Source organism: Balaenoptera acutorostrata, chromosome 14 (genome assembly GCF_949987535.1).
Source record: "Balaenoptera acutorostrata chromosome 14, mBalAcu1.1, whole genome shotgun sequence".
Taxonomy (NCBI): domain Eukaryota; kingdom Metazoa; phylum Chordata; class Mammalia; order Artiodactyla; family Balaenopteridae; genus Balaenoptera; species Balaenoptera acutorostrata.
Window position 1 is genome coordinate 70,905,182 of NC_080077.1, and position 222,384 is coordinate 71,127,565.

Here is a 222,384-nt window from a genome sequence, read left to right on the forward strand (position 1 = left end):
ATGTCCCTCCCCTGAAGCAATGAATCACAGGGGTTACCTACTTAAAGGGAAAGGGGAGGAAAGGAAGGGTGGAAATATTGGGAGAAAAAAGTTCCATTAATATTAAAAAATATTATCCTATCACATATTTTCCATCTTAAGACTCCTTTATACAACTCTTGATGACCCCAAAGAACTTGTTTCTATGGGCTACACATATTGATGTTTAATGTACTCAAAATTAAGATGGATAAATGTGTAAAATATTTATTTACTTAAAAATAACAATAAACCCATCACATGTCAACATAAATCACATTTTTAAAAATAACCGTATTTTCTAAAACAAGCCAACAAATGAAAAAGATTCCATGAGAAGAATGGCATTATTTACTTTTTCGTCAACCTTTTTAATTTCTGGCTTAACTGAAGGCAGCTGGATTCTCATATCTGCTTCTGCATTCAGTGTGTCGTGATAGCACATGTCATGTAGCCTCTGGAAAACTTCCCTATACACTTGTGAGCAAACAAGAGTGAAAGAGATGAACAACATCATAGGATTACGATGACAGTACCCAGAGGAGGACCTTTTTGGAGGACTACCAGAAAGGCGCACACGCAGTGAGAACTGCTGATTTAGACACGAAGTACAATCAGAGGGGCTCTGAGTGACAGTCTTCGAGGAAACCAGCATGATTGCCATGTAAAGGAGGCAGTTTTGGAGGCAGACACTTCTAGGTTTGAATGCCAACTCCTCACCTTCCTACAGAGTAGCCTTTGGAAGGTTTCTGAACTTTTTCAAACCTCAGGTCTCCTACCTATGAATGGAGAACAATCATACCTACCTTACCAGGTTGTTGAAAGATAACAAAGTATTTTCCAAACTTCATTCATCATATTTTTTTCCAAGTCCATGTAAGAACTATATTATTATCCTCTTTGTATTTTTCCATAGCTCCTGTTTGAAACTTAAATACATTTTGAAAGGAAATTTTATGTCCTTATCATAAACAGGGAACTACTTGCCCTAAATTGAAGGTGCAGTGAAAATAAAAAGTGATCTTGTTGACAGAGAAATTGTTCAGCTCCGGCCTGCTCTCCTTTTGGAACAAAAGGAAATAAGCCAATGTAAGAAAGTCATTTAAGACCTGCACCAAAGAGACTCGACCAGATGTGGGCAGAAGCAGTCAGAGGCTTGAAGAAAGAATGGCTTTCTCATTATGTGATGCAGTTTGATTTCTGCCTTGCCCATACACCACTAAGTCATCTCCCCTACTACCTAAACCATTTCCTACAGCACCCCACCCTCAGGAGACACTGTGATCATGCATGGAAAGCACTTAGCTCAATGCCTGGCACCTGGGAAGTACTCTCCATTGCAGCTTTTGTTATCTTTTCTAATTCTCCCTTTTCCTTTCCCTCATGAGTTAAATGATTCACGTAAGCTCATAGTTATTTGGTGGAGGGCTATGACTACGACACCTGTGTTACATCTCTTCTGTGGATTAGAGCTCAGACTCTGGAACTAGGCCCTGCTTTAGAGCTGTGTGACCTTGAGCAAGGGACTCAACATCTCTGTGCCTCAGTATTCTCAACAGTAATACAATGATACAATAGTACCTAATTCATAACATAAGAGCAGATGAGTTAATACTTGTAAAGCACATGGGACATGCCTGGCAGGTAGCCAACACTATATACATACGGGTTAATAGCGTTCTTTCTTTTTCATGAGTTGGGTTTGACAGTAATCATTAACATGCAGGTTACTATAGAGAAGTTTTTCTCAAACTCTCTGAAATGAAGGACCAGATTTTCCCCTGCAATCCAGGTGGACCAATACGTTTGGATATAGAACAAAAAAAGAATTATTAGAAAAAGGAAATAAAAAAGAAAAGATATAAAATACAAGCCCATATATTTTATAAGATTCAATAGACATATTTCAATAATCAGAGAACAATGCATAGGAAAAAGTAAACTGCAGAAATGTGTCCGCTGTTCATTGAAAGCCTGAATACAGGCAATTAATAGCTTTGCTTCGGTACTTTCTTGTCATTCCACATTTGTGATGAAACAAAAACTTAGGAGGGAAACAGCAATTCTCCACGTTAAATGCTGATATGCGTACTTGAAACAAACATTTTGTATATTATTATTTAAAGTTTTTCATGTGATAGGTGAGCTTGCTTTTTGCTTGTTAATTTATCTAATCTAGGCTAAATAGATGAAAGCACTACAAAGAGGGGATGGTGTATATCTAAACAGTTTCTATGTTTGTTTTAATAACATTCATAGTAAAGAAACCAGTCTCACAGAGGTAGGTAGATGAGAAAGGAAAAAGAGAATTTAAAGCCATTTCTGCAAGCTCTGGATATTCATCTTCTACTTTTATCTAAAATGAAGCACATGATGTTGTATATTCAACATTCATTTTCAATCCTTCATCAGTAGTCAGTTCCAAAACTGATCTCTTAAAGTTATAGTTAAATTTAAATTATCTTTGCTAAACAAGTGAACAAGATGAATTCTGGATTTTATACACTTTGGGGTTACAGTTGACAAATTAACCTTAAAATATCATGGATGTATTGGGATGGCTAGTAAGAAGTTGTGTCACATGTGACTCAGACATTCCAGTTCAATGCCTGAACTATACCCTGTATCTTAGTTTGTTCAGGCTGCTATAACAAAATACCATAAGCTGGGAGGCTTAACAACAACAAACATTTATTTCTTACAGTTCTGGAGGCTGGGAAGTCCAAGATCAAGGCACCAGTAGAGGGTTTGCTTCTATTTCATAGACACTGCCTTCTCTCTGGATCCTCACATGGCGGGAGAGGCAAGGGAGCTCTCTACGTCTCTTTTATAACAGCACTAATCCCGTTCATGAGGGCTCCACCCTCATGACCTAACCACATCCCAAAGGCCTCACCTCCAAATACCGTCACACTGGGAATTAGGTTTTAACATTTGAATTTTGTGTGTGTGGTGAGGGGGGACAAACATCCAATCTATAGCACCCTGTTCAACGAGACTGGTCCTCTGGTGATGCCCTTGCATGTTGTGACAATGTCGAATTGCTCTAGAAGTTTCTAAGCCATCATTGTCGATTTCTATACTTATCTTGTTGTGGCTGGGAACAAACCCACAGACCACACTTTGAGTAGCAGTGATAGGAAACACAGCGCTAGAATGATGAGTTACCTAATTTTAGAAGAAATATTGTTGGATGATAGATGATGCTTCAGTTTTTTATCAAGACCATTTCCACTCCTGAAGAAAGTAGCTGTCTCCTGCTCATACACTTGCATCTCAGGTGCTAAAAAATGCTTGAGGGGAACGCTCAGGCCATGAAAGTAATGTTATCAAATTTACAGAGGAAAGAAAACTGGAACAGAATTAGTCCTTTCCTCTCAAACTGCAAGCCACAGCCTTCGTTCACAGTCACAGACTTGGGTAATAATTGTCTACACACACCTATGAGCTCCATGAGTGCTGGGATCACATAGTTTTCACCTGTAACTGGAGCAGCTGGCACTGAGATGGGCGTATGGAAATCACTCAATAAACGTTTAAGTGAGTAGATTCTAAGAAGCTTAGCGGTCTTACATCTCTGCTGGAGTGCTGTAGAGGGGTGGTTACTGAGGACAGAAGGAACAGTTTAGCAGCATGGGAGATGTATGCACCTTTTGCTTTTCTTCTTACTACTTTCCTGGGTTATAATCTCTTGAAAAGCAACCACAGCCTTCAAGTGTGTTATCTCCATTGAAAGCCATTCTGAACTCCATTCTTTCACAGAGCAGAAAGACACTTAGATCTAGGAATTTTCATTGATCCAGGTGAGCATTTTTAGATTGCCTGGACCCCCTTCTTTTATTCTGCTTTCTCTCTATCACAGGGGCCATGTCTTATTTATCTTAGTTTCACTGTGGCTTCATGGAGGGTCCGGCACACACCTGAGGACCATGGCATAGTGTTTTATAGCACACCTGCCAGGGAGAAGCTAAGTGAACTAGAGCAGAGCTTCTCAAATTTAATGTGCCCATGAATCACCTGGGGGAGCTTGTTAAAATGCAGATTTTCATGCAGTAGTAGCTCCAGGTGTGTGCCCAGGTGACGCCAAAACTTCTCATCCTTGGGCCACATTTTAAGCAGCAAGCAACTAAGAGGAATGAAAGGAACCTGAACTTCTATTTAGCTGCTTCTTAGCAAATGAAGTAGAAGATGTGGTTAATATTATTTAGGAATGATTTTTAGGGATCTGTAGCTAGCTGTTTTGGAGACACGATGAAAGATCTTCTTAGGAAAGGAAAATAAGTCATGTAGGCCACACGTGATTCCATAATACTCCCTGGGGTCTCACAATTGCCTTAGAACAGAAACATGATACCACAACAATCAATCATCTCAAAGCTTGGTACTCAAGGATCAGATTCCATGGGGAAACAAAACACAGTGAAGCAGTCATAGGATACATTCTTCTGTGTCTTCTGGAACATATGCTCACACTGTTTTTAAAAAGAACACTTTTTTTTGATTGACCACTTGCTACTTATTTCCATTAATGATGCTTTGTAAAATTTAAATTAATCCATCTCTTTCTCTCCAGGTTTCTTCACTGCCCAAGTCAACAGTGTGGAGTACAAGAACACACCTTTGGGATCTCACACACACTTGGGTGATAGTCCCAACTCTGACCCATTTAAGACAGTGTGACCTTAGGCATGAGCCACAGGTTCAAGAGTAAAATGGGATTAACACTACTGCCTTGAATTTTTATTTAGGATGAACTGAGAAAGCACCTGGGCCAAGGGATCATGGGATCCCTGTAAATAATACTTTTATTCCTCCAAATATTGCCAACCTAGGCTCTAACTCACGTTTCTAAGTGAGATTAAAGTGAGGTACACCCTGTAACTCAACAACACCAATTTGGAAACTAGATCTTGTCTACTTCCTTCCTAGTGGCAGGGGATGGAGGAGAGGGGAGAGGTTGTCTCAGAAACTAGACCCCAGCAGCTGTGATTGGCCTCTGTGCAGACTAGTGGACAAGAAAATATTCTATATTCTTTCACTACTTCCAGCTTTGGGAAATTTTGTAGTTTGACTTAGCACGATGAAAACAGCCATCACTCACTAAGGGTTTACTATGTGCTAGGCACCGTTTTGGGATGTATGGGCTTTTAATTTTCAGATGATCACTGAGATGACATTATTTCCATAAAATTATATTTTATTTTTCAAATAATTATGATAAAGGGGATTCTTGTAAAAGTATCTTCAGACAATCATATAAAGTAGGAAGTAAGCTTCTTCAAGGGTGGGAACCATGTCTTGTTCATCTGGTTCCCACAGACCCACTCCGTGTTCCACTGCTCAGGGGCAAATCCTGTTAAGAGTGCAGACTATCTCCTTTCACATGGGGATGATTTCTTGGACTAATCAGACCACAAAGAATAACTAACTGTGGGACACAACTTTCAGATGAAATCTAGCAGTTTCTTGGGCATCCAGTGAAGCCCTTGATGTAGGCCAGGAGGGCTGCAAGTGACAAATCATTGGTCCCAGATTGATGCTTGTTATCAGTGTGTGGGGTTGGAAAAGCTGCTCCTGGGAGGAAGAGTGGGGCCTGTTTCTTCATTTCCTTTACACCACACACCTGACTGCCCCGTATATCAATGGGCTTGCCGAGGAAGCCCAAAATATCAGGGAAGTGTAGGCATCATCTCATTCTCTTGAAAAGCCACATCAGGGAAGGTTCACGGTGGCATCACGGAAGCCCAGGAAAACAGGCACAAGAGGGCACGGGAGCCCAATACGGACAGTGACACCACCTCTGAGTCAGGCTTGGACTCAAGCAAGACAACAGAACTGACACCTGCAGGAGAAGGTGTGAAGGAACTCTAAAACTATACAATCAGGTGGGGCTAGGGACAACCTTCAGGGCTCTCCAATGGGGAGATGGTGTGTTAAGCTTTTCACTCCTCATCCAATGTTAAGTCTTTATTTTATGCCTGGCACTATGCAAAGAATAGAACATGCATGGTTCAAAGTATATCACATTAATTAACTTTCCAGACAACTGAAAGTTTTGATTTTCTTAATCTTAAATACTATTGATGAAAAATTTTCTAATATCGTATTAGTTACACAGTTTTTGAGCTGTATACTAAGCACAGTTTGCTTATGACTTTGGAGTCCCTGTCTTATTTAGGGTTGCCAGATAAAAATACTGGATACCCAGTAAAACTTGAATTTCAGATAAACACAGGCAATGTTTGAGACATACTTGTACTAACAAATTATTCCTTGTTTATAAAATTCAAATTGAACTGGGATCTTATATTTTTATTTGTTAATCTGGCAACCCTACCCTTATTATATGGTGATGTAATAATACAGTAATGCCTCAGGTGTCATTGGGCTGATTGTCCTGACACTTCAGTGGTTCAAGGCTGTTGTGCTTTTTGAATTCTGTAGTTATTTTTTACAGTCTCTTTCTTTGCTCTCCAATGATTGTATTGGTTGTTGTAGTCAGTGTATATATAGCATCTTCAATTCCCTTTTCCCTCTTCTTGATTCTTCTAATTGGTTTGGGCTGAGAAATAAGATCCCTAAACATGGTTGGCTTCTCTGTAAAGAGTAAACAGTCTCTGTAAGGATACAGGTCCTTGAGGGCACATACTTGAGAAAAGTATGCAAATTTTTTTGAAAAGGCCTTCATAAAAAATTATTTTGACTGTCCAGAGACTATCCTGTGGTTTCTCTCTAAGTCCCTCAGGATAAGTGAATCATGCTTATTTCCTAGAGTGCATTGTTCTTTAAAGAGTACTATACAAGTCGAAATCAGCCTCTGATGGAGAGGAGGTTAAAGCTAAATATAAGAGAATTTGCAGTTGCCTGCACAACAGGATTTTGGATGCTGTTTCTGAAAATTCTTTAGAAAGAGTCAGATAGACACTGATTTGGCTTGAGTAGTTCACTGGTAACCATACCTCGAGGCTGGGGACTAGACTAGGTGACCTCTAGAAATCATGCACAGATAAATGGTTTTGATGACTCTATGGTCTATCCAATCAACTCAAAATAATGACCACAAGTAAAATAATGAAACCAAAGTTCAAAAGGGCCAATGAAAAATAGTATCTAGTATTCCAGATACAGTGCTTATCAGAGACTCCAGCAAGCCTGCAACATGTTATGTGGAAGGAATTACAATGTCTATTCTTCCCTACTGTGCTCATTTACACAATGATTAAACTTTTTTTTTTTGCCCTCAGCAATGCTTGCTCTGAATATAGATTTGAAGTGACTCCTGAATTAGAATGGCTATTCTTAATGCTGAACCTACCGATTACTCAAACTCAACATGCAAAGTCAGCAAACACCTCTCCCCACCTTGCATATTTGCATTTACCTTTATTTGACATCAGAAAAATTGTTTGAAAATGATTTATGGTACAAAGACGATCTTCAGGCTCAAGATGATGAGATTTTTGTGTCATCCAGTGATGTATACTTTTAATGGCTTTAGTGAAAGAATGACTCATCAGAATCAGATCCTGGGGAATATTTTGGGAGGTGTTAGAAAAGTCTAATACCAAGCAAAGACCAGCATCTTGGTAAAGCAGTTTGATTTTCTTCAGAGATTGTACAAATCAGAAAATACTTGCTGGATTGTCACAAAACTATTCTAAATATTTCAAGCCTTTAAAACTTGTTATAGGCCTTTTAGTCCCAACAAGAGCAATTCTGGCCTGTGTGGGTCACTGGAGCCTTTAGCTGTACTATATATTTAGATTCACGTGGCCTGATTCAACTTATTAATGTGTTAAATATAGTTCTCCTTGCCTCTAGAAGTGAATAAGAATTCACTTCTAAACTTGTGAAGACTTAAGGTGATGTTAAGATTTATGGCCTTTCAAGTATTATTTTTATTTTTAATTTTAGTCTAAGAAATTTTTTTAGGGTTTTTTTTTTCCCTCAACAGTTTTCTTCTACCCTAAAAGGGTTGCTGTTATATTTTAGTAGGTATCTATCTCAAGGGACAAGTATATTGTGGACTACTGGGAGAATAGGGTGATTGAAAAATGTTTGAGAAACATTCAATGGGTATTCGTTGAAGTGTGCAAGGTACTAGACTATTGGCAAGGAGCTAATACAGTGGTGGCAGAGGCAGAGTCATGAGCAGAGAATTACAGTATTACAATGTGGGAAGGGTAATGATGAAGATATGCAGATAGGTGTCTCTTTTTCTGTGAATTTATAAAACGAATTCAGCCTTGACATGTTCCAGGAAGGTTGAGTCTTAAAGTAGTCAGGCAACAAGTATGGAAGAGAACCTGGGTGAAGACACAGAGGTGAATTGGAGAGTGTTCCTCTTGTTCCTGTAAGCTTCTTAGCAGGCTCCTGAGCCACTGGTAGAAAGGAAGGCTGCCCCAGCCCTGTCACTGTTTAATCATAACAGAGAGCCTTTTGCAGATATGCAGTGCAGCGATGACTGCAAGGGCAGTTACTATGACTAGAATGTCAAGTTTACCAGATATCTCCTGCCACCTTTACACATAACTCTTTCCTCATTTTCCAGGCAACTGGGTGTAACTCAAATAACCACCACCCCTTTATTAATTTCCTAATATCAGAGTATCACAAACTGGGTGGCTTAAACAATAGAATTTTATTGTCTCACTGTCTGGAGACTAGAACACTGAGATCAAGATATCAGCAGGGTTAGTTCCTTCTGAGGACTGTGAGGAAGGGTCTGTGCCGTGCCTCTCTCCTAGCTTCTGATGGCTTGCTGGCAATCTTTGGCTTTCTTTGGTTTGTAGATGCATCACCTACGTTTCTGCCTTCATGTGCACATGGTGTTCTACCCATCTGTGTCCAAATTTCCCCTTTTTGTAAGGATACCAGTCATATTGGATTAGGGGCCCACCCTATTCCAGTATGACCTCATCTTAACTAATTACATCTGAAGTGATCCTATTTCCAAATATGGTCACATTCTGAGATACCTGAGATTAGCACTTCAACATATAAATTTTGAGGAGACACAATTCGACTCATAACATTCCTTTTCCAAAGTAAGCTCTATAATTTAAGGTTAAATCTTAATTTCAGAAAATATTTACCAGGAATATAAATGCTTTGTTGCTTGTTTTCCATTGGTCAACCTAGCTTTTCCTACTCATTTACATAAAATATGTATGGTCTGTTATTTTCACCATATCATAGATTTCATGGAGTGTTCAGAATTTAGTAAAAATTTACCTATTAGGTGTCATAGTTCAGCTGCTGTTTCATTAAATGCTGATCTTTTTCCAAAGATACTTTCTGAACAGTATAATATGTTAAAATTAGCACAACTTAGTTGTTGACACAGGCAGTGTGATCAGCACTGCTGATCTTTGAAGAGTTGAACAGTTCTATAAAACAAGAATATATTAAACTACTGTCCAAAAATGGTGTGAAGAATAATAGACAAAATGGTACAAAATAGTACATCTTTTAGTTACTGAATAAATGACAGGAATAAATAAGCATTGAAAGCCAATATTTGATACTCATGATCATTTGATAATATGGCATTCACATAGATAACTAGTTTTGTATTGGACTGGTGATAGCTTCCATAGGCAAAGGACCAATGACAGTTTTTCACATAAATCACTTTATTAATCCTGTATTTGATCTTTATTTTAGGTACCTGATTAGAAGTATAACTTTTAGAAAAAAACTTTTTTTCTCTGCTTACAAAATGGGTCCAATATCTACTCTCCAGACATTTCATCGTGTCTTTGGATTTAATTTTTACCGTTCACAAGATATACACCAATACTCAACAGAGATAGTGCAATTTCTGATATCACCAACTTTTTATCCAAAGCAAAACTATCTGGTTCTGTACGTCGTTCAAATCCTATTCATTTACAGGGTAAACCTTGCTTTGCAGAGTTTAGTAGGTGGATGCAAGCAGCTTCCTGGGAAGGGCAAAGCACGGAGTTCAATCAAGGTTCCTGTAACCTGATACTATTACTGTTGTTCTCTCTTGCAGTCCTAAATAGGTTCCAAAATCTTATCATTTCCTAGCCCGTCGTTGCGACAGGTTTTGTTTTTGGCACTCTTATTACCGAAATTAGTCAGTCTTGAACTGCTAGGTTGGCTTAGTTTTCTATTTCCCGGTTGTTAAATCACTGTGGGAGCGGTACCAGGACAACTATGTCCTGAATTTTAAAGATTTTTTTTTGAGCCTGCTTTCCCCACTGGTTGGCTCTCTTTTCTCCCACTCTCTCTGAGCCTTTTCTTTTTTCTCTTTCGCTCTCTTCCTTTTACACAAGCTGTGTAGGGGGATTTAAATTCCAATCCGGAACTCGGAATCGCGCGCCTTGAATGACGGGAGTCGTAGTTTCCGTGACACCTCCCTAACCGCTTTTCACGCCGATTCCTCCCGACAGTGAAAAACTACAACTCCCAAGAATGCACCACGAGGGTGGCCAGCCGCCCAGGCGCACGCGCCCTGAGGCCGCAGGATTTGAATCGGCGGCGTTGTTATTGACGCCATATTGGGGCCGGCGGCGGGTGGAAGAGTCGTACAGTGGAGGGGGAAGCGGCTGGACGTGTTCGGTGGCGCTCCTGCCGCCGCCGCCGCCACCGCCATCTCTCAATCCCGCCGCATCGACCGACGCTCTCTAGCTTCTGACGCTGCTCGGGCGTCTTAGGAGCCGCGTTGCAGCCTCACACCTCACGGGGCTGGTTTCGACTTCTGAGGGAGCCGGTCTTCGCGCAGGAGCGCCTCAGGCGCGGCGCAAAGCCCGAACGGACGGCTGGGGCGGCCGGAGCCTCTCCCGGGGGAGCCGCGCCTGAGGAGGCGGAAGAGCCCCCCCCACCCCCGACGCGGCTGGCGTGAGCCGCCGCCACCGCCCCTCCCGCCCTCGCCCCGGCCGGCCCGGGCCACTGCCCCTGCCGCGGAGGCAGCAGCGGCGGCGGCGGCTCTGCTTCCCTTGCCGGCGCTTCGCCACCCGCCTTTCCGCTCTTGAGCCGGTCGGTTAGGCTCTTTTCGGGGCCCCGCTCTGCCCCCCTTCCCTCGTCCTCCCCTCCCCGACCCCACACGAGCCCGGCGCCCCGGCCATGGCGTGCGGAGCCACTCTGAAACGGACTCTGGATTTCGACCCGCTGCTGAGCCCGGCGTCCCCGAAGCGGAGGCGATGTGCGCCATTGTCGGCGCCCACCTCGGCCGCCGCCTCCCCGTTGTCGGCCGCCGCGGCCACCGCCGCCTCCTTCTCGGCCGCCGCCGCCTCGCCGCAGAAGTATCTCCGAATGGAGCCATCTCCCTTCGGCGACGTCTCCTCCCGCCTCACCACAGGTGGGACTCGGCCCCGTGGCCGCCGTGGGGGGAGGGGGCCCGGGCCGCGTCCGAGGGACTGGACTGCCGGACCGGCCCCCGGGCTTAGCGGAGCCCTCGGGCGACCACGACCACAGTCCTATTCACGAGCTCCTCCAGCCTCGGAGACACAATGGGAACGGCTTGGGGGGGGGGGAGTCGGGAGCGGGGGTGGGTAGGGGCCGTGCCTCGCCGGGTATTGTGGGGAAGAGGAAGGTCCTTTTCTTTGCGCCGAGGGACCAGAATTGAGCGTTTCCGTAGTCTGGAGAGCCCAAGCGGAAATGATCAGAGAGGGTGCTACACGGAAATCTAGGCAAGCGAAGGGTCACGCGTTCACCCGACTCTCGGTGGCTGTCTCCCCGGCATCGATTGGTTGCACCTATCAAGTCTGGGACTGGGTGGTTGGAGGCGAGGCGGCAGCCCCTCCTCCCTTTCAGACATGGATGATTTTAGTACGGAGGGGGTGGGGAGGGATGTCACTGGGGCGAGATCTAGGCCTGTCATTAATCACCCACAAGAACGCCACTTGGGCTGAGTCAAGACCTGTTTCCCTAGCAGGGTCAACAACAAAGAAACTGCTCTTCCCGAGTGCCGTAATCTGATCGCACTATACGTCTAGACCTTGAGAAACTCGAACTTTTAATGAAAAGCAAATTGTATTGAAAATCGGGGCTGAGTAGTTGCTTTTAGTTGGAAGTGCTTTATTTCTGCCCGACAAAGTCTGTTGGGCGAAAAAGCCCAGGCCTTGGGAATAATAAATCAACCCAAGATTCCAAGGGACTTCAGACTATTTTTGCTTTTCATCTTGAGACATTTCCTGAAAGTGACTGTGGGGAACTACCTTTTGGCTGCTTTGTACTGCATGTGTGTGTCCATTTTTTTCTGTACTTTGAAAGTCCTTGTGTGCTCCTGGCACAGTCTTAAGATAGGTTTTTGTGGACTGGTAGTGTAAATGTTTCCTTTGTGTGTGTAGCCAGCAGAGGTTTCGTGTGTGTGAGCCTTTGGTAATAACATGATCTGTAGACAAAGCCTTTTCATAATTTGATTTACATGTTTCTTTATCGTTAGCTTAAAAAAAAAATCTGTGGGCAGTATTTACCTGCATTTGGTAACTTCCATCTGGAATTGACTTAGTTTTGGGTTTTTTTCAGGTCAGATTTTTAAAATATCCTTCCCCAAATATATGGGGAGAACCTCAAATGCCTAGGCTACCATTTTTTGCTATTGAAACAGTGTCAAGAATGAGCTCCTGGTGGTTAACATTATTTTTAGAGTTTGTCTTTTTAGTGAAATGCTGTCATTGAAAGTTGAAATGATACTGTGGAGTCTGTACTTCATAAGGCCACTTAAAAATAGCTCTAGCTAACCAGCAGTAAATTTCATGGGGGGGTGTGTGAATTAATACATTGTTAGGTTTGGGAGTTAAAGTATATCTAAATGCTAAAATAGTCTTGAGCATATAAGGTAGGTCAGCTAGGGGCTATATTTGTTCTCACTTTAAAGGGAATTAATTCAGAAAGAATTGTGATCCTTTGCAAATTTGTCACTTCATTGATGTATTTGAAGTATTGGCTAATGCAGTTGGCTGCACATTATCTTACATTTCAGTTAAGTGGACTGTAATAGTAAAATGACTGGAATTATTGGAATCGTTTAAGCCTACTGATTCAAATTCACATTTTCCAAAATATTGCTGTTTTGTTTTTCAAGGTGTTTTTGACATCTACTTGAAGTTTGATCATATCCTAACTCTAAAACCACACCCTGATATTTATTGAGTCTGTGAAAAGGTTTTTTTAGCTATTTCAGCTAGAGAAAAGCAGTTAAAATTGCATAACTTTTGAATTGCTAGAATTTACCTTTTTAACTATGATTTTGAATGACACTTTACATGTAATTTAATTTAGCCTTGTGTTTACATGGCCAGTTTTGGGCATGCTCCTGTAATGGTTCTGGTAATCATGGTGTCATAATGGGAGCTGCAGTGTCGTGCAGGTATCAAAGAGCTTCCCAGTTTTCATGTCATCTAACTTGGAAATAATTTCCCCAAATACCTAATTTTTAGATTCCTATTTTAAAAGTGGTGATTCCTAAACTTTACAAGAGTGAATACCCATGTGTCCTTAGCAGAAATAAGTAGCTGGGATTGGGAACGGAAAGCAACTTACCAAATTGAGATTGACTGGGGCTCTATGGAAGCTCTTTGTTTTCACGTCTGTGAGTTCAAATATAATTTAAACAATATACAACTAGACTACTGAAGTGAATTATTTTTCAGAGCATGTGCACAATTTATCATGATTTTATCATTGTTCTCTGGATATGTATATAGTGTTTTCTGATATGTAGTTGAAGTCATGTTGAGGCTTTACTAGTAGTTTCAGGAACTAGGACATCTGTTTTAAACCCTAGCTTTGTTTTTTGTTTTTGTTTTTGTTTTAGTCATCCCAGGAAGGTTATTCCAAAGTTTGACTTGATGACTGTTATTTAAATCAATATTTTTCAAACTAGTGCAACTTAATACCAGGAAAAATGAAAGAGCTGGCAAATAAATTTTATTGGAACACAGCCATGCTCATTCTTTTTTTTTTTTTTTTAAAGTATTGTCCATGTCCCTTGCAGGCTACAATAGCGGGGTCGAGTAATTGTGACAGAGACTGTATTTTCCCAAAGCTCAGATATTTACTGTCTGGTCCTTTTCAGAAAAAGTTTGCCCAACCCTGGTTGAGGGTGTCAGCAGTGAGGTCTGTAATAACCCCTGAATGTGGAAAAGGAAAAGTGAATGATAACTGAAGGTGTGTGGGAGGGGAACCATTGGCTGTGGTTGGGAAAATGAATGCCTCTCCTAGCTTCATTAGTACTCATCCTGGCAAGTTAGTTGAAAACAGATTCAGAGTGTTCTATCCTTGTCGATTGGTTTTTGAAACATCTCAGAATATTATCATTTAGCCAAAAGATTATCGTGACATTCCCAAGAACAAAATTATTTTAATAAAACCAAAATATTATACTTGTCAGTCAAATCCAAGACATTGTTATTCATAATTGTGTAGTGAATGAATTAGTGGTTGAGTGAAGTGATCCCTCTATGGACTCAACCTATTTGTGAGTTTGCTAGGCACCTTTATATACATTGTTTGACTTGTTACCATTGCTCTAGTCTGCCTTAGGAATTGAGTTGGATGAAGAGTTAAATTCCTTTGTAAAAACTCATTGTATTTGCTGGAAACTTGCCATCAAGAATGGAAATTGCAGCTTGTGAATGGGGAAGGGTTTACAGGAACTTAGATTGTTTTGTGGACATTGATACATGCCTGCAAATGGAGACACCAGCTGGCTTAAATGAAGTATAAATGGTTCTACACAAACAAATGAGATGTCTGTTGGAGGAGGCAACATTTCATTTCAGATGTCATTTATATTGAGCCAGAAGTGGTTTTAATATTTTGTGGTTATTTAGACAGCTGTTAAGTTGCTTCTAGTTTCTCAGTGGATTTGGCAAATAAACTGTTTTTAATGGTCTTTGTACTTTAAACCTGATATTTTATTTAGGACTGCGTATGTAGCTGTATTTATTTAATAGTTGTATGAATTATGCATTTAATAATCATGTACATTTATAGCCATTAAAAGCAGCATGCAGTTGTATTCATTATTGAGCTATTTCGTTTTGAAAGTAGGAAAATGAAAGCCTATCTTGAGCACAGAAACACATTGGGTAAACATGGCTAGATCAGAGGACAGGGTTGTTAGCTCTCTTTAGGTGAAAATGCTCCTAGCCACCATGGTTGCCACAGAGACGTACACTAAGATGTAAAGGAGAATAATAAATTTCTTCAGTTTTCTTGAAGGGCTTTATAGGAAAGAGAATATATTGGGTATTATTCAGATAGGTCTTTCCTATGTGTTTAGATAGACCCAGGAAGACAGTGATAGAAATGCTTTTGTTTTGAAAGGTTGAGAATAAGAGATTCATTGGAATTGCCCAGTTTTGTGTTATTTTTCCTCTTTGAAAAGAAACCTTTGATTCATCTTCCATTTAAAGAAGAATGCAGTAATGATAGCATAGGTTAAGTTTGGACCTCTTGGATAGTTGGTTCATGAAACAAGATAATGAATGGTACTGGGGTTGGGTCTTTTCAAGTACTCATAAGTGAATTAACCAGCAACTTAATGGTCCTTGCAGTCTTTGCATTAACACTGTGCTAGTACTGTTGACTCACAGAATGTTCTCTATGCATATGTGAAACCACAGTGAATTTCTTGCCTTTGAGAAGACTACCTACAAGGGTGGAATACTTGTTCAAGCCTATATGAACCATCTGCAGATGGTAAAGAGGTTTTCACAAATGAAATCTAGTTTAAGAGATTCGTCTTCAATTTTACTGCTGAGCATAAGGATTCTAGAACTCAGCTTACCAATGTTTTACAACTTTCTAAACACCTGAGAAATGTGATGCATCAGTGGCAGTCTTGTAGCAAAGACCGTTAGTTAAAAGGAATGTCCCCTGGATTTTGAGGGGATAGATGGGACTTGTAGAGTTTGAAAATAACCCCAGAGGTATTCTTATCTGCCATCCTTTCCCTCTTAGTTAATGTCTTACCACAAATAAAGTTTTAAAATATTAATTGAATGTATTTGTTGAATTAATCAAGCCTTGGCATCTCCCAAGGTTCTTAGAGACTCGGAAGTTTAAGGAAAAAAATACAATTTCATTTCTACTCCTCTTTGTGTACCACTTTTTCTTTTTAGATTGTTTTGTGACAATAAAGCCACAATATGTGACAACATGTATATTTTTTTAATTGTGACTCAAACAAATGAGTAGTAACAAGAAATACAGCATTTATTTAGTTTAAGACTTTGAACAATACTTTTTTGAGGTGCTTGAAGTCTACTTCTCAGTATTCCCTCATCTTTCTGGACAGTGATAAACATGGTTATGTGCGTTTCAGTATTTGAAATAGCCCATTTACAAGGATTTTACCATTTTCAGAGATTTGCTGGTTCGAAGAATTACATTTTTAAAGATTTTATGTGATTTTTAGGAGAAAATATTTTGTAATATGAAGTTCTGAGCTTTCATTTCTAAAGGGATTGAATGATTTAAGTTAAAACAATTTTTTTTGCATGATGAGAAGATACTGCAGTTATAATTGAGCAGGGAGAGAATGCTTGCAGGTAAGTTAAAAATCTACTGTATGTCAAGTTGTCAGCTTTGATATTTATTTTCAGCCTTTTGATCAAAATTTTGCATTATGCCAGATTGTGTAATCTTTCTTGTGATGATAGGTTTTTTTGGGTAGTGGTAGTGGTTTTTATCTTTCCAACGCTAGAAAAACAGCTCAAAATATGCTTGTAGTTTGTCTTGGAGTATAACTTTATTCCTCCCTTTACAAATCGTAAGTCATTAATTTTTATCTGTCACAAATGTCATAGGCAGATCATCCTGAAGTATAAATGCTTTGCAACATTCTGATTTTATTAAAATGTAATCTTTTATTACTGTGATTTTTTTCAGTAATACAACCTTTGAGTTTGACTTAGTTTTTAATTTCTACATCTATTCATGTATCTGGATTTTCTCAGCATTATTAAAAAATCTAAATACTTCCTCTAGAAGTCACTTGTTCAAGCTTTTATGAACCTCATAAGTTTGAGTTCCAGATTCTATGCTGGTTAGGCAAAGAAAAGACAAAGTCTGTCCAGGGACTGACAGAGCTGCCACTGTTGATAACTTTTTAAAGCCAGCTAAACTTGAATAAAAATACCATAAACTTTATGCTTTATCAAAATACCTATTTTAATTCTTTGTGGACAGTTGTCCACATTAGCATTATTTTCACCTTTGGCAGCCTAAGCATTGAAATTGGTTTACTTAATTAAGTCACACTTTTACTATTGAAGTTTATGTATTGGCTGTTTCTGAAAGTGTTCTAGTCTGTGGTGTGCATTCTGACTTTGGTTTATTAGCATTTATCTTCATTTCCATTAATGTTAATTCTTAGAAAACTCCGTCTAAAGATCAAACTAAAGGGAGGAAGTTTGGAGGGAGGGACCTGGAAGAGTTGATTTTCTTTCTTTTGTTTCTTTAAAAAAAAAAATAGTATCATTGAACTGATGTAGCAATTGAAGAATAGAATGTGGAGTAGAATTTGAAAGATTGAAGAAAGCCAACTTTTCAAACATTACTTTCCTTGAACTTCGCCTTTCGTTACAGAAGATTGCCTTGTTCCTAGTGCTGATACATAATTCTCTGGAAGAAAAACTTGTCTAAGCAGTATAATTGGTTAAAAGTGTAGGAGGTTTTAGGTGGTTGTGACAGAACAGGGGAACCTGATCCATGGCCCAAGGTGAAATAGTACATTATCAGAAGCTGGTCTTGTAATCAGTCCTGTATGTGTGGTAATGCCGATCTGCCAATTTAGAGTAATTCCTAACTTTGGAAACACCAATAAAACATTCTGGTTAGTTATAGATGCCTGTCCTCAGCAGGGGCTGTTTAGAGACACTTGAAGCATCCTTTTTATAAGTACCCGGATATAACATGAAAATTTCTTATAATTGTTTTGTTACAGCCAGTGATTGCAATTGCAGGGCTCTAGGTAAATGAGAATTATGCTCCATTTTGGTCACTACCTTCTTAACAGTCATAGAGTTTGACGTTTCAGTGTATGAAGTATTAATAATACATGGCAGTGGATCCCTCTATTCTAACTGACATCCTGCTTTTTAAGAATTCGCTCTCCTCATCGTGATACATTTTAATTTCAGGTACTTAGCGGAATATTGGCTAGGTGTACTAATACTGGAGAGGGTAGTAGATGTTAAGAGGTTAGGTCCTGAGATCAGGCTTGGGTTTACCTTCTTTCAGCTGTATGACCTTTCAGAAGACATTGAAGCAAAGCCTCATTTTCCTCATCTGTAAAATTACGCACATGATTATAGTAGTATCTGCCTCCTAGGCATGTTGTGAGAATTAAGAGCATTTCTTGTCCCTGAGTGCTGGAGATAGTTACAGTAGGGCAACTTCAAACAGGACTTTTTACATTGTCCATCAGTCCTGCCATTTTTCAGTGAATAACCATGCCTTTTACTTCACAGAAAAAATAGAGGCCATCAAATGGTAGCTTCTTCATTTTTCCCAGTACCAACACTACCAATGTTTGTGCCTATGTTTTTTTTGTATCATTGAGGAAGATTAAATGAGATAGTGAGGGAAGGATCCCACTTCTCTCCAAAGGAACCTTATCCTCTGATTTTTATCTCTCAAGCAGATCTTTGCTTTTGGCTTTAAATATGGTCAGGCTTCTCATTATAAAGTAAATGAAGCATCCTCATTTTCCTCCAGCAGTCATCCAGACTTCTCCACTTCAAAACCAAATTCAAAGAGCTTTCAGGTAGTCTACTTGCTGCCATTTCTTTGGCTCTCAACTTACTCCTAGTATGTTTGTATCTCAGACAGCTCTTGTCAAGCCACTGATGACGTGCACGGCACACAATCAGTCCTCATCTTGTTTGGCCTTTCTTATTACAGCATTCGCACTGCTGACACTCCCTTCTTTCTGAAATACCTTTTGTATTTTAACCTTCTGCGATAGCACTGTTTTCTTCCACTTCTCCAGCTGCTTCTCAAGCTGCTTTTTGTCTTCATCTGGCCATAAACTTAGGAGTTCTTTAGTTCTAGGTTCAGCTCCATTCCTGTCTAGCTTAATAGCTCCCTGAGTGATCACATGCATGCTCCTGACTTCCTACAGGTGACTTTCTAATTTATATCTTTAGTTCAGGCCGTTCCTCTCAGGTCCAGCCATGGGAAGTTTAGACTTTCTATTGTCATACCTTCCCAGAAGGCTTTCTTTGCCCAGAAGTCAGAATTTTCTCGAGATCTGTTGACTTTTAAGTATTCACAACTAAGTTACAAAATACATGGGATAAACAAAAGATGTCTGTAGGTTTCCAATCAGTGTCTTCTGGCGTGAGAGACAGTCTTACTTGCTCTTTTTAAAGCAGACAGAATGGAAAAGCAAATGCATTTGTCTACTTTCAATCACATAATGAATATAAAATTCATATAAATGAATCAATATATGTATGTTACTGTCATGTAATGAATCTCTTTTTTTTAATTATTTTTATTTTATAGCTACTTTATTTTATTTATTTCTTTATTTTTGGCTGTGTTGGGTCTTCGGTTCGTGCGAGGGCTTTCTCTGGTTACGGCAAGTGGGGGCCACTCTTCATCGCGGTGCGGGGACCGCTCTTCATCGCGGTGCGCGGGCCTCTCACTATCGCGGCCCCTCCCGTTGCGGGGCACAGGCTCCAGACGCGCAGGCTCAGTAGTTGTGGCTCACGGGCCCAGCTGCTCCGCGGCATGTGGGATCTTCCCAGACCAGGGCTCGAACCCGTGTCCCCCGCATTAGCAGGCAGACTCTCAACCACTGCGCCACCAGGGAAGCCCTGAATCTCTTTAAGTAGGTCCAAGTTTAAATTGATTTACAGAATATTTTCCTGCTTGGGGGGGTGGTATGTCTGTCTCCGAACGACAAAAGCCATCCAGGTGAGAGTGGCAGAATGAATTAGATCATCCTTAATATTTTGGTACTTGTAATAATCTCTGCTGTTACTGCTTTCCTTCTCTTCCCCTCCATTTCGTGGCATGTCCAATAATACATAAACCAAGCACTTTTTTTTTAATTGCCACAGTAGAGGAGTTACTGTTTTAAGCAGGGGATAGAAATTTAAATGCCCATAGTTCAGGCAAGTAATAAAAATGAGTGAATGAGGTGAGGACTTGTGAATTCCAATCTTGCTCCTGGCCTGCAGTATCACCTGAAAACTCAATAGAAATGCCTAACTCAGTCTCCGTCCCTCATATTCTTCATTTTAACAAAATCCCCAGGTGGTTTGCGTGTGCAAAGCTTTAGAAGCACTTGAGAACTTAAGCCCAAAAGGTAGCAGCCGCTCTTCAGCTGAATTTTGCCACATAGTCCAATACCTCCTCACCATTCCCCCAACAGCAGTAGCCAAAAATCTGACTTTTAATGTAAAATCACCCAACTTTTAAATGTTGGCCACATTGTTTTAAAAAGAAAGTATTCAGGCCAGACATGTCTTTGGGTTCCATTTAGCTCCTAAATCATCAGTTTGCAGCCACTGGTTTCCAGGTGTGCTGTATCTCGATATTTATGTGCATATGTGTGTTTTGGGTGTCCTAATGTGTGTTAGGGTTTGTTCTTTAGCTTGATTGTGCTGCCCTACAGTCCTCCTCAAGGAGTCTGCTCTCTGTCCTTCCAAACCTTACCTTGTTTTGATGGCCCATGGTTAATTGGAATAGAAGCTGAAACTTGCCTTGGCACTGAATGTTTTCTGTAGCTTGCATATTTGGGTTTTGGATTTTGGATGGTTCAGTTTCCCCCTTCTCTTCACCATTTACTTCTTTTTTTTTGTTATTACTTGGTGTTTTCCTAGCTTGTAAGCTATTTGAGAAGACATTTGCAGATAGTAAAGAAGTAAACAACAAAAGCAGCATGGTTAACATATATCCCTTTAGAATCTAGTGTAATATAAAGTAGAGGTATGAAACTTCTTGGATATCAGGGAGGAGCTACCTGCTGATTGAGCGTTGTTGGACTCCTTGCATTAGTGACTCCCACTGCGCAGTTATTTTGTAATTTATACTTCAACCTGAAGGATTTTAATAAATTGAGCCATTTATTTCAAGTAAGTAATCATTGGCTACTGTAGTTCCAGTGAAATAATAGAATTTGACCTGTAGTAATTATAGTTATTTCTCCTCTTGTAGGAGATAAATGAATGCCTCTTATACAGTAAAATATTATGTAATGTAAATTTAGAATCTCAGCCAGTTGCTTTTAAAGTACTGTAGCCAATATCCTAGTGTTTATATAATTGTGTGTAGCTATATTATGCTTACTAGGATTCATGGTAATCCAAATAGAAGTTAAAACTGTAGATACAACTTAACAATCTTGTGTTAAAAATTTGGTTCCAGGTTCCTTTGACATAGCAATAATTTTGAAGTAAATTTAAAATGGCATCAGCTCATTCTTTTTAGTTAGATAGCTCTTGGCTGGATAAGAACATTGTCCTTAAGTTTCCCTCAAGGAGTCCATAAGAACTGTGTTAGTTTCTGATCAGATGATCTGGGAGAATAGCTGAATTACAAAGATGGGTCTCCATAGCAACTCTGAATTCTGTGTGTTTTAATTTATAAAGTAGACATGGCAATGTCTGTGTAGTTCTGAGCTCTAGATTTGGTCTGTTATTTTATTTGGAACAGTTTCCGTTTTAGGTCTTAATGGCTACTGCAGGTTTTCTGTACTTAATTGTGTACAGATTTTTCATTTTATTTGTGTTCCTCCCTAGCACTGACAGGCTTTCAAGATATATTTCATTTTTAATCCCATTGTTTGAGTTAAATCTGTTTGGATGAACTTTTACCTTGTTTTTTTTTTTTTTTTTTAAATACGAAGCAACTTTCACAGAAGCGATCATTTATTTTTTTATATTTATTTTTTATTTCTGGCTGTGTTGGGTCTTCGTTTCTGTGCGAGGGCTTTCTCTAGTTGCGGCAAGTGGGGACCACTCTTCATCGCGGTGCGCGGGCCTCTCACCATCGCGGCCTCTCTTGTTGCGGAGCACAGGCTCCAGAAGCGCAGGCTCAGTAATTGTGGCTCACGGGCCCAGTTGCTCCGCGGCATGTGGGATCTTCCCAGACCAGGGCTTGAACCCGTGTCCCCTGCATTAGCAGGCTTTTACCTTGTTTGTTTTCAAAGGTACTCCATAGAGAAATTAGCATATTAGGTGATAATAAAGGGGTTTTACACAACTGAACTTACAACTGTTAACGAAGCCTTACTGTTTGATCTAGTAATTATGTCAGTAGGAAAACAGGAAGTCCATCCATACAAGTCTGGAGCAAAAAGTTTAGTTTCACATATCACCAAGTTTTAGACATCTTATGGTTATGGACTCTAGAGAGATACTTGACAAACCCTCACCCCCACCCCCCATTTTGTGGTTGTCCTTTAAACACATTTCTGGTTGCTTTTAATTCCATTTTCCCTTTGCTCTCAGTCCCATCTTGATGCTGTTTCTCTTACCGTTATCAACTCAGTTATTTTTTTTATCCCGTCAGCTTTCTCCTGCTTATATTGTTGACCTTGTTCTTTGTGACCAGGGTTTTTCAAGTAATCATTGGCAACAAAGATGAGTAAACAGGCTTTATTGCCTCAGGCCAGGCTTTTCTTTTCTTTTCACATTTACCTAGGTTTTTTTGTTTATATGTATTTTTTAATATTCCAAAGGAATAAGTGCTGGCTCACTGACAGTCTGCCTATTACGGAGGAGAATTTTATTAGCATTCTCAATGGTATTTACTGATTTGAGAATGCAAATGTCATTAGTCATAAATTTGCTAATTCTGACCTGCACTTAACCTAGTACAGTGCAAGAAACTCTTACAAGTATTTTACAGTTAACCTTTGAACAGTGTGGGCTTGAACTGACAGGTCAATAGTAAATACTATAGTACTTCACCATCCAAAGGTGGTTAAATCCAAGGATGTGGAACCCCGCCGACGTGGAGGAACCGTACTCTTGGATACAGGGGCCAACTACAAGTTAATGTGGATTTTCAACTGCGGAAGAGTCTGCACCCCAAATCCCCATGTTGTTCAGGGATTGACCGTATAGTACAAGGGTGATGTAGTTTTAAGGATTTTGAAAAGGGATATACCACAACCATTTGTAGTGTAGATTGTCGTGAAAATAACTCCATATTTTGCTCCAAGTGATTTGCTGCAAATTTAATCTTTGCTTCATAAGCCAAATATGAAGTCTGCATGATTAAAACCGATAATGTTAGTGAAGCTTTATTTGACTTTCTTTAATTGACTGGTAAATTTTTTTGGCAACACCATGTCAGAAGTTACGTGTACTTGGAATAAAATGTCACATTCTAGTTTGATAAGAGATGGCTAGATTTAAGTAGTTTAAGACTAAGTAGACATAGGTACTTTATTGATGTCTGGAAGACCTTTATCCACCTGGCATGGAAGCAACTAAAGTTGGCCAAATATGTAGGTTGAGCTTAAAATGTGAATTGTGGAATATTGAATTTGGGGAGATTTCTTGGTTATTAGCTTCAAAACTGCATATACCTCTGAACCAAGATAACGTGAACTTGAAGCTTGTAGTTAGCTTTTTGCTACTTTGAACATTGAGGGTTTTGGTCAAGTTAAATTGGACCATTCACTTCATAACGTTGTTGATCACATGTTACCAGTATTAGGGCATCTGAGGGCACAGTGAGGCTTAGATGACATAGTTGTATCATAATAGATATAAAAAGCAGTGCAGTAGCATTCGAAATTCTTCAGCTCTAACTGACAGTAATCCAGTGTTGGCAAAGATGTGGAGAAGCTGGAACTCATACATTGCTGGTGGGAATGCAAAATGTACAGTTACTCTGGAAAATGGTTTGGCAGTTTCTTACAAAGTAGAGCTATGCACTTACCATATAATCAGGCCATCCAGTTCCACTCCTAGGTATTTACTCAAGAGAAATGAAAATTTGTCCACCTATAGACTTGTACTTGAATATTCATAATAGCCCCCAATTGGAAACAATCCAAATGTCCACTAAAAGGAGAACAGTTAAGTTGTGATGTATACACAATGGAATACTAATTAATAAAAAGGAATTACGGTTTGATGCAACATCATGTATGAATCTCAAAAGCATTTTGCTAGGCAAAAATCTACACTCTTTTAGAAAAGACAAAACTATAATAACAGCGGATAAGTAGCAGTGGTGTTGGTAAAGGTGGTGAATAGGAATATGAGAGAACTTTTGGGGGGTGATAAAGTTCATTATTGTGGTTGTGGTGGTTCCAGGACTATGTATGCACTTGTCAGAACTCATCAAACTACCTTTAAATTGGTGAATTCATTTGTAAGTTATGCCTTACAGTTCCTGTGCTTGTAATGATGTCTCTTATTAAGTATTAGATGGTATGGCGATTTTATAAAGCTACGTTATGTTAATCCTAGGCTAGATCTTGTTTGAGACTTTCAGATGAACAAATTGAGTCTGTTACAACTATTCTTTTAGTACATCTTAGTTGTACTTTGATTTTGTGAAGCAAAAGGAAGAATAATCTGGTGATCAAAGAATAAGTCACACAAAAGAGGTTAAGATTAAGTTACTTTGTGCTAATATATTTGAACTCTTTGGTTGTGAATAAACTTTAGGATGCTTTGAATGGCACTTTTGATGAGGATGATGGTAGCTTTGAACATAAAATGATAAAATGAGTGAAGCTTGCTATGAGATCGAAACATCATTACTTTAGAAACCTTTTAGACTATCGCTACTGAAAGAGTTGTTATTTAAGAAAAATGAGGATATGTGTGCCTGACCTGGTTGGTATAGAATGTTGCACTAGTTTTATTGGTCACCTGTGAATCTTAGGAAGCCTGTTTCTATCAAGGTGCTTAACTGTTCAATAGACAGCCATTTTATTTCACACTGGTAACTTTGTTTTTAAATTATAAACAATTTCACATAAATGGAAAAGGAGTGAACATGACCATGTTTAATATAAACAAATGTTAACATTCTGAAAAATATTAAATACATTCACACAACCATCCTGAGGTTAGTTATTCCAGTGTGTGAGTTCGCATTCATGTGTATGTAAACAGATTTGTTTACACACATTTACATAAATGGAATCTTCACTGGATATATCTTTTGCAGCTTGTTTTTATTTTTTAATTGATTTCTAATTATCAATACAATAATGAAACTGGCAGAATCTAAATTCTTACGGGACTGATTGATGTCCCCTCAGTCTTATCTCTCAAAAGCCCTAAAAGTCCTTACTGGGAAATAAAGTGAAAAGAGAGATGAGAAGTATATACCTAAAAAAATAAAAAAAAAAAAAACTCTAGTATTAAATTTTTTTTTTTTTTAAAGGATTTTCTTATTTATTTATTTATTTATTTATTTTTGGCTGTGTTGGGTCTTCGGTTCGTGCGAGGGCTTTCTCCAGTTGCGGCAAGCGGGGGCCACTCTTCATCGCGGTGCGGGGACCGCTCTTCATCGCGGTGCGCGGGCCTTTCTCTATCGCGGCCCCTCCCGTTGCGGGGCACAGGCTCCAGACGCGCAGGCTCAGCAATTGTGGCTCACGGACCCAGCTGCTCCGCGGCATGTGGGATCTTCCCAGACCAGGGCTCGAACCCGTGTCCCCTGCATTAGCAGGCAGATTCTCAACCACTGCGCCACCAGGGAAGCCCTAAATTTTTTAAAAAGGATTGTTTTCATCTTACATAAATTTTTAGCCGACAATTGAGTTTCAGTTCATTTTGAAATTGCATCATTGAATTGTTAAAATTATACTCCATTATATTTATGAAACATTTTATTGCCTGTTATTTCTGTTTTGGATTGGGATTAATAAACTTCTTGGGATGTAGTTTTCATGTGGATAACCTATTAATTTAGGAACTATGGTGGTGGTGAGAAAGTGTTTGGAGGGGAGTGGAAACCTCAGGGAGGGATTTTCTGGAGAGGCTAAATGATAACTATTTTGAATTAGAAATCTTCTAAAATGTATCATACTGGCCTAAAGGATATGTTCCTTATACTTTTTTATTCCTGGTTTGGTTGAAGATAATGGCACCTGTGGTGTAGTGGTTCTTAATTGAGTATCTGTTACATACCAATCACTTTACATGGGTTTTTACCCCAAAGATTAAGAACAGTACTTTGCTGCTAATGCTGTAATATTCATCAGTTCTGTTGAGCTTAATATTAATGGCTATGGCCATTTAATGTATGATGATTTTTTAGTTCACATCTACTCTGTCATTTTGCTGACCTGCTACTGTCACTTCTCACTGGTGTGTGACTGTATTTACATAGTCCTTCCTGCTTCTAATTATTTATGGTCTTAGAAAACCTGTTAGTTTAATAGTTATGTGTGTGGTGAATAAATGACCTTTGAGTTTGGTACTCTTCAGAATCTGAGTTAAATACGTGTTTCAGTTCACAGACTCCCTTATCTTTACGTTGAATGAAAACCTTATTTTTTACTAGTCAGTGCTGAGAAAGAATGGTATTGTAGAATAGCTGGATTCCAGGTGGTGTGTATGTGCTATTTCTGAATGAGTGTCCCCATTATGCTGAAACTAATTCCTCCCAGAACATAAGTTTTCTAGATATTATTTGAAGAGAATATTTTTGGTAGAACCCAACCTATTTTTTTTTTAACTTGAAAGTTTATATCTTGCCAAATTTTGACTTTTTTCTTTTAGAACAAATTCTGTACAACATAAAACAAGAGTATAAGCGCATGCAGAAGAGAAGACATTTAGAAACTAGTTTCCAACAGACAGATCCATGTTGTACTTCTGATGCACAGCCACAGGCATTTCTCCTCAGCGGACCAGCTTCACCAGGTAATAACAGACTTACTAAGTAACATTTCCTTTCACTTATTATGGGAAAAAGTAATACAAGTTGCCTTCGGTCATCAAGCTCCTATTTCTCCCCTTGATTAAAAAAAAAACATTTATACGAATTATTCATGATCTCTTAAAAATATGGTACAAAAGTAAGTAATAGCCACCTGGATTCTCATGACTCAAAGGCAACCACCTGTATATAGTATCTCCTAAGTGGACTTCCCCATAAATGCTATGATTTGTAGCCTCCATTTAAAAAAAAAAAAAAAAGATATAGCCACATGTTTCTCTATTAGGTATAGATGTACCTTGCCATGGCTGAATACGATGCCATTTTATGGATTTCCCATAATTATTTAATAATGATAGATAGACTCAGAATTTCTATTACAGTATTTACAAAAATGTCCCTGAACATATACCCTCACATACTTTTGTTTTAGGATAGTCCCTAAAGGTTGATAATTTTGATCCTATATCGGTTTTTTCCCTGCCTCTTGTTGGAGAGAATAGTTTGCAAATACACTTTTTAAAATTTAAGATGTAAAACTCAGGGCTGTTTGAAGTGAAGGGAAAGTAAAACTTCTTACTAAAGAAGAGCCATCAAAAATGGTTCTTACTTTAGTAAAGTTCTCAGCAAAAATAGTTTTTTGTGTGACAGTAGTTGCCTGCTTGCCTTGCCTTCCCTTCCCTCCCAGCAGGGATAGGAAAACCAGGCAGAATAAGAAAACAAACATTCACAGGCTATAAAACAGTCAAATAAAATTAGATAAGGAAACATGAAATTGTTCAGAACTAAATTCTGCAGTATTCCTGCCAATTCGGTGGGCCAGGTATAAGTGGGTGAAACTTGGTAAGGGGAGGTGAGGGTAAGAAAAGACTCTACCCTCAGCGGGAACCAAGCCCATCATAATTCATCACTTACTTCTTACAAGATCAGTGAACTGGCAGTCTCAACTAACAAAGCTGCGAACTTGAAAGTAAATAAAGATAGAGCCTTACTTTTTAGTAGCTGTGGACTGAAGCTGGTATAGTTTATTCTTATATACCAGAATACAAGGATTGTGGTATTCTGTTACAGCTTGTTGGTAGACACAGCACAAGAAAACATTTTTTTGTTTTTGGACATACTGGCCCCAGCCATGCAAGTTATAAGGAGCAAGTGAAAAGAGGAATTGGGGCAGATAAACAGGACAAACAATTGATAGCAAATGTGTGTTATTTGTATGTGTCTAGAATACTTGCAGCAGTGTTACCGTGGATGACTATCATAATCCTGAGTTCGCAAAGATTAATTTCAGATGTTCTTTTCAAGAAAAGAGGAATGTTTTTGGAAAATCAAAGTGCCTTAAGTAATACTTTTAAGAGGAATGCATTCTGAAGAAATCTACTATCTAAGTGGCTGCTACATTAATAATATTTAAGGATGCTGAACCGTGAAATTTAATGTTGAATATTAGGGATATATTCTCAGTATTTCTTTTTATAAAAAGTCTCTTCTAGCTAATATCATTAATTTAAAAACAAAAAATTAAGTTTTGTATCTTGTCACATTGTCTCCACTCATCTTCACACTTTTTTCCCCCTTATATTTGATGGCATACATCTTGCTGTGTTCTTCCAAAGCCATAAGCTGATAGGATTAAACCTGTTTTAAGACTAAGGAGATGCTGTGCTAAAAACTGATAGAAAAATGCTTTTATTGATATATGGGCATTGAAAACATCCAAGTGAAACCTCCTCAGTTAGATGATGCTTTCTGTGACGGCTCTAAATCTGGTGCGGTTTTTGTTGTTGTTCATGTTGTACATAGGGACTCCATCAGCAACCTCCTCACCATTAAAAAAAGAACAGCCCTTATTCACTCTACGGCAGGTTGGGATGATCTGTGAACGTTTATTGAAAGAGCGTGAAGAGAAAGTTCGAGAAGAGTATGAAGAAATATTGAACACAAAACTTGCAGGTATGAGATGAGTTTTAGAGTCTCCCAGAAACTCATCCTAAGAAATGCATTCTTTCCCACATACACTTCACATCAGTTAAATTATCCTTTCTATACACGGGTACAGGGTATTTTCTAAGAACCAGAGAATTTCAATTCAAGAAAGGAAATGAACTTACCTATAGCTCACGGTCCTCCTTAGTGACCTTAAGAAGTAGTATGTTAGCCATGGAGATCAGCAGCAGTATTAGGGAACTAGATTTTTCTTTTGGTATACCCTGTGCTTTGGCTGTTTACTTAGCTCAATTTGGTTGTGGGTTTTTTGACTTTGTATCTTTCATGATAATTTTGCCATCAGTTCTGGACACTTGAAGTAATCTAACTGGCACTGTGTACCTAATTTTAGAGTATCAAGCTGCTGTGGTCTTCTTTAAATTATCCCAAAAACTATTTTTTTCCCATAAAATTTGGTAATTTAAGTGTAGTAAATATATTATGTATGGTAACTTAATCAGAATTTCCCCCCGGATTTTTAAGCCACAGATTTTTACTGGATATTGATATTGTAAACTTCTTGATTAAGGAGTTAAATCAGTCAAGGTGCTAATATAGGTAAGAGAATTTGCTTAGTTATGTAACATCTTTTTCTATGGCACCTGATTAGGTTACAGGTGGATGTATCATATATTTTGGATGTATGGATGTATCATATATTTTGCTACGCTTTTGTTGTCCTGTTTCCCCTCATTGCAGTAAGTTGCCATTCACAGACCACTTATAATAACTTTCAGAGGAGAAAGGTATCTTTTTATTTCAAGCCCTTTAAATTTAATAGGTTAAGAAATAAGCCCCACCCAGCCTATACATGAGGTTGTGTGATTTGAACAAATGTAGGTTTCCTGACTAAGCTCCATGCTCTTTCCATTTGATAAAGCTATTACTGAGGTTTTGTGTCTGATTAAGTGCCAGCTTAGAATTGTCTCACTATATATATTGGACTTTTCAGTTTGTGTAGCTCTAATATACTAGAGAAGAGGGCATTTTTGCAAATCATGTAATTGATGTTTATCTTTATTTATAGAACAATATGATGCATTTGTGAAGTTCACGCATGATCAAATAATGCGACGATATGGAGAACAGCCTGCTAGTTGTAAGTATTTCATCTTTAAACCAAAAACAAGACAGTCTTTTACGGAGAAGACGTTTGTTATAATTATAGTTTATTATAATTATCTTCATACCCAAGAAGAGACTTTAACAGAAAATCATGGAGAAAAAGTTTGGAGAGAAATAGGCAGCAAAACTTTACTAAGGCTTACTTTTGGTTACTTAAATACCTAGGGGCAAATATATTAGGGATGAAGATTTGGCATGTGTTTAAATTTTGACCTGAACTTAGCACTAATTTTCCTTTTTTCTCCCTTTAGATGTTTCATGAATCATGTTTTCTGCATTTGTGGGCTGCCTTGTTCCTTGTTGAGTTGTTGCAAGAGGTCCCAGTTATGACATGCAGCAATGCCAACACCCCCTGTGAATACAGGTTGTTTCAAGCTTTCATCAGTGGCAACCACTCCTAGGCAGCAACCGGTTTTGGAAATTTCCTTGATGTCAGTACCACCCGGATGTGGACCTTTGCTACCTGTATTAATGCCAGTGGCCTCATTTGCTGTATCATTACAATTTGGCTTCTTATATTAATGTTTGGAAAGGATTAAAGCTGGTATTCTAAGAACATGCCCTTCACTGGTTGTGTAAATAAAACTGTAGAATGACAATTCAGATGAAGTTAGTGTGATTTTAATTGTGCACTACAACCAAGCTGTAACCAGTTATTAATAATGTAGAGTGTAATCCCAGGACATTATTAAGCAAATAGCCTTCAGTGCTTCCTGTGAAATAGTGAAGGAGGAGGGCATTTCTGTACTCCAGGACTTCTTGGGGTTTCAGAATGGGTTTATATGATTCCCCCCCACCCTTTTTTGGTAGTTTTTATTTATTCTATCAGTCTTTTTAACAAATGTTTATGGCTGCATTTTTTTCCCAGTGTATCATTGTTTTACTGCCCTTGTAGTACTGGAATTTAGTTGGAAGAATAAAACATTTACTTCTAATCTGCTTGTTTTTAATGTACAGATGGGTAGTATTTGAATAAAGCCAGTGTTTTAAATGTAAGCATTGTCCAGGGATCAGTGAAGTTAATAAGATTTCAAAATCAGTCTTGTCACATACCAAATAATCTAAGATTTGAGTGCTATTTTCACAAACTGAGTTCTGACTCCAAAGTGTTTCTCTTCTGACTGCATGATAGGTTAAATAATAGGTCAGCTTTAACAACTGTAGAATTTTTACTTTTTATTTATTTTTTAATTTATTTATGGCTGTGTTGGGTCTTCGTTTCTGTGCGAGGGCTTTCTCTAGTTGCGGCAAGTGGGGACCACTCTTCATCGCGGTGCGCGGGCCTCTCACCATCGCGGCCTGTCTTGTTGCGGAGCACAAGCTCCAGACGCACAGGCTCAGCAGCTGTGGGTCACGGGCCTAGTTTCTCCGTGGCATGTGGGATCTTCCCAGACCAGGGCTCGAACCCGTGTCCCCTGCACTGGCAGGCAGACTCTCAACCACTGCGCCACCAGGGAAGCCCAAGAATTTTTACCTTTTTTAAAGGACATTATATGAAAGCATGATTCAGCACATCTAATTCCCTTTCCATACATGCTTTCCTATAATGAAGTGAGCAAAAATACTTAAGTGAATTCTTTTGTTAAATTCTATTAACATGTTTCTACTAATTAAGTCATAAATATACTGGGACATAAATATTTATAATTGACCTAATTAGTGGAATACACAAAAAGAATTTTTCCCCTTTTTAACTTTAGTGATTATATTTCACCAATTCTTTCTTTAAAACAAGGCCAAAAAGTGGTATAGGGCTTTCACAAGATCCCCAGGTAATTCACATGCCCATTAAGTGCCTGAGAAACATTGGTATAGTGCAGGGTGACCTTAAGTAGGGTGGATAACTCTACTTGGTTTTAATGGACTCATTCTCAACCTCAGCATTGCTGACAATTTGGGCCAGATTGGTTCTTTGTTGTGGGGAGACTTATCTTGTGTGTTGTAGGAGGTTCAGCAGCATTTCTGGCCTCAACCACTAGATGCCAATAGCACCCTCCCCCAGTTGTGACAACCAAAAAAATGTGCCTCCAGATACTGACAGATGTCCGGGGTGGGGGAAGAAAACAGTCCCCAGCCGAGAACCGCTGGTATAGTGGGACAGCATGTTAGAATGCAAGCAGTAAGTTAAGACGTGGAGGAGGGGGGCAGAGCAACCGTAAACATGCTTTATCCCTTCTCACCCCAAAATGACGAACATTCTTTTATATAATAAGCGTGTGTGAATTTTTATGTAGATTTAAATTTATAAAAGAGCTGGTTTTTATATTTAGAGGGCAAGATATGCTAAAAGGAAACCAGTGCTGGCAATCTGAATGGAGCCGCAAGTCACATGTTTTCATTCTAGATGCAGCTTCGATCAAGAACAAAATTTCCTCCACAGCCAAGTTTCTGCTGTCCACCTTAGCAGAATGTCCTAGCTCATAGGCTGCTTACTGATTTTCAGTAGTGTGTGAGGTAATTTCAGAAAATAAAAAATGCGGGCAACTTCTTGGACTTAGTTAATCCGAGATTTAGATGGACCCAGTAGGTGGTGATTAGTGCAAATCACCAGCCGCACTTTGAGTTCCCAAAGAGCCCTGAAACTGCTTCTAGTAAGTAAGTATCTACAGAACTTAGTGTGCTAGCAGTCATCTTATTTCTTTTACAGTAAAAGGCAGTGCTGGTGTGCTGCTGTACTCAGGTTACTGTAATGTGTTCAGTAAGTCACTATTAACAAGGCACATCACCAGGTATAGTTCCTTGTATTAGGAAAAACAGGCACAGGCAATCTGAAAAAAAAAAGATTCTAGGTTTAAAAACATCAAAGCTATCTTTGGCCTATGGCAAGACCTTATATCCCTACAGAAAATGGTTTCCAAATGAGACACTGATTGCATGAGCAGTATTAACGGGGGTGCTTTCCCAGGTTCTACCCACAGAGACTGCTTTAGAAGACTAAAGAAGTGGGGAGGGAAGACTTGGAATCTGTTTAAATATGCTCCCCCGCTGATCCAAGCAGCTAGGGTTGGAAATGACTATACAATATTTGCCTTGTTAGGGTTCTCTTTACTCCCTTACTTCACAATTATACAGTAATCGGTGTTAATAAGTGAATATCCTGCTCAAGCACCTAATGAGCTTGTCCTTGTCTACTCATTGGTAGGGCTCCAGCAATTCTCTGCTCCTGCCTCTGCCCTAGGTGAGGAGCATTAGCTCATTCAAAGACAGGGCCAGCAGTCCTCTCCTGCCTCCATTTCCTTTCTCTGTACTAGATCATTCCCATAAGCATAATAAACATGCTATTAAGTCTTTTGATCTTATAATCCCTCTCTAGCTATTACCTATTTTTCTGTTCTATAACCTTTAAAGCAGAACTCAAGAATTTTCTAAATTTCCAATCTTCTCCCTCCCCCTCCTTTTGTCACCAAATTTTTTTATTAGGAAAAAAAATCAAAACATAAAAGCTGAAAGATTGGTCCAACGATCCACTTAAAGGGAACAATTATTTTGCCATATTTGCTTTATATGCTTTGTATTTTTATTTTATTTGCTTTATATTTTTAACTGCTTCAAAGAACGTATACATGATGCATCTAAGAACAAGGGGTTTCTCCTACATAACTTCAATAACATCATCCCACTTAAAGTAATGCTTCCCTAATTTAACATCTAGTCCATATTCAGATTTTCCCATTTGTCCTCAAAATGTCTTTTGCAGCTTTCTCACTAAAGCAGGATTCAATCAAGATTCTGACTTTCTGAACAACTAGGCCTGTTTTGTTGAATGTTTCTTTGTCATTAATTAATCAATGTCATTAATTTAAACTTTTCTATCCCTTTGCACTTACTGTAAACTGGAAGTTAGGTCTAAAGCATTTACTGGTTTCAGGTTAAACCTTTTGTATAAGAGGATGCTATGATCTCTGCAGTGTATCACACAAAGTATGGCGCTGTGTGATAAGTATGGACTAGTGATAAGTTTAGACACTTGTTAGGTCATCTGGTAGGTGATGGCTACCAGGCTTAGTCTTCACTATTCAACCACTCAGTCACCAATATATTCCACATTGCTAAATCTAATCAACATTTGACCTTAAAACACTTTGTTCAGTTGGCTTGCAAGGTACTAACCACACTTGCCTGATTCTCCTCCCATTACTGGCTGCTGGCCCAGTCTTCCTGTCTCTGAACTTTAAAACATAACCAGAGTTTGACCTTGGGCTCCTTGCCCCCTCTGCTCATACTCACTTTGGTGATCTCATCTAATCCTAAAGATGGTTATATTCACCTCCCTGTGTGACCTTTCCACCTGGATATCTAATGAGAGGTCTGAAGACGTCCGTCCAAAACCAAACTCCTTGTTTTTGCCTCTTAAACTTCTCCTCAGCTAATGGCATCTCCATTCAGAAGTTTCTCAGCCAAAAAACAGCCCTGAATTCCTCACATCCTTCATCCGACCTTGGATCCATCTAAAATCTCACCATCTACTATTACTCTCATTGACATTTGTGTCTTGCTTGGATGATTTCAGTGACCTCCAAGTTGGTCTTTGTTTTGCCTTATTTGCGTCTCCTCACCTATTCCAGTCTATTCTCATAGCAGTCAGTGATCCCTTAAAGGTCTAAGTCTTACTTAGATGGCTTCCCACCTATAGACGTTAAGGACTTTACAGTGGTCTACAGGGCCGTAACTTACCTGCCCTCCACCCCACCCCACTCAGTTTTGAGTTTCCCTCTTGCTCACTGCGTGTCCCACACTGGCCACCTTTGCTGTTCCTCCAGTGCAGCTTGCGTACTGCCCTTAGGACCTCTGTTATTGCTGTTCTCTGTGTACGATGCACTTCTTCCATAAAACTTCATGGCTAAATCTTTTTGTTCAAACATCATCTCAGGCCTGTTCTGACCACTGTTTAAAATTGCAGCATGACGTCCTGCTTCTTTTTGCTGTTTGTTTTGTTTTGTTTTTTCTGTAATATACTATATAATTAATCGTTGTACTCCCTTTGCTTAGAATGGCATGAGGGCAAAGATCTGTGCTCATTGAAGTATCACAAGTGCCCGCAACAGTGCCTGGCACATGGTATGCGCTCAATAAATACTTTGTGAAAAAATTTCAAACTACTTCAACAGTTTGAAATTTTCAAACATTTCAGATTAGTATTTCATTAAATGCAAGATTTAGCGCATCAGAATATCCCATTTGTAAGTTTTTACAGTATTAAGCAATGGACATAATTAAGCTGACACTTCATAGGCTGGCTTGAGGGTTTTGTGCTCCATTAATGGCTACCACAAATGAGCTTCATGTTTCAATTTTACAGCTTTTTGAATATTTACAAAACAGTTTCCATCCTGCTACTCCCTTACCTAATCTTTAAGTAGATAGTAAGAAAAATCAAAGTGGTTCAGTGCCTGACATGCATTTAGATAAGCTGAATTCAACTAAGTGCCTAGCAAAAGAAAAAGGAAGCAGGGCTCAGAGCCCTCAAGTGCCTCAGACTGACGTAAATCTGCTGGGTCTGTGTGAGGCCAGTTCCTCTGTACCTTACAGTGTAAGCATTTTGTCAAAAGGAATGGTTTCTAAACACAATTTTATCTGACGCTCATCTGCACCATTTGAAAGCTGAGGAAATTGCATTGTAGATACTGATGGTGTCTTCACGTTAATCAGACATGGAGTATTGCTGATTGCCTCACTAAGACAATAGGTGGAAAATCCTTAAAATCATTCACACATTCTTTCCCTAGATTTTACCAACCATAGTCAAAAATGAAACACATGATCGAGGGCACCTCTGATTGGAGGGGAATGGCTAGAGAATATTGAGAAAAAACAGTGACCTAGCTGCTGTTAAGATAAATCGTGGAAAACTTCACACGGTAGAAATCTATTCTCTGCTCTGATCATGAGCACTGGCAGAGGCTCTGCTCCATGCCCTCATTCAGGGACCCCTAGATGACAGAGGCTCTGCCTTTAACACATGGATTTCAAGGTGTCAAAAGCCTCTTATTGTCCAGTTTCTTCCTTATTGGTGGTGGTGTTTGTGTTTACATATCATAAATTCCTTACTTTCCAAGTTGACAGCCCTTTGTGCATATGTACATGTTTTTAAATTCTGCTGAATAAGAAATCCTGGCATCTTTTAGATGAAGACAATAAGACTTTTAATCTATCTGAACTAATGCTACTCTGGTAATTGTCTCAAAGCTTTGTAGGGCTAGACACTTTCTGCTCTGGCTTGCAATTATTTCTGGTACCTTGGAATTTACCTTTCTTTTTAACCCTGGCAACATTCTGATGATTTGTTTTGGAGTATATTTCATCTAGCACTTTTAGTTTTTGGAGCAGGGAAGTGGGGAAGGGAGCATTTATCCGTTAATGTCATCTCGGCCCACCCTGTTGCCAGAGGGCTAAGATGCCCTTTATACTCAAAATACCTCCTTTACACTCCAGAATTAATGAAGTTTAAGTTATATATTAAGTTTGTTTATATTAAATTTTAAAACAGTTATACATTAAATTTGTCCTCAAAGCACACACACACAAAAAGACCTGCAAGTACACAGTTCTAAGGTTTGCAACTAAAACAGTCTTCACTGAATTTGGACTTTTTTTCTCCTGGTCATATTTGCATGGTAATTTTGGTATGTTAGTGAGTATACTTAAAGACACATCCCAGAATTCTCTTGGAAACAGAATATTAAATAATGAACTTGAGGTCTCTTTGTTTCATTGTCTTGATGAGTTCTTGTCATGGAAGAGATTCAGATGTCATTTCATCTGAGTCTTAAAAGGTTGATGTGATTTGTAAAGGCCTTAGAGGCTCTAAGACTCCATGACGGGTCATCCTTAAGTAGAATATTTACTGCCTTTAAGCATAAAGCCAAACAACTTGGGACTTTTTTAAGTTGTAAGACTAAAGGAAATGGGGCAGCAGAGGCAGTTTTAAAACCTCTGTAGTCACTAGGAGAAACCTCTAGAATGTTCATCTTATTACATAATTTACTAAAGTGAGAAATGCCAGTGCAAGAAACTGGGGGAGCAGGAATAAGTACTATTAAATCAAATGCATATTAATAGATACTCCTAGACAAAGGAATTTATTACATTTATACATTATGTATGTTCAAGAACAATTTATTCATAATTTCTTAATGACTGAAAATTGCAGTGATACTCTGAGAGAGGTTCTACTTGCAATGTTAGCATGTTACTTGTTGGATTCTAAAGTACTCCAAAGGTGCTTTGATACATTCCTGATAGGGATTAACAGTCTACTTTTCTGTTTAAACATCACACAGGGATTACACATTATTCTTCTTCCCAAGCAATCTTCCTCTACCGGTGTGTAAATATGATGGGTCTCCTTTTTCTTAAGCTAAATGCTATCTTTCTGGCTTCACTCATTTGCTTTCTAGCAGCCTCCCCATGTTAGCCTTGCCACATGGTCAGTCTTCTGTTTGGTAGGCTTTATAAATCCTAAAAGTTCTAGCTCAGAAACAGCTCTAATAAACCGAGCACTGGAGGCTATAGCTAAGGAAATTCACCGTGTACTTCTGACAAAAAAGGGTTAAAATCTCAATGTTAAAACATTATTTAGTAAACTGAATACATACTACTAAATTAAACTAAAACCCTAACTGGAAAACATTAAATGTAATTAGACTCTACTGTCAATAAGACACGAATGGAAAAGTGTGTAACACTTGTCTGGTTCTCATTTTCACAGAGTATGAAAACTGCTTCCCTGCCAACTTCTTAAAGTATATTAATAACCTCAGAAAAATAGAGAATTCAATAATGACCATTTTTGGTGAATTTTGGAACATGACCTTTATATAAGTTTTTAGACCAAATAGTTTAGATTTGGGCCATTTTAAATTCGGAATAAGTATTTAGAAACAAGTTACTCTGGGATGGTATGGTTAAATCTCTAATGTAGATCTGGAGAAACTATAAACTATTCTGTATGCTTACTTGGACACTGTAGAATTGATTTTAAAGGATACTGGATAATTTCATTCCTTTCTTCTGAGGTTACAGAATTTGCATCCATTTTTTCAGCAGCTGTCACAACTGTTGCAAAGGCCTTTTGAGAGATAGGACAAAAGAAGATAAAAATCTCTGCCACTGCCAAACATCTTTTATTGCACTTGATGGCTCTGTATTTAAGCCAGGTCAAGCACTGCTGCTGCTGGTAGTTGACACATTTTTAAAAATTATACCAAATTTCAGAGTCTCAAAACTACATTGATGATCACTATAAATAAGTACACAAAAACAGAAATATAGATCAATGGTACAGGATAGAAAGCCCAGAGGTAAACCCACCCACATATGGTCACCTAATTTACGACAAAGGAGGCAAGAAGAACATACAAGAGGCTGAAGACAGCCTCTTCAATAAGTGGTGCTAGGAAAACTGGACAGCTACATGTAAAAGAATGAAATTAGAACACTCCCTAACACCATACACAAAAATAAACTCCAAATGGATTAAAGACCTAAATGTAAGACCAGACACTATAAAACTCTTAGAGGAAAATATAGGAAAAACACTCTTTGACATAAACCACAGCAAGGTCTTTTTTGACCCACCTCCTAGAGTAATGGAAATAAAAACAAAAATAAACAAATGGGACCTAATGAAACTTCAAAGCTTTTGCACATCAAAGGAAACCATAAACAAGACAAAAAGACAACCCTCAGAATGGGAGAAAATATTTGCAAATGAAACAACAGACAAAGGATTAATCTCCAAAATATACAAACAGCTCATGGAGCTCAATATCAAAAAAACAAACAATCCAATTAAAAAATGGGTGGAAGACCTAAATAGACATTTCACCAAAGAAGACATACAGATGGCCAAGAGGCACATGAAAAGATCCTCAACATCACTAATTATTAGAGAAATGCAAATCAAAACTACAATGAGATATCACCTCACACCAGTCAGAATGGCCATCATCAAAAAATCTACAAACAATAAATGCTGGAGAGGGTGTGAAGAAAAGGGAACACTCTTGCACTGTTAGTGGGAATGTAAATTGATACAGCCACAATGGAGAACAGTATGGAGGTTCCTTAAAAAACGAAAAATAGAACTATCATACGACCCAGCAATCCCACTACTGGGCATATACCCTGAGAAAACCATAAGTCAAAAAGAGTCACGTACCACAATGTTCATTGCAGCACTATTTACCATAGCCAGGACATGGAAGCAACCTAAGTGTCCATTGACAGATGAATGGATAAAGAAGATGTGGCACATATATACAATGGAATATTACTCAGCCATAAAAAGAAACGAAATTGAGTTATTTGTAGTGAGGTGGATGGACCTAGAGTCTGTCACACAGAGTGAAGTCAGAAAGAGGAAACAAACACCATATGCTAACACGTATATACGGAATCTAAAAAAAAACAATGGTTCTGAAGAACCTAGCGGCAGGACAGGAATAAAGACACAGATGTAGAGAATAGACTTGAGGACACAGGGAGGGGGAAGGGTAAGCTGGGACGAAGTGAGAGAGTGGCATGGACATATATACGCTACCAAATGTAAGATAGCTAGTGGGAAGCAGCCGCATAGCACAGGGAGATCAGCTCTGTGCTCTGTGACCACCTAGAGGGGTGGGATGGGGAGGGTGGGAGGGAGACGCAAGAGGGAGGGGATACGGGGATATATGTATGTATATGGCTGATTCACTTTGTTGTACAACAGAAACTAACACAGTATTGTGAAGCAATTACGCTCCAATAAAGATCTATTAAAAATAAATAAAGTATTGTGCTCTCTGCATAAGAAAAAAAAAATTAAAAGATAATGGAATGGTTTCTGAATAATCTTATATTTCAGAGAACTAAGAAATGTGCAGAGAAAAACAGGAAGCAAAACTATTCAAAGTTGAAAAGCAAAGGATGCCCTGTATCCTCTACTCCAACCTCCATCTCCCAGGAAAATGCCCATTTTTCTTGGAAGCAGCCAATTATGCATATTTTTAAATGGTGACATTTGTCAAATAGGGCCTTTAACAGAGTTAACTTTTGTGTAGTTATTCCAATATTTTCTTTTCTTTTATGCAATAAGGGAAATGCTAGTTAATAATGTACTTCTTTATTCTGTGGAATAACGGAACTGACCTAAACTGTTCAGCTTTTGCTAAACATACTAAAATGTACTTATTTTGACCTGGCATGGATGCAGAATTGGCTCGGTTGAAGGTGTGGGATCAGAGTGCAGGGGTTTGTGTGGGACTGTTGAGCAGTTAGCTGCTTTTCTGGAGAAACTTGCCGGGTGATTTATAATGCTTTCCAAACCAAAGACAGGGTATTTAAAAAATAAGAGATGAGTTTCAAAGTACCAAAAGTACAAAAACATTCCAGGAAAGTTGTCATGGATGGTTAGACACATAGACAGCTTGCTCTTTCCCCCTGACCTACCTCCGACCAGTCCACAAGGTTGATTAGCCTGCTGCACTCCAGGTGCAGTTTATATGCTATGCAGATGTCTGGGGCGACATTTGGAATACAACCTTCTTCACTTCTCAGTGCTTCATTCTAAAAATAACAGTAAACTAAGATAACTACCTTTCAGAAATGATGAGGAACAAAATCAGACATTAATTAACCTGCTAACCTGAACTTAGTAAGCCAATAAGTGGAGTCTTTGGTTTCCTTTATTTTGTGAGTTGCACCTACTCTCCAATAGTTAGCTGGTTGTTTAGGATGAGGTCTTGGTCAAAATCCCTCTACCTCCTAATGACTAGATGAATACAGCCAGGATCAGAAGACAAGCATAGTCTTCATTTTCATCATAAATTGTTAATTTTTTTCATTTTAATCATACATTATTCATTATTGAGACTTTAATGCATTTCTGGTTTCCATAAAAGTTTATGGAATTTTGTGGATTTTCAATAAAATGCCACTTCCAACATTTGTAATTACATGAATTCTAGCAATTACTATACTGTATTAATAAATACCAACACACCACTACCAGGGATATAAGTTATCTCTCAAAGAAGACTACTGTCAACACTGCAGATCCTAACCTCTACAAAACCATCAGTGTTTTTTCAACCTATGTGAAAATGATGGTTCTTATTAAGAAACAAAATCTCTCTCAAACATACACGTGGGAATTATATCCTTCCCAAAACTGCTGAAATCGCACCAGTTCTCTTCTGAGACTTAATACTAGCCAAAAAGATTATGTAAAGAGTTTTAATTTGTGGTTTATATAATAAAAATAATTGATATTTTGTACCTTAAATATGAAATTATTCAAGTACCCCACTACCACCATCATTGAAAAATCACTGATTTACATCTTCCTACTCAGTATTGTCTTGTAAGGCTTAGCATGTTTGTGTGCCATTTTGGACAGGAAACCAATACATCGGAGCTCTCTTCATAGGTTTTATGGAGTCACTTCTTAAGTATCCTCTGTTGCAAGATTTCTAGGTGTTTAACTGAGTTGATAACTTATTAACAAATTAACAATTTAATATTAACTTAGCAAATTATCAAGAAATTACTTTGTATATAACTGAACTATAGCTTACTGAGCTGTTTAAAATGATCACGTTACCTGGTCATAAGAAAGTTAGTTTTAAAAATTCTGAACTGTCTTGAACTCTCTGTTTAAAGAACAACTTGGAACTGGCAAATGTGTCTGGAGTTTAGCAGTTTTATCCCTGGCATATTGCTGGCTGTCCTCTATACTCAGCTCTGGAGATAATCTCAGAGCAGATCTTTCTTTGGTTTAAAATCCAAGATTAAATTCCTTTTTTTTTTTTTTTTTGCATCAGAAACAATCATTTGGATCTTTTAAGTAATTTCACTGGGCCATATGGTTTGACCTATTATCTGCTGTTATGTCTGTAAGAAACCTTTCCTTTATTTTCAAGAGTAGTAGCATTATTCTCAAGTCTTAGTGCCTATGATCTGGTTTTATCACATGAAGGAGAAGACAATTACGCATGATCAAAAGTTGGCAGTGTTAGTTCACTGGCTTAGAAAAAGCCCTCTAAAAATCTAAAGAATTTTTAAAAATATCTGAAAGAGGTGCAACCCTGAGCTGCCAGTTCCCTGCTCATTAGAACTGCAAATTTACAATATTTTTGTGATACATAAAGCCTGGAGTGTGAACTAAATTGTCAGAGAAAGGACTGCTTCTTACCTTGAGGTAATAATATGGGTTGTTGAGTGCGGTATGGAGGGCGATCCGCGGGGCAGCGTTCAGGTGCTGGCGAAGGGTGTGGGCAGCACTGAAGTACAGCACCTCATGCAGAGGCTGTGTCTCTGGAAGCAGGAGGTATTCTCTGAAACCACCAAAGTCAGGTATCAGCTTTTAGGTAAGCACAGGTCTATTTTCAATAAACCACTTTTGTTAGTCCTCTGTAGAGGGCTGAGCAACTTACTGAAAAAGCAAAATCAACAATAGCCAAAACCAACCAAATCCAGTGCAGCTGCACTCAGAATTCTACCTCTCCATGTAATATTGTTTAAAACTTTGACTCTCTGGTGTACAAGAAACTATATCTTAGTTCTGATTTAGATTTCTAGGAACAAATGTATATAAATTACATTTCTGCTCAAAATCTTTTTTTTTTTTAAACGTCTTTATTGGAGTATAATTGTTTTACAATGGTGTGTTAGTTTCTGCTTTAATACAAAGTGAATCAGCTATACGTATACATATGTCCCCATATCTCTTCCCTCTTGCGTCTCCCTCCCAACCTCCCTATCCCACCCCTCCAGGTGGTGACAAAGCACCGAGCCGATCTTCCTATGCTATGTGCCTGCTTCCCACTTTGCTCAAAATATTTACGGTAGAATTTCTTAAAGTATAAATGAATACTTTCTTAAATTACTTAGGAAACAGAGGTATCCATAGTCCTTATCATAGCAAACATTCAACTCCTGGCACTGTTAGACACAGGCCTCAGACCTGGAATTAAGAGTTCAGGAAATTCTTTTTTGATCACAGAAATATCTCTCATAGAAGTAATATAGGTAAAGTTTTTTATGTGTTAGACTTCCTCCTTACTTTATAGGCAGAAAAGGCTAAATTTTAGCTTCAGAATATTAAAAACAAGGAAATCATTTATCATTAAAATTTCAATTATTAAAAAAATACCACTGTAACTTGGGATTCTTCTGTCTTATTTATGAGCTAGATAATAAACCCATTTTAATGAAATCTGAACTTAAAAAATAAAGCATTAAAAATTTCATCTGAATATATAATGAGCCTATCAGCTGGTATGAGCCGTGACGGCCGTGGTTCCTGGGTGGCCTAGAGGGTAGCAAACTGGAAGGGAGAAGCTCTGGCACCCATAACCCAAAGACAGATTAATAAGTCACTAACTTGATTAAAGCAGTTAACTCACATGCCTTCATAAATATTTCTGGGGCTTAGTTAGTCCTGGGCCTAAAGTATTTTGGTCACATGACAGATTTGTATCAGCTCCCTTTCCCACCCGTGCAGGCAGAACCAAGCAGCTCCCTCAGCCCAGCCACTGGGGAAATTACGCTGCTTCCTGGTGTCCTGGCTTTCTTCCCTCCTGGAGAGGATACCAGGGCCGAGAAAAATCCCCCCACGCCTGCTCCACCCGTGTGGTCTGGCTCTGAGGAAGAGAGGACGCAGAGAGGGCATGAGCCGTGTCCCTCACTCCCCACCATCTCCGTCCTGCCCGCCTCAAGAGCTCCTGGCCCCCTGCTCATTTAGCTTCCAGATGCTGCTCCTTCTTCAGAGTCATTGGAATAAAGCCCGTGTGCAAAGAGCATTATGATTCTGACTTGGCCCTAAGAACCAGCATTCTATACCTCAAGTACTGCTAACATCTGACTCGAGATTAAGCTATTTAGCTGTAGTCTCAGGAATGGTTTCTGTGATGCCAGCTGCCTCCCTGGATGGCCGGCTACCCATTTGTAATTTCTGAGCATAAGCTTTTCCTATCCCAACCTCAGGCTGTTTTCTCCCCAATCATTATACATAATGGTCATTAAAAGATCACATTGGAGTCCTTGCTCTGTGATAAGGACTGGAAATCTAACAAGGCAACCAGATAAGAGTCAGTTTCAGAAAAAGTTTTGTCTCATATTTGTCCTCCTCTCCCTTTTTAACATCTTTATTTAATTTTCAGAGATTCAGATAATTCTCAAGGTAAAAGTCCTTGTTAGATATCCTCAAAGAACCTCCAGAGTCTAAATACTTACCTGTATTTTGTTTCCACTGGGCTATGTTAGTTGAAAAATACTGACAAAACATCATCATACATTAGAATTTTTATCCAACTCCAAATCTGGAGGCTGGCACGGACATCAGCAGTTGAGTCTGGCACCGGAGCTCTGCATGATGCTCAGTTTAGACTCAGAGCGGAGTCCACAAGCAGAAGAGCCGGTGGTCTGGGGGAGCTGGTAGGACCACTTAGTATCCACAAGGGCTACAAAGTTGAAGCTTGTATTTTGGTGAAAACAGTAACTTAGAAAGTGGCAACTTATTCTCATTTCTCAGTAGTTTCAGCAAGAGCTGCTCATGGTGTACGGGGAACTCTACTTCCTGGAGTCGGTTGCTTATAGTTATCTTTCAAGGACCTCTTTTCTCCAGAACTCCAAGCTCTGTTCAGACATCTGTGGTGTGGTCTTTGGGGACAGTGCGGGGAGAGAGAGCGGGCCTTCTGAAAGATGTCAGCAGACTGGGACTAACTATGTGACTTTCCAAAAGTCATAGCCTCTCTCTGGGCTTTAGCTGCCACATGACTCCTCAGGTCCCATTTAGCTGTAACATGCTACAGTCATAATCTCTTCCCTGCTGGGATACTCAATCTTGGTAAAGATAGTAAATCCTGGCATGGAAATTTTTGTGATTTCACAATACAACGCATTTCAATCATGCCCACCCAGCTTTATTTCAATAACTGCTCAGGAAGGTGAAAAGTCAGGCATATTAGGTCAAAGATCATAAAAGGGAAATGGTTGGTTGGTTTCAGAGCCTACAATTTGGGATTTGTGGGAATGCAGAAAGGAACATGACATTTGACCTATAAATTATGCCAAATTACACTGTAAAATCATTTTTAGCAACTACAATGGTCACAACTTAGGTAAAAGGGAAAAACCAGGAACTTGAGGCTAGAAACTACAAGAACAGGAAGGCCCAGTAGGGCAAGGTTAATTCTCTGAGTTTTCCAAGGTCATTTCTAGCCAGTAGGTCACTTTTATGTGACCCATTTCTCTCACTTTAACCTTCTTCTTATCATACTTGGTTGACTGTTTCGACCCCTGTCCTGACATCAGTAATTTCTCCCCCAGCGACCAGGAAAAATGACTCTGCCCCAAAACTGTCCTGGAAAATGGAACTCTTCATTTTCAAGAAGGACAGGCAATTTATCAGAAAACCACTCTTTGTCTTCAATAACTGAGCTGCTTTTTTTTTTTAGTACTTGATTCTAGTCAGTGCCTAGCCTGCTGCTGAGTTTCAACTGCCATTAAAAAACAGAATAAGCAATGACAAAGAACAGTTTTTTCCCTATTTAACTATTAAATCATTTTATTTTTCAGACCTCTCATTTTTTTCCTATATGGCATGTCCCACCTGCAGGTTAGGTATGTGATTTTAAAGAGCTACACAGAGCTGGCTTTTGGGAAATCCAAATATCAGAATGATCTGGGTTTCCCAAGAAAGCAATCACCTTAAAATACAGGTAGGACTGGTGGACTTCTAGACTGACTCTGAGTGCCCTGCTCACCATGCGTCTGTGCTGCCATGATCCTGAGTTGCACTGGTATCCCTCAGAATTAGAAACCCTTCACTCAGGATAAAATAGGGTATTACAGCTGGGCTGGGCTGTTTTCTGGGTTTGGCCCAGATCCAGCATACTCTGAGCAAAGACAGAGCAAGGATTAAGTGTAATGCAAACACTCTGCTACTAGGGGGAAAACACTCACTTTTCTGTTTCCTGTTCTGTTTCCATCCCCACCCCCGCCCAGGCCTAAAGAACTAGATCAAATTTAAACCTGTGTTCTTGAACTGGCAGTAAAAGAAAGAACCAAGCCATCTGCTGAGCCACCTTAATAAGGATGGGAAAGGAATAGAAGTTACAAGTCTGTGCTGGACGGAGGGCCTCGGGGAGCAAGAAGCCTAATCCAGAAGTGTCCCGGACTGGCTGCGGACAGCTGTCACACCAGTGCGATTTGGGCAAATAGCCTGATTTTTAGCTCTGGAGAGCAACAACGGACTCACCTCACCAGACTGTCGATGAAGCTCACAAGTTGTTCTCTGAGGACTTCAAACTTGGTCTGCCTCTTACTTGTTCTTCTTAACTCCTTCATTTCCAGTAATGACTATGGATGGAAGAACATACCTTTTCTGGTGATTCTGAGACAGAAAGCCCCTCAGAGGGCAGCTCTGTTGCTCAGGCAGAGGCAGCTGATGCCCTTTCCATACGACAGAATGTACAGAGAAAGAACCAGATCAAAAGGGGTTGTGTTTATCTTTTATTTTTCAGGACTGGGAAGAATCTCTCCTCCTAGATATTTTGCTTCAAAAAATACCAAGTGACTTTTCAGGGAAAGAGGAGAAGGGCAGTTTACGTCGTTACTAAGTTATAGGGCAGAGTGCTGCCGAGCCACAACTCATTAATTCATTTGAGAAAAGGACTTCCAAGAAGAAGAGAAAACGCTTGCTCTTTGCCATGCTAACAGAATAGATTCCACATGCTTTGTTTTGCTTAGATTGATATTTTATTCTACGTTTATCATAACTTGGTATCATGGTTTACAGAAGGTTCTTTACTTTGACAACCAAGATCCTTTGTGAGTTACAAAGTCTGCTGAAGTTAGAACTATCTGAAAAAGGCTATACTAGACACACTGTGGCTCAATTTCCGCTCTATACTCAATATGCATTCCTTTAAAAAATCAAGAAAAGTATCTAAAACTAAAGAGTCTCTTCTGAACCTCTCAATTTGATCAAACTGACAAACAAATACATCAGATAAATCATCAGATTCCTTTTTGCAACCAGGTTCCCATTTTCCCTTATTACTAGTTAATTCTCTTTCTCTCTGAGGCTATCGGAACAGTTTCCACCGACTTCTACACGGAGAATGAGGATAGCAGTGGGATAAACAGGATGTTCAATTTATAAGTGAGTTACAAAGTCTGCTTTGTTCCTAGTTGTGGTTTAAAAATGAAAACAAAAACATGCAGGCAGAGCTAATCTAGAGCACACGGGAGCATCAAGGGATGTGGCTGGAAGGATAAGGAAGTGATCTGACCTTCTGAAGATGATAGAGGTCTGTCTTCTGAAGTCCCTTTGACTGTGACTCAGAAGTATCTTCTTCTTCTTCTTTGGCTTCTGCTTTTAATACAAAACCAACATACAGCAGCTTGGGTAAATCCATTTAAGAGAACAAACATTTCTACTACTCCAAGGGAAATAAAATTTCATCTATTTTTTTTTTTTTAATGTGGCAGGGGATCAAGGTTCCATCACATAAATGGTTTCTTCCAGAAGCTGAAGGTCAATAAATATTACATAAGTTATGCTGCAGAGAGGTCTTCAAAGAAACCAGCTACTGAATTTTAAAAATGTGACCAACAGTGAGAACAAAACAAAATACACACAAATCCCCTCAAACCAACAGAAAAAAAAATCTCCAAATCTTTGTGCTGTTATAAATAGCTTTTAAAAAACGAACAAACTTAAATTATGGTCCTTTGATTATGCCATGATTGATGTAAACAATACAAACCTACACCCTGGTAAACTTGGCCTGGATCTTCCCATTCACTATATTTGACATGCTATTTAAGTCTGAAGTGGGTAGTGCATAAAAGTTTTGAAATAATTTACTGAAATACAAACTGCATCATGGTTCTTTAGCAAAGGAAACAGAAAACCGTATCTGGTAAAAGGTGTAGTTGTGTTTCCAGAGAACATGAGGTTCTAACAGCCTCTCCCTGGTGCAGGGCAGGTTTTAGCAACCTCACACTCACATGGCTTATTTGGCCAAACCTAAGACAGGAAGATGCAGCCGGAGAATCTGCCTTGTTCTCGAAGAATACATTTCTTTTTAGCTATTGATAAATCTTGGTTAAAGAAAGATATGATTTAAGGTTAAAATATCTAATAAATTCTCTGTCCCATTTCATTAACATGTAGCAGAGCCTTAAAAATAAATCTGATATGACACTCTGACCTACTTAACCCTCCAAATGTAATTTTAAACCTAAACTGTAATGTGTAATAACTGTCAAGGAACTAGAGATAGCATACAGTCAAACTGTATGCTTGTCCAATATGGGAGGGTGGGGTTAATTTCACTTTATTATTAATAATGTGCCACTTTTGAAAACAGAAAAGTACATTTATTCAAGACACTGGTTTTGCTTCAACTTACAAAATTCTTTATTCTTCAGACTGTTAATCATCTTAATTACCAACCTTCCCATTTCTAAAAGCTGCGTTCCTTTATTTAATATTAGCACATCACAGGATTTGTTCACTAGCTTATGTTACATGAAATCTAATTAAAATTATTATAATATCTGCAGTTTCATTTTACAAAAATCCCTGAGTCCGATTTTGTAAAAGATTGAAATTTACCTAATTTATCTTATATTCTTCTAAGTCTTTTACCCTGTTTATATCCTTAAGGGCGGCCCCTCACTGTCCCAGTGACCCTAATTAGGTGGCGACTGTGAATCGGTGAGAAAAAAACAATGAGCTGGTGATTAAGAAAGAGGTGGGCTCCAGGCTGGGTACTACCCTAGCTAGCTACGAGATCTCAGGCAAGCTCCTTCCTCTTCCTGGGCTTTAGTTTCTGTTGCAGCTGGACTCAATAATCTCTATGATACCAATTTCCAGCCCTTTAAAATGTTTATGATTTGAAAATGGTTCGGCTCACTTGTCCTACAAATGCACCACAGAGCAATATGCCTGCGTGTGATCTGGAGGGAGCCCCTGGTACCATGGGGTGGCACTTCCTCACGCTCATGCCCCTCCAGTCAAGCAGGCTGGCTCTTTCATCTTGCACTGGCTCAGCACCCATGGGGCCTAGTGCTGCAGCTATGGAGAGAGAGGGAGGGGTTCAGCAAAAGTAGTTTCCTAAATCCAAAGGATTTAAAGACAAAGGGACACTTGCCAAACACAGAAAAGATTGATACGGACATTCCAAGTGCAATGTTTTCACCATGCCATGGTTCCATCCGTGTGCTTATACACCAAGTTGCCTCTTTTCCCCAGACCCCATTAAAAATTTCCCTAAATAGGGGAAATTAAGAAGTGCACAGTCATTTTGCTTGTTTTACTGAAAGAATACTATACGTTGGTGCTAGAAACAGAGCAAGGGATGAGCCCATGAAAAGTTAAACATCAGTATCAATCCACGGAGCCCCCTCAGACCAGAGAAGTCCTGGAGCACGAGAGTGCTGAACAGGCTACCTGCGCACAAGCGGGCACCCAGCGTTCGGCAAACGTAACGAATCCTGTGCAGGTCATGCAAGGTAAAGGAAACTGTGCCCTCCAGCACTGAGGAATGCCAGGCTGCCGCAGTTCATTGAGGACTGAAAGATTCAAGCTTTGTAAACCTGATTAAAGCAAACCTCATGCATATTTTGGTAATCAGCATACCAATGAGCCTCACTGCTGTGAAAGCAGTTCACAGCTATTAATTTTCAGGCTTACAAATAATTTATGCAGTGTTTTTGAAATCTATAAAGAACTTGATGAAATGCTTAAGAAAAACATCTAAAAGGAGTCCTTAATTATGATGCCCTGCTACTCTCTCCAATCTTTTTGATTTCTTTTTGCTGCCCTTTTTGTTTTCTCCCCTAAGGTAAGTCCTCAAAACTGTCCATCTGGAGAAAGAAATTTTTTTCCTGCCCATTTGATAGTTTTCATTGTTTAAACCAAATCTGGAAGAGAACCATTTGGCTTAGTTGTGGTTGTCACGTTGTGCTATTCTGAGGCTTGGTATACTGAGTGATCACAAACTATGTTACCTCTTCATCTCTCAACACATCAGAACGTGGGGTTTTCCATGTTATTTTATAGTTAAATGACTGTCATAGCCAGTAGAATTGGCCAGCTATTATATTCTCACCATCGAGGCTCTGAAACTGGGCCAGGAACTCCTCTATTCTCTTTGCTGTGTTGCCAAGCTGCTTTTCAGAAGAGGACTTAAAAACCTTGAAACATTTCTGAAGCGTGGCCATCAGTTCATCCTTTGCCAACATCCTAGAACAGAATCAGTGACAGGAGATGTAATATAACTGGAAAATTCATATACTTAAAAAACACTGTCTACATTTTAAATGTTTCTGGTCAGAAGAAGATGGTGTAAAATGCTTCATTGGTAGCTACCAACTTTTTGGGGGGAGACTTTCCTCAATGTATGTGATATTCAGAAGTATTCAGAAGAGTTCTCATGATAAAGCTCAACTTGAAAAGTTTACAATCTGGGTTCATGGCCTGGCTCTGGCACTTACTATGTTTGTAATATAGAACACTTCACTAAACATCTTTGATCTTTGGCTTCCTTGCCTGTAAAATGGAAATAGGAACTCACCTATTTCACAAGGCAGATGGAAGCTTAAGAATTCAATAAGAAGATGCATTTGAATGAAGACTCTAGCACAGTGCTTACCACACAGCAGGCATTTAAGGTTAGTTTCCCTTTCCTTCAGATCTAAAGGTAAATAAGAGACAAGAAACGTCTGCTGAGGATATAACACTCATGCTAAATGAAACCTTGTTTGAAATGACCAAAAATGTATTATCAGTGATTTCTTTATTATTTTAGCTAGGCTTTATGTCTTCTATGGGCTTTGTTAACACCAATTAGTAAATCCACTGAACTTTAAAACTAGTAGGCAATTCTGCTTGTTCTATATAGCATAGGTAGAATGATTGTGTAATTCCTTCAAGGCCACAGAGGAAATCTTTGTTAGACATGGAGAATGAACACAGATATTCTAAATTTAAGATCCTGTTTTCAGGGTCATTACTTATAGGATCTCTCCCCTAAGATCATATTCAGTAACAGATGAAAGTACAATGATTAAAAGTTCTTACATTAATCATGAAAGAAAACAATCAGCCAAACCCAGAATATGGGTCATTCTGTAAGAAAACTATCTTATGTTTGACATTTTTCATAGTAAAAAATTTGGGGAAAATACTATTATTACTCAGGGAAAAAAAATGAAGCTAAGTAGACTATGATTACCTCAAAATTAAGCTGGTTACTTCAACTAAAATTTAAACCCAAACCAAAAAAAAAAAAAAACAAAAAAAAACCCAGAACAAAAACAAACGAAGAAAACACTCATACAACCAATAAATATAGAAACTGGCAGGGGTGGACAAAACGTAAACTCTTCCCTAGTTTTAAGAATATAAAATCTTCTCTTCCTCTTTCTACAACAATGAAATAATTATCCAAAGTGTAATCTTTATCTGTGAATGAAAGGCAGCTAACAAACAGGTCAAAGACAACCAAGCCAACACATTTAATTCTTGATTACATTTGAGATTATTTAAAATTTCTGGCTTTCTATTGCCCAGATGGAGTCAAACTATTAAGAGAAGAGAGTTAACTCAAAGTCACATAGGGTTGAACAATCTGTCATACCCGAACTTTAGCCCTACTCAGCCTAGATCAGCATTTCCAGGCTCCAAGGAATCCCGGGCACTGGCTTGCTGTAAGGGCAGAGGCTGAGGAAACGCCAGAGGAGGTCTAACCCGCAAGAGCAGCCCCCTGAGGACCAGCTCCCCAGGCCACAGGCAGCCACACCTCACATCTCTTTGCAGCTTACAGAATTGAATAGTGAGGAGGGCAAAGCCCAGCCTATTATTCATTTTCAGGATGCAATAGAAAATGGCATCATGTCATATAATTTTGAAATCTAACTTTACTAGTCATAATGTTTAATGTGGCATTTGATTGGAAGGGGTAGCTCTTTCATCTCAGGTATAAACTTCCAGGGATTCAGACAGTTATTACTCTTTTTATTCTTAGCCAAAGACTATGTTCTTATTGTTTCCAGAGTAACAAAAGACCATATACGTTCCCAAGTACTCTCAGGTTTAATATAAAGCAAGACTTGAAGTAAGGCTGATTAGGGCAAATAATGTGAACAACCCAATAAAGTCATTAATTAAAAATTTTCAATTAAATTATATATATTTACACAACGAACTAACACAGATGCCTGCTATCATCACTATTATTCAGCATCATTCTAGAATCTATTCTACAACAAGAAAAAAGAAGCAAGTGGTACAAACATCAGAAAGGGAGATGAAATTTATTATTTGCACAGGATACAACGGTAAGGTTAGGAAGTCTAAGAAAGCTACAGAAGTATTAAAGAGTGTAAAAGGGTGGGTACATATAAGGCAAATACATATGTGTGTGTACATGTACACACACGTCAATACCTTACATTTACATGTAATCAATATCTTAACATTAAACTATGGAAAAAAGAGCATGTTCAAAATGGCAACAAAAACTATAGAATATTATGACAAACGTGTAAGACATAGCAAAAAAATGAAAGCCCTGAATAGACATTTTAAGTTCTAACTCTCAATACTGTAAAGATATAAATTCACTCCAAATTATTCCAAAATTTAACACTTTTTGAAACAAAATTCCAGTCGGCATTTTTTAAAAGCCCCCAAAAAATCACTATGAAATTAATCTGGAAAAATAATTGTTCCTAAAACAGAGGAACAAAGCGTGTATACTTGAGTGTATGTAGTGAGTGGCACTATTAATATATCAAAAGGTATACGCTACAGTGATTAAAATCAGATTTTACTTTGTATAGGAATAGACAGGACGATAGAAGGAAATAAGAGTCTAGAAAGAGATCAAGGTACATATGAGAATTTGGTACATGACACAAAGGTACCACTTCAAATCAGTGGGAAAGAGACGTGGAGTACTGGAAATAACTAGTTTGAAAAAAACAGATCATTACCTCAATATATTTCAGAAAGAATAAAAATGTTGGGGAGGGGAAAGAACCAGTCCATCAATCAAGAACTACTAGAAGAAAGAAAGAAAATTATTTAAGTCTGATAACATCCAGCATCAGCAAGAGTACAGGGAAATAAATATTGATACATTGTTGGTGCAAGTGTACAATAGTGTTTATATTTTAGACTCAGAAAGTCTATGTATTTATTTTGTGGAAATAAATATACTAATGTGCAAACACAAACTCACCCTCGGTGATTACTGTTTGTAACAACAGAGAATTAGAAACAACCTAAACATATATCAAACAAGGGACTAATTAAATAAAGTGTTACACTTTCAAAACAAGGGATACTACATAGTGGGGATAAATAATGAAGTAATACAAGTGATGACAGCTAATATTTCTACACACAGGTATGTATACCAGGCGTCATTTGATCTCCACAACACTGTATGATGAGATACTATTATTATTCCCATGTTAAGAGATGAGAAAACAGAGGCACAGAAGACTCAAGTAACTTGCCCAGAGTCTGGTTGGCAAAGCTGGGATTTGAACCCAGTCTGGCTGGGCACCCGTGCTCTTACCAATGATCTTATAGTGCATCTCAAGACACAATGTCTATGGTAGAATATTAGGAGCAAAACAAATAACTACCATGACAAAAATCAATCAGACAAATCCAAAAAACAAAAAAAATGCAAATTGTGGAACACTGTATAGTATGATTTAATATATGTTTGTGCCTGAAAAAAAAAATCTGAAAGTACAAACTGCCAACAGTGGATGACTGGCTTTCAAAGTTATATAACACAAGGGGTAATGTCAGAAAAGTACTGTTATGTTTTCATTTAGATTACTGTTAGAGTGACTCCAGCAAGCACTTTGGACAAACCACACCTAACTGAACAAAATTAACTAAAAATGACTAAAAAATAAAAATTAATTTTATCCCCCCAAAGTTTGTTACATATAGCAGCCCAAATAGAAAATTAAGGATTGAGGGACTTTCCTGGTGGCACAGTGGTTAAGAATCCACCTGCCAATGGAGGGGACACGGGTTCGAGCCCTGGCCCGGGAAGATCCCACATGCCGCGGAGCCTGCGCTCTAGAGCCCGCGAGCTGCAACTGCTGAGCCCATGTGCCACAACTGGTGGAGCCTGCATGCCTAGAGCCCGTGCTCCACAAGAGAAGTCACCGCAATGAGAAGCCCGCGCACCACAAGGAAGAGTAGCCCCCACTCGCCTCAACTAGAGAAAGCCCATAAGCAGCAACGAAGACTGAACGCAGCCAAAAAGAAGAAAATTAGGATTGAGTCTAGCCACCAGACCAGCATTTTTCAAACTGAGTTTTCAAAATGGGTTTCAACCATTATTTAGTCAACCATTCATTCAGTCAGTCATTCAATAAACATCTACTGAATACTTACTAATACCAGGCATGGTTCTGGGCATTTAAGATACAACTCAGTGAATCAAAAAACCCTGTCCTCATGAAATTGACATTCTAGCTGGGCTGGGGGGTGGTGCAGAGATAACAAACACTATCTTATATTACTATATATATGTTAAAAATTGGTATTATGGAAAAATATTGAGCAGTTAGAGGGGAGGGTTTGAGGGCAGGTAGGTTTTAATTTTAAAAGTTATTAGGCCTCATTGAGAAGATGACATTTGATCAAACATGTGAAGGAGGTAAGAGAGCCATACAAGAATGTAGGAGAAGAGCTTTTCCTGAGAGAAAACAATGCATGCAAAGGCCCTACGGTGGGTGTATGTCTGGCCTATTCAAAAAAAACAAGGAGGCTGAGGTTACATAAGTGGAAGTCGAGACCGAGTGGTAGGCAATGAAATCAGAGAGAAGGAATGAAGGGCTAGATCATGTATGGTCATTGTATAGATGGTGGTTTTACCCTGAGTGAAAATGGGAGTTTTGAGCAAAGGAGTGACATTATCTGACATATTTTAAAAGGATTATTTTGACTGCTATTTTGAGAAAAACCTGTAAGGGAGCATACGTGGAAGCAAGGAAGCCAGTTAGGAGGTGATGGCAATAATCCAGATGAGAGGTGACGGTGCCTTGGACAATGGTGGTACCAGTGAGGGAAAGTGGCAAGAAGAGGTTTGGTTCTTGAAATATTTTGAAGGCAGAACCCAAGTTTTTGGCTTTGAACAATTGGAAGGATAGGGAGACTGCAGGAAGATTCTAGGTTTCAGGGGAAGATCAGGCATTCAATTTTGAACATGTTAACCATGAGCTGTATATCAGATAGCCAAGTGGACGTGTAAACAGGTAGATGGACATAAGAGTCTGGCACTCAGGAGAAAAGTGTGGGCTCTTGATTAAGCCCTGGGGCACTGTAATGTTAGGATGTCAGGGAGAAGAGAAATTACCAAAGAAGACTGAGGGGGAGGAGCGTGCACTGAGGTAAGAGGAAAACCAAGAGACTCTAGGCCCTAGAAGTCATTAAGGAAGCAGTGATGAACTGTGTTAGATGCTGATAATAGGTTAATGCAAATGAAGACCGAATTGATCATTAGAAACATTTAGCAACATGAGGGTCGAAGGTGACCTTGATCAAAGTATATTGCTAGAGTGGAAAAACCAAATCAGCTAAAGAGAGAATGAGAGGAGAGAAACTGGAGATAGTGTGACAATGCTTTCAAATTTTGGTGGATTCCATCTAGCATTTACTTTAAAAGAAGTAGAATAAAATTGAAAAGTAAATACAGTTGTCCCACGGTATCTATGCGGGATCGGTTCCAGGACCCCTGAAGATACAAATATCCGAGGATGCTCAAGTCCCTTATATTAAATGGCATAATATTTGCACATAACCTACGCATATCCTCCCAGATACTTTAAATCATCTCTAGATTACTTATAATATCTAATACAGTGTAAATGCTATGCACATAATTGCAAATACAATATAAATACTATGTAAATAGTTGCCAGTGCGTAGCAAATTCACACGCTTTTTTTTTCTGCTTTTTAGAACTTCTTAGAATTTTTTTTTTTTTAATATTTTCAATCTGTGGTTGGTTGAATCCATGGATGTGGAACCTGCAGATACAGAGAACAAACTGTATCAAAGTCTAAAAGTTTGAAAGCCAGCACACTGGACTACTTTAAAGAGAAAGGAAAAACAAACGCATCTAAGACACGTCTCATTAATGCTGAAAAAGCTATTTATCTTTAACCAACTTGATTAAGTGATTATATCACTTTTGCATAAATGGTTCAAAACAGACTGTGAGACTTCATGTGTTGAAAGCTTTATAGGTTGTTATTTTTAAAAAAAGTTTCCTTAACTAAGACAGAAAGAGAATCATTTAGCAACCATTTAAAAGCAATCATCCTGCAGGGCAATGAGTGTTCTGCTTCATCATGCAGAAAGGCAACAATTTCTGGTTAAGTACTGATTATATAAACATCTGATTGAGAACAGGCTAGAAGGAGAAACTGGCCAATCCAGGGCTAATGCAAAGATCTTCCGAATAATGAGTTCTCAAGTTCTAAACAGATACTACCAGTATAAAACAGCTTCAAAAAATATTCAAATATTCAAAGACTCAAACCTGCAAATATATCAATAAAGACTAGAAGAAAGCAAAACAAAAAGGTTTACAAAAAAAACATTCAGAGATTGTCTTCTTCCAAGACAATACAACAAAGTAATCACATATGATCCTAACAAGTGAAACAGAAACCAAAAATATGCATAATTCCTTTTAACCTTGATATTTCATATTAGACGCCACTTCCTCCAAGAAACTGCTCGACCTCCCAAACAGAGGTTAACTGTCCAGCCTATTAGTTCCTTAGTGCCCTAGACCTCACCCAGCACAGCACTTATTACTCTGTATTCTACCTGCCTGTCTACTTATCCACCTTAATCTCCCACTTGGCCAAAATTCAGTGTGGGTAAGGACCCACACTGTGTCATCTTTGTCATCAGTCAGTGACTCCACGTACCAAGTATTAAAAAAACATTTTTTTAATGGATGAACAAAGCAATGGCCATTCACTGAAAAATAATTTCATGACCTAATGTGAAGAATAATTTCTCTATTTTCAAATTGGCTCATGTAGGGGAGCACCTGGAAGTCACGGGGCCCTTTGTGGAACACCATGTTCTTTTCAGTATGTCAAAATGAATCAAGTTAACTCTACCATATGGTTAGAGACAACTTTAGCAACATAAAATATATACCTATTTTATTGATGTACTACAAAAGTACAACCCTGAGTTCAGAAGAAATAAAGTTGTCAAACTCAGTTTGATCAGCAATTTCTGATTTCTTTAAATTAATATTTCTTAGCTACCTGTTCATTTTACTAGCAGAAAAGTGGCAGTACACACTAAATTTTTAATAAAGAAAAACAAAATACAAATGCAGATCTTGTTTCTGTTTATTGAGATAAAAACCATTGTTCACTATTAGCAGTGGAATACCCTAGTCTAGTTTTGGAACTAATTTGAGATCAACCGCCTAAAGCCATCAGCTTCTTTTTCTTTGATGGCTTCATTTTTTTCCCTCAATTTTTTGTACTCCTTTTTTATTCCCCTTTATTGTCTACAACAGCGTTTCTCAAAGTGTGGTCCCTGGACCACATGTCCAAATGTGCTGAAGTGCTTCTTAAATGCAGATTCCTGCTGACCACCACACCCAAGTGCCCAGCAGTCAGATTCAGAATCTTTGGAGGGAGGGTAGAAATCTACATGTTTAATACCTCAACTGATTCTTATGTACACTAAAGTCTGAAAACCATTACTCCAAAAACAGGGCCACTCAGCATCTTCTGCTTTAAAATGAGCTTCAACAATTCAGCTGTTTGATTTTACCACCGGCACACAAAAAATTGTGGAGGGCCTGATATGATGCAAATTCAGGATTAGCAATCCCTGTTCTAAAAGAAATCATATTTTAGTGGTGCAGTCTCATATAGCTTCCGCATGGATAAATCTTGATCATCAAAAGTTAGATTATTGCTATTTAGGAAGCACCTCATATACTGTGGAGCTGCGTCATTTTTCATAACAAGATCTTTAAATATCATCAAAATTTGATCTGCAAAGTCAGGAAACAATGCATTATTTAGACTCTAAATCTCTAGCCTCTTTGAACTAAGCTAAAGTGATCAAATGTTAATATTATTACTTGAGTCATGTTTTTTTAACTCAATGAAAGCTGAGCTGACCTGCTAATATATTACTGTTTAACTCAAAAGCCTTATTCAGAAATCAGAATAATCTCTTTCAGCCTAAAGTAAATTCCCTCAGCTATCACTCAACTTCAATTTACAACTGTGTTTCTGGGGCAAGCTCATAAGGCCGCACGTGGGATAAGCAGACTAGACACCGTGGCTCCTTTCATGTACATGCCTGCACACTGTGCCAAGATGACTAGTGTCCAGAGGGGAGGGGGTGTGAGGCCACAGAAGCTTGCTCTGCTGCCCCATTTTAAAATTTTGGGTACGCTCTCATCATGGACTACTGGCCACAAACCCATATAAATTTCTTTTTATACTACCTCTCGAATAATTGGAATAGGGCTGAAAAACTGACTGAACTTTGAAGATTCGGATTTAAATTCCAGCTCTGCCAACTGCAGAAAAGTCACTCAACGGTTCTGGCTTTGGTTTCCTTATTGGGGAAAAACAATGGGATAACTCTAGATGAGGGATTTTCAGTTGACGGGGTGGGGGGCACAGTAAGTTCTCCTAAGAAGAGGGGCAGACTTTTCATTACCCCCAATCTAAGAACCATTGCTGTGGCGCTCCACTGGTACTGCTGGCAGAGGGCAGTGTGCTGCAGTCCAGCTGAGCTCTCATGGGCCTATAAATTGAGGACTTTATGATTTATGTCAACCCATAAAACCTTATTACTGAAGCATGTTTTTTCGAATTTTAAAAATTCTTTGTCTAGTGTTGGATTTTTAGGTGGCTGTCTAGAAATTTTCTCCAATAGAAAGGTAAATTTTTCCTCTTAATGTCTTTCATACCTGACCAGGAAAAGCCACTCACCCAGCTCAATGCTCGGTTAGCATAATTTTTACCACTTTCTGTTCCCAAATGGTGTTTTAACTTAAACATACCCTTATTTAAAGACACACAGTTGAGTGAAAATTAACCAACTCATATCCTGTAAAAGAATGTGGTCTTCATGCTCCAAGAGTTGACTGAGAGAGGAAAGGTTATGGAAGACATGCAGAACCATTGTACTCATGTCAGATTATGACATATTATAAATGCATGCTCTCATGCCATGGTGCAACTGAGCCCACACGCCACAACTACTGAGCCCACGTGCCTCAACTAGAGAGCCTGCATGAGGCAAACTATAAAGCCCACACGCTCTGGAACCCACACGCCACAACTACAGAGCCCAAGTACCCTGGAACCCACGCACCACAAGTAGAGAGAGAAAACCCGCACACCACAGCTAGAGAGAAGCCCGCATGCCGCAACAGAAAGAGCCCGCATGCCGCAATGAAGACCTGACGCAGCCAAAAAAAAAAAAAGTTAAAAAAAAAAAAGCATGCTCTCCACACATCAGTGTCTGCTGCCTACATTTTAAAATAACTGTGATATAGAATTCTATAGGTCTTTTTCCACTCATGAATACTTGACATTTTTCAACATTATTACAAGTTCCTTGTAAGTATTTCTTAATTGAGATATAATTGACATATAACACATTAGTTACTAGTATACAATTCAATATATGTATATTTTGTGAAATGATCACCACAATAAGTCTAGTTAACACCTGTCAACTCATGTAGTTACAATTTTTTTTTCTTTTGATGAGAACTTTTAAGATCTACTCTCTTAGCAACTCTCAAATACACGATACAATATTATTGACTATAGTCACCCTGCTGTACATTACATTCCCAGGGTTTCTTTATTTTACAACTGGAAGTCTGTACCTTTTGACCACCACCAATTTTGCACACACCCCCCCCCCACCTCTGGCAACCACCAATCTGTCCTCTGTATCTATGAGTTTGGTGTTATGGCAGGATTTCCTTCTTTTTATTTCTGAATAATACACACACACACACATCTTCCTTATCCATTCACCCACTGATGGACACTTAGGTTGATTCCATGTGTTGGCTATTGTAAACAATGTTGTAATAAACACAGGGGTACAGATATCCTTTTGAGTTAGTGCTTTTGTTTCCTTCTGATGAATACCCAGAAGTGGGATTGCCGGGTCATAAAGTAGCTCTATTTTTAATTTTTTGAGGAACCTCCACACTGTCTTCCATAGTGGCTGCACCAATTTACATTCCAACCAACTGGGTACAAGGGTTCCCTTTTCTCCACACCCTCATCAACACTTGTTTTTTTGTTTGTTTTAAATAAATTTATTTATTTATTTTTGCCTGCGTTGGGTCTTCGTTGTTGGGTCTTCGTTGCTGCGCACGGGCTTTCTCTAGTTGTGGCGAGCGAGGGCTTCTCTTCGTTGTGGTGCACGGGCTTTTCACTGCAGTAGCTTCTCGTTTCGGAGCTTGGGCTCTAGGCACGCGGGCTTCAGTAGTTGCAGCACGTGGGCTCAGTAGCTGTGGCTCGCACACCCTAGAGCGCAGGCTTAGTAGCTGTGGTGCACGGGCTTAGTTGCTCCGCGGCATGTGGTATCTTCCCGGACCAGGGCTTGGACCCGTGTCCCCTGCATTGGCAGGCAGATTCTTAACTACTGCGCCACCAGGGAAATCCAACACTTGTTATTTCTTGTCTTTTTGATGATAGCCATTCTAACAGGCAATATCTTATTGTGGTTTTGATTTGCATTTCCTTGATGATTAATGATGTTTAGCACCTTTTCATGTACCTGTTGGCCATCTGTATGTCCTCTTTGGAGAAATGTCTATTCATATCCTCTGCTCATTTTTTCATCAGATTTTTTTTCTATTGTGTTGCGTGAGTTCTCTATATAATTTAGATATTAACCCCTCATCAGATATATGATTTACAAATATTTTCTCCCATTCTGTAGGATGCCTTTTCATTTTGTTGATGGTTTCCTTAACTGTGCAGAAGCTTTTTAGTTTGATGTAGTCCCACTTGTTTACTTTTGCTTTTTTGCCTTTGCTTTTGGTGTCAAAGCCAAAAAACCACTGCCAAGACCAATGTCAAGGAGCTTACCACTTATGTTTTCTTCTAGTTTTATGATTTCAACTCTGTGTTCAAGTCTTTAATCCATTTTGAGTTGATTTTTATGTATGGTGGAATATAGTGGTCCAGTTTTCCCAACACCATTTATTGAAGACTGTCCTTTCCCCATTGTATATTCTTGGCTCCTGTGTCATAAATTAATTGCCCATGTAAACATGGGTTTACTTCTGGGTCTTCTATTCTGTTCCATTCATCTATGTGTCTGTTTTCATGCCAATATCATACTGTTTTGATTACTATAGCTCTGTAATGTAGTCTGAAATCAGGAAGCATGATGCCTCCACCTGTGTTCTTCCTCGAAACTGTTTTGGTTCTTCAGGGTCTTTTGTGGTTCCACACAAATGATAGGAATTAAGTACTTTTTAATGGTCAAAAAATATTTCAACAAGTAGATCTATGCTTATTTAAACATGTCAGTTTCCAGATAAAATGGATTCTTCAAGAGAAATATTGCTATTAAAGTACTTAACAAAAAGTTCAAATTAGAAATGTTACTAGACTACGTTTCTAACAGTACCTTAGTTTTTCTTTCCAAAGTAACATTCAGTGATCATTTTAACCTTATTTTCTCTTATGACTTCAATTATTTGACGACAGATGACAAGAATGTCTGGTTTCCTAAATTCAGATGTTTCCTACTTAGAATGCCTAAACTGATGAGTGTCCCTGACTTTTTCTCCACATCTAATCTGTACAAAGGGGAAAAGAAGAATTCCGGTTTGGAGGTTGCCAGATTCCTTTCTCTCTTGTAGTTCCCAGACTCTTGCCTGCCCTTGCTGTAGCAGCTATTGTATATTTGATCCTTAGTGTTTTTAATATTCCTATGTTTCTGACCTCAGCTTAGCAAAATGACTGAAACTTTGCTTTCTGTTGTTTCTGCTTTACTCAGATCCCCACATCCCTATTTTAGAGCTTAGCAAAGTACAGTGGAAAGTATGACAGCTTTGAAGTCAGACCTGGATTAGAATACTAGTTCCACCAACAACTATGAGATCTCAGGCAAATCACTTAAACCCTATCTATGCTTCAGGTTCCTCAGCTGTAAAGTGTGGCTAACAGTGTCTGCCACAAATGTGCACTGAGTATTAGACTCAGTACTACTCAGGAAAATGCACTGAAAGTGCCCAACACAGCGTGGCACACAGCAAGCCTTCATAAACCCTGGTTACTACTGTTCAACGGTGCATACCATTACTATTATTGCTCACATTTCCTTACCCTAATTTGGAACTGGCATTCTTGACCCCTGACTTGAACCCCAAGATTGCCAGTGCCAGGGAGATGCAGAAGGAGAAGAACAAGTCCCTCCCTGACAAAGAAATCTACAAATTTGGAAATACCCAACTGGAAAAGGAAGGCAATTACTAATCACGAAGGTTAAAGAGGAAACCCAGCAAGAATCAACTGGGTGTTTGAGATAAGTATGTTGACTTGAATAGAAAACAAAAGAAGTCTCAGAAACATTCCAGTTGAAGTATATAAATACATAGAAATCTGTTATTGGCATTTAAAAAAATGAAATAAAACATAGCTTTTCAGTGGCAATCTAGTTTCCATGAGGAGTTATTTTTCCAGATAGCATAAAATTAGTTTCCTATCTTAAGCTGCACTTGCTAGATTACTAACATTTGTATTATTAAGTCTCCGGACTTAAAGTGCTTTTAATGTGAATTTTCCTCCTACTGTGCCCATCTGTTCTTTTCTTGTGGGCCCAGGGGGAAGCCAAGACTTAATAAATATTCAGTTCTCAGACTTCTTTATGATATTTTCATATAAGCATTTATATCCACTGAAGAAAATTATAAGACTATGTTCAGAAACTTAACTCCACTTGATTTCCCTTTTCTCACTATCCAAGTGGTCATTATTTTTATGAAACACTAAGAAGTCACCATACATATAAGAAGTAAAGCCAAGGAAAACAAATAATTATTACTTTAAAAGGTAAATCTGTCAGGGATAATAACTGATCTTTGATATCTGATAACACCAAGATATCTTATTTATTCATACAATATTAAACAAATAATTTATGACTTAGCCAATATTAAATGAATGTGGATAGAGCCAGCTCAGGTGGGAGAAGGCATCAGGGCCACTGCCTACTGGTAGCTGCTCCTCATCAAGGTCAGCCGTGGCCTCCTTCACAGGATGCACTTCACCCAGTGATGCTGCTCCTCTGCCCAACCAGGTCAGGGCCATGTGAGCTTGCTTTCCATGACCACCTTCCCTACCATGACAGCAAGCTGGCTGGATGGAAATGATCCATACCTAAGTTCTCCCTGTGTCGTGTCAATATTTCACTAAATAAACACTCATTTTACTTAAAAAATCAAAAGTTCAAAAACAAGGTAAAACCAGCAAAGAAATGGACGGTTGCTACATTAAAAACACTATAAGCTACAAACATAAATTCAAGACATATACAAATATTAGCTACAACATGGCTACTTATGAAACTCCTTGGCAGGCAGAGTTCTGGAGGCAGGTGTTACTTATTGGCAGGCTTAGAGCAGACAAAAAAGGAAAAAAACAAACTACCTCAGCAGCTGCAAAGCCGATGCATACTCCTCTGAATCCAGTATGTTCTTTTCTAAACACGTGCAGTACAGCTCTCTGATCTGGAAGTGAATAGCACACTTGTGAGGAATCAAAAGTGATCTCCTAAGTTTGCACACTACATTTGGAAAAATCATAAATGGTCAAGTCAAAAAAAATAATGTTATTAAAAACAGCCACTTTCTGTAGATGACAACAGACTTGGCATATATCACATGGATCAGGCATTTACATAAAACACCATTCACATGAAAGCAAAATGAGACCATATTGGGATTGGCTGATATCACCGGTCACTTTGCAATAAGAAAATTATTAAAATGATGATGTGATTACTAAAAAGGTTTAATGGCAGAAAATGTCTTATAAACAAGTCATTCTTACATATTTATATTTGTTCTCTAAACCTTTGAGTTAAGGATGCAAAGATTTAGGAATACAGAATTCTTCCATTGCATTCACTTGACAGGTGGTTCACAGGTTTATACTATGACATGAAGGCCAGCAGAGCATAATTTTGCAAGGAGCAAATTCTTAAACTGCCTCCCTTTAGCTCTGGGTGTAATGCAAGGTTAACCATTAAATGGTCTCAAACAGATTCCTTTTTCCATTTCACTAAAGCAGAGGATCAGCTCTCTCAGTATAAGTGACAAAGAAATGTTAAAGAAAAAATGTTTAAATGCCTTAGCACATGTACATTGGAGAGAAAGCAACACCACTTGGATTCATGTGGCTGTTTCTAGTTGTGGCCATCAGACAAAAAATACTGTTTCAATAACGAGTAAAGTGTACAGCTGGAATGGATTTAGATTGCGTACTCACTGCAAGATTTGGATCCATTTCAAATTCTGATGCCTGAATGCTACCAAACTCAAAGCAAAAAACCACTAATATTCCTACTTCGTAGATTCCAAATGAGTAAGTTCTGGTTACCTGTCGACCCAGTGGGTACTTGGGAAGAGAAGAGGTGAACTGATGAAGACATCTCAAAACCAGGAAGTAATTTGTATGGTAAACATGCAGGTTTTCTAGTAATGACTGTGTTTCCTCCTAAAAAAAAAAAAAATCATAGAATACATTACAAATATGTAAGCCAGCAATTAAAAGAATAAAATACTAAAATCTAATTAATGGGTATATATATATATATAAAATTTCCAGAAAACTGATGAGAAAAGGTTCAGAATTACAAATTAACCTTAATTCTGAGAATTTTTAATGCACACAAAATCTAGGATAAAGACTGGATATTTTGTATTTAGTGTCAAGTCTGGCAATATTTCACACACACCAAAATTAATATTGTAATTTAATTTCCTCCTATCTACAGCACTGCCACAATAACTTGGCTCCCCAAAATACAAGTGTGCAAAAGGGCGCCCGCTGGATGCCTGCCCATGCTAGTCACCTGGTGTGTACCACAGCAAGGTATGCCCATCACCCTCTACCTCACTGGTATCAGAAGGGTTAGAAGATCACCAGAGCGCCCACTACCAATGTAATTAACGGTTGCTGAGGTTCCGCTTAAGATGTATGTATGCTTTTCTTAAAGTCCTGGTAAAGTTGTGTTTGAAAGGGAAGAAGGAGAGACTGTAGAAGAAATACTGCAGGTGTAAACCCCTGCTTTTTGCTGGGAATCTCCAATACTGGTTTAGTCACTTTACCAACCAAGGGGAAAAAAAAGTGAAAAAGAGGAATGTGAAGCCAACAAGCTTTATAATTTAGAATCCAACAAGTATGATATGGGAGACAGTGTCTTAAGAAACCTATGGGATGACTAAGCTCACAAATCAGTTTCAAAAGGTTTTTCTTGGGGGCGGGGGGTGGTTGGAAGTGATTATGTTCTCTAGAACCTTCTGAAATGGTTTAGAAATGATTTTAAAACACTACATCCTGTCAAGCATTTTTCAGTCCTCAAATACTTTTATCACTGCTTATTTCTGTAACATTTTCTTAAGAGGATTATGATCTGTGGCGTGGTCTTCAAATTTTTTTCTCCAATGAGAAGTCAAATAAAGGACTTTAACTACTGAGCTGTCTTTTTTTTCAGTAATATCTTGCAGATACCCATTATTTTCAGTGGTCATCCATGCAGAAAATAATACCTCAGATATCAATAAATTCAAGCAAATCCAACATATATAAACCAACAAATCTGATATATTTTCCTAAACTCTAACTCAGAAATCAATTCCTTGGTCAGCGATCTATGGACCATTACCTGAAAGCATAGGGCAAATGAAAGAAAACATTTTAGTATCAAAATGTTTTCCCACCAGTATCTGAGTTAGTTGGAATTACAAAAATCTAGGTCTCCTATCATAACAAAGGTTATTTTTTTTTTTTTTAAGGATATGGGACTGGTGCTTTAAAGCAGATGGTTCTGAGTTTACCTTTTTTTTTTTTTAAAGTATTTATTATTTTATTTATTTTATGGCTGTGTTGGGTCTTCGTTTCTGTGCGAGGGCTTTCTCTACTTGTGGCAAGTGGGGGCCACTCTTCATCGCGGTGCGCGGGCCTCTCACTATCGCGGCCTCTCTTGTTGCAGAGCACAGGCTCCAGACGCGCAGGCTCAGCAATTGTGGCTCACGGGCCCAGTTGCTCCGCGGCATGTGGGATCTTCCCAGACCAGGGCTCGAACCCGTGTCCCCTGCATTGGCAGGCAGATTCTCAACTACTGCGCCACCAGGGAAGCCCACAAAGGGTATTTTAACTACCACTGGCAAGGTATACTTTAATTCTATTTTCACTGTAAGCTATGACAGAGACTGCATAAAGCCACTAACTGTTTGCCTTGATGTGTGATTAAACAGCTTTTAAACAGGGGCAATATTCTGGAGAAAAAAGAATCTATTACTGAATAATAATAATACCTCTTGCTGCTTCATGCACTACCTATTACTTTTGCTTTGTGGAGTAACTGTAAATACATATAACTAGGTGATACAGTAGAAATGAATGCCATCTTCACTGAATTTACTTGTATGTGGAGAGAAAAGAAATACTTGACACGGTATGGGCAATGTTACACGCTCAAGGAACTATATGCCCTGGAATAAGTGTGAGAGGAGGGATACGAACATGTTTTCTCCCAGATGGTCTTGGTCTCTTCACACTTCCCACTGTGGATCACATCCCTGTGCTAAGTGGAATGCTAGCATTTAAAAAACATTTTGTTTGGTTTTGTTCCTATAACATGGCAGACTATTTCATGTGAGGAAATGGGGTTCTGGTTCCAACATTGGAAATAAAACCGGCTACATGGGACTTAATTGAGAGAAGATCTGTGATATCTTTCTAAGAGATTTTCAAGAGTAATTTTGACCATCCCAAATCTTTGCTTTATGTGCTGACTTTAGAACCTAATCTCCATATAAGAAAGATTCCACTGTTATTTATATCTGTGTGCTTATCAGCTGCAGCAGAAAACATCACAAATGACTAATTTAACTTTTTCACGTAACCTGTTCTCTAAGTTCTTTGTCTTACTGAGATACCTAACTGCAAATGCCTTTATCTATGCAGGGCAACAATCCTAATGCACTTTAGGAACACTTTTTCATAAACTTAAGTCTGGTTTTGATGTATGAGAAAATTTCCCACTTAATAAACACATTACAGCAGCATCACACTATGCTCATGCAAAAGCAAAGCCTGTTCAAACAGTACTCCTGTTTTCCATGCATTAAACTTTTCCTCGGGCATCCTTTCTGTACCCTAGTCATAGCTGCCACTGTTTTATTTCATAATTGTGTTTAGGATGGTCCGTTTCAACAGAGATACACTGCCTAGAAATATTTATTATTTCCCAAAGAGATATGTTTTCTTCTGTTCTTGAAACATGAAGACCTCTTGGTCTCTACTGATCTTTGAAACAGATATAGGACAGTGTGCTGTAAGAAAAACAGAGCAGGGCTTCCCTGGTGGCGCAGTGGTTGAGAATCCGCCTGCCAATGCAGGGGACACGGGTTCGAGCCCTGGTCTGGGAAGATCCCACATGCCGCGGAGCAACTAGGCCCGTGAGCCACAACGACTGAGCCTGCGCATCTGGAGCCTGTGCTCTGCAACAAGAGAGGCTGCGATAGTGAGAGGCCCGCGCACCGCAATGAAGAGTGGCCCCCGCTCGCCACAACTAGAGAAAGCCCTCGCACAGAAATGAAGACCCAACACAGCCATAAATTTTTAAAAAATAAAAATACATAAATTACAAAAAAAAAAAAAAAAGAAAGAAAAACAGAGCAGAAACAACCTCCTTGCTCGTCCCCAAACGCTCCAGACATGCTCCAACCTCAGGTCTTTTCCACTAACTGTTGCTCTGCTTGGAACTCTCTTCCTACAGATTCCTGCATGGCAAGCTCTACAACTTCCTCTTTATTAAAAAGTCACCTTCTTGGTGAGGCTCTTATTTAAAATTTCAATCCCACTCCCCATGCACACCGTCCATATTCCCTTTCTTTCACTGTTTTCACCTTAGCAATTATCACTAACATAGATAGATATTTTACCTACTCATCTTGGTAACAGATAAGCTCCACGAAGGCAGGGGGTTTTGACTGTTTTCTTCAGTCCTGTACTAGATTAATACCTGGCATACAGCAGTCACTCAAAAAATACTTGTTGAATGAGGAAGTGCATGAATGAATGGAGGCCAACACGCAGTCTCTCTCCTAAATAAAAGCAACCGCTTTTGTCTTGCTGGGTGTGGGCCAGACTTAATTTTTCAAAAGAAAACAAAAGTCTGAATTTATGATGTAAAATATCTCAATTTGTAGATGTTGCCTCAGATTAAAAACAAAAACCACTATGGACCTAAAAAATCACATTTATAGCAGGCTGTCAGTTGCCAGTCAATGTGTAATACACCCTTTTAAATCAGCCATCTCCAATCACATCAATTCTGTCATTCATTCAAAAATCATTCATGTATTGTTTACTTACATGACAAGGCCTCTATCATTACTGATCTAGTTACTTTTTTTTGGAGAAGCCAATGACTGTGTAAAACTTAAATATATATATATAGGTAAAGAAAACTTGAGTAGAATTACATTTGCCATGATGCTTAGTTTCTGCGTTTATTTCTCTTATTTCCACAGTATTTATCACTTTCATGTCTAGAATTGTAGGCATGGGGTGAAGAGTGATCTCAAGAAGATTATACGAAAGTATGTAAAAGTGACTAAATTTCTGCAATTTATTCCTTTCAGATCATTAAAAGCTGGTAAAACAAACATATTGAATTTTTGGATGAAAATGCATCAGCTGTCCAAGAACACAGCATTTTCTTATTTATCATCTTGACAGAACTAAGTGTTATTTTTCTCATTAGAGAGAAATTTTGGCTGACAGTGTTTCCCCGATCACATGGCAGCTACCTAGAGGACAGCAAACCACCGTTTTCTCCCAGCTCTTGAGTGGCGTGAGTGCCAGTCCTCTCATCTGTCTCAGGCTTTTGTCCTCCATACTCCTACCCCGGCATTTACATCAGAAGCACGTGATGAAGGGTTTGGATTTAAAGTGTCAGTTCCTCACACACTACCAGGCTAATAAGGCCTAGCTTGTTTGATCACGTTTGGTAGTTTGTTTGCAGTGGTTTTTTTTCTTTCTCTTTTCCTTTTATTATTCTTTCTAATAGATTTCCCCCTTCCTTCTGCCCTTTGGTTCTGCCAAAAGAAACAGAAAGAAGAGGCATGGGCAAAGGTGAAAGGCAGGTCTGCAACAAGCTCATGATAAGCATACTAAATGGTGACCAGAAGTCCTTGCCCTACCACTAACTTGCTCTGTGATTTCAGATATTTCACTTCCTTTCTCTTGGCTGCAGTTCCTCACTTGTAAAATCAGCATGCTGAATCAGATTATCTTCGTAATAGTAATATATTACAACTCTAAGACGTTCTCTTACTTCCCATTCTCAATGGAGTTAAAATCTAGTTGGGCACATAGGCACAGTGGCATGGAACATTAAAAGTCAGAATAATAAAACTTCAACTGTCACCTGCAAGAGACTGAATCTAAGTTTTCTACATACCATGAAGTTTAACCCTTTAAGGGCTGAGAACATGCCACATAGTTTTAAGTAAGATTTGAATAAAAATACATAAATTGATTTTCTTAGATGAAGTACTTGGAATTAGTCACTCATTAAATATACTGAGGATAATGTAATTTCTTGGCAAGATAGGACCAACATGAATAGCAAATTACTACTAGTAATATAGAATGTGGTTGGTGTAGAGAGCACAAGATTAAAATGGGCCTAATCTTAGATATGGTATTCGGACAATGCATAAAAACCACTAATTGGGAAAAGCTGTTAATATTCTCCCCCCCACCCAAAACATTTGCTCATGGAAAGGAAGAGAATTTTTCACTATTAAAAATCTTTCCAGGGACTTCCCTGGTGGCCCAGTGGTTAAGACTCCACGCTCCCAATGCAGGGGGCCCAGGTTCACCCCTGGTCGGGAACTAGATCCCACATGCCACAACTAAAAGATCCCGCATGCTGCAAATAAGACCTGGCACAGCCAAAAAAAAAAATCTTTCCAGTATTTCAAGAACTAGGGTTTTTTTAATTATAGGATAATGATAATAGTTACGCAAATGTGATACGATGCCAAAATCTTCTTCAAAGCTCTCCTTAATACCTGACTTGAAACAAAATTTCAGGCACAAGCCAAGAGTAAAAATTGTATCTCTGTAATTAAGGTGAATTTGAAAGTCCTGTTTAAGGCACTTTTGACAGCTCAATTTCTCATGAAATACAGTTTCATAAATTAAAGATTTAAGTTAAAAAAAAAGAAAGCTTGATTACTAAAGCAATACTATGGGGCAAAAACATGGTAAAAATATATCTAGTCACTATTCCTATTTCACTTAAAACCTACAGCTGTTTACCATAATATTTTACCAAATTTAATTTCAATTAAATTTACGCACTAAAATGAAATGTTAATGAGGAATCTAAATGATTTAAGCAGTCAGAAAAAAAATATTATTAATCTGTTTAATGAACAAGTAAATACAATCTTAGCATTCTAGAGCCAAAAGGAACTTTAAAGATTATTTGGTTAAACTTCTATTACAGGCTTTGAAAGCTACTGAGTTATCAGAAGTTTGAATTAATGGGAGCTTGAGCAAGCTTATTCTGCTTAAACTTAGAAGAACTTGATTGTTGATTATCAGAGTACACATTCTGGCCATTGTACCCAGCTGCACTGTACAACTGCTCAAGGACAGACTTCTCAGCAATAAGAAAATGCACAGAATCTTTACTATTTCATCAACTGTATGATGAAAGAGTAAAGATTCTAAGGTCCCACCTTAGTTTGAACTTCTTAGTGAATCTTCTACAAATGTACATGATTGGGTTAGCTAAATCTTTCAACTTACAAGTACATTAAAAAAATTCATTCCTTAAGTTTACGAAATACAAAGCTGGTACACAGTTTTAAAGCAGTATCTATGAAACTAAGGGTCCATAATTTTAAGGGAGTTGAAGTTTTTTTTGTCTTTTTTGGTTTTTTTTTTTACATCTTGATTCCAGTCAGAAGATAACTGAGATGAATCATTTGTTTAGGTTGGAATTTAGTAGCTTACTTCTACACTTAAGAAAACAGGGTAAGGGAAACAATAAATAATGTTTCCTTCTAGGGAGTCAGTCTAATTCAGTGGTTCTTAAAGAATGGTCTCCAGACCAGCAACATCAGCATTATCTGGGACCTTGCTAGAAGTGCAAATTCCTGGGGCCCAGCACAGGACTACAAAATCAGAAACTCTGGGGATGGAGCCCAGATATCTCTGTTTTAACAAGTCCTCCAAGTGATTCTGATGTATGCTAAGGTCTGAGAATCACTCATTTAGTTTATCAGAGTAGAAAGCAAACCAGACTTTTAGAGCAGAAACAATCTTGATATAAAGAGTATAGATTTCTCTCAATAACACTATGAGGTCTATGTCTTAGAAATCTGAACGTAGAAAATGGGCACAAAATGATCAATTCTAACAGTAGGTAAGTCTATATAACTATATAATCTATATGACTGTATAACAGAGTATTATATATAGTATGTATGTTATAGAATATATAAAACAGTATATTTATATTGATCTTAATTTTTATCAGTGAAAAATAAATAGTAACAATATGATTTACATTTATAAGTTTTATTGTTCTATTTGTTTTTAACTCACTCTCACGTGCTGAACAGACTTTGATTATCACTAATCCTATGAGAAAATCATACTAAGAAATTATCATCCAATTTCAGAGCTAAGGAAATTGAGGCTTAAATAGGGTAAGTGATTTCCTTAAGTACACATCGCTGATGAGCAGCTAGAGTTCAAACACAAGATTTCTGAGGTCAAGATCAGGATCTTCCCCTGTGTCATGCAGTACCATATTACTGATTATCATATGGAGTTTTAAAAAAAATTTTTTTTATTGTAGAAAAATACACATAAAATTATCATGTATTTTAAAACAAAACTATAAAAAGAGAAAAAGAAAAGCATTATAAGAATAAAATAGGGCTTCCCTGGTGGCGCAGTGGTTGAGAATCTGCCTGCCAATGCAGGGGACACGGGTTCGAGCCCTGGTCTGGGAAGATCCCACATGCCGCAGAGCAACTAGGTCCGTGAGCCACAACTACTGAGCCTGCGCGTCTGGAGCCTGTGCTCTGCAACAAGAGAGGCCGCGATAGTGAGAGGCCCGCGCACCACGATGAAGAGTGGCCCCCGCTTGCCGCAACTAGAGAAAGCCCTCGCACAGAAACGAAGACCCAACACAGCCAAAAATAAATAAATAAATAAAATTAAAAAAAAAAAAAAAAAGAATAAAATAGTCAGAGATACTTTTGCTCTAAACCAGAAAAATCAACAGACATACTGATTAATTTTTTTCAGAGATATCTCCTGTCTTTTGAATTTACCAGGTAGCCTGCAGACGACTTTTCAGGTTAAGGGTACAAATCTTTGTGCTCCTTCATATTTCTTACTATGTAAGTCTCAAGAAAATATGCCTCTAAATGATTAAATATGCGATCCCAAAATGAATACAGCAAGGATAATAACAAACAGGGCTGATAAGTGCAACAAATACAAGCACAGTATAAATTAATGCTTAGAAAATACACAAAAAGTTACTGAAAAGCAAAGCTAAATGTCAGGCTATTTCTGTAACAGACCAGCCTAGACATTCTCTCCCTTTGTTATCTCAATGGTTAAAGGTACTCTTTAAAAATCTACTCCTTAGGACTTCACTGGTGGCACAGTGGTTAAGAATCTGCCTGCCAATGCAGGGGACACGGGTTCGAGCCCTGTTCCAAGAAGATCCCACATGACACGGAGCAACTAAGCCCGTGCGCCACAACTACTGAGCCTGAGCTCTACAGCCCACGCGCCATAACTACTGAAGCCTGCGTGCCACAACTACTGAGGCCCGCGCGCCTAGAGCCCGTGCTCTGTGACAAGAGAAGCCACCGCAATGAGAAGCCCGTGCACCCAACGAAGAGTAGCCCCCGCTCACCGCAACTAGAGAAAGCCTGCGCAGCAATGAAGACCCAACACAGCCAAAAATAAATAAATAAAATAATTTTTTAAAAAAATCTATTCCTGGCTTCTGAAAATACTCTTGACAGAAAGTTCTAGCAGGAAATGCACTTGGCAACTAGCTGACTCAGCACAGAGCTAATCTACCTAATCTTGAAAAACTCAATAAACATTCACACATCCTTTCCCACTGGTTCTTAAGTTTCTTCTCTACTGAAATAACCTATATTAGGGTTTGAAGACTTCCTATACTGCTCTGAAAAGATTACAGAGATTATTAAAATGATTATTAAACCCAATCTAGAAGTGATTATATATTATGGCTCAGTGTGGCATCTGCCTCAGAAATAATGTTTAAAAAAACCTATTCTCCACTGTAATTATGTATGTCATAATTCGTTGCGTGCAGCAATGAAGACCCAACGCAGCCAAAAATAAATAAATTTATTAAAAAGAAAGAAAAGGAGGTAAATTAGTATTTACCTATATAGAACACATGCCCACTAGGAACTAATACTCTTTTATTCAAAATTTGAAAATAGTTTGCATCAGTAAAACCCACAGAGCACTAGGGCTTAACTTCAATCTCATCTTAATTTTATTACAATTTTCTAATAACTTTTTCCTTAAAAAGTTATAAAGAGTATAAAAATAAGTGTGACATTATGCATTCTAATTGTAAGGGACCTGTTAAATAAATGAAGGTAAATTCATTCAATAAAATATGATGCCACTCTTACAACTACATGTAAAAGAATAAAATTAGAACATTCTATAACACCACATACAAAAATAAACTCAAAATGGATTAAAGACCTAAATGTAAGACTGAAACTCATAAAACTCCTAGAAGAAAACGTAGGCAGAACACTGACAATTTGCAGCAATATTTGTTTGGATCTGTCTCCTAAGGCAAAGGAAACAAAAGCAAAAATAAACAAATGGGACCTAATTAAACTTAAAATCTTTTGCACAGCAAAGGAAACCATCAACAAAATAAAAAGACAACTTACTGAATGGGAGTAAATATTTGCAAATTATATTATTGATAAGGGATTAATATCCAGCATATATAAACAGCTCACATAACTCAACTTCAAAAAACAAACAACTTAAAAAATGGGCAGAACTGAATAGACATTTTTCCAAAGAGGAAATGCAGGTAGCCAACAGGTACATGCAAAGACGCTCAACATTGCTAATCATCCAGAAAATGAAAATCAAAACCACGATGAGATATCACCTCACACCTATCAGAATGTCTATCATCAAAGAGAACACAAATAACAAATGTTGGCAAGGATGTGGAGAAAAGCTAACCCTCTCGTACACTGTTGGTGGGAATGTAAATTGGTTCAGCCACTGTGGAAAGCAGTATGGAGGGTTCTCAAAAAACTAAAAATAGAACTACCATAAGACCTAGCAATTCCACTCATGGATATATATCGGAAAAACCCAAAAACACTAATTTGAAAAGATACATGCACCCAATGTTCATAGCAGCATTACTTACAATTGCCAATATATTGGCACCTAAGTGTCCATCAACAGATGACTGGATAAAGAAGATGTGGTGAATATATATACAGTGGGAATACTACTCAGCCATAAGAAAGAATGAAATTTTACCATTTGCAACAACATGGATCGACTTGGAGGGTATTATGCTGAGTGAAATATGTCTGACAAAGACAAATACTAGAGATGATATGATGTATGTATGATATCACTTACATGTAGAATCTAAAAAATAGAATCTTACACTTACATGTAGAATCTAAAAAATAAAACAAACTTGTGAATATAACAAAAAAGAAACAGACTCACAGATACGGTTACCAGTAGGGTAAGGGTAGGGGGTAGGGGCAGGACAGGGGTAGGGGATTAAGAGGTACAAACTACTATGTATAAAATAAATAAGCTACAAGGATATATTGTACAACACAGGGAATACGGCCAATATTTTATAATAACTATAAACGGAGTATAGCCTTTAAAAATTGTGAATCACTGTATGGTGTACACCTGAAACTTATACAATATTGTATATCAACTATACCACAACAAAAAAAGGTAATCTAAAAAAATAATAATACAATGCCACTCTTTAGTACTGATATAAAATGATTTCCAAGATTAAGTGCAAAACAAAACAAGGTACAGAATAGTATATATACTTACCTTCTGTAAGACAGAGGAGTAAATCCCCAAAATATATATAATTACTTGTATATGTGGAGAATACCTCTAGAATAATACATAAGAAACTAGTAACACTGGCTGAATCCAGGGAGGGTAAGTGGGTAGTTGGAGAATAAAGGTGGAACGGAGTCTTTTCACTGTATATTAACTTTGCCTTTTGAATCATGTATCATGTCCAAGTACTATTTATTTTAGAAAGAAAAAAAACAACTCCCTCTTTTGATATTCCCTATGTTGTATGGCTAACTCATCATTTTCTAAGCTCATTACTTCTTTCCTGGCACTATATTATCAATATGTAATGACATTTTTTTCAAATCAAATCAATACCCACTTAGCAGTGGGTCTCTAGGCTGCATGGCTTCTATGTGTTTTTATTTATGACAGCCTTTACAAGAACACTAAAATGAGACCGCCTACAGATTCCAAAACTGCTATATGGAAAGAAAGCTGAGATCTGCAAGTGTTTTCAAAACAGACCACAGGAGAAACCTCATGTTCCAGTTTTATTACTTGATTAAAAAAAAAAAGTCTTCCTTTTAGAACTGAAGTTTTGTGTCACCTTTAACAGTCACATTCCTATACAATTATCAAGATCCAATACTTCATTGTGCAAAGCATATTAGGATGTACAAATTTTTTTAAATAAAATTAACTCAATAAATTTTATGAGCGTGTTCTTTTCCATGAAGAAAAAAAAGAGAATAACACTGAAACAAATATATCCATATTCCTACCTTCAAAAATCTCTCATTGGTCAACAGTGCAACTTGCTTTTCTGAAGCTTGCTTTTCCACGTACCTAAAATTTTTACCATCCCATACACAAAAAGAGAAAATTAGAATTCTAAATATTTGAATAGTATATGGAAAAAAAGAACTACGTAGATTGGTGGCCACATTCTTTTATTTCTTCTCAAACATAAGTTCAAGATGACAGTCATGGTTTACGGTAATTTTTAACTCCTTAAATCAGGTGCATTTCACAGTCTAGGGGTCTAATAATAAACAAAAGCCATAATCTCCAGAAATAGGAAATGTTATTTATAAAAAGTAACTCTGGAGAACCTGCAAATTATGTCCCCTTGTAAAAATATTTTTCTTTATGCCAAGTGTTCAAATCCAACAAAGAAATGTCTCAATTAAAAACAAAAGTGTTTTATTTTGCTCTAAACAAAGAAGTTATTTTTCCCTCTACCCACTTCAAAAATAACTGGGTCTGAGATCCCTTATTTTGCCCCAAACTCTTTTATAAGATGTGTTAAATATGTACTTCTCTTTTTACCTCCTAAACGATGGAAGACGTCGGATGTTTTCACATTGATTATCTGATAAAAAATTTATTCTTCTCTTGGCTTCTGGGAGATTACAGCACAGAACACTGAGGGGCTGGGAATAGAAATGTTCTAATAGAGAAAGCTGAAAGAAATGTTAAAATTAAATATATTTGCTGTATTTTGACAGTAACTCTTTTGCCCTATGTTTGCTCAATTTTAAGGTTTTTTTTTTAAACAGCAAAAATATTTATGGCACTAATATATTTAATAATGTCACAATAGCAATGCAAATAATGCACAAATGGCTATATACTTTGAATATTTTAAGACTCCAATTTTGTCAACAAGGTCAGAAAATTGTCATGTCTGAAGTAGAAACTAAAAGAAACTAATATAAATAACTTAGCTATCTGCAGGAGCAACTCACTTACAATAACAGTAAATGTGGTGGGGATGTGACTGCGGTGTGACCTAATAGCCTAACAGATGCTCAAATACTCATAAGAAAATACCAATCTAGAATCAGTGTAAAAACTGGTCTGCTAAATAAATAAAAATGCTACAATAGCAGAAGTTTTGCCTACTCATAAAAAACAATATGAAAAAAGAGGGACGTCCAAAGAAAATGTATCTTTTTAAATTCAGTTTTATTTCATGGAGGAAAAGATGGTACAGTATCTGGTAGATACATGTATTCCAGTCTAGAATGCTGTGGTCTCTGCTGTACAAGGGTGATTGATTTTCCAGATCCTACCATAACTTATAAGATATATTTTACAAGACTATCCACATGTTAAAAGCTCTGAATCTAGGCAAGCTTCTCATGACCAGTTTGGTTTTTCCAGATACCTTGTACCAAAGAGACAGTTCCCTAGATAGTGGACAAAACACATCCTGGTCCCTGGAAAATAGCATTCCGCATCACAAATTAATAAATTAACATGTTAGCTTATATATCAGTCTTAAGGTATTTGAGCTTGATCCTTCCTGGGTAAACTGATAATGAATTTCTGAACCTGTAGAGCTGAAGACCAGATATCCAAGGCAAGAGGAAATCCTCCAAAATAGTCCAAAATATTCCATCCTCCAAAATAAGGCTTTAAGGCAAAGGGCCAGCCTAACTTAGAAACAAGTACAAAATAGTAAGCAACTGTTCATGCCAAGTGCTAAAGTATTTTTGCACATATCAACATGATCTTATTTCTTACTTATATATTTCCAATTATATTAATGTGATAATATTTATTCCAATGTTAACACTACCTTTTAAACATGAGAAAAGTAAAAACCAAACACGGTAACAGACTTGCTGGGGAGGAGGAATGGGACTAAGTCACATGAGTTACAGTAGAGCTATAGATAGGACAAGAACCCAGTAACACCTAACTATTTGGTCCAAGTGTGTTCCCAATATTTGGGTCAATTAACAAGTTGGTTAACACATCCACCTAATAAGGGAAGGACTGAAACATATACCGAATGATTATATGCCCTACTGCACCTTCTACAGAAGTAAAAACTTACACATATTTCCCACTGATGATTAGGAAAACTAGACAAATGGGGTCTAAAGACTCTGCCACTTATTAGCTGTGTGACCTTGGCCAAGCTACTTAACCTAAGCCTCTGTTTCTCCAAGTGCAACACTGAGAATAATACATATTAATGAAGCAATGTTAATACTTAGTAAAATGCCTAGCATAAAAAAATTATCAGGAACCTATAAAATCATCTAATCAGATCCCTTCACTTTACAGATGAGAAAACTGAGAAACAGAAAGATTAAGTAATCTGGTTAATATGCTTTTCTTCACTGACTTTCTCAATGGTATTTGAGCCTACAGTTTATATTTTCTTTTCCCTTAACTTCAGTGATCTCTCCCTTCAGTTGGTTTTCCTTATTGTTTTTAGTCTCCTTTTCTATTGCTCACTCATACAGTCAGCTTGCCTTAGGGCTCTACTCTTGGTCCTTTCCTCCCTCCTCTAGGTGACTTCATCCTCATTACACAGCTTCAACCACCACCTTGTAATGATAAATCCTAAATATTTCTAGTCCAGATCTTTCTCCTGGGTACCAAATCTTTATATCCCACATGCCCTAAATTTACCATACATAAAAAGAAACTCATCCTTTTCTGACAAACTGGCTCTTTATTTTAACATGTACACTTAATAAAGGGTACCAACCTCCAAACTATTTGCCAGCTAGAACCTGTGTGTCTGTAAGACGCTCCTCTCTTACATACCCTATCAACCACCGAGTACCAAGATTCTATCTCATCTTCAAATCTGTTTCCTTCTCCCTAGTCCCACTATCACTACCTGTTTCGCCCTTGTTGTATCTTATCTAGGTAACTGCAGTAGCCCTCTAACAGAGCTCTCTCCCTCTACTGTGGCCTTTCCAATTTTGACCCAGCTAGCTCCTGTTCCTTAGGATACACTTCTGTTCTCCTATGGAACCCCGGGCATGTTTCTTTAACAGCACTGACTACTCAGAACTGTAACTGCCATTCTACTCTTCTGCCTGCTTCACTAAATAAGCAATTTGAAGACAGAGATTTCTTTGTCCTCTGTATCTCCAGGGCTCAGCTTAGTACTTGACTTACAGTAGACCCGTGATAAACACTCATGAGCAAATAAAATGAGTAAAATGAAATGAATGAGAAATAAATTAGAAAGTTACATCTCAATTTCATTTAATTTCACATATTGCTAAGGTAAATAATATTTTCTTGCTTTAAAATACTCTTTTTAAAAAGTCTAAGTTGAAAAAAACGACACATATTAGCCATAAGAGCTAATACTCTTATGTAATAAAATACTATAGCTTTTAATGTAGAGGAAGAACACGTATGAGAAATAATTTATAATCTTCAATCTTCAAGGCACTACACAAACATGAGGTATTATCATATTGCACTTTTGTACTGAAGGTTACTAATACATAGGTTTTCATGAACCTGACAACCGGCATGTGTTCACGACTATACTCTGCTAAGGTATTTTAGGTTGTTGCCGAAAGAAGGAAATACTATCAACTTTGAAACAACTGGAGAATGGAGTCCTTTTTTAGATTAGGTGTTATGAAGCTAAGTTCATGAATTTTCTTCTTGAAATTTATGAAACTTTAGTGAAAATCTATTCACAATATATAGGAATAAATATAAATGAACACACACACATATGTGCAGGGCACAGCAAACTAGAGCCCATAGCCTATTTTTGTATGGCCCAGGAACTACAAATTATTTTTATACCTTTATAAAGGGTTATTTTAAAAAAATAACAAGACATTCAACAGAGACCACATGTAGCATGCAAAGCCAAAAATATTTAATATCTAGCCCTTTACAGAAGAAGTTTGCTGACCCCTTATATATAGCATTTCCTAGGTAGAAAGTCCATTAGCATTCATCAGATTCTCAAAAATAAAGGTCCCTTCCTCCTCACCCCCAAATGGTTAAGAATCACTGGAATGGAGAGGTCTTTTTCCATTTTTGATATTCTAATTAACGTATTCTGTACATTTTGCTGCAAGGTAACAAAGGAATCATAGAATCTAGAATAATATAACTTGAACTTACTTATTCAGATTTTGCAATTTAAAATGCCCAATTATCACACTAAAAAGTCAATCTGAAATAACATGCAAATTATTTAGAATCAGCTTGCGAATTTTCAAACCCATTAGTGTCTTCTTACCTGAAGTCCTTTTATAAAGTTTTGGATTGAGAAATCATGATACAAAAAGATGTTGGTCAGAACCTGCAACACTTTTTCACTTAGTTTAAACGGAAATTGAGCTGTAAGAAGTAGCTGAAAGAGAAAAGGGAGGCAGGACATATTCCTGGTTAGTCTTCCCTCTTCATAAACATCAAGCATAAATAATGAGGCAACGAATGATACCAAAGCACAGTACCTATGAAAGCTATACTAGTAGCTAAATTTTTTTAGGTCAGATATCAACCAAAATTTTAAATAAACTTATACAACAGTAACAACAACAAAAGAAGCTATTCATACTATATCTTCAGAATCACAGATGTCCATCATCCTTCATTCAATTCCTAATTTTAAAAAATTCTATTAAAAAATATCATCTATACAAACGCTTTTCTCCCAACAGAAGCCACTGAAGAAGCCGTAGGCTTTGGCAATTCTTGTTATTAGATTTCTTTTTCATCCATATTGATGCACATTAATGAAGAGTAACAACACATTATGTATTGTTGAATAAGAAACCCCAAATTAACAGGTGTCTATTTAAAAAATATTAAATAGCTGAATTTGCATTATTCAGCTAATTTTCAATGGCCTACACTGAAGATTTTACATCTGAAAACAAAAAGTCATACTAGGCTTTTCAAACAGAAACAGAGTGATAGAAGGCCAACGGAATTTGGAAACAACCTAGCAACTTTAAGTACTGTAGCTGGAAAAAATTTCCCTAAAGTCAGTGGCTACCACCTTTAAGGGAAAAAAATGCAGAAGTGGTTACTAAATAAGTGGAAGGTAGTCGTTAGTTTACCTTACACAGCAGCACAAAGGACATCTTCAAGGAGGTGAGTTTAGCAACAGTTCACGAAAGGTCAATACTAAAGAACAGTATTTCCACTTACGTAGAAACATAGAGGTAATAAGGTCTGGGAAGGCGTTGGTATTTACTTTTTGTCACGAGCAGCATGACAGGAAAGAGTCCATGAAAAACTTCAAATCATTTAATATAAAATGTAAGTGTGAAAACATTGTTATTGTTACTAGGAAGTCATTAAATTCTGTAAAAATTTATTTTAAAAACCTGTAAGTTTCTATTGAGTAATGACTGGTTGATAGATAAATAGGTAGGTAGATATAGAAAGATATGATCATTCTTTTCATAAAGCTTGTATTTTAAGTGAAGAGGCAATACTATACATGAGAAAATCATTAAATAAAAATAGTAAAATATGTGAAGGAATATATACAATATCATACTGAGAAATTTATCACTAACATTTATATTTATAAACTGTCCATGGCAGTTTTCTTTTCATCCTATTTCACTGGTAAAATTTTTTCTTTTTACCTTATCAAGTACTGTAGTCAGGTGCTCCTTGCAAGACAAAGACTGGAATAGTTCTATACACAATAGAGATGATACTGCATGAGGAAGCAACCGATGGATGACAATAGGAGACGTGGCGATTCCAAAAATGAGTATTAGTGGAAATTCATGTAGATGCTGACTAGTTTTCAAAGGAAGATGCAAAAATGGAATGTCTTTAGCAAATATATTTCAATACACCATAGTTTAAAATAAGACCACCTTTATTTTAAGGCCTACTTTATAAGACATTGCTAAGGAAGATCATACTAAATAATAAAAATTTTTAGATCACTCATTTTCCTGTTACAGTAACACAGAAATAGTTATTTCCCAGACATTCTAGCTCTGAAATCAATCTATTAATAGATCCTCTCATTTTAGCAATAAGAACATAGTGGTCCAGAGAGATCAAGTGCTTCCCTCTAAGGTTATACAAAATCAAGTGTTAGAAGAGGCGTTAGATGCTATTCATCCTCTCGCCCAAAGTTTGAGCCCTACCTACAGTCTTCCTCACAGTTAGACATCTAGACTATGCTTTAAGAGTTCAGTAACATGAAGTTCACTAATTTTCAAGGTAACTTATTCTATTTATGGACATTTCTAACAGACAGTATGTCACCCCACCATAAGAGCTAAGCTTTAGAAAACTTTTCTTACAAATAGGTAAGATATTTTTAATGGACATCATTAAAAAAATATTACATTCTTTCCCCACAGTCTTAAGTCAAACTTACTGAACATGATTTATTCTTAGCATTACCAATATGAACATAAATGACTTCTACAGAGTAAAACATCAATATCCCTGAGGGCTATTGTAGGTCAGAGCCCTCTGTATCGTAGCTGATAATTTTGCTTGTTCCCTCCTATTAGCTATTGCTTTTCAGTATTCTAGCTGTATGCAGTTCTACTTTCATAGTACTGAAGTATTTGAACTATCTTACTGTTTAAGTTCTTCTTTCTTACTTTTGATGGTAAAAGTAGTCACAAGTCTGAGTTCCAAAAAAGCACAGCTTTTCTGTCACTATTCTGTATTGTGCATTTTTTCAGCATGTTAATCAGTTCAGTGTTAGCATTAAGAAAAGTCTTAGGATCTGGAAATCTCAGTTTCAAATGGGGGAAAAAAAGACTATCAAAGTAGGAATTATTATTAGTAGATTATCACACAATACAGCTTTAGGCAAATGTAGCCGTAACTATTAAGCAAGTTAACATACAGAAGAAACCAAATTAATTTATATTGTAAAAAATGTACCATGGGAAAAGCATGTCACGGGGTTTTTTAATAGGGTTATTTAGGGCTTCCCTGGTGGCACACTGGTTGAGAATCCGCCTGCCAACGCAGGGGAAAACGGGTTCGATCCCTGGTCTGGGAAGATCCCACATGCCGCGGAGCAACTAAGTCCATGAGCCACAACTACCGAGTCTGTGCTCTAGAGCCCATGAGCCACAACTACTGAGCCCGCGTGCCGCAACTACTGAAGCCTGTGCGTCTAGAGCCCGTGCTCCGCAACAACAGAAGCCACCGCAATGAGAAGCCCGTGCACTGCAACGGAGACCCAACACAGCCAAAAATAAATAAAATTTATAAAAAGTAGGGTTATTTACTTCAATTCCAAGTCTCACAGGATTGCCTTGAAGACCAATAAGATCATAAAAGTAGTTTCTCATTAGAAATACCATATAGGACTTCCCTGGTGGCGCAGTGGTTAAGAATCCGCCTGCCAACGCAGAGGACACGGGTTCGATCCCTGGTCCAGGAAGATCCCACATGCCACGGAGCAACTGAACCCGTGAGCCACAACTACTGAGCCTGCGCTCTAGAGCCTGTGAGCCACAACTACTGAGCCCGCGTGCCACAACTACTGAAGCCCATGCACCTAGAGCCCGTGCTCCGCAACAAGAGAAGCCACCACAATGAGACGCCCGCGCACCACAATGAAGAGCAGCCCCTGCTCACCGCAACTAGAGAAAGCCCGTGCGCAGCAACAAAGACCCAACGCAGCCAAAAATAAATAAATAAATAAATAAATAAAAAGAAATACCATATAAAATAATGTTATTTAAAAAAACATTCTTGCTCAGTAGAGCCATATGTAACTCAGAGCTTCTAAGGGTGGACAGGTATCAGAAAATAAGACATGACAAAAATATCTCAACCTGGAGTAGTTTATCCATCTAGTGGGCAAGTAAGAAACAGACAACTTTGGTGAGAGAAACTACACTTTATACTGCCTTATCATTCTAATTAAAAACTGGTTAACTTCTGATTCTCATTTTTGGATCAAAAAGCAAATGAAAATCGTACAGGAGGTGTTCAAACATTCAATTTTATAAGGAATTTGAAATCATCCTGGTTTCAATCCACTAGTATTAAAATGAGGGTTAAACTGCTACTCATTTTCTCTGCAAAAGGTTGCTTTTTGATTAAAGTTGTATGTTTTCTTAATAAGAAGAATTTTGAGAAAAAAGCCAGAAGATATGCCATCTACCTGCTGATAATTATAAAGTCTTGGAGTACTTTTGTGGTGAAGCTTTCCATATCCTTTAAGATAAGCACAACAGGAGGAGACTGCCATTGGCTAGAAGGAGTCCTCTTTTTTCTTGGTATTTTTGGGTCGGTCTTCTTTTAAGCCATTGTGGAAAGAAGAAGTTAAAAGTAAACTTTACTACCCAAACAATGTTATAATGCCACAAGTTGATATATCTTCCATCATATTTCACAGTAACATTGTCTCTTTTATTTCTCCCACATAATAAAGAGAAATTCATTCCAACAGTTATTAGCAGAAATCTTTCTGTGTCTGACATGGGAATAATAACCAACAAGAAAAAAGTTCAGTAAAATCTATAACCCATATGAAATATTTATATTTTCTGCTATCTGAGAAAATGACAGGAAAAGCGTGGAGAGAAGAGAGTATTTTCTATAAAATTGATTTTCTGTTAGTACAATGTTATATTTTGCTTTGCTTTAGAGTGAGAACCAGTATTTTTAATTAAAAACTGTAATGAATAACACTACATGCTGCTCTACTATTATGAAATTTCAAGTTGAAAAGCATCTTAAATGTCATCTGGTCCAATCCCAATCTTTTAAAGATTTCTGACCTAAATTGCAGGCACTATTTGATTTCTAGAAAAATCTAAAACTGTGGATCAAATTAAGATATTATGGGAAGCATTAGACCCAGTTTAATCCCTATATAAAGCAAAATAAACTTCACTTATGATGACTTCAGCAAATACGTTCTGCAGAAAATGTCACCACAGTAACTTTTCCCATACTATCTGGCTACACAGCATCATAAACTAAGGCTGTGGTTTTATGGTGCAGTTATCCATGAATCATCTAGGTTATTTAGTTTCACCAGAGACTGTCATGGTAGAATGAGACTTCTATTTATGTATCTACTTGTTAAACATACTTTACTTACAGAGCATTTATTCCTCAAGAATTCTAAAATGGAACAAAGGAGATTTACATATATATTATGTGTGTGTGCGTGCGTGCGTGTGTGTGTGTGTGTGTGTATGACCATTCCTCATCAAACTAAGTCAACAGTGGGTACTGAAAGCATGGTTCTACTGCACAAAAGTAAATACTGAACCTAAGAGATAATATATTAAAGATAAAGACATTGTCACAGAGATAGAATCTGCAGCAGAACAAATTCCTGATGCTGTTTTGTCATTAGATGACATTCTCCCACAAATAAAATGGCCTTTTAAGAACCTAAACACCTCCCAGGAATTAGGCTACATACTGATAAAAGAAAATTTCTAAATTCTAGTAGCCTTAGGAAAAATAAGTAGCTTCTATTAAATTAACAGCTAGTGCTGCATAAACATATCCTTATTAGAACAAAACAGTACTATGTTTACTATAATTCCAGACCTCTTCAATCATATGCCAATTTCCTGGCAAAAAATTGTCAGTTTACATTTACCTGTGTGACATTCATATACCAAGTGGAAAGAGAATCCATTGAATAATGTATCTTTTTCTGGGTGACCTGAACACTTTCTTTCTCTTTGGATTGGACGTCTACATTGCAGTCCATCAACTGTGAGGCCAGCTTTTGCAAAAAATGTTTCATATCTGCAGAACATAAAACATAAGAAAGCATATCCCCTTAAAACACATCTAAAACACCTGAAACTTCTTGATCAATATATTACACTATTTGGGTAGAATGTGTTTTTTTCTACACTTAACCTAACGTAACATTTAACATATTAACTATTGAGGTTCATTAGTATCCTCTCCCTAATATTTTCATTTCATTAATTCAGACTAACACTAGGCCAAAGTTTATGTTTATTGTCTGTAATAAAAGTGTTACCTAAGCAAATGTGCAAACATGAAAACTATAAATTATATTAGGAATAATATGTATTTAAATTACACTGGACAGCAAAACGTTTTTAAGACCCCTAAGAAGAGATCAACAGTGCTATTTACATAAGTTATTTTACTGATTACAACTCTTCCTTATAGTCATTTTTAAAGATGCCCTAAGGGCTTTTACTTAATTCCAAACTGTTTATGAATATGAACATAAATATAAGCACTTAAAGCCCTTGTATCAGCCCAAATCTAAGCACATTTTACTCTATTACTGTCCACATCCTTTATGATTTAATGGCTCCAGATACCCAAGATTAACTCTGGCAATGGACTGTTTTTTACCACGGTGGCCTTTCAAAGTGGGATAATAAGATGATTTGAGGCTGTATATATGAGCCTATGTATGTAGTCTCTTCTCTGTTGGGCTAAATAAGAGCTCCTCAGTCCTCAATTCTCAACTCCCTGTCCCAAACCTTCCAACTTATTAAAATTTTACTGGGTTCAGGAACACATCTTGTGAGTGCCTGGACTATTACTGGAGGTGAAGCTGATTGGTAGGGGTGGGGTCAGAATAAACTAAAGCGGCAGAGAGTCCTACAATAGTCAAGATTACGCCGGAGGCACTAAACCTCGTCCTGCCAAAAATGTAGTGCCATGCTCCTCCCGCAAATAAAAAAGGATAAAGAAAGCTAGAGAAGGACGGAAGAGATATGTAACATCTCATCAAGGTTGTTATAGCATTTATACTTCACCTGGACAATCTTTAGCTTGCAATGAAACTACATATGGAGTAACATTATTCTGAAGGACTTCTGTTAGACTTCTGAATGTTAAATCATGATCTGTTACATTCACACCTATGGGATAATAAATCAATATTACACCATCATTTTTATCATTAATAATTTAACAACAAGAAAAGCTATTTAACATGTCAAGTGAATTCATAAAATATTTTAAAAGCATGATTAATAATAGAAACTAAGAAAACATACTGCATAAATGAAGAGCTCTCCATTAAAAACAGATACAAATAGAGGCACGCACTATACTTAACAGAAAAGGTATTTAGCACAACTTTTCTTTAAAAAAACTACTGGGGATGTGTAGTTGACCCTTGAAAACATTTTAAAAGCAATTTCAAATTCATAAAGAGCACTTTAAAATAATCATTCAAAAACAAGGGACTTACTGTGACCCTGACTTAACAACTGAGGAGAATCCAATCATTAATATCAATTCTATTAATGATCTTAGTAGTAAATACAAAAGGTAAGTGTATACTAGGGGAAGAGTTTAAAAACAAATTAAAACTTTGTAAGTCCTTTAAGTATTTACTGAATCCCTGGTTCTCATTTCCACAAACCAGTTTTAGTGCTCTGCATGCAGGTATCAGAGTTGAGTGGAGATTTCCCCACTACTCTGGAAAAAATTCTATTCACTGATACCTTCCCTAATGTCACTATCTGTGACTTCTAGAAAGTGCTTCAGTGCTTAGAAAGTGCTTTGGTGCCAGCGGCAGACATCTTGAAACTGCTTGAGACTTGCTACTATAAAACTTCAACTGCTTGGAATATCGTATTTTAACGCATATATGTGGAACCTAGAAAAATGGGACAGATGAACCGGTTTGCAGCACAGAAATAAGAGACACAGATGTAGAGAACAAACGTATGGACACCAAGGGGAGAAAGTGGTGGGGAGGGGGTGGTGGTGTGATGAATTGGGAGATTGGGATTGACATATATACACTAATATGTATAAAATGGATAACTAATAAGAACCTGCTGTATAAAAAAATAAAATAAAATTCAAAAATTCAACAAAAAAAAAACCTTCAAGTGCTTGGAAGGAAAAGAAAAGGTTCAGAATCATCCAGACCACCAGTAAGCAAATTTTTTTTCTAGGAGACAAATAAAAATGTAGGCCGGCTATTTTAAAATGGACATATATACCTTTTTGAAAACAGAAAATGTATAACTCTGTAACTGTATAAGTATTCTTTGAGTACAGATATCAAAATGGTATTTAGCATGCATTATGGTCTAGGAATGTGATACTGCATCACTGAACAAATTTGGGAGTTTAATAAAACATTGGCTTCTCTTGTCTTTCACTGACAGACTTTATTAGCTATTTAACACTATGTTCCTTAAAACAATGGATTTGTCTATTGAAAACAAGATAATCAACAATGTCTTCAACTGGAAAAATGTTCTCCTCAGACCACTGACTTTGAAACTTATGATTTCCATTAGCTTCTTTTCTTCTTATGACAGCAGGCAGAGAAGGGATTTAAACAGTTATCTCACAACAATCCTCCCTCTTGACTGTGTTTCCCCCACTCTACTTCCAATTGCTGTAACCTGGCGGGAGAGAAACAAAGCACCCAACAGTACAAGCCAGCCATCACTGGGCCTCAGTTTCTCATCCATAAATGGAAGGGGTTTGAAATTAAGTGGCAGGCTGCACTGAAAAGCTGGTCCACAGCATTATAAAAATCATTCCCTGGAGTCTTGTTACTCAGAGGGATCCTGGGATTGGCAATATGGGCATTACCTGGAAGCCTGTTATAAATGCAGTTTCCAGCCCCACCCTAGACCTATTAACGAAAATCTGTGTTTACTAAGATCCCCTGGAGGTTATCTGTAGGTATCATTAAGGTTTGAGAAGTACTGCCCTGAATATCAGGAGTAAGATTTAGGTAATGAACAGTATTACAGGCAGTATTAAACAACAGAATTAATTTCTTATCTCAGAGCTCACTAGTATAAAAACCTTGAATAAACAAAAAATTGGAAATACAATGAAGAGTATGTTTGGAATCCAAATAAATCCAACTTTCCTTTCAGAAGGAATGAAGAAAATTTGCTAATATTCCAAAGAAATTTTTTCCATTATCGTGCAATCCAGATGTTGATTAAAATGGGATATTAATGATGGATGCTTAAGTACCTAAAAAGTTTACAATCTGCAATCTGAAAGCAATTTATATATAGTTCATCCAAACCCCCTTCACACCATTAATATTAATACAACATTACAAAACAACCCAAGATTGAAAAAATAAGCACAGGGAAATAAAATTAAGGTCATAGAGTAATTTCATTGAAGATATGATAAAGTATAAAAATCGTATCTATCAACATACTGGTAGTTTCTTTATTACTGAATTCAAATAACTAAGGAAGAAAGAGTAACACAACTATATTTCCCCTTCATTTTTCTGACAAAAAAGTGAGGAGGGTACTAACTAACCCTAGATCAATTTCTTTTAATTTACAGATGTATGGTCAGTATAAGGGAACTTCTATTGGTTTTGGAAGTATGCAAACTTTAATTGGTTTAATTCTGTAAATGAAAAAGACAAAACAAGTTTATCAGAACAGGTGATTCCCACTATTCTCAACAACAAAACCACTATTACAAAAAACACACACATATGTACCTAGAACAAGAGCAGCAGTTGGAATTTCTCTGAGTTTTATTTGACAGCCCCAGTCTCTTGAATTCTTCTGGAACCCAGAATGAGACTTCTGCAGAAATTCAATTAGACTGTCAAACAGGTTTTTATTTAATTCCTCTTGTAGTCGCTACAAAAAAACCACAAAACTTTATGAATTATTTTTAGCAGTAATCTGATACATCTTTCCACGTTTGGGAAAGAAAACTGTCATGATTTCAATTCCAAAGATCACATGTAAAATAATTATAAGATAGATGAAATTAAAAATTGTTTTTCCTGGGCTTCCCTGGTGGCGTAGTGGTTGAGAATCTGCCTGCTAATGCAGGGGACACAGGTTCGAGCCCTGGTCTGGGAAGATCCCACATGCCGCAGAGCAACTAGGCCCATTGAGCCACAATTACTGAGCCTGCGCGTCTGGAGCTTGTGCTCCGCAACAAGAGAGGCCGCGATAGTGAGAGGCCCACGCACCGCGATGAAGAGTGGCCCCCGCTTGCCACAACTGGAGAAGGCCCTCGCACAGGAACTAAGACCCAACACAGCCATTAAAAAAAAAAAAAAAAAATTGTTTTTCCTTAAATCTCCAGCGAACAGTGCTTTGAATTCCCTCCTTAAAGAACCTCATTTATTCATTCAACAAACATTTACTAACCACCTTACAAATGAAAGAGTCTCTTCCCTAAAAAAAGTGAAAAAATTGAGCTAGAACACTTAGAATTAAATTGAAATACATTGCACAGAGTGCTATGATAATATAGGAACAAAGAGTAGGATCATCCACCTTAAGCTGAGCAGGTGATATACTTGAGCAAAAGAATTAGAGCAAGTGATGCAGGAGGTGATGGTGGACGAAAGAAAGTTAAGAAGGAATGGGGAGTGGAGGAGGCAATCAAGGAAGAAAGCACAAAACACCTGGGGAACCACAGATATAGCTAAGAATAAGAACATGAGAAGTGGCCAGGAATGAGGCTGGACAAATACTCAAGGGACTATACCAAGGAAATATATATTTGATGTTAAAGGGTTTAGATTTTGTACTGTGGGGAGAACCATTAAAGGGATTTGGAGCAGAGGCATGATTAAATCAAGGTTAAGAAGGGTTCATCTGGCAGCACTGTGAAGACCAGATTAGAGGGGACTGGAGGGGCTGTACTGGTAGTGGGGCTGGAAAACCCCTGTAGCCTGGATCTGCCTGATGGGATGTGGCCAATGGTGGCATAGGGACTAATGACAGACCAGAAGGGTGTGACATCAGAGGCAGGGACATCAGTTAAGAGGAGACTATGACAATCTATTATGACCATTTAAGTTTCCTAAACTAGAAATCACAAACCCAAATTGCTTCAAGCTTTCCAAGGAATACATGAAGGAGCAAAGCCACCAGGTGTAAAGCAGTAGAGAGTGGTGGGAAGCAGAAACAAACTGGAAAGTGCGTAACACTCCAAAGGCATTAAAAAACAGGAAACACAATCCTGTGTTGGTCGAACAAAACAAGTTCCCTCAAAATGTTGGCCCTACATCTACAAATCTGCTACAGTGGAGAAACTTTTCAGGGCTGAAATATAAAGAACATGGTAACTGAATATGAGGATGAGGGAATGAAGTGGTTTACAAATAGCTTGATTTCTTACTTGTGTAACTGAATGGATAATTAAAGGAGTGCCACCATTTGAAAGCTGTGAGGACATGTAAAGGGCCTGTGCATTAGCAGCGATAATTATAAACATATGTTCCAATACCTGAAGCTATGCTTAATACTTGAAACATAAGGGTTTGTTTTTTTTTTTAGGGTATACAGATTACGCTTAACCAAGATTACATATATTTCATCAACACTCTTATAAATTGGTAGAAAGGAAAATGGAAAGGAATATTAGATTTATGATATTAAAGAAATGTTAAGCTATTAAAAAAAAGTATTCACCTCAGTTTCAGATTTCATCTGCTGCCATATCAACTGGTAAGTTTCAAAGCGAAGCTTACTGTCCTCAGACTCATTTTTCCCTTTATTAAAATAGTCCTCTAAAAACACAGAAGGAAATAAGTCAGTTTCTTTTTTACATAATAATAGTTAGAAAATCTCTGTGCAAAGTAAGTGATGGGGTTGAATTTTTTTTTACAAGTATCAAAAATATATATATTTGGGGATAGGTAACATTCAATATCCTTTATATTTAATTTTATTTATATATCTTATATATTAATGGTATCTGTAAGTTTGAAAATCTTTTTAATTTTTCGATTGTATTTCTATCATTTACTTTTGAACTTCTAACAGTTTTTATTTAATGGTTTTGGTTTGAGGTATATACATTTAATATTAACGTATTTTCATTATTTGCTCTTATGCTAAGGCTCTGTATACTTTGCTTCACATATTTGCTTTTAACTCTCCTTTATTAAATGATTCTTATTACTACTATTCTTATTCTTTGTTTAGCTGAAATAGTTTAGTGCAGCCTTTTATTTAGTCTGTATTTTATATCATTCTTTAATGGCTTCCTCTAAATGATTAGCCATTTATCAACACACTATTTATTGCAATGGTTTTCAAACTTTTTAAACTATGATCCGTATTAAGGAACACATTTTACATCATAATCCAATACACATGCATCTAAGAAAAACAAAAACAGAAGCCCCATAAAACAATACTTCTCATTATCATGTGACAGCAAATGTTTTCTCTTCTGTTTTTTAAAACTATCAAGATCCACTAAACTGATTTCATGACTCACACTTGGGTTATAACTTTCAGTTTGAAAGAGGTGCACTTATTGAATAACCCACCCTTTCTCCCACCCATGTCAGATGCCCTTATTGTCTGAATACTTACATATGCACTTGAAACTGTTTTTGAACTTCTTTTGTTCTACTGAATCCAGTTCTACTCCCATGGCAGTCCTGAACTCCTGTAACTGTTAGAGCTTTGAAGTGCATTCTAACATCAAACAGATCCAGAGCTTCCTCCCAGCTCCACCAAACATTTTCTCTTTCAAAAAAATTTAAGGGCTTCCCTGATGGCACAGCAGTTAAGAATCCGCCTGCCAATGCAGGGGACATAGGTTCGAGCCCTGGTCCGGGAAGATCCCACATGCCGCGGAGCAACTAAGCCCATGCGCCACAGCTGAGCCTGCGCTCTAGAGCCTGCGAGCCACAACTACTGAAGCCCACGCGCCTAGAGCCTGTGCTCCGCAACAAGAGGAGCCACTGCAATGAGAAGCCCGCGCACCACAACAAAGAGTAGCCCCCGCTCGCTGCAACTAGAGAAAGCCCGTGCGCAGCAGCGAAGACCCAACACAGCCCTAAATAAATAAATAAATAAATTAAATAATTTAAAAAAAAATTTAAGACATTCTGCCAAATTAATTTTGTCACTTCTCAAAATTAATTACCCTGGTGTTTGACTGGATAAAATAAAATCTGTAGATTGATTTGGGGAGAAATGACATTTTTAAATACGTTTCAAAAAATTCACATCCTAAAACACTACAGTTCTCTTTTTTTAATCAAATAGTTTACATGCCTTATAGTTTTCTACTTTCCTTCATATTTCTTGTTGTTTACTGCTAGGTATTTTATTGCAACAGCTAGAACTTTCATGGTATTAAATAATAATTGTGAAAGTACACATTTTTTCCTGATTTCACTGAGATGCTGCTAGTATCCTCCCAACAAGTTTTGTTAACTGATAGTTTGGAACAGAAATTCTCTTCCATGTTAAGGAACTTTCTTTCTAATTGTCATTGACTCACAAATCTTAATAAATTATAGCTGAAATTCAATACAAAAAGTTCTAAGCAAAAACTTGCCTTGTATTATGAGAAACAGTATTAGGTAGTGGTTAGACCTTAGGCTCTGGGATCAGACAGCTTGGTTTCAAATCCCAGCTCTGCCACTTGCTAGCACTATCACTGAGAAAGTTCTTTCTACATCTGAATATCCTGATATACTTTAATGGAGATAATAATACTACTTTCTTCATAGTTTAACACATATAAAGTGCTTAAAATTGTCTGGCACATAAAAAACACTCAATAAATGTTAGTGCTTTTATTAGTTATAATGACATTGTTCATGATATCAGATGTCATTTCATGCTATGTATCCTTCATGGATAACAGGGGATCAAGTCTTGAATTTTTCTCTGAAAATGAACTATTTCTAGTTAAGTTTAGCAATCTCCAACATTAAAGAAATGTTGATAAGTCAATCACTTAAAAACAAAATAATTTATAATGTAGCTCTTCTTCGTTCACTATTTCCAAGTCCATCACTGTCACTTTTTATTTGGGGAGGTGAGGAGGGCAAGGAATATAGAAAGCTTCAGGTTTTTTTGAGACTAAATCTATGAGTGTAAAGTTCAACACCACTGTTTATTCTCCTGTTAATGAGAAACTGCATTCTTATTTTAAGTCATACTTTCTACCCTCTATTGCCCTCAATATGGACCATTATTTTATTATTTGCTCCCTGAGCACAGGTACTTTACCTAGCTGGTCTCAAACTGAAGGATTAACACCTTAAAGGTCTACATCATGAGATGATTTAGAAAAATCCAATTCTATGTATTGGAGCTGTTCATTTCCTTAGTTAAACAATAGTATAGTCCAGTTTTTCTTTTTTTTTTTTTTTTTTTTTTTTTTTTGAGGTGGCATCTGCCAGTCTCCTCCACTGCAAATTTTTTTTTTTTTTTTATAGCTACTTTATTTATTTATTTCTTTTTTATTATTTTTAGCTGTGTTGGGTCTTCGGTTCGTGCGAGGGCTTTCTCCAGTTACGGCAAGTGGGGGCCACTCTTCATCGCGGTGCAGGGACCGCTCTTCATCGCGGTGCGCGGGCCCCCCACTATCGCGGCCCCTCCCATTGCGGGGCACAGGCTCCAGACGCGCAGGCTCAGCAGCCGTGGCTCACGGGCCCAGCCGCTCCGCGGCATGTGGGATCTTCCCAGACCAGGGCTCGAACCCGCGTCCCCTGCATTAGCAGGCAGATTCTCAACCACTGCGCCACCAGGGAAGCCCCAGTTTTTCTTTTTTAATTCAAAATTTAAAAATGAGTGTGAATGAATATGCTTAATTGCACATCATAATTATTCCATCCGAATTAATCTTCACAGTGCTGAATAGTGAGTGTAAATACTCAACATGGCTGAGAGGAGCTTTTAAAAAATACCAACACTTGGGTCCCATTCCCAAAGATACTGATTCAGTTGGTCTGGGCTGAGGTTTGGGCATTGGTGTTTTTAAGAAACTCTCCAAGTTGAAATCGGAATAAGGTCGATGGATTGTCCCACTGTCAGTTTGCTGGTTGTGATACTGTACTATAGTCATGCAATACATTACCACTGGGGATAACTGGGTGAGGGTTCAAGGGAACTCTCTACACTCTTTCTTACAACTGCATGTGAATCTACAATCACATCAAAAAAAAAAAAAAATCAGTTTTTTTTTTTAAAGTTCCCCAAGTGATTCTAATCTGCAAGCCCCATTGAGAACCAGTACAATAAACATTTTCTGACTGATAATTACATCTTGATTTGTTTGAAGTAGTCAAGTCTTCTTAACTTGATCACTAAACAGATATCTGGAGATAAGTAAAGAACGTGAACACAATATTTTTTATAAATAATTTAATTTTATTGCGGTATAACTTACAAATAATAAAATATGCCCATTTTAACAGTTTGATATGTCCTAACAAAGGTATACACTCAAATAACCATCCTCTGTCCAGAGAACATTCCCATTACTCCAAAAGTCCCTCTTGGGACTTCCCTGGTGGTCCAGTGGTAAAGAATCTGCCTTCCAATGCAGGGGACACGGGTTCAATCCCTGGTCAGGGAACTAAGATTCCCACATGCCACGGAGCAACTAAGCCCGCGCGCCACAACTACTGAGCCTGCACACCTCAATGAGAGAGCCCGCGTGCCACAAACTACAGAGCCCACACACTCTGGAGCCCACGCGCCACAACTAGAGAGAGAAAACCCACACGCCACAACTAGAGAGAAGCCCGTGCGCCACAACGAAGATCTCGCACACCAAAGATCCCGCATACCTCAACTAAGATCCAACGCAGCCAAAAAAACAAAAGGTCCCTCTGCCCTTCTGCAGTCAATACTCCCTACCTCATCCCAAGAAATCACTGAGATTTTTAAGACAATCTCTTTTAAAGAATGGTGACATAGCCTTTGAAGGAAATTTCGAATTGCCTTTTGATGGTACATTTGGATTCCCTTTTAGATTAGAGCCCTGGGGAGTGCCCCTTATCTCTTTGTCCTATGCCTTGGAACATAACTGCTATAACAACATGGTAAGTAAAGCAAGCTTAGACAGGAGAATTACTAATTCAGTAAGAGGTTAGTTCAAGACTTGGGGGAGGAAAACTAACAAATCTGATATTAAGACATCTTACCTATTGGCACAGAGATCTTTCTCTTCTTGAAGTTTGGCTTAAACACAAAACAACCCTGTAAAAAAGAAAGAGAGAAAAAAGGCATAAAGTCAAAGCAGCCAAGAAGCAGACATATCTGATTAACCTAGTATTTTATGGATAAGCAGATTTTTTTCTTTTTAAGGCATTTCTTTAAAGTGCTAAGAAATCATCTTTCTTCAACCTGAATTACAGAAGGGAAATTCTCAAACAACAAGGGGACTAACCACTTCTTTCTCCTCCTTCCCATGGGAAGCTCATCTTTGATTTTGCTCTTTGGGACCTAATCTAAGAGACAGACAAAGAAAATAAAAGCTGATGAAATTTAAACCCAGAAAGGTTCCATTTTTATAAAACCTAGTGAAGAAAGAACATTAGTACTATACATTAAATGAAAATCAAGATGATTAAAAATACTGATGCCCTCTCATCTCAAAAGAAGTATTTATTATTAAATTAAATTCCAAGTATCTAGAACCTTGACAGGACACAGACAGTTCTGGCTACTGACTCACCTTACATACCTTTCTTCATCAGATAAATTCTTATTCATTTGTCCATTAAAGTTCAACTCAAATTCACCTGCTTTGGGAAACCTTCTCTAATTCTCTAGTCAGAATTATTCTTTCCCCTAATATCTCACAGTACTTGAATATCTTTATTTCGCTTTGTTTTAAGTCACTCTTACTATGTATGATAGTTATTTATGGAGCTGTCTCCCCAAGTAGTTGTCTTTTTAATATATATATATATATATATATATATATATATTTTTTTTTTTTTTTTTAATCATCTTTTTTGTGTGTGTGTGGCACATGCGGGATCTTAGTTGCCCGACCAGGGATCAAACCCGTGCCCCCTGCAGTGGAAGCATGGAGTCTTAACCACTGGACCGCCAGGGAAGTCCCTCCCCAAGCAGCTTGTAAGCACCTTCAGAGTACAGACCACATTTAATTCATAATTGTTTCCCCAATGTTTAGGATAGTGTTAACACATACATTAGGCAATCAGTATACATAATGGACCAATGCTTGCCAAATAATTTTTCTGGTAATTTCCTAGCTACATTTAGTCTCATGTTACTATTTGACTAGTGATACACAGGCCGTAAGCTGCTGGCCCCACATTTGTTCTACCAATTCTAAAGCCATACATCATGGACAGCTTCTTAGATTCCCATTTCTATGGAAAATGAAAGAATGAAAGAAATATAGCTAGAAAAAGTCATCTCAGGATAGACCTAAAGACTGCTGTACAAATATAAACAGGTCATTTGGATTACAGTGTCCAAAATAAGAATTGTGCCTTACATTCTTGTATCTGCAACTAATGGAACTATTTAAAACACACAAATTTTTTTAGAAAAATCATTTGGTGCCATGACAAGCTTATCACTGCCTCCTTTCTATAGCCACCTGTAATTCAGGAGCAGGAAAAGGAGCTATGAAGGAGTGAGACATGAAGAGTGCTGGGAATGGATCCCGATGTATGGCAGCGGGAGTAATATCGTTATCCACTTTTCACTACTGATCAAGTGATGGTGTTGGAGATGGAAGAAATTAGGAGGAGAACCAAGAGCCAAAAAATATGACAAGGAAAGTTTAGACAGGGGAAAAAAAAGGAAGCTGACAGTTCCATGAACCAATGAAATAATCCTTAAAGATTCTTATTTATTTAAGGTCTCCATCATCATCTCAATACAAGCATTTCTGTTGTCATAAATGTTTTCCTGAAAAAAACAAAAACAAAAAAACAAACTTCTCACAATTCTGCAAGATACACAAAAATAAGAAAGGCTTATGCAACAAAAAGGATTAAGGGACAGACCACTGAAAACCTATGGAACTTTATAACCAGGACAAAACAAAAACAGTACCAACCCTCATAAAAAATACTAGCAGTTAAGCTCTTCTGGCATTTGCACCTAACATCACAGTCGGTCAGTCTTCAGTCCGCTTAAATCCTATGGCTCGTAGTTCCTCCTGGATATGTAGTCTTGTAAGGCACTGAGTCTCATCATTTTATTTTAATGTAATTTTAATCAAAATTTAAAACTAAATCCATGGTAGAGCCTCCTTCATTAATTTACTGTGTCAACACCGGGACAAATGTCTTTGCAACTTATCTGCATTCTCAGCTTTATCAGATAGCTTAACTTTCAGGGGCTTCCGGCCGTACTCCTAATATTACTAAAGGTCTTACTTTACTTGGTCTGTAACAGCACTGTCTAATAGAATTTTCGGTAATGATGGAAATATCTGTGTTTATTTTGTTTACCACTTGTATCTCGGTACCTAACAGAGCCTTTGGCTCACAATAAATATACATGAGAAGGAAAAAGGAGGGGAGACTGGGACACATCCTCGGGGCATCCGACCTCCACAAACCAGAACTTAAAATTCCTCCGAGGCAGAAAGAACACTAAGGCAGATCGGCGTTTTCGCTCCCTAAGCAAAGCTGGCCTCCACTGGACGTGGAGCCAAGACGCCTCAGCTCGGCCCGCCATCCCCTCCCCTCGAGCCGGTACAACGAGGTCTACGTAACCTCCGCTTCATCCCTTCTTCACAAGGGAATGAGGCAGCTGTGGAGTCCCAGTGGGCGCCCGCCCCCACATACCTTGGACACCGAAGAGGTGGCCATGGTCCTCACCACCTGCGAAATTCCAGCTGCACCCGGGATTTCCCGCGCTCCCTCGCGGCAACGGGGCAGAGGTTAGTTGTGGGCCACGCGGCTCCTTGATTGGCTGGCAGCACCTTCCGGGGCGGGCTTCCGGCGCGCGGAGGCGGGGCGTGCAGAGGAGGGCGGGGCGAAGCTCAACACCATCCAGCTGGGACCGGCTTCGTGGAGACAGACATGGCGTGTGGCTTCCGCAGGTCTATCGCCTGTCAGGTACGGGCCCGGGAACTGGCATAAAGAGGGCCCCCGCCCCCCGAACTCCGCTACGGGCCAGTCCCCAGTCATCGGGAGGGCGGGTTCCGCGGATACCCTGTTTTTGTTTCTGCTGCCTCCTTCCCCCTTTTTGGAGCTGCTTGAGCCGCCGAGGCAAACCCAGTCGAGAGTCGAGCTTGCGGCCCAGATCAGTTTCTCAGGGTGAAAAGTAAACCTTGAGAGGCACATGTTGCTTCCCTCACGGCTTACCGCCTGGCAGCTCAGTGTGCTTTACCTGGGTGGCAAGTCAGTGGGCCATGCATGATTAGACCCTTTAGAAATTAGTGCTCCATACGCTTAGTGAAGTTGATGATGGATCTGAATTTTCATTTGAAAGGATCTAGTTTAAAAACTGGTCATTTCTCTTCCAGTCATTTTCGCTGCCTGTCCTAGCATTATTTTTGGTAACTCCAAAGATAACATGAGACCCTGTTTTTCTTGATTCTGAGGCATATTGTTACCGGAAAACTGGGTTTGCCTCTTGGTGAGCATGGGGGCAAAAGACACAACCAAACCAAAGACCTGGAGAAGGAAGGATTTATTACTTGCAGCAAGTAAGGAGAAGGGGAGGGGGACGGGCGAGGGGGGATATTTCCCGAAGCAGTATCTCCCCAGATGGCAAAATTGGGGAAGGTTTAAGCTCAAGGTTATGTGCGTATTCGTGAAGGGGCTTGAGCAGAGGTGAATTCAATATGGAATTGGGGCAGAGGTTGAGAGTACAGGCTTTAGTAGAAGTCACCTGGGTCAGAAAAGATCAACATCTCATTCCCTAGGTTCTGACCAGACTGGGTTCTTAGCTACTAGTTACCATCCTCCACCTGAGTTGGGGCCTTAGTTCCAGTAGAAGAACTCTAAGATACAGTATATTGTTATGTGTATCCCCTGAGGGGGAATTAGGATTCCGCTTTTTCGCTGCTCTGTTGTTTTACTGAATTTCCTTTGTTTCTGTCTGCCCTCACTTTTCTGATGAGTAACTGTTTGAATCTGCCCTTTGGAACTCGGGGAAGGTCTAGGGGGCTAAGCCTTTTTCCTACAAATGAGAAACAAGGAAACAGAAAGTCTTTTGTACCTGGGAGGGCCCCCGCAGGGTCCTGCTTGGTTTCAATTCCCCCTTTTCTTTGATACTCCTCCTCAGTCTTGAGGCGAACAGGTGTTAGACAAGAAAGGGAATAACGTTTTGGATAGAGAGGTTAATCATAAACTTGGCAGAGGGACTCGGTTTCAGTATTTGAACAGCTCTGTAATGAGGATGGGAATAAAACACTGGAACATTAGATTTCATCAGAAATAATTTTTAAAACGCGTCCGCCAACTATGCAGTTTTTCAACAAAACTTTCTGTTGTAGTTTTGACAAACCCATTTCCTTTTAATGGACACATTAGTGGACATACTTTGTCTGGCATATAATATATATTTCATTTAGTTCATTTTTACAGTATTTCTGGAAATCCCTCTGTCTTGACTCTAAGCTTGAAGATGTACTGTTGCCGAAATATCGGCTTCCCTGTGCGCCGACACCGAACAGAAATACGGAGACAGATTTTGGAGGAAGAGAGAGATGGCTTTATTTTTCTGCCAGGCAGAAGGGAAAACACAGCAGGCTAGCGCCTCAAGAACTTTGTCCCCCTCTCCTTCGGGAATCGGAGAAGATTTTATATGTGGGGCTCGCAGCAGTCCGGGGTGTAAGATAAGGATCAAAGTAGTCAAGGTCCTGCATTCTTCTTCTTCCTGCATTATTTCAAAATAGTCACAGCTGGCATCAGGCAGCCCCGTAATTGGGTCCGTTTGTCTGTGGGTTATCGGCCTGTGACCTCTTTTCTGAAATGCAAATGCTACAAGGGTGATTTGCTACAAGGGAGTCCAGGATGTAATTCACATAGTGTTAAAGAGTAATGGGTTAGCTTTGTGAAGTACAAATCTAGTTACAGACACTACAGATTAGTAACAGTTAAAAAAAAAAAAAAAAAACTAGGAATGATTAACTCTTTCAGGCCAGGTTATGTTTCTTCTCTAGCCTGTTCACTGTTCCCTTTATTTTCCTTGTTCTCAGGAGAGGGAAAACTTCATTTCTACTTTTGCTGCAACAGTACTGCCCTGTCCAGTGCCAGCTTCCCAAGTATCACCAATGGACCATTTGATAAGAAAAAGCTGGGTTCATGGCTTACTGGGCTAACACAACAGAGCTTTGGTAGTGTCTCTCACTGGGAAGGCATTTGAAGTATGGTTTAAGGCTGGTCTTTCAGTGGCAGAGGGTGAGAGGACAGGGAAGTGGAGGAGATGGCTTGAGGAGGATTGGATACTGATCTTAACAGTTTTAAGATTGATGGGGGAATTCCCTGGCGGTCCAGTGGTTAGGACTCCTCGCTTCCACTGCAGGGGGCACGGGTTCGATCCCTGGTCGGGGAACTGAGATCCCACATGCCGCACGGTGCCAAAAAGAAAAAAAGATTGATGGAAAGAGCAAGGACTCTCAGGACATAAACTGTTGATGCTTTCTTTATATTGCAGAATTGATGGATTTTTCAGGAAGTTCCTGTAGTGAACAGTCTAGCTATTTGGGCAGGAGTCTCCCAGAAGAGTAAAATTATGCTAACTAAGACGAAGAAATAATAAAGTCATGTTAATGTGGACAGTAAACTATGTCCAGCGTAGGTAGTTTTAGACCTCAGTGTACAAGCTTTGTGTGTGTGAGGTGGTTTCTATTCAAAGCCCTTAGGTCAAGATAGTGCCATGACCAGAAACAATTTGTGTTTAGTTTTGCAAAGGCTATATTCTTCCTTGTAAAGAAAGCAAGTTGGAGAAACAGGAATTAATATGTATTGAGTATATTTGTGCTAATTACCTCACTTTCACATTTAAGCCCTGGGACAACCCTAAAACAGAGAAGTATTAACCTTATGATACAGTTGAGCAAATTGAGATCTAGAGAGATTAAATAAGCTACCCACATCTCCTGGTCAATAAATTGAAGAGTTGGTTTATGAACAGAGATCTAACTTCAAAATCGGCTCCTTCTTATACACTATGCTGTTTAGTTTGTGAAGGCAAGGAGCACGATCTGATCATTAAACAGAATGTAATAGAGTTGTCTGACAACATAAACCAAGTAAATGTATATTTCCCCAAACAAAAGGTCATCAAGAGATGATCTGGGACTTCCGTGGTGGTACAGTGGTTAGGAATCCACCTGCCAATGCAGGGGACACAGGTTCGATCCCTGGTCCGGGAAGATCCCACATGCCACAGAGCAACTAGACCTGTGCACCACAACTGCTGAGCTTGCACTCTAGAGCCTGCGAGCCACAACTGCTGAGCCCGCATGCCACAACTACTGAAGCCCACACACCTAGAGCCCGTGCTCCACAACAAGAGAAGCCACCGCAATGAGAAGCCTGCGCACAGCAACAAAGAGTAGCCCCCGCTCACCGCAACTAGAGAAAGCCCGTGCACAGCAACGAAGACCCAACTCAGCCCCCAAACTTAATTAATTAATTAAAAAAAGAGATGATCTGAAACAAGGATAAAAATAAATAAAATAAAAATTGTGTAATACATACCTCTGTGAATGAGGGTCCTTACCTAGTTTAGGAGTGAAGGAATGTATTACACGAAAGGGTACATTCATTCAGCAAATTTTGATTAATGAATCTACAGTTTTTTTTTAATCTCCTTCACCTATTTCTCTCCTCCCTCCAGCACTTCCCCACCAGCAACCAATTGTTCTTTGTAGCTGTAACTCTCTTCCTGTTTGGTTATGGTTGTTCATTTGTATTTCCCTTTCTCTGTGTGACTTATGTTACATAGCATAATATCCTCTAGATCCATCCATGTTGTCACTGATGGTAAGACTCCTTTTTTTTTTTTTTATAGCTGAATATTAGTCCATGGTATACCTACACCACATCTTCTTTATCCATGCATCTATTGATGGGCACTGACATTGCTTCCATACCTTGACTATAGTAAATAATGCTATAATGAACACAGGGGTGCATATATCTTTCTGAATTAGTGTTTTTATTTTCTTTGGATATATACCTAGAAGTGGAATTCATAGATTGTATGGTAGTTCTATTTTTAACTTTTTGAGAAATCTCCAAACTATTTTACATAGTGGCTTCACCAATTTACATTCCCAACATTAGTGCACAAGTGTTCCCTTTTATCCACATCCTCACCAACACTTTTTATTTGTTGTCTTTTGATAATAGCCATTCTGACAGGTGTGAATTGATATCTCGTTGTTTTGATCTGCATGTGCCTGATGATTAGTGATGTTGAGCATCTTTTCATGTGCCAGTTGGCCATCTGTATATCTTGGGAAAATGTCTGTTCAGGTCCTCTACCCATTTTTTAATTGGGTTGTTGGGTTTTTTTGTTTTTTGGGGCTTGGGGGTTTGTTTGGGTTTTTTTTTTTGATGTTGAGTTTGATTAGTTCTTTGTATATTTTGGATGTTAACCCCTTGTCAGATGTATCATTTGCAAGTATCTTCTCTCGTTCAGTAGGTGGGCTTTTTCATTTTGTTGGTAGTTTCCTTTGCTGTGCAAAAGTTTTTTAGTTTGACATCAGCTCATTTATTTATTTTTGCTCCTTTCAAATTACTGCTTCTGCCAGGTCTCAGAGTGTATGAGATTTTGTGTGTGCCCTTTAAGAGCGGAGTCTGTTTGCTATAGCCCTCTGGCTCTCCTGAAAGTAAGCCCCACTACCCTTCAAAGCCAAATGTTCTGAGAACTTGTCTTCCTTGTGTAGGACCTCCAGGCTGGGGAGCCTGATGTGGGGCTCAGACCCCTGGCTCCTTTGGGAGAACCTCTGCTGTTGTAATTTTCCTCCCTTTTGTGGGTTGCCCATCTCGGGGTATGGGTCTTGCCTATACTGTTCTCCACCCCTCCTACCCATCTAGTTGTGGTTCCTTCTTTATGTCTTTAATTGTAAGAAGACATTTTCTGCTAGTCTTTGGGTCTTTGTCATCACTAGTTGCTCTGTAAATAGTTGTAATTTTGGTGTGCCCCTGGGAGGAGGTGAGGTCAGTGTCTTCCTACTCAGTCATCTTGGCCACTCCTACACTGGCTCACGGCCTCATTTTTCCATCTTCAAAACCAGTGACAAAGCTGGGATTTTTTTATGTTGCCATTTCTCTGGTTCTTTGAGTCTAAAGTTTTCTAAGCACTATCAGTCCCCAGGTTGAAAGTGAATGGAATATGGTTTCTGCCCTGGCATGGCTCCAGAGTAACTTGAGAAACAGCTGTATAAACAGGTAATTGCAGTGCAGTCTGTAACCACTATGTTAGAAGCGTTTGTGAAGTGCTAAGGGAATATGGAGAAGACAGCTTCTTAGTGTCAGAGAAGGCTATGTTGGGGCTCAGTCCTGAGGAGAGGCTGTGTAGAAGTGTACTGAGTGAGTAGAGTGAGGGCTTGGTGGGGATAGGGTATTTCAAGAAGAGCATGTGCATAGACACTGACGTGGTAGAGCATGGCGTGTGCATGGGACCACAATATTTGGGTGTGACTGACTGTTTAGAGTATGCCTCTGATGCTCACTTCAGCGAGTTCTGCTGATTCTGTCTTCAGAGTAGCACCTTGAATTCATCCACTCTTTTCCATCTCTGCTGTCTCTTCATTCCCACACCCCAAGCCAAGCTACCATTATCACCTACATCAGCTGCTAACACCAGCATTCTGATGGGTCTTTCTGTTTCCTTTCTTGCCCTCTCTCCAATCCGTTCTCCTTATAGCAACAAAAGTGACTTCTAGAATGTAAATCAGATCATATCACTTATCTGTTTAAAACTACACAAACTCACTGCCAGAACCTTAACATCTTTCTTTCCAACTTCAATTCATGCCACTCTATCCCTTCTTTCTGTAGGATGGTAGCCACACTAATTTTCTGGTTTTCCAACATAGCAAGTTCTTTCCATTGCCATTACATTCCCATTGCATAGATTATTCCCTGTGCCTAAAGGAAATGATTTTATACCATGACTTCCTATGCCAGATGGAAGTTTCACAGAACAGTACTTTATAATGTGTGTGCATTCTTTTCTATTCTGTGCTGCTTCATTTTTCCAAAAAATGCTGGTTGGGACTCACTGAATTTCTTCCCAACTGACAACCTATAGTTTGGAAACTGTGTCCTCCAGTTATCCTCTATCTCAGTCCCTTGTTTGCTTCTGCCATAACACTTATAAGAGTTAACGATTATTTGGTCTTGTGTTACTTGTTTTGGTGTATATTTCCTCTATAAGCTTCACGAAGACAGAGAGCATATTTTATTCACTGTTATTTCCCCAGATCAGCGAAGTGCCTGAAACATAGCTGTTGGGATATAATATAAAGCTTGCAGCTTCACCAAATGAGTTCATAATTTTAAAGCTGTGAGATGACATGGTGGAAAGAATTCAAATTCCAGCCCCTTCACGAATGTGACTGACTTACTCTTGGCAGCTTTTAATTAACCCATCAGCTATCAGATGATGGTATTGATTTCTCATTTACAGGATTATTGCAAGGATTAATGATGATGATGATAATGAAGAAGATAATAGTAACTATTGGACGATTGGGATTGACATGTATACAGTGATATGTATAAAATTGATGACTGATTAAAAAAAAATTGTAACTATTTGTGGAATACCTTACTTGTACCATGCAGCGTTATGCTGAACTTTACAGGGCTATTGATCAGGTTTAATGAGGTAATATTAACAGAAAGTGCTTAGTGTTAAGAATTGTGAGGGGTTTGTGATTTTATCCTACAAGTTAGTCAACCATAGTTCATGGATGGTGGCAGAAAATATGAGAGCCCTGGGCGAAATAAAAGGCTTTTATTATTTTATTATTCCCAGAAAAAGTAGTAGCCAGAGTATCAACGTTTTCTTGTGTGGGTTCCCCAAGCTCCTCTTCTTCCCACAGGGCACGGTGAAGAGGGTCAGATGATACCTGCACAGGCAGTGTGTGTGTTACATAGGAGAGGACCCTGAGACCTTTATAATGGCAGCAGGCATGTTCCCCTTTGTTCTGATGTGGGACACTATTTCTGTCTCACAAAGCTGTTTGTTATATAAACCTCCTTGGAAACATAGTCCAGAACAAAGAGCAGTTTGGGCTTTGCTTACAAGACACGCAGAAACTTAAGAGTCCCATAGAGATTTCTCTCCCAACCCTTAGCACAGTGCTATGCAGATAAGGTGTGCAGTACTTGATATTATCATCTCACTTAATCATCTCAATCATCTTGTGCTCTTGGTAGCATTATCTCCATTTTATAGAGGAGGACCCTGAGACTCAAGAAGATTAAAAGAATCTAAAGTCACAGAGCTACAAAATTGTGGAGTTCAGTGATTAACCAACCCAACTGTCTGACTCAAAATCGAAATTCTTTGGATTCTGTAGAATGACTTTTGTAAAATGTTCAGCACTATCTCTGGCTCAGAAACATAATGACAGAGTGTAGATTTGTTTCCCTTTCTCACTTCCTTTTCATTTAGGTTTTGATGTTAAGTTTAGAATAAATTCAGCTGGTTGATTTTAATTCCTTTTAATTTTGAAGTATTTTCAAACTTAGAGAAGAGTCATGAGAGTAGTACAGAGGAACTCCATATACCCTTATCCAGATTCACCAATTAACATTTTACCACATTTGCTTCATCTTTCTCTCTATATCTGTATAATCTGTTTTCCTGTATCACTTGAAGATGGGTTTCATAAATCATGCTCCGTAACCTCCTAATGCCTAATTGTTTACTTCCTAAGAACAAGGCTTACGTTATATAACCACAATACAGCTACTACATTCATATCACACTGATACACTTTTTGCTTGTCTTTTTCTTTTTAACATCTTTATTGGAGTATAATTGCTTTATAGTGTTGTGTTAGTTGCTGCTGTATAACAAAGTGAGTCAGCTATATGCATACGTATATCCCCATATCCCCTCCGTCTTGCGTCTCCCTCCCACCCTCCTTATCCCACCCCTCTAGGTGGTCGCAGAGCACCCAGCTGATCTCCCTGTGCTATGCAGTTGCTTCCCACTAGCTATCTGTTTTTACATTTGGTAGTATATATATGTCAGTGCTACTCTCTCACTTCTTCCTAGCTTACCCTCTCCCCCCTGCTCCCCCCGTCCTCAAGTCCATTCTCTACGTCTATGTCTTTATTCCTGTCCTGCCCCTAGGTTCATCAGAACCTTTTTTTTTTTTTTAGATTCTATATATATGTGTTAGCATACGGTATTTGTTTTTCTCTTTCTGACTTACTTCACTCTGTATGACAGTCTCTAGGTCCATCCACCTCACTACAAATAGCTCCATTTTGTTTCTTTCTATGGCTGAGTAATAGTCCATTGTATATATGTGCCACATCTTCTTTATCCATTCATCCGATGATGGACACTTAGGTTGCTTCCATGTCCTGGCTATTGTAAATAGAGCTGCAATGAACATTGTGGTACATGACTCTTTTTGAATTATGGTTTTCTCAGAGTATATGCCCAGTAGTGGGATTGCTGGGTCATGTGGTAGTTCTATTTTTAGTTTTTTAAGGCACCTCCATACTGTTCTCCATAGTGGCTGTGTCAATTTACATTCCCACCAACAGTGCAAGAGGGTTCCCTTTTCTCCACACCCTCGCCAGCATTTATGGTTTGTAGATTTTTTGATGATGGCCATTCTGACTGGTGTGAGGTGATACCTCAGTGTAGTTTTGATTTGCACTTCTCTAATGATTAGTGATGTTGAGCATCTTTTCATGTGTTTGTTGGCAATCTGTATATCTTCTTTGGAGAAATGTCTGTTTAGGTCTTCTGCCCATTTTTGGATTGGGTTGTTTGTTTTTTTGATATTGAGCTGCATGAGCTGCTTGTAAATTTTGGAGATTAGTTCTTTGTCAGTTGCTTCATTTGCAAATATTTTCTCCCATTCTGAGGGTTGTCTTTCAGTCTTGTTTACGGTTTCCTTTGCTGTGCAAAAGTTTTTAAGTTTCATTAGGTCCCATTTGTTTATTTTTGTTTTTATTTCCATTTCTCTAAGAGGTGGGTCAAAAAGGATCTTGCTGTGATTTATGTCATAGAGTGTTCTTCCTATGTTTTCCTCTAAGAATTTTATAGTGTCTGGCCTTACATGTAGGTCTTTAATCCATTTTGAGTTTATTTTTGTGTATGGTGTTAGGGAGTGTTCTAATTTCATTCTTTTACATGTAGCTGTCCAGTTTTCCCAGCACCACTTATTGAAGAGGCTGTCTTTTCTCCACTGTATATCCTTGCCTCCTTTATCAAAGATAAGGTGACCATATGTGCATGGGTTTATCTCTGGGCTTTCTATCCTGTTCCATTGATCTCTATTTCTGTTTTTGTGCCAGTACCATATTGTCTTGATTACTGTAGCTTTGTAGTATAGTCTGAAGTCCAGGAGTCTGATTCCTCCAGCTCCATTTTTCTTTCTCAAGATTGCTTTGGCTATTCGGGGTCTTTTGTGTTTCCATACAAATTGTGCAATTTTTTTTTCTAGTTCTGTGAAAAATGTCATTGGTAGTTTGATAGGGATTGCCCTGAAACTGTAGATTGCTTTGGGTAGTCACACTGATTCACTTTTATCTAGTTTACAATCCATTCTAGTTTTGTTGATGTTTTTCAACAGCCTTTTTTTCCAGCATAAGCTCACAAACTGCATTTCGTTGTTATGTAATTGTTACATTTTAAGGGCCTTAAGTTCCCCTCCTTATTAATTTATATCTACATAACTTGATAGAGGAGATACACTGCTAACTGTGTATAGAGGAGAGGTCTCCTTGACTGCTGAGGAGTTTTGTTGTCAGATCTCTGGTGTGACTTCAAGGAGCAGTTAAACTTGTCCAGTTGTTGTCATCCAGTCCTAAGCTGAAATATCTTCCCAACATAAATATTTCAGCTTAGAACTGGTTACGTTGGGAAGATTACTCATCCACATTCAGATGAGCTACAGTAACTGACTGAATTATCTAGGTGTGTGCTTTGCTTCTAACCTATTCTCACAGGCCCACTAGCATTCAGTTCTGCTTCAAACCACAAGTTCTGTAAGAGCCATGCTAAATTTCTTTCATTATAAATAATTGCGAATGACTTGCCCATCAAATCATTTGGGAAGTTCTTTTCTGAACCCTGAAGTTTCCGTTGATACCTCGTTTGCTTACTGCTTGAGTCTTTGAGCTAATTCAGACCTGAAGAATATCTCTGCAGATGTGGGAGTACTCGTGCATTGGCTCTTGGTGGCAAACATCCACAGCTGACCTGGTTATATTAGAGAGTCAGAACTGAGGAATAACCAGGGGTAATTGACAGATTAAATAATTTAAGATCTAGAAGAGTGATTGATAATCTTTCAAGAATTTTAAAACTAATTGCCTTGTAGACTGTGTTATAAAATACAGAACTAATTTTCATAAGATATCAGTTCTGCCACCTACATGTTTGGTTGCTAAAGCATAAGGATCTCTTTTTCATCTGCAAAATTAGGGTTTTTATGTGGTTATTGGAGATTTTGATCTTGAACCTGGCAAGCTTAGCTCCTAAATGAATTTAGAGCCTATCTAGAGCCAGACTGATAGGATATTTTTTGGCTTTGTGTTTAGTACCTGAGTACTAAGCATAAGACTTATGTGTGCCTGTGTGCCAGGGGAAGAAATGGTTGAGAACTGCCCACAAGCTGATTAGTTAATGGCTGTCTCATGCTGGGTACCCTAGGAGCCAAAGATTCTATTACATTAGAATCTTTGACTTCAGGTTTTCAAATCCAAGGCTTAGAATTGTACCTGGTACATTGTGAGCACTCAATACATATTAGTCATTATTATATTATACATGAGAATCTCTGGTCTTAGGTTCCCAACCCAGATCTGGCATATGTATATTTTCACTTTTGATACTCCCTTTAAGAAGTGCTTCTGCTTTCAACCTCAGATTTCCTCTTCATTCAGTTGGAAGTTATTCAGTTTATTTCTCAAGGACTGTGACTAATGTTTTGTGGGGGGTTTTTTTAATATAAATTTTATTTATTTTTGACTGCGTGGGCTTTCTCTAGTTGCGGCGAGCAGGGGCTACTCTTCCTTGCGGTGCGTGGGCTTCTCATTGCGGTGGCTTCTCTTGTTGCGGAGCCACGGGCTCTAGGCACGTGGGCTTCGTTAGTTGTGGCATGCAGGCTCGGTAGTTGTGGCTTGTGGGCTCTAGAGCGCAGGCTCAGTAGTTGTGGTGCACGGGCTTAGTTGCTCCACGGCATGTGGGATCTCCCTGGACCAGGGATTGAACTGTGTCCCCTGCATTGGCAGGCAGATTCTTAACCAGTGCACCACCAGGGAAGTCCCCTGTTTTGTGGATTTTATTCCTCTGTTTTTAGCTCTAAAGTTTTGAGCCTTAGTCTTCTTTTATTATTTTTATTTTCAACTGAGTAAACTTTTAGCATATTCTGTAAAAATATTTTCCTTCACTAATCTGAGGCCTCAAGTAGATAGTTATCGATAGGCTCTTGTTTCACCTGTCGCCAGGAGAAACACCTTTACCTAAAGGGGAAAAACGAAATCTGTAGCTAAGGAAACTCATAGGTCACATTTTCACCAGAGAAAACACTAAGTTCAACCTCAGAGACAAGTCCTATTATTTCCAGAATAATTCTGAACCTGTGAGACTGTAGGTGAATTAAAAACCACGCTCTCTGACGTTTGACAGTGGTTCCTTTTTCTTTGTTTCTTTGTGTGTGTGTGTGTGCGCCCACCCCATTTGAAAGGTACTCCTCGAATTAATTAAAATCCCTCACTAGTTTGGGCACTGATTGTTAAAGTGGAAGGCAGCTGGTGTCTCCCTCTGCAGTGCTTCTCAAGCTTCGTCTACTTGAGACTGGAATCACCTGAGAAGCATTGAAAAAAATACCTAAGCCCAGGCCCCTTGGGCTGGGGTTGGGTGGGGGCCTTGAAGTTCGCAACCTTATCAGGGGATTTTGGTGTTCATCCGGGCTTGATAACCACTAGCCAAGGACGACCAGGAAGCAGAAAGGTGTAGCTCAGTGGTCCCCACGCTCTACCTCACATTAGAGTCAACCCCCAGAACTTTTTAACATCTGTTGCCCAGGTCATACCCTGTATTAATTAGACAGCATATTTGCATGTGGAAGCCAGACATTGGTGTTTTCTAAAGATCCCTGGGTCATTCCCATGTGCAGCAAAATGTGAGAACCACTGGTATAGTGATTAAGAACAGAAGACACGTGGGTTTAAATCCAGCTTCTCTGATAGGTGTGTAAGTTCACTGTACTTCATCTGTAAAATGTGGAAAATTATTTAGCTACCTTATAGGCTTGTCATTAAGGTTCAATGAATTAATATAAATAGGGTACTTAGAATTGTGTTTGTATTGTATGCATGCAGTATTCATTAGTCATTGTATTATCTGTTAGAGTTCTGAGGAAGGGGGAATTTTGAAGCCCCTCTCCACACCACCACCACCTCAGAGGCTTTCTGGTGTTGGGGACCTTATTATTATCCATTACCCTAGGTGAAAGCTTTAGCACCTGTATGATCAGGCCATTCAAGATGGCTGTTCCCTTGCTGTCTGTATATTCCCTGCTGACCAGTCCCTGCTTCACTCACATAACTACCCAATCCTCTTAATTATAGGGCTTAATCAGTAACCGCCTACTTGATTGCCCCCTGCCTCAGCTGCTGGTTTTTCTGGTAACTGTTGAGCCAACCTGACGTCAATTCCCCCTATAAATGGTAGCCTCCTTCTCTCCCAAGTAGCGAAGATGGCTGCCATGTCCTGTCTGCCGTCAGCCATACACAGTGGGGTGTTGCTCCAGGACCTTTTGCTTCAGACGTGTAAGATCCGATAAATCAGTAGTGTCTCTGTAGCTGTCTCTGGGCTCTTTCTTCGGTCTCCAGGCTGGGCATCCAACAAGGCTTGCAGGCCTGCAGGGTGCAGCCCAGTAGACCCACATGAAGTTAAATAAACAGAAAGCTATATATCTGAACCATACTGCTTAATTTTCAGTAGGAATTCCTTAACAGTAGATACTTTTATAAAGTTGTGCTTTGGTAAAGAAAAAAATCTTTCTCATTTTTGCAAAAATAATACCTGCTTATTGTAAAGAATTACAATACAAAAAGGTGCAAAGAATTTAAAAAATAAAGTTACCATCACTAACATTGATTGACCTCTATTTTAGATACATTTCTTTGCAGATATACAGGCAGAAAAAAGAACGAAGATGGGAACACAGAATAGATATGCGTTTTATAAAAATTGGACTGTATTGTAACAAGCTTTTATTTTTTTAAGTTTTACAATGGAAAATGTGCAACTGCTATAAGTATAATACTATTGTGATTCCTCACGTACTCATAACCTAAATGCAGTTTTAAGTAAAAAGTATTAAACACAGTTTAGCTTGAATATAACAAAAGAAAAAGAATCCAAAGTGCAATTCAAAGAATTATTGATCAATTTCCTAAATGAGTCCTCTACAGTTAAGAGATTATGAAGAACATCACAATTTGGAGCTTATTTTTATAAATCTTGATGTTTCAGAGACTCATAGATACAGAGAGCAGACTGGTTTTTACCAGAGGGGAGGGGGTAGGGGGTTGGACAAAACAGGTAAAGGGAATTAAGAGGTACAAACTTACAGCTGTAAAATATGTTAAGTTACAGGATGTAACATACACATAAGGAATATAGTCAATAATACTGTAACTTTGTATGGTAACTGCACTTATTTTGGTGATCATTTCATGCATCACTGTGTTGTACACCTGAAACTAATATAATATTGTATGTTAATTATAAATTTTTAAAAATCTTGATGTTTCAGATTTAGGCAGTATCAACCCTTGCCATGAAAGAAGAGAACATTAGCACTCTTATAGTTGGTATAACTTTCCTCTACCTTTCCTAATTTGTTTCAGTAACTTTCTCAAAGTTTGTAACACTTAGTCTGTTTATTAATGGTATTTGCATGACTTATCTCTTATTCACTTTATTTTGAATTGGATACATTGCTTACCACCAATCCTTTTCCTGATACATGGCTTAATTATCTGGATTTCTTTATGAGTAGATTTTTCAAGAAGGGTTTTTTTTTTTTAACTTTACTTTTTTTTTTTAAGAAATTATGACTCAGATAAAATAGTCCTAGACATATCAAAAGGAGGGTTAATAACTAGAAAATTAGCATGCTTAGAAATAATATGAAAATAATAAAGTTAGAAATAATATTAAAAATCTTCCTTTTAGAAATAAAGCAATAACACCAGATTGTTTAGTTCTGATTTTTGATTTTCCAAAGTCTGATACTACAGATGCAAATGTCATATAACAATCTAATGTTATTTTAATTTTTTTCCAATTTTCATATGGTGGCAACTAACTCAAATTAAGAAAAGAACTGAGCAAGTGAAATTAAACAAATCAGTTTGCAGCTTCTCCAGTAGATGAATTTTGCCCTATACAATATCATTGCTAAATTATTTACTTTAACCAGATCATGATCTTTGTGATTAGGTAACATGGCTACAAAGTAAAGTACATTTATTTCATCTCTGGAGTTTTCTTGATTGGGCGCTTTATTTTTGAAATTTAGTGACTTGACCAGGATGTGTCTCAGTGTTGAATTTTCTGTATTATGTTTTCCTGACATAGTCATTTATTTTGATCTATAGATTCCATTTGTTTCTTTCTTTCTTTTTTTTTTTTTTAGGAAATATTTAATCATGGAGAAGAATACTGTTAGTATCCATGTACCCTTCACCCTGCTTGAGCAATAAACTATTACAAACACTATTAAAATCTCCTGGGTACCCATCCCTGGATGCAAACTCTCTTTCCTCACATATGAGGTTTTGTTTATCATGCCTGTGCATGTGCCTTACTACCTAGGAATGTATCCCTAAATAGTATTCTTTTGCAGGTTACTAAATTTTATATAAGTGGTAATCAAACTGTAATTATCCTTCTGCAACTTGGGGTTTTGTTTGTTTCCTTCAAATTTTAAAAAAGATTTATCCATAATGGTGCACAGAGGTCCAGTTCTTTCATTTTACTGCTGAGTGGTGTGCCATTGCAGTAATATACAATTTAGATTTCGTTCTTAATTTCAGGGAGGATTTCCCTTTTATTGGCTGTTATGCCCAGTCTCCTATCACCTTGGTCACACCTGGTTCTAGCTGCCACTTAAGTGAACAGTTTCACATGTGCTTCCATCCACTTACTGTTAACAGCACTTCATGCTGTCAAAAAGCCTGCTACCAACCCATACTTGGCTCAAGTGTGGTGGAGTGAACACCCTCAAGGACACCCCTCAGTCACTGGGGGATAGAAGCTCCTGCTCCCTATTTTTGGATAGACACTTTTGATATACATTGTGTATGCCTCTTGAAAAGTAAGATAGAAATTAAGCCCCTATTGCCTATAGCAGTGAACTTGATAGCACAATCTTGTATTTACTTTTTCTCCTCTCTCACTCTCCCCAGTATATCACTTCTGCCCTTAGCAATCACTTCCCAGATAAACTACCTACCTGCGCACAGTCCTTTTCCCAGGCCCTGCTTTTGGGGATCCAAGATATATATCTATGAATACTTTTATTTTTCTTGGGTTTTATTCATTCATCTTTATGGCTTCTGGGAAATAAGACTAAGGTAGGAGCCCTGCTAAATAAGGGTGCTCCATTCTGCTTGAGAATCTTTTGTATCTTTTCTTGACTATCACTTTTTGAAGGGTGTGGCTTTGTGCTTTGTCTCTCTGTCCTTAATGCTGCTGGAGAACCAATGTACGTGTCTTCCTGTCTGCTTGCTTCTTTGCTGCTGCTTTTTGTATTTTAGGGACACCAGTTATCCTAAAGTTGGATTATCTTGTACCCAGTTTTATTTATCTTTGATCTCTTTATGTTTTTTAAAATCTGTATTATCTGATTATCTTAGCCCTTATATGTTATACTTTTATTTTCAATTCTGAGTACACTCTTTGTGTTTCTTAATTAATAGTTCTATAATAAATGTTTGATCATCAATTTATTTAATCTTTAGACTCCTTTTTTATCTCACTCTGTTGTTTTTCCATCTTTCAGTTCTGGCTTATTCACAAATCTGGAAACCCTTATGAAGAATGTATTGTTATATTTTTCTTCTAGAGTTCTTTGATGTCCTGTATGCCACATTCCTTTCATACTGTCTTTTTCTTTCAATCCCTGCCCCTCCCTCTCCGTATCTCTCTCTCTTTTTCAGTTTGTCTGTTTTTCATGCCTATTTTTCATTTACCAGTGCTTGACAGCTCTGCCCAGACTTTATATTTGCTTCTGCATTGTGTGGGTGACTTCTTCACTCTCCATTTCAGAATTGTTCTTGGCTCACCTCACTTTTTTGATTACAAAAATATAAACTCTGCAGCTTTCCACTCCTCTTTTGTCTCTCCAGGAGGTCGTGGTGACCTGTACATGTTACTCCTGAATTCTGACTTGGCATATTTTTGCTAGCTAGTTCTGATATCTTTCCATCTTCCTATAAAAGTTCCTCCTCTGATTCTTCCTGCCCATGCAGCACAATATCAGGATCTACTCCCTGTAATTGGGGAATGTATTGTGTTTCCATTGGGGAGGCCCTCAGATTCTGCCCTAGAAGCTTCACTTGTGCTGGAAATCACTTCTCTCTTTTACTCATTCTTTCCTGCAGTTCTGTAGCATCTCTCAGGCATAGATGAAAAAAATAATGGAATTCATTCAGTGTTTTCTCTCCAGATTTGGGTATTAATGAGAATTGTTAATTCAGCTTAGGAGCCTTGCCAAACAGGGCTGCCCCATTTCTTCTCAGAATCTGATGTATCTTTGCTTGGTTACCACTTTTGAAGTTTATAACTTTGGGCTTTGCCTATCATGTGTATTTTTTGCTGGAGAACCAACCAGCCTATGACCTACCTTCCTTTCTTTCTCCTCTCCTTTCTTCCTTCCTTTTCATTTTACTTTGATAATGGGTAGGAAATGGGAGATTATGTAAAGAAGACTTCTTTCCACTACTTAATCCCAAAGTCTTCCTGGGTTTTGATTTTAATTGTGGGAAAATACACATAACATAAAATTTAACATCTTTTTTTATGGTTTGTTGTCTTATTGAAGTATAGTTGATTTATGATGTTCTGTTAATTTCTGCTATACAGCAAAGTGATTCATGTATACATATATATACTTTTTCTGTATTCTTTTCCATTATGGTTTATCACAGGATACTGAATATAGTTCCCTGTGCTATACAGTAGGACCTTGTTGTTTATCCATTCCATATACAATAGCTTACATCTGCTAAACCCAGCCTCCCACTCCATCCCTCCCCAAACCTCTCCCCCTTGGCAACCACAACTCTCTTCTCTATGTCCGTGAGTCTGTTTCTGTTTCGTAGATCGGTTCATTTGTGTCATGTTTTTAGATTCCACGTATAAGTGATATCATATGGTATTTGTCTTTCTCTTTTTGACTTACTCACTTAGTATGATAATCTCTAGTTGCATACATGTTGCTGCAAATGGCATTATTTCATTCTTTTTTATGCCTGAATAGTATCCCCTTGAATATATGTAACATCTTCTTTATCCCTTGATCTGTCGATGGACTTTTAGGTTGCTTCCATGTCTTGGCTAGTGCTGCAGTGAACATTGGGATGCATGTATCTTTTCAAGTTAGGCTTTTCATCTTTTCCGGATATATGCCCAGGAGGGGGATTGCTGGATCATATGGTAGTTCTATTTTTAGTTTTCTGAGGAACCTCTACACTGTTCTTCATAGTGGCTGTACCAACTTACATTCCCACCAACAGTGTAGGAAGTTTCCCTTTTCTTCACATCCTCTCCAGGATTTGTTATTTGTAGAGTTTTTAATGATAGCCATTCTGACCAGTGTGAGATGATACCTCATTTTATTTTTGATTTGCATTTCTCTAATATAAAGTTTACTATCTTAACCATTTTAAAATGTACAGTTCAGTGGCATTAAGTACATTCACATTGTTATGCAACCATCACCACCAACCATCTCCAGAACTCTTTTCATCTTGCAAAACTGAAACTGTCCTTATTTACTCCCCATTCCTCCTTTATCCCCCAGTCCCTTTCTTCTTGGTTTTTTAAATTTACATCATATAAGAATGTTTCTGTGCCTTTGTAAAATTACTATTGAAGGTATTTTCTATTTTGGTCTACGCATCTTCATGTGTATATAACTTGGTCTTAGAATTTACTTTTAGGAAAACTTTGTTCCTACTGACTTGCTGGATCTCTTACGAGGTAAAAAGTGCTGTGTAGATTCCCTTTGCACCTTGGTTGCCAAGAAGCCTGATTATCTTTAGCTTGAGTTTGCTGGCACAATTTTATACCTCCATTTTATTTTTATGGTTTAAGCCCCCTCAGAGCTCTTTTGGAGCAAATGAGGTATGGTAGACGAAATAAACTTTAAGTAGTTTTTAGTTTGTATCAGAGAATTTTTTGTGTTGGTCCTAGGTAATATGTTTACATTCCAAAGTTCACAACTTATTTGTGAGATAAAGATTAAAAAGTTGGCCTATGTTGAATGAAAAATGCACAGTGTAAGAGGTGTGAGTTGTCAGTGTCAGCTTTATTGAGGACCTTACTGATGACTGTATCCTGGGAGACAGCCGCTCGGTAGCTCTGAGTAAACTCCGAAGAGGTAGGGGGAGGAGCCAGTTTAATCATGATTGTTGGCTGGGGAATATGTGCAGTCAGGCTTACATCTCAGTAAAAGACGACAGCTAGTCACAAGGGACAGGTATCTCTGTTAATGATTTTGGTGCTTTTCTAGATATGGGAAGATGCAAGAATCTGGTTTTATTAAAATTCTTCCTGAGATGTACATAGAACTATCTAAGGGGCCTGTTTTTCCACAGTACAGTGTGCCTCATCCTGTTTTTTGTCCTCAACTCCTCTCAGGGTTCATTATCGGTCAGAAACTGCAGTGGCTAATGACTTAATCCATGTATAACTGGATGGTGAACAACATTCTTTTTTTTTTTTTTTTTTCCAGCAGAGTTTAGTTATATCTAAGATAGGCAGAAGGTCTTATAGGAGAAGGTTATGGGTAAGTTTGAAAGACATTATGTCCAAAATGCGGGATCTTATTTCCCTGACCCATGCCCCCTGCAATGGAAATGCAGAGTCTTAACCACAGGACCGCCAGGGAAGTCTCCCAAAATAAAACCTTTTAAAGGAAGAAGGAAATAATATTTATTACGTGCTTATTACATGACACAATTTTGTTAGTCCTCACAAGAGCCCTAGTTTATTATTAATAGATTTATTATCCCCATTTTTCAGATGTGAAAACTTAAGCTTGTTGATGTAAAATGACTTTCCCAAGGGCTCATAGACAGTAAAAGTGGAACTGGAATTTGAATTTTTTTTAAGAGAAATTATAATAGAATCTTTATTACTGATGTATCTGTTTTGGCAGGAACATTTTGTAATATAAACATGAACAGTTACAGCCTTTATTCTGTAAGTGCTTTGGAAGTATTTATCCACTTCTGGGAAAGTATCTTAAGGAAAAAAAGCCTTTTTTGTAAAGGATACAGTAATTCAGTTCCTAAAGGCTAGAATTTAAGAATAAAGACTGTACTCTGAGATTTAAATTTAAAAATCAACACATACTTGATCAGCAGAAATATATAGAGTATCTTAAAGGTAAATGACAGCTCCTGGTCTGCAAGTTTTGACCTTTTTTTTACGTTAATGAAATTCAACAAACAATTTCTTTTGATAATAGGGTAAATATTATTACTAATAATGGAGATAGTGACTAGTTTTATTCCTTTCCTTCTGAACACTTACAGACCCCTCTGAGGAAGGTTAAGATTGCTTCTTACATTCTTTACTTTTCCTATTTACCCCATTACTCCCTTTCCCTTCTCTCTCATGAGCCATGACTTGTCCATTGCAGAGGCTGCGTAAGGATTGAGGAAGTGGGCAAGAAAGATGAAGACAGTTTTAAATTCATTATGGCTGTACTGCTATTTTCACTGTTTCGTTTTCATGCATTTCTTGTTGAAAGGGTATTGATATGACATACGGGTTGAAGGTAGGTTCTGGTTATAGATAGCTTGTGTTTACATCCCAGCTTTTCCACCTAAGCAAGTTACATAAATTCTCTGTACTTCAGTTTCATCATTCATGAAATGAAGGCTATAATAGTATGAAAGTCATAGGATTGTTTCAAAGAAAAATTAGGCATAATTTGAGTTCCTGATGTAGGCAGTAGTTCACAACTATGACTGTGCATTACAATCATTCAGTGAGCTTTTCAAAAATACAAGTGAGTAGGGACTTCCCTGGTGGCGCAGTGGTTAAGAATCCGCCTGCCAATGCAGGGGACACGGGTTCGAGCCCTGGTCCGGGGAGATCCCACATGCCGCGGAGCAGCTAAGCCTGAGAGTCACAACTACTGAGCCCACATGCCACAACTACTGAAGCCCGCACGCCTAGAGCCCATGCTCCGCAACAAAGTCACCTCAGTGAGAAGCCCGCGCACCACAACAAGGAGTAGCCCCTGCTCACTGCAACTAGAGAAAGCCTGCGTGCAGCAACGAAGACCCAACGCAGCCATAAATAAGTAAATAAACAAACAAACAAGTGAGTAAACTTTTGATAGAGCCTGGGGGTCAGATTTTCCCCCCATTATGTATTTGTTTGCTTGTTTATTTAAATAGCATGAGATTTTTGTTTCTTTTATTCACTGCTGTATCCCCAACTCCTAAAACAGTGCCTAACACAAAAAGATTTTATGAATGAATTAAAAAGCAAATTATCTTTGGTCCCAGCAGTTCATCCCTTCTCTTTTTGTAAAAATAGATAAATAAGTAAATAAAGAGTTTTTAAAATCTATTTTAAAATTTATAAATATAAAATTCATCCTTTTTGGTAAACAGTTCTATTTGGCAATTTATGGTCAAACCCTTTTCTCATCCTCAACCCCTGGCAACCACTGATCTAATCTTTATCCTTACAGTTTTTGGTTTTCCGGAATGTCAAATAAACTGAATCATACATGATATAGCCTTTTGAGTCTGGCTTTTGTCACATTGCGTAGTGCATTTGTAGCTCATTTGTGTTGTGTCTCAATATTTTTTTTCAATTGTTGAGTAGCATTCTATTGAATCTGGAACAAATATATTAACAATCTTGTGTTGTTTGTTCTTTTTGATTTTTAGCTTTCAAGAGTGTTGGATCTTCCTCCAGAATACTTGATCAAGTCAATATCTGCAGTTCCAATTTCCAGAAAAGAGTTAAGTATAATATATTTGTAATGATCTAGAATGTTACTGGCTTTGTCAATATACAAAAAAAGTTTCTCTCCAATTTACGGAATAGTCCTTGAAATTAACCTTAATATATGATTTAACCTATTATTCCCATGGATTTAAATAATAAAATTAAAATCTGTATTTTACATACTGACATGGCAGATTATATTAGTATTCTCATGCTGTCTTGATGTTTATTCTAATAACTATAATTATGGCAGTCTTTAAGAAAAATTTGGAATGAGGTTCAAATTTAATTCTGTAACAGCAAATAAAAGAACTAAGATTGTGGTTAGATTGTAGTTAGAAAATCAGTTTTTGGAGGGCTCTTAGAGATTTTCCACCTATCTAATACTTGAATACTATTGTACTATATTTACCTGTTAGATTTTTTTTTGCAGGTTTTGGTTTTTTGCTTGTTTCCATTCGAGGCCCCCCAGTGATAGAGAATTACTGGTTAGGACTACATACAACCTATAGTTGCTTCTTGGATTCAGAGAGATACCTCTTTTGTGAGTTTGGTCATTCTCATTGATACCTGTTTACGAGTTGGCTAGAAAACTTTAATACTTGGATAAAATACCCTCTCAGTTAATTAATAATGACAAGAAATTAGCTACATAGTAGGCATTTAAGCCCTAAGCTTAAATTATCATTGTACCATTATGATATAATGATACCATTATCATTATACCATTATGTCCTTGTATTTTGTCTCCTTAACTTTGTCAGGATTTTAAGATTGAGTAGAATGAATGTTCTTTTCCCCAGAATAGGACAAAGAGATAAGTGGAAAAGAAAGAGAAAGGCTACGTGTGGCCTTGTAAAAGAGAGCATCTTACAATGGCCTGCTACAGCTTCATCTATGCTGAGTTCCAAGAACAGAGGCAACCACTGACCAAAAGATGGGCCATATAATTATATGTAAATTGACGTAATGTTGCAAACCAGTTACCTATTTCATACAATCTGTAAAGGACATTTTCCATAATAATGGGAATGTCTCAGTTTTTATTTTATGTTTCAAAGACCTTTAATAAGCTGAACTGTATTGGCCCATCTTTTTGTTTGTCTTTTTTTCCTTAATTGAAGTAACATTGGCTTATAACATTATATAAATTTCATGCGCACAGCATTCTCTAAACAGTATAGCGTGCTCACCACCAAAACTTCAGTTTCCATGTGTCATCATACAGTTGATCCCCTTCACCCATTTCACCCACCCCCCTGCCCCACCACCCCTTCCCCTCTGGTAACCACCACTCTGTCTCTGTAGCTGCATGTTTGGTTTGTTCACTTACTTTGTTTTTATTTCTTATACTCCACATGAGTGAAATCATACGGTATTTGTCTTTCTTTGTCTGACTTATTTCATTTAGCGTAATACCCTCGAGGTCCAACCACATTGTCCCAGATGGCAAGATCTCATCTTTTTCTATGGCTGAGTAGTATTCCATTGTTTTTATATATACCACATCTCCTTTTTTAAAATTTTTTATTGGAGTACAGTTGATTTAGTGTTGTGTTAGTTTCAGATGTACAGCAAAGTGAATCTGTTGAACATATATCCCCTCTTTTTTTAGATTCTTTTCCCATATAGGCCATTACAGAGTATTGAGTAGAGTTCCCTGTGCTATACAGTAGGTCCTTATTAGTTACCTATTTTATATATAGTAGTGTGTATATGTCAATCCCAATCTTATCCCTCCCCCACCTTACCCCCTGGTAACCATAAGTTTGTTCTCTACATTTGTAACTCCATTTCTGTTTTGTAGATAAGTTCATTTGTACCCTTTTTTTTTAGATTCCACATATAAGCACTATCATACAATAGCTGTCTTTCTCTGTCTGACTTACTTTCATTTAGTATGATAATCTCTAGGTCCGTCCGTGTTGCTGCAAATGGCATTATTTCTTTTTTATGGCTAAGTAGTATTCCATTGTATATATGTACCACATCTTTATCTATTCATTTATGGACACTTAGGTTGTTTCCATGCATTGGCTATTGTAAATAATGCTGCAGTAAACATAGGGGTGCTTATATCTTTTCAAATTAGCGCTTTCATATTCTTTTGATAAATACCCAGAAGTAGGATAGCTGGATCATATGGTGGTTCTATTAACTTTTTGCGGAATCTCCATAGTGGCTGCACCAATTTACATTCCCACCAACAGTATATGAGGGTTCCCTTTTCTCCACATCCTTGCCAACACTTATTTCTCACCTTTTTGACAGTACCTATTCTGATGTGAGGGGATATCTCATTATTGGTTTGATTTGCATTTTCCTAATAATTAGTGATGCTGAGCATCTTTCCATGCGCCTGTTGTCTTGGCCCCTCTTTTGAATAAGATTTTCTTTACCTGCTTGCAGTTCCTTTGGGTAGCTCCACTTTAACAATCTGAAATACCAGGACTTTGGTTTATAGAAAATAAATATTGGGGAGGACCTCAATTTTTCTAGGCTACCAGTCTAAAATTCTGCATATTAAATTTGTTTACAGCAAAGGAAATCCCTAGCTTTGCCTTCATAAACCCAGTTATTCTTTTTTTTGTTGTTGTTTTGTTTTGTTTTGTTTGTTTTTTTATACTGCAGGTTCTTATTAGGCATCAGTTTTATACACATCAGTGTATACATGTCAATCCCAATCGCCCAATTCAGCACACCATCATCCCCACCTCACCACAGTTTTCCCCCCTTGGTGTCCATATGTCCATTCTCTACATCTGTGTCTCAACTTCTGCCCTGCAAACTGGCTCATCTATACCATTTTTCTAGGTTCCACATACATGCATTAATATACGATATTTGTTTTTCTCTTTCTGACTTACTTCACTCTGTATGACAGTCTCTAGATCCATCCACGTCTCAACAAATGACTCAATTTCGTTCCTTTTTATGGCTGAGTAATATTCCATTGTATATATGTACCACATCTTCTTTATCCATTCGTCTGTTGATGGGCATTTAGGTTGCTTCCATGACTTGGCTATTGTAAATAGTGCTGCAATGAACATTCGGGTGCATGTGTCTTTTTGAATTATGGTTTTCTCTGGGTATATGCCCAGTAGTGGGATTGCTGGGTCATATGGTAATTCTATTTTTAGTTTTTTAAGGAACCTCCATATTGTTCTCCATAGTGGCTGTATCAATTTACATTCCCACCAACAGTGCAAGAGGGTTCCCTTTTCTCCACACCCTCTCCAGCATTTGTTGTTTGTAGATTTTCTGATGATGCCCATTCTAACAGGAGTGAGGGGATACCTCATTGTAGTTTTGATTTGCATTTCTCTAATAATTAGTGATGTTGAGCATCTTTTCATGTGCTTCGTGGCTGTCTGTATGTCTTCTTTGGAGAAATGTCTATTTAGGTCTTCTGCCCATTTTTGGATTGGGGTGTTTGTTTCTTTGATATTGAGCTGAATGAGCTGTTTATATATTTTGGAGATTAATCCTTTGTCCGTTGATTCATTTGCAAATATTTTCTCCCATTCTGAGGGTTGTCTTTTCGTCTTGTTTATGGTTTCCTTTGCTGTGCAAAAGCTTTGAAGTTTCATTAGGTCCCACTTGTTTATTTTTGTTTTTATTTCCATTACTCTAGGAGGTGGATCAAAAAAGATCTTGCTGTGATTTATGTCAAAGAGTGTTCTTCCTATGTTTTCCTCTAAGAGTTTTATAGTGTCCAGTCTTATATTTAGGTCTCTAATCCATTTTGAGTTTATTTTTGTGTATGGTGTTAGGGAGTATTCTAATTTCATTCTTTTACATGTAGCTGTCCAGTTTTCCCAGCACCACCTATTGAAGAGACTGTCTTTTCTCCATTGTATATCTTTGCCTCCTTTGTCATAGATTAGTTGACCATAGGTGCGTGGGTTAATCTCTGGGCTTTCTATCTTGTTCCATTGATCTATGTTTCTGTTTTTGTGCCAGTACCATATTGTCTTGATTACTGTAGCTTTGTAGTATAGTCTGAAGTCAGGGAGTCTGATTCCTCCAGCTCCATTTTTTTGCCTCAAGACTGCTTTGGCTATTCGGGGTCTTTTGTGTCTCCATACAAATTTTAAGATGATTTGTTCTAGCTCCGTAAAAAATGCCATTGGTAATTTGATAGGGATTGCATTGAATCTGTAGATTGCTTTGGGTAGTATACTCATTTTCACAATGTTGATTCTTCCAATCCAAGAACATGGTATATCTCTCCATCTGTTGGTATCATCTTTAATTTCTTTCATCAGTGTCTTATAGTTTTCTGCATACAGGTCTTTTGTCTCCCTAGGTAGGTTTATTCCTAGGTATTTTATTCTTTTTGTTGCAGTGGTAAATGGGAGTGTTTCCATAATTTCTCTTTCAGATTTTTCATCATTAGTGTATAGGAATGCAAGAGATTTCTGTGCATTAATTTTGTAACCTGCAACTTTACCATATTCATTGATTAGCTCTAGCAGTTTTCTGGTGGCAGTTTTAGGATTCTCTATGTATAGTATCATGTCATCCGCAAACAGTGACAGTTTTACTTCTTCTTTTCCAATTTGTATTCCTTTTATTTCTTTTTCTTCTCTGATTGCCGTGGCTAGGACTTCCAGAACTATGTTGAATAATAGTGGTGAGAGTGGACATCCTTGTCTTGTTCCTGATCTTAGAGGAAATGCTTTCAGTTTTTCACCATTGAGAATGATGTTTGCTGTGGGTTTGTCATATATGGCCTTTATTATGTTGAGGTAGGTTCCCTCTATGCCCACTTTCTGGAGAGTTTTTATCATAAATGGGTGTTGAATTTTGTCAAAAGCTTTTTCTGCATCTATTGAGATGATCATATGGTTTTTATTCTTCAATTTGTTAATATGGTGTATCACATTGATTGATTTGCGTATATTGAAGAATCCTTGCATCCCTGGGATAAACCCCACTTGATCGTGGTGTATGATCCTTTTAATGTGTTGTTGGATTCTGTTTGCTAGTATTTTGTTGAGGATTTTTGCATCTATATTCATCAGTGATATTGGTCTGTAATTTTCTTTTTTTGTAGTGTCTTTGTCTGGTTTTGGTATCAGGGTGATGGTGGCCTCATAGAATGAGTTTGGGAGTGTTCCTTCCTCTGCAATTTTTTGGAAGAGTTTGAGAAGGATGGGTGTTAGCTCTTCTCTAAATGTTTGATAGAATTCACCTGTGAGGCCATCTGGTCCTGGACTTTTGTTTGTTGGAAGATTTTTAATCACAGTTTCAATTTCATTACTTGTGATTGGTCTGTTCATATTTTCTGTTTCTTCCTGGTTCAGTCTTGGAAGATTATACCTTTCTAAGAATTTGTCCATTTCTTCCAGGTTGTCCATTTTATTGGCATAAAGTTGCTTGTAATAGTCTCTTAGGATGTTTTGTATTTCTGCGGTGTCTGTTGTAACTTCTCCTTTTTCATTTCTGATTTTATTGATTTGAGTCCTCTCCCTCTTTTTCTTGATGAGTCTGGCTAATGGCTTATCAATTTTGTTTATCTTCTCAAAGAACCAACTTTTAGTTTTATTGATCTTTGCTATTGTTTTCTTTGTTTCTATTTCATTTATTTCTGCTCTGATCTTTATGATTTCTTTCCTTCTGCTAACTTTGGGTTTTGTTTGTTCTTCTTTCTCTAGTTTCTTTAGGTGTAATGTTAGATTGTTTACTTGAGATTTTTCTTGTTTCTTTAGGTAAGCTTGTATAGCTATAAACTTCCCTCTTAGAACCGCTTTTGCTGCATCCCATAGGTTTTGGGTCGTCGTGTTTTCATTGTCATTTGTCTCTAGGTATTTTTTTATTTCCTGTTTGATTTCTTCAGTGATCTCTTGGTTATTTAGTAACGTATTGTTTAGCCTCCATGTGTTTGTCTTTTTTACGTTTTTTTCCCTGTAATTCATTTCTAATCTCATAGCGTTGTGGTCAGAAAAGATGCTTGATATGATTTCAGTTTTCTTAAATTTACTGAGGCTTGATTTGTGACCCAAGATGTGATCTATCCTGGAGAATGTTCCGTGCGCACTTGAGAAGAACGTGTAATCTGCTGTTTTTGGATGGAATGTCCTATATATATCAATTAAATCTATCTGGTCTATTGTGTCATTTAAAGCTTCTGTTTCCTTATTTATTTTCATTTTGGATGATCTGTCCATTGGTGTAAGTGAGGTGTTAAAGTCCCCCACTATTATTGTGTTACTGTCGATTTCCTCTTTTATAGCTGTTAGCAGTTGCCTTATGTATTGAGGTGCTCCTATGTTGGGTGCATATATATTTATAATTGTTATATCTTCTTCTTGGATTGATCCCTGGATCATTATGTAGTGTCCTTCCTTGTCTCTTGTAACATTCTTTATTTTAAAGTCTATTTTATCTGATATGAGTATAGCTACTCCAGCTTTCTTTTGATTTCCATTTGCATGGAATATCTTTTTCCATCCCCTCACTTTCAGTCTGTATGTGTCCCTAGGTCTGAAGTGGGTCTCTTGTAGACAGCATATATATGGGTCTTGTTTTTGTATTCATTCAGCCAGTCTATGTCTTTTGGTTGGGGCATTTAATCCATTCACGTTTAAGGTAATTATCGATATGTATGTTCCTATGACCATTTTCTTAATTGTTTTGGGTTTGTTTTTGTAGGTCCTTTTCTTCTCTTGTGTTTCCCACTTAGAGAAGTCCCTTTAACATTTGTTGTAGAGCTGGTTTGGTGGTGCTGAATTCTCTTAGCTTTTGCTTGTCTGTAAAGCTTTTGATTTCTCCATCAAATCTAAATGAGATCCTTGCCGGGTAGAGTAATCTTGGTTGTAGGTTCTTCCCTTTCATCACTTGAAGTATATCATGCCACTCCCTTCTGGCTTGCAGAGTTTCTGCTGAGAAATCAGCTCTTAACCTTAATGGGAGTTCCCTTGTATGTTATTTGTCGTTTTTCCCTTGCTGCTTTCAGTAATTTTTCTTTGTCTTTAATTTTTGCCACTTTGATTACTATGTGTCTCGGCGTGTTTCTCCTTGGGTTTATTCTGTATGGGACTCTCTGCGCTTCCTGGACTTGGGTGGCTATTTCCTTTCCCATGTTAGGGAAGTTTTCGACTATAATCTCCTCAAATATTTTCTCTGGTCCTTTCTCTCTCTCTTCTCCTTCTGGGACCCCTATAATGCGAATGTTGTTGCGTTTAATGTTGTCCCAGAGGTCTCTTAGGCTGTCTTCATTTCTTTTCATTCTTTTTTCTTTAGTCTGTTCCGCAGCAGTGAATTCCACCATTCTGTCTTCCAGGTCACTTATCCGTTCTTCTGCCTCAGTTATTCTGCTATTGATTCCTTCTGGTGTAGTTTTCATTTCAGTTATTGTATTGGTCATCTCTGTTTGTTTGTTCTTTAATTCTTCTAGGTCTTTGTTAATCATTTCTTGCATCTTCTCAATCTTTGCCTCCATTCTTATTCCGAGGTCCTGGATCATCTTCACTATCATTATTCTGAATTCTTTTTCTGGAAGGTTGCCTATCTCCACTTCATTTAGTTGTTTTTCTGGGGTTTTTTCTTGTTCCTTCATCTGGTACATAGCCCTCTGCCTTTTCATCTTCTCTGTCTTTCTGTAACTGTGGTTTTTGGTCCACAGGCTGCAGGATTGTAGTTTTTCTTGCTTCTGTTGTCTGCCCTCTGCTGGTTGAGGCTATCTAAGAGGCTTGATGGGAGGCTCTGGTGGTGGGTAGAGCTGACTGTTGCTGTCCCAGTTATTCTTTAGAGTACTAAAACAAAGCCTAACTGTTCTTGTTTTTTGGTTTTTTTTTTTTTTTTTTTTTTTGGCTGTGTTGGGTCTTCATTGCTGCACGCAGGCTTTCTCTACTTGCGGTGAGCAGGAGCTACTCTTCATTGCAGTGCGCGGGCTTCTCATTGCGGTGGCTTCTCTTGTTGCAGAGCACGGGCTCTAGGCATGTGAGCTTCAGTAGTTGTGGCTCGCGGGCTCTAGAGCCCAGGCTCAGTAGTTGTGGCGCAAGGGCTTAGTTGCTCCACGGCACGTGGTATCTTCCCGGACCAGGGATCAAACCCGTGTCCCCTGCATTGGCAGGTGGATTCTTAACCAACTGCACCACCAGGGAAGTCAAAAGCCTTACTGTTCTGTATTTCTAACTTGATTCTAAAACGCTATAACATGCCAGGAGAATTAAGAAATTTTATTTTTGTTAATTTGGTTTATTTAATGTGATATGAATCCATTTGCTCAGGTCTCCTAATTCAGTTATACAGTTGTCCCTTGAACAACATGGGTTTAACCTGCATGGGTCCAGTTATACATGGATTTTTTCAGCTAGCCTGAGCTATGGTACTACATGATCCATGGTTGGTTGAACTGTGGGTACAGAACCGTGGATTTGGAAGGCTGACTGTAAAATTACACTGGGATTTTCAACTGCTCGGATGGTCAGTGCCCCTAACTCCCCCCGGTTGTTTAAGGGTCAGCTGAATTTTTTTTTTTTTTTTTTTTTTTGGCCACGACATGCAGAATCTTAGTTCCCTGACCGGGAATTGAACCCACACCCCCTGCAGCGGAGGTGCAGAGTCTTAGCCACTGGACTGCCAGGGAAGTCCCAGCTGTATTGTCAACTGTGGTGAAATTCCTGTTTAATACTGCTTGTAGTAGACAGAATTAGTAACTTTGTTACCAGCCAGTACTACTCAGATCTATGGATTTCAGTCTGAAACCACAGCAACTTCTCAGAAGTAGTGGGGAAGTAACTATTGCTTTTTAAACTTATTTTTTAAATTATAAACGATATGAAAGTAGAGGGAATAGTTTAGTGAGCCACTATGTGCCCATCACTCACGATCATTAGCACATGGCCAGTTTTGTGTTGTCTATACCCCTACTCACTCTCCTTCTTCACAGTGGACTATTTTGACAGCTGCTTTTCATAGTCTAGATGTTATGTCATTTTAAAGGGATTTTTTTAAATTAGTTTTTCTGTCACGAAAGCAAAACATAACCTTAAGGAAATTCAGGAAAATACAGAAGAATAAGAAGAAAAACTCCCCAATATTCTTACTACATACAGTAAGACAACTGATGTTAGCAATTTGGTATATCTTTTATCTTTTCTCTTTAAATATGTCTTTCAGCCTTAAAAATGTCATAGCTATAAAACAACTGTGTGTATGATTTTGAACCCTTTCTCTTGGCATCATTTCTTTGAAAATACCACTTTTTAACAATGGCTTACTCTTAACGCTGCCCTGTTGATGGACATTTAGATTGTTTCAGTTCTGACTTTTCATAGTTCACATTCAAGAATTGCCTCTCCAGGATGTGGAGAAAAGGGAACCCTCCTACACTGTTGGTGGGAATGTAAATTGGTAAAGCCACTATGGAAAACAGTATGGAGATTTGTTAAAAAAAAAAACTCAATTCCACTCCTGGGCATATATCCGGAAAAGACAAAAACTCTAATTCAAAAAGATACATGCCCCCCAATGTTCATAGCAGCACTGTTTGCAATAGCCAAGACATGGAGGCAACCTAAGTGTCCATCAGCAGAGGAATGGATAAAGAAGATGGTGTGTGTGTGTGCATGCGCGCACACGTGCATAATAGAATATTACTCGGCCATAAAAAAGAATGGAATATTGCCATTTGCAGCAACATGGATGGACCTAGAGATTACCAAAGTAAGTGAAGTAAGTCAGAGAAAGGCAAATATCAAATGATATCATTTATATATGGAATCTAAAAAAATGATACAAATGAACTTATTTACAAAACAAATACTCGCAGACACAGAAAACAAGCTTATGATTACCAAAGGGGAAGCGGGGGAGGGAGGGATAAATTAGGAGTTTGGGATCAACAGATGCACGCTACTATATATAAAATAGATAACAACAAGGACTTACTGTATAGCACAGGGAACTATATTCAATATCTTGTAATAACCTACAGTGGAAAAGAATCTGAAAAAGAATATATATACACACACACACACGTGTGTGTGTGTGTGTGTAAGTAACTGAATCACTCTGCTGCACACCTGCAACTAACACAATATTGTAAATCAACTATACAGTACTTCAATTTTAAAAAAATTACTTCACTAAATAGACAAAGCAAAAGTTTCTTGTGGGTGTATAATTAAAATCTCCCCAAAGGGAACACTGGGATCAAGTCTGGTTGATTACCCTCACCTCCCTGAAGCATTTACTTCTCTATGGGTCCTTTCATACTAGCAAATAACCCAGCACAGAATTCAGAATTTGTGTTTTAAATATTCTTAGTTTAATAAATTGGTGTTAGTCATTATTATTGGCCTAAAAGGATGATTTTTTTAATTTGTCTTTATACCACTGAACTACTTGAAAATATTTGATTTTATTGAGAATTTTTTAATTGAATTAGTTTATTATTTATGTCTCAAATAAAATTTTGGATACTGTACTGTTAACTTTTTAAGCCATCTATAGAAAATCATGTGACCTTTTTGGGTTTTCCTGGATGTTTGAGAGCCATCCTGTAGGTTTATGGTCATATTAAACCTTTTATAAAGTATCCCACACAGGGAAGTATATTCAATATCCTGAGATAAACCATAGTGGAAAAGAATATCAGAAAGAATGTATGTATATATGTGTGTATGTGTAACAAAATCAATTTGCTGTACAGCAAAAATTAACACAACATTGTAAATCAACTATACTTCAATTTAAAAAAAAAGAAAGCATCTTAGCTGTATGTCAAATCGTTATTTAATCTTTGGTACATTCAAATCTTTATTTTCAATTAATATTGCTGTTATAGCTCTTATTTTAACTTTATATGGTTTTTATTTTTTAAAATCTTTGTGTTATTCCCATTTTGTTAGACTAATTTCTTCAGTTTCCCACATTATTGGCACAAATACTTGACTAAATTATCAGAGTTCTTTGGTAAGAATAAATATATTCAAACCTTATATGAGTTTCCACAATTAAAGTTAATCTTTAGAAAATTGAATTGTTATGTAATCATTAGAGAATAGTCTTAGAAAAGAAACAGAATGGTTTGCCAACCAATCCAGTAAGTGAAGAACTACAGACAGAATAATTCCCCATGGCTTGGTACTGTATTAACATTTTTATTTAACATCAGAACTAGGATTATTTTACCAGAACTTAAGTAGGCACCATTATCATCACCATTTTACTGTGCTACAAAAGAAATTAAGCAACATGCCCAAGAGCACACAGACACTGATTAATAGTTGAATTTGGGTCTTCGGTTACACCTCAAATGTCGGTAGATGAGTTTGGGTTGATAAGTGTAATCCACACTAGGCTGCTGGATAATGGATTAAGGCGCAGGAGAATCCTTCCTCCCCCCCCCCCCCCAGTTTTATTGAGATATGATTGACATACAGCACTGTATGAGTTTAAGATGTACAGCATAGTGATTTGGCGTACATAGTGTCATGAAATGATGACCGCAGTAAGTTTAGTGAACATCTATCATCCCCTATAGACAACATTGAAGAAGTAGAGAAAAAAATTTTTTTCCTTGTGATAAAACTCTCAGGATTTACTCTCTTAACATACAAGTGTTAATTATCTTTGTCATGTTGTACATTATATCCCTAGTACTTATTTATCTTATAACTGGAAGTTTGTACCTTTTGACTACCTTCATCTAATTCCCCCTTCCCCTAACCCCCACCTGTGGTAGCCACAAAGCTGATCTTTTTCTAGGAGTCTGTTAGTTTGTTTGCTTGTTTGTTTGTTTTTGAAGTATAATTGACCTACAACACTGTTCATATTCTACAGCGTAGTGATTTCTGTACATTTCAGAATGATCATGTTAAGTCTAGTTGTCATTGGTCACCATGCAATGGCATTGCATAATTATTGACTATATTCCCCACACTGTACATTTCATACCTGTGACTGATTTACTTTGTAACTGAAAGTTTGTACCTTTTAATCTTCCTCACCTATTTCTCTCTTCCCCCTACACCCTTCCCCTCTGGCAACCACCTGTTTGTTCTCTGTATCTATTATTCTGTTTCTGTTTGGTTATGTTTGTTCATCTGTTTTGTTTTTTAGAGTCTGCAATTAAGTGAAATCATATAGTATTTGTCTTTCTCTGTCTGACTTATTTCACTTAGTAGAATACCATCTAGGTCCACCCATGTTGCTGCAAATGGCAAGATTGCATTCTTTTTATGGCTGAATAATATTCCAGTGTGTGGTGTGTGTATGTGTGCACACACACATACCACATCTTCTTTATTCGCTCATCTATTGATGGGCACTGAGGTTCCTTCCGTATCTTGGCTATAGTAAATAATGCTGCAGTGAACATAGGGGTATACATATCTTTTCAAATTAGTGTTTTCATTTTCTTTGGATAAATACCCAGACTTGGAATTCATAGACTGTATGGTAGCTTAGTTTTAATTTTTTGAGGAATCTGCATACTATTTTACATAGTAGCAGCACCAATTTACATTCCCAGCAACAGTGCATGAGGGTTCCATTTTCTCCACATCCTTGCCAACACTTACTATTTGTTGTCTTTTTGATAATAGCAATTCTGACAGGTAGGAATGATACCTCATTGTGATTTTGATCTGCATTTGCCTGAGGGTTAGTGATGTTGAGCAACTTTTCATGTGCCTGTTGGCCATCTGTATGTCTTCTTTGGAAAAATGTCAATCCTGGAACCCTGCCCATTTTTTAATTGGGTTGTTTGTTTATTTGATGTTGAGTTGTATGAGTTCTTTGTATATTTTGGATATTGACCCCTTGTTGGATATATTGTTTGCAAATATCTTCTCCCATTCAGTAGGTGATTTGCATTTTGGTGGTAGTTTCCTTTGCTGTGCAATAGCTTTTTAGATTAATTAGGTCCCATTGGTTTATTTTTGCTTTGCCTTCCTTGCCTGAGGAGACATATGCAAAAAAAATATTATTAAGACCAGTGTCAAAGAATGTACTGCCTGTGTTTTCCTCTGCAGGTTTTATTGTTTCAGGTCTTATGTTTAAGTCCTTAATCCATTTTGAATTTCTTTTTTGTGCATGGTGTGAGAGAGTAATACAGTTTGATTCTTTTGCATGTAAATGTCCAGTTTCCCAGCACCATTTATTGAAGAGGCTGTCTTTTCTCGATTGTATATTCTTTCCTCCTTTGTTGTAGATGAGTTGCCCATATAAATGTTGGTTTATTTCTGGGCTCTCTATTCTGTTCCATTGATCTATATGTCTGTTTTTTTGGTTTGTTTTTTATTTATTTATTTTTGGCTGCGTTGGGTCTTCGTTGCTGCACATGCTTTCTCTGGTTGCGGCGAGTGGGGGCTACTCTTCGTTGTGGTGCACAGGCTTCTCATTGCGGTGGCTTCTCTTGTTGCGGAGCATGGGCTCTAGGCACATGGGCTCAGTAGTTGTGGCTCGCAGGCTCTAGAGCACAGGCTCAGTAGTTGTGATGCACAGGCTTAGTTGCACCGCGGCATGTGGGATCTTCCCCGACCAGGGCTTGAACCCGTGTCCCCTGCATTGGCAGGCAGATTCTTAACCATTGCGCCACCAGGGTAGTCCCTATATGTCTGTTTTTGTGCCAGTACTATACTGTTTTGATTACTGTAGATTTGTAGCATAGTTTGAAATCCGGGAGTGTTATACTTCAGCTTTGTTGTTCTTAAGATTATTTTGGCTATTCTGGGTCTTTTGTGTTTCCATACAAGTTTTAGAATTATTCTTTTTCTATGGAAAATGCCATTGATATTTTGATAAGGATTGCATTGAATCTGTAGATTGCCTTGGGTAGTACGGTCATTTTAACAATATTCTTCCATCCCATTAACATTTCTTTTAAAGCTGGTTTCATGGTGCTGAACTCTTAGCTTTTGCTTGTCTGTAAAACTTTTGATCTCTCCTTCAAATCTGAATGAAAGCCTTGTTAGATACAGTATTCTTGGTTGTAGGATTATTTTTTCTCCCTTTTGTCGCCGTAAATATATCATCCACTCCCTTCTTTTCAGCCCACAGAGTAGTAATTTCCACCGCTCTTCCAATTCAATGATCCGTCCTCTGTATCATCCAATCTACTATTAATTTCTTGTAGTGTATTTTTATTTCAGTTGTTGTATGCTTTAGCTCTGTTTGATTCTACTTTATATCTTCTATTTGTTTAAAACTTCTCCCTCTGTTCATCCATTCTCCCAAGCATCTTTGTGATCATTACCTTAAACTCTTTATTGGGTAGATTGCTTATCGCCACTTAACTCAGTTCTTCTTCTGGGGTTTTATCTTGTTCCTTCATTTGGAATGTATTTCTCTGAGACCTCATTTTGTCTAATTATGTTTTTATTTCTATGTATTTGGTAGGTTGGTTACATTTCCTATTCTAGACAAGTGACCTTATGTAGAAAACTTCATGTGGGTCCTAGCAGCACGCTCCCCTCTGGTCACTAGAGTCATATGCTTTAGAGGTGTCCCCTGTGTGGTCTTTTTGGGTCTTTCTATTGTGGCAGGCTGACTACTCTGGGCATGCAAGTAGGCCTGGCTCTTTTGTGAGTAGGACAGTGGGTTGCCAGGCCCTGCCTTGTGTGAAGGCTGCCAGTCACTGGTAGGTGGGGCCAGATCCTGGTGCAGTGGAGTTCATGGCCAGGGGAGTCCTGGTCCTGGTACCAACCAATAGATGGCTGGGACCCGGTTGCTAGGCAACTGGCTACAGAGCCCCAGTGGGTCCTAGGGCTAGTGCTGGCCCATTGGTGGGCAGAGCCAGGTCCTGGCATCTGTAGCTGCGAGGCCCTAGTGGTCCCAGTGACAGTGTCAGCCCACTGGGGCTGGGCCAAGGCCCAGTAGGTTCCAGGGCTAGTGCCTGCTCACTGGTGGGCAGGGCCAAGTCCCAGGGCAGCTGGCAGCTCTGGAGATCCTGAAACATCTGACCTTCAGCTGGTGGGGCTGTGTCCCTGCCCAGCTAGCTGCTTGGCCTGATGTGTCCAATTACTGGTGCTGACAGGCTGGTCAGGAGGGCTGGGTCCTGGTGTGGCTGGCTGTGTTGCCAGGGGAGTCCAGGGCCTGGTGCAGGCCAGCAGGTGGGCAGGGCTGGTTCAGAAGGTGACTGGCTACAGAGCTGCAGGGGGTCCTGGGGCTAGTGCTGGCCCTCTGGTGGGGAGCTAAGTCCTGGGGCGGCTGGCTGCAGGGCTCAGAGTCCCAGAGTTAGTGTCAGCTTGCTGATGGATAGGGCCGTGGCGTTGGGTGGTCCCGGGGCTGGTGGTGGCCTCCTGGTGGGCAGGGTTGATTCTTGACAGGGCTGGTGATGGCCCACTGGTGAGTGTGGTCATATCCTGACATGGCTGGCTGAGGTGCCCAAGCTATCCTGGAGGTGATGGCAGTGTTCTGTTGGGTGGGGATGTGTCCCAGTGGATCCAGAGTCTAATGCTGGCCCACTAGTGGGCGAAGCTGTGTCTCTTGCTGCAGGGCCTAGGGAGTCCCAGGGCTGGTGTCCACCCCAGTGGGTAAAGAGGGTCCTATGACCACCTCTGGCAGCTTGGGGATCCCAGGGCTAGTGTCAGCCCACTGCTGGGTGGGGCCAGGTCCCTGCCTGGGGTATCCCAGGGGTGGTGAGGACTGGCTGGTGCATGAAGCTGGGTCCCAGCACTAATAAGCTAGAGGGAGGGTTTCAAAATGACGCATACCAGCACCAGTGTCCTCATGGGATGAGCTCCCTAAATTGGCTGCTGTCAGCATCTCTGTCCCCAGGGTGAGCTCCATTTGCCTCCTGCTCTTTGGGAGGCTCTCCAAGATCCGCAAGTGGGTCTGACCCATGCTCCTTTCGAGTTATGCTTTTGCCCTGGTCTTAGAGCTTGTGAAATTTTGTATGTACCCTTTAAGAGTGGAGTTTATATTTCCCACAGTCCTCTGGCTCTCCTGAAAGTAAGCCCCACTGGCTTTCAAAACCAAAATGCTGCAGGCTCATCTTCCCAGTGTAGACCCCCAGGCTGGGGAACCCAGTGTGGGGCTTTGCTCCTTGGAGAAAACCTCTGTAATTGTAATTATCCTCCCGTTTGTGGGCCTTGACTCTACCACATCTCTGCCCCTCTTACTAGTCTTATTGTGGTTCCTTCCTTAGCAGTAGGAGATAGTTTCTCCTACTCTTCAGGTGGATTTCATGGATAGTTGCTCTGTAAATCGCTGCAATTTTGGTGTGCATGTGGAAGGAAGGAAGCTCAGGGTCTTCCTACTCTGATGCCCTGGTCACTTCTCAAGGCTCAGGAAAATTCTTAATGGTCATTATTGACTGGTTTCTTTAATGTGATCAGAAGCCACACAGAATTTTTTAGACATGTGCCTGAATTTCAAGAGTGGTAAGAAGGAAGTGATTTGTGCTCTTCTATTTTGCATTACAGATGGGCTAGACAGATAATGGTTCAACCCACTTATCCTGCCCGTAAAGTCTCATTCTCTAGTTCATTATTAAACGTCAGAGGATGTTCAGTGTTGGTAATTATGTGGATGTTTTTATATTAATTAAAATTATTTTTACACCTAGAAGATTTCAAGCTACAGAAAATTTATAGCGAATAATGTAATGAACACTCATGCTCGCTTTCGAATGTCAGGTCTTAATTTTTTTCCAAATTTTTGTTTTCAGAAATCAAACATTATAGATACCATTGAAGCCACCTGCATGTACTTCTTTGATTCCACTCCCTACCATCCTTTCCTAGAGATAACTGCTCTTCTGAAGCAAATGATTGTTTTCACTAATCGGTTGCTTTGTGTTTCTTTCTTGGTTTCTTTGTTTTTGCATTGTTTCATCACCAACCCAATGAAAAGAACAGCACTATCTGTCTCCTTAAGGAACTACTCAGTGTTAAGAAGAATATTCTTCCTCTCATGTTGAAACTCAGATTACAACATTTTTTTTAAATTGTGCTTTGGTCATTTGAAGGTCAATGAAGGGACTTGAATGAAGGAAGCATGTGGAATAGTGGAAGAAGATTTGTACTGATAGAAGCAGTCAAGAGACTTGAGCTTTTTACTGAGTCTGCTTATTAGTTGCAGGAGGATTTTTAGGGGAGACATTGAACTTGCTGGACATCGTTTTTCACATCTATCAAATAAGGTGGTTGCTCTGCCTCTCCCACAGAGATATCATAAAGCTACAACTAGGTAATGGAAGAGGAAGAGTTTTGTAAGGTGATGCAAGATAAAGTTCTAAATCAATACAAGGTGATGATATTTCTGATTGCTTTATATTTTGAAAGTGTAATGCCTTCTGATAAAATTGTGTCAATGTAGAGAACAGAGTAATTAGTCATTTTCATTTGTTTGTTTGTTACACTAGTAATGTTTTTAAGGTAACAGCCTTTTCCTGTTTCAATGTCTGTCTTTAGAGAAGTAGCTGACTTTCAGCTTTCTGTGGATTCTCTATTGGAACACAACAATGGCCATTCAAGACCAGATATTCAACTTCAAGCCATGAGACTGGCAGAGAAGGTACTTTAGCACTATTATCTCTTTTTGACATTATAATAAATGCAGTATTTCAAAGAAAAAACTACTCTACAAGCTATCTCTGCAGGCTATCTCAGCCATAATAATGAATTTAATAGCATTTTTGTTCAAGGCACCTTGAAAAGTATAATTTAAATTTATTTTAGCTGCATACTGTAAGGTTAAGATGGTTTTTGAAATTAGGTATAAAACATTCCTCTTGAGCTGACATTATTCAATTTTTTGATTAACTACTTACAGGAAGACTGAAGCGTTAATTAAATTTACAGATTGAAGCTGGATGGACTTCTGATTTAGTAGAACAAGCTTTATAAATTAGAGCAGTGGGTTGCAATTTTTAAAATAAGTTTCTGGGAAGATGAACGTTAAAATATGAGAAGAAATGATTAGATGTAAATAGAATCATGATTGCGGAGAAGAAGTGGTTAGATGATTTAACAAACCTCTTCCATTTCTAATTTCTCTGATGGGTTCCGTATCTAAAAGAGGAATTGAAAGGATTGTGACCACGTCTAAATTGTTAGTGTAATACCTTCAGAAAAGCAGGTTTGGGGGGAAGTTTTTTTTTAAAATAAGGTTATTACATGTGACACAGAGGAGGGCATGGGCACACTGAAGAGTCCAAACAATGAAAGTCACTTTCATAGAAAAAAATGCTTAAAGAATGAATATGATAAAGGAGCTTTGGTAGCTAAGTAAATGTTTATTTGACCACAGAAATTACCCCAGATTTTTATCAGGAAGTATACCAGGAATAAAATTATCCTAATTACAAGATTTATTTCCTCCTTCTCCTGTGAGTTCTCAAAAATAAAGGCTAGTGGCTCCTCAGTGACAGCAGGTATTTCTTCAAGATTCATGGGTATCTCGGGTGCTTTGAACATCTAGTTGGTTAAAAATGTAAAGCTTATCCATTGAAGACCGAGCATTTAAATTATTTACATTTTATGTGTGGGTGTGAGTTGTTCTAGCGGATGCCTTGACAGAATGTCATGTTCTGTCACTCTCATGCAAGGCGGATGAAATAAAAAGAATTCATTGCATGTCAGGGTACATAGGGTGGGGGTAAAGTGATGCTCCCTTTTTTCCACATTAGAAAGATAATTTGAAGTGAGAGAATGGGAAAGAGGAAGAGAGAGATTTCGAATAGAGAGTAGCATTCTAGCCTGGAAAAGAAGAAAACGTGTAAATGCAAATAGAATGATGGAACTGGGGAGACGGGCTAAGGCCGAGGTCCAGACACGATGACTGTGAGAGAGGACCCACCTGCTGCCCTTGGGAGCCAATCCGATTGGGTTAGAACTACAAAGCTCATTAAGCCTATTTCATAACATGCCTGTTTTACTTGATTTGTTATCTTTTCAGCTAAAATGTGACACGGTGGTGAGTGAAATCAGCACTGGTCCAGGGACTGTAAATTTCAAAATAAACAGAGAACTATTAACAAAGGTAAGAATGGGTTATGTTGCAGCTGTTGCACCTTCACTCATTCTCTCTGCTTCAGCTACAGTGGTTTCCCTCCAGTTCTTAGAACTTACTGTGCCTCCTCTTGCCTCAGAATCTTTGCACATTCTGATCCCTCTGCCTGGAGTGCCACCCCGAGTTAAATCTGCTTATCCTACGGATCTTGATGTTCCCTAGCAGTGCCTTTCTGACCCCTTCATTCATATACGCTCATAACACTGTCTATGTCTCCTTTGCAAAACTTATTGTAGTTGCTATTTTACATCTTTTTTCTATAACTTTATTTTTTAATTAATTTTTTATTTATTTTATTCTTTTTTTTTTTTTTTTTTTTCTGGCTGTGCCACGCAGCAAGCAGGATCTTAATTCCCTGACCAAGGATCGAACCTGTGCCCCCTGCAGTGGAAGTGCAGAACTCTAACCACTGGACCGCCAGGGAATTCCCAATTTGATTAATGCCTATTGCTCTTTAAACTCTAATTTCCATTGGGGCTTATAGCATCTGTTTTTCTCACATCCCCGGTTCCTAGCGTAGTGCCAGGCATGCAGTAGGTGCGAGATAACTATTGTTAAATGAATTAATGGACTCCATATTGAATACAAGAAAGGTACTGCTGGTTTCACTCTGGTAGCCTATAATCTGTTGGAAGCATAAAATTTATATAAGAGAAACCATAAGACAGCTCTCTTAATAAAACAAATTTTTTTTAAAAAAGTGATTGATACAATAAGCATAAGAAACATCAGAGATGGTAAAACCTGGATGACCCAAGGGAGTTGGGGAAACCTCATAGAGGAATTGGGTCTCCCTTGAGTGAGCCCATGGAGGACAAGTCATCCTGGATATGAGACCATTTGTTGAGTTTTATCTCAATTGAACTTTAAAATTTATCATAATGCATGGTTTGGCCTATTAATTTAAAAAAAGAAATACACACCAGTGTTGGATTGGTCAGACTTAGTATATGCTATGGTCTTGAATTGAAAATAACTGTAAAACCAAAATTTCTAATAATATAGTTTCTTCCCAAGGTTATATAGTTTACAGACATTTACCCATCAGCACTATAATTCTTCTGAAGGAGAGTTAGTGTTTCATGCTTGTCTCTAGATCTTTGAACTTTTTTCTTTTACCTTTTTTTCACTGTTACTTCAAGACAAACTTGTTAAACCAAAATCCGTCACAAGGACAAGAAAAATTTGTTTTGAGCTTTTTAAAAAGTGTCTACAACTTGTTGGGCTCTTGATAACATTTCGTGTCAACTTAACAAACCAGTGACTCTAATGTACCATTTTTAAATAAGTAACTCTTTCTTCCAGTTGCTGTCTCAGTGTTTATGGAAGGAGAAATGGAACTTGCCACCATGCCTTCCAAAGTTTAGGCCATTTGATAGGCAATTTTACTATGGGAAAATGTGCTACGGTAGATGGAGTTTGCCTTTACAGCCAGCTTAGCTGAAAGAAATATAGTTTATATTTTGAGGCAAGGCATAGTTAATAATTTAAAATTTCAATGGCCATGAATTTTCATGCTTTATTACAATTAATTAACTAGGAGATTTTATCTGTTTAAGGATGCCCACTAGCTCACTTATTAAATATATTCCCAAATCCTTCTCAATTGACAACGCAGGGAAAGAGTTAAGGCTTTGAGGTCCAGCTACTGTCTCTCACATGGAAACCCTCCCTTCCTTGTAGCTTTGAGGATCTGGATATTAGTGTGACTTTCTTTAAAGAAACAAGCAGATTGCTTACAGTAGCCTGCTCAGTGTCACAGTAAAGATACATCCTAGAGCAGTGAACACCCATAGTCTGAAAAAGGGAGTATTGAATGTACCTGTGTTATAATTTTTTAATAATAATTCTTATCTGCTCAAAGCCTAATTTCTTCTACACCTGGCTCCATTATTTTCAGGCCTTAAACAATGTTCATTTGCATGTCTGAAGTTTTCAGATCCTATCAAGAAAATTCAACCCTTCTTAGGACCATTATAAAACTTTTTTTTTCCATGTTAAAGTTACTGAGATTCACATGGAGCCAATGATCTATGTCCAAAACTTACTCCTCAAGCAGAGAATTATGAATTTATCATTGTTTCCACATGTCCAAACTTAGCCTTGCATAAAATGTATCTGTTCATGCATTGCGATTGAATTACTAGCACTGGCAGCACCAGAGATGATTAAATGTTAGCTTAGGTTTGGATCACTAATAATAGCTTATAATGTCTTCATATAAATCATCATCAAAGGTAGGAGGCTAAAATGTGAAATTAAATGTAGTAGGAACTGCCAAATCTCTGAGACTGGATAATACATTTTTCAAAGCTAGAAGAACTTATCATTGTGAAGAACTATCACTTTGGTACCAAACTTCTACCTGGCAGTAGTCTATAGATGACTTTCAAGAGAAACTAACTTTGAATAATAGTTAATTCAGTTTATGGGGAGAAAAAAAGAGAAAATATGAGTTTAACCAAATAGGAAAAAGGCAAACAAAATCCTGTTTTTTAGGTGTGCCTTAGAAATACACAGTGGATAATACAATTTTTTATTTCACATGCACACATGCATTTTTATTTGCCAAATTCAACTGTGCATGCTCTACCAAAACTTAAGGGGAAAAAAAAGGAAGAGAGATACTGATTTAAGTGGCTCTAACTCTGCTCATTATTTCACTAATTGAGTTTATGTCAGTAGGCAGTGGATGCATTCAAGTCATGGGTAGTGTCAATTAGCTGAGCACATGGAAGGAATGAATGATTAATCACTTTGACTAAGGAACTGACCAATCAAGTAGTGGTAGCTTCCTTAGAAGTTCTTTTGAGAGCCGTCAAGAAATGCTGACCAGGGACTTCCCTGGTGGCGCAGTGGTTAAGAATCCGCCTGCCAATGCAGGGGACATGGGTTCGAGCCCTGGTCCCAGAAGATCCCACATGCCGTGGAGCAGCTAAGCCGATGCACCACAACTACTGAGCCTGTGCTCTAGAGCCTGTGAGCCACAACTACTGAGCCTGTGTCCTGCAACCACTGAAGCCCACATGACCTAGAGCCTGTGCTCCACAACAAGAGAAGCTACCGCAATGAGAAGCCCGTGCACCGCAACAAAGAGTAGCCCCCGCTCGCCGCAACTGGAGAAAACCCATGCACAGCAATGAAGACCCAACGCAGCCAAAGATAAATATATAAAATAAATTTTAAAAATATATATTGACCAATAAAGAATTAGATAAAATGACAAAATCATCCACAGAAAATATAATGGTGGTGGATAAACAGAAAGCACCTGCCAATTGGAATATTCGTTAATTTGCTAAAGCATTCCAAAAAGTGAAACCTTTGAAAGATTTAATTTCTGGTTATAGATTCTTTATGTACCTACATTTACATTACTGAGTACCTCTTAACTTTAAACATACATACTGGTGAATAGATGGGCCTCTAACTTACTCTATTAAAATATCAGAGAACTTTACTAGCTCACTGACATTCTTCTTTGTGCCCACTAATTCAATAAACTTCCTGCTTATTATTTGCCAGGGACTGTATTACTGAAATCTAAAGACAAAATGGCATGTATCTTGTCCTCAAGGAGCTTATGATCTAAAAAAGCAAAGCATAAAAAATATCACAGTGTAATGTGTGATGGGTAGACAGTGGGATGAATTATATAATGAGGGCATGTGTAAGATGCAATCCTAGTGTAAAGAAAGGTATATGTAAATTTTTTTCCCCCACTCCCTCATAGTAAATCTATCAGGAGACAGGAGGTAACCTTGAATTGGGATGAAGATAAAGAATATACTTGGGAGATACAAGGGCAGACATTCCAGGCAGAGGGGACAGTTTGGGACAGAGTACAGTCAAAAACATGGCATTGTCTGGAAATCGGGAGGTGATTGAGGATGATTTGCACATAGGATGGTATGGGGGAGGATATGAAATTACACAGTATGAAGGACCTTATAACATGCTAAGAGTTTCAGCTTTTTCCTCTGTCATTATTTTCCATGGTGTGTTACGTGTACCACAGGTGGCACACATGATTTTTTGGTATTTCTTACACTTACGAAATTTATTGCATTTTAATAGTTATATACATCAAAAAAAACTAACACTTCTAACTTGTGATTTTTATGGATATTACAAAGTGCCTTTCAACAAATCAATTTCCTCAAAATTAAAAGTAAAAATGATATGCATGTAAAGTAAAAAACCAGAAACTGGTAAAATCTCTTAAGTGGTAGGGAATCATTGAAGGCTTTAAACAGAACATAGACCTGATTAAATATGTATATTATATAAGAAGATAGGTGCTATTGTTTTGTTGTAGTTGTTTTTGTAGCAGTGTAGCTGACGGATGATGACGGTCTAAACCAGGGCAGAGGGGAAAATTATAATATTTAGGAGACAGCATGAGCAGGGCTTGGTGATTAACAGGTGATTGGTTCTGGAGGTTGAGGGAAAAGGGTAGATCTTAGGAACTCCTCCTAGGTTTCTGACTTGGTTAGCTGGGGGGTTCAGAGTGAAATTCATGGAAATGAAGAACGTTGAAGGAAGAGGAGTATATTCTGTTTGAAGTGCCTGAGAGAGATGTTCAATCCTGAGTTGACTATATCATTCTAGCACAAGATTCTGGTAGGTAAGTAGTAAAGTCTTAGGACTTTACACCTAGGAGAAGCATAAAGTAAGGAGCTAGAAGCAAGAAAGGAGCACAGGGTAGGGAGTGGGGGCAGGCAGTGGAAGACGGGTCTGCAAAGGAAATAAAGGAAAGCAAAATTCAGTAGAATGATGTCACTACAACCAAGGAAGCAGGGTAGTTGCAAGGAGAAGGGAGTAGTAATCAGCTAAAATGATGCTTGAAAAGGAGTTACCCTGGGGGAAAGCAGGAAGGGACCAGGATTAGGGAAGATGAACAAAAGGGACTCTAGACTTTAGCCTTATCTTAATTTGTTTAATTTTTTAATTTTATGAGAAGAATGTATTCATAAAAGTAATGTATTAAATACAATTAAAGTGTTCAATTGGGTATGGCATTTAGAATACTGATTTTGAGAGCACTTGCAGTGAAATGGTAGAGAAAAAAGCTAGCTAGTTAGCAGGTAGGTCGAATTGTCAGTGAATGGTTTGGAAGTGGAGCATGTAAGATAGTCTTTTATTAAAGTTGCTTTTTTTTGTTTATGCCAGCGAAATCAATGAACCAAGGGTCATTTGTTAAAGAGAATTCTAACTTACCGCTATTACCTTTTGTGGAGTCTGCCATCTGTAACATAAAAAGGGATAGAAAGTCAAAAGGATGGGTAGGCCTTAACCTTTGAATAATCTGAGTATGAATTGCCTCTCACTTACATTTACCTTCCCACTTGCAATCTTCTTGTGGCCCATGTTCTTGGAGTAACAAACATTTAATGGGTCCCTCATGTAGGACAGGCACTGTTGTACTTAATGTCTGTATATTAGTCCTTTCTCTGTATGTCCTAATGCACAGTGTCAGTGAAGAGAATATTATTTTCTCTTTGTCCTTGGTCAAATACACACTTAGTTCTTGCATCTATTAAATGGGAAGTTTTGCGCATTTTAATGTTGTGAGGCTTAAAGATAAGAAAGAAGCATCTAGACTTGAGCCTGGCACTCTTATAGATGCTTCTTAAAAGTGTTGCTTTGTTGCCTCCCACTACCTTCTCTGCCCTTTCCATTAAGTGACTGTCTTTTTTTTTTTAAATTATTTATTTATGTATTTGGTTGTGTTGAGTCTTCGTTGCTGTATGCAGGCTTTCTCTAGTTGCGTTGTTGCAGTGCGTGAGCTTCTCATTGTAGTGGCTTCTCTTGTTGCAGAGCACGGGCTTCAGGCGCACGGGCTCAGTAGTTGTGACACACGGGCTTAGTTGCTCCGCAGTATGTGGGATCTTCCTGGACTAGGGATCAAACCCATGTCCCCTGAACTGGCAGGTGGATTCTTAACCACTGCACCACCAGGGAAGTCCCAAAGTGACTGTCTTATCCAGCTCTTATGATAGTAGAATTCTTCATGTCATAAACTACATTTTTAGGACTTCAAATACTGTGTGTGAAGCAAAAATCAGTATGAGTAAATAAAAATCTATCAGTAATTTCAAAATCCTACAGTAAAAAGTAAATACATGAATAAATGCATCATCACTGTTAGCAAAAAATAAAGTATGAATTTTGTGAACCATACAGTAATTCTATGTTAATAACTAAAAATTAACCTGGAATATGTTTTGGCAGTTTCTGTGATACCTCCTTGTTTTTTACTTATGTAGCCAAGAGGAACTTAAATTATAATTTTTTATTTATTTTCTACCATTACTGTGATCATTAGTATCACAAAAGTAGCAGCACCATGCAGAGTTAACACATAAGCTGTGGAGTGAGCAAAGTTTTTGCAGTATGACCTTGGGAAAGTTACTTAACCAGTCTGAGCTTGTGTTTCCTCGTTTGTAAAAATATACTCATCTCTTAGGGTTGTTGTGAGAATTAATACATATAATACATATAAAATGTTTAGTACAGTGCCTGGCACGTAATATGCATTTGATAAATATTAGATGCTGCTTCTGGTTTTGTTGTTTCTATTTGCTGTGGGACTTTTGGCAATTACCTCTCTAAACTTCAGTTTCTTCATCTGTAAAGTATCTACATCATTGGCTACTATAAGGATGAATAGACATGATGTATAAAAGGGCACAGAGGCCCTGTAGATGTTAACCTGTGTTATGACTGCTCTGACTAGCATTAGCGATAGAAGAAGGTGGTACTGCTAACAATACTATAAAATTCTCAGTTCCATAAATTAGAATGAGCAAATTAGCAATAGTTAGTTCTCAGTAACAAAGTAATTAAGAAAATTGCAAATTTTTTCTTCATTAAATCCCATACCTTTTACTTTTCAGACAGTACTACAAGAAGTGATTGAAGATGGCTCAAAATATGGATTAAAAAGTGAACTGTTTTCTGGCCTTCCCCAGAAGAAGATCGTGGTTGAATTCAGGTGAGTGCCTACCCATCATACGTGTTGGTTAATCAACTGGCTGGGCAGGTGAGTGTTTTACTGTTATCATCTGGTATCTCACAGAATTACACATGGAAAAATTAAAAATCAGTTAGATTATATTATTTCCTTAAAATCACAGTGAGTTGATCATTGAACCATGAATAAAAATTTTGGACTTTAATCAAAGTACCTAGTGATTGTTATGTTTTTCTTTTTTAATTATGTATTAACTATTTTGTGGTTTTTTTTTTTTTTTGGAAGATCTAGTTCTTCCTTTTAGTAGACTCCTAAAGCACAGATAATGGTTACTATCATATTAAGAATTTCAGAGTAATGTGATTATCAGAGAACAAGCTTTGTTGTGTTTGTAATATATGTATATATATTTTTAGCTTTATTGAGGCAGAATTGACAAATAAAATTGTAAGATAAAGTGTACAGCATGATGATTTGATATATGTGTACATTGTGAGAGGATTTCCCCCTTTGAATTAGTAAATATATCTATCACCTCACATATTTTCTTTTTTTGTGTATGTGTGTGAGAACATTTGTTCTACTTGCTTAGCAAATTTCAGTTATACAATACAGTGTTGTCAACCATAGTCAACATGTTATACATTAGGTCCTCAGAACTTACTTGTCTTATAGCTGAAAGTTTGTACCCTTTTACCAACCTCTCCCTATTTCCCCCAGCCTCCAGCCCCTGAAAACCACTTCTCCAGTCTCTGTTTCTGGGAGTTTGACTTTTTAGTCTTTAGATCCCACATATAAGTGATACCATGCAGTATTTGTCTTTCTCTGTCTGGCTCATTTTACTTAGCATAATGCCCTACAGTTTCATCCATGTTGTTGCAAATGACAGAATTTCCTTCATTTTTAAGGCTGAATAATATTCCATTATGTATACATACCACATTTTCTTTATCCATTCATCTACTGATGGACACCTAGGTTGTTTCCATACCTTGGCTATTGTGAATAATGCTGCAGTGAACATGAGAGTACAGATTTCTCTTCAAGATAATTTGTTTCCTTTAGATATATACCCAGAAGTGGGATTGCTGGATCATGGAAAAGATTGTTTTTAAATTACTGGTTTTTATACTCAAATTATCCCAGATTAGGCTCCTTTATTCTCTTTGCATGTCCCCTTAAGCCTTGCTGTACGTTTCTTTTTGGTATAAGATGTTCCAATCTTACTCAGACCTGGAATTGTCCATTTCCCCCAAGAAATCCTGGTTCCTTTTTGTGAGGAAGGTATTTAGAAGACAAGTTCTGGGCTGTAGGAGTGCTTATTACTACTGGAACTCAATTTTTACTGATGTTACCAGTTCAAATCCAACATCACAAGGTCCATTACATGTAATGCGTATTATTTAAAATTACCAGAGAAATAGCCTGACATTTTAATGTGCCTCTAAATAGTCTTCATGATAACTTTCTTATATGCCATCAATAAAACCATCTAATCTATGAATTGTTTTTAGGTAACCAAAATAGAAAAGGGATCACTTTCAGGGTACAGCTGACAGGATGACAGCTCTTGAACATTATTAGAGATATTGTATTTGCCTTCCTAAAAGCCAAGGAAGAGCTTCGATGAGCTGCTTTCCCACTTAGAAAGATAGAACTTTCTAGAGCCTCTGTCTTAAGTATATGTTTTTGTGGAAGATTTTTAAAAATTGACATGGCAAATATTTCAAGTTTTCTAACTCATCATTATAATTTATGATGATAACTTAGTTAAACTTAGTTATGATTAGTACCTGGAGTAATCAGAGGTGAATGGGTTTCATGGATTCCGCATTTGTACTGTCTCTGCCACTCAGTCATGTTCTTAGAAAAAGCAGGCCCTCTAAGACTGGGTAAACTCATCTGTTTATGATAAGGACTGATTGTTGAGTAAGCTAACCTTTTTATAGAGCAGATATATGTTATGAATAAATCTTACGCTACTGCTGTGCTCCAATCAAGATATTTAAAGTTTAGTGTAAACGTTGTTGCATCAAAAGAACAGAGAGGGACTTCTGCAGTCATCCTCACCCCAAAGAGGAACTACACTAAGGCCATCCCCCAAGAAAAGTTGCCATCATTTCAGTCATCTCTTGCATAACAAGCCACTACAAAACTTGATACAGGGATTGGCAAACTTTAGCCCATGGGCAAAATCCAGCCTGCCATGTTTTTGTAAATAAAGTTTTATTGGAATACAGGCTTGCACATTCATTTACATATTGTCACAGTGGCTACTTTCATACTCTAATGGCAGTTGAGTTCAGTAGAGTTGAATAATTGAGATAGAGACCAGATGGCCTAAAATATTTGCTATCTGGCTCTTTAAGAAAAAGTTTGCCACACTCCTGATTAGTGTCTTAAAACAACAACCACTTTAACGTTCATGACTCTGTAGACCAGGAAAACAGGGAGGACATAGCCTAATGATTCTTTTACTTGCCTGTGGTCACTTATGCAACTCTGGTCATCTAGACATTATACTAGGACTAGAAATCCGGGTGGCTCATTTACTTGTCTGGCATCTCACCTGAGGGCCGGCCAGGCGTCTCTCTCTCTGCATTCTCCAGCAGAATAGCCAGACCTCTTTACAAAGGTGCTCAGGGCTCCAAGGTAGTAAAATATCTGGTTTTGTAACAGGCACATCATCACTTCTGTCACTGTCAGCTGGTCAAAGCAAGTCACGAGATCATCCCTGATTCAGAGCAGGGGAGTAGATTACACCTCTTAACGGAGAGTGGCAAAGAGTTTGTAGCCACCTTTAATTCTTTTCATTCATGTCTTTACAGTGATGCAGGACACATACCCTTCTCTGGGGAGGTACTTCAGTACTTGTACACTCCTTGCTCTTACCTAACCAACAGCAAAGGAAAATCAGTAGGAAAGAAGAATAATATCTGTTACTACCCATTCACCCTTGAAATAGTGCCATCACAAGTTTCTTGAAACACGAAAACATGAAAAGTTGCCACCAGTGCTCACTTTTAATGCCTTCTTCTCAACGTTCACTTCCCCTTCACCATCCCTTCTCCCCAGCCAAGCTCAAAATACCAAGACCTTAGTCTTTCTTACTCACTGATTCTTTGGCTTTTCTCCAAAGTTTGTGTTTCCCATATAATGCTCTTTTTTGTTTATGCTTATGTCTAAAAATAACATGTTCTATTTGAGTTGTAGTCTATAGGCTTTTTGAATGGCAGTTTATTTGCTTATAGATTTGCCTCTCTCAACTTTTTTCTAAAGCAGTTAAGGAAGGCTGGAACTTAAACGAGCATCTGAATGCTGATGAAAACAAAGTCCATTTCCCAGCAGCCATCTTTGCTCTCTGTTATTTTCCATCTGGCATTGCTGTGGGACCATAGCTGCTTTCTCCCTTAGAAGTTTTCCAGTTGCTGTGGCGCTTATCATTGTGGTTTCAAAGTAGAGACAAACAGGTAGAGGAGAGGGTAAAAATTGATAGAAAACATTATTATTGAATTTGTCCTGAAAATGAGAGAGGTGGGAGGAGAGAATTTCTTTAACTACAGAGTTTCTTTAATATACCAGGCAACTTTCCCCTCAAAGCAAGAGATAGAATCACTGTGTTCAAGAAACTTACCCCTTAAATTGAGATGATGATGGTGATGATAGGTCAAGGAACTTGCTCATAGTCACAGAGCTGATTCTGAATCCTGTATCCTTAACCTTTCCTGCCTCCCTGATATATTGATATATGGTTGGTTTCCCTATATTTTGTCTGATCCAGGAGCAGTGTGATAAAGTGCCAGCGTAGATGACTGTCCCCCCTGGGCTTGGGCTCTACCTGGTAGGTAGAGTAAGAATTGAAGCTAACTACTGTTGCCTCTCTCCTCTCTGCAGAGTCAGCCTTTCCTATTTTGTTCCAATCAAATCTGCAGGAGCACAGCCAGCAGTGGTAGCCTTTCCTCTTCTTTCGTCAACACAGTCTTCCCCACTCCCTGCTGTTCCCCAGTGTGAAGTGTTCTCACAAAACAACTTGAGGACCTCTGGTAATATGGAAGTCCAGCAGATCAGGGTACCAGTTTTCACTTAGTAACTGATTCAGTCATCTTAGATGGGACAGTTTATCTCTCTAGTCTCTTTTCTTGTATGGAAAATAAGAGTAATATTATCTCTTTTCTTACAAGATTGAGGAAATTACATGAAAGAATTTTTTTTTAATTTTCAGTAAAGTGTCCAAATTGTATTCATAGTAGTTACTTTGATTGCCAAAGGAATTGAATTTGTATTTTCCATATCATTGTATTCCCTTCTGAGCAGGAATGTGGTGCCAGAGAATGGCAAATTGATGATTTCAAGGGAGGTTTTGTGAAGCCCTAGATAGACTCAGTTCTTCTAATTCTAAAGAAAAAGTACAAAAGCTGTGGCCAACAGGCACATGAAAAGATGCTCAACATGGGGGACTTCCCTGATGGCACAGCAGTTAAGAACTGCCTGCCAATTTAGGGAACACGGGTTCGAGCCCTGGTCCTGGAAGATCCCTCATGCCACGGAGCAACTAAGCCCGTGCGCCACAACTACTGAGCCTGCGCTCTAGAGTCCGTGAGCCACAGCTACTGAGCCTGAGAGCCACAACTACTGAAGCCCACATGCCTAGAACCCGTGCTCTGCAACAAGAGAAGCCACCACAATGAGAAGCCCGCGCACAGCAATGAAGAGTAGCCCCCACTTGCCGCAACTAGAGAAAGCCCGTGCACAGCAATGAAGACCCAATGCAGCCATAAATAAATAAATAAATTTATTTAAAAAACAAAAAATAAGATGCTCAACATGGCTAGTCATCAGAGAAATGCAAATCAAAACCACAATGAGATACCACCTCACACCTCAGAATGGGTATCATCAAAAAGACCACAAATAACAAATGTTGGCAAAAATGTGAGAAAAGGGAAACCTCGTGCACTGTTGGTGAGAATGTAAATTGATGCAGCCACTGTGGAAAACAGTATGGAGATTCCTCAAAAAACTAAAAATGGAGCTACCATGTGGTCCAGCAATATCACTCCTGGGTATACATCTGAAGAAAATGAAAACACTAATTCAAAAAGATACATGCACCCCAATGTTCATAGCAGTGTTATTTACAGTAGGCAAGATATGGAAGCAGCCTAAGTATTATCAACAGATGACTGGATAAAGAAGACACGTGTGTGTGCAGACACACACACACACAATGGAATAGTACTCAGCCATAAAAAAGAATGAAATTTTGCCATTTACAGCAACATGGATGGACTTGGAGGGCATTGTGCTAAGTGAAATAAGTCAGACAGAAAAAGACAAATACTGTATGTTATTATTTATATGTGGAACCTAAAAAATAGACTAATGAATATAACAAAAAAGTAACAGACTCACAGATATAGAGCACAAACTTGTGGTTACCAGTGGGGAGAGGGAAGTAGGGAGGGGCAAGGTAGAGGTAGACATACAAACTACTATGTATAAAATAAGCTACAAGGATATATTGTACAGCACAGGGACTATAGCCAACATTTTTATAATAACTATAAATGGAGTATAATCTTTAAAAGTTGTGATTCACTGTTGTATGCCTGGAACTTATATAATGTAAATCAACTATACTCATTTTTTTAAAACAATGCAAAAGCTATGTGAAAGCTTTTTTATTATTAGACAGATAATATAAATACCTAGTTTTTAAAAATTCAAAGATTACAAAAGGGTATTCAGTGAGAAGGATGTGTACTCCCTAACCTAGTTTCCCAGTTCTCTCCATATGGGCATTCACCAATACCAGTTTCTTGGTTACCCACCTAGAGATATTCTGTGCATTTGTAAACAAATCACACACATTATTTGCTGTTCTTCTCCTTGCTTTTTTCATTAAACAATGTAGCTTACATTCCTTTAATATCAGTACATCCAGGGCTGGCTTATTTTTATTATTTCATAGTATTCTGTTGTCTGGAGATTTTTTTTTTTAATCAGCTTTATTGAGGTATAATTACATACAGTACAATACAGTTCACCATATTTCAACATGTAATTTGATGAGTTTTGTCAAAGATGTCCAGGTCTCATCACCACCACTACGATTAGGAGATATAACAGTTTCTCTGTCATTTTTTTTTTTTAACCTTCATCTGTATTACTCTCTTTTATTCTGCTTACTTTGGATTTGGTTTGAGCCTCCCTTTCTAGTTTCTTACAGGAGAGCTTTAGGTCATTGATTTGAAACCTTTCTTCTTTTCTAATATAAACATTTCATGGTATAGATTGTTCTGCTTTAGCTGCATATCACGAATTTGCTAGTAAGGCAGTCCTAAGGGTCACCCTGTTGGCTGACGTTCCTCATAGGGATCACAGTCCTTCACTGTCCTGTTGTTTAGTTTCGTAAAACCAGTGTTGTATATATCTTTCTTGTTTCCTGGTTGTTTTAACCCTATTGAAGAACATTTGCTTTCTTTCTAAATAATGATTAAATGAATATCCTCATAGTTTCATGACTTCACAATTGTGCACAGGTATCTGTAGGATCAAGTTTTTAAATTGTAATACCCTTAAAAGGGTAAATATTGATAACAATGCTTTGGAGACAGACCAAAATTAAGCTCTGTTTTTACCACTTTTTTTTTTAATATAAATTTATTTATTTATTTTATTTCTGGTGCATTGGGTCTTCTTCGCTGCACACGGGCTTTCTCTAGTTGCGGCCAGTGGGAGCTACTCTTCATTGCAGTGCGCAGGCTTCTCATTGCGGTGGCTTCTCTTGTTGCGGAGCATGGGCTGTAGGCTCCTTGGCTTCAGTAGTTGTGGCGCGCGGCCTCAAGAGCTCAGGCTCAGTAGTTGCGGCGCACGGGCTTAGTTGCTCCGCGGCATGTGGGGTCTTCCTGGACCAGGGCTTGAACCCGTGTCCCCTGAATTGGCAGGCGGTTTCTTAACCACTGTGGGAAGTCCCTTTACCAATTTTAACCAGCTGTGTTCTAGTTAATATATCTTTTTTTAATATTGAAAAACTTATGAAATTTTCAAACATACACAAAATAGAGGAAAGGTATGTTAAGTCCCATAGGCTCATCACCCAGGTTCAAGAGTCCTCAAGATATTGCCAAATTTGCTTCATTATCTTTTTTCCTTTTTGTATCTCAAGTCCCTCATCACAAATAAAAGATGAGAGTACCTTACATCACAGCTCTTCTGAGCATTAAGTGAATTAATGCATGTAAAGTGTGTCACACTGTGCCTGTCAGATAGTGAGTGTGCTCTAGAAGCATTTGCTATTGTTAAATTATTGATTACAACGTCTCAACCACCAAGAGTAATAAATGTGTTGCTTGAGAATTTGGAGTGGTAAATCCTATTTCTGGTTATCCTGGGAAGCTTTATATATAAATATTTCTATATTTTTGTTTTAATTTCTGATACAATAAATATTGATAGATATTACTCATATAAGCAAAATTTCTTTGGGGTCCCCAATAATTTTTAAGGAGTTAAAGAATTGAGAAGTAGTGCACTAAACTTAATTTCTAATAATGTACATTGTTTGTATCAAAACATATGTCTGAATTTCCTCATCTTTTTATCAGTCCTCAAATGTATCTGCTTCCTAAGTGTGCCACTTCTGTGTATGTTATGTGACTACCTCAAGAGTCACAGGATCGGGCTTCCCTGGTGGTGCAGTGGTTGAGAATCCGCCTGCCAATGCAGGGGACACAGGTTCGAGCCCAGGTGTGGGAAGATCCCACATGCCGCATAGCAGCTGGGCCCGTGAGCCACAACTGCTGAGCCTGCGTGTCTGGAGCCTGTGCTCCGCAACAGGAGAGGCCGCGATAGTGAGAGGCCCGCGCACCGCGATGAAGGGTGGTCCCCACTTGCCGCAACTAGAGAAAGCCCTCGCACAGAAACGAAGACCCAACACAGCCAAAAATAAATAAATAAATTTACAAAAGAAAAGATGACTACTATCTTTAAAAAAAAGAGTCACAGGATCAATTTCACTAAGGATGGTTCTTTCTGAGGTCTAATTTATCTTTGCTCTAAATGTCTAATCTTTAACTATCTTTGCCCTAAATTACCAAAGGCTGTAGTCCACAATTGTATTAAACTATGGAGCTATAACCTAGTTCATTTTAGAACTCTTGTTCTTAGAACAGAAAAAATAAACTTTTGCAATTATCTTGCAGTTCACCTAATGTTGCCAAAAAATTTCATGTTGGACATTTGCGTTCTACCATCATAGGTAAGTGTCATTAGTTTCACAGAAAATACTGAGCATGCCTTTCGGGGCTGTATTTGGTAATACAGTCTAATGGTTTAAGGCTTAAGTAACAAAAGGGTAAAAAACAAAGAAGTTGAAATTTATATGAGCTTAATGCTAATTAAATATGACCCAAAAAATGGAAAAAATTGGTTTAGAAATGGCAAAAAGAATTTGTTTCAAAACCAAAAGATTAACTCAGAAACCAGGTTTAACTGGTATGTATGTTTTGATTTTAACTTGTTAAAAATACGTGTGCATATGAAGAAGGACTGAAAGATGCCAAAATGAAAATAGTTATATGGGATTGATAGTCATCCTCCCAATTTTTTTGTTCATATTTGTTTTATAAAAGAAACTCAGTCTCAGTCATGTGAGTACTAACTGGAGTTTTCAAGACTGAAAACTGAAACAAGACTATCCTAATAAAGAGAGATTACTATAGTGTTGTACTTCATGGCTGTAATGCTTCAGTGTATAATAGGCTTATGGTTTCCATTTACTTAAAGCATGACATTGTGTAGCAGCCCAATCTTAAAACTGCAGTTAGAATTGTATAATATTAGAATTGGAAGGGATTTTGGAGTTTATCTCATGTAATCTGTCTTCCAGTATAGAAATCTGTCTTTTGCATGCTTACAAGAAAGTCATTTATTCCGTACTGGAATACTTTAAAGACTTGGAGAAATCAGTATTTGTGGCATAGATTGTTACCGCACTAGTCAGCTCTCATTGTTACAAAGTTCTCAAGCAGCATTTTAAGAGAGGAAATGACAGGACTTGATGAAAAAGAATATAAGAAATACAATGTATAAGAAAAGCTGTTGTCTTACATGAGTAAGTCAGAAGCATAGGGTTGAACATGATAGTTGTTTGACAGTTGTTAAGGGAAATATTTGAACCAGCAAGAGATAATTATTGAAACTTACCATGTTAAGTGTTTTCATGCGTTATCTCAACTAGTTTCACAATAGCCCTGTTTATTAAGTACTGTGATTATAGATGAGGAAACTCAGATACCAAAAGTAACTTTCCCGAAATCACACAGCTAGTAAGTATTGCAGCCAGGATTTGAAATTAGGCAGTCTAATTCCAAAAGCCTAGGTTCAGACATTTAGTTGGACTTATAAGATACTAAGGTGCTAAGAAAAAATAGGAATATAGTCTGAGTACCAGCTGCAAAAGGTGAGTCCTGTTGCTGAGACCATATACCTTGGGAAAGTCTAGAAGTAGGGAAACCGGAGAAGTAGCTGCAGTACTTTGTCAGCTATGCATATTGGCGAGGGGTTATTTGCAGAAAACTAGATCCACTCTAGTAAAAGCAAGAAGGAATTTACTATGGGATATTGAATAGTTTGCAAAGTTGTTGGGAGTGCTGAAGAAGCTTTGGATTAAGCTGACATAGATGATTCACAAAAGTATAGCACAGAGCTTGATCATCAAGGGAGCTTCTGCCTTTTCTGCGATCACTGCCACTGCCACAGTCAGGAAACTGCCACTACTCCTGCCATGCCTTCTAGAATTCAGACTAGCAAAAGAGGCCACCTATACCCTATCTTTCACTTCCCTTGAAGGTCAGATGACAGGACACTAGGACCTCTAGTAGTGATGCCACTAAAAAACAAAGCCTCCACTACTGTGCTTGTCAGAAAAAATAAAGGTAGCTCCCTTTCCACCTCATTTCTACCTTCTAGATCACGTAAAAGTGTATCAAATTGCCCAAACCTAAATGGCTTCTGGAACTCTAACTGCCAGAGATTCTGAGGAGTGTTATTTTTAGCTTTCCAGCCTCTGCAGTATGTGAGGGCACACTAGAAGGAGAGTGGAATAGAGGTCAAATGTTAAATCAGCATCAGCAGTACAGGAAGGTGGAGGCCTTGGACTGCTATGTGCTGTTAGTTAGGGAGCAGCATGAGAGGATGGACTTCATGATTGAAAGAAGGTGGAATGGGCTACCTAGAAAAAGAAAAATCAGTATGGCTAGGTTCTTTAGGACATAGCCAAATTACATGTTTCTTGTTAACTACTGAGATTCTGTTATTTTCTGTCCTTGGAATTGACTTGGAATCGCAATTACTTGAACATGTGTTCCTAACCCCCATTAATGTTGAAAATTGTGAGATTCTTTAGAATAACTACCTCCTCCAAAATAATTCCTTACTCCCTTTCCATAACGTAGATGAAAACACAATAATGTTTTAGTAAAAAGAAATTGTTAGTAAATTTTGCCAAAAGAATTTTCAGTGTTATGCTTTGATATTAGAGAAGCACATGGTTCTTATACCAAAATGGATAATGAGAAACTGTGTATTTTATTGATTTACTAGGAAACTTTATAGCAAATCTCAAAGAAGCTTTAGGACATCAAGTAACAAGAATAAATTATCTTGGAGATTGGGGCATGCAATTTGGTAAGTAAATTTGAGGTTTTATTTTTCATATCATTAAGTTTAATTTCTTTTAATATCTCATTACTTAATCACCTGGACAGAATACAGGCAGAATTCCATTGGATGAAGTAGTGCCTCCTACCTGTTTTTTTCCCCTAATGGCTCTTTTGCATAAATCTTCTATATTACTTATTAGAGTAATTCTCACCATACAAGTAAGTTTTTGGGGAGGAAGCTTCATACAATCAGAACGAGACCTGATAAATACAGACTTTTTTGGTTTTATTAAAGAAAAGTAGCTTACATTCGTTAGTTAAATGTAGAAGTAAGTATTAGGGAAAAAGTAAGCCTAGGTATACACCCTTCTCAACCACAGCCCTGCCATTTTTAAAACTAGTGAAGTCCAGCCTCCCTGGTCCATCCTACGTGAAATGTCGTACCCTGGGCCAGTGGCATAAAGGAAGAACAAACTGGGATACTTTGGCTTCCCCTTAAATTGTACAAGTGGCGGAGGGGGGCAGTGAGGGTGAGGGTCAAAAAGAAAAGAGAGAAAGAGAAGAGTGAGACCCAAACAGTTCAGTGCCACAGATTATCTCTAATGTCATGAGTTTACTCAGAACCATTCCTAGCTCATATACTGCAGTAATCAAGGTGTGGAAGGACAAGATAAATGAAGTTGCTATGGTAGTGAAGGACTGGTAGCATGTGAAATGCGAACTTTTTATTAAAATCTCTGGCAACTACCAGGTGCATTTTAAGATTCAGCCCTAGTGTCACCTCTGAAAAGTGTTCTCTGACAGCCAGACACACCCTTGCCCACTTTCTCGCATCACCAAGTTCCTAGTACCCAGCTCTACTCAAATAGGCTTCTCTCTTACTGTATTCTTTTGTGTGCTTCTCTCCTCTGCTAGGGGAAATGTTCCATGAAAGCATGGGCTGTGTCTTACTTATTTTTGTATCCATAGTGCTTGGCACTTAAGAGGCACTCAGAATGATGAATGAATCTGTCTTGGGAAGTATTTCACAATACTACTCCAAAAGAAAGGCTGTGTAACATTTTAAAGCTTCTGTAAAGTGCCAGTTCTGAAGTTCACTGATACTGTTATGTTCCATATCTAGTGAAATGAAATCAGTTTCCGAAAGACAGATTTATCATGACCTTCTCTTATGAATATTATCCTTTCAGTTAATCAGAATCCTTTTTAGACCCTAAAAAGGGTACAACTTGAACCTAACAGTGCCCTTATTTACTATTCACTGTGGAGGAACAGAAAACATGCCCTGCATTTTATAAACCCACCTGCAGTTCACAGTGGGTACTGAGAGGTTTGGACTCTAGGCTGAACAGTCAGATTTAATAGATGGCATCCACTTTATATCAGTTTGGCCGATTCAGGCATTTCACAGCCATTAGCAAATATGTGATTATGATATTCATTACATTTTAGCTGCAGGATTTTATTGTAGTGGTTTTTTTCTAAAGGACTACTATGGTTAATGATCTGTCGACATTTCCATTATAACCATCATTGTTGAAGAGTTTTAATTTTGGCTGTTCACCTATCCCCTATTAAAAGTTGGCAGACAGTTCCTAAGTACAGAATTAGTTTTTGAAAATGTATTAGGTTGAATATTAAATGGAATTGGCCTTTACTTGTCCTATTTCTGTTTTTTAGAACACTCTTTCCACACCCTGCTCCCAAGACCCTGAATCATAATCCCATTTGCTTTTGCTTGAAAGTGAATAGTGCTGATATATGTTTTAGTCATCCTTCTAGTTCCTGTCTAAGCCCCAAAGATTGTCTACCCCGTGTTTAGTAACATCCCACTTTCTGCTGAGCCTACATAGAAGAATGTACATCAGCAAGGCCCAGTGGCAATTGTTCCTTGAGAGCTGAAGCTAGGTAACTGATATAGTTGTAGAAACAGATTAGCTTTTAAAGTAATTGCACTACCTGTAAGTACTCTTGGCCCAGGCTGCATCTATCCTTTCGATCCAAAATTGTGGTCATCTTTTAGCAAAATATCTTAAGAGTATAAATATTCACAGTCCATACTAAGGATTTTCATTGTAGTTTACAAACCTCAATTATTATTATTTTTTAATTTTTATTTATTTATTTATTTATTTATTCATTCATTCATTCATTCATTTATTCATTCGTTTATTTATTTATTTATTTATTCATTTATTCATTCATTTATTTATTCATTTATTTATTTACTTATTCATTCATTCACTCACTTATTCATTCATTCATTCATTCATTCATTCATTCATTCATTTATGGATGGCTGTGTTGGGTCTTCGTTTCTGCGCGAGGGCTTTCTCCAGTTGCGGCAAGCGGGGGCCACTCTTCATCGCGGTGCGCGGGCCTCTCACTACCGCGGCCTCTCCCGTTGCGGAGCACAGGCTCCAGAAGCGCGGGCTCAGTAGCTGTGGCTCACGGGCCCAGTTGCTCCGTGGCATGTGGGATCCTCCTAGACCAGGGTTCAAACCCGTGTCCCCTGCATTGGCAGGCAGACTCTCAACCACTGTGCCACCAGGGAAGCCCCTCAATTATTTTTTAAAAAAAGGTTGAAATTAATACCTTCCCTGAACTTATCATCAAAGACTAAAAGAAAAAAAATTGGCAAATAAAAGACAAATCAAAGCAGATCAGCCAGATCAAAGCATTATGTCACTTGGTCACCTTGAATGGGAGAAGTAATCAGGGCTGTTTCAAGTTTTATCTTCAGTTATTTAAGAATATTGTAACACTAAGCTAATCCTACCTTGTTTTATTTTCACACCTACAAGTTTAAAAAGTTAGTTTTGAAAACACTTTCCATCAGTTTCTTTTCACAAATTTTGAGTGTCTAGTGCCTGGCATCACAATGTCCTTCCACAGAGTAGCTGCTCAATAAATGCTTGTTTTATTAATGTCTTGTAGGGAGGTTTTGGGCACCGTTAGCATAAAGATAAATTAGTCCCAGGCTCTGCCTTGGATGAGCTCATAGTCTTTTGGTTTCTGTGGAATTAATTTCAGTGAGCTCTTCAATATATTGAATTTATGATTCAATATATTGAATTTGACTTGTGTCAGTTTATGGGGTAGCAGAACGTGATAGTGTGTGTTTTGCAATATTTTCAGGATGCATAATTATGAGAGGTTAATCTTTTTATAGAACTATACCTGTTCCCTGCCATGACTGTTCTCTACTGTTCGATTGTGTAATTTTTTCATTTATGGATTACTGTGCTAGGTCTTTTGGGAACTGGCTTCCAGCTGTTTGGCTATGAAGAAAAACTCCAGTCCAATCCTTTACAGCATCTCTTTGAAGTAAGTTGGCAAGAAACAATGTTCGAAAATGCTTCAGCTTTTTTTTTCAGAGTACAGTGCAGCTTCGTAACATATTTTTAATCCCAGAGGTTTTAAAAAAAAACCAAAAATACTGTTCCTTAAAACAAGGACCCAAAACAATTGAAAATGTTGCTTATACTTTACTAGGGAGTTCCTTTCATTTTCGAATCCAGGTGTTTCTTTTACTAGTATTTTAGTTGATTTGGGACAGTATTTCTCCAGGTATAGAAACTTCTTAGCATAAACACACAGAATAACATATTCAGCATAGAACTCTTTCAGTTTTTATTAGTTACGTACTGCAGTTTTCTTCATGTTAATAAGTATAATTCATTTAGCCTTGAGAAGACATGAGTGTATACTTTTTTGCTCTTGTTCTGATGTGGGGGAAAGCACGTGTTTCTCTGAATTTGTGTGCACTTTTTTCATTTTTCTTTAAGCTCTTTTTCCTGCCTTTTGCCCAATGTGAACTTCTTTCTGTTCTACCTCATTTAGTCCGTTGGATACTCTGCTTTTCTGTCCTCAGTCCTTCCTGGAGTTCATTAATAAAGCCCTTCCTGTCCAATTAATCTCAAGGGATGTGTTTCCTTTTCATTGTCCCAGTTGTTATCTCTGCTGTTTCTGGGCCTGACAAGAAGGAACACAGATACCGTGTCAGCCACACTGGTGACATACCAGGGATCAGACTAAGGATGTGTATGAGGAAGAGCACTTGCCAATCAATGTTTTACTTCTCTAGCCAGAGCCACAGAGAGCACTTCATCATTTTCCTTTTTGTTGAATTATTTTTCTCCTGCAGCTGGCTTTGTATCAATAGCTAAATTAACAAAACACGTTCTGATTCTTAAAGACCTTTAAAGGTTTGTGATTTCCTCCTAAGTCTTTGCCTTCACTCTCACTGTAAATGCCTACATTTTGATTTATACTATTAACCAAAAGATTTTTTTTTCTCTCTTTCCCATTAAGAGTTTTATTGATAGTCAAGAGTTTAAAAATTAATAATTCTTTATGGTTGTCTATAAAGCCTGCCACCTTAGTGCCTGGAATTTTTACTGTATTATTTTTTAAAACTTTGAATAATCGTGAGTATTTTTTACCACGAGGTTAGTGAACCTTTCGTCAGATCCAGGCCCCAGAGACAACCCACGGTGCAGGAAATACAAATACCCACTTGGAGACCTTCTGCCGTTGAGAGAACATTTTTAAGAATTTAGAGTACAGTTTGACATATGAGAGTTACCACTCTCATCTTTCACCCACCCAACCTCAGAAGTTTTTAATTTAATCCTGTAAATTGTAAATCTTTCTTGCCCATAATGTTTTAAATATTTTAGTAAAATTTGTTCTTAAACTCCATAGAAACCTAAACATATGTTTCTTTCTATGCAGTTTAATACAGTGTCCTGCCTCTTGAGACTCATAAGAAGTGGGAGATCAGACATCTCTGTTAGAGGTTGTTAATTGATGGACACACAAAAGGAAGGAACAAGGGCAGGGGGTACTTTTATGAATAACTGGAAACTCAAGGCACAGTGTTGTTGCTTTCATTCAGTGTTCTTTTGCCTAGTAGCTTCATAGGGGAGCAGTATTTATAGACAAAAGAGAGCAAGTCAAATACACCCACCTTGCTGTTTGTAATAGAAGATAGAAATCCATTTAGAGTACTTATCTGCTCTCTTCCTCCTTCCTTTGCAGGATGGAGAAAATGCAGAGCCTAAAGTGGCAGCCTCTAGGTTATTTTATCTTTGTGCTAATTTTTGGAGACCCAGGTGCATTTTAAAATTACAGCTGTCACTGTAGATTACTTTCAACAACAACGTTTAGTATAAATGAGGAATTTTTTCCCTTTTTTTTTTTTTGGAGCGTTAAGCAAATATTAATAAATGATTTTACCCTGTTCCTAAACAGAAAACCTGAACCTTGGTCGAACCCATTCTTTTCCTTCTCGAGTTATACGTGGAGCTCTTTGAGAGGAAGGACCTGTCTTCCTGATCTTTTATCTGCAGCCTCACACACCGTGCCTTGCAGTAAATGCTTGAATGAATTTGCCTCTTCCATTTAAGTTGTGGCATAAAGAAACCTATTGTGTAGTTCCAAGGAAGGGCTAACTATCGTAGGACACCCTATTTATCATTGGTTAAAAATCTAACTTATTTTATTATGCAGTTTACTGATGAAGAACCCAAGGGCCAGACCCAAGGTTCCAACACAGGCAGTTTGGCTCCGGAGTGTTCTGTGCACTGCACTGCGTCGCCCCCCGCTGGCATTATGGAATGCCTTTCTGAGCCATTCATTTCCACTGCTTGTAATTACTTACAAAGCATTTTCCTTTCTTTCGTCCTTGAGTTGCTGTACCAAGGGCACAATTAGTAGTTTAGTTTTGGCAGTTTCAACCTTCTGGCGTATTTGTTTTGAATTTGGCTTCGGCCATCCAGGAGCAGATTTCGTGGCCTACATCCCTCTAAATTGCACCATGATCAGTATCCCCCCAGTTCTGGTTTCTTGGCCAGATTAGAAATGATATTATATGATAGTTTTAACATTTCTTTTCTGTGATGAAAATATTTACAACTACAGTCGTTTCTCTACTGCATTTCCACGTTTGTGCTTTGCTTTATTACTGGTGTTTCTCTGTACCTGTAGTCATTCTTTTCCCAGGACATCTGGCCATGCTGTGCATAGACCTAGGACTTTTGTTAGCCAACATTTGAAACCTTTCCTTTAGTTGTTCTAATTTGTCGTCACAAAACGGGAAGTGGTTTTTAATAGTTCCTCCCCCCTGAATCGGCCGATGAGTTAAATAATATATTTGCTGTTAAAATTCACACTGTTGATTCAAAGAAAACATTTGTAGTAAGTTTTGGAATACTTATCAAAAAGGCTTTCCACTTGTATCTAAAAGTAATTTCTTATGATAAGTTAGTGTTAAATCTAAATCATGGGCATATGGGAGTCATCATTTACTCATATCTGTTTTAATAATTTTTAAAAGTAATTTCTCAGGGTTCCTCCTAGATTTAAACTACTTGAATGGACCTTGATAACACTGTGCCTTTAAGAACGTATAACCCAGCTGCTTTTTCTGCTTTTGGTTTTTTGTTTTGGGGTTTTTTTTGCCCTAGAAGGTTTTAGAACTTGACTTATTGGTGTTGCATATTAATTTGGATTTTGTGAACTATAGAATTCCTCTGAAATATGAGCAGCCTGCCATAAGAGGTAAATATCATGCCAATAAAATATGCATTAGTCCTGTACCGCAGCACTGGCATTTTTAAAGTTTCAAAATGACCCCTATAGTATTTCATTATTTTTACCCTGCCCCTTTCTGAAAGGATTTGAGGTAATCACAGTGATGGGCGTTTAATAAAAAAGACATAGAAAGTCAGAGATGATGTATTACTAGGTAATATTAGATAACAGACTTCACCGTGAGTTTCCCTATATCAGTAGCAAAAAAAAGCACTCAATATAAAAAAAAAAAAGCACTCAATATAAGTTATCTTTATTTTTTGATACTATGATTATTCCTATAATAATTGTTATGATTATTATTAACACAATACCTGGCACTGAGTCATCCCTGAATAAATTTTAATTCTCATCCCTTTGACTCCGGGTACCAGAATCCCTCTTTTGAAATTTAGTACATGGCACCCAGTAGGTTCAAAGGTGAGCTGAGGCATTTCTAACCCTTCCCCCCATCCCTTCTGCCTAACCTGGACCCACTCAGTGCAAGTTAAACTCATATTGTCTAGAAATATCAGTTCCCCTAAAAGTCCTTGAAGACCTTGTGTCTCCCCCTCCACTCATCCGCCTCCCTGCATGAAGATTAATATAATTTAATTTGCATAACTCTTTACAATTATGCAAACTCTTTACAAAATTTCCAAACTCTTTACTCTTTAAAAAGTACATTCACCTACATTATTACATTTAATTCTTATAATATCTCTGTTATTTTTATTTATTTATTTATTTATTTATTTATTTATTTATTTTTGGCTGTGCTGGGTCTTCGTTTCTGTGCGAGGGCTTTCTCTAGTTGTGGCAAGCGGGGGCCATTCTTCATCGCAGTGCACAGGCCTCTCACTATTGCGGCCTCTGTTGTTGAGGAGCACAGGCTCCAGTCGCGCAGGCTCAGTAGTTGTGGCTCACGGGGTCAGTTGCTCCGCGGCGTGTGGGATCCTCCCAGACCAGGGCTCAAACTCGTGTCCCCTGCATTGGCAGGCAGATTCTCAACCACTGCGCCACCAGGGAAGCCCTATCTCTGTTATTTTTATCTCCATTTCACAGATGAGACAATTAAGGCTCAAAGAAATTAGTAACTTAATAAAATAACAAAAGATAACATTTGTTTCAGGCACTGTGCCAAGTACTTTATACTCATGACTCAGCACATCCTCAAGACAAGTCTAGCGGTGGGGTAGGCACAATTCTGGGATGGCCAGCAAGACCCCTGGCCCTGCCCTTCTCGCCCCTCCCTTGTGCATACCCTGTACAATCCTTGCTGCTGTGAATCTGGTAGTTTTCTCACTGAGGTAACTAAAAGCAGAGCTGATAACGTCTTTCCGTAAGTAGCCGCTGCCCTAGCCCTTTCCTCTGGTCCCCCTCCCACCTCCTCAAAACCTAAAAACTGAAGAATTCACAGCTGGCACAGCACATGCAGAAGACGCCCCGATGGGCTGGTGCCTGTGCCTTTTCTATCATGAAATGTTTTTGATATTAACCCTGACTAAAAAGGCTCACTGACTGTCCCTGATGTCCACCGGTGTCGTTTGCGTGAAGTGTATCTTTTGGGTTTATCTCAGTAAAACGTAACTTGTATATCGTTCACAGGCCAGCGGGCTCATATTTGCCAGGCCTCTCTGGGATTACAGCAGACACGTGACTAGGTGACTGTAAGCGTCAGAATGCGGCAGGCTGAGTTTAATGCCCTGGCTTTTTTTTTTTTTTTAACTTTGGATTTATTTATTTATTTATTTATTTATTTATGGCTGTGTTGGGTCTTCGTTTCTGTGCGAGGGCTTTCTCTAGTTGCGGCAAGCAGGGGCCACTCTTAATCGCAGTGTGCGGGCCTCTCATTATCGCGGCCTCTCTTGTTGCGGAGCAGAGGCTCCAGACGCGCAGGCTCAGCAATTGTGGCTCACGGGCCCAGTTGCTCTGCGGCATGTGGGATCTTCCCAGACCAGGGCTCGAACCCGTGTCCCCTGCATTGGCAGGCAGATTCTCAACCACTGCGCCACCAGGGAAGCCCTGCCATGATATCTTGATGATATTACTGTAAGAGTTTAGAGGCCTCATATTTTTTGGTAGTTTATTTGCCAATTTTTATTACTTTCATGCTAATTTAATAGCTTTCTGGAAAAAAATATGAGGATAGTAAATTTATTGTTCGTGCTTCACCCTGGAAGTGAGTTACAACTTGTAAGTAAAATCTTTATAGTCCGTAATGCATAACTTCAGTATTACTTGAGGTGTAGTGTTGATATTTTTATGTCATTTATTAACCTTGCATTTTAGAGACTGGAAAATGATTCTGTGAACACAGAATCCTAGAAGTGGAAGAGCCCTTAACAAGCCATCCAACTGCACTCCTCTCATTGGGTTGGGGCAGGACTCAGCCAGCCAGGACGGATGGTGCAAAAGCACTCCAGGAGTGCGTGCTCCACACGGTTCTCAGGAGCCCAAGTCGGAGTATAACTAAGCTAACTATCCCAAAGGTCTTCCTAAATCACCTGTTTTTTTCTGGTCTTTGCAGATTTAGAGAACAGTTTAAAATTTTTTTCATTAAAACAACGGCTGAATCACCCTGTGGCCTTTTCTTTTCCAGATTGAACCATTCTACTAGCTTCAATCTTTTCTCAGAGAAGTTGCAGCAATAATTTCACTTTTTTTTTTTTTTTTAGAAGTAATGCTAGCTTAGTCTAAACCAGGCATTCTTTTTTTTGGCTGCGGTGTGCGGCATGTCGGATCTTAGTTCCCAGACCAGGGATCGAACCTGCACTCCCTACCGTGGAAGTGCAGAGTCTTAACCACTGGACCACCGGGGAAGTCCCTATTTTTTTTTAATTTATTTATTTACTTATTTTTGGCTGTGTTGGGTCGTCGTTGCCGTGCACAGGCTTTCTCTAGTTGCAGCGAGTGGGGGCTACTCTTCGTTGGGTGCGCAGACTTATCATCACGGTGGCTTCTCTTGCTGCAGAGCACGGTCTCTAGGCACGCAGGCTCAGTAGTTGTGGCTCGTGGGCTCTAGAGGACAGGCTTAGTAGTTGTGGCGCACGGGCTTAGTTGCTCCATGGCATGTGGGGTCTTCCTGGACCAGGGCTCGAACCTGTGTCCCCTGCATTGGCAGGCGGATTCTTAACCACTGCGGCACCAGGGAAGTCCCTAACCAGGCATTCTTAACCCAAGGGTCTGTGAACTTGGATGAGAAGAAAAAATTACATATTTTCAGTAACCTCAGTCAGAAATTTAGCACTTCCTCTTTTACTATATCACAAGTATTTTTTAAAATTTGAATAATTGTATTTCAATGTAATTATTTCCTTTATAATCCTATGTATTTTACTTTATGCATTTTGAGAAGGGGTTATTAGGGCTCCCTAAGGTAAGGGTCCATGGCAAAAAAAAAAAGAAAAGAAAAAAGGTTACACTCTGTGACGAGTGCACTTGTATAACCTTTAAATGAGAATTCTCCAGATTGTTTTGTTTTCTTCTTTTCCTTTTTGGAGATAACAGTGACTAGTAATGTACTTCATTTAACGTACTGTTGTGCCTTTAGGTTTATGTACAAGTTAATAAAGAAGCAGCAGACGACAAAAATGTAGCAAAATCAGCACATGAGTTCTTCCAGCGATTGGAACTGGGCGACACGCAAGCACTTGCACTCTGGCAGAAATTTCGGGACTTGAGCATAGAAGAGTACATTCGGATTTACAAGGTGCCCACCCACTCTCCAGCTCTCTTGTCATGTGGTGCAGCTCTTGACGGGTACTCCTGGGTAGGAAGGTTGCTTCTGAAGCTTATATTTTAAGAACAGATTTGTCATTTGTCACTGAGTTGATAATTGGGACTCAGATATTGTTCTTTGGGCTGAAAGTTAAAGCTACAAAAGAAAGCCTGTGAACTTCACAGGCTGAATGTGAAGTGACATCCTGATACTTCATTTCAGTTTGGCTTTTCTCTTCTCTCTTCTATCATTCCTTCACTTTTTCTTAATCATTTTTTCTTCTTTTGCTTCCTTAGGCATAATATGTGACGGCTATAAATTTGTTTGTCTAAAAACATGTTGGGGGTGGGAGAAATACAACAGTGAATAAAAGAGATATAAGTTCTTTTCTCATGGACTTGACACTCCAGCATGGACACAGCAGATTAAACAAATTCAAGGCAGTGCAAATTCAACAAGAACATATACAGTCTGTTAGGTGGTGATGATGTATGGAGAAAAGTGAAGCAGGGGAGGGGGTGGGATCAGGTGTGCTGTCTGAAGAGAGTTTCAGCAAAGATCCCACATGGCTGGAGTAAGGAAGCAAGATGAAGAAAAGTAAGAGAGGAGGTTGAAGAGGTTGTAGAGTGGGGCGGGATGTAGGACATTTTCCAGGGCTGTCCAGGGTAGCTTCCTGCTGCAGTGGAAACGTTCTGGATCTCTGCTGTCCAATATGGTAGCCTCTAGCCACATGTGGCCATTGAGCACTTGAAGTGTGAGTAGCATAACTGAGAAAGTAAATCTTCAATTTTCCTTAATTTGAATTTGAATAGCCATTTGTGTCTAGCAACTCCCATGTTGGACAGCACAGTACCACTGTGAGGGCTTGACCGTGTGGGGGAGCCGTTAGGAAGGTTTGAGTCACGGAGTGACTTGATTTCATTCTTATTTTCCCCATCTGTCTGACAGACTGTAGAACATCGTATTTTGTCTTAGGGTAAGATAATAGGACACATGCGTAACTTTTTTTTCTTTTGTTTCCAAATCCTTTTAGCGTCTAGGAGTACACTTTGATGACTATTCAGGAGAATCATTTTATCGTGAAAAATCTCAAGAAGTCTTAAAGTTGCTGGACAGTAAAGGACTCCTACAGAAAACAATGTATGATCAGGTTACTATTCTTTAGAAAGTTATTCATTCTGCTTTGAAGTTGGTATTGATGTTTTCTCTCAGTAGGGACAGCAGAAGCTCGTGTGCAGCCTTCCTGGCATTTTTTACAGTGCTTTTTGCTCTTCAGAGTACTTTCCCACATGCTGTCTCTTGTTGCCGTCGCAAAATCCTGGTAAGCTTGGGAGAAAGAATATTATCTTGTCGTTACATATGAGGAAACAAGCACAGAAAGTATAAGTGACCTGCCTAAGGTCACACAAGCTGATAATGGTATAACTGGAAGAGGGAAATATACCTCTTTGTACTCAACCCTGCCTTTTTAAAAAGATTCCATCCTGTTCCAAAAGGATTTAAAGCAGTTTATAAAAACAGGTGTACTGAGTTCAATGGGTAGCGGGAGCGGAGAACGGCCCCCAGAGAGCCCCGAGCAGCCTCACCGCCGCCGCCGGCCTGGTTGCCATCACAGCCGGGGAGGAGCCGCAGCCGTGAGCAGCGAGGTCGAGACCCGGCCGCCGCCCTCAGCGCTGCCGACACCGAGCCCGGCATGACGCGCAGCAGCGCAGGGAACGGTGGCCCGGGCAGCCTCACATCGGCGGCGCCTGCCGGCGGGGACAAGAAACTCATCGCAGCGAAGGTTCTGGGAACATAAAATGGTTCAGTGTAAGAAACGGATATGGCTTCAGCAACAGGAACGACACCAAAGAAGATGTATGTGTACACCGGACTGCCGTAAAGAAGAAGAACCCGGGAAGTGCCTTCGCGGCGTAGGGGACGGAGAGGCTGCGGAGCTCCATGTCGCTGAAGGAGAAGAGGGTGCGGAGCAGCAGACTTTGCAGGCCCTGGGGGTCCAGCGCAAGGCGGTACACGTGCACCAGCCCGTAACCATCACAGCCGCTCTCCGCGTTGCAGGGGTCCTCCAAGCCACCTCCAGCAGAATTACCGGAACAGCGAGAGTGGGGGAAAGACGGAGGGATCCGAGAGTGCCCCCGAAGGCCAGGCCCGACAGCGCCGGCCCTACCGCAGGCGCAGGCGCCCACCTTACTGCGTGCCGAGAGCCTATGGGCGTCGACCACAGTGGTCCACCGTCCTGTGCAGGGAGAGGTGATGGAGGGTGCTGACATCCAGGGTGCAGGAGAACAAGGTAGACCAGTGAGACAGAACGTGTATCGGGGTTATAGACCACCATTCCGCAGGGGCCCTCCTCGCCAAAGACAGCGCAGAGAGGACGGCAGTGAAGAAGATAAGGAAAATCAAGGAGATGAGACCCAAGGTCAGGTCGGCAGCCACCTCAACGTCGGTACCGCCGCAACTTCAATTACAGGCGCAGACGCCCAGAAAACCCTAAACCACAAAATGGTAAAGAGACAAAAGCAGCCGATCCACCAGCTGAGGATTCGTCCGCTCCTGAGACTGAGCAGGGCGGGGCTGAGTAAATGCCGGCTTACCATCTCTACCATCATCCGGTTTCGTCATCCAACAAGAAGAAATGAATATGAAATTCCAGCAATAAGAAATGAACAGAAGATTGGAGCTAAAGACTAAAGTGCTTGCTTTTTGCCTGTTGACCGGATAACCAGAACTATCTGCGTTATCTATGCAGCATGGGGGTTTTATTATTTTTACCTAAAGACGTCTCTTTTGGTAATGACAAATGTGTTTTTAAAAAAAAAAAAAAACAACAACCTGGATTTTCTCAATACACCTTTAAAGGTTTTTAAATTGTTTCATATCTGGTCGAGTTGAGATTTTTAAGAACCTCATTTTTAATTTATAATAAAAGTTTACAGCTTGATTTTTTCAAAAAGTCAACAAACTGCAAGCACCTGTTAATAAAGGTCTTAAATAAGTTTTAAAAAAAAGGTATACTACAACCCTGAGCTTTTGAAAGAGTAAAACGAGGAAATCAAGAAGCAGGGCAGAAAAGATAATAGGACGTCAGGGATGATATTAGTACATCGTGTAACACACACTGGGATTCTGCTTCTTTGCTTAAGGTAGATCTCTAATTTAGCTTTGAGCTGCCTGTCAGCCAAACAGAAGTGGCACCATTCATAGGAGCCCAGCCACGTGTAACACAGGAGCAAACCAGTGGCTTAGAAATGCCATTTTTCCAGATGGCCAGCAGACACATGAAAAGATTCTCAACATCACTAATTATTAGAGAAATGCAAATCAAAAGTACAACGACGTATCACCTGACACCGATCAGAATGACCATCATCAAAAAATCTACAAACAATAAATGCTGGGACGGGGTGTGGAGAAAGGGGAACCCTCATAAACTGTTGGTGGGAATGTAAATTGATACAGCCACTATGGAAAACAGTATGGAGGTTCCTTAAAAAACTAAAAATTGAACTACCATATGATCCAGCAATCCCACTACTGGGCATATACCCTGAGAAAACCATAATTCAAAAAAACACATGCACCCCAATGTTCATAGCAGCACTATTTACAATAGCCAGGACATGGAAGCAACCTAAATGTCCATCAACAGAGGAATGGATAAAGAAGACATGGTACATATATACAATGGAATATTACTTAGCCATAAAAAGGAATGAAATGGGGTCATTTGTAGAGATGTGGACAGACCTAGAGAGTGTCATACAGAGTGAAGTAAGTCAGAAAGAGAAAAGCAAATATCGTATAATGTATATATGTGGAATCTAGAAAAATGGTATAGATGATCTTATTTGCAAAGTATAAATAGAGACACAGACGTAGAGAACAAATGTACGGATACCAAGGCGGGAAGGGGTGGGGAGGGAGGAATTGGGGGACTGAGATTGACACATATACATTATTGATGCTATGTATAAAGTAGACAACCGATGGGAACGTACTGTATAGCACAGGGAACGCCTACCTAAATGGGAGGGAAGTCCAAAAGGGAGGGGATATCTGCATGTGTATGGCTGATTCATTTTGTTGTGCAGTGGAGGCTAACACAACATTGTAAAGCAACCATAGTCCAATAAAAATTAATTTTTTAAAATGTGCCATTTTTCATAGTAACAAAGAGCTCGTCATCCTTATAAGAAAGACATGGAGAATGTGGCTCACGACATCCTCAGTAATGTCCTTAAGGAAAATTTTTAGATCGCCATATACAGATTCTAATTTTTCATCGGGCAGGAAAGACAGTAACAAAATTCTATGGTTTTATTACTCAAAGGTACTTTCTTGCATGTTAAAAATTAGCCCAATATTGAGTAACTTGGATTAGAAGAAGAACATGATGTTTCATGGTTAAACTGAAGTTGATATCTCATTTTTCAACTAGTTATGTTAAAGACTTTAAGTACTTCATCCAGAGTACAGAATTTAAAAAGATAAGTAAATATTAATTACAAAATACCTACTCTTAATAGATTCATTCAAGGTCAGATTCCTTCTTATTTTTCTTCATTGTTGGTTACACCAGTTATTGCTTCTTAAGTAATAAAAATAGCTTCTGGTTTGCCAAAGATAATGTTATAGATACTATACTATTAATGGTTTTAATTCATTATGTTGTTTCAGAGTTACCTTTTTGCATTTCTAGAAAAGGCACAGCTGTAGTGAATCTGTCAGGGAATGGTGACCCCTCCTCAATTTGTACTGTAATGCGAAGTGATGGGACGTCTCTCTATGCAACCAGGTGTGTGTCTTGTGTGACCCTCATCATTAGAATGCATGACTTCACATTCTTTGTTCTAGGATTAATGCTAAGACAATCATTTTATTCTCAAAACTGTTACCAAATCCTGATTTCTAAAATCTTTTGTTCTCATCGCTCAAAATATTTTTATTGGATTTCTATTTATGGCCATTTATAGTTTCTGGAAAGGTTTAATATCATCGGAAAAGTAACTGAAAAACTGATTACAGTTAGTTAAACATCATAGGATTTCCACAGGTGAATACATTGTTCTACAAACTATAAAATTGAAGTACCTCATAGCCAACTATAAATATTTTATAATTGCATATTGACAGAAAATGTATACTAAAAGGTGCTCATGTTGGCTCAGTGGTATCCTCACTCTGTAAAGATCATCTTATGTGCATATAAGTACCAGTCCTCATTCAGACTGTGGTAAAATAGACCGAGGGAGAAGTAGGCCATGCCGCTTATATTTTTTCATCTGTCTCCATGACCAACCCCTGTGGAAAGGAGCAGTCTCTGTTAATCAGTAAGAACTGGGTTTATCAAGCACACTTACTTCTGGGACAAAGCTAATAGGAAGGAGAAGACAGGACCATAAAAAAGCCACACAGGCAAACATGGCCATACTCAAGCACTGCTAGCAAAACGTTCTAGTGTCTCCCGGGCTAGAATTTTATGTTGGATCACAAACCACTTTTGTAGCATAGTTAATGATATTTTGTTGTTGTTGTTAACTACCATCATTTTTTCCCAAACAACTTTAAACAACCATCTGCCTCTCTTACTGTCCCTTAGAAAAATCATTCTTATTTTCTGTTACTTTTTGGCATTTCTCTTTATCAATTCCATACAATTGGAGTTAGGAAATGAGAAGACCCTGTATATTTAAGAGGTACATTTCTTTTTCTAGATACAAAAAAATATACAGTAGAAAATTTTTTTTGTGCCAGCTAATTATTGCTGGACAGATTAAATAAACCTTTGAGTAGTGGTTATAAGAAATGTGTTTACTCATGTAAGCAACAGGGAATTAAACTCATTATCTTGTAATAAACTATAGTGGAATATAATCTGCAAAAATACTGAATCACTGAAACTAACACAATATTGTAAGTCAACTATACTCAAATAAAAAAAAGAAATGTGTCTGCTCAGAATAGAGGCTCCATGTCATAAAGACTCTATAACTATCCTTATTAACTATCCTTATCTGGTATCTTTTTGGGGGCTATCATTAGGTCCAGATTTTTCTGTTTATTTACCTTAATACCTATACTTTCCCTTTTTTCTTTGGGAGAATCATCTTTTTGCCACTTGTTGAAATGTTTGATTTTTCACCTTACTCTAACTGTAGTTGTTTCTGTCCTTTCAATGGGTTCCTTATAGAATACAGCTTTGTGTGTGGTTGTAAATTAAGGGAGTTGTTATAACAGACAAAGAAAAATGCAGGAGGATACTGACAAGAGCACAGGGTGAGGCTGGAGACCTGAATTTTTGTTCTGAGACCATGACCAATCACTTAACCTCTCTGGGCCATGGTTCCCTACTTTGTGAAAAGAGAGACCTGAACTAAATGACCTGGCATTTCTTCTGGCTTTTTATTTTTTAATTTATTTATTTTATTTATATTTATTTTTGGCTGTGTTGGGTCTTCATTGCTGCGCGCGGGCTTTCTCTAGTTGCGGCGAGCGGGCACTACTCTTCGTTGCGGTGTGTGGGCTTCTCATTGCGGTGGCTTCTCCTGTTGTGGAGCATGGGCTCGAGGCACGCAGGCTTCAGTAGTTGTGGCTCACAGGCTCTAGAGCACAGGCTCGGTAGTTGTGGCTCGCGGGCTCTAGAGTGCAGGCTTCAGTAGTTGTGACACACGGGCTCAGTAGTTGTGGCTCACAGGCTCTAGAGTCAGGCTCAGTAGTTGTGGCGCATGGGCTTAGTTGCTCTGAGGCACGTAGGATCTTCCCGGGCCGGGGCTCAAAGCTGTATCCCCTGCATTGGCAGGCGGATTCTTAACCACTGTACCACCAGGGAAGCCCTCTCCGGCTTTCAAATTCAGGTTCTACAAACTCAACCTAGGACTTTTTCTTATATTCATCTCTTTTTCTTTGGATCAAAAAGTTTTTCTTTGTTTTGTGCTTGGCTCAAATCAAAAAATATAATGGGGGTGTATATTTGTGACTTTGTTTTTGGGATAATCTGTATCAGTGTTTTACAGCCTTTTTTTAAATTATAACCCTTCTCAGGAGCCTTTTTAGCCATATTTTTTATACTTGCCCATCCTCATGAAATTTTAACACCACAGATGTGTCTGTATGTATTGTATGCATATATGTGCTTTATACATAAATAGAGTAAGATTTTTTTGTCCCTCACGAGACAGTTTTTGCCTCCATTCAGAACACATGCTCTGGGGACTTCCCTGGTGGTCCAGGGGTTAAGACTCCACGCTTACAATGCAGGGGGCGTTTGCTCTGTTATATCAGGATCCTGAAGTAGGTACCAGTGACATTTTGATGATCCCCAACATTTCAAAAGATCTAGGAACTTTAAAAATCCTCAAAATCCTCCCAGTGTCATGCATTGTTAAGCAAAAATAGCTTTTTTTTTCTTGCAGTTTTATTGAGATATAATTGGCATACAGCACTGTGTAAGGTGTATAATGATTTGACTTACATACGTCACGAAATGATTATCACAATAAGTTTAGTGAACATCCATAGTTTCATATAGATAACAGAACTAAAGAAATAGAAAAAAATTTTTCTTGTGATGAGAACTCTTAGGGTTTACTCTCTTAACATTAACTTTCATATATAACATACAGCAGTGTTAATTCTATTTATCATTTTGTACTTTACATCCCTAGTACTTATTTATCTTATAACTGGGAGTTTGTACCTTTTGACCACCTTCATCCAATTCCCCCTCTCTCTATCCCTTGCCTCTGAAATTCTACAAATCTTATCTCTTTTTCTATGAGTTTGTTTGGTTTTGAATTATAATTGACCTACAACACTACGTTAGTGCCTGTTACACAACATAGTGATTTGGTATTTCTGTATATTCAAAATGATCACCATGGTGAGTCTAGTTATGATATGTCACCATACACAGATATTACATAGTTATTAACTATATTCTCCACAAGTTAATTAGCTCTTAATTTTAAAATTCAATATTTAAATAATTTTCACCTAAAATTTCTCACTTAAAATTTTATAGTTTATGGTTTGTTTTTAAATATTCTGTACTGTGTGCAAACTGGGTATTTTGTCCTTAACCAGAGATAAGAGGTAAGTGGAATTTTTGTCAAAGGAATTTATGGTCTTTTTAAATGCTTTAGAAAGTATTGCTTTCGAATGATCCAAGACGTTGGAAGAGTAGCTAGAAGATACTATATCACCTATGTTTTAAATATGTTCTTTAAGAAAGTATATTGCAGAAAAGTGACAGGAAGGTAATTCTTCCCAGTAGAGGCTTAGTTAACAAATCATAAAACATTTACCTATAAACACCTTGCCTAGAGCTATTTAGTTATTATTACTACTTGTCCCAGAGCTTTTATTTATTTTTGATCTTTTCACAGCACTTTCATAATTCTTTTCCCAAAGCTGTTTTTGTTATTACTACTTTGTATCAAAGTATGGTACTGGGATTATATAAGCATGGGTACTATACCCGAGGCTTGGAATAACAGTAGTTCGTAATGAGAAAAGCCTCATTACTAGTAAATAGGTAAAACAAATTATTACCCAGATCTGCTTAGTAACTCTTAATCTATGGCCGTTTTTTTTCAGAGATCTTGCAGCTGCTATAGATCGAATGGACAAGTATAATTTTGATAAAATGATTTATGTGGTAAGTAATCACAATAAAGAACAAAAGGTTATGATCCCTACTTCATGAAAACTGCAAAGATAGAAATTGAATGCCTTGTTGAAAAACTAGGCAAAAATAATTTTCTCAAACTATAGAAAGGATTCAATGTTAAGTGTATGTATGGTGGCAAACACTATGTTTTAAAAAAAAAAACTTAAAAATTAAAAAGTTCACATTGCTTCATAGTAAAAAAAAAAAATTACCCAAATGAATGGTTATGTGTAACAAATATGTACATGTCACTATAATGCATTTTTTTAAATAACTTTCTATTTTAAATATTTTAGGACTCACAGAAGTTTCAAAATGGTAGAGTTTCCATGTAGCCTTCAGTCTTCTCCAAAGATAATATCTTACATAACCATGATACTTTGTCTATACCAGGAAACTAACATTGGTAGAGACCTTAGTTAAATTTCACCAGTTTTTACACACGCTTGTGTATGGGCATGGTGGAGGGGGTATGAAATTTTATCACGTGTAGATTCATGTAACCATCACCGCATTCAGAATACAAAACTGTTCCATCACAAAACAGCCTCTCTTATGGCAACCACTTAATAATCATGCGTTCCTCCAACCCTAACCACTGGCAACCACTGCTCTGTTCTCCATCATGCAGTTTTGTCACTTTGAGAACGTTATATAAATGGGACCACGTTAGGTAACATTTTGAGGTTGGCTGTTTTCACTCAGCATAATGAATGCCCTTGAGATCCACCCAAACTATTGCATGTGTCAATAGTTTGTTCCTTTTATGCTGAGTAATATTCTAGTCTCCTCTTCCCTTCCTTTCTTTCTGTGTGCAACCTCCCTTTCCCCGAAGGAAAAAAAAAGTTGCTATTAAATATCTTTTTAGAGCTTAGCTTTGGCCTTCTTGGAGATAAAGGTCATAAGAGCTGAGAGAGGAGGAATTTAGATAGAATACTCAGAAGGTTAAATTTCATATTCCCTCCTGACTCAGTGGAGTGCTGCAGCTCTTAACTTCCTTCTCTTTTAGAGGACTCACCTTAGACCTTCTTCTGGTGGCATCCGCCTTGTGTGCTTATTTAAAACATATCCACTGACAGTGACTCTAGTCTGTCAAAACTCAAACATTTTTTTATGTCCAACCTATTGTAGATTAACTTATCAGTGTTCTTTTATTTTAAATACATTTTTTTCTCAAGACAGATAAAGGGCAAAAAAAGCATTTTCAGCAAGTGTTCCAAATGCTGCAGATCATGGGATATGACTGGGCAGAAAGGTACCGTACTGTCTGCATGGTTCTTAATTGCCTGCTCAAGATTAAAGTTTTGCTAGGTCAGCCATGTCCAAAAATATAGCAAATTGTTAAAGATTTTCATTCAAACTTAACTTCTTTGTTTCAAGATGTTAGTGTTAGATGTTAGAAAAAACAGATTTGTTCTTTGTGCTAATTTTTGTCCTGGTTATATTAATTTCTAGCTTATAAACATTTAATAAATGGTTTTATTAGATATCGCTCAGTGGCTTGATTTTCAAAATTCTTAATTCCCATCTCCTTTTTTTCATAAAGGCAACTAGTAATTTAATCATATGCTAGTGATTATGAAATGAAGCTGTGTGTTTAACATCTTCCGTGGCATACGTCACAGCATATTTCAATTTATTAATTTTTTAAAACCTCTCTATGAGAGTTGAAGTTAAGACTGTTCTCTATAAGGGTATTGTTATATTCTTTGATCACCAGCTCCTTTTCGGTGAACTAAGTGCCTGCTCCATTTTAGGTGCCAGCACGTGCCCTTTGGGGTAGTGCAGGGAATGAAGACGCGAAGAGGAGACGTTACTTTTCTGGAAGATGTTCTAAATGAGATTCGACTGAGGATGCTACAGAACATGGCTTCTATTAAGAGTGAATTCATTTTTTTGTTGTTACAGGCATAACTTACGTGCACTTTTATGTTTTGCTGGACTCCTGTCCAGTGTGATGGATTATGACCATCCCTCCATTGAACTTTCATAAACCTTGGCACAAATAGCTTTGCTAATTCAAGGTGCCAGGATTTCTAGACTTGCTGCTGGGCTGTTACTCAGTTTAGTAATGGGAACTGATACACCCTGAGCCTCTTTTCCTGGGCAGCTTCAGCATTGTCACTCCACGGTTGGAGTGCCTGTGCAAAGTTCCTGTGTTCCATAATCAGAAGCAAGTCCCAAGTCCTTATGGCTTTGTTTAACCTTCACCTTTGGAAAAATAAGTACCAGCTCTATCTAATGTCTTACAAGGGATGTTTGTAAGAAAAATAAATTCGTGTTTCTTCCCTTTTAACAAAGGCTTGAAAACATCATTATCAAAGTTAAATCAGCCCACATTAGGACAGTTAATTGCCTGCTGTACACCTGTTTATTCTTGATGCTGTCAGCATATGGTTTTGTCAGGTTTTATCTCCACTTTAGTCCCGGATTCTGTACAGTTTCATGCAAGGTTAAAGGAGCTGCCTTTGTCTATTTTAGCTACCAGAGAGCTGGAGAACCCCCAGGAGACAGCAGAGAGGGTGGGGCTCGCAGCCGTCATCATTCAGGTCTGTGAAGACTGCTTCCCGGGAGAGCCTTTTATTTGGTACGAGGACAAATCCCAGCGCTGAATATTTCCTCTGTCATTTTAGGACTTCAGAGGTTTCCTGTTATCTGACTATCAGTTCAGCTGGGATCGTGTTTTCCAGAGTCGCGGGGACACGGGAGTCTTCCTGCAGTACACACACGCCCGCCTCCACAGGTGAGAGGGGCCTGCAGGGAAACACTGGGCTGCTCTGTCCTTCCCAGGGTGGGGTCTGGATGGAGTGATTCCGAGACCAAAGGCCCTGTTTTCTGGGCTTCTCCGACATCTCACATTCAAAACTAGTTGAAGTACAGTGGACCTCTTATTATGTTTGGATCTTGTGGGGTTTTTTAAACATTTATGTATTGCACACCTATGAAATGGAATGCTTTTATGTATATTACCTTATTTAGTACCCAGAATAACCCTGCCAAAGAGTATACTCTGTTTTCAGATGAAGAAACAGATTTAGGAAAAACTGAGGCATTGGGTCAAATGATGGTAGCTTCCGAGTCTAGGACTATATTAAGGAAAGCAAGACTGTGCGTTATGAGGTGATGTTCATCACTTGCAACTGAGTCCTAAGATGACTTGTTTAATCCTTTGTTGTGTTTAAACTTGTGATAACAGTTTGGAAGAGACTTTTGGATGCGGTTATCTAAATGACTTCAACACTGCTTGCTTACAAGAGCCACAGTCTGTTTCCATTCTCCAGCATCTTCTCAGGTACAGTTTCCTAACATTATCAAGTCTGCTTCTGCTCCGTGAAATGACTGTTGTAGTTTGCTGACCACTGGAATCAACAGGCCAGTGACTCTAGACAGTGCCAATCCAAAGGTGTGACCAAAAAGTGATTGCCTGCCCTTTGGGAGCAGACAGAGGGCATGCTCACGGCTAATCCTGGGGCTTAAAAAATATTATCACCATTGAATTAGCCCAGGTGTCTAACACCCTTTAGGTCATGGTGTGAGAACGTAAAGCCTGGTAAAAGCATAACCTTTTAGTGTAGAAACGATCATCTTCTCACCCTCTGTGATAAGTGAAGGAAGATCCCTGCCTTTGTGCACCATCCCTGAGACCATAAGCCCTTCATTTGCCTCTTGGTTTCAGTTCAGCTTCAAATACACTGGGCAAGAGACCATACTTCTGAGCTGTCATGAGCATTATCCGTGAAGCCAGACTTGTCAGGAGAGACTGATGAATATCTGGAAGGGATATGGAGGGTTAACAACAAGGCCTATTTCTCTGATTGCCACACAGTGGTCAGTGGTTCTTTCCTGGGATGAGGGGTTAGTTTACTAACATTTGGCTAATTTGTGAGGAAAAATAAGCCAACCTGGTTTTCTTGGCAGTGAGTAGACTCCTGTTTGCTAGATTATGTTCCTAAGCATGGCTAGAGGCTTCGTACATTTAACAGCCATGATTTGAGTCCTTGCTTTGGGCTAGGCCTATGGGATCTCAAGGTGATTTAGAAAGTACCTGCCATCAAGGAACTTGTAAGAAAGAAAGATGTGCCTTTACCTTCAAACTTACGCAAGGTCTTTTTTCATATATCTTCTACCATTAATGATATCAAGTCAACCTTACATCGTAGATCTTAGCTTAGTGTAATATGCACCCAGCCTTCCCCTGCCAACCACTCCTGTCATCTTTCTTTTAGGTTCGATGAGGTGCTTTATAGGTCAGCCCAAGACCTTCAACCCAGGCACATTGTCAGTTACCTTCTAACTCTAAGGTATGTTATAAACTTGCTATTTTTGGGTATTAAAAGACATTTGATATGACAAAGGACCTTTCTTTCATCTAAAGGTCTCCTATAGACAAATCCATTGGCCTAAAAAATTATATGCTTTAAGTTACAGGAATTCTTGCTTCATCTTTGCAAATTAGCAGTTAATGTTCATTCATTCATTCATTCATCCAGTGACTGAAGGTCTGGTCACTGGAGTCTAGTGAACGGGAACCTATAGGTACATCATGGGTGGTCACAGTACAGCACGTGTTAGGATAGATTGGACGTGAGGGGCAATGTTAGGGCACTTAGCCCAGCCTTGAGGGCTCAGAGGAGGCTTCTCAGAGGAGAGGAGTAGATGTTAGGAGAAGCAAGGGGGCAGAGAAGGAGAGAAAAGCCCCGAGTTGAGCAAGAACATGATACATTAAAAGAACTTCTGGGAGAATGAGTATGTTGTGTACTAAGGCATTCTGACTTATTTTCAGGGCAGTGGGGTTCATAAAAAGGTTTTAAGCAGAGGCACAGAAAAGTCAGTCTGATAGAGGGTAGAGAATGAATTGGAAAGCGAGTAGATGACACTTGGATAGAAATTTCACGGTGGCTGTTTTAGAAAGTTTGAATAGAGGTTGAGTTTTATAGCAACAGTTGTATCTTCTCATAAAGCTATTTAAGAAAGGAAGTATTTGCTTTTACTCAAGATTTACTGAAATCAGAGACTTATTGGGACTTTTTTCTTGAATATGCTTTTTACCTTTCTTCCCCAGATTTATAGATTTTTTTCCTTTAATTTCCACTTAGACATGTAGAGATGAAGAAGCCAGAAAGTTTTATTAAATGTCACTTAATCATTGAAACTAATGTCATAAGCATCATTTCTCTGGCACTGTTCTTCTTGCTGCCATAACCTAAACAGAAAAAATATTTTAAAGAAGAGTGGCCAGTGTATGCAGAGTGGATTGATAACTAGTCTTACCCCACCTCCTCCCAGTACAGAAGGAGACAGGCCAGACCATGTTTATACATTTCATCTTGAGGGATGCCTAAATAAGGGAAAACTAATTATTAGAAAAGAATCCCCTATACTTGTAAAACTAACAATAAAATCATAATCTTAAGAACAATGAAACTCTAATCATAACACCACCTGGTATTAGTAGAACCAGGACCAAAAATCTAAAACCGGAGTTTAGTGTGTTTCACTTTGCCAGTTATTGAAAAGCAGTGAATTCAGCCTCAACTTCCCAACTTTGGAAATATCCTTTAGTGGCTCTCGGCTTTGATTTCTCTAAGTTGAGGGAGTAAGATTATATATCAAGCTTATATGTTACACAGGAAATTAGCTGGTCCTAATCATGATTATTCTCTTCCTGTTTCAGTCATCTTGCAGCGGTGGCACACAAAACACTACACATAAAAAGCAGTCCTCCTGAAGTGGCCGGGGTATGTTATGTTGAGTTTTGCTGTGTAATGTAATCTCTAGCATCCTCAGACTTATTACTGAGTCAGTCTTGTAAATGTTTCTAAAGTAGCATCCTGTTGTTCAACTACAGCAGTGTACTTACACACTCAAGGTAATAATTAGAATTGGGCTGTAACAATCAATGTTACTTTCCAACATACTGGACCATGAAACACCTTTTCCTACATCAAGTGATAGGGTGATTAGTTCCCCTTATCTGAAGCTATACTTTATGGTGTTACTGTTACTCCACTCCACAACCCTTGGGTACCAGTCTTACTATAACAAATTGTAGGAATTTGTCTTTCTTTGCCTACAGGAAACCCTAGGGCACTTGGAGATACTGTTCTACTTTAAATTAGAAAAAAGTTAGAATTACTTCTAAAAGCAATTTTATCTATTCACTTACAGTTAGCCTGTTACTGAATTGACCTTGAATCATTCTTGATTTTTATAGGCCAGACTTCATCTTTTCAGAGCTGTCCGCTCAGTCCTAGCCAACGGAATGAAACTTCTTGGAATAACACCTGTATGTAGGATGTAATTTCTAATTAAAATTGCTTTTAAAATACTAAATGAATTCTAGTTATCTATTCTTACATGCCTTGCTATTTAGAATAGAATTGAAACTATTATTCTGTGTCAGAATCTATATTTTATTGTCTATATTTTATTAAGTGATTTATCAACTTATTAAATCTTTATCTTTTAAAAAAATCATCTGAGTTTCCTCATGGTCAGTAAGTACTAAACAGACTTTTGTTAAACTAAGTTAAATCTTTTTAAAGTCATTGTGGTCTACCGGAGACAAAGGATTAGAGTTTAAACTCTGGCTTGAGGGTTTTTTTGTTTTTCTTTTTTAATTGAAGTATAGTTGATTTACAATATTTCATTAGTTTCAGGTGTACAACATAGTGATTCAATATTTTTATAAATTAAACTCCATTTAAAGTTATTACAAAGCAATGGCTATATTTTTCTGTGCTGTGCAATGTATCTTTCTTCCTTATTTTATACATAGTAGTTTGTATCTCTTAAGCCCCTACCCCTATCTTGCTCCTCCCCCCTTCCCACTCCCCACTGGTAACCACTAGTTTGTTCTCTACAGCTGTCAGTCTGTTTTGTTATATTCATTTGTTTGTTTTATTTCTTAGATTCCACATATAAGGGATAACGGAGTATTTGTCTTTCTCTGACTTATTTCACTAAGCATAATCTCTAGGCCCATCCACGTTGTTGGGAATGGCAAAATTTCATTCTTTTTATGGCTAATATTCATGTATATACACCACATCTTCTGTTGATGGACACTAGGTTACTTCCATATTTTTGCTATTGTAAACAGTGCTGCTATGAACATTGGGGTGCATGTATCTTTTTGAATTAGTGTTTTTGTTTTCTTCAGATATATACCCAGGAGTGGAATTGCTGGGTCATATGGTAGTTCTATTTTTAGTTTTTTGAGGCGCCTCCACACTGTTTTCCAAAGTGGCTGCACCCATTTACATTCCCACCAACAGTGGGAGTAAAAGTCCCCTACTGTGTCTGTGCACAAATGTGCACACTCCTTGTGAGCAGTGTCCAGGCTTCCCACAGCCCTCCTGTCCCACCAGCCCTCGGACCAGCCAGGGGCCTGCCTTCCCTGTGCCGGACCCAGGGCTGGGGTGCCCAATATGTGGCTTGAACTGCTCACTTCCAGGGAGGATCTCCACCCGTGTGATCTCCCTTTTTCTGAGTCCCCTCCCTGGGGCACAAGTCCCAACCTGCTCACTTCTCTTCCCTTCCTACCCGATTCTGTGTGGATCTTTCTTACAGCCTTGGCTATACAGGAGTCTTTCTGCCAGTTTCCAGTTAGTTTTCAGTGAGACTGTTCCACATGTAGATATAGATAGATAGATAGATAGATAGATAGGATTTTTTTTTTTTAGTTTTTAAATAATTTTTTATTGAAGTATAGTTGATTTACAATGTTGTGTTAATTTCTGCTGTACAGTGAAGTGATTTGGTTATACATATTCTTTTTCATATTCTTTTCCACTTATGGTTCATCACAGGATATTGAATATAGTTCCCTGTGTTATACAGTAGGACCTTGTTGTTTATCCATCCTATGTATAATAGTTTGCGTCTACTAATCCCAGACTCCCATTCCTTCCCTACCTTGGCAACCACCAGTCTGTTCTCTCTGTCTGTGAGTCTGTTTCTGTTTCGTAGATATGTTCATCTGTGTCATATTTTAGATTCCACATATAAGAGGTATCATAAGGTATGTCTTTCTCTTTCTGACTTACTTTGCTTAGAATGATAATCTCTAGGTCCATCCATGTTGCTGCAAATGGCATTATTTCATTCTTTTTTTCATGGCTGAGTAATAGTCCATTGTTTATATATTCCACATCTTAATCCGTTCATCTGTCGATGGACATTTAGGCTGTTTCCATGTCTTGGCTATTGTGAATAGTGCTGCTATGAACATATGGGTCCATATTATCTTTTTTTTTTTTTTTTAATTTATTTTTGGCTGTGTTGGATCTTCGTTTCTGGGCAAGGGCTTTCTCTAGTTGTGGCGAGTGGGGGCCACTCTTCATCGCGGTGTGCGGGCCTTTCACTGTCGCGGCCTCTCCTGTTGCGGAGCACAGGCTCCAGACACGCAGGCTCAGTAGTTGTGGCTCAAGGGCCCAGTTGCTCCGTGGCATGTGGGATCTTCCCAGACCAGGGCTCAAACCCGTGTCCCCTGCATTGGCAGGCAGATTCTCAACCACTGTGCCACTAGGGAAGCCCCATTTATCTTTTTGAATTATAGTTTTGTCTGGTTATATGCCCAGGAGTGGGATTGCTGGATCATATGGCAATTCTATTTTTAGGTTTTTGAGGAACCTCCATACTGTTCTCCATAGTGACTGCACCAATTTACATTCCCACCAACAGTGCAAAGAGGGTTCCCTTTTCTCCACACCATCTCCAGCATTTGTTATTTGTAGACTTTTTAATGATGGCCGTTCTGGTGTGAGGTGGTACCTCATCGTAGTTTTGATTTGCATTTCTCCAATAATTAGCAATGATGAGCATCTTTTCACCACATGTAGATATATTTTTGATGTGTTCATGGGGGGAGGTGAGTTACACTTCCTCCTACTCTGCCATCCGATCTCTGCCTTGACATTTCTTACAGTGCCATTCATCCAAAAACTCTTCTTGTAACTGAGATTATGTGTTTCCATGTTTTAAAATTGATGAGGAAGAAAAATCTCGATTTTCTTAGAATTATGACTGTTCTTAATAAATTTCGGGAGCACAAAATTGAGCTTTTTTGTCAATACAGCTGACAACTCCTCCCAGAGAACAGGTCTCATACTTTTCATGGCTGTTTACAGGTAACTCTTAACAGACTATGGGAACTGGGGCATTGAACACATTTGAATAACAAGGAATTACTTTACAGATGTCGAATTAGGATCTTTGTAAAAATTAGTCCATTAAACCACATTTGAAATGGAGTTTCTCAAACAGTTTCATGTATCTGCGTATTGGTAAGTATATTTTGTGTGACCTGCTTAGGAAACATGAGTAGGATGTGATCTGTTTGATGGTTACAGCTATCCTCATCTGAGAATTTCCATTCAGATCTGTTATAATTTATTCTAACTATTGCTACTAGAAATCTTCTGAATACCAATGACAATCTAATTTTATGCATAGAGAAGCAAATTAGCATGAACTAAAGCTTCTTTAGTTGAATGAGCATAGTTTTATATTGGCAAGTATGGTATACCTTCTTAATCCTAGAAAAGACTCCAATTTTAAGTGAATTATCTTCCAGTTTATTTTCTACTTAAAGTATCATCAGTATTTCCTTAGCACAAATCAGCCATGGAATAAAAAGTTGGGACATGTTTTACACGTCCAATATCTCCCTCCCCTTCTTTGAACAAACATTCCCCTTCCCAGATCTGTGGTAGCTTCCTTAGTATTTGTTTTTTTTCAGGGGGGGGGGGAGTTGTTTGTTTTTAATATCTATTTATTTATTTTGGCTGCGCCCGGTTTTAGTTGCTGCGTGTGGGATCTTTAGTTGAGACATGCGAACTCGTAGTTGCAGCATGCATGCAGGATCTAGTTCCCCAACCAGGGATCGAACCTGGGCCCCTTGCATTGCGAGCGTGGAGTCTTAGCCACTGGACCACCAGGTAAGTCCCTTCCTTATATTTGAATCTTGAGTAAAATGACACAAGGGACAGTGATGGTTAGAGCCAAGTCTCTCTGAAAGCAGCTCTCTGAAAAGGCTGTTCATTAATTCCTACAACCTAGAGCCATACAGCCTTGATTGCAGTCCTTATAAATTCCTTTTTTTTTTAAGGCTAGCTGGAGGAGGTTTATAGCCATTTTTTGCAACCAAAGAGCCTTGATAAAATTACAACATACAGAAAGTTAAAAAATTAATGTTTTGGGCTTGTGTTTATGTTTCTGCATTATCTTTTTTTTTTAATTTATTTAATTTATTTTATTTTTGGCTGCGTTGGGTCTTCGTTGCTGCATGCGGGCTTTTTCTGGTTGCGGTGCACAGGCTTCTCATTGTGGTGGCTTCTCTTATTGCGGAGCACAGGCTCTAGGGACACAGGCTTCAGTAGTTGTGGCTCGTGGGCTCTAGAGCACAGGCTCAGTAGTTGTGGCGCATGGGCTTAGCTGCTCCGCAGCATGTGGGATCTTCCCGGACCAGGGCTTGAACCCGTGTCCCCTGCATTGGCAGGCAGATTCTTAGCCACTGAGCCACCAGGGAAGCCCATTTTTGCATTATCTTAATGGTCATATCTACAATACAAATAGTGATCAAACAGGTTTCATATAAATACATTTTTATTGCTGAATTTTCCCATAACATTATAGAAATTTTTTTTAAAAAACACTGAAATTTCACAAATTATTGAGCTCAACAGTTAAACATACTTCATAAAAAAAAGTACAAAAGTGATATTAGAAATATTTTTTGAAGAAAATTATATCATCTAAGAGCAAAGAAATGTGAATCCAGACAATGAATGGCACAAATACAGCACTTTAAAGGAGTACTCAGTCACCATCCAGGAATCATTGTCTGAGTTATGAAATAGATTCAGTTTGAGAAGTTATATATTGTTTGTTTCTGAACTAGCCTGTCTTGTTTTTGCCTCTCTTTTGTAAGAAAAGAGCTAGGTCTTTACTGCTGCTGGGACCAAATACTGTACATGCATTGGAGAATAAGGACGGGTCACCCTTCTCCCCTGGTACCTGCACAAGAGAACAGTTAGTACAGAAATGGCTTTGGCACTTTAACCCTTAACATAATCCCAAACCTTGTTAATTAAATATTGTAGCCTTGCATGGTTTTTTTCTAATACCACATCATCTCCATACTTTATATGTACATTATATATACAATAATAAAAATCCTTCACTCTAAAACAAAACAGGTTGATTCCAAACAGGCCACATTAAATCTTTGTAGCAATACACTCACATAGCTTTCTTCTTAATGCTTATGCGACAGTTTTTGTTCGTTTTTTTAAGCTACCTTCTGGGATTGACTTAAGGCTCTAGTTTAATGCAAATGGTTTTAGTCTTAGTAGGAATCTCTTTTGATGCTAAAATCACACACCACCGACTCTCTCTTTTGAAGTTGGTTCTCCTTGTTGGATGGATGTAGTGTCTTGTCTGGGTAATCCATAGAGATATATAGAAACACATACAAGAAGAGTACCCAGAGCAAAGGTGAGTGCTGAAAAGAAAAAAAAAAAAAAAATCTGTATTTGTGTCCTTAAAACTATGTAACAATGATTAGTTTAAAATTTTGAAGACTTTCAATTGTGGGTTTACACTATCAGACTGCATGGAAAATAAATTTAAGTGTTCTATATGATGATGGTAAGGTTTAGAAAGGTCATCAATTCTAGCTCCACCCCCACCCCACTCACCAAAAAAAGTAGTGAAATCAAGGGAGTGACAATCATTGACTACATACTTTCCAAGAATGCAAGTATGACTGTCCTGGACCACTGACAAAGAACATACTAACATCCCTCTATGCTGACTGAAAGAAAATGCAGTGGAATATGGATTCTCCATGATACTAGAAACCTGTGAAAGTTTAGAGTAAAAGGCAGTTGAGCAAAATTCAAAGAGTTAGGTGACCAATGATTCAAACCATTGAAGATTTCTGAATAGGAGATGAGGTGGTGATTTAATGAGTAAAATTCCATTTTCTGCTAACATCTTTTTTCTTTTTTCATCTTAATCCTGAAAATCTGGACACAACTGAATTACAACTTGCCCAAACTTGACAAGTAGGCATCATATAAATAAATCCTTATGTCAAAACTAAACCATATTCTATGTGGAGTACAATGGCACAGTCTTAATAGCTTTAAAAATGTCATGCAGAGAAACAACATCGAGCTATGACTTTTAGTTCATCCCTAACTAGAAAAGACTAGCTTTGCCTTCCAAAAAGGGGAAGAGGGTAAATTAAATCTAAATAGGAAACTAAGATTGCTAAGACATTCTAATTAATTTCCTTGACCATCAGTAAGACAGAACACTGACCAAAAAGCATTTATACTGTTTCCAAATATTCTTTAGGAGCACAGGCATAGGATTTGTTGAGCATAAGGATGGATCAGAGCTACAAGTGAAAGTTCACACAAATCAGGTAAGAAAAACATCAGAAGGAGGGCCTAGAAATATCTGTTACTGAAATGGTAAGTAGTTGGCTTTATACAGAATACCTACCTACTATGTGCCAGGCACTGCTCTAAGCACTTTGCCTAAAACAACCCTATGAGATAGGTGATATTATCATTCCCATTTTACAGGCAAAGAAACTGAGACATGGGTTAAGTAACTTCCCCAAGGTTTTACAGCTAATAAATGGTACAAGCAAGATTTGAACCAGACTATCAAATTTTTTTCTAAGATTTCTACAAGGTTGGTATTCTTCTATTTGCATTTATAACAAGTCAATTTTAAAATGAAATGTAAATATAGGCCAGATCTGTTTCTTTTACTTAATGTTGATATTTGACAGATTTTTCTCATGTATTAGTTTATGGTATAATTGATCAGTAAAGAAAATTATCACAGCATAAAAGCACCAGGAAATGTTAAGTCAATATCACTGCTTAAATAATTCAGAAGCCAACTAATGGTGGATATGGCTAGGGAAAATTATATTAGAAGGACCAGCATAAAGGAGGTCCTAGAATGCCAGCTATAGTAATGAATTTTGTATTACATATTAAATGAAACAAATAGCTTTATTAAAGAGAAAATTTAGATTTGGATTGTAGTTTCAAAACCAGTTTATACCCAAGTCTAAAACAGGAAGGTACAAACTAAGGGGGAAATGAAAGAAGTTCTCTGTTCTTACCTCAGAGTAAAAAGCCAAGTTTACTCTAATTCCACTGTGGAAATTAATCAGGGAGGCCTTGTCTGCAGAAACACCCTTTATACTGAGTAGCCCGCTCACTTTCAGCTCTAGAACCATTTAAACAACCTAAGTACTGTGGACCCACATTCCACACAACTATGAACTGCTGCACCTGTAGGATAATTGTAACAAAACTAGGAATTTCTGTAAACTCTACAAGCAACTGCCATATTTAATGAAAGATGAAATGAACCAAGGAAGTGAGAAGCTCTTCCATGTTAAAAACTTACAGTACAAACTAAGACATACTTATCTGTAATCCAAACAGCATCACTGAAGCAATGGTAGAAAGGACAATGGCTGCTGCTGCAGAAAAGCCTTTCATGATGTTGTCTGTGTACTTGACCACGACAGAAGTGTAGAGGCCTCCAACACTAGCAAGAACTCGCATACAGAAAGAAAGAAAATCTTAACACTCAAATAAATGAAACATTCTATGATGGTGAGGCAGTTTTCACCCCCAGAGATGCCATACTAATTTACCTAGGAAAATACTATTTTCCTTAGAGGCAGCCATCTGAGAGATTTTGTACTAGGAGTCATAGTTCCTACAAAACAGCACTGTTTTTCAGATGCCCAAAGGGCTATGTAGTCTACTGCTAAACTGTACACATTTATTGCTAACACATTAGATACTTTTGATTGTGAAGGCAAAATTGCTTTGGGAAAGCTTTGCCACAAAAGTAAATCAATAAAACCAAAATTACATTTTCAAACTGGTATTCACAGTATCAAAGGAACAATTTCAGAATGCTATAAAGGCTTAAACTGGACATCTAACTTGAGGAAAAAAAGGGGGGGGGGATCTACCCAGAACCTTTAATTCCTGGATACTTACAGATGACAAGCCAGACATAATATGTGTAACCATAGAAAAATCCTTTTTCTTTAATTTCAGCTCCATCTGACAAGTAGACGCCAACTAATGTCACAACAATCCCTGATAGATACATTTGAATGTTTCTCACCCAAAGGGAAGTGTCTGAACTCTTTAAAACTTTTTCAAAATACACTCCTGAAAGAAAAGCATGCAAATATGAAATAGATATTATTAGAAATTAATCTAAAATGTCTTTTAGAATAATAACCCAAAAATATGATAATATAAAGTATATGATTTGCGGAACAGACACATTTTACATTAATTAAATGCAGATTTATTATGTTGGTTGTGACACATGGCATACCGAACATTACCAATTTGTATTTTTACAGAGCATCTAGAATTAATAACCAAGAGGGAGCTTTCTAACCCACATTTAACAGGAGACTCATATTACTATTACTAGTTTCCGCCTTTATTATAGCAGTGAGATGGATCACAAAAGCTCTGTATTAATGCCACTAAAAGACTTGCTTTGGTCAGCTGGAACACTATAAGAGTCAATTATCTTAAACATACCCCTATAATATCTGCCTAGTATGAATTCTCCCAACTTTGCAAAATAACCTATATAATCACCACTTAGGATTTTTTCTGAGAGTGACACAACCAAAATAAAATTTAAATAGAACTTGCTGAGTGAAGCCATTTTCCTTTAAAGCAGGGGTCCACAGGCCAAGTTCACCCACAATGTCAGAAGGACCGTGAACTCCCTAACTAGATATGTTTTGTGTCTATGTGCATTTTTCTGGGGGTGAGGATCCGACGCTTTTTTAGGTGCTCCAAAAGCGCACGAGTCCCCACCCAACCCCCAAAATCACATAGCGCTGCTGTAAGTTTTATACTTAAAATGAATGCATGTTTAGCAAGGACATTAAAGATTTTTGTTATAAACACTGTGTTAATTAGAGACTTAGGAATTGCCACTAAAGTACTAATCAACTAAAAATTCAAATGAAAACCAAGATTGTTTTTGATGAACCTATGTTGGAAAGAACCCGAGAATGGAACAAACATATAATAGCTTTTCCTATTTCTACTTTTGATTTTCCTATCTGGGAAAACCATTTAACTATTCAGTTCTCAGTTACTCCAAGCATAGAGGGATAGTAAACCACGTACCATTTCCTCAACTGTGTGTTAAGAATACACACCTTATGGTAAATAGACTGTTGGACACAAACATTTTACTGTTCAAAACAGTGCTAAAAATCAAATAGTATATTATTTGGGGGGTAACCCAATTTTTGTTTCTAACTTGTTGTTTCCTAAGAAAAAAGTTTAGCATGATGCTATCATTAAGTATATTCCTAAATTTAGATTTTCCCCTCTTATCAAATGACTAGATACAGAAGTGAAAAATACTTTCCTAGTCAAAAATAAAGAGTACTATTGAAATAGCACAAATAAAGATAAATAATAAAGATGTAAGGCTATAACTAATATACTCTTTACTTTCAGTTTCTTCTCTGTTGGAACTATTTCTAAAACATTTCTTACATTGCACTTAACATTCATACTTTGTCTCTTCTTGATTCAGTGAAGGATAGCCTGTCCCTACATATATGAGTCCAGACTTCCACATTTATTTGATGTCAGTGATTTTGATTCTTCCCTCCCCTTTTGGCTGTTACTTCTGGGTATTAGGTTTTCTTAGATATCACCCCCCTTTCCTCCCTACTCCATAATTCCTAATCTGTTGAAGCAGAGGAAGAACTTGAGGTTACCAGGGAAATACAGATACTGAGCTAGTAACTAACAACCTAAAGCAGCAGAATCAAACCTGAGGATAGTGCCAGGAAAACAGAAAGAGGTACTTGAGCTTTCTGATGGCTAACTTCCTCCATTTTTTAATTTATTTTGGGGTTCTTGGCTGGACCGGGGATAGTCAAGGATGACACAAACACATTCTTAGATAACTGCAAAGATGAATAAGGACTGAGGTCTAAATTGAGTTAAACACTGCCACATGCTTACTGGAAAAACAGCTGACATAAAACTATATAGCTATTAAGTAAGAAGATAAGCTTTAATAGGCATAAAATTGTTAGTTTGATAAAGCAAGATAAAGTCAATCCCTATTTAAAGTCTGATGTTTTTTAAAAAATTTGACAACAGAATAAAATGATGCTTTTATGACTTACCTGCAAATCCTGAGCACAATACAGCAACAGCTATAGCACCAAACCCTAATAATGGATTCTGTTCCACCTGCAACAGTAATGTTTTAAAAGTTATTTTTAGTGACTAATAAATACAATTCATCCAAGAGAACAAACGAACGAATGCAAAACTCTGTTTCTAGTTCTGCTGAAAGTATGTGCCATATCAGACGCGGCTACTCTAGAGTAAGACAGGGGCAAGCAGAGGGCCGTGCCCGAGACAAGCCAAAGTACTTAAGTTACAACCGACCCCTCAAATCATAGCCAGAGTAAACGCTTCATAGAACGTGTGCCCACGTCCTAGCAACAATGGGCACCCAAGCACAGAACTGTGCAGTCAGCCCGCCTCTTCATTTTGACTTCTGCCACCACCATAACTCAAGCTCTTACAGGATCAAGCACGGAAATGGTAGCAGTTTGACTTGTTTAATTTATTCCCTGTCACCTACAGGATGGAGTAATGACATGTAAGATTTCCTACTTCACTGAATTTTTATCAAATATTAATAGCATGCCATCTATGTGCCAGATACACTGTTTTATATTCTAAATGAATAAAGATGAAGATGATACACAGCTTTGATTCTTAAATAGTTCACGGATGGGAGAGATGGACACATATATATAATCATAATACTTTGCTAACAGATGCAGGTATATGGGCCCCCAACCTATTGTTTCAACTTTATTTCCTCTTCCCTAAACTAACCATCAGGAGCTTTCATCAGTCTTTCCTCAGAGATAAATGTTATCTCAGTGGTAACACTGAAACTAAAGGGTTGAGACACGTGTCTGTAATATGACAAGCACATACCTTGTTCAAAATAAATAAGCCTGAGAGAAGGAGGGTATTACTTGATGTTAAGTACCTGAGAGAGAAAGCTTGGTCTGAAATGTCTGCATGAAGATAAAAGGAGAAATAGAAGACATTATGGACTAATGGTTCTCAAAGTATGGTCCCTGGACCAACAGCAGCAGCATCACCTGGGAACTTGAGAGAAATGAAAATTGACAGGCCCCTCCCGAGAGCTACTGAATCATAATTTATGGGGATGGGGCCTAGCAATCTGTTTAACCTTCCCGTTGAGTCTGATATACACTAAAGTTTGAGAACCACTACTACAGACTACAACTGATAAACATGGATGCTTTCCTAATACAAACTACAAGGCCAGCATAGAAAGGAGAAAAGATAACGGTGTGAGATTTCATCTATCCCAACAACTGCTTGGAAGCTCAAGCTACTAAAGACAGTGTCTGACAAATTCTTGGTTGCTTTTCTGCCAGTTTAATCTCTACAGTTAGGAAAAATGGTGATAGACACTGCTTCTCTGGACTTAATTCTGACTGATAAGAAACTGCTGGGTGGGACTTCCCTGGTGGCGCAGTGGTTAAGAATCCACCTGCCAATGCAGGGGACACGGGTTCGATCCCTGGTCCGGGAAGATCCCACTTGCCGCGAGCAACTAAGCCCTTGCGCCACAACTACTGAAGCCCACACGCCTAGAGCCCATGCTCCGCAACAAGAGAAGCCACCGCAATGAGAAGCCTGCGCATCGCAAGGAAGAGTAGCCCCCGCTTGCCGCAACTTAGAGAAAGCCCACGCGCAGCAAAGACCCAATGCAGCCAAAAGAAAAAAGAAACTGCTGGGTGATGAAGTGGAAGTGATGGAAACCTAGGAAAATGGCAACCATGTCGTTTTAGCATGAGCAATAGCCAAACACCACATAGTTAAGAGACTTGAGCTCCAGTCTTGAATAAATCAAATTCAAAAAAATAAAACTTAGAATTCCATAGCTAGTGGGAAGATGGGTTATGAGGGTAAGAGTTTCTTAAGAATGAGATTCTAATGAACAGTAAAGAAAGAAATCAGTGTTACTAATTAAGGGCATCTTCAATGGATTCTCATTTTATAGGAACACTAAAAAAAAAAAAAAAAAAACTACAGTACACAAAACCAAGAGGAACCAACCAGGAGTTTTAGTATCAAAACATTGAAAACTCAGTATAAGTGGAGGCTTGCAAAATTTAAAGAAGGCCTTTAAAAGTATGTTTAGTTTAGGAAGAAAAGAGTATGCTTCTTCGGCTAGATGACATACTGTTAGATAGCAAGAAAATAAGAGTTACCCAAACCTAGTTTCCATTTTCTCTGTGAATAATGATTTTAAATGAATGAGTGGGAACCAAAGTCCAAGACATGTGGTTTGCTGTTGTGAGAACACCTACCTAAATAAATTCAGAAGTATCCTGACCAAGAATAGTAGCAAATCAAGGTACTGATCACTGTATCTCTGAAGAATAATGGGGCATAGAAGCTATGCCAGAAAATTTGAATTGGGCAAATACTGTCCTGATTTTCAAAAAGGCAGAGGGAAAGAAAAGCTGCAGAAATTATAAACAGCAGCTTGAGACCTGTAAGGCGGCCCAGTACACTCACCAAGAGCATAGGCTCTGGAGCCATGCTGCCTGGGTCCAAGCAAGTTTGAGTCATTGCTAGCCTTCTTTGCCTATCAGTTTCCTCATAAGAAAATGGAAATAAAAATACATGCCTCGTATGGTGGCTCTGGGCATAAGTGAGTTAATGTATGTAAAGCGCTTAGAACACTGCTAGTATCCAGTATGACATGTGACTACAGCTGCTGTTGTTATTACCGAACACCAGCGAAATGCTACAACAGGTGACATGGAGAACTTTTGAAGAAACCATCAAAAGTGTAATGGTCATCACAAGAAAATGGTGTGGCTTCCATAAGAATACGACTTACCAAATTTTCTTACTGAAAGAATTCCTAGTGTAAGTGCTGAGGGGAATTCCATAGAGATAATGTTTAGCAAGAAATCTGACATATTTGCATAATATTTCTGTGAACAAGACAGAGAAATGTAGTGAGGATAACAGTAGTTCTATTCACAGCTGAGTGAGTGCTCATATAGCAAAGTGCTAGTTAACAGAATAAAACCAAGCTAGACCAACAACCAATATCAACCAGCCAGGCATATTAATAAGCCGTCCTAGAAACAGATCCTCCAGGCCTAGGCAAGTCTTCAGTTGACTGCAGCCCTAGCTGATATCTTGACTGCAACCTTATGAGAGACCTCAAGCCAGAATGTCTAAAAGAGGCCAGCTCAGGCACCCTCTAATTCCTGACCCATAAAAACTGTGAAAGAATGTTTCTTAAGCAAGGAAAAAGAAAAAAAAAAGTCAAGCTAAACAGAGTCCAGCGGTATGGCCACAGAACTCTGGTCCTGTCCTGTCTAAAATTTTCAGTGAAGACCCAGAAGACATAGGTGTCGAATCTGTAGAAAGCATAACATTCAAAGAAAAAGCTAATAATGCATAAGGACTGGAAAGTCCTCAAAGGCTTGAACAATAACCCAAAGCTAACAAGATGGGCTTAATAAATATAAACACATTCTGCATTTTGGTTTAGAAGAAGCCCGCGGCACAAAACACATCTGAGACAAACTATTTGTGTGAAACAGCTACATGTGGTTGTATAATCCGTTATATAATGGATAGCCTCCTCCAGCCAAAAAAAAAAACCTAATATAACCTTACGCTGATTTAACAAGTCTCTGGCATTCGGAACAAAGGAGGTATAATTAGCGAACTACACCTCACACCACTCAGTCATTATCTGGAGACAGAGTGAACTTTTAGGACACGCTGAGGAAAAAGAACGGATAAATGCACCTAGAAAAGAAGTACGAATCATAAAGTCTCCAGAAGCCATATTACAGAAAGAAACAACAAGGTTGTCTCCGTGGGGGAGGAGAAAAGACACGGAGGGTGGAGGTGCGACACTGTTCTCAAACATTCAAAGGCTCCTCGTGCGGAGTTAGCAGGGATTTGAGTTACTCTGACAAGAACAAGGAACAATTAGAGGCAGTTACAGGGAGCTACATTCTGTTTAAAATATGAAAGAACTTTCTAGAGTGCTCCAAAAGTAGAATACTCTGCTTTAGCTTACTAAGCTTTTCACACATATTACCTAGGTGAGGTGACCCTTTTCTAAAGGTGTAGGGTGTTACTGGAAGTTCATATTTAACTTTTAAGTGTTTGCCTTACTTCCCAGACAAATTCTTTACAGTTCTACATCTGAGTTATACGTGCAGTGCACAGTTGATCAGTGTTTTGAAATGTCACCGAGAATATGAGCACGTTTAAACATCATGTAAAGACAATACATATTAATTTAAAACTCACTTTCTGGGGAAAAAAATTCTTCCACCAGGCCAGAAAGTAACTACCTAAAAAGGAGCTTTCTACTTTCACAAGCTCTGCGTACATCCCCAGCTGCCTTATACTCCTAAGAGAACCATGGTCTTTCATCTGCTAAGAGTTAAGAGTGTGCAGTTGCAGAGAGAAGCTCCTGACCTTCAGACCCTTCACTATAGTTCCACTTCCTACTTCTCTTTGGGAAAATAACCAATTAAAGCATACAATATATTTTAAAAAAAAAATCAGGTATGTACCTTAACATTTAACTCTTGAACTAAAAGTTAGAAGTAAAGGTGCTTTTTGCCCTATTGTAGTTACCAGTTATTGGGAAAAACACTACTCTTCTGTAAGCCGTACTGCTGACAGTGGATGTGTGTGCAAAATGATAAAAAATTTTGTGAGTTGCGGGAGAACACGAAAATTAGATGGGGAAAACTTTGCCCAGTATTTCTGAGAAAATGTCTAAAAGAGGCCTAGAAGTTGTGAACATAGCCACTGTGTGGAAGTTGGCACAACTGAGTTATAGGTTAGCTGTTAACTGTGCAACTGTGGGTATGTCACTTCACCTCTTCGGACTTCAGTTCTGTTATCCATGAAATGAAGGAGGTGCACTATATGGAGTTTAAGATACCACCCGTCTCTAACATGGTTTACGCACATTCTTCCTTCTCAAAAAGGAAGCCCGGAGGTATTACTCTCCTTAACAATGACATCATCCTAAGGGGAAAAAGGCGTATCTATATGGCAGAGGTTATGAATCATGCTCCCTTCTTTTCAGTGTGACTGTGTGGAGTGCTCAGGTCTTTGGGAAGTTCCCGTTTAGCTACAGTAAGCACTTAGCTTCTTACCACGACTCCCGTGGCCTGGGCTGGTCTCCACTGTACGAGGACGACTCCTCCACACAGCATAAAAACTGAAATCCACTGTAACCTGCTGAGCGTCCTGTTTAACATTAGAACAGTACATAGAGCAGTACAAGGAATCTTCAACTGGTACGTCACCTACCAACAAACAATGAACTCATCAGCTCGGCTAACATTAGACTCTGACACAAATATATTATTTCTGATATCATTAACAGAACTGTACAGAAAAATATTCGATAGTTTGATAAAGGGTTAGTAAAAAATCTTTTCACCGTGAAAACATTTTTTAAGATTTTGCGCCTGCCATTATCACCTACTTCACCTACCTGGTATACTGCTGCATCCAGATTGCTAAGAGCCAGGAAAGCCATGTTGTTCTGCACAGCATACACTAAGGAAGGCACGCTCAACTTCATCAGTTCCTTGGGGCTCCCCAAGACATTTTCTCTTAAAGATGCCTTGAATCTACCCAGATTACCAGTTTCTCTTTGAAAACAAAAAGGGGAAATGAGAAGGGATGAGGAAGAAAATGAAAGATCTCCTTTCTATTAGATACTGTCACACATAGGATAGCTACATTGTGTTAAGTTCATCGATATAATTTAGCAAACTTATTTCTAGAATTTTTAACTAATTTTAGATTTACTAAAAGAAGCAAACCAGCAATGCATCCCCATAAAAGAAAAACAACTACAATCTTTATTTGGGAAAATATGACAATTAGGTTTACCATCCTCATCCTCTGGTCAGAGTTTCAGGGGCTTTTGAGTATATTAAACAATGAGAGTAACAGGAAACCAGAATTGCCGATATTACCTATAAAAAATTAATTTAATCCCTGCCACTTTAACTGCCATTGCATCAAGTTCACCCAGATTATGTTTTAGATTAACCAGGTTGCATATACATTTTTTTAATTTTTAAAATTACAATAGATTTAAATTGCAAACAAAAGAAAAAAGCGTTAGTAGTTATAGAAGTTACTTGGGATAGGAATTGAGTGATGCAGGTCAATATTATTTGTAAATTAATTCCGTGTTTGTGCAATATGGTAGACAATAAATCTTTAAATAAGCATATTCTCATAAAATTCAAGTATGTATCTGTATAATTTTGCAGGAAATCTGAATAATTTACTAATATCAGTAAGGTAAACTGTACCTGTAACATACATAAAGCTTACTACTTGAGTGCATATTGATTGATGCATGCTCTTAAGTATTCTTATTTTTCCTCAGGAGGAACTAGCTAATCTGGCTCATATTTACCCCTGTTGTAAATCAGCTCATTTATTTCCTGAAAATACACATCAAAGAACACTTTTATAAGCATTAACACCAAAAAAAAGTACTACATCAAAAGGCTCCTAACTGCCCCTCACAAGATCCTTAAAAGGACCATAATACTTTGTTGGGAAGATCGAGCTATTTCAACTCACAATGAGCCTCTATATTTTGGGTTAACATTAGAGTCAACAGTCACTAATTGGATATGTTCATATTTGAATAGTGCAAAAATAATTACCCAAGTTCTGAGGAGAAGCAAAAAGTCCATAATGTCTAATTAACTATACCTATGCCTATCCACTGTAGAACACTCCAGCCCCCAAGAAAATTATTAAGACAGGAAATTTGGCCTAGGCCACAGAAACAAAAGATGCCCTTCTTAGTTACAGACCTTACTTTGCTGCCAAAGCTACATGCTGAAAAGTAATGCACACGGCCTGGAGGGAGACTATACACTCCATGCAGAAGAGGGAGAGAACACCAAAAGATTACTGGGAAAGTCTGCATTCTAGTTTTCTAGATAGCTGAAGGTGGGCCCTTTAAACCAACCTGGCCCTTTAAACCAATGGTGAAGAATTTACCATTCTTTTTTTTAACACAAATCTAAGATGTTCTATATAATTCTCCACCTCTTAAAAGAGTATAAAGAATAATTTCTCAAAGTTTTCCCTCAATTATAAAATTGAAGAGGAAAAAGATTAAAATTAGAAAGAAGAATCACAGAGGTCCAACTCAAAGAACCATCTTAACAAGGTGATATAATTGAACATTTTCTTTATTGTCCTAATGCTCACTAGGAAACATGATGGCAGAGACATAAATCTTACAGGCTGTATGAAGTACAGGACACTGCTTTTACTGTATCATTACTTAATGCCCTTCCAAAGTACTGACTTCTATACTAATATATCTTAAGAGTGGCTCCCTAAAGAACTACTGAGAGGTACCCGTTTGTACCCATTTTTCACAGTCCACCTCCTTCCATGTCCATTTATCTCCCACATACGATTCCTCAAGCTCTAGTTTAGTAGCCACTTATCCCTTCCCTAATCCCTAGCTATGGGCAATGCCATCTTACCACTCCTTAGAGATACTCTAAACCCTCAATGGTATCAAATGAATTTCTGCCTATCCAGAGAACAGAGTTGATCTCTTTATCACTGGCTCTCTTTGCTCTGCTAGAATACAGGCTGTTTAAGGATCTAACAGCTTCTTCTATTAACCACCATGCCTGTACCAATAATCAAGGCTGCTGTGGCCCCTTTTCTCCCTGTCACTTTTCTCTTATCTTTTCTCCCACACTTTTCAGCTTTCACATCAAATGAAGGGCCTGTGAGACATCACCAGCCAATCTGAGTACTCCTTTCCTTCAACATGAAAAACCAGTAGAGTACGGTGTGTCCAGATTAACCTTCAGGTCTTTGGCTCTTCTGGCTATATCCTTTTTATTGGATACTTAGGAACTATTACTTCTCCACTGCCAGGAAGACTTTACTATCTTTTTCTGCTTCCTTCTCTAATGCAGATATTAGAGAAGCCAAGGTATACCAGAATGCTAACTACTGGAAAGCTCAAGCTTCACCATGGTACCTTAGAATTATATCAATATTATATAATTATAACAAGATATTTTGAAATAAGTTACAAAAAATAGCAGAGAATGCTAAAAGAACTTGTAAAAGAAAACAAAAGCTCAAAATAATTAATGATATTAGAAAGTAGAATAAAGAGATTTAGGAGGTATAAGAAAGAATATAGGGGAATGTTACCACACAGAAAGTTTTAAAGGAGGAAATAAATTATTTCGGTATTAGATTATATCTTGCTTAATTTAATATATTTAATAAGAATACAGCTCTAAAACTTAGTTTTACTCACTAAAGTTAAAAAAAATAGCAATATATCTTCCAGAAAACACTAGTAATCATCTATCCTTTTGTTTTACTGTTAAGTAGACAAAGATAAATGATCAATTCTAAATATACTACAGCCTTGAATAGTGTTCTCTGAATACTAAAAAAACATAAAAACCAAAGACCACTTTTTCTTCCATTTTCCTGCTCTGATATTCTCTGGAAATCAAATCCCAAGCACTTTAATGAGTACCTTTTGTTAAGAACAAATTTATTGAATTTAATTATATAAATGACATTGTGAGATAAGAGAAAGCATGTGTATAATCAAAAAGCATACACTAATTTTTTTAGATATAGTCTGTCCCATTAAATTTACTGTTTGATTTTTATCACTGGAATAGAATCCATGTGCAACCTGTTACCTCAAGGAATGCAGAAGCTCCATGTTGATTGCAGAGAGATTCCGCTGCCGCCCCCCCACATTTCCTATCAACCAGCTGAAACCAATTCTTTCTGATCTATGTTTGGTCAAAAGTAGGCCTCATTCTTCCAGCTCCTGATCTGAGGAGAACTACTAGGAGGCCTAAAATCCTTGGCTAGGTTACCAAGGCACTGTGCAAAATGGAATAATACAGCAGAAGTTACTCATGAGCTTAAGAAATTTAAATTTCCCTTACAAATTTCTTATCATCTGCAAAGTTAATTAAAATTAACTCACATAAAAAGATTTTGGGGAGCTAGGTATAAAAACCAATAATGAGGTCATTTGAGGACAAAAATACCCATCATATGAGGTACATGACTTTTACTTCCTCCCCATGACCCTAAACCCCTTATAGCATTGAGTACAAAGAGGCAGTCAAAATGTAAACTCAGCAAGAAAAACAGAATAGGGCTGGATAATCTATGACATAAGTACCTGACAGCTGCATTCATTATTCTAGATAATACTATGAAATAGTAAAATAATTTTCTCCAGTCTTATCTGGATAAGTAGTACAAAGATTTAAGATGCATTTGGTTTATTACTAAACACACCCAAAGTGTATGTACATTTACACCTCCTTCTAGGTTTCTTTAGTCTTTACAGGCTGTGGTGGATAGCAAACAATAAAAAGTTGACTTTGTTCTAAGACAACATGCAGTGTTTTCATTTCCTTTTCACATCACAAATGACAGACTTAAATCAAAAGTGTCAATTTTAATAGCTATGACAGGGTTTAGTAAAGCATACAGCTAACTAGCAATTTTCCTGTGAATTGTTATAGTAATTATTTTATGAAAAACAAATATTTTTAAATGTACTGTTTGATGTTTCAACTGGAATTATAACTTAGAAATTGGTAACTTAGTCAAATACTTAAAAAATAACTTACTCACATATAAAGCTTTTGCAACATCCAACTGCTAAGCTGCTCCCCTCCCCAAAAATAGGATTTATTAATTTCCTTTTCGATATAAAAGTGGTCTGATGTAATTATACATGTGCACAGCAGTGTACATAAAAAGATAATTATTACGTCTTCGTTTTGTAGTAGCAGAAGACTGGACACACCCAAATGACCATCAATAGAAACTGGTGTATGTGATACATCCATATAGTGGAATACCACACAGCTCTTAAAAAGAATGAGACAGATTTCTATGTACAGACATGGAACCATCTCTAAGATAAAACATTTAAGTGAAAAAAAAGTTAAAAAGCAAAGCAGTGTAAACTGTATGCACACACAATGCATGTAACCAAAACTCCCCAATCAGACCGTATAAACCTTAAACCTTATTTATCAAAGTAGCCATTCATTAATTCTTCCCCACACTCCCCTTTTTTTCTTGCAGTTCTAAATTAACTTTTGATTGAAACAAGTATAATTTCATATTCCAAAGATTACTGGAAATTGTAAGTAAAAGCAACAAGGATGGCGGAAAACTCCAAATTAATTACAAACAGAAACCAAAAAAAGAAAAAACAACCCTGTCAGTTTTTTTAATGAATACCAAAATTACACTGAAGGAGAAAAAGAGAACTAACCCAAGTATTCTAAAACACAGTCTTTTTACTATATGCTCTAAAACTAAAGGCAAAAAAAAACTACATACAAATACTGGACTTTAGTTAGTAGGTTTGCTTTTTCACAGCTGTATCTTAGAAGTTCTGAATCTACTTATTATGTATTCTAGGACTGAGCAAATAAGTAAATATCTTGAGGATAACGGAAGTCAAACTCACCACCATTGGAAAAGGGAATACGGAAAAGGGAACAGTTGTAATGAACTCTGTGGTACTGGATCAGAATTGCAGGTATCAAACAATATATAACTCATAGTTGTATACACAAACACATATATATACAGAAACAGAGAGACAGACAGGTATGTATGTATACACATACATGTTACCTAGCTCTGTCTACTGAAAGGGCCCAGAAGTTATGATACCCCCAGTAGCAGTGTGCACACCTCATGTCTAGATTCTGGTTTCTAAATACCATTTTGGGAAAAAAGGAACAACGCTTCTTAGAGAAATGTATGATTTTGGGATTGGGGCAGGGAAAGTATAAGATAAGCTTTGAACATCTTGCTATGCTAAAAAGAAACTGCTCAAAGGCTGATGAAAATATGTAAGTGAAAAAGAAAAGAAAAGAAACAGGAGGAAGCTTGAAGATGATCCTACTGTCCAAATCTGGGACAATTTGAGCATCGAAATAAATGATAATAATGGATTCCAGCCAATATAATAAAATAATCCATGAATCTACACTGAGAGGGAGAAGGACAGGTGGGGGGGAGAGAGAGGAAGAGGGAGAGAAGGGAAAGTTTCTTAGAGTAGAATGCCAACCAATAAATGCATAGGGAATGATGGAACTGGGAAATTACCATTTGGCAACATCAAAGGACAATAAAAATGATGAGAAAGAGGATATATACCTAGTTTCAAAGATTCTCTCCACAAGATACTTAATAGTTACAAAGAGAAAATTGGTAACTTTATCTGGAGAGACCTGGCAGGCACTACCTTAATCAAGGAATCAAAGTTAAATCACCAGTAATGGGGCAAATGGATATTATGTGCTTCGTGATACACTGCACTGAGAAGGACACATCATTTCCGTGATATTCCTGACCAAAACCCTAAATTTAATCATAAGAAAGCAATCAATAAACATAAACTGTGGGACATTCTACAAAGTAAATGGACTATGCTCTTCAACAATGTCAAAGAAAAAAAGATGGAGGAACTGTCTCAGATTAAAGGCAGCTAGAGATATAACACTACTGTAAAGTGTGATTATTTTACTGTTAAAGGACATCAGTGGGCAACAAAATTATCTAAGGTCTGTGAATTAGATAACAGTATTGTATCAATACTAATGTCTCAATTTTGATATTCTGTTATTATGTAAGAGAATGTCCTTGTTTTTAGAAAACATGCACTGAAGAATTTAGGGACAAAGGGGCATCTTGTGTAAAACTTGCTCTCAAAACATAAAAACAATATACACCCACACAAATACATAGCAATCAAGAATATGGTAAAATTTAACATTTGGAAATAAAAACTTAAGAGAAAAAACAAAAAATAAAATTATTGCAATTACTGAAATGTCTAACAATGTTACTAAATGCTTATCTTTGCCCTAGCTAATCACAAAACTGCTCAATTATTTTGTTCTAAAATACTTATAATTTGAAAATTAGAAATCAGGGAACTTGCCTTCTAATCCTATCACTGCCAATCACTTTCTAGGTACCTCTGGCAAACGAAAACTTCCCTCAACCTAAGATTTCTCGGGCTTCCCTGGTGGCGCAGTGGTTGAGAATCTGCCTGCCAATGCAGGGGACACGGGTTCGAGCCCTGGTCTGGGAAGATCCCACATGCCACGGAGCAACTAAGCCCATGAGCCACACCTACTGAGCTTGCGCGTCTGGAGCCTGTGCTCCGCAACAAGAGAGGCCGCGATAGTGAGAGGCCCGCGCACCGCGACGAAGAGTGGCCCCCACTTGCCGCAACTAGAGAGAAAAGCCCTCGCACAGAAACGAAGACCCAACACAGCCATAAATAAATAAATAAATAAAATTTTTTTTTAAAAGTTTAAAAAAAAAAAATTTCTCATCGTAGAAGATGAAATAATAGCTAAGGCTAAAGCAGTGGTACGAGAATGAAATGAAAATTAGCTGTGTTTACCTGCATGTTTCCCTCACCGTTTTTTTAGGGGAGACGGAAGAATGTTTCCTTAACACCTTCACTCTCTGGCAGCCTGCCATTCTCAACAGCAACAACCCTGAATGTCTGAAGGCAGCAAATTTAGTTGCTGCAATCTTAAAAGAGGATGTTTGGCACTTTACGTAACACATTTTGACAGTGATTAACAGTTGGTATTCCAGAGTGTAGTTACTTGCTTTCTAAAGAAAAGAAGTTAGATATCTGCTCATTAGGTTTTCAAAAATTCATTTTTCACAAATGTCCCCCAAAGAAGCATTATTCTTTGATTTTTCTAAGGCAATTTCAACTTACAACATTACATATTATAGCAATCAATAGTGCTAAAGTGCTGGCTAGTGTCCCTTAGAGCAAGAAAGCTGTGATGTGCCTTATGGAGAAAATACATGTTAGATAAGCTTTGTCCAGGCGTGATTAATAGTGCTGTTGGCCCTGAGCTCAATGCTAATGAGTCAACAGTACATACTAAATAAGGTGTCTTTAAACAGAAACATGGTTATATAGTGATCAGTTGATGAAAATGTTGTGACCAGGGGCTCACAGGAACCTATCCCTGTATTTCCTCTAGGAGCAAAAGTTCAGTATTCAGTAATTCAGTGTCCGTGGTAACTACTGAGATAGTAAGAATCAACAGTCACCAAACCCATCACCAAGTCCTATAGATTCTACTTCTAGAACATAACTCAAATCCATTACCTTCATCACCTGCGCTGTCGTCATGGCCACAATCCCTGGGCTCTAATAAGCTCCCTTATTTCCGACTCTTATACCCTTCCAATCCATTCTCCTCAAAGGAATCAACAAAGTAACTCAAAGTAATATGGGTCGCCATGTTAGTCCCTGATTTAAACCATTCAGTGATTTTCAATGCACTTGAGATAAAATCCAAAATCCTTTACAGGCCCATAGGATTACTCTTGATACCCTGCCGACCTCTCCTGCTTCATCTTAGCACCACTCCCCTCTCACAGCACTCCAGACACACTGATTTGTTGTTCTTTAAACGCACTGTTCTCTTTGCCTTCTCTCTGCTCTTCTCTTGCCCAACTTCCACTCAATCTTCAGGTCTGGGTTTAAATGTAACTTCCTCAGAGAGGAAGCCCTCAACATTTTCACTGGGTATGTTTCCCACACAGCTATGCTTTAGTTTCATTAACGATTGTCTCATGACGTATTGCTGAAGAAGCTGAAGATGCCATCACGCTATCCTTTCATTTCATTCCGTAGCTATCAACCTGTGACCTCATAGGGTAAAATAGTTCTCCTTTCTCTGTCACTCTTTTACCATTCCAAGAGATTAACATTTTTCACAGATGCCCTCTTAAAAGTAATCCCTTTGCTCCAAGAAATAAAATATTTTCTTGTTATGAGTAGCAGGTATTCCATTCTACCAATGTGTTTTGAATAAGAATGTGATAATTTGCCAACATGTTTCTCCATAAAAATTACATTTGCTTTAAAATCCAGTAATTTCAAATGCATTTCACTTCTTTCATGCTTTATGATTTTCCAGTGCTTTTTCCACTTGGAAACTCGTTGTGTTTTAAATGATTCTTCTTCACAGCCAAATTCTTGTTAGCCATGTAGTGTCAAATGCCAGCCACCAAAACTCTGTGTCACAATACTTTACTTTGTCCTGATTGTCCCTGGTCTTGTGTACTCTGCAGGTAAATGTTCATAAAAGCCTCTACACTATGCTGGTGATATACACAGTAACTGATTACTGGTGATGATCATGATGATGAAGTCATTTAGTTTTCCACACTGTTGCTATTTCAACACCATTATTGGGACTTGTCTGGTGAACTCTTGGAAACTTTTCTGCTTTTATTAATATTTTGATATAATTTCCAAAAACGTTTCCACAAAACAAACTACAAATGACCATATCCATAACACTGAATAACTTAAGAATAGCAAGCAATGCAAAGCTGAAAAAGCATCAAAATAAAACAAAAAGTCATGCAGGCGGGCTGGCAGGACACTAGCCCAACTGCTGAGTTAAACCAAAGGCCTCATTGCTTTTCTGCACATTGGTTTTTAAAAAGTCTTAACAGTTACGAAACAACAAAACCATGATTTGATCTTACAGTTTAAAATAGCTCATTTCATGCTTGACGGCCCTATTTCATTCCTGGGTCATAATTTTTTCTCCCTAAGGAGCTGGGGAATAAGGAGAAGAAATGTGTTCCCCTATTCCCCTTTTTCCAATACCGCCATTTTTGTTTTAAAAGAAGTTAAGCCCTAAGATTTTATTCGTTTATTAACGCTTAAATTGTTATATGGATGTTGTTCTAGAGCTTCAAACAGAGATTTTTTCCTTTGGAACACTGCCTTTTAAAGTTTTAAAGGTACAGTAAGGCCTCTCCTTTACCTGACATTATGCAGAATAGTGGAAGCCAAATTTCCTTAAAAATGGATCTTGTTAAGTAAAAAGCTGTGAAAGATCTGAGGTTTTACCCTACTTGCAACCTAACAAGTTAGGCTGCCACAGTATCTCTGCCTACAAGATAAATTTTAAACACACATTTTCTATTAAAGCTTTCCACCATCAAGTCTCAAGTTATTTTTCTGTTCTTTCTTCCTTCCCCAAGCCATTTTTAGAGTATTTTTTTCAGATGGTTATTTGTAATAGTGTGTGTGTTTACTAGTTCATTTTCTGTCTCTTCCACTGAACCTAAGTTACAAGCAAGCAGAAACCATATCTATTTCATTCATACCTGTATATCCAGCACCCATTATAAAACTGTCACACAGAAATCACTTAATATTTGTTAAATGAAATTTTAAAGTGTTTAAATGTAATTTAAACCTACACACATGCTATTCCTCACTACTTCCCACTCTCAACAGCCCATATCTTGAAACCTAGATGAATTCACCTACCCACATGACCCAGATGGGTCCCCGTCTCAAAAATCGTTCCCCAAGAAATTTCCTACCAGGTTTTATTTAATTCTCAGCCCTATTTTCTCCAATTAAGAAATGAAGAAACTATACAACATAACCCAAAGCTCACCTTCTCTTGTTTCATTTTCTGTTGTCTCTTGTTGCTGTTTTTCTCTCATCCACAGACTATGGCTGTTTTCCTCTGTCTTGAATGGACTCTGACCCCTAGTTTTATAGACTCAGTGTCTAGAATTTCCCTTTTCAGCCCCATAAACTCACTGCATGTATTTCTTTATTGGTGGTGAGAAAGTCATCTGATTTTTATCAGACTTAAAGTATTCCAGTCTATGAATAATATAATGTGGAAAATGAAAACAGACAAGCATAAAACTATTGGGCTTATGGGCAGGACTGAAGACTTATTAACATGAACTTTAAAAAAAAGAAGAAGAAATGAAGAAACTAAAGCTCAGAGAAGTTAAGTAATATGTGGAAAGTCATAATCCCAATGAGTCTAGGACTAAAATTAGGTCTGTCTCACTCCAAAGCCCCTATTCTTAACCCTCTCTTACTTGGCTAAAACGATTTTCATAGGATGTTACTGATACAAAACCCAGTGCTGCCACATAGTAACAGTATAACAAGGAGGAACCTCAGATGCTGTCTAGATAAAATAGGGGTAATTATAGTACTTAACCTAAAAAATATACAAAGATTAAATGAGATAACTAATGAAAAGCACTTAGCACAGTGCCTAACACTTAATACAGGAAACACTCAAGAAATGTTAACTATTATTATCATTATATTCCTCTACAACAGAAGTCAGCAAATGTTTCCTGTAAGAACCAAATTGTAAGTAGTCTAGGCTGTGTGAGCCATACTGTCTCTGTTGCAACAGAAATAAGCAGCAAACTGGATTTGGCCAATGGGCCACAGTTTGCTAACCCCTGCTTTAGGGTGGAATTCTTCAACTTCAGCACTACTAATATGTGGGGTTGGATAATTCTTTGTTATGGAGTGCTGTCCTGGAGGACGGGACATTGTAGGATGTTTATCAGCACCCTTGGCCTCCACCTACTTGATGTCAATAGCATCTCCCAAGTTGGGTCAACCAAAATAATATCTCCAAGGGAGCAAAACTGTCCTGAGTTGAGGAAGACTGCTCTAAAGCAATCAAACATACGAAGATGTAGCTTGAATCTTCTGATAAAGAACATAACTGAGTAAAAAATTAATAACTTAACACACTAAAAAGTATTTATACTCACTTAGCTAAAATTCCCACACTTAGCAATAACTTTATAACTTCTGTGATACACACGGCTGTGGTTGAAAAGTAGAGTTCTTTGTCTGATGTCCTTGTGTATCTTAAAGCTATGGTATAAGTTGCAGCCACCAGGGTCATCACTGCCAAGCAGTATAACTTGAATAATAAATGGACATTTTCTGGAAAATACGTGCAACAAAGATATTATTTAGTAGACAATATTATGTATATAAAAGTTAAGCAGTGTTATACCTCAAAATGCTTTACAATTTCAAGCACAAAATACGTTTAAAAATTTATTTCAAAACAATATTTTCCAACTACATGAACAGAAACAAACATACACACACAAAACACAGCTGACTTTAAGTATCAACTGGTTAGGCATAGATTTTGTTCCTGGGGAGGGCTTAAGTGCAAGGTTATGTGGCATAACTAACTCTAGTTTAGGATGTTATAAATCACGTACTTTATATATCTTTATAATTCATACTTGTGAAAGCAAAACACGAAAGCAGGATGAAAACGATTACTGCGATGTATGTTCTAAATAGAGAGACAGCAGAAAGAAAACAAAAGGAATAACGGAGTGATAAAATAATATAGAACTTCATCATAATAAAAAACAAATTACGTCCAGCCTCTCATTTCATAGCGTTATAAGAAAGATAATTCATAACACCATAAAAAAGAGTATTATGAATGAAGTTCTGTAAAACTTGAAATCCAGAAAACATACACAACTTAGGAACACTCAATTTAAGTACTTCTTGCAAGTATATCTGAGCAGCAGCCATCACTCAGGTGCCAGGGCCGGTCCAACACCTTCAGTAAAACCACAAGCACCGGGGTACCAGGGCTCCTTCCGTACTCCCAGCCCTGCTCTGAGACTACCATCACCTAATGCTAAAACTATGTCTACTTTCTTTACCCACTTCACATCTCTCTCATCCCCAGCTATCTGTAACCTTCTTTCAAATCTTCAGGCACATGTTAAACAGGGATCAGCAAATTTTTTTCTGTAAAGGGCCAAGAGTAAATATTTTAGGTTTTTTAGGCCACAAGGCAAAATCAAGGATATCATGTATGTACTTAGGTGACAAGAGAGAAAATATACTTTCACATTTAATTTATATTTAATTGGACAAATTCAAAATATAATAATAATTGAGTACAATGCTTTACAGTATTGAGAAGAAGGGAATTCTATGGGGTGGGTGAGTAATATTTTGCTTCATTGGTCTTCAAAGTTAGGGTTCCATCAGATTAATTTCAAACATTCACCTGTAAAAACCATTCTTAGCTGATAGGCCATACAAAAACAAGTGATAGGCTGGGTTTGACCAATGGGCCATACTTTGACAACCTGTGTTAAGAACCAGAGGGACAGGGGGTAACTCTGGGCTGCTACCGTAACTACATTACACCTAAGTACACTTTTGTTCACCGCTTTGGAAGCCTAACCACAATTCAAAGGTGACTTGCACAGGAAAATAAAATAAGAGTTTCAAATAAATTATATGGTATGGTAGAAACTCACTAGGAAACAGATTCTTCAATATAAATATTTTTCCCTGGGTGAATTAAAGAATTATTTGTAAATTTCAGGCAGATTTTTTAAATTACATTAGGTCTTAACTAAAAAGTAATATGGTAGAATAGAAGAAATAGAGCTTCTCTGACTAAACTTTCTTTCCAATAGATCCGAGGACCCAAAAAGCAATGTTAATGTAAAAGGGATTGAAGGAGATTACTATAATACTTTGCTTGCTCTAAAACTTTCCTACACAGGAGGAAATGTAAGACTTAAAAAATAAACAGCAGTACAGGAGAAAGCATTTCCCATCTTCTGGATCAGGGGTGAGCAACCTACATTTCCTCTCATTTTTATATGACCTGCAAGCTGAGAATAGTTTTACATTTTTAAACGGCTGGAAAAAAGTTTTTCGTTAATCTTTTGGGATGCGTGAAAATTATATGACATTCAGATTCAGCGTCCATAAAAAAGTTTTACTGGAACACAGCTACACTCATTTGTTTCTGAACTATCTATGGTAACTTTTTTTGCCCGGCAACAGCAGGGTGAGTAGTTAGACCGAGACCATCAGCTGTTAACAGAAAAAGTTTACCAGCCCATGTCCTAGATTATCAATACTTTCATAAATAAGAGAGGTTAGGATTGCCAAACTAAAAACTACCTTATTTTAGCTCTTATATAGGTTCCTGATTCCAAAACAACATGGTGAATGTTTAACACTTTGAAAGTACACCTCTTAGCATCGTGATTAATGGGAATATAGAAGATATTCTTGAAAATAACTAGTGATGGAAATAGAAGCGTAAGCAAATAAGTTTAGATATTTGTATAACATATAGGGCTTTGGTATAGAATACCACTTTTGAAACATATAATAAACTTTTTAAAAATACTTAATGCTTTTTTAAGCATTATCTTCTCTAATTTCAGCTTACCATTAGATCAAAATATCTTCTTCACTCCAGTCATTAATTCTCCAATATGAAAGTTCAATTATTAGCAATTTCAATTTTTTTCAGGGTAATATCAAAAGTCCATACAGGGACTTCCCAGGTGGGCCAGTGGTTAAGCCTACGCGCTTCCACTGCAGGGGGCGTGGGTTCCACCCCACATGCCCAGAGGCTCCGCCACGGGAAAAAAAAAAAAAAAGTCCACAACTCAACTGCATTGTTGAGTGGGCCCACTGGTACATCAGCACTGTTTTCTCCTTCTCACAAAGTTCCCATTAGCTCCCACGCAGGATCTGTTTTGGGGTGGAAAATGCCCCCCAAACGAAATTTACAGTCCGGAGTTCAATCTTTTGCTCAGTTATATTTTACTGTATTTTAAAGGAGACATTATTTGTAACACCTGAGAACTTGGAAATTCAGTAAACCCCAGATAAATAAATCCTTTGTGAATATCAGGAAGCTCAGGAAACTGCAATTTTGTATTACACATTTCTAGTGGGCATATAAGATTTATAACATGACCCAGGCACAGCAAATATGTATTGGCAATAAGCCTAAGTCTGTAAATTGTGGCAACTATTTCAGATAATGATTCGACTTATGTAATTCTGAAGTTGCCTTCACCATTAATCTCGCTATTCCTATTTCATGTCAGTTATCAAAACAATTCTACTTTTTTCCCTTTACTTCCTGTGTTGCTACAAAAAGACTCTTAAGGTTGGGCTTATTTGAGAAGCAAGTAAGAGAAGCATACGCAACTACAGACAATACCCGCTGGGCAGGGCCTTAATGATAAACGTGGCCTCTTCAACCAGGAAAATAATTTGGCACCCATGCAAAAAGCTGTTCTTTAAATATTTGTTCAACGTTTATTCAGAGGTAAAGCCAAGAGCTCTACGAAAGAAGGGTGGAGAAAGAATCCGGGTGTTGTCCAACCTCTCCTAGCTACAGCTCTACCATTCAGAAATGCAGCTCTGGTCCTTACTTACTTACCGGACTCAGCAAAGCAAAAGTGCTGCGGAGTTAATCAGACTCACCCTCATGAAATGGCAATTAGTCATCAAACAGTATTACTCTAATGTGCTATCCCTGGGGAAGGGGGCGGGGGGGGATGTGGATCTCGCCCCACCCCTCCGGCAAAACATCAAAGTATTCCTTCTAACAACATACAACATTCTCCTTGGGAGTAACTCTGTTAACGACTGCTTTCTCCACCTCGTTACGGTTGCAATGCTATTTCAATGCCGCAATGATGTTTTTAGTGGCTGTTACGTTGGCCAGTCGCTGCTTAAGCTCTGCACCCGGAGCATGCCCTTATGCCTCTGAGCATCCTAGGGCAGGAGGCGCAGCGGAGACCGCAGCCGCGGTGACCCCAGCCGGGACAGAGACCGGTCCTGCTTCCCGCTGGGTGATGCGTCTCCAGCCCCGCACCTGCGCCCCGGCCCCTCGCCGGGTCCACCGCAGCCCGGGCCTGTCTGAATTCGGTTCCCACCCACTGCCAGCTCGTCGAGGCAGGCGCAGTTTTGGGCTGCCGAGCTGTCCAGCGCGGAGTCCGCCGCGGGGAAGGCAGCCGCAGTACGAGGCTGGCTGCCCCGCACTGCCCCGAGCGGCGGCGGCGCGCGCTCAAGCCCGGGAGCGGCTCAACACAAACTCCTGCTGCCCGACGCCCCGGCCTGGCCCCTGGGCCCCAGAGCCCCGCGGGCGCGGAGGATGGCCGGCCGCCGACAGGTGCAGACCAGCGCTGACGCTCGCTCGCCACCGCCCCCCGCGGGGTCCCCAGTCCCCAGTCCCGGCAGCCCCCGGCCTCACCTCTCACGGCAGCCATGGTTCCCCGACAGCACCGCGCGGAACTGACGCTCACCCCCTTCGCGCGCGCTGCGCAGGGCACCGGGGACCGCCTCCTGGGTCATAGAGACGAAAGCCGCTCGGCCTAGAGCGCCTCGCCGGCCGACCAGCCACGGATTCCCGCCCAGCCAAGCACAAAGATTAGGCGGACGAATCGGAAGGCTGCGGAAAACGGGAGGATCGGGATGGAGGAGAGGCCTGTTCCGCCCAGTCTATGTTGACGAGTGCGTAAAACTCGGTTCCAAGTCGCTCTCTTGTAAACTACAACTCCCGGCCGGCTAAGGAAGCCGGAGCCAAGGGAGCGGAGCGTTGCCTTCTGGGAGCTGTAGTCCTCACCAGGTGACTAGGCGGCAAATAGGAATTGGGCTTAGACTTAGGGATTCGTGCCTGGCAAAGCTGTTATAACACCTCCAAGAACTCGTAAAGTAACAGAGACTACTTTCGACAGCGTTGGCAACTTCTGTAACTTCCTCCTTCGTTAAACTCCTTTGTTACCTCTTATTTAAACTTACAGTTAAGTCCCCTATATACCAACCTTCAGGTGGCGAACTTTCAAAGATGCGAACGTGCATTCCATTAACGTCAGGCGTGAGTGGAATTGCAGCTTGCCCTCCCTCTCCTATTGCTGACGATCCTTCAGCTCTACCATCTCCCACACCTTCTCCCTCCTCCAGTCAGTAACTCTTCTTGCCTGTTCACTCGATGCCAGCACCTATATGCCAGCTGTTGTACTGTACTACTGTACTTTTCAAGATACTGTACTATAAGGTTTCAAATGTTTTATTTTTTGTTTGTTTTTATGTATTATTTGTGTGAAAAGTATTATAAACCTATTACAGTACTCTGTAGCCAATTATGTTAGTTGGGTACCTGGGCTAACTTTGTTGGACTTACGAACAAATTGGACTCACAAACATGTTCTTAGAACAGACCTCGTTCGTATGTAGGGGGCTTACTGTATAGTTTATATTACATATTGTTCAGAAGTCTTGTGCCTGTGTCCTCATCGTCAGCATTATCACTGATTATATTTACCTAGCCAGACATGCTAACTGCACGATCTTCGCACAACGAAAGGGCTTCGAAAACATTATACATATCAACAGGCATTTACTTCAACTGCTATGATCTCCACGTTCACTGAAGCATATTAATTAGCATAATCGATGTTAGAAATAATTCACTGGCAAAATGAATGGTCATCAAGATATGTGGATTGATTAAAAATACTATGTAAGTACCTCAGTTCTTACAGGAACGTGAGTACAGGATTCTGAGATGCCCAGCAGCCTACACCTTCTGTGGCATGATCTTTCTCCAAAATGATTTTTTAAAGGTTTGGGTGGTCAATGTTACATACCATTGTCTTATCATTATATACATAGATACAGATATATATATATAGTCTATTAACATTATTGGAATATTTTGCATTCCTTATTAGCATCACATTAATGTCAGAAGGGGCTCACAGGAGATCACAGTTTATATAGTCAGACATTTGAGTAACCTCACTTTGGAACAGTGTTGGATCTTCCCTCTGCCTGGTGTATGTGTGCTCACTGGTGCTGATCCTGTAATTGGTACAGTTCTCATTTATGGAATTATTCAGTTCCATGCTGTGTATTTCTTATATGTACACTTAAGCAAAAACTCATATGTGTACTTGAAATTGTGAAAATTAAAAATATTCTATCAGACATTTCTTCTTTTGTTTTATAACTACTGCTCTGTACAGTTTATTTATCTCTTCCCATTTTGGAGTATCATTACAGTCTCAACTTACTTCAATTAACTATAATTATTCTCCTCTGGACACTCAAATTGTCCCAGTATGGCTCCTGTAAGCCTACTCCTTTAAATCTGCACAAGCTTTTTGAAGCATTTTTGATTTCCAGGTTCCAGGTTCCAGGCCAGTCTTCATTCTTCCCTGTCCTAGGCCATGTTCCTTCTGGGGGAGAATAGTATTACACACACACACACACACACACACACACACACACACTGATCATAATTAGGGTGGTGGGTAAAATGCTTTTGGGCCAGTTTTGTGGCATTTCTGGTTCACACACATATCATGATGCTGAACCCCACCTTTCCTGTAAATTTTCATTGCCTGTGAAGACTTTCTACTCCATTGCCATAAGCCTTGACTAGATTTTGATGCCCTTTGTCCTAACGTGATCAGCCCAAAACCACCAGGGACAAACCTAGAGTCAGACAGAGTCAGGATTATTGGCTCATTCCAGCGAGAGAGACTACACACCAGAATAACTGTGGGAGGTCTCAGGAAACAAAGGAAAAGACAGAGTTATAGAATGTGGGGGAAGAATGGAGTTAGGTGAAATTTAAAAAGAAGTGATATTTTGCAACAAAAAGAATAAAATACCTAGGAATAAACCTACCTAAGGAGACAAAAGACCTGTATGCAGAAAACTATAAGACACTGATGAAAGAAATTAAAGATGATACAAACAGATGGAGAGATATACCATGTTCTTGGATTGGAAGAATCAACATTGTGAAAATGACTCTACTACCCAAAGCAATCTACAGATTCAATGCAATCCCTATCAAACTACCAATGGCATTTTTCACAGAACTAGAACAAAAAATTGCACAATTTGTATGGAAACACAAAAGACCCCGAATAGCCAAAGCAATCTTGAGAAAGAAAAACGGAGCTGGAGGAATCAGGCTCCCAGACTTCAGACTATACCACAATTCTACAGTAATCAAGACAGTATGGTACTGGCACAAAAACAGAAACATAGATCAATGGAACAGGATAGAAAGCCCAGAGATAAACCCATGCACATATGGTCACCTTATTTTTGATAAAGGAGGCAAGAATATAAAATGGAGAAAAGACAGCCTCTTCAATAAGTGGTGCTGGGAAAACTGGATAGCTACATGTAAAAGAATGAAATTAGAACACTCCCTAACACCGTACACAAAAATAAACTCAAAATGGATTAAAGACCTAAATGTAAGGCCAGACACTATAAAACTCTTAGAGGAAAACATAGGCAGAACACTCTATGACATAAATCACAGCAAGATCCTTTTTGACCCACCTCCTAGAGAAATGGAAATAAAAGCAAAAATGAACAAATGGGACCTAATGAAACTTAAAAGCTTTTGCACAGCAAAGGAAACCATAAACAAGATGAAAAGACCACCCTCAGAATGGGAGAAAATATTTGCAAGTGAAGCAACTGACAAAGGATTAATCTCCAAAATTTACAAGCAGCTCATGCAGCTCAATATCAAAAAAACAACCCAATCCAAAAATGGGCAGAAAACCTAAATAGACACTTCTCAAAAGAAGATATACAGATTGCCAACAAACACATGAAAGGATGCTCAACATCACTAATCATTAAAGAAATGCAAATCAAAACTACATTGAGGTATCACCTCACACCAGTCAGAATGGCCATCATCAAAAAATCTACAAACAATAAATGCTGGAGAGGGTGTGGAGAAAAGGGAACCCTCTTGCACTGTTGGTGGGAATGTAAATTGATACAGTCACTATGGAGAACAGTATGGAGGTTCCTTAAAAAACTAAAAATAGAACTACCATACGACCCAGCAATCCCACTACTGGGCATATACTCTGAGAAAACCATAATTCAAAAAGTCATGTACCACAATGTTCATTGCAGCTCTATTTACAATAGCCAGGACATGGAAGCAACCTAAGTGTCCATCAAGAGATGAATGGATAAAGAAGATGTGGCACATATATACAATGGAATATTACTCAGCCATAAAAAGAAACTAAATTGAGTTGTTTGTAGTGAGGTGGATGGACCTAGAGTCTGTCATACAGAGTGAAGTAAGTCAGAAAGAGAAAAACAAATACCGTATGCTAACACATATATACGGAATCTAAAAAAAAAAAAAAAAATGGTTCTGAAGATCCTAGGGGCAGGACAGGAATAAAGACGCAGACGTAGAGAATGGACTTGAGGACACAGGGAGGGGGAAGGGTAAGCTGGGACGAAGTGAGAGAGTGGCATGGACATATATACACTACCAAATGTAAAATAGATAGCTAGTGGAAGCAGCCGCATAGTACAGGGAGATCAGCTCGGTGCTTTGTGACCACCTAGAGGGGTGGGATAGGGAAGATGGGAGGGAGACGCAAGAGGGAGGAGATATGGGGATATATGTATATGTATAGCTGATTCACTTTGTTATAAAGCAGAAACTAACACACCATTGTAAAGCAATTATACGCCAATAAAGATGTTAAAAAATAATAAATAAATAAAAAGAAGCAATATTTTGATAGCTTCAAAGCAGGGCTGTGTGTGAAAAACTCAACATCAGATCTGGACTGCAGAATAGTCTCAGGATCCTGTTTCTTGGAAACCCTGAAGTTACTATAGATGTGGACTGTTGTATTCAGGAGCCCCTTAAATGAAGGCTTTGCACCTACGTTGGAAACTGAGGCTGCTTCTTTGTGTCAAAGTGACTTAAATCCTTCAAGCAAGGATGGAGTGTTTCATTCTTACTGATACAATTTCAACAGCAAGGTTCCTAGTAGCGTACGATTTTAGAGAACAAAATTTTTCAGTGAATTAGAAAGCAGACACTCAAAAAAGGGGGTTGTTATTATAGTTTACAACTGTAGCATATCCTCGGGAGGTATGTTATTTCCTGTTAACTTTGCAGCTGGGATTTCTGTGTTCGTTATCCCAGCCCAATGAATGGCCAAGCAGATATTTATATTCTTAGTTCAAGCTAATTTTTACTTTCTCATTTCTAATTATCCTAAGTCTTCGAGGACAAACATCAGTTGAATGTGTTTCTTTTACGTATGCCTAGTTTTCTATACAAACCTTGGTTAGAGCAAGGAGCAGCCATCTTCAACATGTGAGCCATAAGCTCATTTGCCTGATGATGAAATAACCTTACAGCAGCTGTTGCTATTTCCATTTCAGACCCCAGTGATATTCCTGATTGTCCCTACCAAACTGCAGCATTTGTCTCGATACCCTGCTCACTTCTATCTCTGCTCTGGTATCAGAGCTACCCTAGTCTCAGTGAACTGTGCGAAAGGAAGCCCACTATGTCTCCATTAGTAACAAAGCATATAGAAGTGTGAACTTCATTCATTAAACAAGAAGACTGTGCAGGAAGCAAATACCAAAAGGCTTAAGGAGGCTGTAGTTCAACTATGGTAGCTGTATAATAGATTATTAAAAGTGGTAAGGTTTAAAGTATAGTACATCATTAACCATAAAGAACTGTGTAGATAAATCTCAAACTGTAGACAGAATGAGATTAAGCATATTATTCTCATTCTGCTATAAAGAAAACATCCAGGGGCTTCCCTGGTGGTGCAGTGGTTGGGAATCTGCCTGCCGATGCAGGGGACACGGGTTCGAGCCCTGGTCTGGGAAGATCCCACATGCTGCGGAGCAACTGGGCCCGTGAGCCACAACTACTGAGCCTGCGCGTCTGGAGCCTGTGCTCCCCAGCAAGAGAGGCCGCGACAGTGAGAGGCCCGCGCACCGCGATGAAGAGTGGCCCCCACTTGCCGCAACTAGAGAAAGCCCTCGCACAGAAACGAAGACCCAACACAGCCAAAAATAAATAAATAAAGAAGCTTTCATTTAAAAAAAAGAAAAGAAAAGAAAACATCCAAAAGCAATTTGCTAGGTTATTATTTTAAAACAACTCTTTCCTATGGTATAAAATTATTACAGATAAGCCAGAAGAATTGTTGCATTTTAGAATTGAGAAAATTTGTTTAAAAATACAAAGAGACAATGTACAATTCAGTGTCTGAACTAAAAGAGTTAAATGTGAGTAAAAATCATCAGTATCTAAACATTTCTTACTTGAGCTTAACTCTCCCTTGCCTCTTCCATTTTTAGTTACCATAATCCCATTTCTCTTTTCCTGCCAGTCACTGGTAAGTACTCTGTACTTAGTTCTACAATTTTCTGCTTTGCTGGCTGCAATCTTATTTCTACTCAAGCCAACTCTATTAAAACAGCTTAGCAGCTGCCAACTCCATTCCTCATCCTCTTGTGTTTGTTCATCAGACATTTACTAAAAGTCCTAATGTGCCTAGCATTATTCTAGGCACTAAGAGCTAGAAAACAGAAATCGGGGAAAATGAGGATGGGAGTGCAGCAGAAATGAAACACTGGGGCTTCTCTCCTCTCCTGGCTGACAATGACAAGGTACTTACCAGACAAATGCTTTACACGTGTTAACTAACTCATTTAATCCTCTCAACAACCCAATGAGTTGGGAAATGTTATTACCCCAGTTTTTATGATGAAGAAACTGCAGCAGAGAGAGATTAAATAACGCAGCTAATAAGTAGTAGACCTATACTTTACTTCCATAATCACAGAGATTCCTTTACATCTTTTTCTACTCTTCTGACTGCTCCTCTGTCTTATCTCTTCCTCCTCATTCCATCCCCATTCGTTGGGGATGATCCCCCAAATTATCTTTCTCTAGATCAAATTCCAGTCACCTCTGCTTTACTATCTTTGTCATTTCTTAAACTCAAAATTTCTAGTACTGAACACATTCTTTTTTGACCAACCAGTTCCTCTTCTCAGTTATCCTCTGTTTCCTAGAAACCCTAGGGTAGAGACTTTGATTTTCCCTTCCCTTCCCTGGAACGTTAGATTCCCTTCATTAAATCTCACATTTGTGCCTTCATGTCTTCCGTTACTGCAATGCCCTCACTCTTGTGACAGCTGCCTCACCGTCTCCCCAGTTCCAGGATCTCTCTCCCACGGTGGATCTTCTGTTCAAGAATCTGCCACAGTTTTCTAATATCCTACTACAGGAAGGCAAAACATTCCTCTGCTTGGCTTTCAGTGTCCTCCAAAATCTATACCAACCCTGCTTATCCAACTTTATTTCCCACCACCTTCCCCATAGATGATCTTCCTTTTCCTCTTGGTTTTTCTCCCTCTTTTCCAAAAACTACTTTGCGACTGAACTACCACCTTGACTATGAGAATAATCACTCAACCAGTACTCTGCTTCCAGTTTGTCCTTTCTTTCATTCCTTTTCTTTTAAAATCCATTCATCCAACAAAGTTCTATAACAATACCAGGGATATAAGAATGACTGAAACACAGTTCAAATCTCAAGAAATGCACAGTCTAACAGGGAGAATACAGATGGACGCATATAGACCTTTTTACTTCAAGTGTTATAATAAGAATATGAATAAAATCCAGTGAAAACCCAAAGGAAGAGCGATTAATTCTCTCAAAGGTGATGGGGAAAACCTTCACTGGAAAAGTAAAATCTGATCAACAGATTTCATGGGAACAAACAGATTTCCTGAGGGTGTCTGTGGAGTACATTCCAGGAGACAGAGTGACAAGCAAGCACAGAGAGGGGTGGTATCAGAGACCGTAACATACTCAGAGTTTGGGCTCCATTTGCCTGTATGTATAGTGTGTGCAGAGAGCATGAGGGGGCAGAAAATGAAACTGGAAGATACATGGATATATATGAAAAGTCTTATATAATATGGCAAGGAGTTTTTATCCCCCAGATAATGGAAAAGTGTCTTTTTAAGCAAGGGAAGTGAAGGTTGTAAGCGAGGAAGCCAGGTGACCTGATCAAATTTGTGTGTTAGAAAAATTACACCGATGAATCAGGCAATAGGACTAAGTCCTAAACTACGGCAATAGCAGTGAGAATAGGAAGACACGGTTCCCAAAGGCAGATGAAGCCAAATCAACAGGGCTTGGTGACTAGTTAAATGCAGGGGCTGTGTAAGAGAGACAATCCAGAAGTTTTTAATTTATGCTACTGAGTAGGTAGTGATGCCTTTGACCACAGAAGGAAATACACAGGGAGAAACAAGTTCGGTAGAGGAAATGAGTTCGGCCTGTGACCTGCTGAAATGGGGGTAAACAACTGACACTGGCTCCAACATATGGTTGGAAATCTTTAGAGAGTGATGGGGCTTGGGTAGACAGTGGAGGTCTTGGGAGAAGATGAGTTTACCGTTTGATCTAGCTCCCTGTATTCTCTTTCTGTTGTACTTACCAGATGACTTTCTGATATTTAGCTTTTCAAATAGTATTTGGTATTTTTATGCACTTGGCAATTCTACTTTCAGCCCTAACTTGGTAACCCCAAATTGTGGCTTATGAGCCATGCTTTTCTGTGTTTAGGAATCTTGCAGAATCAAAGGAGGGCTGATTAGGTAAAATCAAATTCCTGAATTTGCAAAGTTTAGTATTAGCTGTAATCATCCCACCCTCTTCAGGCACAGAGCCCTCCCAACCCCACGTCCACTCCACACCACCTCCACCCCCAGGCCCTGCCTCAACAGCCAGCCAGCCAGCCCATCTTTAACTTCATTTTTAAACTACAGGTATGATAAACAACAAGGTCCTACTGTATAGCACAGGGAACAATATTCAATATCCTGTGATAAACCATAATGGAAAAGAATATAAAAAAGGATGTAGATATATGGATAACTGAATCACTTTGCTGTATAGCAGAAATTAACACATTGTAAATCAACTATGCTTCAATAAAAAAATTAAACTACAGGTATGAAAATCATGACAACTTAGAAGTAGATCTGTTTGAAGTTTACCTTTATAGTATCTGAGGAAAATGGATTTTGAAGCATATCATATTATAAGTAACATTTAACCTACATAGAAAACAAATTATACAAACACCTTAGTAAGAGTCACCTAAGCCAAAAATATGTGCTAAATGTAAATGACACCCCCTGTCCCCAGGCTGCCAAGGCAAGTTTTAACAGTCCCTCCGCTTGAGAGACTTCATTATCCATGCTTAGGTACTGGGAGTGTGTAAGGCATTAACAAAACAGCTCTAAAATTCGGCTATCAGTAATTGACAGGGGCCCTAAACACAACCTATGGAGTCAGGCAAATAGGTCAAAGGAGTGAAGTAGGAGACCTGTAAGGCAGCAAGAATTAAAACCAGAAGTACCTGCCCTATGAAAGAGCAAAGCTACTAGTTACAGGAATGCTGGCCGAGTGCTGCTAGATATTCCGATCTTTTCAAGGGGCCAGAATCCAGATTCCATGTAAAATTTCCAGATTTTAAAAAACCTCATGTGGGACTTCCCTGGTGGTCCAGTGGGTAAGACTCCACACTCCCAATGCAGGGGGCCCAGGTTGGATTCCTGGTCAGGGAACTAGATCCTGCATGCATGCCGCAACTAAAAGTTCACATGCCCCCCACATGCCGCAACTAAGAAGTCCGCATGCTGCAACTAAAGATCCTGCACGCCACAACGAAGATCCTGCATGCCGCAACTAAGAC

At 38.5% G+C, this 222,384-nt stretch overlaps 4 protein-coding genes, 1 long non-coding RNA gene and 1 pseudogene across 16 annotated transcripts; 4 read left to right on the forward strand and 2 right to left on the reverse strand.

Moving 5' to 3' along the window:
- The first annotated feature begins 10,527 nt into the window (after window positions 1-10,527).
- Window positions 10,528-30,911, forward strand: AKIRIN2 (akirin 2). Its single transcript, XM_057527499.1, has 5 exons — window positions 10,528-11,344; window positions 26,706-26,849; window positions 28,669-28,818; window positions 29,879-29,950; window positions 30,228-30,911. Exons 1-5 carry the CDS (start codon window positions 11,110-11,112, stop codon window positions 30,236-30,238), a joined length of 612 nt encoding a protein of 203 aa, XP_057383482.1. The 5' UTR covers window positions 10,528-11,109; the 3' UTR covers window positions 30,239-30,911.
- Window positions 30,912-32,136: 1,225 nt separating this feature from the next.
- On the reverse strand, window positions 32,137-98,814 carry ORC3 (origin recognition complex subunit 3). Of its 8 annotated transcripts, XM_057527498.1 has the most exons (21): window positions 98,693-98,741; window positions 96,059-96,113; window positions 92,481-92,562; window positions 91,569-91,666; window positions 89,630-89,774; window positions 86,934-87,038; window positions 85,781-85,932; window positions 84,323-84,456; window positions 81,810-81,969; window positions 80,447-80,560; window positions 76,753-76,886; window positions 76,206-76,269; window positions 64,654-64,770; window positions 63,703-63,782; window positions 50,082-50,215; window positions 47,253-47,335; window positions 46,217-46,317; window positions 42,149-42,290; window positions 40,405-40,521; window positions 37,965-38,044; window positions 37,037-37,475 (listed from the first exon to the last, which is right to left on the reverse strand). In XM_057527498.1, the coding sequence occupies exons 4-21, from the start codon at window positions 91,584-91,586 to the stop codon at window positions 37,370-37,372; spliced, it is 1,986 nt and encodes a 661-aa protein (XP_057383481.1). In that variant the 5' UTR covers window positions 91,587-91,666; window positions 92,481-92,562; window positions 96,059-96,113; window positions 98,693-98,741; the 3' UTR covers window positions 37,037-37,369. The 8 variants fall into 8 exon arrangements, with proteins under 8 accessions (XP_007195996.1, XP_057383481.1, XP_007195997.1 ...); XM_007195934.2 differs by lacking the exons at window positions 37,037-37,475; window positions 92,481-92,562 and adding an exon at window positions 32,137-32,744 and having other exon boundaries at window positions 37,933-38,044; window positions 98,693-98,814; XM_007195935.2 differs by lacking the exon at window positions 92,481-92,562 and having other exon boundaries at window positions 89,630-89,717; window positions 98,693-98,814.
- Window positions 98,815-98,871: 57 nt separating this feature from the next.
- On the forward strand, window positions 98,872-183,537 carry RARS2 (arginyl-tRNA synthetase 2, mitochondrial). 3 transcript variants are annotated; one of them, XM_057527547.1, is made up of 21 exons: window positions 98,883-98,965; window positions 119,387-119,648; window positions 120,227-120,300; window positions 137,663-137,765; window positions 139,149-139,232; window positions 146,162-146,259; window positions 154,443-154,498; window positions 156,844-156,927; window positions 160,153-160,229; window positions 167,032-167,190; window positions 168,233-168,339; window positions 171,899-171,994; window positions 175,795-175,855; window positions 177,046-177,122; window positions 177,625-177,749; window positions 178,349-178,416; window positions 178,501-178,610; window positions 179,064-179,159; window positions 180,094-180,168; window positions 181,542-181,605; window positions 182,082-183,537. In XM_057527547.1, exons 4-21 carry the CDS (start codon window positions 137,748-137,750, stop codon window positions 182,166-182,168), a joined length of 1,542 nt encoding a protein of 513 aa, XP_057383530.1. In that variant the 5' UTR covers window positions 98,883-98,965; window positions 119,387-119,648; window positions 120,227-120,300; window positions 137,663-137,747; the 3' UTR covers window positions 182,169-183,537. The 3 variants fall into 3 exon arrangements, with proteins under 3 accessions (XP_007195993.2, XP_057383530.1, XP_028018098.2); XM_028162297.2 differs by lacking the exon at window positions 98,883-98,965 and adding an exon at window positions 137,416-137,498 and having other exon boundaries at window positions 119,390-119,648; XM_007195931.2 differs by lacking the exon at window positions 119,387-119,648 and having other exon boundaries at window positions 98,872-98,965.
- On the forward strand, window positions 168,540-171,867 carry LOC130704718 (Y-box-binding protein 1-like; annotated as a pseudogene).
- Window positions 183,538-187,232: 3,695 nt separating the features above from the next.
- Window positions 187,233-213,154, reverse strand: SLC35A1 (solute carrier family 35 member A1). 3 transcript variants are annotated; one of them, XR_452317.2, is made up of 8 exons: window positions 213,033-213,154; window positions 208,738-208,915; window positions 197,540-197,699; window positions 197,196-197,348; window positions 192,108-192,174; window positions 190,049-190,095; window positions 189,330-189,464; window positions 187,233-187,373 (listed from the first exon to the last, which is right to left on the reverse strand). XR_452317.2 is itself a non-coding variant. In XM_007195928.2 (8 exons), exons 1-8 carry the CDS (start codon window positions 213,046-213,048, stop codon window positions 187,246-187,248), a joined length of 1,014 nt encoding a protein of 337 aa, XP_007195990.1. In that variant the 5' UTR covers window positions 213,049-213,154; the 3' UTR covers window positions 187,233-187,245. The 3 variants fall into 3 exon arrangements, 2 of the variants coding, with proteins under 2 accessions (XP_007195990.1, XP_007195991.2); XM_007195928.2 differs by having other exon boundaries at window positions 189,919-190,095; XM_007195929.2 differs by lacking the exon at window positions 208,738-208,915 and having other exon boundaries at window positions 189,919-190,095; window positions 213,033-213,148.
- LOC103009211 (uncharacterized) lies at window positions 187,373-204,520 on the forward strand. Its single transcript, XR_452314.2, has 3 exons — window positions 187,373-188,578; window positions 202,537-202,657; window positions 204,104-204,520. It is a non-coding gene; the product is annotated as an uncharacterized LOC103009211 (long non-coding RNA).
- Window positions 213,155-222,384: the final 9,230 nt, after the last annotated feature.

Coding starts and splice junctions, on each gene's coding strand:
- AKIRIN2 (XM_057527499.1), top strand. CDS start 11,110: ATGGCGTGCGGAGCCACTCTGAAACGGACTCTGGATTTCGACCCGCTG. Junction 11,345..26,705: donor CTCCTCCCGCCTCACCACAG/GTGGGACTCGGC, acceptor TTTTTCTTTTAG/AACAAATTCTGTACAACATA. Junction 28,819..29,878: donor ATTGAACACAAAACTTGCAG/GTATGAGATGAG, acceptor CTTTATTTATAG/AACAATATGATGCATTTGTG.
- ORC3 (XM_007195932.2), bottom strand. CDS start 98,716: ATGGCCACCTCTTCGGTGTCCAAG. Junction 91,667..96,058: donor AAAGATCTCTGTGCCAATAG/GTAAGATGTCTT, acceptor CTGTGTTTTTAG/AGGACTATTTTAATAAAGGG. Junction 63,783..64,653: donor AGTACCCACTGGGTCGACAG/GTAACCAGAACT, acceptor ATTCACTTCCAG/ATCAGAGAGCTGTACTGCAC.
- RARS2 (XM_007195931.2), top strand. CDS start 98,930: ATGGCGTGTGGCTTCCGCAGGTCTATCGCCTGTCAG. Junction 160,230..167,031: donor CTTTACAGCATCTCTTTGAA/GTAAGTTGGCAA, acceptor TTGTGCCTTTAG/GTTTATGTACAAGTTAATAA. Junction 168,340..171,898: donor GGACTCCTACAGAAAACAAT/GTATGATCAGGT, acceptor TTGCATTTCTAG/AAAAGGCACAGCTGTAGTGA.
- SLC35A1 (XM_007195928.2), bottom strand. Junction 197,700..208,737: donor AGTGTGGGAATTTTAGCTAA/GTGAGTATAAAT, acceptor TTGTTTTCAAAG/AGAAACTGGTAATCTGGGTA. Junction 192,175..197,195: donor CCCAGGCCACGGGAGTCGTG/GTAAGAAGCTAA, acceptor TTACTGTTGCAG/GTGGAACAGAATCCATTATT.